The 240,762-nt window shown below is 43.9% G+C and overlaps 3 protein-coding genes, 2 long non-coding RNA genes, 6 other non-coding genes and 1 pseudogene across 31 annotated transcripts; 8 read left to right on the top strand and 4 right to left on the bottom strand.

The window, feature by feature from the left end:
- The first annotated feature begins 7,890 nt into the window (after positions 1–7,890).
- LBP (lipopolysaccharide binding protein) lies at positions 7,891–39,851 on the top strand. Of its 4 annotated transcripts, none has more exons than XR_003793246.1 (15): positions 7,891–8,067; positions 12,255–12,369; positions 13,526–13,654; positions 16,387–16,542; positions 17,148–17,211; positions 20,929–20,992; positions 23,264–23,355; positions 24,742–24,918; positions 26,524–26,583; positions 28,799–28,966; positions 30,358–30,425; positions 30,963–31,005; positions 33,217–33,280; positions 34,091–34,519; positions 36,197–39,851. XR_003793246.1 is itself a non-coding variant. In XM_029221292.1 (15 exons), exons 1-15 carry the CDS (start codon positions 7,944–7,946, stop codon positions 36,239–36,241), a joined length of 1,446 nt encoding a protein of 481 aa, XP_029077125.1. In that variant the 5' UTR covers positions 7,891–7,943; the 3' UTR covers positions 36,242–36,574. The 4 variants fall into 4 exon arrangements, 3 of the variants coding, with proteins under 3 accessions (XP_029077125.1, XP_029077124.1, XP_029077126.1); XM_029221292.1 differs by having other exon boundaries at positions 34,091–34,167; positions 36,197–36,574; XM_029221291.1 differs by having other exon boundaries at positions 34,091–39,851.
- Positions 39,852–71,673: 31,822 nt separating this feature from the next.
- Positions 71,674–78,759, bottom strand: LOC114894821. Of its 5 annotated transcripts, XR_003793328.1 has the most exons (6): positions 78,237–78,759; positions 76,758–76,857; positions 75,162–75,237; positions 73,355–73,540; positions 72,139–72,238; positions 71,678–72,032 (listed from the first exon to the last, which is right to left on the bottom strand). It is a non-coding gene; the product is annotated as an uncharacterized LOC114894821 (long non-coding RNA). The 5 variants fall into 5 exon arrangements; XR_003793326.1 differs by having other exon boundaries at positions 71,674–72,032; positions 75,162–76,857; XR_003793325.1 differs by having other exon boundaries at positions 76,758–78,759.
- Positions 74,467–74,598, bottom strand: LOC114895130. Its single transcript, XR_003793436.1, has one exon. It is a non-coding gene; the product is annotated as a small nucleolar RNA SNORA71 (small nucleolar RNA).
- On the bottom strand, positions 76,163–76,296 carry LOC114895128. The gene has a single exon (XR_003793433.1). It is a non-coding gene; the product is annotated as a small nucleolar RNA SNORA71 (small nucleolar RNA).
- LOC114895132 lies at positions 77,455–77,588 on the bottom strand. Its single transcript, XR_003793438.1, has one exon. It is a non-coding gene; the product is annotated as a small nucleolar RNA SNORA71 (small nucleolar RNA).
- Positions 78,760–87,799: 9,040 nt separating the features above from the next.
- LOC114894450 lies at positions 87,800–94,433 on the top strand. 13 transcript variants are annotated; one of them, XR_003793230.1, is made up of 7 exons: positions 87,800–87,899; positions 89,521–89,707; positions 89,778–89,919; positions 90,297–90,357; positions 91,542–91,612; positions 93,449–93,616; positions 93,703–94,433. It is a non-coding gene; the product is annotated as an uncharacterized LOC114894450 (long non-coding RNA). The 13 variants fall into 13 exon arrangements; XR_003793227.1 differs by having other exon boundaries at positions 87,800–89,323; positions 89,550–89,707; XR_003793231.1 differs by having other exon boundaries at positions 89,550–89,683; positions 93,703–94,432.
- LOC114895131 lies at positions 89,020–89,153 on the top strand. Its single transcript, XR_003793437.1, has one exon. It is a non-coding gene; the product is annotated as a small nucleolar RNA SNORA71 (small nucleolar RNA).
- LOC114895133 lies at positions 90,944–91,076 on the top strand. The gene has a single exon (XR_003793439.1). It is a non-coding gene; the product is annotated as a small nucleolar RNA SNORA71 (small nucleolar RNA).
- On the top strand, positions 92,654–92,788 carry LOC114895129. Its single transcript, XR_003793435.1, has one exon. It is a non-coding gene; the product is annotated as a small nucleolar RNA SNORA71 (small nucleolar RNA).
- A 17,722-nt stretch (positions 94,434–112,155) lies between the features above and the next one.
- On the top strand, positions 112,156–212,305 carry RALGAPB (Ral GTPase activating protein non-catalytic beta subunit). Of its 2 annotated transcripts, none has more exons than XM_029220370.1 (30): positions 112,156–112,398; positions 131,635–131,850; positions 135,587–135,789; positions 142,739–142,902; positions 144,478–144,664; positions 147,538–147,669; positions 156,046–156,224; positions 157,275–157,423; positions 157,550–157,766; positions 161,251–161,452; positions 164,254–164,421; positions 164,935–165,049; positions 165,421–165,568; positions 168,872–168,936; positions 170,377–170,506; positions 172,334–172,455; positions 176,864–177,046; positions 178,305–178,456; positions 184,226–184,413; positions 186,741–186,847; positions 188,457–188,609; positions 190,969–191,178; positions 195,959–196,117; positions 197,732–197,897; positions 200,801–200,923; positions 202,178–202,314; positions 204,011–204,119; positions 204,895–204,973; positions 207,226–207,374; positions 208,218–212,305. In XM_029220370.1, exons 2-30 carry the CDS (start codon positions 131,665–131,667, stop codon positions 208,409–208,411), a joined length of 4,476 nt encoding a protein of 1,491 aa, XP_029076203.1. In that variant the 5' UTR covers positions 112,156–112,398; positions 131,635–131,664; the 3' UTR covers positions 208,412–212,305. The 2 variants fall into 2 exon arrangements, with proteins under 2 accessions (XP_029076203.1, XP_029076202.1); XM_029220369.1 differs by having other exon boundaries at positions 172,322–172,455.
- Positions 173,066–176,603, top strand: LOC114894093 (annotated as a pseudogene).
- A 2,312-nt stretch (positions 212,306–214,617) lies between the features above and the next one.
- On the top strand, positions 214,618–218,571 carry ADIG (adipogenin). Its single transcript, XM_029219418.1, has 2 exons — positions 214,618–214,744; positions 218,459–218,571. Exons 1-2 carry the CDS (start codon positions 214,618–214,620, stop codon positions 218,569–218,571), a joined length of 240 nt encoding a protein of 79 aa, XP_029075251.1.
- Positions 218,572–240,762: the final 22,191 nt, after the last annotated feature.

Genomic DNA, 240,762 nt, shown 5'->3' with positions numbered 1-240,762 from the left:
TTTCGTTTTAAATATGTTTTTTTGTGTGTGACTTCTGAAAGCATTAGAGGGGCAAGAGTGGAAGAGGGTGGGCACAAATTAGGAGTCTGTTGTCCTTCAGAATTCATCCAGGCTGGTGCTAGTAAAAATGGAGAGAAACACTGCAGTGAGGAAAAGCAGATAAAAGACATTTTTTAATTTTAAAAGAAAAATGTACATGCTTCTGCTAACATCATTGATCCTCTGTTAAATGGAGGTAGAGACTCTGGGGCAACACAGGGGAAGGGAGGGACATCGATCAGGCACAGCACACTAATGATCTCATTTAATCCTCACAGAACTTTCCATCCCCCAGGGTGAGATTTGTTCAGTCCTTGTAGATTGAGTCACTCCCTGGATTACACATCTGGTAAGTGGCTGAGCTGGGATTCCTGACTTTTATGTCATCAGAGCCCATGCTCTTTCCACTCCTCCCAGATGTCCAAATCTTGCCTGTTTGGGGCTTGGCATATTGAAGGCAGGACTACTGGTTTCAGTTGCCTAGGCGGTGCACTGTAAAAAGGCACCAGGCTGGGGCTTCCCTGGTGGCGCAGTGGTTGAGAGTCCGCCTGCCGATGCAGGGGACACGGGTTCGTGCCCCGGTCCGGGAAGATCCCACGTGCCGCGGAGCGGCTGCGCCCGTGAGCCATGGCCGCTGAGCCTGTACGTCCGGGGCCTGTGCTCCACAACGGGAGAGGCCACGACAGTGAGAGGCCCGCGTACCGCAAAAAAAAAAAAAAGGCACCAGGCTGAGGGAACAAAACCCTTTCTCTAATTTGTCCTCCAAGAGGGTGCACTTTTTCTGTTGGCCAAAGACTAATGGAGGCACTGAATAGGAACAGAGAGAATCAGCTTGTTAGGCTGGAAGAGGGCGAATGGAGCACAGCATGGGATGAGGCTGGAAGGCCTTGAGGACTGTTAAGGACTCTGGATTTTGTTCCAAAAAATAAGGGAAGCCATTGGAGAGTTTTGAGCAGGAGAAGGACACAATCTAATTCTCATTTTTTAAAGATCCCTCTGGCTGGGGTGGGAGCATAACAGATAAGTAAGGGGACATAACCCTGCCTTTTCCCACCCTCACTTCGTCTCCCATCATTCTCTTTGGAGATGGTCAGCCCCTTCCCACGCCTACCCTCTACTTTCCAAAACATTCAGGCAGCCCGTGCCCCACTTTCTATAGAAAAAAGTACAATTATTTCTTGGATCTAAAGACCTGTGAGTGGGACTTCCTTGGTGGCGCAGTGGTTAAGAATCCACCTGCCAATATAGGGGACACGGGTTCGAGCCCAGGTCCGGGAAGATCCCACATGCCGCGGAGCGGCTGGGCCCGTGCGCCACAACTACTGCATCCCACGTGCCTCGAGCCTGTGTTCCACAACAAAGAGAAGCCACCGCAATGAAAAGCCTGCGCACCACAACAAAGAGTAGCCCCCACTCGCTGCAACTAGAGAAAACCCATGCACAGCAATGGAAAAAAAAAAAAAAAAGACTAGTGAGTGGAACACAGTGTGCCCTGGAGACCTCTTACTAGTGGCTGAGAAATAGGCAGTTGTTTGCAGGTCAGATGTGAGGGGCATCCCCCCAACACACTCCAAATTATCTGCCACGCTGCCTACAAAACCACTGTTAGAGCGGCTTCTCCCTTCAGGCTTAGCACTGCTCACTCCAAATGATGGCTAATGGGTACAGGGTTTCTTTGCGGGGTGGTGGGGGGTGCAGAAAATCTTCTAAAATTAGATTACGGTGAGAGTTGCACAACCCCGTGAATATATAGGGCTGGCCAAAAAGTTCGTTGGGCTCTTTTCGTTAAAAACCCGAGCGAATTTTTTGGCCAACCCTATACTAAAACCCATTGACCTGTACACTTGAAGTGGGTGGCTGTTATGGTATGTGAAATATGTTGATAAAGGTGTTTAAAAAAAAAAAGAATTGAGCTGTCCACTGTGGACTGCCTAAAAGCTCATTATCAGAGCAGCTTCTCTTCTGGTTAAGCATTGCCCACTTGGGGCTCCTTTTGGCAGTGCTGACGTAAATATGAAGGAGGGGTACCCTACAGGGGGGGAGAAGAAGAGGTGTCAACCCAATCCCTTTGGCACTTAACCTCTCTAATCCTCTATTTCCTCCTCTGAAAAGTAGAGGTAAAACCTTACCCTCCCCTGTGGCGTGAGGTGGTTGCGAGGAATGAGTGGTACCATTGATGAGCTCATGCCATGGTGGTTAAAAGCAGAAGCTGTGGTCCCAGACACCGTGGATTCAAATCCCTGCTCTGCTGTTTACCAGCTGTGTGACCTCGAGCAATTAAGCCTCTGGCCTTCAATCTTCTCATCTGTAAAATTAGGATCATAATAATACCCATCTCAAAGCGTGGTTATGAGAATCAAATCTACGTGAAATCTGTGGTACAGTGTCTGACAAGCAGTAATCAAAGTTGGCACTAAATGTTAATAAACCCACTGACCCTCACTCTACTGTAAGGACTATATCTGGCTTTGCCACGGTTCTCTGCCCAATGCCTGCCGTACGGGTGACACTCTATAAATATTTAGTTTTTAAATGATCTAGGATTTGAATCCAAAACCACTTTGTCATGATTTTCAAAGTATGATCCAGGGCTGCCTGCCTGGATGGGCCTGAACCCAAGAATCAGAATCACTGCCTGGCTAGAAATCTGGGTTCAGTGATGGATCCACTGTGTGGCTGGTCTTCCCTCCCTCGGTCTCAGCCTCCCCTTCTGTAAAAGGAAGGGCCCTCTGGACTTCCAGGAAAGGAATCCAATAAAGTGAACTCTGGCAACTATTAAAGAATCTTTTCTTGCTGAGACATTTTCATTTTTTTTTTTGAGACATTTTCATTTTAACAGAAGCTCCTTAGGGTCCCCAAAGCTATTAAGACCTGGTGAAATGAGGCTATGGCTCGGATTTTAGATGCTGCCAATTGCAGAGGCGGAGAAGGGGTGGAGGGAGACATGGGAGGGTTTTCAAGTTCCTTAGAGTTTCCCCGGGGTGAGAGGCTGTGTGTCCTCATGGCCAGCCCTGCCTCAGTAGGTGACGTCTCCTGGCATCCCAAGTAGGTGACACAATCTCAAACCACATTGGATCGGCACTGACAGTACTATTTTTTTTTTCTGTAAATCCACATGCCTCAGGGCTCATGCATGTGTGTGTGTGTGTGTGTGTGTGTGTGTGTGTGTGTGTGTTCATGCACACACATCACAGATCTGCAGGTGACTGGGTTGAGAGAGGGGGCAGCCATAGACATCAAACTCCAAAGTGCCTACAGAGCTCCAAAAAGGCAGGTCTTCACGACGTCCTTCTCTTCAACTAGAGCCGATGTGCTCAGGAGTGCAGGCACCATCATAGAAAACTGCGCCGAAAATAAGAGTGAACAGAGGTATAAAATCACTGAGCTTGGAGGGAACTTGGAGCCCACTTAGTCCATTGTTTTCAAAGTACAGTCCAGGATTGGCACCACCTGGAGCTTGTTAGACAAGCAGAGTCTCAGCTACCAAAGGAACGTGATGAATCAGAATTTGTATTTAACAAGATCCCTGGTGTATATATACATACCACAACTTCCTTATCCATTCATCCGTTGACGGACTCTTGGGTTGTTTCCATGTCTTGGCTACTGTGAATAATGCTGCAATAAACACTGGGGTGCAGATATCTCTTCAACATCCTGTTTTCATTTCCTTTGCATATATATCCAGAAGTGGAATTGCTGGATCATACAGCAGTTCTATTTTTAATCTTTTGAGGGACTTCCATACTCTTTCCCTAGTGGCTGTACCAATTTACATTCCCACCAACAGTCTACAAGCATTCCCTTATCTCCACATCTGGAATTTGTATATCTATACGCAATGGACTATTATTCAGCCATGAAAAAGGAGGGAATCCTGTCATTTGCAACGACATGGCCCTTGAGGGCATTATGCTAACCAAAAAAAAAGATAAATATTGTATGATATCATTTATATGTGGAATCTAAAAGAGCTGAGCTCGTAAAAATGAGAGTAGAATGGTGATTACTGGGAGCCTGGGGCAGGGGGGAACTGGGGAGATGATATTTAAGGGTCCAAACTTGGAACTAGTAGATAAATAAGTCCTGTAGGTCTAATGCACAGCATCGTGATTACAGACAACAATACTGTATCATAAACTTCAAAGTTGCTAAGAAACTAGATCTTACTTATTCCCACCACAAAAAAGAAATGATAATTGTGTGCTGTGATAGAGGTGTCAGCTAACGCTACAGTGGTGATCGTACTACAATATATAAATACATCAAGTCAACACGTTGTACAGCTTAAACTTACCTGTCAATTATATGTCAATGAAAATAAATTTTAAAATAAAATAAATAAATGAGATCCCTGGGATCCGAGGAACACTGTCCTAGTCCAACACCTTCATCTGCATTTGGAGGCAAAGTGAGGATCAGAGAGGGGCATGGTTTACCCCGTGTCACACAGCACATCAGGAGCAGAGCCTAGACAGGGACCCAGGCTTCCTTGCTGCCAGTGCGTCACATGTTCTGGCTCTGTGTTTCGACACACCCTGCTTCCTTCTCTTGGACGCTCTCGGCTCTCTCCTCTGCAAAACCACGTGTGACCTACAAGACCCAAGAGGATCTCACCTCCCCATGGAAGATGGCCCCCAGAAACATCCTTGGTGGCAGAGTGAGGGTTGCTCTGTACTTTTAGTTCTGTCTCACAGGCTACTGTTCCCGCACAAGACCTGTTCAGACTTTGGAAAAGAATTCAGAGCTCTCCACGAGAGGAAGGCATTTGCTACAAAAGGTCAATAACAGAAGAAATACTCAGTGTACCAACTGTGTCCATCAGGGTCTAGGCAGGAAATCAGAATCCAGCTCAGATGGTTCTCGGGATTCGAATGAAGGGGCTATTTACAGAGCTGGGGGACAGGCTTAAGGAAACCTGTGAAGGATGGGAGGCCCCCAGGAACTAGCCTCCCTAGGCTTGAAGCAGCAAAGAAAGCAGTAGGGGAGTCCCAGCCTGGGGGGGAGATGGGGAGGCTGGAGCCAAGGGTGAGAGGAGTGTCAAGAGTGATGCAACCACGGCCAGACTTAAAATCCAAAGCAAGGAGGAAGCAGGGAGAAGGGCCTGACCCTGCTCTCTTCCTAACCTCCGACCTCCTGCCGTGCTGGCCTTTGGCTGAGCCCAACTACAGATGAGCAAACTGAGTCAGCGTGCCCAAGGTCACCCAGTGGGTGAGCCAGGATTCAAAGCCAGGCCACCTGGTCCCAGCATCCATGCCCTTAACCTTTCACTTTTCCCATTTACGTTCATTCACTCAATTATCTACTATGTGCTGCTCAGTATTCCAGGCACTGTGGTTTCCAAATTCTTTTCGAGACTCTTGTAATCAGAACACACTGAACACCGTTCCTGTTAAAAGGGAGAGCGTTTTCTCTGCTGTAGGACTTGGTGGCTTTGGCTTTCGTGGAGGTGGATGGACAGACTGGTAGGAGAAAAGTCCAGGGGTTCTGACCAGTGTTGGATTCATGCTGCTCCCAGGGGCCTCTGCTGGGTCCTGGGTCACCAGCAGGGACCTTGACCTGGGGGTGGGCACCTGTGGTGGTGGAGGCTGGGCCTGGGCCCATGGGGCACTCTGGCCAGCTGGGGAGTTCTAAGGTCCAAAGCTCACTGCTATGGGAACTCCCGCCCCTGCAAACAGCCCCCAGCCTGGACATTCTCAGACCTCTGCCAGAAGAAGAGTGATATCTGTGTCCCCATGAGGTCCTCACTCTCTAGAATGTCCTCCCTCGTCTCCAAGCTGGAAGGGCCCATGGGAGTCACCTGCTCTGTCCCCCTCATTTTACAGAGGGAAACTTGGGCACAGGAGGAGACAAGGTTTGCTGAGGGCCCCATGGCCAGGCAGAAGCCAGATCGGAACCTTGGTTTCCTGGCTCCCAGCCCAGCGCCCCTCCCTACCTCCGCAGGCAGAGTCCAGGGAGCAGATGCCCCCAGGCACACTGCTGCCAGGCTTTTGTCCTTGTTCTTTGCTGGCCTGGAATGGCTCTTCCAAAGGCCACATCGTCCTCATCCTTAGGGTCCCAGCTCAGCATGTCACCTCAGAGAAGCCTTCTCTGACCATCGCTTTGGAATGGCATCCCACTGATCCGGGTTCAAACCCCTGCTGGGTGACTATGGCTTAATCACTTCACCCCTCTGAGCCTCAGTTTTTTCAGCTCAAAACAAGACTTCAATACTCACCATAATGGGCTGCTGCAGGGCCGAGAGGGGGTGTGTGGCATAACCAGCATGGTGGCCCGCACATAGTAGGCGCTCAATAAATGCTGCTTTCCTGCCAGTTCCCACCCGAAGCTGGAAGGATCATAGGATTCACAAGGCTCAGCCCTGCCCTCAGCAGCACTCAGGCCTCTTGCAGGGGGATTGGGGGGTGGGACACAGGAGCCCAAAAACCTCAGCCTGATGGACAGAAACAATAGGACACAGAGGAGCAGAGAGGCCCCAGTGTGGGCTTCCCTGCGCTCAGCGTGGGAAGTTCTGATCCCAACCCCAAATCCAGTGCCTTTTATGACCCACTGGGAAGAAACCCTGTCACTCCTGCCACAGTCAGTGTATTGAGGCAGTCCAAAGACCCACCCAATTTCAAGATGAAGACACAGAGACCCCACCTTTTGATGGAAAGAGCATCAAAGAATTTGTGGACATATTTTTAAAGTACCACAATTACAGAAAAGCAGAGAGTGGTTAATGCTATGATGGAGAAAGCGCAAAGGTTTCTGGGATCTCAGAGGAGGACCTTCCTCTCATCCAGGGAAATATTGAGGTGATCGGGGAAGGCTTCCTGGAGGTGGGGGCAAAACAAAACTCACGTATATAGGGAGTCCTTGGGAGGGGAGAGATCCCTACAAATTAAGCACAATCCCTACTATAAATTTTGTTTCCCAAAATAAAATTTTATTTTCTCTACTTACTGCAAATACAATATATCCCAAGAAAATAAAAATTGAAATACCAGCAAACAAAAAGATTTTCAAAACACCCATAATCCTGCCCATCCAACCAGAAACAATCCCTCGTAACTCCTTGCTAAGAATTTTCCAGATTGGCAAACGTGAGAATAGAACAAAGAAATAGAACCTCACCCTATGATGCCATTGGCAGTGGGCGCCTCATAAGCATCTTTCTGAAGTATCAAGAAATACATTTATTTCTGCAGTCTCGCTTTAAATGTATGAGAGTTGGTATACCCAGTGCGCTTTTGTTGAACGCCTTAGGGTCCCACTCTGACCTTGCCGATGTCACACGGAGCAGCAAAGGGCATCTTACTGCTGTGACATATTTCCACACTGACTTAATTATGTACTTAGAGTCAAGTTCCAGCAGTAGAATTACTGGGTCACTGGGCATGCAGGTGTTTAAGGATTTGCCAAGTTGCCTTCCAGAAGATTTTACCACTAGCAAGGCTTGAGAAGCCTGTTTTCCCATAGGGGATGGGAAGCAGGGGTGTGGGGCGGAGATTTCTTTTTCACATAAACAGGTGAGTATATAACTCAGCTGGCTTGGACTCCCAGCTCTGCCACCTGCCGGGTGTGTGAGCTTGAGCCGGTGACCTGGCCCCTCTGAGCCTCTATAAAACTGGGCCTTCCTGGAAATGAACGTGGGGTCTTTTTGTGGGAAGAGGGGACAAACAGTGTCACCTGGGCCCAGGCCAACCCATCCTCTCACTCGGGGCGGCGACAACAGGCTTTTAAGTATGACCCATGACCCCAACAGTGTCGCAAGCAGGTTCCAGTCACTAGGCCTCCCCTTCCTGATTCCAGGAACCCGCCCCACTCAGGAGCTGCCCCAGGGCTCAGGCCTCAGTTACTTAAGGGAGCTGGGCCCAGCCTGAGGCTGCGACAGACCTGGCCCAGCCCTCTGGGAGCCCAGGATGGGGACCTCGGCTGGGGCCCTGTCCTCCCTCCTGCTGGGAATACTGCTCACATCCACCCCTGGGGCCCTGGGTGCCAACCCTGGCCTGGTCGCCAGGATCACCGACAAGGGCTTGGAGTATGGTAAGGAGCTGTGGTTGTTGGCTGGACTTGGCTGACCCGCTTGGCCCCAGGCGGTGCTGGGTACGGCAGGGGACACAGAGGGGACTCTCTCCCTGGGGGTGGTGCAGCCTTCCCGGCCAGGCAAACCTGGCTCGGGTTCTGGCCTCATCACCCAACCCCTGGGCCACTTGGGCACGTTACTTGTCTTAGCTGGGCTCCCCACTAGTCAACAGAGATAAATATTTGGGTGCGAGTAGTTGATTTGGGAGATGATTCCGGGAAACACTGTAAGAGAGTAGTGATGTGAGATGAGAAAGGCAAGGTGGCCAGGAGAGGCGTATCATTAAACCAGCTACCGCCTCAGTGATGGGAACAGTTCCGCTGGAAAATTTTTGCTCGAGTTTGAAAACATATGCCTTAAAACTAGATGTCAGGGAATTCCCTGGCGGTCCAGTGGTTAAGACTCTGCACTTCCAATGCAGGGAGCACAGGTTCGATCCCTGGTCGGGGAACTAAGATCCCACATGCTGTGCAGCACAGCCAAAAAATAAACAAACAAAAAATATATATATATTTAAAAAAAAACAAAACTAGGGACTTCCCTGGGGGAGCAGTGGTTAAGAATCCGCCTGCCAATGCAGGGACACGGGTTCGAGCCCTGGTCCAGGAAGATCCCACATGCTGCGGAGCAACTAAGCCTGTGTGCCACAACTACTGAGCCCACACGCCACAACTACTGAAGCCCGCATGCCTAGAGCCCGTGTTCCGCAGCAAGAGAAGCCACTGCAATGAGAAGCCCGCTTACTGAAACGAAGAGTAGCCCCCGCTCGCGGCAACTAGAGAAAGCCCAAGTGCATCAACGAAGACCCAACGCAGCCAATAAATAAATAAATTTTAAAAATTGATGTCAGAATGGTGGTTACCACCCGGAAGGGGCACAGGGAGCCTACAGGGGTGCCGGGAATGCCCTGCATCTTGCTCTGGGCGGTGGCTACATGGGTGCATAAACATGTAAAAATTACCTGGCAATACCTTTAAGATTAGTGCCCTTTAGGTTACACCTCTACGGATGTTATACCTCAGTTTTAAAGAATTGGAATATAGTTGATTTACAATATTGTGTTAGTTTCAGGTATACAGCAAACTGATTCAGGCTTTTTTTTTTTTTGCAGATTATATTCCATTATAGGTCATTACAAGATACTGAATAGAGTTCCCTGTGCTCTACAGTAAATCCTTGTGTATCTATGTTATGTGCAGCAGTTTGTATCTGTTAGTCCCATACTCCTAATTTGTCCCTCCCCCACACATTTCATAACCATGCTGTTTTCTATGTCTGTGAGTTTGTTTCTGTTTTGTATATAGATTCATTTGTAGCATTTTTTTTAAAAGATGCTAAAACAGGGCTTCCCTGGTGGCGCAGTGGTTGAGAGTCCGCCTGCCGATGTAGGGGACGCGGGTTCGTGCCCCGGTCCAGGAGGATCCCACATGCCGCGGGGCGGCTGGGCCCGTGAGCCATGGCCGCTGGGCCTGCGCGTCTGGAGCCTGTGCTCCGCGGCGGGAGAGGCCACAGCAGTGAGAGGCCCGCGTACCGCAAAAAAAAAAAAAAAAAAGATGCTAAAACAAAGCCTCTGAAATAACCTGTCCAAGGGGCAAGGGATCTAGGGTATTTATATACCGCTCCCCTTAGCACTTGATGGAGGGCTGCTCCTCACTTTTATGGAGGCTCAATTGCCTTAGCTGTTCACTGGGGTAATAATATTCCCTCAGGTAGAGCTGTTGGGAGCCCAGATTGGCTGGGGACAGAGAGAGGGAAATCAAGGAAGGGTTCTTGGAGGAGGTGAGGTAGAAAAGATACGTTAACTACGGACAAGAGATAGCATTTTGGCAGAGAGACCGGCTCATGCATTTGCTGGAGGGAGGACTGCAAAGTGGTATGAGGCGGAGTCAGGGAGACCCCTGGTCATCTGTGTATACACACCCTCCCTGAGGGCAGAATCCTGGGTCTCTCATACCTCAGATAAACAGAAGGTCCTACCGAATGCTGTTTATATTGAAACGCTAGATCAGGCAAAATTTGCCTCTTGCTCCTTTCCACTGTGTAAATGTAACCAGCCCTCCAGAGTTGGACATTTTGGTCCTTTCTATATATATATATATATATATATATATTTTTTTTTTTTTTGCGGTACGTGGGCCTCTCACTGTTGTGGCCTCTCCCGTTGCGGAGCACAGGCTCCAGACGCGCAGGCTCAGTGGCCATGGCTCACGGGCCCAGCCGCTCCGTGGCATGTGGGATCTTCCCGGACCGGGGCACGAACCCGCGTCCCCTGCATTGGCAGGCAGACTCTCAACTGCTGCGCCACCAGGGGAAGCCCCTTTCCATATTTTTAATGACATAAACCCTGCATTTACTGAGTACCTGATGTGTCAGGCACCAAGCAAGGGTGCTTTTTGAAATAAATTTAATTTAATTAATTAATTTATTTTTTAACATCTTTACTGGAGTATAGTTGCTTTACATTGCTGTGTTAATTTCTGCTGTATAACAAAGTGAATCAGCTATACACATACATATATCCCCACATCCCCTCTCTCTTGTGTCTCCCTCCCTCCCAGCCTCCCTATCCCACCCCTCTAGGTCGTCACAAAGCACGGAGCTGATCTCCCTGTGCTATGAAGCAGCTTCCCACTAGCCATCCATTTTACATTTGGTAGTGTATATATGTCAGTGCTACTCTTGCACTTCGTCAGAGCTTCCCCTTCGCTCCCTGTGTCCTCAAGTCCGTTCTCTATGTCTGTGTCTTTATTCCTGCCCTGCAGCTGGGTTCATCTGCACCATTTGTTTAGATTCCACATATGTGTGTTATTTGTCTTTCTCTTTCTGACTTACTTCACTCTGTGTGACAGACTCTAGGTCCATCCACCTCACTACAAATAACTCAATTTCGTTTCTTTTTATGGCTGAGTAATATTTCAGAGTATATATGTGCCACATCTTTATCCATTCATCTGTCAATGGACATTTAGGTTGCTTCCATGTCCTGGCTATTGTAAATAGAGCTGCAATGAACATTGTGGTACATGACTCTTTTTGAATTATGGTTTTCTCAGGGTATATGCCCAGCAGTGGGATTGCTAGGTCATATGGTAGTTCTATTTTTAGTTTTTTAAGGAACCTCCATACTGTTCTCCATAGTGGCTGTATCAATTTACATTCCCACCAACAGTGCAGGAGTGTTCCCTTTTCTCCACACCCGCTCCAGCATTTATTGTTTGTAGATTTTTTGATGATGCCCACTCTAACTGGTGTGAGGTGATACCTCATTGTAGTTTTGATTTGCATTTCTCTAATGATTAGTGATGTTGAGCATCCTTTCATGTGTTTGTTGGCAATCTGTATATCTTCTTTGGAGAAATGTCTATTTAGGTCTTCCACCCATTTTTGGATTGGGTTGTTTGTTTTTTTGATAGTGAGCTGCATGAGCTGCTTGTAAATTTTGGAGATTAATCCTTTGTCCATTGCTTCATTTGCAAATATTTTCTCCCATTCTGAGGGTTGTCTTTTCATCTTGTTTATGGTTTCCTTTGCTGTGCAAAAGCTTTTAAGTTTCATTAGGTCCCATTTGTTTATTTTTGTTTTTATTTCCATTTCTCTAGGAGGTGGGTCAAAAAGGATAAGCAAGGGTGCTTTTTATCCTGTCAGCCCCTTTTTGCTTTGCAATGATCTCTTTTAACCCTCATGCCATCCCAATGAGGAAAGTATTATTATCATTGCTATTTGACCGACGGAGAACACCGAGGTTGAAAACTTGCTCAAGGTCACCCACCCAGAAAGGTGCCAACACCAGAATCCTAGCCCTAAAATCCTTACAGTCTATTCTACACAGGCTAGATGCCATGAAGGGCAGGAAACAGGGCCACCCTCCAAACACACAGCACTCCTCCCTCTCGGAGCTACTGACAAAGACATTGTGTCCTCATCCCTAACATGGGCATGAACATAACTACCCCACCAGAAATGCAGTGATGCTCCTGTGTGTTTCTCTTGCTACTTGGTGCTCTAGAGGGGCTCAATAACCTGCAACTGCAATTAATGCTAATCAGGAAGTAGACTTCTTTCCCCAGGGCAGGTGGGAGCCACTGAAGGGTTTAGAAGGAGGGAGGCAGGCTGACTAGGCTGACTCCCAGCTTTTTCCCATCCACAGTGGCCCAAGAGGAGCTGGTGACTCTGCAGAGTAAACTGCATGATGTCACGCTGCCCGACTTCAGTGGGGACGCCAAGATCAAATACCTCGGCAATGCGCACTATGAATTCCACAGGTGGGGCTCTGAGGTGACTGGGCAGGGGCCGGGGGGTCCGGAGAGGAAGGGAGGGAGAGCCCCAGGACTGGCTCGGGACATCTCTGGGGCAGACGGTGGGATGGTTCCTCGCAGAATTCAGAGGCAAGTTCTGGGAGGAACTTGGGCCCCTTCATTCATTCATACAACAAATATTAATGAAGACCCGCTAGCTGTGTGACCTGAGCTTCAGCTTCCTTATCTGTAAAATGGGGCTAACTTGCTGCCTCTTTGGAGTGATAATCCAGGCTCTGGCCTGGCCACTGGATGTAGCCTGGAAGGGAAGATAGACCTTAAACATTGTTTTAAATAAACCTTAAATTTTAGATGTAGTAGCCCTCTTAGCCCTGAGGTTGGCACATCTGGAGGAGCCAGCTAAAGTTTCCTGGACACGGTGGCATTTGAGCTGCGTCTTCAAAGGATGTTTAGACCTGAGAAGCGGATGCTTTTTAAAAAAAGGCATCAAACACTTTTTGAAGGATTGACAATGGAACGGGGGCAATTGAGCCCACAGCTCATCACGCACCTCTCTGCTCGCCACTGATGGCTTCATTCAGTCCTTTTTTTATTCAGTCCATCAGTAAACATCTATTGGGCACCTACTGTGTACTGGGCAAAGAAGATGGAACTTGACCATTCTCTTCCCACTGATGGCTCCACAATCCACGTCATCTTGGTTTGCTTCTCTCAGCCCTTTTCTGTCTCTTCTTGAGGCTGCCTTCGGCCTCTTCTGAATCTGATTCCCCCACCTGGAGGTGTGGAGGAAAGTGATGATGGGGTGCATCTATGCACCCTACTCAGGATCCCAGCCAAGGGCGCATGAGCTCTGATCCTGACTGTGCAGCTTTGGGCAAATGCATCCCTTCTGAGAGGTTCTATGTCCCCCTCCGTAAAAAGGGAACCTGAACAGTGCTGAACCCCTCTGTGAGACAAACTGACATAATGCATGTAAAGTACTTGGCATGGCTGCCTGGTCAGCGCAGGGCACACAGCAAGTACGTGTGGGGAGCCAGAAGCCTATCTGATGCAGGCTCAGCTGGTCTAGTCCCCGTAGGATGGGGGCGAGAGCAAGACCCCTGCTGAGGCTGGACCTGCCTCTGCCTCCAGGCTGATGCCGCTTCTGTGGGTCTCTCTCCAGCCTGAACATCCACAGCTGTGAGCTGCTCGGCTCTGCTCTGAAGCCCCTCCCCAGCCACGGTCTGCATTTCTCCATCTCCGACTCCTTCATCAGAGTCAAGGGCAAGTGGAAGGTGCGCAAGCGGATACTGTAAGTTGACTCTGCTTCCAGGCCCTCGGAACCTTGGCTTTGGCTTTCATTCCACCTTTCCTGGGTCCAAGGTGTTCCTAACTTCCCCCATAGCAGACCCCAAGGCAAGAATTCAAGTGCAAATACTTTATCTGGGGAGCAACCTAAGGAAACATAGAGGGTGTGTGCAGAAATGAGGTGGGGAAGAAGGAGGTCAGCTTGGCAGCTACTGGAGCTCAACCCTCCCGGGGACCCCTGGGGACAGTGTAGGCAGAGCACACCTCTGAGGTACCCCAACCTCCTGTTTGCCATTGGTCAAGGGTAGCTCTCAGGGGCACGACCTCTCCAGCACTTTGAACTGTTCTCTGACCTCTGAGGTCCTTGGATGGAAGGTGGGTGAGTCTCCTTGGGCTGCCATAATGAAATGTCACAGACTAAGGGGTTCAATCAACAGAAATTTATTTTCTCACACTTCTGGAGGCTGCAAGTCCAAGATCAAGATGTGGGCAGGTTTAGTTTCTTCTGAGACTTCTTTCCTGGGCTTGCAGATAACTGCTCTGTTGCCATGTCTGCACGTGGTCATCCCTCCATGAGCCTGCACCCCTGGTGCTTCTCTGTGTGTCCAAATCTCCTCTTCTTAGAACGACAGATTGGACTCTAGCCCACCCTAATGGTCTGATTTTAACTGAATCACTGTCTCAAATACAGTCACATTCTGGTTACTGAGGGGCCTTCAACATTTGAATCTGGGGGGACACAGTTCAGCCCATAACAGGAGGGCAACTATGGGTGACCTGGCCATATAGACACTGGAGACCTGCCCTGTCCTATACAGTAGCCTCTGGCCACATGTCCTTACTGAATACATGAAAAGTGGCTGGAACAAATGGGGATCTGTCGTAAGTGTGAAATACCATATTTGAAGATTCAGCACAAAAAAGAACATAAGAAATCTCATTAATAATTTTTACATTGATCACATGTTGAAATGATAATCATATACTATTAAAATGATTCTCACCTTTTTCCTTTTGCTTTTTTTAATGTGGCTACTAGAAAATTTTAAATTACCCATGTAGTTCACATATTTCTGTTGGACAACACTGCTTTAGAAAGATGCTCAGTATATAGGTCACCTAATTTTGCATATTTATTCAATTTCCATGACAGGAATGAGGCCATACTCTTCAAGATCTCTTATATGAGCATATGACTATCTACCTCATTCTTTTTTTTTTAACTTTTTTTTAATGTAACTTTTTTAAAGATTTTTTTTTTTTGATGTGGACCATTTTTATAGTCGTTATTGACTTTGTTACAATACTGCTTCTGTTTTATGTTTTGGTTTTTTGGCCACGAGGCATGTGGGATCTTAGCTCCCCGACCAGGGATCAAACCAGCACCCCCTGCATTGGAAGGGGAAGTCTTAACCACTGGACATCCAGGGAAGTCCCTGTAATATTTTTATTGAGGTGAAATTCACATAACATGAAATTAACCATTTTAAAGTATACAATTCAGTGGCATCTAGTACACTCACAGTGTTGTACAACCACCACCTCTACCTAGTCCCACAATATTTCCATCACCCCAAAAGATGCTCCATACCTATTAAGCACTAACTCCCCATTTCCCCCTCCCCCAGTCCTGGGCCACCACCAACCCGCCTCTGTCTCTATGGATTTGCCAATCCGGGACATATAAATGAAATCGTATAGTATGTGACATTTTGTTTCTGACTTTTGTCATGTAGCACAATATTTTTGAGGTTTATCCACACTACAGCATGCATCAGTGCTTTATTCTTTTGTATGGATGGGTAATATGTCACTGTATAACTAGACCACATTTGGCTTCATTCTTTTTAAAGGCTGCAGAGCATAGATGCCCACAACTTATTGAACCTCTCCCAACTAGTTGACATTTAAGGTTGTTTCCTCATTTCTTGCTATTACCCATGATGCTTCAGTGAGCTGCCCCACACATACATCTTGACTGGACGAGCCACAGAGTAAAGACTTAGGAGTAAAATTACTGGGCCAAAGATTTGTGGTTAAAATCAGGATAGATCCCACCAGCTTGTGTTCTAGATGTGCTTTCCCAACCGGTGTTTTGTTTTCCCATATCTTCACAAGCACTGGGTATGAAAACTTCTAAACTTTTTATCAACCTGTTAGGTGAAAACTGGCATCATTGTTATTTTCATTTTTAATAACTTCTCATATGCTTATTTGCAATTGAACTTCCTGTTCATATCTTTGATCCCTTGTTTTCCCTCTTGTCCTTTCCTTATTTCTTTGTATAGGCTTGTTCTTTGTGTATTAAGGAAATTAACTCATATATTAGCTCACATGTCATGGAAATTAGCTCTTTGCCTGGATCAAGAAGCAATTTTTTTTTTTTTTACTTTGCGTATGGAATTTTTTTGTTGCTGTTCACTAAAGTTTTAATTTTCAGTGCTGGCAAGTTTATCCACCATTTCCTTTAGGGCTGCTGAGACTTAGATCTAACCTAGAAAGGCTTTTGCCCATCCCTGACCATAAGTAAATGAATCCAAGCTTTCTTCTTGATCTTTTATGGTCTTATTTGTAATAAATCTTTGCTTTGTAATAAATATTTGTAATAATTTTTGTAATTAAATTTTTACTGCAGCTTCACTTATTTGGGGGTAAGAATTGAGATTTATATTTTCCCCCCAAATGGTGGCCGACCCTAGTCTAGGAATCAATTACTACTTCTCTTATCTCCTCTAGGAAACTAGACGGCTCCTTTGACGTGACGGTCAAGGGCATCACCATTTCAGTCAATCTTCTCTTGGGCAGCGAGCCCTCTGGGAGACCCAAGGTCGCCGTTTCTAGCTGCAGCAGCAACATCCGTGATGTGGAGGTGCACATGTCAGGAGATTTGGGGTAGGTCACCATCGGGACACTCACCAGCTTGACCCCTGGCTGCAGCCACAGGCCCATTCAGCCCAAGGCCTGGTCACCGATAAGCATGAGGGTCCAGGCGTAATGCATGGGTATATCACGTGCACTTGGAGGTAATTCTTTGGGGGACCTGCTGAAATTGACAGAAGCAGATTTAAGCTCGGAGTACTGGTGTGCCATTTCCACCAAAAGACAAACTTCACCACCAACAGGCAAGTGCAATCTGGCTACTGAAGAAACACGAAGGCTTTTAGCCAAAGGAGAGTTTGTGGAAAATATATAAACCCTTGAGCAAGTCTCTTCAAGTCTCAGTTTTCTAGATTAGAAAAACATGGATTCTCCAGCCCCTCCCCCAAATCTGACTTTGGGGCACAGCAGGGGGCTGGGATGCCAGATGCACTGAATCAGTGAGTGTGCTGGGAACTGGGACTCTGCATATTCATCCCACCCAGGATTCTGGGACACAGCAGGGGACCAGAATGGGGTGGGGAGGGCTCCCTTGGTGACTGGCCTGGCTCTCCCTACTGTCCCACTGTCCCTGCATTCAGTGGCACACAGCTGATCATCCACTGTGCTTCTCTCCCCAGGTGGCTGCTGAATCTCTTCCACCATCAGATCGAGTCCAAGTTCCGAAGAGTATTGGAGAGCAAGGTAAGAATGTCCAAGTGGCTGGCGCTGCCAAGCCACTCAAGGGGCTGGGCCCAAGTCCTTAATGGGCTCTGGCCTTGAACAGCCCTAGGGGCTGGCCCAGGCACACTTGGGCTCAAGGCCCAGAGAGGACAAATCAAGGTCATGAAGCTGGTGTGCGGCAAAGCTGGGGGCAAAATGTAGGTCTCTGGACTCCGAGTCTATCCAGTTAGACAGAAAAGGGTTAGATGCTTGGCCAAGGGACCAAATGGAGACGCCTGCTTGGCTTTGCTCACTGCCCACCCCGGCCCTGCAGTCCACAAACGCAAAAAAGAAAATCAACACTTAGGTGGCTTCAGAGACCAAGCAGGAAACTTTGGGAGTGTGTGGACCAGGTGGGAGTTCTGGTTCCTACCTGGGCGATGAGCACCTGCTTTGTACGCGGAAGCAGCGACAGAGTGTCAGTTCTTCCCATTAAAAAAATTATGTGAAATCTCCAAATTTTGGAATCTCTGGCTCAAAGAAAGAGGTTTCATGTTAACTTTCAGTTCTTGCACTCACTTACTTCACCCCAAAATCCCATTTCTGGGGTATCATATACCTGGAGCTGTGTCTGTAGCAATGACTGTGCTTGGGAAGGAGAAAGTAACAGAGGAAAAAACAGGCGCACACACCGCTCTTGGTGCAACATCTGGTTTGGCTTTGAGTGCCTCCTGGTGGTTGAAGAGAGAATAGCATGCAGACCCCACAGATTGGATGTAGCAAGCTGCCTTCTGTTCCCTGTCTTATCCTGGTGTCCTGGGGTCTAGGTGAGCTTGGGAAATATGCCAGCCTCCTTCTCAAGCACCCCATTGCCATGTTGCCATGCCTTTCTGAGTGGGACATAATATTCTTCAGTGGTTTGGATTTATACTCCCCTACTGATGATGGAGATAATAATGATTAATAATAATAATATATAAAAATAGTACCATATTACAATTAATAATAATATAATTATCAGGGTAATAAGTTACCCTGATAATTATTATTTTGATAAATTAATATAATTAATGTTATACAGAATGTGTCACTCTATATAACTATTCTTATTTATAATAATAATGGTGGCTATTTGTTGAGCCTGTGGCTTGGCTAAGAATAATGTACTAATCACTTCACATAGGCAATGCCGCTGGATCTTAACCACAGCCTCTGAAGGAGATACCGTTTCCCACATTTGAGGGAGAAGGCTCTGAGCGTGGAGTAACTTGTTCGGTGGTCACCTTGTTGACAGGAGGCTAGGTCAGGATTTGAATTTTCTGGAGCTGGGAGCAGCTTGTACCAAAGGCCTTGTCGGGGCTGCTGTCTCAGGAAAGATGGAGATCTCTCTCCCCGACCCCTGATCTTTTTTTCTTAAATTTATTTATTTATTTATTTTGGCTGCGTTGGGTCTTTGTTGCTGTGCGTGGGCTTTCTCTAGTTGCGGTGAGCGGGGGCTACTCTTCGTTGTGGTGCATGGGCTTCTCGTTGCAGTGGTTTCACTTGTTGCAGAGCACGGGCTCTAGGCGCACGGGCTTCAGTAGTTGTGGCACGTGAGCTCACTAGTTGTGGCTCACGGGCTCTAGAGCGCAGGCTCGGTAGTTGTGGCGCACGGGCTTAGCTGCTCAGCCGCATGTGGGATCTTCCCGGACCAGGGCTCAAACCCGTGTCCCCTGCATCGGCAGGCGGATTCTTAACCACTGCGCCACCAGGGAAGTCCTGACCCCTGATCTTTATAGGGCTTCAGAAATCTCCTTCTCCCAGGGCAACTAAGAGCCTGGTGCAGGACCATTTGACTTTCCCATTCAGGGAGGAATGTGGTATCTGACTAGCAGGGCTAGGAATAACGAGTCCTTGCTGAGTGCTTACTCTCTGGGCCATACACACTCATCCTCTTATAACCTCACCCCACCCCCGCCGAACACCCTGGAAAGCACTGGGCCTTGTCACTGTATCCTGAGGTGAGGACCCCAAAGCAGAGAGAGATTCTGCAAAGGTCACACAGCCAGTGGAGACTTAGCAGGATTTGAACCCAGGTTTTCAGACTTCCCTACTACACCCTTAACCACTGCCCCAACCTGCCTCTCTGGGAGACCGTACTGCGTGTCTGGAGCCGAAGCACCTGAAGGCCTCCCTTCCCCCATTGGGTGAGGTCGACAGAGTTTCCTGGCTCCTTTGAAACCAACCATGAAGGTTCCTCACCACCTCTTTCCTTTATTTCTGGCAGCTCCTCACTACCAAACTCTTCTCCCAGAAACTAGGCCAGCTGCAAAGGGAGGTGAAGATTTCACCCCTTGTCTGCCCAACCCCCAGTCTAGTCCTTCCCCACAGCCCTGTGCCTGGTTTATGCCTGCTCACCCTTTAGCTTACCCTTAAAATGCCACCTCTTCAAGGGAGCCGTCGGTGACTCCCTCACTAGGCCAGGGCCCCATCCATGCTCTTGGACCCCCCTGCCCACGTGCCCCTCCCTCCACTGTATCTGTGCATCCGTTTGCACCACAGGTGATAGCTGGTTAATCAAAAAAGCTGTTTAAAGTGAGGACTCACTCATACACACCTGAACAAAGAAAATATTTACATATGAATCCAATGTTTTAAGATACAGTAAATGTAAATGCAGTTGACCTAGGCCCAGAACTGTTCTTTGCAAACAGTCTCTTGATTGGCATTGCACTGTCCTTCTTTCATTCAACAGGCATCTGCTACAAATTCCAGCTCAGATTTCTTTAACCACAATGAGAATCTAAAGACATTTGCAAAGCAATCCCAATGCAGAATCCTTCTAGATTTTTATGATTGTCTTCCTTGTAAGCTTTTCTGGTCCACACCAATTTACCAGCATTTTCTTTAAGCAACTCACCTTTCCAAAACACTTACTATAGGTTTTTGGGAATTCCCTGGTGGTCCAGTGGTTAGAACTCCGCGCTTTCACTGCCGAGGGTGTAGATTTGATCCCTGGTCAGGGCACTAAGATTCCTCAAGCCCTGAGGCATGGCCAAAAAAAAAAAAAAAAGAAGAAGAAGAAGGAAAGGAAACGTAGGTTTTCATAGAAACGACTCTTGTCTCAGTCGTATTTCATGGGTTTACATAAGAAATAATTTGAGTGATTGCAATAACAAGGAAAGCAAACAGGTTAGAGAACACACATTTCCTTTTCTTGAGACGCACGCCGTTCAACTGGGGCAAAAAATTCTGAGTGCTTAGTGCGTGCGGTAGTCCGCTGGGTGGGAGGGTTCAGTCTTCCACGGGCAGCAGGGGACATGGGGACTATTGATCAGTCCAGCTAACCTGTTAAGTGATGACATTTAAGAAGTATCTGCATTAACTGCACACTTATTTGTGTGGCCATTGCTACTTATCGTCTAGTTCTGCTATTTCAGCTGTAGACCCTGGGAGACCAGGGCATCCCAAAGGCAAAGGTCCTTCATGATGGAGTTTCAGGCAGTGCCTCTAGCCATGTCCCCTCATCCGCTGCGTAGGTGACTACCTAGCTCCGATTTCCAGTCCTGGGATGGACTTTGACAGGTCCAGCTGGACCCTATTGGGGTCGACATGTTTTTGATCATTTCTACTTTCTCAGTACATCATAAGCACTTATACATTTTTGTAGAATCAATGACCAATTAGCAAATAAGTGAAATAATGGAACTAAGGCAATTAGCACAGGGCCAGACCAAAGCCAGGGAACTCACTCAGGCTTTCTCTTCCCATATTTTTCAGATTTGCAAAATAATCCAGGACTCGGTGACCTCTGACCTACAGCCTTACCTCCAAACTCTGCCAGGTAGGACACCCCACCCATCCCTGGGATACTTGATTTTTACTAATTTTTATAAGTGCATACGTGTACCTTATAAAACCTTACATGGAAGAGAAGTGTTGAAAGTTAAAATTAAAATCCCCTTTTCTCCCCAAATTTTCTTCCAAGAGGTAACCTATTTCCTTTGAATGTTCAAATATAAATATACACATACATAAGCATATGACTATACATTCACATATGTATTCCTTTTGTTCATGAATATATGTGAATATGCATAATTATGAATATATGTTAGTCTATAATAATAGAGACATTGTTCTTTTGTAACTTGTATACTTTGGAGATCTTTCTACATCAGCACATATAAATTGATCTCATTTTTTAAAACTTTTGTGTAGAAGTTAATACAGAGAGAAAAGTGCTCAAATCATAAGAGTTTTTAGAAACTTTTCACGAACTGATCACATGCACGTACCAGCTTCCAGATCAATATACAGAACACGACTGGCCTTTCAGAGTCCTCCCGTGTCTCCTTCTGACACTGCCCACCCCTCAGGGTGACCACTAACCCAGCTTCTGCTAGCAAAGATTAGCTTTGCACTTTGTACATCAATGGAACCATACAGTAGAGTCTTTTATCAAGAGCTGGAGGCTTTCTCTATTCAACTTTTTTTTTAAAGGACACACATTTTATTTATTTATTTATTTTAATTTATTTTATTTATTTATTTTTGGCTGCGTTGGATCTTTGTTGCTGCGCGCGGGCTCTCTCTAGTTGCAGTGAGCAGGGGCTACTCTTCGTTGCGGTGCGCGGGTTTCTCATTTCGGTGGCTCCTCTTGTTGCGGAGCACGGGCTCTAGGCGTGTGGGTTTCAGTAGTTGTGGCACGCGGGCTCAGCAGTTGTGCCTCACGGGCTTAGTTGCTCTGCGACATGTGGGATCTTCTCAGACCAGGGATCGAACCCATGTCCTCTGCACTGGCAGGCAGATTCTTAACCACTGCGCCACCAGGGAAGCCCTATTCGACTTTAAAATATGAGGTCAATCCATATTGTTGCATATCGTGAGTTCATTCTCCTGCTGTGCAATCCACCGTGTCCATGTCTCTCCATTTATTTATCTATTGTACTATTGAAGCCCATTTGGGTAGTTTCAGTTTTAGACCATTGTGGGTAGGTGCTGTGAACATTCTAGCTCCTGTGGATGCATGTCTTTGGGTATATACCCAGGAGAGAAATTATAGGTTCAGCCTTAGCAGATCCTGCCAAACAGTTTTCCAAAGTGGTTTTAATAGACCTCTTTTTTTTTTTTTTTTTTTTTGGCCACGCCACATGGCTTGCAGGATCTTAGTTCCCTGACCAGGGATTGAACCTGTGCCCCCTCCAGTGTAAGCACAGAGTCCTAACTACTGGACCATCAGGGAGTTCATTTTAATAGCTGCACAGTGTTCTATCTTAACGGATGTCTCCATTTATTTAATAAGTCCCCAGCTGCTGGATAGGTAGGTTTGTTGCCGTCCTTTGCTATTGCCAACAGCGGGGCAGGGAGCGCCTCACACCGCCTCTTCCCCTTCAAATGTAGCAAGTGGAGGCCCCGGATCTCGGCTACACACATAAAGTTGGCAGAAACAGGCCCTGGCAAATTGTTGAGGTGTTCTCTCATGCCTTGGCCCCCAGGTCCTCCACACTCACCTGTTGACATTCCCCTTCAACAGAGACCCAGGCAGGCACAGACACCCAAGTGCTTGGGACAGAAAACTCCCGTCCCTCCAGGGCCTTGGAGCGGAGTCTCTGGGCCCTTTGGACATGGCCCAGCCTTCCTGGTTATTTGGTTCGTACTGGTAGGAGGCTGGTGTCCTGGAAGATCAAGGTCTCGGTTGTAAACTTGGGGAGCAATAGCTTTGGCTGGAGAGTTTTTCCTATTGTGTGGCTTCCTAGGTGTGGAAGGGCTGCCAGACCTGAGTTCCTCCTGCCCTCAGGGTATGTGTGTGTGTGTCTATGTGTCTATGTGTGTGTGTGTGACTGTGTGTCTGAGTATGTGAGACTCTGGAAACTGCTCAGGCTCTGGGCTAAGCATACCAGCCCCCTTGTGGCTAAATCACCAGTGGAACCGAAGAACCCATGTCAACTCTTTCTTGGCAAAGGAGTTCTTTGCCCCCAGCACTGGGCTGGGTGGAGGGTCTTAAGGTGGAGGGGCAGGGGGCTCTGAAGAAAGTCACAGAGAGTGTGGGTCAGCCAGAGCCCTCACCCCTTCTCCCTCGTCTGCCTCCTAATTCTGCCCTTCCCCCGTTCAGTCACCATGGAGATGGACATTTTCGCTGGGATTGATTACAGCTTAATGGAGGCCCCTCAGGCAACAGCGGAAATACTGGACGTGATGCTTAAGGTAAAAGGGTCTGGGGCGGGGGGTCTTGGGCGGGTCCAGGCCCAGTGCGGGGTCGCCTCAGGGTCAGCCCTTACTGGGGCCTCTTGTTCTCCTGGCTTCAGATCTGTCCTCATCTACCCGTGGTTCCCACTGTGTCAAGGGCAGGGCGATATGGATTAGCTGCGGGGTGTTCCCAGAGCCAGGATCCTCCCACGGTGTCTTTTCTTGTTTTTTTAAGCTTTTTTTTTTTTTGGCTGTGCCTGTAGCTGTGGCGCACGGGCTTAGTTGCTCCGCGACGTGTGGGATGTTCCCGGACCAGGGCTCGAACCTGTGTCCCTTCCATTGGCAGGCGGATTCTTAACCACTGCGCCACAAAGGAAGCCCCACCCACGCTGTCTTACATCACTTAGGCCTTGAAACTTCCCTTCCCCCTTCCTCCCCTCTTTCACCTTTCCCACCAAGCAGGTGAGGTCAATCAGAGCTGGCCCTCAGTGGTGTAGAGGAGCTGGCCAGGAGGTCCTATAGGTTAATAGACCAAAGCTTCTGCGGATCGTTTCATTAAGGGATTCTGGATACACACTTTGATCCAAAGGAAAACATCCTTCTTATTTTTTAATTTTTATTGGATTATAGTTGATTTACAATGTTGTGTTAGTTTCAGGTATACAGCAAAGTGTATCAGTTATACATATATCCTCTTTTTTTTTTATGTTGGGGGTAGGAGTTTTATTAATTAATTTATTTATTTTTGCTGTGTTGGGTCTTCGTTTCTGTGAGAGGGCTTTCTCTAGTTGTGGCAAGCGGGGGCCACTCTTCATCGCGGTGCGCGGGCCTCTCACTATCGCGGCCTCTTGTTGCAGAGCACAGGCTCCAGACGCGCAGGCTCAGTAGCTGTGGCTCACGGGCCCAGCTGCTCCGCGAGCATGTGCGATCCTCCCAGACCAGGGCTCGAACCCGTGTCCCCTGCATTAGCAGGCAGATTCTCAACCACTGCGCCACCAGGGAAGCCCCCCCCCCTTTTTTTTTAAGATTCTTTTCCCATATAGGTCATTACAGAGCATTGAGTAGAGTTCCCTGTGCTATACAGCAGGTTCTTATTAGTTATCTCTTTTATATATAGTAGTGTGTATATGTCAGTCCCAGTCTCTCAATTTATACCTCCTTCCCTTATCCCCTGGTAACCATAAGTTTGTTTCCTACATCTGTGACTCTACTTCTGTTTTGTAAATAAGTTCATTTGTACCCTTTTTTTTTAGATTCCAAGGAAAACTTATTTAATGGTTGAGTTTCAGGCAGTGCCTCCAGTCCATGTTCCCTCGTCAGACTCTATAGGCAACTACCTAGCTCAGACGTCCAGCCCTGGGATAGACTTAGAAAAGTTCAAATGGATTCTATCTCTCTCTCCAGGGTGAAATTTTTAGCCGTGATCACCGCTCCCCGGTTGCCTTCCTTGCGCCTGTCATGAGCCTTCCAGAAGAACACAGCCGAATGGTCTACTTTGCCATCTCTAATTATGCCTTCAACACCGCCAGCCTAGTTTATCACAAAGTGGGATACCTGAACTTTTCTATCACAGATGACATGGTGAGAATAATAGCACAACAGCTCCCACAAATGACACTGTCTCCTTCCTTCTTTCCTTTCCACGCGTTTACATCAGTGAAATAGTAAATTATGACTAAAAGAAAGATCAAGAGCAGGAAACTATAAGTTAGTACGATTTCCCTTTTCACTTTGGCTGCCAGAGAGCTCAAAGTCAAAGTTCTTTCTCCCTTAGAACAATCGTGGAAGACTTTGTGGCTTGCTTGTCTGTCTTTTACTTTTCCCTCCAGACTCGATCTGTTATTCTAATTCATACTTTCTTTCATCCTGATGGTCTGTGGAGGTTTAAAAAAAGATTTTAGTGAATGGGGCAGGACAATAGATACACTGATAAATGCAAAAGTTACATAGAATAGAAAGTAAAGACCAAGTTAAAAGTAAAGCACAATTTTATAAAGACACTGGGCCCCCAAATTGATTTTTTTTAATATCACGAATCTCTGCAGGAGCTTTCTGTAGCCAAAATGGAAAGGGTACATGATTTAGTGATTCATAGCAAAAAAGAGAGACAAAGTCTTCCGAGCACTTAGCTCTAAAATAACTGTCTCTTTGTATAAAGAGATGTGGCTTTGTATGAAGGTTACTGAATTTTAGAGTGGATCACATGGTTAATATTTCTTTCAGTTTCTTTAATATTTCTGGGGTTTAGATGGGTGTTTCTTGTAGCTCTTTGTAAAAGCTGAGGCCTCGTGAACAATGTAGGGAGGGTGGGGGAAACACAATGCAGTCCAAACTGGATGGTCCAGCCTACCCTGGTAATAAATTGAGGACCAGCAGTGATGGATGGAGTGACATGTGTCCTTCGACTCACCCACACCCAGGCCTTTTACTTCTATGGCCATGTTTGAGCCACCCTTCCCACCTGTGGTACAGTCCCTTCTTTCAGTGGGTGGGATCACGGTAGCTGTGTTTTACTGAGCACTCACTATGTGCTAAGCCTTGGGCTAGATGCTTTGTACCCACCATTTCACTTAGCCCTCACAGTGACCCAACAAGTGGGGACTATAATTATCTCCATCTTATAGGTGAGGAAGTTGGGGCTCAGAGAGGTAAAGGCACTCACCTGACATCACATAGTCACGAAGCCAAGAGTCAAACCTAGATCTGTGTGATTGAAAATCTCACCCTTGTGGATCCTCTGATTGAGTCCTGAGTGTCACTTATGGCCCAAGGAGAGCAGTCAGGATCCCAAGGACTCGTGTGTTCATGGTGAATGCAGAACAGGCATCTCGCCATTGCCATGGTAACCCGGAGCAGTCAAGAAGCTACATTATTGGGCTTCCCTGGTGGCGCAGTGATTGAGAGTCCGCCTGCCGATGTAGGGGACACGGGTTCGTGCCCCAGTCCGGGAAGATCCCACGTGCCGCGGACTGGCTGGGCCCGTGAGCCACGGCCGCTGAGCCTGCGCGCCCAGAGCCTGTGCTCCACAACGGGAGAGGCCACAACAGTGAGAGGCCCATGTACCGCAAAAAAAAAAAAAAAAAAAAAGAAGCTACATTATTGAATATCCCCCCACTTCCCCAACTCTCTTCAGACCTTTGGCTCCAGCCGGAGCACCTAAAACTTCTTTGTGTTCCTTTGCCGCAGGTTCCGCCTACTTCTAACATCCGACTGACCACCAAGTCCTTCCGCGCCTTCTGCCCCCGGGTAAGACTTCCCTCAGCCCTCAGGGTGCAGGCTGAGCCCCCAATACTTCAGGGGTTTTCTTTAAAACCTCCACACTCCTCTCAGCTTGACCAAGAGTCAGAAGGGCGGCAGTGGGGCCCCCAGTGAAGGCCGTGGTGCTACAGGTTTGGGGACTCCCTTCCCTTCAAGGCCCAGATAACAGGGGCCTGAGCCCTGTATCTCGTGGGACCCCAGGCTGCCCAGTCTTTCATTGATGATCTCTGACAATACCAAGGAATGCCGACATGTCCCACAAAATGTATCCTAATTAATAACACCAAGCAATTACAGAGGGCGTACTAGGGGTCAGGCACTGTTCTTGGTGCTTTAAAAACTTATTTTTTGAATGGATAATAAATTCTCATTGTTCAAGATTCAGAAGACATAGAAGGTTATAGAGTGGAAAGTCCCATCCACTCCTGTCCCCTAAACATCCAGTTCACACCCTGAGTCTATCAATATTGTCAGATCGTACACATCTTTCTGGGGCTATTCTATGTGTATGTGAACAAATGTATGTCTTTCCTCCATTTTTTTACACAAATGGAGGTATATTTTACACTCCATTTTGTACCTTACTTTTTCTCTTAGTATACCAGGAGATGATTCCATGTAGGTAGATAAAGAGCTTCCTCACTCTTGTTTTCTTGGGAATCCAGTCTGCCATTGTATTATGGATGGACCATAGTTTGGGTAATCAGTCCCCCATGGAAGGACATTTACGTTGTTTCCAGTCTTTTGCTACATCAGTGTTGCAGTGAATAACCCTGTAGCTTGGTCTTTGCTGGACTAAGCTCTTCATGTTCAATATCTCATTTAATCCCACAGAAATCCACCTGTCCTGTCGCCTCTCCCCTACCTTCTGAGTCCCCCCAAGACAGAGCTCAGTCAGGTGGTAGTGTTTAAAGTTCCTTGCAGAAGCCTTGATGATGGCTGAGAGGAATTATAACGGTGGGAGAATGGTTGAACTTTAAATACTGCGGTACCTGGGTCACGTCCTTCCATAACATACCCTCACAGCAGGCCCTTTCTCTCCCTAGAGCCCCACAAAAGCCCAACCTGCCACCATGTTGTCGGCGCTAGCTTTAGAGGGACCTTGGCTTCATCCTGGTTCCAACATCCCTTTTGCCCAAAAAGAGGAGGAAACTCTCCCCTCCCTTCCTGCTCACATCGTAATCAACCTGACACAGAAGCAGCTCGGGTCACCTTCTTAGTCAGGTGGTTTACCTCCTCAACCTTCTAAAGATCTCCCTTTTACAACTGAATGTAGATTTTATATTTGCATAACCAAAAGGCTCATGGGACTGTTGTTCCTCCACCAACTTCCCCCGTAAAAGGAACAGTCTTGACCCCAAATTAAATTCTAATTAAAAGGAAGATTGCCAGCTCTTTGAAATGGTGGGATCTAGGTGTGCTGTGCTTCAGAAACAGTGGTGTCTGGGCTTTGCGTGTGCAGTTACCTGAGTGTGATGGGGGTATAGAGAAAAAAAGAGCTCTCACCCACTGCCCAGGGAGGGGTGTGGAGTGAAAAACAAATCAGCCTAATCTTTCTGGAGGACAGCTTGGCAATCAATCAATAACTGGCAGAAGATTTTAAAATATCCCTGCCTGGGGCTTCCCTGGTGGCGCAGTGGTTGAGAGTCCGCCTGCCAATGCAGGGGACGCGGGTTCGTGCCCTGGTCCGGGAAGATCCCACATGCCACGGAGCGGCTGGACCCGTGAGCCATGGCCGCTGAGCCTGCACGTCCGGAGCCTGTGCTCCGCAATGGGAGAGGCCACAACAGTGAGAGGCCCGCGTACCACTAAAAAAAAAAAAAAAAAAAAAAAATCCCTGCCCTTGGACTCAGCAATTCCACGTCTAGGAATGTATCCCCCAAAATAATAGCCAACGGTACACAGGAGAGTGGTCTTTAAAATGGCAAAACCTTGGAGACAACTTGATGTGCAATAATGTTAGATCAATTGCAGCACCCATGCACAGTGGAATACAATGCATCCATGAGATAAATGACACAGACTCCATATGTCTGACGTGGAAGGATGTCCAGTTATACCTTCAAGAGAAAAAGGCACAGAGAATTTTGTGGAAATTAAACCAACCAAGAAGTGTCCTCAGCTTGATCTGACTCCCTCGAGGGTCTCCCAGCAAACCTGCATGTTTCCTTCTCTTGACATAATTTCTTCATTCTGCCCTCAGTTAGCCAGACTGTACCCCAACACGAACTTAACGCTCCAAGGCACAGTGGTCTCTGCCCCGTTCCTGAACTTCAGCCCTGGGAATCTGTCCTCAGCTGCCCAGATGGAGATTGAGGCCTCTGTGCTCCTGCCCAACTCCGTCAAGGAGCCAGTCTTCCGGCTTGGTGTGGTAAGGTTCAAAGGCTTGGCAAACATTGTTCCCTTTTCCTACATGCTTTTTCCCCCACTCCCCACCTGGCTAATTCCTTAAGATAGATCTCAACTTAAGTATCACTTCCTCAGATAGGCCTTTCTTGGTTGCCCTTACCCCTGATCTACCTTAGGCCCCTTGTCATTTTTTTTCTTGTGGCACCCTATTATTTTTCCTCATAGGACTTATTGTAAAGATACCAATGTAGCTGTTTGCAGGTTTATTTGCTTAATGTATGTTTGCCCAACTAAGTGAGTCTGGGCTATTGTGGGGAGGGAGGCAGAGGGGATCTTTGACCTGTTGCTCTGCTCTGTATCTATATCTGACCCCTGAAGACTACATTTCCCAGGCTTCCTTGCACTGACTTCCAGCTAGGTCAGCCAATGGAAGACACTGTCAGGAGAACAGAGGGTGGGAGGAAGGAAGAAGCCAGAGTATTTCTTCTTCTTTCTTTATCTTGGACAGAGACTCAGGCACTGACTGTGTCTCCTCCATGGTGCCTCCCCAATTCCTCCCTCTGTTCCTCCAATCCTGGGGTGGAAGCAGCTTCCCACCTCTGCTAATCTCTGAGTTGCCTCTCCAACTCTTTTTTAACTTCTCAGCAATTCCATCATTTGTATAACCAATCCCCTGTATGAAATTCCCTCTTGGTTAAATATTGAGAGTTGTGTCTCCCTTCTCAGTGGACCCTGTCAAACAGAGAAGGGATTCTGAGTTTTTTGGGGGTCCTGCTCACAGGATGGAGAACTTTGCTCTCTTGTTCCAGGTTTGAAACTCAGCAAGACAAATTTCTAGAAGAGTAATTGCTCCCAGATGTTATATCTGCAACTTGATATTGTTGTTATTGTTATCAAAATTGTTGTCAATATATTTTATTTTATTATTTTTTATTTTTATTTTTATTATTTTGGTAAAGCAGAAAAGGATAGCTTTATTGCTTTGCCAGGCAAAGGGGAACACACCAGACTTCTGCCCTGAAAAACTACGTGTCCCCAATATATTTTAAATTAAAACATAAGCTATTATCATTACTATTATTATTTACTCGGGCTGAATCTTGGCCCTGAGATAGCTAGAAATGGTCCCTTTAGAGATCTCCAGGCATAGGCCTCTATACCTTCTCTTGGTAGTATGTTCAAAGTTTAATTGCTATCATAGTCAGCAATTTCAAGTAAAAATATTCAAGTCCAAGTTCAAATGTTTATTGAGCACCCATGATGAGCTTCCTGGGAGTCTAATCTAGTGGGCAAGTTCCTGCTTTAACTCAGTGAGATGTTTGCTTAGAGGAGACAGCAGGTCCTCATAGTTATCCGTTCTGTACATGACAACCTCCTTCATATAGACCTGTTTCTTTCTACTGGAATTACCAGGCCACTAATGTGTCTGTCATGTTGACCTTCAACGCCAGCAAGATCACTGGATTCCTGAAGCCAGAAAAGTAAGTCAGCCTCGTGACTTACATGGGGGGGGCGCTCAACTGGGCTCCATCTGACGCTTCAGCTGATTCCCTGTAGCTGGAGGTGGGATGTAACCAGATCCCCCTGTCAAACCGTGGGGCCCACGGTTTGGGAAGGAAAGTTAAATTTTACCCCAGTTGGCCCAATTCCTTTGGCCAACTGGATCTGCCTCCATAAACTTCCTTTTCACCTAACCCCCATTACTTCCAAATTTCTAAAGAATTTACTAATACTGCTTTTTCTTAATCTATGAATTTTAGACATCGGCAATATTGACTTCCTGAAATTATAGAGACTGAGTTCTTTTATGCTACACACTTCCCCTCTGCAAGTCTTCCCAATAAGGTTGTATCATTGTTTTTGGTTCCTCAATCACCTTTTTCACTCTCACTGCTACCACACCCTGGGCCCTGTGCCTTCTCAAGCTGGTGTCTCCTCCTTTCTGGGGATCCCTACATTGCTTAGGTTTGCCTTGAACATAATGCCCACATCTCTGAATCTTCTCTGATTTGTTATAGGATACAAGTGGAACTGAAAGAATCTAAAGTTGGAGTATTCAATGTAAGTTATTATTGTTTTTATTTATGAAATGATTAGGGTAATAATTAATTTAGAGTATTTACTAAATAATGCTTTGGCACCTATAATAGAAAATAGAAAAGGAGAAGAGTTACTCTCTGCCCTAGAAAAGCATAGAAGTTCTTGAAGACAGGAACCATAGGGCAGAGGAACAGTTACCTCCCAATATAAGACAGTATAATTAAATCATCTATTGGACAGAATTCTTTTAACTGCAAAGAATAGAAAGCCAACTAAAAGTGTCTTAAGCAAGCAGAAGGAATGTATAGGTCATAACCAAAAAACAAAAACAAAAAAGCTAAGGCTAGAGGTTTCAGGCATAGCTGGATCCAGGTGTTCAAATTAGTACATCAAGAATCTCCAAGGGAAGGGGAGAGGGGCGATATAGGGATGGGGGAAAACGGTTATTAAGGGATTATATAAAATCATGTGTGTGAAACTTTTGAAAATTGTAGAGCACTACAGAATTTAAAGAATCTTTCATTCAATTTTTTAGAAAGAAAAAATATATATATTCCAAAAAAAAAAGAATCTCTCTCCATTCTGCTTTCATCTGTGTTGGCTTCATTCTCAGGCAGGTTCTTCCCACTGGTGGAAAACTCACAAATTTCCTGTAGTTTCTTTTTTTTTTAACCCACAAAAAAAAAAAAAAAAAAAACAAGCCCTCGTTGGATTAATCTTGGTCCTGTGCCCATTCTTTAGCCAATCACGTGGTCGGAAATTGGACAAGGTCAGTTGGCTGAGCTTGGTTTAATCTACACTCCCCAAGCCAGGATTTGCAGTCCCAAACCACATGGACTGAAACTGGAAAGGAGCGTTCCCCAGGAGAAAATAGGGACTATTATTTAAAAAAAGGAATTGAGTGCTGGGCAGGCAAAACCAAAAGATGATTTCCACAAAGAGGAAAAAGTGATGAAATAGGTGGTGCCATATTAAAGGAGGAAAAAGAATGGGAAGTTTTATGTGGGCTGAAACAATCGAGGAGAGATTTCTGAAAAGAGGGAAGGTGGGGTGATGGCAGCTGCTCACAAGCCAAGGAGGAGATGGAAAGACTTTAATCTACAGTAGTTGGCTTCCTTTTTACCATCCTATGGATACTGGTTCCCTCTGACCACACTTTACCTGCCCCCCACTTCCAAGACTTTCCCTCAAGTAGAAGTGGAAAAAATACATCAAGTGTGGGGAGAAACATTGCCCACAGGGACCCTGAAGGATGACTCCTTTCAGAGAACAAAGGCTAAAGTGAATAATGACACACTAATATTGTATCTGTGCATGGCATGTAAAAATGTTCTATGAAGTAAATTATTCATATGTAAAGAGTCACAAAAAGACATCCTGTCATGTTTTCAGAACATCGACTGTAAAAAGTAAGACCTGTAGGGCTTCCCTGGTGGCGCAGTGGTTGAGAGTACGCCTGCCGATCCAGGGGACACGGGTTCGTGCCCCGGTCCGGGAGGATCCCACACGCCGCGGAGCGGATGGGCCCGTGAGCCATGGCCGCTGAGCCTGCGCATCCGGAGCCTGTGTTCCGCAACGGGAGAGGCCACAACAGTGAGAGGCCCGTGTACCGCAAAAAATAAAATAAAATAAAATAAGACCTGTAGAATCAGGTAAATCTGGATTCAAATTCAGACCCTGCTGCCCGAGTTCTAGCAAGTCACTTTCATTCTGTGGGCCTCAGTTTTCTTATCTGTGAAATGGGGACATTAATATTAACTTCGAAGTGTTCTAGTGTAAATTGAATCAGGTGTAGATGTAATGCTCTGAGCCCTATACCTGGCACATAGTGAGTGTTAAAAGTTGGGTTTCATAATTTTTGTTTTGACTTAAAACTCTTTTTTATTATATAAGTAACTTGGGAAAACATTTCCACTGTAAAAAGAAAAATTAACTACTAAAGATAAGGCTAAGCCAAACCTTGATGTTCTTCCTGGAGGATAGATAGTTGGGCGGGTAGTCTTCCAAATTTTTCTATCCCTTTGTACGCATATAAATGTGCATCTCAAAATAGTTTTATCTTATAAATTAGTAGCATGATGTAGGTATCTACCTGAAACTTGCTTTTTTTCAAGCCTTTTGCCATGTCAACACATACAAAACCACCCCACCCACGGGGTGGCCTCTCTGGAGGTTTGTTGGTGGGCAAGATGATACATGTGGTTATGGTGTACCTCTCCTATTCTCCACCAGGTGGAGCTGTTGGAGGCGCTGCTCAATTACTACCTTCTCAACACCCTCTACCCCAAGGTCAATGGTAAGTATCACTATGGATTTTTCCAAGTCAAGAGTGGACACTGCTCTTTCGGGGAAAGAAAGCTGGGACCAGGGCTCTCCTGCAGGCTGTGTGACCTTGGGCGAGTCACTTCTCTTCTCTGAGCTTCAGTGGCCTGTCTGTGAGATGGGAGTGTTGAAGTCGGCCTCACCTCATTCCAGGCCTCTAAGGAGGGTTGAGGATAGGGGCAGTTTTTGGAACACAGTAAACCTCCTCCTAAGAGAGAAAGAGGGGCTCACAGAAGTGCCCACACACACCCTGAAGTGACAGGTGAGACTGAGAACCAAGTTAATATACAGGGTACAAGGCAGCCCACCTCTAAAATCACATTCCCCAGTTAGTTGCCATCTCCCTGGTCAAAAAATAAAACTTAAAGACCTAAACCCTCTTTGCATGAGACCCTGCTTCATTTGGCTACAGTAGAAAGCAGGATGCAGGTGGGGGGCAGAGAACAAATGCCCACTGGATTCTTATCATGAGTAGACGCTGCCCCATCCCTGCCACTGTCTCCACAGAGCACCATGGCTGAGGGCTCAGGCTCCTCTGTCAGTCTGCCTGGCATCAAATCCCAGTTCTTCCACTTTCTAGCTATGGAACCTAGGACAGGTTACTTGGCCACTCTATGCCTCAATTTCCTTATCTGTAACATGGGAATAATAATCCCAATCTTTGGTGATAATTAAATGGGAATATACCATGTATAGGGTTTGCAGAGAGGAACTTTTTGATGTAAAATTGTCTCTGTAATTATTTATTAACAAATGTCTCTCGATGTTCTGCCGCAACCTCCAGATAAGTTGGCAGAAGGCTTCCCCCTCCCTCTGCTAAAGCGTATTCAGCTCTATGACCCTGTTCTCCAGATCCACAAGGTCAGTGGGTTCAGCAGGGTTCTGAGGAATTGGGGAGGGGGGTTGGTTAGCTTTCCCGGTTTGCAGGCTATAACTCAGTGGGTGGGACCCAGCCCAGCCCTGCAGCTGGGAAAGCCTCCCCGGGGGTGGGATGGTTCAGGGTCAGCTGGATGCCATGAGGCCGTCCACGGGTCCTTTAGAAGTGCCACCTCTATGGGGGCAGGAGGGATTTGACACAACCTGTGTCACAACTTTCCACCCCCTGCTGCCCCGCCCCCCGGCCGTGGGTGACCTGGGAGAACCTCAAGACCAGCTCGTTTTAAAAATACAGCAATCCTAGCCATGCCAACAGCTCAGGTTCTGAAAGCCATCTGTAAGTTTTTAAAATTTCTTCTAATTTCTTGGGAATTCCCTGGTGGGCCAGTGGTTAGGACTCGGCACTTTCATTGCTGAGGGCCCGGGTTCAATCCCTGGTCTGGGAACTGAGATCCCACAAGCCGTGTGGTGAGGCCAAAATTAATTAATTAATTAATTAAAATAAAATTCCTTCTAATTTCTTAAGTAGAAGAGCTTTGATGTATTAATAGATACATGTTTGGTGTGCCGTCCCTCAGAGACCCATTGCCCCACCACACTCATAGCTTGACTTCTGGTGTACTTCCTTCCAGCCTTTTGTCTCCTCCAAGCATTTTTTGAAATTGTTTTCTTGTTGTGGATAGTTGCCTTGCTAGCGCTCAGACCTGTTTTCTTTTGGTTGCAGTCTAGTCTTCCTTCCCCCCACCAATGTTAAATTCTGTCCCAAGCATGCAAGGGACCATAATTTACTTAACTATTTGAATACCAAGGAATATGTCTGATTCTTCACCAGACTCTCCACTCTTCTGACCAAGCATTTTATGCGCCATCTGTGCCCCACGGTTCAGGTTATCTTTCTAGAAGAGCATCCGTAAGGTGGGATGACTGGGTTGGCAGGCTTGTGAGCATTAAAGGAGATGGCTGCTTTGTGCCTGGTACATAGTCAACATCCAGCAAACAACAGCTACTAAAGAGAGGGGCAGGCAGCAGAGTGATCAGGAACACTGAAACAGAGATCAACTGAGACATTTGAAAACAAATATTCCGAGCCCTTTTGCATCCAGAGATACTCAACATCCAACTATTGTTGAGAGTTTATAAGGAGTGAGACAGATCATTGTTCAAAGCAAGGACTGAGTGACAATTCATGCAGCTGGCCTCAGTTTTCCCCTGTGTAAAGTGGGGTGTAGCCCAAACCTCACTGGGCAGTTATGAAGATTAGAGCTTCTAGCTCAGTTTGGCACCATGGAAGTCATTAGAAATATGTTAGATTGACCCTTGAACAACACGGGTTTGAATGGCCCCATGTCCGTGTATACGCAGATTTTTTTCAATAATAAATACAATACTATGGTACTACACCATCTCTGCAGTTGGTTGAATCCGTGTATGAGGAACTGCGGCCGCGAGGAACCGTGGATATGGAGGGCTGACTCTAAATTATACGTGGATTTTTCCACCCATCAGTGCCCCTAACCCCGCAGTTGTTCAGCGGTCAACTGTATATGCTATCATATCCAATAAAAATTTGAGGTCAGCTCTGCCCATGTGTTTGACCCCCAAAGGCAGGGGATGGTTGCTGTGGGAAAGAATTGGATTTTGCTCTGAGTTCAGAACTCCCACCCCTTTGGTGATGGAAACTTACGAAGAAGTAGGAGAATAAACCCCAGCAGCTCACAGTTTTGTCTTATTCACCAAGGAGAGAGAATTTAGGTGACACAGGGGACATTTATGAGGTCTGCCAGGAAGCAGCAGCTTGGGAGATGACAGATAAATTGCCACGTTAGAGAAGGTAGCTGGCAAAAGCTGTGCTTTATGGAGACCTTGGGACAGAGGCACACGCTCGATTTATGCACTGACCTGGTTTCTGGCAGAGCTTGTGCTTCCCCAGACATGGGCCTCCCTTTAAATCAGAGATGCATCTTTTTGGAGTAGAGGATGCTTTTACCATCCTGTCCTGTCTTGTCTCTCCTAGGACTTCCTGTTTTTGGGCACCAACGTCCGGTACCTGAGAGTTTGAGGACAGGGCGAAAGACAGGGCTTGGGGGCCACAGCTGGATTGCCAAGTTGCATTTCCAGATGTGCAGCATATTCCTGGAGATTCTGGGAGGATGAAGACCATTTCTGTTATCAGCTCTGGGGGACTGGCCTCTGTCCCCACACTCCTCCTTTTCAGCACGTACACCCACACCCCCTCTAACTCTGGATTTTACTTTTCCACCAGGATGGACCGTCCTCCCCCACTAGCCTGTACTATCTTCAAGGGCAGGTCTTTTTTATTCACCATCAGATCCCTGTGCCTAGCAGAGTGCTTGCACTTAGTAGGTCCTCAATAAATATTTATTGAATGGCTCAGTGAAGGAACCATCTGGTACTCTAGCTGAACCCCCCTACTGCCAACCCTCTCTTATTTAAGGGGTCTTTGGATGGTCAGCTCCATCTGTGGTCTTCAAGGATGAACCCTGACCACATTCCCATTTCTCAGCGCTGCTGCTGTGGGGACCTCAATGAGAGAACATGGGATTCACTCCCTGCTCAGCCCTGGACCTGGTGCTGATGCTGGCTCTCTAAGACAATTGTCCATCTCAGTTTGGGGGCAGTTCATGGGCTCATTTCAGTACGTGCTCCCTCTCTCCCTCCCTCTCTGTCTGATGCAGACACAGGAGCCAGAGGGTCTCCAGGAGCAAAAACTCAGCCTCCTGCTGCCCTCCCCATTGAAACCGGTGTAAATTAGGAGGAAATGGATCTGTCTAGGTTTTGGGTCCGACCCGAATAAAAGACTCATCCAACTGTTGTTTATGAGCCCCAAGCCTGGAGGAAGAGGCCGTGATTTCTAATTACTGAACAACCAGCCTTTGATCAGACTTTACCAAACAGTCATTTCCAAGTTGGGCCCCCGGGGACTGGGCATCAGAAAGCTCGTTGGATGCTTTCTTAATTGTGTAAATGAGCAGGTGGATGGAGCTGCCGGCTAGCAGATAATTCACAGGGAATAGACCCATTTACCCTGTGTGTGACAGAGATGCATTCCAATATGGGACGATGCACTGTCACCCAACTGGAGGCGGGGTGAGCCATGGCTTCGCCTCGTCCCTTTTGTTCACTTGTCTGCCACCATCATCCATCCTGTGATGGACTGTGAAGGGCTCGGCTTCATCCAGCACTGGCCACGTGGCCTTGGACCGGTCCCTTTCCCCGTTTCCCCCACTTTATCCTATGAAATAAGGATGATAATAATAGTAGCCATGTCCTAGGACTCTTATAATGGTGATATTAGGTAATCCATGTAAAAGGATTTATTTAACCCTAGTGGGGATTCAATATTTATTGACTGGACGTGCTTATTGAACATCCTCCTGTTTGCAGGCACTGAGTTGGTCAGCACACGGGAACTAGAGGCAGCACAGACCCAGTTCCTATGTCTGTTTTTCAGGACATTGCCTCACCGTGGAAAGAGCCAGTCTTGACTCCAACTTACATGCTTTGGGCCTCGGGGAAAGGCCTCTCTAAAGCCTGTGTCCTCCCCTGTCAAATTTGCTGGGAATACCTCCTTGCAGGGTGACTAGGGACTCAGTGGGTTCACGTCCAGCTTCTGGGGGTGAGGGGAGGATAGGGCATAACCAGGTCCTGGTAAACAGCTGATGCGATTATCACCTGCCTTCCTTTGGGCTCCCCAGAAGCAGACTCTGAAACAAGGAGGCGGGTACAAGTAGTTTACTGGGAAGAGGATCCCAGGGAAATAACCAGTAGAGCAGAGAAAATGTGATGGGGGGCGGGGACGGGCTTCCCTGGTGGCGCAGTGGTTGAGAGTCCGCCTGCCAATGCAGGGGACACGGGTTCGAGTCCTGGTCTGGGAAGATCCCACATGCCACAGAGCAACTGGGCCTGTGAGCCACAATTACTGAGCCTGTGCGTGCGATGAAGAGTGACCCCCGGTTGCCACAACTAGAGAAAGCCCTTGCACAGAAACGAAGACCCAACACAGCCATAAATAAATTAATTAATTAATTTTAAAAAATTTGTAAAAAAAAAAATTTGATGGGGAAGGGAAGGCAGCCTTTAAAGTGTTCATGATCAAACCAATTACCACCTTAATCCCACTCAGGAAACTCTGGGAGCCAGTGTAGAACACTCAGAGTATCCACCCAAGGGCTGAGATTGCCGGGATGCTTGTACATCGTCTCCCATCAACCACTGTTTGAGGGGAGCTCCTGGGGACATCAGTTCTCTGGTTCTTCTAGTCTGGGCAGGGCGGGCTCTAGCAGCTGTAGAAACCTCTCAGGCAAAGAAACGCAAGTGGCAGCAAGTAGAACTCAGGTTGGCGTGTGACTGGTAAGATGGGTGGGGCCCACGCATGGCTGTACAATAGGGTAGGAGTTCACCAGCTCAAAATCCTGGATGTGATGTGAGACTGTTGGCCACATTGCCTGGAAAAGCTGTGGGTTGGTCTCCTCTGCATATTTGTAAGAAACTCAGCCTAGTTTTCAAGCAAGCCTTCATTTCAGAGCATTCTAGAATGCTCCAGGACATTCCAGGGGATGGCCCCAAGAAAGGACTCCGGGAAGCCCAGGCACGTACTTGATGAGTACGGGGCAGCCAGGTTTGCTATGAAACAGGGGAAAAAAACAATTCTTTGTGAAAGAACAAAATATTTCTCATTCACAAAGCAAGGAAAGGCCATTCCTACCCAATGAGACTAAACACATTCATTCAGTAACAGAGCCTCAAGTTAGTGTCATCATGTCTTGCTGGGGTAGCTCCAGGACAACCACTGCTGGCCCTGGGGTCCCCTAGCAGGTTCTGACACCCTGAAATCCGACTATAGACATGCAAGTATCCTCAACAGCTCAGACCGTATAGGAGGACTGGCCTTGGGACAGCACATTCTGATATTAATGATCAGAACTCTGGTATATCAAAGAACCATCGAGAGACTATAGAAGAACCATTGATAGTTATGGTGCCATAGAGCTCACGCCCACACAAACTAAGACGCCACCCTGGAGATGCTGCACCTCCTGGTTACAAACTGACTCCTGCTCTGCGCTTCACTAACTTCCCAAGAGCCCTCCTACAGCTACACACTGTTCCACACTTGTGGACATACAAGACAACTTCCGCTTTCTTAGAGATTAATCGGATTTCCTGGTGGGGATGGACCACAATTTTTTTAACCAACCGCCTACTAATGGGTCCTTAGGTTGTTTCTGATATTTGGCTTTTATGAATGAGAAGTCCAGCTCCTTATTTTAACTGAAGTCCAGCATTTTAACCAAAATCTTACGAGTGATTTCTGGGGCCTGACCATAGGCAATTACAAAGGCTTTACCTGACAGGCCTCGTGGAGGAAAGCTACCCTCCTCCTCCCAGTCTCGGTGCCCAGACAATGCACTGTGGTCTCTGAGGGGAGTTGCAGTCAAGGACTCAGACACCCTGGACAGTTATGCTCTTTGCATATTTGCATTCCTAGCCCAGAAGCCTTTGTTCCTAAGTTTTGGGGTTTTTAAAATAAATTTATTTTATTTACTTTTATTTTTGGCTGCATCGGGTCTTCGTTGCTGCACGCGGGCTTTCTCTAGTTGCAGTGAGCGGGGGCTACTCTTTGTTGCGGTGCACGGGCTTCTCATTGCAGTGGCTTCTATTGTTGTGGAGCACGGGCTCTAGGTGCACGGGCTTCAGTAGTCGCAGCACGCGGGCTCAGTAGTTGTGGTGCACGGGCTCTAGAGCACAGGCTCAGTAGTTGTGGTGGACGGGCTCAGTTGCTCCACGGCATGTGGGATCTTCCCAGACCAGGGCTCAAACCCGTGTCCCCTGCATTGGCAGGCAGATTCTTCACCACTGCGCCACCAGGGAAGCCCTCGTTCCTAAGTCTCTTTACCTGAAACCTTAGGCAGAGGTTTCCAGAGGCCTTTGCCAAGGACTCTGTCAGGGAAAGAAGGGGGAACCTTGAAGATATTTTCCCCATAATGACTCACACTCAGTACTTTTCCACTCCCAGCCCTTCCCCCCTTCCCTCCCCCTGCCTCCCTGGCTCAGGGTCCAGGAACCTGACAGTGGTTTCTTTTTGGGGATCCTCATCAGTGAGACGACCCCAGCACTTGCACCGAAACCCCTGATCCACCTGCACCTTGTCCCATGGAGGAAATGGAACAGGGGTGTCGGTGCTTTCTCTGGTTTGAGCCGCTCGCTTAATGCTATTGGAGTGAGTGACTGAAGGTTTCACTGTGGTTTTCATTTTGGCTTGTCGTTGCTTTAATCAACTCCTCCGACACTTGGCAGCCCAGCTTTCTCCAGTTCAGCTGAACTCTTGACAATAAATAGTGCCTCCATGAAAAACTTTGCCCATACGTCATTTCTTATTCATGCATCCATAGAAACATAGGAGCACGTACATCTGTGAAATAAATGTCCAGAAATGGAATCCAACCATTTAAAGAGACCCTTCCATCAATTTAGCAATCGTGTGTTTGCTCTCAGTCTCTCCTCTTTCACCCTCCCCCCTCCTCCTGAGTATGCAGGGGCGGGGACTCACGTGGGCTCATGGCAGTGGCAGTGGCGTGGGGGAGGGTTATGTAGTAAAGAATTCACCTTGGCTCAGAGAGGGGGCTGGTCTTTGCCCTCAGCCCCTGAGAAGTCATCTCTAGGCCCTTGGGAAGTTCTGCCTGATCAGAGTGTCTTGTCTAGCTGGGGGCACTGGACATTCCCGACAGTTAATGGTGTGATCTATGGTGGGGACTTTGGGTGACATGGTACCATCTGGACCTCCAAAGGGGCTGCAGATGGGGTCAGCCACGTGGGTGGTCAACCATGTCTACAGATGGAACCCCAGTAAAGACTGGACACCAAGGCTTGGGTGAGCTTCCCCAGTTGGCAACACTGTGCATATTGTCACAGTGTGATGCTAAGAAAGTAAGGCCATCCACGGATCCACAGGGAAAGGCCAACTGGAAGCTCGGTGTTTGCAGCTTCCCTGGATTCTGTTCTCTGCCCCTCTTCCACTGGCTGACTTTAATTGGTATCCTTTCCCTTTAACAAACTGTAACCAGGAGTGTAACAGATTTCCATGAGTTCTAGAGTCCTTTTAGCCAATTATAGAACTTATGGGTGGTCTTGGGGACCCTCAAACTTGCAATTGATATCAGAAGTGAGGGTGGTCTTGTGACTGTGCTACCTCTAACTTCACAAGGGGTCTTGTATTCTCCGGCTCTGAAACACTGCTGGCCTCAGACACTGAGCTCAAGGCCAGTGACACTGATATCTGTTCTCTGTGGTCTGACCAGGCCTGGAGGGCCCTCATCTCCTGCCCCCCTGACTCATCCCCAGCTCTGTTACTTTTGGTGCTACAAGTCCTGTACTGGTCAGGATCCCTAACTTCAAACTTCAGAATCCACTCTGGTTAATATAAGCAAGAAGGAGGTTTCAGTCTCCAAGGATTTGAAGACCATCAGTGGTTGCCATGAGCCCCACTCATGAGTATATGCCTTTGGTCCAGACCTCTCTTCTGAGATCCCCACCTGTCCCATAACTATAGGCTTGACATTCACCTCCAGCTGACTGGATTAGGGGGCTGCACCTGGCTCATGTGACAAAGGAACCTGTCAAGGTATCCTGAGGATTTCCCTTGGAGTCTGGTACATAACTTCCCTCACAGCACATCTACGTGGGCCTGCTTTTCCCAGCCCACAGAGGATTAAAACACAGCAGAATAGATGTCTGCTTTATGGCCACTAAAGAACCCAGAGCTGGATTCTCTCCATCCCTTAGAGAAGGCTTTCCTCCCGCCTCAAGTGATCTCATGGGACCCTTAGTGCAGACCTATCATCACAAACCCCAGGGACAGGTAGGCTGTTTTTGAAAGGATGCTCTCACCACTGCCACCACATCTTGGGGTGCAGGGCTAGTCCCAGAGCCATCACTGGCATCCCCCAGACCCAATCAAGCCCAGCTTTCTTTCAGCCCTACCCCTCCACCCCCAGCTAGCTTCCTAGGACCTGCGGTTCAATCAAAAGTGCCTCTCTAAGAACTCCCCCCTGACAAAATCCAGGTGTTATCAGGAATGTGGAGTAACTGGAACACTTGTCCATTGCTGGTGGGAATGTAAGTTGGTACAACCATTGGAAGGATAAGCTACAGTTGAACATGGATGTGCCCCATCACCCAGCAGTCAGACACCCAACTGAAATGCCCAGCTATGTTCACCAAAGACACATACTGGTGTGTTCATATACACTCTTCACCATAACCCCCAACTGAAAATAACCCAAATGTCCATCAGTAGTGGATGGATGCGTGGTGGAATATTCGCACAACAGAATGTTAAGCAGCAGTGAGCACAAAAGAACTTCAGCTGCGCACGGTAACGTGGACACCGCCCACAAGCAGAGCGCCGAGTTAAAGAAACCTGACACAAAGGAGTACCTGCTGGATGAGTCCACTGACACAAAGTTCAAAAGCAGGTGAATCTCATTCATGGAAGCAGAGGTCAGGCGAGTGCTCATGCTGCCTGGGAGGAGGACTGACTGGAAGAGGACATGAAGAGCTCCTAAGGGGGTTTGACAGTGTTCTACTTCTTGATCTGTGTGCTGGTTACATGGGTGAGTTCACTCCGTGAACATCAATCTATCTGCACACTTATTATTTGTACACTTTTCTGCATGTATTCAAAGGAGTATACAAAACATGCGTCAGTCTGTATTTATGAGACTTCTTATAGTGTCTTTTGTTATGTAGGCTCCCTAGAAACAAAGTTCGATTTTTCTGGGTTTATTCATCTACTATACCAGAGCTGTATGGGCTGTTTATTGTGGCATTGTTTGTGATAGCAAAACAATAACCAAACCCAACAAAACAAAAACTGAAGGCAACCCATGTGGCCCTCGATAAAGACTAACAGATAAATTATGGTGCATCCACACAGAAGAATACTATGTAGTCACTGGGAAGAATGATTACATATGCAGACATGAAAAGACGTCAAGGCATTATTAAGTAGAATGTGTAAGCTATAGAACAGTACGTACGGTATCATCTCCTTTTATTTAAGATGATATAGACATATGAATGCTTATATGTACACAGGAAATTTCTAGGAGGTTACCCGTTACTGGAAACAGAGGTTACCTCTGAAGAGTGGAAATAAAGGGTTCATTAGGTTGGGAAGTTTTCATTTTCCTTGTTGTGCCATTTTGTAGTTTGGATTTTTTTTACACAAGCGAATATTACTTTTTAAAAATAAAAATTGTAAGATGTCAATCAAAGCAATTTAGGCACATGCTTAAAAAAAAATCAATGTACAAAATGGATAATCAACAAGGACCTACTGTATAGCACAGGGAACTCTACTCAGTATTCTGTAATAGGGACTTCCCTGGTGATCCAGCGGCTAGGGCTCCCCGCTCCCAACTCAGGGGGCCCCGGTTTAATCCCTGGTAAGGGAACTAGATCCCACATGCCGCAGCTAAGAAGTCCGCATGCCACAACTAAAGATCCTGCATGTGGCAACAAAGATCCCACATGCATCAACTGAGACCCGGCACAACCAAATAAATAAATAAATATTAAAAAAATATATTCTCTAATAACCTATATGAGAAAAGAATCTGAAAAAGAATGGATATATGTATATGTATAACTGAAGCACTTTGCTGTACACTTGAAATTAACACAACATTGTAAATCAACTATACTCCAATATAAAATAAAAATTAAACTAAAAAAAAGAACAAAAACATCAATGTACAAAAGGGTCCATAATAAGCAGCAATGGTCTCAGAGGGAACAACTTTTAATTCCTTAAACGTTTCTGTTTTTAGTTCTGGATACCTCCAAATATTAAGTAATGTTCCTGTTTCTCTCTCTCTCTCTTTCTCTCTCTCTCTCTTTTTATTCACCAATATTAAACAAAATTACTGACTTCATTAACCCGCCCCACTTACAGTCCCTCTCTCAAAATAGTTATGTAACTTCATATTTTTGGCTTCTCTGTTGGTCAGTCTATAATTTCAGATACTGTGTTCGCACATTTGTTTTTTGCCCCATCAACTATATATAGCTGGGGTCTCTCAATTTCTCTACTCACTGTGACCTAGCACCTCTCTGAGCCTAAGTTCCCTCACCTGAAAAAGAGCAGGTATGAAAGAGTCTGACGAGATAGCTAGTCACAAAACCATTTCTCTTTCTTCCTGGGCTCACAGCTGTTTCCCAGCCTCCCTTGCAGTTAGATGTGACCATGTAGCTGAGCTTTGGCAAGTGGAATGTGGGCAGAAGTGATTTGTGCCATGAGTGTAGCCCATAAACACCCCTATTTGAGTCTCATTCTCTCTCTCTCTCTCTCTCTCTCTCTTTCTCTCCCCTCCCCCATCCAGATTTGACACCCATGGTAACTTGAGATAAATGTACTGACGATGACAGAGCCTCGAGCAGCCTGGATTCCTGAATCATTCTGTATCATGGACTTCCAGTACTATGTTGAATAGAAGTGATAATAGTGGGCATCCTTGCCTTAGTCCTAATCTTAGAGGAATAGCTTTCAATGTTTCACTAATGAGTATGATGTTTGTGGTGGGCTTGTCATATATGGGCTTTTTTAGGTTGAGGTCATTTCCTTCTTCTCCTAGTTTGTTGAGTGTTTTTATCATGAAAGGGTGTTGAATTTTGTCAGATGCTTTTTCTGCATCTATTGAGATGATCATGTGATTTTTATCTTTCATTCTATTAATGTGGTGTGTAATTTGCATATGTTGAACCGTCCTTGCCCCACACAGGTAAATCCCACTTGGTCATGTTGTATGATAATTTTAATGTGCCATTGAATTTGATTTGCTAGTATTTTGTTGAGGATTTTTACATCTATAGTCATCAGAGATATTGGCCTGTAGTTTTCTTTTCTTGTACTGACTTTGGTCTTGACATCGGGGTAACACTGGCCTTATAAAAGGAGTTAGGAAGTATCCCCTCCTCTTTCGTATTTTGGAAGAGTTTGAGAGGTATTGGCATTAATTCTTCTTTAAATGTTTGGTAGGATTCTCAGTGAATCCATCTGGTCCTGGGCTTTTCTTTTGGGGGAGATTTTTGATTACTGATTCAATCTCTTACTAGTTACAGGTCTGCTCAGATTTTCTACTTCTTCATGATTCAGCCTTGCTTGGTTGTATGTTTCTAGGAATGTTTCCATTTCTTCTGGCTTACCCAATTTTTTATAGTAGTCTCTTATCATCCTTTTTATTTCTGTGTCATCAGTTGTAATGTCTCCTCTTTCATTTCTGATTTTATTTGGATCTTTTTTTTTAAGTCTAGCTAAAAGTTTATCAATTTCATTGATCTCTGTAAAAAAAGCAGCTCTTAGTTTCATTGATTTGCCCTGCTCAGTTAACCCTTCGTTTCCCCCCAGCAAGAAAATATGCAGCCTATCTAGACCATAAATAACCAGATAATCTCTCCTGGTTCAGAATTCTAAAAGCTTGTCATCAGCTCTACAGTTCACTTAGCAAATGATTGTGTGGCACTGTGAATTGCTATTTAAATATTTTGTTATCTTACGTCTCCTGAGTTTTATGTCTAACCTCTGTAAGTAGATTATACTTTCCTTGAGGGCAGGAAACAGATATTATATGTCTTTGTATCACCCATGCCTCATTGCAGTACTGAGTTGGGCACTTAATATGTATCTGGTGATTTGATTTGAAGTCTCTTGTCACTTAACCTAATTTTCCAATCTTTTCCCCAGCTATGGGCTGCCCCAGGCCCTTTTCACATAGCTCCTCCAATTTAGAGTCTGCTGTTAACTGTCTCCATATCTTTGTCTATGCTGTGCTGCATATGCCCAGTGCCCCTGCATTTGACTTTCATATCACTCCTGTTCAGATCACAGAGCTCCCCAAAGGATATCTCACCCGGTTCTCGTTCTTTCTGACAGGTCTAAGCCCTCTGTTGGGGCTCCAGAGGATATTCGGGAGGTAGATGAGCCATGAAATGTTAAGTCAGGAGGGTGGAAACCCAGGTCAGCAGGAAACAAGAGAGGATCTGAGAGGCCTACATTTTAAAGGGTCATCAAGGGTTGCAGGGATTAGCATAGTTAATATTTTGGTGAATTTCCTTGGTGACTTTCCATTTTAGGAGAGCCTGGGCATGGTTAAGGTCATGCAGAGAGGAACTATAGAGTGGGGTGGCTTCATAGAAAAAGTCCCTTTTAGATCTAATACTCCATGATTCAAAATTACTTACCGTTATGTGATGAATTGTGTCCTCCAAAACAGATACGATGAAGTCCTAACGTCCAGTACTTCAAAATGTGACTTTATTTGTAAATAGGATCCTGATAGAGATAATCAAGTTAAAATGAGGTCATTCAGGTGGTCCCTAATCCAATATGACTGGTGTCCTTATAAATTTGGACATAGAGACAGACACCCACAGAGAGACAAGATGATGACAGAGGCAGAGATCAGACATGCAGTTTTAAGTCAAAAAATACTTGAGGCTGCCAGAAGCTAAGAAGAGGTAAAGAAGGATTTTACCCAGAATCTCTGAGGAAGCATTGCCCCATGGATATCTTGATTTCAGAATTCTGGCCTCCAGAACTGTGAGACAATAAATTTCTGTTGTTTTAAGCCACCCAGTTTGTGCTACTTTTTTGCAGCAGCCCTAGGAAACGAACACACTTATCTTCTCCATGCTTCCTTCCCCCTATCCATAAAATGGGCACCTAATGTCAACTTCACAAGAGCGGGAGGCTTTTTACTGAGATAAAAGTATCAGTGGATTTTTATTTTGTAAACATTTATTTATTTATTGGACTGCGCCGGGTCTTAGTTGCGGCACACGGGATCTTCGATCTTCATTGTGGCATGCGGGATCTTTAGTTGCGGCATGCGAACTCTTATTCAAGGCATGTGGGATCTAGTTCCCTGACCAGGGATCGAACCCAGGCCCCCTGCATTGGGAGTGCAGAGTCTTAGCCACTGGACCACCAGGGAAGTCCCACCAATGGGTTTTTAATTAGTTATGCAAAAGTCAACTTCTCACTGAGTTTGCAAAATAAGCACAGCTGTTCCAAGTATGTTTTTTTTTTTGGCTGTGTTGGGTCTTCATTGCTGTGTGCGAGCTTTCTTTAGTTGTGGTGAGCAGGGACTACTCTCCCTTGCAGTGTGTGGGTTTCTCATTGCGGTTGCTTCTCTTGTTGCAGAGCGCGGGCTCTAGGTGCGTGGGCTTCAGTAGTTGCAGCATGCAGGCTCAGTAGTTGTGGCTCACGGGCTTAGTTGCTCCACGGCATGTGGGATCTTCCCGGACCAGGGCTCAAACCCATGTCCCCTGCATTGGCAGGAGGATTCTTAACCACTGTGCCACCAGGGAAGTCCCTTGACTATAGTTTTTTATTCTTTAACTATATTACTAGATTCTACCTCTTAATCTTTCATGAAGAAGTTCTGCTTCAATATTCGTAGATTAAATTAGTCTGTGAATTTCTTTTTGTTGCTTTGTCAGTTTTCGGTATTTATCTTAGTCAACTCAGGCTGCTATAACAAAACATTGGGGTGGCTTTAACAACAGAAACTTATGTCTCACAGTTCTGGAGGCTGAGAAGTCTAAGATCAAAGTCCCACCAATTTGCTTTCTGGTTAGGGTCTAATTCCTGGCTTACAGATGGTCAACCATGGGGTTGTCTTGGACAACTTCCTCAGCTACTTCCATAGTTATTAGTCTGTTCAGGTTTTCTATTTCTTCTTAAGCCAGTCTTGGGAATTTTTATTTTTTTAATTTATTTTGGTTTTAAATCATCCAAATTTTCAAGAGGATTAACATTGCATTGTGTTAAATGGGCCTTCATCATTTCCCCCTTACCTTTATACTGTATAATATCATGCAACAATTAAAGAGAATAAAGTAGATCTATATATGCTGACATGGAAAGATCTACAAGATAGAATGGGGAAAAAAAGCAAGTCTCAGAAAAAGAGAGTTTGCGGTACGCGGGCCTCTCACTGTTGTGGCCTCTCCCGTTGCAGAGCACAGGCTTCCGGACGCGCAGGCTCAGAGGCCATGGCTCACGGGCCCAGCCGCTCCGCGGCATGTGGGATCATCCCGGACCGGGGCACGAACCCGTGTCCCCTGCATCGGCAGGCGGACTCTCAACCACTGTGCCACCAGGGAAGCCCGAGAATCCATTTTTTAAAATAAGCTTTTATTTTGGAATTAGAATCTCCTTTTTATGTATTAAATGGATGTAAAATGGTCTAAAAAGATACCCACTAATATCTAGTTGTAGCAGTATTTCCCTTAGACCTGAGCAAGAGGGACCTCCCCCTCGGGCTTGCTCTTTAGAGGGGCTGCTCATCCTCCTTCCAGATGTACCACATCCACAGAGGACATGCCCATCTAGAGTCTGAACCTTCCTTCTAGACCAGCCTTCCTATTCCTGGGACCCCAGCATTCCTTCCAGAGTCTGTGGGGACCTTGCCTCAGGTATGTCTTCCTGAGGATGGAGTGTACCACTGCTGTGACCACTGCTAGGTCCTGTTTGAGGGGTGTGTGGAGAAACCTGGATGTGCAGGTTGGAGTCTCCATCTGTGTATGCATGAGGCCCTGGTGGTGTAGACGGAGCCAGGCAAGGGAAGAGAAGGGAGGCCCCACACCACATTCTAGGAAGAAATGCTGGAGAGTCCAGGAATTCTAAATCCAAACGTGGTTTCTCAGGTCAATATGAAGGTATATTTGTCCAGGTAGGAGGATAGAACGTTTCTATTTAATAGTTTGTTAGCTGGATTTACAAAAAGTATGTAGATATATGGTATGTGGGCCTTGGTTTGACTCTTGTCCTGGGCCCTGCAAATGTCATGGGGTTAATCATATTATTTCTGGGAGAGGCATGGAACTTGAGGGGGGAAAAGGGAGAGAGTGTGTCATGGGCTGAACTGTGTCCCGCAAAATTCATATAATAAAGCCCAAAACCCCACCCCACCCCCTGTACCTAAGAATGTGACTCTATTTGGAGATGGGGCCTTTTAATGTGTCGATGAACTTAAAATTAGGCTGGGCCCTAATCAAACTGACTGGTATCCTTATAAGAAGAGGAAACTTGGACACACAAAGAGACACCAGAGGCTCATGTACAGAGGGGCAAACGTGTAAAGAGGGGAACTGTCTGCACCCCAAGGAGAGAGGCCTCAGAGGAAACCAAATGTGTGGGCACCTTGATTTTGGACTTCCAGCCTCCAGAACTATAAGAAAATAAATTTCCGTTGTTTAAGCCACACCCAGTCTGTGGTATTCTGTTCTGGCAGCCTGAGCTGACTTTAACTTTTTACTCATTTTTTTCTTCTTCTTTGACGTTTTATTTCTGGTGCCTATGTATCCGTGCATTATTTATGTAATTTAAAAATACATATTAAAATGTTCTCTTATCGTGCTTGTCTTTCATTTCTCATCCTAATTATGTGTTCTCTGTATGTGGTCTTTTTCCTCTTGATTAGGCTGGCTAGTGGCTTCTCTATTTTACTGTGTAGGGTTTTTTTCCACAATGAATCAACTCTTCCATTTACCAATTCTACCTTTGTTTCGTACTTTAATTCATTAATTTCTGCTTGTCTTCATTCTGCCCTTCTTTCCTTAGATGTATTTTTTTTTTTTTTTCTGGTACGCGGGCCTCTCACTGTTGTGGCCTCTCCCACTGCGGAGCACAGGCTCCGGACGCGCAGGCTCAGCGGCCATGGCTCACGGGCCCAGCCGCTCCGCAGCATGTGGGATCTTCCTGGACCAGGGCACGAACCCATGTCCCCTGCATCAGCAGGCGGACTCTCAACCACTGCGCCACCAGGGAAGCCCTTTCCTTAGATGTATTTTGTTGCTCATTTTGTATCTTCCAGCTTTGAATGCTTGATTCATTTATATTTGTCTTTCTTTTTTCTTTTTCAGAAATATAAGTGTTTAAGAAGAAATTTCCCTCTCATAATGTTTTTTTTATTTTATTTTATTTATTTTTGTCTGCGTTGGGTCTCCATTGCTGTGCGTGGGCTTTCTCTAGTTGCAGTGAGCAGGGGCTACTCTTTGTTCCAGTGCATGGGCTTCTCATTGCAGTGGCTTCTCTTGTTGCAGAGAACCGGCTCTAGGCACACGGGCCTCAGTAGCTGTGGCTCGAGGTCTCTAGAGCGCAGGCTCAGTAGTTGTGGCACATGGGCTTAGTTGCTCCGTGGCATATGGGATCTTCCAGACCGGGGATCGAACCCATGTCCCCTGCATTGGCAAGCGGATTCTTATGCACTGGGCCACCAAGGAAGTCCCTCCCATAATGGTTTTAGCTGTATTTCCTTGTTTTAGACACATAGTGTTTTCATCTTTGTTTTCCAATCTTGTTTGAACTTACAATTTTGACTTTCTTTTGTTCTCAAATGGAGTTTTAAATTTTGAGGAGGGGATGCAACTAGAGATTATCATACTAAGTGAAGTAAGTCAGAAAGAGAAAGACAAAAACTATATGATATCATCTATATGTGGAATCTAAAGTATGACACAAATGAACTTATCTATGAAACTGAAACAGAATCATGGACATAGAGAACAGACTGGTGGTTGCCAAGGGGAGGGGGTTGGGGGAGGGATGGAGTGGGAGGTTAGGGTTAGCAGATAAGCTTTTATAGAGAGAATGGATAAACAACAAGGTCCTACTGTAGAGCACAGAGAACTATAGTCAATATCCTATGATAAACCATAATGGAAAAGAATATTTTTAAAAAGAATGTATACATGTGTATAACTGAATCATTTTGTTGTATAGCAGTAATTAACACAACACTGTAAATCAACTATACTTTGATTTTAAAATGAGTAAATAAATTTTGAGGAGGGTTTTAAAAAATATTTTATTTATTTATTTATTTTGTTGCACTGGGTCTTAGTTGAGGCATGCAGGCCCCTTAGTTGCAGCTCCCTGGCTCCTTCGTTGTGGCATGCAAACCCTTAGCTGCCGCATGCATGTGGGATCTACTTCCCTGACCAGGGATCGAACCCAGACCCCCTGCATTGGGAGTGCAGAGTCTTAACCACTGCACCACCAGGGAAGTCCTAAGGAGGGGGTTTAATTTTTCCATATGGATGGGCTTTTGTCTCATTTCTACTTTTTAATTTCTGGTTTTATTACTTGGTGGTCAAAGAAGTCTCTACTATTTCTATTTGGGGGAAAATTACTGATATTTTCTTTATAGCCATGGTCAAGTTTTGTAACTATTCTCATGGGTGTTTCAATGGGAGACATATTCGCTGTTTACATATCCATTTGTTTGCATGATGCCATATTATCACTAATATCAACCTGATTCATTATTTGATTCGGATCCTCTGTATCCCTTTGTGACCTGTGGCTCTTGGTAAAGCCCTTTAGCCAGTGTTGTTGAGCTGATTCATCTCTGTTCAGCTGGCATTGTACAAGGGTGATATCAGAGTGTGATTCTCACCTCTCTCTCCTCACCTTGCCCTTAGCTTGTTGGCTTGATATAGGAGCCCAGCTCAGAGAATTACAAGGGTGGTAAAGTTACAGGGTCATCCTTACAGCCCTGGTTCCCATCAACCCGGGGCTTGAAGACAGTCGCAAGGTGTGACCTTCCCTAACACTCTTGAGTCCTCTTTTGCCCTGAGTTCTCATTTTTCCAAGTAAAGATGTTGGCCAGACCCTTCAAGACCCTCTTACTTGCTTTTAGGAAACCTGTACCTATTTAATATCCGGGAGATAGGCAGGGACTCTCCATGTCTTCCTTAAATGTGTTACAGGTATCTCTGTGTGTCTGGAAGGTACTCTTGCCAATTTGCTCAACTCTGCCGCATTCATTTCAGATGACACGTGCTTCTGTTACTTGCTCCGTCAATTTGTCTCTGCTGCTGCTGTTGTTCACCTGAAAGGTGCTGGAGAGGGTCAGCGGGGCTTTCACTCTGCCACCTTTTCCTCCTCATACCCATTAAAGCCAATTGCTTCTGTCTCTTGCCACGTTCTATGAAAGCCAATAGCTGGATCCTCACTAAATTGAGAGACTGTGTGCTGAAGTGTCTGACTCAGAATAAAAGCTATTCACTTTATGGATCCTTGGGGACACCTCAAAGGTCATTCTGAAACTAGAGTTCAGCGGGAAGCCCGTGTGCTTGCTGATGAGGACAGACAAGGCGTGTTAAGATGCCTTTGAGAGAGAGCACAATGGCTTCAATCATATGTCTTGAGGACAGAGAGATTCTCCCTATTGTGTCTCCCACAGGCAATTCGAAGTGGCTTCTAGATAAGCAGCAACCGGGCTGCTCTGGTTTAATAATATTCCTCTTATTTTCCTGAGCAATACCAAGGAGTCAGTTGAGCTGTCTATAAACACAGTATTCTCAAATTTTCTTTGCTTTTTCTTTACTGTTTTACCTTTCTCTTTCTCCTTCCCATTTTGTTTTTTTCTTTCTTCTCCTGTTCCTGTAATAAATTTGAAAGCATCAGTGTTTCTAATGTCCAGGAAGTATTTTTATGACTCTTTTTCTTTGCTTTAGATCTTATTGGCTCCTTCTTTAACCATAATTCTCACCTCCTCATAGTATTTTACAAAACAGGAAATTTCTATTTACTGTAACTGGCAATTATTATATAAACATTCTTCATGTGTATTGGTCAGGTTTCAGCATGTTGTGCTGCAGAACAAACAACCCCAAGATCTTAGTGTCTGACCACCACAGTGGTTTATTTCTCACTCACGTGACATGTCAGTTGCAGCTCTGTGCCAAGTCCTCTTCATTCTGGATCCAGGATGCAGGAAGAAAGGGAAGATCCAAGTGCAAAAGGGACAAACTAGCCAAATCTAATCCCTTTTAGAGGGCTTTTCCAGGAGCCCACCCTTTCCTGGTTCAGGTGGGTCACTCAGCAGCCTCCTACAGCACAGGCAGCTGCTCCAGCACCTGTTCCTAGTCTACAGCAGCCAGAAGCACTGAAAGGCCAGTAGCTTCCTCCAGCACCCCCACCTTTGGCAATTTTGTATTCAAGTGCTTCCATTGAGATACCTCAGTGGTATCAGGATAGCTTTCCCTTGTATGATAGAGGGCAGTTTTCTGGCAAGTTCCACTAGGGCAGACCTCAGTAACTTCTCTGCTGTTCAGTGAACCATAGCTGTGCCCAATCCAACAAAGTCTGGACCCCAGCACTGGGGGGAGGGCATAGGGGAGGGAAAGCTCTTTCTCAGCCCTGAGAGTCATGACTGCTCCTTATATCTGCTACTTCACCTGTATTCTTCAGAGTTCTCCTTACCTCTTACTAGGCAACCCCTCATTATTTCAATCCTCTGTTATAGTCAATAATTCTTTATATTACACTTTCCCTATTCAAATTACCATGTGGTTTTTCTCTCCTGATTGAATCCAGACTAATACACCAGCCCAGTTTTGTTGGCTCACATCTCATTAGCCAGGACTAGCTGTCAGTGCTGGGAAATGTAGCTCTTTAGCTGGACAGGTGGCCACTTCAACTAATCCAGGGTTCTGCTAACAACAAAGAAGGGGAGTTGAGGTCTTGCATAAACAATGTGCAGCTTTGACCTCAACAGAAGTACATATTGATAAGGATGCCTTCCAGATCTCCAGTCAAACTTCTCTGCTTTCTAGGACATTTCCCTTGACCACACCCATTGGTGAAAATCCCCACCTTCCCACATCTCCAAGTAAACATTCTTACCTGTCCACGTCTCCAGGCTCATTTCACACCATCCTCCCCGATATCATGGATCCCTTCCCTTGAAAATCCCCTCAGTCCTCTTAGAAAAGGATTAAATAAGCAGAAACAAATTCAACAAGTATGATTTGCTCTATCATGAGCATTACACAGACTGAATGTCCCACAGTGTCCTCCTGAAACAGGTGGGAAGGGGGCAAGGCACAACCTTTAAAAGAATGACATAGCCTTTGGATGTGACATAAACTGGTTAGAACCAACTAGGTCCAAGATGGCAGAAGATTCGACTTCCAGTATACCTTGAGCTTCATTTTATGCTCATTGTAATACATTAGCATATGCTAAATGGCACCAGGGCCATGACAGTTCTGAGACTAACCATAGAAGGCCAAAAAGTGGGCGGTGGCCCAATTCCTGGAAATCTCCACCCCTTCTCCAAAATAGTTGGAATAATCCTCCCACTCATTAGCCTATGAAATTACCCAGCCCATAAAAACTAACCACCCCATATTTCAGGGCCTCTCGCCTTCTGAGATGGCCCACACTCTGTCTGTGGAGGGTGTTTCTCCCAGGGCCACTCTCACCTTTTGAGACACACCATACTCCGTCTATGGAATGTGTATCCCTCTAAGTAAATCCAGTTTTTACCTATTGCTTTGTCTCTCACTGAATTGCTGAGACATAAAGACCCTGAACTTCAGTAGGTCCTGAGACCAGATATGTGATTTTAATTAAAAGACAGTGGATTCAAGTCCCCATCTGGGTTTTGGCCAGGTTCGAGTCCCGGCCCATGGGTTCAAATCCCAACCTGAGTTGTGCGGTTTCACCCCCAGTCTTTGAAAGCCCCCCAGTCCCTCCAGCCTCTCAGAGTCTCTAGACAGCCTGCCCACTGGCCCTCCATGTGTTGTGACCCATGTCGTGTCTGCCTCCCTAAACAGTTGAAGCCCCCTTAACAGGGGGACTGACCCAGTGTCTGTCCCTTGCAGCTCCCTGCCCAGTCACCCTGGCCCCCAAGGCAGGGAAGGGCATCCCCTCCTTTCTCAGGACGCTCCCCAAGCTCTCAGAGCCTGGGCCTGAGACACAGACATTATTGCTCCCAGTCTGCAACTCTGACTCAAGCACAAGTTCCAGCCAAGACGGAAACAGGAGGTAGTGATGGGAACTTGCTGTGTGACTGTGGGAAGGTTAACAATCTCCTTCTCAGGGGTAGCTGTGAGAGTTAAATGAGAAGGTGAGAGTCTTGCTAGTCACACAGTAAGTTCTCAGTAAATGCTAGTTGGGGTATTATGATTTTACAGTTGCTTGGCTAGCTCTTCAGAAAGAGGGGTCTCTCACCTCGAGGAGTTTAGGAACCTCCAAGTGAGTTCTGACCACTTTGAGGTCCTGGGGCATCAAGAGAAGTCACTCTGGGGCTTCCCTGGTGGCGCAGTGGTTGAGAGTCCGCCTGCCGATGCAGGGGATCCGGGTTCGTGCCCTGGTCCAGGAAGATCCCACGTGCCGCGGAGTGGCTGGGCCTGTGAGCCATGGCCGCTGAGCCTGCGCGTCCGGAGCCTGTGCTCCGCAACGGGAGAGGCCACAGCAGTGAGAGGCCCGCGTACCGCAAAAAAAAAAAAAAAAAAAAGAGAAGTCACTCCAAAGGGACAGGAGGGGAGAGCAGCTTAAGCAGCCAAGCTCTCCTGGTGGATGTTAACTTGAATTCACAGGAAGTTTCACAAGATCTTTCCAGAAATGCAGAAGCTGCATTGAAAGTGCACACTGCACCGCCATCTCCTGGCCATGTCTTGGAAGGAACGTAGACAAGTAGACAACTGGTCACACTGCTGCTGGTTCATCAAGTAGATTCCTGGCCCACACTCTCAGGGGTACTGGGGTGTCTGCATGTTTATCGAGTCTTTCAGTGGATTCTTGTGCTGGTGGTCCAGTGCCCCCCACCTCTTCCCATGAGGGGACCCTATTTCAAGGCATGAACAAAAATATTCACAATGATGTGATGCACTGAAATGCACTCTGGCCCAAAACACAATCTGAATCTAATTATGAGGAAACATCAGACAAACCTAAAGAGAGTGACTGGCCTATATATACTCTTCAAAAATGTCAAGGTCATGGGAGACAAGAAGACTGGGAAACTGTTACCAGGAGACTGTTACAAGGAGACTAAAGAGAAAGGAAAACTGAATGTAATATATGATCCAAGATTTTCATTCGTTATGTAGGATGTTATGGGACAGTTGACAAAATCTGAATATAGTCTGCTGAAAATAGTATTGTATAAGTGTCAGTTTCATGATTTTAATCATTGTACTATGACTATATAAGAGAATGTCCTTGCTTTTAGGGAATACACACTTAAGTGTTTAGGGGTAAAAGGCCAACAGGTTTGCATCTGACTTGCAAACAGTTCAGGAGGGAAATTTATGTATATATATGTATAATATTGATGAAGGGTGTTCAGGAATTCTTTGTACTCTTTTTGCAACTTTTTTAGCAGTCTGAAATTACACTAAAATAAGAAAAAAAATTTTCACAGCCCTACTGAGAAAATAGTGACATAATGCCACCATAAATCAGTTACACATTAAAACCTCACCTTTTTACAGAGCACTTAGTAGGTGCTGGACATGTGCTTTTCATGGTTTATCTCATTAAATGCTCACAGCAATCCTATAAGAGAAATGCTACTATTACCTTCCAATTTTCACATGAAGAAAGCTTCACCTCAGAGAGGTGAAGTAATCTGCCCAAGATCACACAGCCAGTAGGTGACAGAACTGGGATGGGCTCTGTCAATCCAGAGTCATAAGAATCCAACTAGCAGCACGTAGGGTCCACAACACTAGAAGACACGGTTCTCATTATTGAAAGGACTGGGGACCACTCCTGCAGTTGCCAGATTGAACTCTACCATATCCTCCAAACATACCTGGGCCTTGACTCTGCCTCTGTGCAGACCATTGCTCCTGACTGCCTTTTTTGCTGTCTTTAGTGTCCCTCCCCTACATCCTCTTCTGGGCTGAGAAACCTCTTCCCCCATAGCTCCTTCCCAAGCCCTGTACCTAGGAGGGACCTGTCCCTGCTGTGCAGTCCCACAGCCCTATACTTGTCCTTCTCTCAGAGAATATCCTATTCTCCATCTCCCGCTATAATCCTTTGGCAGAGGCAGAAGAGGGAAGCTATTGCTGGCTCCAGCTCTGCACTCAGACAGACCTGGATTTGAAACTTGGCTCTGCCGTTTACTGGCTGTGTGATCTTGGGCAAGTCACTTCACCTCTCTGAGCATCTTATAAGTAAAACAGAGCTACGATAACCCAACTCATTATAAAGAGAAAGAAAGATGAGCTATATAAGACATTTCCTATAATATGTGGCAAGCAGCAAGTACTTAAAAATGTTAATTACTATTCCTGTGTCCTACCTCCATAATGACTGTTTTAAATTTTTTCAGATAAATTAGTTATAAGCTTGTGACAAAGTTTTACTTTGATCATGCCACAAAGCCAAGTCAGAGTTCCCTTTTGTTAAGGACATTCCCCAGGAAAACAGAATGGCTGGAGAAGCATTATTAAACTTGTATCTTGAATACAAGATAAAGAATGTCTGATAATCAGCTGAGTGTTTGGGTAGCTGATTTCTCCAAGGAGGTTTTAATCTTGTTAGAGTTTATCAGAAAATTGCTTAAACATTTATCAAGAATGCTAATTTCCTCCCAGAAGGAGATTGTGAATTGCATCAAGCAAGAGAGTTCTATACCAGATCGTGATGGGAACACTCTGCTCTTAATCAAACTCATAATAATCAAGGCTGACATTTCGTGGGGGTTCACTATACACCCAGCATGGAGCTGTGTCACAGGCCTAGCCTTGAAGCAGATCCTGGATGTATTTTGTCACTGTGCCCTGTTCTGACTTAGTTCAGAGTCAGACTATGCAGGAGGCTACAAAATGCTGGTGGAATGTGTGAACAGGAGCAGCGGCCATCACGTCCCAGGACTTTGCATGATGTGGGACACACACCCTCTCCTGTCCTACACACCACCAAGATGGAAACTAACAGGTTTCTGAGAGTAGAGACCATCCACTGTTCCCCCAATATAATGGGATGTAAGTACATGACTTGGCTAGGCTTTCTGGTTCAATACGGTCAAGAAAGTCCTTTACCAGCTAGATGACAAAGTGCTTAATTCTGGCCACAGAGCCTGGCAGAGAGACCAAAGGCTCATTACCAAGCATGGATGCCTTTCCTCTGGCAGACAATAAAGAGTTGGATCCAAGCTGCTCATTAGTTTCTTTAGGGATTTGTTGGACATCTTGCTACTATGTGAACAAACAGATGGACTTGGCTGTTGGCCACAAGGATATTTAAGAAGGAACGGATCTGTCTACCCATTGTGAGAAGCAAAACACTGTGTCTGAAGGGGGTGCACTGCCTCCCATACGGTTTGGGGATGAAGCCAGTGGTCTTCAAAGTGGGGTCCCCTGACCGGCAGCATCAGTATCACCTGGAAATTTGTTAGAAATGCGAAGTCTTGGCCCCCACCCCAAACTTGCTGAATCAGAAACTCTGAGGTGGGATCCAGCACGCCGTGCTTTAACAAGCCTTCTAGGTGATTTGGATGCACATTCAAGTTTGAGTTAAATTGGGTTAAGTTGTAATACGTTTTCCTCTTTCTGTCTTCTCTGGCTTCCCCAAACCTTCTCTTCCTCCCCATCATCTCCCATCCTTTCTCCTCTACAAACCAACACCTTCTCAGAATCTCCTGGGATTGAATATAAGTACTCAGCTGGGTTGTGAGACCATCCGTGGATCACCAAGAAAGATGGAAGATTATCAAACTCCAGAAAATTGTCACATTCTCCCAGCTGAACGTTTGAGAACAGGCCTGCCTGGATGAGCTAGAAGACACCTTGATGGCATCTGAGGCCACAGCACCACATGCTTCTGAGGCAGAAACAAGATCAGGCCAGAGTTTGGGGTCTGTGCTGTCCTGGAGCCAGCCATGGCTGCTCAGAGGATGTTCAGAGCAAAATAGCTTAGGGAAAGAACAGCAACTGAGAGAAGAGGTGAAGAAATGGCTGTAGGTGACCACAAAGAGGCCTGGCACAATGGAGCCATGCAGAGAAAAATGCAGCAGCGACAGGATGGATCTATGGAAACACACCAGCACGTACTGGGCTCTTGAATGGATTTCCTGCAGGTCTGGGAGCTGATATTCAGTGGATGTTCAAGGAAAGGGTGACTCCTGAAGACTGGAGAACTTGGGACACTCATGTGACACCTACAAAAAGAAGGCACAGTCAACTGATTCTTTTAATAAACATTTGCAATTCACCATGGCACATGCTGAATTTTAGGCAGAGGGCAGATCTGGTACCTCACTCTGGTACTGTGGTCCCTTCTAGCAAGCTCTCCATCCAGCTCCACAGCCATCTCTAGGTCTACTTAGACCACTCAGGATCCCAGGCAGCTCAGGGAAACTAAATTTCAAAGCCTCCTGCTATGGACAGAGTTATGTAACCCCAAAATTCATATGTTGAAGCCTAACCCCCAGTGCGCTGGTATTTGGAGTAAGGAACTAATTAAGGTTAAATGAAGTCATAAGAGGGAAGCCCTAATCTGGTAAAATGAGTGTGCTTATAAGAGATACCAGGCATATATACAATGGAATATTACTAAACCATAAAAAAGAATGAACTTTTGCCATTTGCAACATCATGGATGGACCTGGAGGGTATTATGCTAAGTGAAATAAGTTAGACAGAGAAAGTCAAATACTGTATGTTATCACTTATACGTGAAACCTAAAATATGGTGAATGAATACAATAACAACAACAAAAAGAGACACCAGGGAGGCCACTCTCTGTCTCCCTCTGTCTCTGCTATGTGAGGACATGGTGAGAAGGCGGCCATCTGCAAGTCAGGAAGAGAGACCCCATGGGAAACCAAACTGACTGGCACAATAATCTTAGACTTCCTGGCCTCCAGAACTGTGAGAAAGTAAATTATTTTATTTAAGCCACCCAGTCTATGGTATTTTGTTTTGACAGCCCAAGATAATGAAGATAGCTCCCTCTGCCAGACCCCACAAGGCTGTCCAGTTGTCCTGGATATACTACAGGGTAGGACAGGGGATAGTTCAAGAAGTGGCTTCTTTCAGATTGCTAAATGGGAAGCAGAGTAAATGATTTCCCTCCTGTCCTCAGTGTTCCCTCTAATGCACCTTTCCCCCTGCAAGCCAAAGTCCACAGAAGAGACACCTTGGACCCCTCAGCCATCTGTCCAGGATCCAGTCTCCCTCACCAGTGGGCCAACACTAGCCTTGGGACATCCCAGATACTGCAGCCAGTTGTATCAGGAACTGGCCCCACCACCAACAGGCTGACACTAAATCTGAGACCCCCAGCCCCATAATCACCCACTCCAGAACCCAGCCCTGCCCACCAGTGAGCCAGCACTAGCTCCAGAACCCCCCAGGATCACATAGCCAGCAGCCCCACGACCCAGCCCTGCCAGCCAACCAGTGGCTGGCAGCCTCTACACAAGGTAGGGCCTGACAACAAACCAGACCAAGTGCCGGCCACACCTACCAGATGGCCCACAGCAGTCAGTCTGCCACAACATTCAGCCCAAATAGTGGGCACCCCTGGAGCATATAGGGCTCTGGTGACCAGAGAGGCGTGTGCTGCTGAGATACATAGGACATCTCCTACAAAAGGCCACTTCTCCAAGAATGGGAAATGTAAACAACCTACCAAATACACAGAAATAAAAAGAGCAAATTAGGCAAAATGAGGTGACAGAGGAATATCTTCCAAATGAAAGATCAAGATAAAACCCCAGCAGAAGAACTAAGTGAAGCTGAGATAGGCAATCTACCCCACAGAGAGTTCAAGGTAATGATCATAAAAATGTTCAGAGAATTTGGGAGAATATTGGATGAACAGAGTGAGAAGTTAGAATTTTTTAACAAGGTTAGAAAATATAAAGAAGAACCAGAGATGAAGAATACAATAATTGAAATGAAAAATACCTAGAAGGAATTTCTAGAAAATTTCCTAAGAGGAGTCAACAGTAGACTAAATAATACAGAGGAACTGATCAGCAAGCTGGAAGACAGATTAGTGGAAACCAATGAAGCTGAAAGAAAAAAGAATAGAGATTAAAAAGAAATAAGGACAGTTTAAGAGATCTCTGAGACATCAAGCATATTAATATTCACATTATAGGGGTCCCAGAAGAAGAGAGAGAGAAAGGGGCAGAGAACATATTTGAAGATATAATAGCTGAAAATTTCCCTAACCTGGGAAAGGCAACTGACATCCAGGTCCAGGAAGCACAGAGAGTCCCAGACAGGATCAACACTAAGAGGACCACACCAAGACACATTATAATTAAAATGGAAAAAATTAAAGGGAGGATATTTAAAGCAGCAAGAGAAAAACAACTAGTTACATACAGGGGAACGCTAATAAGAATACCAGCTGACTTTTCAGCAGAAACTCTGCAGGCCAGAAGGGAATGGCATGACATATTCAAAGTGATGAAAGGGGAAAGGCTACAACCAAAAACACTGTACCCAGCAAGGCTCTTTTCATTCAGACTTGATGGAGAGATCAAAAGTTTTACAGGCAGGCTGGGCTTCCCTGGTGACGCAGTGGTTACGAATCCGCCTGCCAATGCAGGGGACATGGGTTTGAGCCCTGGTCCGGGAAGATCCCACATGCCACGGAACAACTAGGCCCGTGAGCCACAACTACTGAGCCTGCGCGTCTGGAGCCTGTGCTCCACAACAAGGAGGCCGCGATAGTGAGAGGCCCGCACACCGCGATGAAGAGTGGCCCCCACTTGCCGCAACTAGAGAAAGCCCTCACACAGAAACGAAGACCCAACACAGCCAAAAATAAATATAAAAATAAATTAATTAATTTTTTAAAGAAGACCTAAAGAAGAAATACATGGCGAATATCTTAAAAAAAAAATAGTTTTACAGGCAGGCAAAAGCTAAAAGAGTTCAGCACCACCAAACCAACCTTATGAGAAATGTTAAAGGGACTGCTCTAAGTGAAAAAGGAAGGGCCACAAGTAGAAACAAGAAAATTACAATGGGAAAAAATCTCATTGATAAAGGCAAATACACAATAAAGGTAAATTAGCAGTGTGTAAAGCTACTGTGAAGGTTGAAAGACGAAAGCAGTAAAATCATCTATGACTGCAATAAGTAGTTAAGCGATACACACAAAAAAAGATGTAAAATATGATGTTGAAAACAGTAAACGTGGGGGTGGGGAAAGTAAAAATGCAGGGTTGTAAAAATGTATTTGAACTTAAGAGATCAGGAACTCAAAATAATCACATATAGATTGCTATATACAGTGGGGGGAATACAGTAAATAACTATTCAGTATCTTTGTATGGTGACATATTGTAACTAGACTTATGGTGATGATCATTTTGAAATGAATAGAAATACCAAATCACCATGTTGTGTAACAGGAGCTAACATAGTGTTGTAGGTCAGTTATACTTCAAAAACAAACAAATAAACAAACTCATAGAAAAAGAGATCAGATTTGTGGTTACCAGAGGCAGAGGGTGAGGAAAGGGGGAACTGAATGAAGGCAGTCAAAAGGTACAAATTCTCCATTATAAGATGAATAAGTACTAGGGATATCATGTACAACATGATAAATATAATGAACACTGCTGTACGGTATATATGAAAGTTGTTAAGAGAGCAAATTTTAAGAGTTCACATCACAAGAAAAACGTTTTTTCTATTTTTTTTTTTTTTTTTTGGCTGCATTGGGTCTTTGTTGCCACACACGGCTTTCTCTAGTTGCGGCAAGCGTTGACTACTCTTCATTGCAGTGTGCGGGCTTCTCATTGTGATGGCTTCTCTTGTTGCAGAGCACAGGCTCTAGGTGCGTGGGCTTCAGTAGTTGTGGCACACGGGCTCAGTAGTTGTGGCTCACGGGCTCTAGAGCACAGGCTCAGTGGTTGTGGTGCATGGGCTTAGTTGCTCCATGGCGTGCGGGATCTTCCCAAACCAGAGCTTGAACCTGTGTCCCCTGTGTTGGCAGGCGGATTCTTAACCACTGTGCCACCAGGGAAGTTCCTCTATTTCTTTAATTTTGCATCTATATGAGATAATGAATGTTCACTAAACTTATTGTGATAATCATTTCATGACGTATGTAAGTCAAATCATTAGGCTGTACACTTTAAACTCATATAGTGCTGTATGTCAATTATATCTCAATAAAACTGGAAGGAAATTAATAATAAAACATACATACTACACAAAGCAATCTACAGACTCAATGCAATTCCTATCAAAATTCCAATGGCATAATTCACAGAAATAGAACAAACAAGTCTAAAATTTATATGGAACCATAAAAAACCCCAAATAGCCAAAGCAATCTTGAGAAATAAGACCACAGCCAGAGGCATCACACATCCTGATTTCAAACTATATTACAAAGCTGTAGTTATCAAAACAGTGTGGTATTGGTATAAAATCAGAAACATAAATGAATGTAACAGAATAGAGAGCCCAGAAGTAAACCCACGTGTATAAGGTCAATTACTTTATAACATAGAAGCCAAGAATACACAATGAGTAAAGAACAGTCTCTTTAATAAATGGTGTTGGGAAAACTGGAAATATATATGCAAAAGAATCAAACTGGACCCCACTCTTACTCCATACACAAAAATTAACTCAAAATGGATTAAAAACTTGAATGTAAAACCTGAAACCAGAAAACTTCTAGAAGAAAACATAGATGGTAACCTTGACATCGGTCTTGGCACTGATTTTTTGGATTTGACATGAAAAGCAGAGGTAACAAAAGCGAAAATAAGCAAGTGGGACTACATCAAACTAAAAAGCTTCTGCACAGTGAAGGAAACTGTCAACTAAATGAAAACGCAACCTACTGAATGGGAGAAAATATTTGCAAATCATGTATCTGATAAGAGGTTAATAATCAAAATAGATAAAGAACTCATAAATTCAATGGAAAAAAAAATCTGATTTTTAAATAGGCAAAGGATCTAAATTGATGTTTTCCAAAAGAAGACATACAGATGGCCAACAGGCACAGGAAAAGATACTCAACATCACTAATCATCAGGGAAATGCAAATGAAAACCACAATGAGATATCACCTCACACCTGTTGGAATTGTTATCAAATAATATTTAATAATAGCTATTATCAAAAAGACAAGAAATAACAAGTTTCGGCTCGACATGGAGAAAAGGAAACCTTTGTGCATGCCCTGTTGGTGGGAATATAAATTGGTAGCAGCCACTATGGAAAACAGCATGGAGTTTCCTCAAAAATTTAAAAATAGAACTACCATATGATTCAGCAATTTCACTTTTGGGTATTTATCCAAAGAAAACAAAACTACTAAATTGAAAAGATATATGCACCATGTTCACTGCAATATTATTTATAAGATAGAAACAACCTAAGTGTCCACCAAAGGGCGAATGGATAAAGGAAATGTGGTATATATATTCAGCTATAAAAAAGAAGGACATCTTGCCAGTTGTGACAACATGGATGGACCTTGAGGGCATTATGATAAGTGAAATAAGTCAGACAGAGAAAGACAAATACTGTATGATCTCACTTATCTGTGGAATCTAAAGAAAGAAAGAACAAGCTCATAGATACAGAGAACAGATCGGTGATTGCCAGAAGTGGCGGGCAGGGAGTGGGCAAAATGGGTGAAGAGAGTCGAAAGGTACAAACTTCTAGTTATAAAATAGATAAGTCATGGGGATATAATGTACAGCATGGTAACTCTAGTTAATAATACTGCATTGCATTTTTAAAAAGCAATTATTGTGCTGGTCAAAAAGTTCGTTCGGGTTTTTGTATCCTCTTACAAAAAAACCCAAACGAACTTTTTGGTCAACCCAATATCTCATACCATTTTCAGGAAGATGACTTAAGTTTCTTTTATGATGTTGTCAGAGGCATTTTTAAGAAATAACCTAACTTAACTTTCACTTGTGTTCGTGAAATAAGCTGGATTTCGTTTTGCTTGTGTGCTTAAATGGTTTTGTCTGCTCAGGGAATTCTCAAGTCCAGTCTCCATTTTGTATTTAACACTTCTTTGAACCATTGTTTGTAATATGCAGTCCAATTTAAATTTAAATAATACAATGGCAATGAGACACATGGGGAAGTCTGCAGCGTCTGCAGCGGGGCTTCTGGGGAAGTTTTTCATTTCTAAGAAAGAGACACAAGGAAGAAACAGTGTTTCTGTTTTTCCTGTGGGTGCTGTCATGTCAGGATACACCAAAGCAAACTTGATACCCACCAGAGGATGGTAACACATGGCGATGAGCAGGTTCAAGAGAATCACGGGGAAGGAGAGCAAAACCAAAAGCACGCTGTGCCTGCAGCCCAACTTAACACTGCACCTCTTGTCATGACAGATGATAAATTTTCTTATTGCCCAAGCCAGAGGGCATCATGGATTTTGCTTCCTTGCCCACCCTACTAAAATTTAAGGTCCATAGGGTAGCAGCTCTGCCTGTTCTGTTCATGGCTTTATCCCCAGCATCTAAAATACCACCCAGCACATGATAGATGCTCAATAAATCCTTGGTAAGGAATTAATGGATGAATTTGGTAAGTGGAAATAATGATATCCATTTGAGATAATAGACGTGAAAGTCCTTTGAGAAATGGAAAGCACCAGGCATAACAGTCCATTATTTACTATCACTGTTAACTGAAAAGAGCAGCAGCCACCATTCCCGACAGAGGGGTTGGCCTGAAGCTCTCCGGTCATGCTCAGCATCTACCGCTATCGCCCAGCACCTGCACGGTCCAGTGGGCCTCAAGTATCAGGCCCTCCCTCCCCACCTTCACAATTTTGCCTAAGCCAAAGACCATCTGTACCACTATGTACTATTTCATTAAGCCCGCTTTACATTAGCACGCTCTTTAAACTCAGTTTCCTCCCAAACAATAACATTCATGAAACCACAGTTTTGACATCCTGGTTATATTTTTTCCTCAAATAGACTAAAATAATTCTCTATCAAAACTTAAAATATGCATTCAGGAATCATCTAAAGTGCATGTTGGCAAACATTTTCTATAAAGGACAGATAATATTTTCAGCATCATGGACCATATCTTCACAACTATTCGATTCTGCTGTTGTAGTGTGAAAGCAGCCATAGGCAATGGGTAAATTCATTAGTGTGACTGTGTCCCAATAACATTTTATTCTCAAAAAGAGATGGTGGGGACTTCCCTGGTGGCACAGAGGTTAAGAATCCGTCTGCCAATGCAAGGGATACGGGTTTGGGCCCTGGTCTGGGAAGATCCCACATGCCGCGGAGCAACAAAACCCCTGTGCCACAATTACTGAGCCTGTGCTCTAGAGCCCGCGAGCCACAGCTACTGAAGCCCATGCACCACAACTACTGAAGCCCGCGCGCCTAGACCCCGTTCTCCGAAAGAATTGAAAGTAGGAACATAAATGGCTATTTGTACACTGATGTTCATAGCAGCATTATTCACAGTAGCCAAAAGGTGGAAACCACACAAATGTCCATCAACAGATGAATGTATAAACATGTGATGTGATATACACAAACAATGGAATATTATTCAGTGAATACAACTGACATATGCTATAAAAGGATGAACCTTGAAGGCAGTATGATAGGTGAATGAAACCAGTAACAAAAGTTAAAATATTGCATGATTCCACTCATATGAGGTACCTAGAGTAGTTACATGCATAAGACAGAAAGTAGAACAGTGGTTACCAGGGGCTGGGAGGAGGGGAAAATGGGAAGGAGGTGCTTGATGGGTACAGAGTTTCAGTTTGGGAAGATGAAAAAGTTCTGGAGAAGGATGGCAGTGATGGTTGCACAATGATGTGAATGTACTTAATGCCACAGAACTATACACTTAAAAATGTTCATATTTAGTGAAGCCCAAGTAATCTTTGAACTCGCTTGAAAAATAAATCTTTGTGACTAACACATCATACCTGGTTACAAGAGTACTAAAGAGCATAGACTTGGGGCAAGTGTGACCTGCTTTCAAATTGTGGCTCCATCACCTCTCTGCTCTCTTAGCAAAATTTACTAAACCTCTCCAAACCCCAGATTCCTCAGTTTTAAAATAGCATGAGGGCTTCCCTGGTGGCGCAGTGGTTGAGAGTCCGCCTGCCGATGCAGGGGACGCGGGTTCGTGCCCCGTTCCGGGAGGATCCCGCGTGCCGCGGAGCGGCTGGGCCCGTGAGCCATGGCCGCTGGGCCTGCGCGTCCGGAGCCTGTGCTCCGCAACGGGAGAGGCCACAGCAGTGAGAGGCCCGCGTACCGGAAAAAAAAAAAAAAAAAAAAAATAGCATGAGAAACGGCCAATCACCATGCCGCCCAAAGCACCCTGCTCAACATTAAACATATAGAACAATTTAGTTGTACGTGTCATTTGGTGTCATGACATAAAGAAAATACATTGAAATAAGGTATATAAACTAACTGCTCAGGGCAATTCTTGGCTCACACTAAGCTAGATCGATAAATTATACTCATCATCCATTCTTAATTATTAAAAATTCCATAATATACTAGGAGTAGGATGACACTTTTTAATTAAAAAAAAAATCTATCTTAAACCATCAACCAATGTCATTCTTCTGGTGAAATCATAGAGGTGTTCTGTTTTTATCTTGGAAGGCCTAGGGAATTAGCCAGGGACGTCTGATGACCTTGGCCAGGAAAACCCGAGGTACCTAAGAGTAAAGACGTGAGATTTTTGGCAAGGATGGTGAAAGATAATGAACCAATGCCAAATATTATCCTGGAATGCTTGGTTAGTTAGCAAAGAAAGTTACGATTTTTCCTGCAGATTACTGTATCCAATCTTCTGCTCTAATCATGGGCTATTTGAAAAAAGCTTATTATAAAAACTTTCCAGTCTCCTTGGCCCCTCCTTCTGTTTCTGCATCTTTTGGCAGCAATAGGTTCCCCAGTTTCTCATGGGTTTTCCCGACCAAGGTCATCGGGCAACCCTGCCTACTTTCCTGGATTTTCAGGGTAGAAGCATGTCCCCTCCAACACACACACACTCTTCTCCCACTGGCAGGAGGCATGCCTGCTGTTTTATTTTTAATGTCAGCAGACACGTAGGTAGATTGACAAACAAGGCTGAGCCTCTGAGAACGGATCGTTGTCTGGAAGCTGGGAGTGACAGCTGACACACACTTATTTAAACGGATCAGCTGGTCCCCTTGCCTTCTGGACTCCTGGGTTAGCTAGGCCAGCACCACAAGCGGGCAAGTCTTCCTGAAGAAGTACAACACCTGCTGGGCCTCACGCCAGGGCCGGGCCCATCATAGGATACCCTAATAAGCATCATACCTGACAAGCTTAGAAAAAGAATCGATGATGCTTTGGATTATAGGTGACAGACACCCAGCTTGACTGGGTTTATGCAGAATAATAGACTTGATCAGAAAGTTCTTGTAAGCAAAAGCCGACATTGGCGGGAAGATTTTAAAGGCCTGACCAATGATGTTTCTCATGCATGTCCTGTCCACAGCCAAATTCTGACAAAACTGCGGACAGTCTGAAGACAGAGCCTCAGTGTCCCTTCAACCTCCTCCAAATGGACTGCATTCAATTGTCCCTTAACAATGGGACATATGTTTTGGTCATTATGCCTATTCAAGAAAGGATCAAAAATTCCTCTTGTGAGAAAGTCACAGCTTTAACAGTGACCAAAAAAGTTTATGCTGCAACAGGCGAATAAATCTGACTTTATTGTTCCCTTGTGGTCTTTATCAGACTATTGAAGTTTTTTCTCCTTGAGGCAACTTTTTTGGATGTTTTCTAGAAATGTGCTCATTTTTGTCAAAGTTAAAATTTTTTTTTTGGCCGCGCCATGCAGCTTGCGGGATCTTAGTTCCCCAACCAGGGATTGAACCCTGGCCCCGGCAGTGAGAGCACAGAGTCCTCACCACTGGACCGCCAGGGAATTCCCAAAGTTTAAATTTTTATAGGCGAAAAGTAATCTGTATTTTTTAAAATCCCAGTTCTGTCCTATGTCCTTCTCCCTTCCTGAAATTATTTTTCTTCATCAGTTTCATGACTTTTCAAAGAACCAACTCTTAGCCATGTTGATCGTTGTTGTATTTTTGCCCTCTGCTTTAGTTTCTGCTCTAATTTTTATCCTCATTACTTCTATTTTTTATTACTTATTAACAAAAGTTCTTCAGCCTTTCTTCTAATATAAGCACGTGAGGCATAAACTTCTTCAGAATTACTTTAGCTACATCTCACAAGTACTGGTATGTAGAAATTTTCATTATCATTCAGTTCTAAGTAGTTTCTAATTCCCCTCTGGTTTCATCTTTGATGAGTTATTTTTAAACGTTTTAAATTTTCCAAATATATGGATTTTTCCAAACCCATTTTTGTTGTTATTACCCTTATACTGTAGTATGATACAAATGTAATCTGTATAACTGATTCTTTGGTATTTGTGACTTGTTTTGTAACCTGGAACATAAAAAGTATTTGTAAATGTAGGTGCTTGAGAAAAGCATATATCCTCTAATTTGGGGGTATATGTTTCTAGATATTTATTAACCATTGCATTATACATATCTTAAGTTGTAAAAGGAGGGGAACTATTTTTGTTTTCCTGGAAACTTCAGCGTTACAGGCTATACCCTGAAAGCCTCAAGGCCGAAAAAAGACAAAAAAAAAATTGAAGAGAAAACTTCAATAAATAATAATAGCCATCAGTTATTGAACACTTTCTGAAGCCACACCCTACACAGGCTTCCACATACAAGTCTGTTTAATCCTTACCTCACCATATTCCTGTGGAGGTGTGGTTCTCATTTCACAAGGGGAAACGGAGGTCAGGTGATGGAAACCCACATTATGTCACCCTGCTGGGTTAGACCCCAGGTCTGTGACTCGGAAGCCAGTGCTCTCACACCCCCTCCGGGCTGATGCCCCCGATTTACCCAACCCCTCCCCCCCATAATCACAGGAATGCAGCGCCAGGCACAGCAGCCCTCTTTGGACTCCTCAAATGACAGCCTTTCTGTAAAGGTGTCCCAGCAACTCCTTTCATGGAACTCAACTCCTTATTTTCTAGACTGGCGCTGTCTGAACTTCCTGCAGTGACGGGAATATTCTATGTATCTGCACTGTCCAACCCCGCAGCTACTTGTGGCTACTGAGCACTTGAAATGTGGCTGATAAAACTGAAGACCTGAATTTTAAGCTTTATTAAAAGAGCCACAAGTGTCTGGTGGCTTGCCATAATGGACAGCAGTTCTAAGCAAGCTCCAGGAGGCACCCCGTTTTGTTTAAAGCTGCATCCCCAACACCTACAGTGCCCAGCAGTGCATGTCCTGTAACGTTTGGTGTGTGGAGACATTATCTATATATTTATTGGTGACCCCTTTTAGGGCACAAACTGTCTTATTCACCATTGTACCCCTATGTCTAGTATGATGTCTGGTTAATCTCCCACCAGCTGCTCCAGTGAGGCCTAGTTTCCCAGCCGAGGTTTGTGCCTTATTGACCTTAAGCCTGCTTCCTGGGTCACCCTGGATGAATGCTCTCCTCAGATCTCCTCAGGCCCTACAGACCTGGGATGTCTCCTGCTTCGCACACTGCGGTAGAACAGGGCTAGCACGATGACCAGTGCCCGGTGTCCCCAGGAACGCTTGTTCAGGACTGGCCTGTGTCCCGCTGCTGCTGTTCCTGCACGGCAGCAAGCATCACGCTCAGTCACAGCTATCTCCAGTGGGACCAGACTCCTCCTCTTGGCGTCTTTCCAGGCAGCTACAACCAGCTGCACAAAGGTGGCAAACAGAAGTCAGAGGACAGTCCTTGGAGTGAGACAGAAAAAGGACTGCCCGCTTCTGGATGCCTCTACCAGGAACTGGCCAGCAGGGCAGAACATTTCAGCCACGAAGAATGGCTAGCAGGGCAGAACGTCTCAGCCATGAAGAATGCCTGCCCCAGACCTTCAGGGTGTCAAAGCCACCAGGCAGGCCTGACAGCCTGAATCCTGCCTCAGCTTAGCCAAGGTGGTTTCAATTCCAAATGCAGAAACTGGACAATTAAATAGAGCCTTTCATCACAGCCTTTGGGACATACTTCCTCACGTAGACGCCTCCATCTATAAAATGGAGATTAAAAAGTTCACATACATGTCCTCAGTGCAACTGTTGATTTTACCCCAATCACCTCCAAAAGACGGAGTCCACCAATGGCAGCTCCACGTTCACCATTCTCACCTTTACTCAGTGACCTGTCCTCTCAAGTTTACACCATGTATTTTACACCCAGATAAGTTGACCAACTCGTTCCAGTTTGCCCAGGACTTTCCAGGTTTTGGCAATAAAAGTCCCATGTCTGAGAAAGCCCTCAATTCCAGGCAAACTAGGCCAGTTGGTCACACAAGCAGGTACGTACTCATGAGCCAGGCACCCACAGCTTCCCCAATGACATCAGCACCTGTCTCACTCCGGTCCCCATCACCCTTCCCAAGCCCTGGCCTGACTGTTCCTTGACGCCCTCAACTCTCACAGGTCCTAACCTGAGCCAACCACCAGCGTCTGTTCACCCCCGTCCTAACAGAACACCTCAAACAACAGCCCGCGTGCCAAGCCTCAGGAGCAGGACGGAAAGGCTCAGAGTGGAAACAGGATTTGGCCTGTGACCCACTCTCTCCCTGCCCAGCCTCGCTGGCATGCGGCTTGTTACTGACTTAAAACGCAGGTGGGGTGGGTGCGTACGGTTTATTGAACGGACGGGTGGAGAGAAAAGGGATGATGAGCAGCTGCCAACTCAAGAGAAAAACTCTTGGTCACTGAAGTCACGCAGGCATGGCAGAGGGACGGGGACCGGCCTTGCCTGTCCATGGCCCAAGGGCACTGCTGTCGGGACTCAGAGCCAGCTGAAGGGGGCCCCAATCCCCAGTCCCAGCGCTTTGCTCTGATTTCTCGTGCTGAGTGAACAGTTCTCCCATGACACTCTGAGCAGGCGGCGGGGAGCTCTTCATGTGTGGACTGCACTCTCCACTCTCTGCCCCGCTGGCGTCCACGAACAAAAGGAATCTACAAGAAAGGACAGACGAGACCAACGGTTGGGAGTTCCCATTTGCATAAACTCAAACCAGCCAACCCTCTGGCGGTGGATTCCCAGCCCGTGGCATTAACTCACCTTGGGGAGAAATACCAGCAATGCCAGATCCCAAGTCACCCCAAAGTCACTGACTCATGGCCCTGGGACTTCCTCAACGATCACCAGATCGAACGCTGACCTAGGAGGGAGAAGAACCATACAAGCATTTAATCTGCAGCGCCATCTTCTCCCCAAGTAACATCACTGAGAGGGTCCCAATAGACCAGGCCCTACTAGCTATCACCAGAATAGGACTTCCCTGGTGGTCCAGAGGCTAAGACTCCACGCTCCCCAATGCAGAGGGCCCGGGTTCGATCCCTGGTCAGGGAACTAGATCCCACATGCCGCCAACTAAGACCCAGCACAGCCAAATAAATAAATATTAAAAACAAACAAACAAAAAAAACTGACCTTAGATATCACCACAATAGATGGGATAATAAAGGAAAACACCTCAAAGGTTCGGTTTTTAGAATAAACAATTTTCTTTCAAACAGCTCCCAATAAAGGCAACTGGCCAGATACACCAGAGCTCAGTCTGATCTCACTGTCAGAGACTTTGACACCGAGTTCCCACTGCATCTTGATCAAAGGATGGACCATCGTCCTCAGCAGTTCTCCCACCACTGTCATTACTTCTCTGCCCAGTCCATCCCAAGGCCCCAGTAGCTGTCATCCTATTCTGCAAAGACCCACTTAATATGCCCACCCAAGAAAGGCAAATGAAAGAGAAACTTCCAGAAAGACTCATTAGGTGCCCAGATGGGTGAAAATCAAGACTGCCAGGCCCATTTGAAGGAATAATGAGAAAATATCATTAACGCTTGAGGACACTACACAAATGACCCCCAACTCAACGTGTGGGACTTTGCACCCAGAGGTTTAAAGTGCCAGGTCTGGGATGGGGGGGGGGACGGGGGGTAGATAAAGTCTTTTCAAAATGGTCACCACCAGCCATTAAATGCTCCAGGCTGGCTGAGGAGCCCCAGGACCAGGGACTAGGCTGTGGGACAGGACAAGCCTCTGATGCAAAGGGGCAGAGGGCAGGTTTGAAAGACAAGGGAAGTCTCAGATTTGTTAGACGGCTACTGAGGACCAGGTGGTTCACAAATATTAGTCTCACTACCTTCACATCATCATGAGATGCGAACAAAAACATCTGGCAAAACAGGATCAAACAGGAGAAACTCGAATGTAGATGGAAGAAAAGGAGCCCTCAGGCCAAAAGTGGGGGGTGAGTGGGACCTGACCTCACCTGTTGTCTGGGAGCCAGACATGCCTCTTGGGAGCACCACGTTGCCCCTGCAGAGTCTAATAAGTGAAGGCGCCGGGGGAGGGTTGCGGCCTCCACCCAACACATCTGCAGCGCAGAAAGGCAGAAGGGCAGCCCGCTGCTGACGGCTGACTACACGGCGGGAGAGTCCTCCTGCCACACCACATCCTAACATGAACCAGAAAGCAAGCCTTGAGTCTACAGACACAGACTCACAGATCCACAGGCCTGGAATTTCTTCTCTAGTGAACACCTGGGGTCACCCTTTTTGAAAGAGAACCCACCAAAGCACAGATTAAAAGCAGGGGCGACAAAGAGGTTGGTGTGTCAAGGCACTCTTCTCTCATCAGTGACTGACAAGAGAACTCCTCGGGCTTCTGGCAGACCATGACAAATGGAAGCTTTCTGAATGATTCAGAATTGGTAGAACCCCTCTTTGCTCCTACATCTGGCCCACCTTTATTTTTCTTTCGACACTACTGGCTGCTCCTGGAGAAGCAATACACATTGTGCTCAAGAAACAGTAAAGGGGGGCTCCCCTGGTGGCGCAGTGGTTGAGAGTCTGCCTGCCGATGCAGGGGACGCAGGTTCATGCCCCGGTCCGGGAAGATCCCACATGCCGCGGAGCGGCTGGGCCCGTGAGCCATGGCCGCTGGGCCTGCGCATCTGGAGCCTGTGCTCCGCAACGGGAAGAGGCCACAACAGTGAGAGGCCCGCGTACCGCAAAAACAAGAAAAAAAAAGAAACAGTAAAGGGAAAAAAACCAAAAGAGTAAAGGAGCAAAGTCAACACACAAACAAGCATGTCGGTCATGGGCTGCCTTGAATAATGTATTATGGGTTGTCCTCCATTCCTGTTAAGTTCATAGAGCAGAACCCACGATTTACAGTTCTCCCATGTGCCCTTCAGCATTATCTGAACTATTCCAGTGTGAGGTCCAAATACAAATGTATGGACTGGTTTCTGTCCGGAGGCTCCTTTACTTCAAAGACAAAGTGAACCTCCACAAGTCCGGGGCCCAGCCCGGTCACCATATCACATGTGAGCCGGCAAAGGCCCGTGCTCTGAAGGAAATGGCAGGACCAAAAAGCTAGTGTGTGAAAGCTCCAGGGTTTGGAAGGGACAACTGGGCCCTCCAAACACGGGGAAAGGTCTTTCAGCGACTCCTGTCCCTGCACTATCGGTGACCAGGGCACGGGCAGCCCATGATCACTTTCGATGCAGGAACAGAAAAGGGCAGAAAGAGCCAGGAAGGACGGGAGGCTGGAGCCAGGGGCCTGGGTCAGGGAGAGCAGCCCAGCCCAGCCGGGTCCCAGCAGTTTCTGTCGTGTCCTGCCAAGGCCCCACAAAACCCCTCTGCCAGGGGGAGTCAAGACACTTCCAGCATAAAAAACTGCAAATGCTTTCGGGCTGAAAAGATCAGGATCATGTGGTCATGGCAACACCATGAAAAATTTTTTAGAACTTTTGCTGCTATCCCAGCTTTGCTCTTCAGATGAAGATGTGGAGTCTGAGATGGGGTCACAGCGCTAGATAGGTTGTGAGGTGGGACCGGTCTCCATCACAACGGTACTTGCACTGACACCCCAGGGCTCGGAAGGGAGATGCCCCGGGGAGCCCTTCACTCAAGCAGGTTTCTAGGGCCCTCCCCTAGGCATGTGGGGGACTGCCCCACAGCAGGATGCTACTGTCACCGCACTTCCCCTTACACGATCACCCAAGTCCCAGAAAACACACACGTGACTTTACAAAAAACACAACATTCCAGAGGAAGGTCCAAAAGCCTTACCTGGGGCCCCAGGGCCTAGCGCCTGGCTGACACGAAGATGACGCCTCCTGTGGAGCCTCTGTGCACACAGACCCAGCTGCAAAGGAAAACCGGTGAACGGGCACTCACAGCAGGCCCTGGGGGACACACAGAACACTTGGCACAGCAGCTGGCAGTCTCTAGCACCCACAAAGGCAGGCTGTTACTGCAGTACCTGAATGGCCACACTACGGTCTCAGGAACAAGGACGATTTAACCCTACGAGGGGGTCTGCAGGTCATCTCTGACAGGAATAATACCTACGTTACCCTATGTGCCAACTGTGATCAATTTGCTGCTAACTGGTCTGCAGGCTGTGGCTGCCTGGCAATGACTAGAATGGACCGGGAGGGGTAACAGGTGGGGGGAGGGCCCCGCGCCTGCTACGTAGTATAAGGGCGACTTACATATGCATCCTCAACTATACTGGGCTTTGTCTAGGTCGGTCACTAGAAAATCACCCACAGCGGACCACGGGCCCTGCTCATGACCAGTAAGTCTACCTAGATTACAGTAAGTCTACCTTTCATTACAGAAACAATTCCAGTGGAGAAAAGGAGGCTGACCCGGCAGGCTGGCTTGCTGGAGGCCTTGGTTCCCTGACACTCTGCAATGGGAGGAGCCCTGTCACCTCACAACAGATGGGTCCTCTCCACCTCTTTGGGTTTTTTTTTTGGTCCAGGCTCTGTGCATCAGGCACCAGACGCAACGCAAAACAAGGAGGCGCTGCCCTCAAGATTACAGCACAAGGGGCACGATCAGCAAATCAACACTTTCTAGGTGCGATCAGCGCTGAGGGGCGGGGCTGAAGATGCGGGATGAGGAAGGGGTGCGATGGGGAATCAGAGAAAACGGCCAGAGGGGAGCCCTCCACTGCCAGCCTGTGAACTGCTAAGGCAGGGCCCTGTTTGGGAAAAGGGGCACGCAGTGAGCACACAGCGCCAGGGACCAGGAAGCAGCACAAATCAGTGGGAAGAAAGACATGTACGAAAGCTCCAGAGTTTGCAAGGGACAGGAGTGAACCCTCCAAACACGGGGAAAGGCTTTCAGCAACTCCTCTCCCTGCACTATCAATGACCAGGGCACGGGCAGCCCACGATCACTTCCGAATGCAGGGGCAGAAAAGGGCAGTGAGGCAGCGGAGAAGGGAGGCCACTGCCAGCATCCTGGGAAACGGCCTGGCCTAGGAACAGACCAGCAGACAGGTCACTGACCAGACTTCCAGCCTAAGATGACAGAACCACCCGATTATTCACCAGTCCCTGCCAAGAGCTGAAGAGAAGACTAATGGCAGAAATACTGAGAACTCTTAGGTCCTGAAGGAATGTGTGTAAGCGGCACCAGGATTGAACACCTGACAGAATTCTCGCTCAGGCTCACAGAAGAGCACTTGGCTGGTCACTGGATGTGAATCTCTGTCCTCTCAACATCACAGCAGCCTCCATCCAGGCTCTCAGGAGCAGAATGGGGCCCAAGCCTCCACTGCACCCTCACTCTCCACACCTCAGCACCCAACATCTCTGGCCTCACAGCCTGCACACAACTCAAGTACTAGAGAACGGGCGGGACACCACTTACCTGGGACTCAGTCCCGGCTCTCCCTGACGACACGTCTCATGCAACAGCAGCCATGTGACACTCCCGCAGGGGACAAGAAGCCATCACGTGATCTGCCCAACTGGCAGGAAACCATTATGCTCATCGATAGGAAAACACGGTATGTGTGTTGGGGGGATTCGGGTCTTAGGCAATGAACGCACTATAGCCTGACTCCCTCCATCCTCAGACTGCCTCATGCTTGGTCACTGCTAGTCACTGAAGGCTGTCCTGTATGGAAGGGACAAGTATGGGTCCCCTGAACATGGGGAAAATCTTGCAACTTTTCCTCGGCCCATATTACCAGTGACCAGGACACAGGCAGCCTGTAACCACTTCAAATCCAGAGGCAGAAAAGAACACAGGGCTGCTGAGACTGGAGACCAGGGTCAGAAGACCACAGCTGTGGCAAGACCCACTCCCATTCTCCTTTTTTAAAGCCTCAGAGAAACCAGCACCAAGCCAGGCAGAGGGCACTCAACAGACACCAGGTGCCAGGAAACATCTAAAGAGGTGCTGGGGGGAATTCCCTGGAGGTCCAGTGGTTAGGACTCCGTGCGCTTTCACTGCCACGGCCTTGATTCAATTCCTGGTCAGGGAACTAAGATCCGGCAAGCCGTGCGGTGTGCAGTAATTATTAAAATAGTAAAATAATAGAAACGCGGCGGGAGGACGGCCGAGTGGGACAGCTCCAGAGTTGGGAAGGGACAGGAGTGAACCCTCCAAACACGGGGAAACGCTTTCAGCAACTCCTCTGCCGGCACTACCAGTGACCAGGGCACGGCCAGCCCACGATCACTTCCGAATGCAGGGGCAACAAAGGGCAGAAGAAGAGCCAGGCAGAGGAGCCCACGTCAGCAGCCGGCGCTCCGCCCAGGCAGGGGAAAGCTGCCCAGCCAAGCCCGGGACCCCAACACTATCCTCACTTCATGGAAAGACTCCATCTCCCCTCATCAACAGAGGCCACAGGAAGACCAACTTCTCATAAAAATGCCTCAAGTACTCCTCCACCCACAAAATACCAACTAAGTACCTACTAACCACTTGCCAGGCACTGGGGGTTCAAAGACACAGACCAGGCCTCTGCCCTCCCGGACTGCTTGCTCTTTCCCCCCTGGAAGGAAAGGAAAGCTCAGGAGAATGAAGTAACTCACCCGAGGTTCCACGGCTAACGAGGGGCTGCGTCAGCATCTGAACTCAGGCCTTTCTGGCCCCCAAACCCAGCCCCACTCTCCTGCACAAGGCTTTGCAAGACAGTTCCCAGAACCCCCCTGAGCCCAGGGACCACCCCGTCTGCGGCGGGGCAGGAAGGCCACGGCCCCCCAGTTCAAGGCCCTCAGGAGCAGCACTTGCCCAAGGGACTGGGGCGCCCTCACTTTAAAGCTCAAACACCCGTTTGGAAAATGGAGGTTTCAACACTTTCCCTTAAAGCTTATTAGGGGGAAATGGGCTAACGCTCACCAGAGTATTTGGCCGGTAACCGACGAGCGGCTTTGGGGCCTGAAACGCTGGAGTCGGAGGTGATGGGCAGTGAATCAGGGGCTCTGGCGCCTCTCCGGCCAGGTTCACACGGGCTCTGCACGACCCCCTGCGGGACCTCGGGCCCACGCGTCACCGGACCGGTCTCTCGACATCAGCGGGCACAAGTCTCCCTACGGGGCGGGTGAGGCTCCGAGACGGCGCCGGCCGGTGGCGCGGTGACCCGAGGCCTCTTTGTCGAAGACACGAGGGCCGAGAAGTCGACATGTGGCCCTCCCCGCCCCCTCGGGCCTCAGTTTCCCCTTAGGGTGGGGGGAGGGAGCGGAGCAGACCACGTGCCCAGCGCTCCCCTCAGTAACGCACCCGGGGCGCCGTGAGAGATGGCGCAGGACAGAGGAGGAAACACAGCAGCCAGTGCGGGAAGGTGCGGATGTCCGCGGACGTTGGGAGATGGCGTGGATCCAAGAGAAACAGAAGCCACCAGAACCGGGAACCTCCTCCACCCGCTCAGCGGCGGCGGAACTGCAGCAGAGACGAGGCCTGCGGCCTAGAGCGACATCGCCGGGCGCGGATCCCTCGCTCGCGGTCCTGCAGCGACCTCTGGTGGATCGGAGCCCGAGTTCTGCGTCAGGATGACTTGGTAATTTCCAGAAGCAGTCTGAAATTTTGAAAATAACATTTCCTCACCTGTTTTGCTTTTCTGCGTGTGTTCTGTTTGTTGTCACTGATATGTCATTAATTTGTAGGAATGGTGACTCTTCCACATGAGGAGCTTTAATTAGCAAAAGCTCTTTCTTTTTTATTTTTAATATCCAAGTATAGTTGATTAATAATGTTGTGTTAGCTTCAGGTGTACAGTGGGGTGATTCAGTTATACAGTTACATATATATATATATTCTTTTTCAAATTCTTTTCCCATTTAGGTTATTACAGAGTATTGAGCAGAGTTACCCCTGCTATACAGTAGGTCCTTGTTGGTTATCCATTCTAAATATAGCAGTGTGTACATGTCAATCCCAATCTCCCAATCTATACCTCCCCTGCCACCCTTTCCTGCTGGTAATCATAAATTCGTTCTCTAAGTCTGTGTTTCTGTTTTGTAAATAAGTTTGTTTGATCATTTTTTTAAGATTCCACATGTAAGCAATATCCTATGATATTTGTCTTTGTCTGATACTTCGCTCAGCATGACAATCTCCAGGTCCATCCATGTTGCTGCAAATGGCATTATTTCATTCTTTTTAATGGCTGAGTAGTATTCCATTGTATATCTGTACCACATCTTCTTTATCCATTCATCTGTTGATGGATATTTAGGTTGAAGAACTCATGTATTGTGTGGACAATAGGCATCTTGTCCGATTGACCATTGTATTGAGTTTAGTGGCTGGCACAGCTGAACAAATGAATGAATTCTGGCCATATAGTTATTTGGACACATCACCAGACTAAAATATTGTTCAGATGACCTGAAACTGGATCATGAGGGTGACAAGGAGATAAGCCTACAGAGGTGGGCAGGTGCTTTGCTAAAATGCCATCCTAAAAGTAAAAGCAGTCTTGAATCAGAGGGACTTGATCAAATTTGCATTTTGGGGACCTGGTCAGATTTGCATTGTGCCAGAGAAGACAGACAGAGGTCCCATACTCCCGATGGCACTGCAGAGAGGCTTGAGAGGGGGGCTCACGGCCCCTAATCCCACAAGCACTAACACTGCCTGCATCCTAGGCCGGGTGTATCTCTCAGACCTGAGGCAACCCCGCCACTAACTTGGTCCACATTCTGAAGTGCAAACAGCCCACGCTTGTGTCCGAGCAAGCGTCTCCCCTCTTCAGATTCCTGGCACTTCACTAAGTCAGCACAATGTGGAAATCCAGGCCTGACCGATGCCGCGGAGAAGGAAATGGGGTGGGGGGGGCCTCTGAGGGCGAGAACACTCCATCTTCTGTACCTGAGAGGAGCCTGTGGGATTCTAACACTGTGAGAACATAGGGGATCTCCGTGATGAGGAGGGGCCATGGGATGCTGTGGCTGGGAGGATACTGGACAAAGGGGTCAGGTGTGCACACAGCCCCAGTGTCCTCTGCTACCTCCTGCTCTTGCCCTTACTCTCCCTGTGGCTTTGGCTAAGTGACCTAACTTTGCCCAGCCTTAGTTTTCCTCTTCTGGAAATGGGCAGAGTCTTAGTCCCCCCTCCCCCAACAGTGTTGCTGCGAGAATTAAGTGAAACAATGCACACCGAGAACACAGCACAGAGCAGATGGCCAAGCGCGGTAGTTGCTATACTTTGGTATTTCTGAGAAAGCCCAGGGCTTCTGTCACTGTGAGGACACCGTGAGATTATTTATGAGGCAGAGAGTGTGCTGTATTTGAAGAGCCTAAGGCAGCACTCTCCAGTAGAAACATAATGCCGGCCGGCCGCATGTGTAATTTTAAACCTTCCAGGAGCCACATTAAAAAGGTACCAAATGTACAGAACATATAAACAACAAGGTCCTACTGCACAGCACAGCGAACTCTATTCAATATCCTAGGATAAACCATAATGGAAAAGACTATAAAAAACAATGTATATATGTGCATAACTGATTCACTTTGCTGTACAGCAGAAATTAACACAACATTGTAAATCAATTCTACTTCAATAAAAATAAATAAATTAAAGATAAAAAATTTAGGGACTTCCCTGGCAATCCAGTGGTTAAGACTCCATGCTTCCACTGCAGGGGGCACAAGTTCCATCCCTGGTTAGGGAACTAAGACCCCACATGCCACATGAGGTATGGCCAAAAATTTTTTTTTTAATTTAAAAAAATAAATAAGGCTTCCCTGGTGGCGCAGTGGTTGAGAGTCCGCCTGCCAATGCAGGGGACACGGGTTCATGCCCCGATCCGGGAAGATCCCACATGCCGCGGAGCGGCTGGGCCGATGAGCCATGGTCGCTGAGCCTGCGCATCCGGAGCCTGTGCTCGGCAACAGGAGAGGCCACAACAGTAAGAGGTCCGCGTACCGCAAAAAAAAAAAAAAAAAAAGTTCATTGTCTCCTTCAACAAGTGTAAAATCTGGGATAGGACTGTCCACCTGCTGCCCAAGAGGTTCTGCCCTACAGGGAGCCTGCTAGGGGGAGGGGACCCCAAGAAGAGGGCCTGTTCACATCACTGGGGGTACAGTCAAAGGGCACCAGGAGGGGGGTCTCTGAAGAACCCCTGAAACAGGGGCTGAGGGAGAATGCTCAGCATTAATTTCATGACCAGCCTGGAGAGAAATGTTCCCCCATCTCACTCGTCATTCCATCTGATCCTGATCCTGCAGGTACTGGGAGTGGGGGTGGGCTGGGGAGAGTGGGCAGAAACCTGGTGAAGAGAAACACATTTGAATAAGTAAGGGGAGAAGGTTCCCATCCCCTCCCAGCAGACAGCAACCCACCCTGTGCTTGGCGCCAGTTGGTGGAGAGCAGAGAAGTCTGAGCTATCAATGATCATTGAAAACACGATTGATACACGAGACGGACATTTAAAATAATTGAATGAAAACTATGTTCCCCATTTTCAGTAATACAAGACTTGTTACCTAAGAATGATCAGAAGACTGATGACGACTGCCTGATATTTTTCTAGGGGCAGTGAAAAGATACTTCCACTTAGAAAGTTTAAAGAGACAGGCAAAAAAAAATTGTTTTTATGATGACATACCAGAAGTCCCTCTTTCAGCATACTGGTCACATTTATAAAGGATTGGGCTGTGGCTGGGAGGCCAGCATTCCATCATCTTGGAGTTTGTGACCTCACAGTGGCTGAGAGATTCCTGGAGCCTGGAGATGGGTGGGATGGGGAGATGGGGTCTCGGCTGGCTGGACAGATTGTCCGAAGGAGGTGATGCCCAGGGTCTAGGCTGGAAGCCAGCAGCTGGCCCGGTGAGCCCTGCAGGATCTCCAAGCCCTGTCCCTGCACTAAGAATGATCAGCATGCTGGCGGTCTTGCTTATTCTGTTCATCTTCCTCCTTGCCGTCTTACTGATTATCTGTTACTGCATCTTTCGGGAGGAATAGGCTTGGGCTCCTGCAGGCTGGGACTGAGGCCCATTGGTAGCTTTGGCCAGTCCAGCCACCCATGGCCTGGGTCTGGGCCTGTTTGGGAGCCTCCAGCAGCCCCCAGGCCCTCACTGGATGCTCAGACACACTGAGGTGAGACAGAGGGTCTCCCCACCAGGGTCAGTTCCCACCGAGGTGTCAGCATCCCCTCCTCCCTGTGTCCCCTCGCTGGTCCTCTGACCCCCACAGCCTCTTTGTCACTAGTTCTGCTTCTGCTTCATTTTTGTCCTGGGCTGAAGGCCCCTGGTTCCGGAGAGGGGGGTCAATGTTGGCTCAGTGAAAGTCTAAATGGCTCAGGCCTCTGCCATGCAGACAGACAGGAGAAGAGGTGGCCCATTCCCTTCCCAAACAGGCAGGGCTAGGCCCCGGGGGACCGGAGTCCAAGCGAAAGACTGATAACCTTGGCCGGTGACATCAGACTTTCCTTCTATCTGCGGTGGACAGTCCTTGAAAACAACCTTCTTGACTAATGAATCTGGATGGTCTTAGCTAATTAACTTGGGTTTCCCTGAACAACAACTTTGGACCTCCTTTGCTAACTAAATAACTGAGATGTTTGTGGCTAATTATACTTAAGCTTTCCTGGCTTGAGAATCATGAACTTTCTTGCCTGAATACCTGGGCCTTCCGGGGTAACAATATTTGACTTTGGGTCATTATCTCTCACCATGCTAGCAGACTATATCAATTCTTTACTCTTAAGACCTTGGGTTGTCCTGGCCAAGGGCAGCAGACATCCCTGACTACTTTTCTGGGACTTCTAGGATAAAAATAGAAGAATTCTTCTATGATTTCACCATTACATGTGATATTGACTGATGGTTTATGATGTAATTCTATTTTTAGAATTCTAAGACTCAAAGTTATGAATGAAAAGTAATTTTTATCAAATTAGGATAATCATGATGATGATGGTGATAGCTAAAATGTACTATAAGCCAAAAGCTAAAAAAAAGCACTTATGGTATTCATGTATTTCAATGCATTCTTTTACCTAATTTAAAATTTTTGAATTGTAAAGTACACATAACATAAAATTTACCGTCTTAATCATTTTTATTTTATTTCTTTATTTTTGGCTGCATTGGGTCTTCATTGCTGCACGTGGGCTTTCCCTAGTTGCGGCGAGCAGGGACTACTCTTCGTTGTGGTACGCAGGCTTCTCATGGCGGTGGCTTCTCTTGTTGCGGAGCACGGGCTCTAGAGTGCAGGCTCAGTAGTCGTGGTGCACAGGCTTAGTTGCTCCGCGGCACGTGGGATCTCCCTGGACCAGTGCTCGAACCCGTGTCCCCTGCATTGGCAGGCGGATTCTTAACCACTGCACCACCAGCAAAGCCCCAGTCATTTTTAAATACTCAGTTCAGTAGTGTCAGGTACATTCACATCATTGTACAATCAATCCCCAGAACTCTTTTCATCTTTCAAGCTGAAACGCTGTACCTATTAAACACTAACTCCCTATTCCCCACTATCCCCAGCCCCTGACCACCACCATTCTACTTTCTGTCTCTGAATCTGACTACTCTGGGTACCTCATATAAGTGGAATCATGTAGTATTTGTCCTTTTATAACTGGCTTATTTTACTTAACGTAATATTATTAAGGTTCATCCATGTTGTAGCATTTGTCAGAATTCCCTTCTTTTTTAAGGCTGAATAATATTCCATTGTATGTAGAGACCACATTTTGTTTATCCGTTCATCCATCAATGGACACTTGAGTAGCTTCTACCTTCTGGCTATCGTGAATAGTACTGCCATGCACATGGGTGGACAAATATCCCTGTAAGACCCTGCGTTCATTTGTTTCGAGGATAAGTGGAATTGTTGGATCCTATGGCAATTCTGTTTTTAATTTTTTGAGCAACCACCATCCTATTTTCCATGGTGGCACCATTTTGCATATTTTATCTACTTAGTTGAAAACTTGGGGTTCAGAAGGATTAAGTAGCTTGCTAATGTGTAAAACGTGGTAGAGAAAAATTTCAAGTATGTCTATTGAATTCGTTTCCTAGGGCTGCCATAAGAAATTACCGCAAACTGGGTGGCTTAAAACAGAAATTTATTCTCTCACTATTCTGGAGGTTAGAAGTCTGAAATCAACATGTCAGCAGGGCCATGCTCCCTCTAAAACTCTGGGTGGGAGTCTTCCTTTTCCTAGTGCTTGGTGATGTCTATCAATCCTGCAGCTGTGTCACTCCAATCTCTGGCATTCTCCTGGGGTGTCTTTCTCCTCACTTATAAGGACACCAGTCATGTTGGATTAATGGTCCTTCCTCCTGCAACATGACCTCATCTTAACTTACATCTTAGTTACATCTGCAAATACTATTTCCACATCAGGTCACATTCCCAGGTACCAGGTGTTAGGACTACAACATAACACCTTTTGGGGGTACATAACTTAATCCATCATATCTGTCTTCCTCCAAATTCTGTGATATTTACCATACTTTTGACCTCTTAATGTGATAAACTACTAGACTTCCCAATCGAAAGCCATGCTTGCATTTATGGGACAGAACTTATTTGCTATTAGTGGATTATTAGACTATAAGCTTGGAGGAAGGCAGACACAATAGGCTTCTTTCTTTCATCCCTTTGCCTCCAGTCATTATACAAAAACAAAAACAAAAAACAGTATTGGAAAAGTGGTATAGCTTTTCCAGTGCCTTTATGGGGAAAAATCATTCGAACAGTTGTTTGGGGAATTATTTAGGTGGTAGTTTTTGTTGTTCCTTTCTCAATTTCCTGCCAATCAGGCTGTTGTTGACATCTGTTGGACACACCCACCAGCATAGTGCCCCATAGAGCAGAAGTGCTTATTTACCATGTATTGAATGAATGAATGAATGAATGAATGAATAGAAGGTTCATTGGCTCAGCAGTGCCCCTGCCCCCTTTTTGCTGCTACTGTTATGTCTTGATGACCAGTGGCTCCAAGTGGCTGGTGGCTCTTCCTCCCCCTACAGCCTCCTTAAGCCCCCTGTGTCCACTCCTGAAAGAGCCTTGGTCCAGGCAGACCTAATCACCAGCCTACTCCTGCCTGGGTAGGTCCCTAACACACCCCCTTCTGGCAAAAGACCCACTTGAAACATCCATGCCTTCTGGAGCTTGCAGAGAGTGCACTGCAGTTTTGTTTTGTTTTTAACGTCTGCAGACACATTGCTGACTGACAAATAAGGACAAGCCACTGATCATGGACCGTTATCTGAACGCCAAGAGCAAAGGTTGTCATAACACATTTATTTCAAGACCTCAGCATGCTGCCCTGTTTGCTGGAATCTCCAGTTAGGTAGGCCAGTGTTGTAGATGGGAAAGTCATCTGAGATAAGCACACAGTGCCTTGTGCAATGCCAACCTCCCCACCCCCACCCCCACTGATGGAATACCTTAATAACTGGCCATTTAGGATAAGTTAAGGAAAAGACTTGGGCATTTAGCCAGGAGTGTTGGTGACAGAAACCTAACTTATGCTAAAAAAAAGAATTACATTCTTAGAAAGCTTATGTAACCGAACAAAAGGAAAGGCAGAGGTGGAACTGGGCTTCCAAGATGACAAACACCAGGGACTGAAATTCCACCAGTACTCTCTGTCCTGCATCTCCCCCTCTCTATGTGTGTGGATTTCTGACTTTACATTTACTCCGTTTCTTGTATATGGGGTGGGGGGGACATATGCTACATTTGCCCTGAAGTACATCTCCATACATCTTCCACTGTAGGTAGGCAGGATTGCCACATATGGTTGTGCAGGTTGTGTACTGCCCAACCCATGGACGTGCCATTCACACCGTAGAGTCTGGCTGAAAAGCAGAGATGTTAGGGATACTTGGCTGAACATAGAAAACACTCGATGTTTTCCTAGCACATCCTTCTCTCGTCCACCAGAGTCACCCTATGTTCTACCATCCTGAAGGGAGGGGTTCAAAAATCTCCATTCTAATCCTTAAATGGTGGGCCCTTCTAATGAAGACTCTTGGGAATATCTTTAAAGGGCAACACTTTGGGGGAATTTTCCCACAAGCTTCATGAGGACAAGCAACTAAGCCCGTGAGCCACAACTACTGAGCCTGCGTGCTGCAACTACTGAAGCCCGTATGCTGCAACTACTGAAGCCTGCGCGCCTAGAGCCTGTACTCTGCAACAAGAGAAGCCACCACAATGAGAAGCCCGCGCACCGCAATGAAGAGTAGCCCCTGCTCGCCGCAACTAGAGAAAGCCCGCGCGCAGCAACGAAGACCCAATGCAGCCAAAAAAATAAATCGATAAAATAAATAAATTAAAAATAATAAATAAATTTATATTAAAAAAAGACACCTGGGTATGATGTTTTCTTTGTGGGAAGATTGTTAACTGATTCAATTTTTTTAAGTGTTATGAAATTATTTAGGTTTTCTATTTTTCCTTAAGGCAATTCTGTTAAATATATTCCAGGAATGCATTCATTTTACCTAAATTTAAAATTTTATGGGCAAAAAGTCAAACATATTGTTCTCTAGCTTTTTACCCTCTGCTGACTGTACAAAGCCCCTTTTCCCATTCCTAAAGTTGTTTGGCTATGTTGCTCTAAATATGGTTAGGCTCATTTTCTGCCATTTTGGTTTCTACCCATTGTTTTATTGATTTTACTTTATTTGGATCATTTCAATTGACCTTTTCCTCATTTTTTTAAGCCCTCAGGAACCAAGAGCAAACTGAGACACATGGACTTTTTCTTACATTTCAGAATCAAGTGAGTGCCTCTCCCATTGCAACAATGAGAACTTCTTTCTTCTCTTGTAACATTTAAAGATTCATCTATTACAGGCCATGCAATGAGATGCTCTATCCAGTTTCTAACTTCTTCACATCCAAACACATGTATCCACTCCCCCATCCCTTCCCCTACATCAGCTTGTGCGTCTTCCTTTTCCTCCCTTTTCTGAACATCTTCCCATTCCCCCTTTCTGTTTGAGTCCTTCAAAACCCTGCTAAGGTACACCACCTACAAGAAACCACCTTAGTTTGGAAATTGATTGAAGTATCACTCCACTCATAGCTCCACAACTAGCCTCCAAGCTCCTTTAGGATCCCTGCTCTCTCACACTCGAGATACATAATTAAGGAAGAAAGTATAATTTTCCCAGCTTGGGTCTCACGCCCAACCATTTCTCAGGAGAGGGCAAGACACTATAATTGATATTCCCAACAAGACTGAATTCAACAGGAAAAGTGAATGCCACAAGAAAATCAGGGAGAAGGAGTAGACAGGTCAAAACTACAGATGTCCTAGCCATTTAATATTCAGATGGGCGGTTGGGAAGAGGAAAGGATGCTTGGAGACTTGGCAGGTCAGAGTTTCCGTTCTCATCCACAAGGGGGCGCGAAAGAACCGCTTGCGCGGGTTCCGCCCTGGGAGCCGCCTCTCTAGGCTGCATCCCGCACCTCAACTGCATTTCCGCTGGCGCTCAACGGCTGGAAGCTGGGTCTTGCGGCCTAGTCGCCGGGAACCGTGCAGCATCTTCTCTCGTCGTCCTGTATGGCCTGCAGCCGACAGTCCCGGCGCCCTGGGTGAGTCATTGCGGGGTCGCGCTGCCCAGGGACCCCCGGCGGCCTTCAAGGCCGGTGCTCCGTCTCCCCGCCCCCGACAGGAGGGGAAACTGAGGCCCGGGGGGGGAGCTCCGGCCGCAGGTCACCTCGGAGCCCTTGTTCACTCCCTCTTCTGAGCCCGTCACCTCCGCCGCGTGTGGACCTTTCGGGACTCGTGTCCTAGACAAAGAGGCCTCGGGTCACCGCGCCACCGGCCGGCGCCGCTTCGGAGCGTCAGGTCCCCTGGCCTCACCCGCCCCGTGGGGAGACTTGTGCCCGCTGATGTCGAGAGACCGGTCGGGTGACGCGTGGGCCCGAGGTCCCGCAGGGGGTCGTGCAGAGCCCGTGTGAACCTGGCCGGAGAGGCGCCAGAGCCCCTGATTCACTGCCCATCACCTCCGACTCCAGCGTTTCAGGCCCCAAAGCCGCTCGTCGGTTACCGGCCAAATACTCTGGTGAGCGTTAGCCCATTTCCCCCTAATAAGCTTTAAGGGAAAGTGTTGAAACCTCCATTTTCCAAACGGGTGTTTGAGCTTTAAAGTGAGGGCGCCCCAGTCCCTTGGGCAAGTGCTGCTCCTGAGGGCCTTGAACTGGGGGCTGTGGCCTTGCTGCCCCGCCGCAGACGGGGTGGTCCCTGGGCTCAGGAGGGTTCTGGGAACTGTCTTGCAAAGCCTTGTGCAGGAGAGTGGGGCTGGGTTTGGGGGCCAGAAAGGCCTGAGTTCAGATGCTGACGCAGCCCCTCGTTAGCCGTGGAACCTCGGGTGAGTTACTTCATTCTCCTGAGCTTTCCTTTCCTTCCAGGGGGGAAAGAGCAAGCAGTCCGGGAGGGCAGAGGCCTGGTCTGTGTCTTTGAACCCCCAGTGCCTGGCAAGTGGTTAGTAGGTACTTAGTTGGTATTTTGTGGGTGGAGGAGTACTTGAGGCATTTTTACGAGAAGTTGGTCTTCCTGTGGCCTCTGTTGATGAGGGGAGATGGAGTCTTTCCATGAAGTGAGGATAGTGTTGGGGTCCCGGGCTTGGCTGGGCAGCTTTCCCCTGCCTGGGTGGAGCGCCGGCTGCTGACGTGGGCTCCTCTGCCTGGCTCTTCTTCTGCCCTTTGTTGCCCCTGCATTCGGAAGTGATCGTGGGCTGGCCGTGCCCTGGTCACTGGTAGTGCCGGCAGAGGAGTTGCTGAAAGCGTTTCCCCGTGTTTGGAGGGTTCACTCCTGTCCCTTCCCAACTCTGGAGCTGTCCCACTCGGCCGTCCTCCCGCCGCCTTTACATCTGCTTCCTGGCCCCTGGTGTCCGGCTTACTGAGTGTTCCCTCTGCGAGGCCCAGTGCTAGTTGCAGAGAAGCTTTTAAAAAAGGAAGATAAAGCATGGGCTGTGTCTAAGGAGCTATGGGCTGACTGTGGAGCCACTGTTTGGGTAATTTTCACCAAGGGCTTCCCTCCAGTAAGCCAGGTCTGCCTCCCCCCTCTCCCCTTTCCAGGTCCTTAATCAAGCATGTTTCCTGGTGTGATGTAGTGTGGGAAGTGGCTTGATGTGAGATGAGGGCACTAATCATACTTCATGGAAATCGTTGGTTTTCTTGTTTTTTTGCCTCTCTCTGCTCTGATCTCAAGGTCAGTGTCTGAGTTTTGCCTGTCCGCAGCCTCAGTGCCTGGCAGGTGTCCGGTGCTCAGCAACTGTGCAACAGCTGCCCAGCAGGAAAGAAGGAAAGGACAGACGCATCCCGGTGAGGTGGCGCGGCCCATCATGTCATGGAGAATCAGGGGAAGACTGCTTGTGAGCCAGCCAGCCAGGGGAGAGGTGGGGGCACTTCCTGTGTTTCCTTTTCTTGGAATTGTTCTTCCTATTGACCAGTATTTATCCCTTGGAGGTCCCTTGGCATGAGATGGTGCCCAGTCCACCAGGGGAGACGTTCCCCATGGCCTGCGGTTATGGTGGCAGGAACCAGAGCAGTATTGCACTTGAACAAGGCTTCAATAGACACCAGACCTCACCTCCGCAGGCAGCCTGAGGTGCCTTTACCCCTCCTACCCCACCCCCGGGTCAAGGCCAGACCAGGCCAGGCATGGCCTGTCAGGTGCTGCACGCTCCCAGACCTGTCCTGGACTTTTATCCTGTTCAAGATCCAGCTTCCAGAAACTGTACAGTGTCATTAGAGTTTGCCCAAAAGATGATCTGAAAAGGCCTCTGCCTCAGATGCAGATGAGCTGTTGTCCCATGTGGAGTAATAACTTCCATCCTGTTCATGAGTGGTGGCGTGGCTTGTGGGTGGTAACAGCAGCCCAAGTTTGTGAAGTGGCCGCTATGCACGTACTCGGCCTGGGCTTCCCAGGACGTGCTTCCCAGGTGGGATCTAGGTTACTCATCCAGGGCTTCTCGATTGTTGCAGAGGAGACCCTTGAGAGGTGTCCCCATCCTGTCAAGAAGCGGCTGGACCACGTGCTGCTGAGGTGAGCTCTGTTCCCTGGAGATCTGGGGCTTTGCCTCCCTCAAGGTACACGCAGGTCCCGCCGTGGTCCTGGAAGCAGCTAGAGGAGAGACGAGAGTGGCTTCGACCTGGCCCTCAGCGTTACCCTGTCTGGGGCCTTTGAGAACACATCTGGTTCCTCTTTACGTGCTTGTTTCTGAGAGCCCCTGGGGAGCCCTTCCTCCGACTGTTTGTTATGTTGGCAGCAGAATGTGTGAACGGAGGCAGGGAAAGGATTTCTGTATGCCTACCTGTACCCAGGTGTCAGTCACTTCTCTGCCTCCTCCTAACTTTGGGACCTTCTCTTATCGCTGGTTTCATCCTCCATAAAGCAGGACTACAATGAGGCCATTTGTCCTCAGATCACCTAGTCCCTGTCTTTTACAACCTAAGAACTCTGTCACTTTTCTTTCAGAGGTGTCCTCCCTTTGTCTCTCCCTTCCGGGCCACGTGGAAGGCTTTTTTGCAGGATTAGAAGCAAATACTGGGTCCCTGTGCTCTGTTAGGCCGACTGCTCTAGGCCTCTGCCATTGGCCTCATTTTTCAGCAAGCCCTCTGTCCTTTCCTGCCCCTGCACTTGGAAGTGATCACGGGCTGCCTGTGGCCTGCATTTTGGTAGTGCAGGCAGAGGAAACATGGTAAGGTTGTCCTGCATTTGGAGGGTTCACATCCTCACCCTGCAGTTCCGGGAGCTTTCCCACACACTCCTGCTTCTTCCCTGCCACACCTCGGGCCTCCAGGGCCTTGGGGTCTATCATGTGTGCATTAGTGTCATTGTTGGGGCATTCGCTTCCTGCCCCTGCTGTTGGGAACCAGGCCCTGTGTGCTGCTTAAGTTCCCCTTGATGCCCAGTTGCTATCAGTTGGCCATGGCACGTTCCCGTAAACCTGGCAATGGCGTCCTTTTCCGCCTGTCACTGATCAATTACACATTGGTCAGCGTTGGCCACCCTGCCATAGGCCATCCATTGTCTCCCTTTTTAGAGTTCACTACTGTTTTTTTTTAATGAGGAAATAGTGTGTCTGTTCAGGAAATAATAACAGCCAACATCTGCAGAGTGTTTACTGTCTGGTAACTCTTGCACTAAGTCCTTTCCTGGTGCCTGACATGCTCTGCTGTGAGCAGGGACAAGGCGGGTGCTCATCCTTGGCTTCTTGTCTGTTGCAGGTGAGTCCACTGTGTGCAGAGGTGTCATGGAAGTTGTCATCAGGAGTGGTCTGGACTCCAGTGCCCTTGAGGTAAGATCTCTGGTCCATTCTCTGGAGTGTTGGGTCCTCTGATCTGGTAGTCGTGTGTGTGTGTGTTCCCAGGGGCTTTGGGTGAAGATGTAGGGGAGCCGAGAGGTGAGCTGAAGGCAGCATCCACGAGTCCCCAGGTCTGCTCACCACCCCAGCTCTGGGCATCCTGGACCACATCTGGCCCTTCACTGTCTGCAGTGGCGGCTGCAGGGGTGGAGCCTCTAGAGTTCCACTGGGGCAATGAGAGTTGTGGGGTATCTGTCCTTCCCTGGAGTGTGGGCAGAAGGATGTTGTGATGGAAAATGGGTGGACCTGGGCATCAGAGATTCCTCCCCTGGCTTTGAATCGCCTTCTGCTGCCGGCTTAGTCAGTGTCCTGTTCAGAACCTTGTTTTCTTCGTTTGAAAAACCAAAGCTGTGTTAGAGGTGACTTTGTGGTTCTTAAGACCACATGATTTCTGTAATTTCCAACTGTAATATTTTCCCATTTTTGTCCAAAGTGACTTCTCTTTTTTTTTTTTTTTTTGAGTGGATTTTTTACTGTGCTTTTTTTTTTTTTAATTTATTTTTGGCTGTGTTGGGTCTTTGTTGCTGTGTGCGGGCTTCCTCTAGTTGCGGTGAGCAGGGGCTACCCTTCGTTGTGGTGCGCAGGCTTCTTATTGTCGTGGCTTCTCTTGTTGCGGAGCATGGGCTCTAGGTGCACACGCTTCAGTAGTTGTGGGTTGCGGGCTCTAGAGCGCAGGCTCAGTAGTTGTGGCACACGGGCTTAGTTGCTCCGCGGCACGTGGGATCTTCCCCGGCCAGCGCTCAAACCTGTGTCCCTTGCATTGGCAGGCAGATTCTTAACCACTGCGCCACCAGGGAAGCCCCAAAGTGACTTCTCTTTGATTCCCCTTGGTAGAAGGTTCCTGTTGGGCTTTTGCAGGAAAGAATGGCCACTCCATGGGTCCTGTGCTTGGCTGGGTGGTTTTCCCAGACTCGGTCTACCGTATAGGCCACTGGCACTCCCTTCTCTTCCTGGAGCTCTCTCTGCCTTGTACGCACCTGCATTCAAAAGGTGGCCATGGGCTGTCCGTGCTCTGGTCGTTGATAATGCAGGGAGAGGAATTGTGGAAAGCAATTTCCCGTGTTTGGAGGGTCCACACCTGTCCCTTTCAAATGCTGGCGCTTTCACACACTCCTGTTTCTCTCCAGCCCGTGCTTTCCAGCCCTCAGGCACTGGGGGCTGCTGTGTGACAGGCAGTGACAGGAGACTTCCGAGCTTGGCCTGTCTCAGCTTGGCCTCCTGTTAGCAGAGCCAGGCTACGTCTGTGTCAGGTTTAGATACTTTACGGGTGTAAGGAACCAGGATGAATTACACGTAATGAATAAGCACGATGTTGGGTGGTGTATAGTGGTTGCCGTAAGATTTTCAAAGGGAAGCAGCTTGTTGGAGGTGGCGGACCTGGCCTTTGAAGGAGTGGGATGTGATAGGCCGTAGGAAGGTCTTTGGGGGAAGGGAGGAACACGAGGACGATTTGAGGCTGAGGTGAGCATGAGCACCTGGGAGTCTGGTGTACAGGCAGTAATGACAGTGTGGGGGACAGCTGCTGGGGTGGCGGTCCCCACTCCTGCCACAGGGGTAGGGCCGAGTGGGAAGAGCTCCTGAGAGCAAGCTCTCCAGCCGTCTCTCTGCCAGTTACTACCTTTGCTCTGTCGCCATGAAAAGGCCCATTTTTTAAAGACTGTTCATTTTGACTCTTCTCTGGGAGTTTTGAGATTCCTTTTTGAGCCAGGTTTAGTGTGAAAAGCCCGCAGCTCATGCCTGAGTAATTGGGGGCACTCTTACACGTGTCAGCTTGAAGGAAGACGAGGTAACGTTGGAGAGTTATCCCCGGTCCTGACCTCCTGCCCCGTGGCCCCCTCATCACTCTGCGGTGCTGCCTTGGAGGAAGCCTCAGGGGTGGAAGCTCTGGCCTCGGGATGGTCACCTGGGTCTCAGCTCCCCTAGAAGGGCCTCCTCATGGTGAGTAACTGCCAAGGGGCTAAGTCGGCCTGTGTTTCTGAAATAGAAATTCCAAGCTGCCGGCCTCATGTGACTTCCTCCTTCAGGTTGTTCTGGGGCTGTTCACGGACGCTGGCATAGCAGAGCGAAGAGGGGTGTTGCCGCCGACCATCACCAGACCTCTTTCTCCTGTTGCCTTCGCACAGTATGGAAGGGCTTTGTCCCTGTGAGCGGGGCAGAGGGAAAGTCCTGGGACTCTGGGGACTTGGGATTCAGAACTGGAGACCTTCAGCTGGCTCTGCCCTTCCCAGCAGGTGCCACAGAGCACTGCGGACCCAGAAGTCTGCTTTCCTTCCATCTGGACCAGGTCATCCAGTGGCCTCCGTGTCCCCTTGTCTGCTCCTGGTGTAACTTTTTAGAAACAGGAGTTCCCATTGGAGTCTTCTGTGCTGGGCATCGTGTCCTCTAACCCACTTCAATAAATCTTGAAACTGCCTTGCCGCTTTTTATGGTTTTGTTTTCTTTTTTAAATACTTGCTTCCGTGTGCACAGCTGGGTATAGAGACAGTGGGTCACAGGGGCAGGTCTTCCAGGTTTCAATCATTGAGACTTTCCACTTAGCACACTCCTGAGGCCTGACCTAGGGATGGGGGATGGGATGTAGACTTGACATGGGGTTGAATAATCCCAGGTGCTTCTGGGGGCTCAGGTTTAGCAGAGATGAGAATTGTTGGCGGAGGAATGTTTGCTCCAGGGCTTTGGCAGAGAGGATGAGGGTGCGGTGGACGTAGAGACAGTCAGGGACTGAAGTCCTCGAGGAAGCAGGAGAGCCTTGGGCTCTGGGGGTGAAAGTACACGGGGTGAATTTGGGGAGATGGTTTGGAGCAGGGCTGGGAGAGGGATGTATGAGGGACAGCTGCCCTCGGGAAAACTCTGGGGGTGTGGTGGGCAAAGGCCAGGTGTTGGGGTTACTGGTACAGTAACAATAACGGCAGCGGTGCGCTTCACCACCCTGTGGGTACGTGGTACTCTGCTCACCTTTCAGGTGTCGTCCACACAGGGGAACTCTCCCAAAGGCCCTGGTGAGAAAGGAGGAGTTCGCTGTCCATTCCTTCCAGTGACGTTGAATCACCTTGACTGGGGCTGAGGTAGAAACCAGGCCCACCTTTGTGAGGTCAGCAAATTGATGGCTTCTGTCAGTGGGAGGCATTCTTGGGCCTGGAGGGTCCACGCTGCCGGGCAGCCACAGCAGAGGTCCTTGTTTCTGCCCTTCCCCTCTCCTCGGTACCTGCCCAAGGGCCACGTGAAGTCTCCCATTTGCTCTCTTGAAGGACCCCCACCTGCTCTGACTCCTCTCTGGGCCAGTTTCATCCCACCGTGGCCCTAGTCCTCTAGTGAAAAAGGAGCACATGTCCGCCCACTTAGCCAAAGCCCCTTCCTTTCCAGTGAGATTTCGCTGCTGGTTGTTGCCTCGACACTTGGAGCCCTCTTTCTTTAACACCGACTGTCTCCTCATTGCTAAGCAACTTCCTGTTAGCTTTTGGTACCAGTGTCTATGCCCCATTCCCCTCCCCTTTATTCTGTTTATTCTTTCATGGTTTTCTGGACCCCCCTACCTCAATCCTATAGCCTGGGGGTCCGTGGTGCCATTTTATCTGTGTCCTGTAGGAGGGGGCGGCGATGGAGTAATGGAGAGGGGAGAGGCGTGAGGTGCTATGGTTGGTGAAGTGGGGGCGGGGAGGGGAGTCACAAGCCTACGGAGGTGTGATCTCTGTGATCTCTGACCGTGGCTTGGCCCAAGGGCACCAAAATTTCCTTCGTAATTCGCCAGCCAGGTCACTTTCCGGAGGCGTCACTCATTCCTCGCCCTGTTTCCGTGGCATCCTGGTATAATGACTGGAGGTGGGGGTGGGTGAAGTAATGCATTAGAAGTGCAGGTTGCACCACCCCGCCTGCCTGCCCCGCACGTAGCACTCAGTAGAGGACAGCGCTTCCTGGTCGTTAACCTGTTCACTTTCAAATTATAAATGATGCTCGCCCCTGACCCAGCCTCTTAAGTCTGCCCTCCTCTGCTCTCTGCTACCCTCGCCCACCTGACCCTCAGCCCCAGCTTAGGCTTCCCACTCGCCAGGGTAGACACGCAGGGCCCTCCCCTGTGACCATGGTCTACTGTCCGCCCGCATCTCACACATCACGCCCCACAAGCACCATAGGCCCCAGCCGTGCTACGACGTAAGGTTCCTGACCATGCTTCCCTTTTCCTGGCCTGCGTTTTGTGTGCCTGGCACGCCCCTTCCATTTCAGATGCTCGCCTGACTCAGCTTGTGTCACTTCCTGTAGGAAGCCTTCACTGCTAAACCTCCACCCAGACTGGATCCCCTGCCCTTCCTTCCATTCACATCAAGTTCAATTTTGGGTAGGCACAATTCTAGGAAATGATCAATAAAAGAAGGCAAAAGAGCGAAAACCCCTGCCTTTATGCTGCTTCCATTTTAGAGGACAGGGACATACCATAAACAAAGTACTGAAATGTCTAGTGTGCTAGAGAAGGACTGAGAAGAAAAATAGTCAAGCAGAGAAACAGGACAGGAAGTCTGGGGACAAGCAGGGGGCGTGGCCTTTGAATCTGTAGATGGAGAAGGCCTCACCTAGGAGGTGTGATTTGAGTAGAGGGAGGAGCTCTCACCTCTGGGCGTTCATGTGCAGTCTCCATCACGGCACGGATCAGTGATGGGAGGAATCTTCCCTCTGGGATACCAGGCCCAGGGAACTGGGGGGACGAGACACCTTTGAGGCCTCTGCAGGGCCACGGCTAATTAGCAACGTCTGCCATATGGTGAGGGCAGCAGCCGAATCAAGTTGGGATTAGCTAGTCAGGCCAGGCTGTGCACGTCTGGAGGGCAGGCTCTGCATTGTCAGCGCGCAGCCCCTCGCCCCAGCCCCCGACCACAGCTCGGTGGACTCGGTGCCATCACCCATGGGCAGGCCTAACCCATGACCTGGTCTAGGACCAAGAACAGTGCTAACCAAGCCAGGCATGTTTTCCTCTTGGGGAGTTCTTAGCGTGTCAAGAGCCTGAGTGATTGGTTGCAGGAACAAAAACAGGAAGAGATGGAAGAATTAAGTCCCTTTAACAGCAGAGTCCAGAGGTGCAGAGCACTGAGCTCCTGTTGTAGGCAAGAGAACCATTTCTAGAATGTTTACAGGGAGAGGATGAGATTCCAATTTCCAAACCATGTTTGTGCTGCTGTACAAGGCCTGGCTATGGAGTCTGAGCAGCACTTGCTACAAGGCCTGGGGTTCAGTTTTCCCTGAATTCTTATAAGCATGGCCAAGTGACCAAAATTCTCGTCTTCCTTTTCTTTCTAAGAGAAGTTACATACACCATCACTGTACCATTAGTAGAGGGAGCTAAATGAGTCTGCCCATAACAGCCTACAGGGTATTACTTACCAGTGTAGTGGCTGACACAGGCGAGGAGCTCAATCTGCATTGAAGGATGAGGGATGAAGCCAGTGGTGGCCTCGACCATGGGTACCAGGAGTAGTTCACTGAGGCCCCTCTGCCCCCATGACTACAACTGGCATGTCACCAGGATACCTAACTTGGCCTGCATTAGGAAGCGACCTAGAGAAACCATTAAGAGCCTGTTGAATTCTGATGTCCCTTAATTGCTGTGGGGCCTGGAGCACATTCTTTTGCCTCCTTGAGCCTCGGTTTCTGGCTCTGTGGTTTGACCATCAGAATAGGACCTACCACAAATAGTAATGATGAAATAAGATGATGCTTGTTAAATGCATAACACAGCACCTGCCTCACACTGAGTGCTCTGTACACATCAGTTATTTTTATTCAATGAGCATGTCGACAGTTAAAATGAAGAACAAATATAAAATGTCATTATGACAGACTCATCAGTCATCTATTGACGTGACACCATAAATACTTCTTTGCAAATTTGCAGACGTCCCAGTGGGGCTGGTGTTAATCATCCCTACCATTGATTGAACTTTTATTAAATTGCATGCACTGTACTAAGTGAGCCTGTATATATAATTACTTCACTTAATCTTCACAACAACCAGTGAGGTAGACTTAATTATTCTCCATTTTATAAATGAGGAAACCAAAGCTCAGAGAAATGAAGGGACCTGTCTCCCTTCCAATGAATGGTTCAGCTGGCTTACCATTTCCTGGTGTATCAAGTAGTGAAAAATGTTGCAGGCTACACACTAACAAACGTAGTAAGGTAGATAGCTAGGGGGAAGCAGCCGCAAGGCACAGGGATATTAGCTCGGTGCTTTGTGACAGCCTGGAGGGGTGGGATAGGGAGAGTGGGAGGGAGGGAGACGCAAGAGGGAAGACATATGGGAACATATGTATATGTATAACTGATTCACTTTGTTATAAAGCAGAAACTAACACACCATTGTAAAGCAATTATACCCCAATAAAGATGTTTAAAAAAAAAAAATGTTGCAGGCTGATTTCATAAATAGCACAAGCATACGAGGCTGTCAGATGCTTGTTTGTACTGGGAAACTGGAAATTAGGATATTTTACTATTCCCTCCATCTGTTTCAGATTATGGCCTATTATCCAGTCTTCCTAAAATAGTCCCCATCTAAATCACCAGTCTTGAGGACTGAACTTGTGAACCTGACATGTACAGAGACGATAGGCATGTTTCAGCCAACGCCAAAGTATCGAGTACGCATCTCATTACGGCTGTATCTGAGGCAGGAGTCATCCTAGGTCTCCTAAGCTTGAAAAAACCTTGGCAGGGTATGACCGAGGTGGCCCAAGAACCAGGATTAGGGTCAGAAGGGCTATGATCCTATCAGCAAGTTGGTGCCTGGTACCAGAGGTGAGGCAGCTGGTGGGAGTTTTATGTATAGTATAATCAAGCCAGGAGAACGGCCATCTGGGAGAATGAAGGTTTATTTGTCCATGGAAAAAGATTTGTCAGGCACTGTGCTGAGAAGCAGGATCTGCCCTCATGGGGATCACATACAGGTATATACATAATAAATTCTATTTCCAGATATTTATGGAACAGTCACTATGTGTGGGCCTTGCTCTAAGCTGTGCACACAATCCTGAACAAAGCTGAGGAGGGGCCTCATGGAGTGTACAGTCTAGAACAGCACTGTCCAATATAAACCCATACATGTAATTTAAAATTTTCCGGGCTTCCCTGGTGGCGCAGTGGTAGAGAGTCCGCCTGCCGATGCAGGGGACACAGGTTTGTGCTCAGGTCCGGGAAGATCCCGCATGCCGCGGAGCGGCTGGGCCCATGAGCCATGGCTGTTGAGCCTGCGCGTCCGGAGCCTGTGCTCCGCAACGGGAGAGGCCACAACAGTGAGAGGCCCGCGTACCGCAAAGAAAAAAGGAAAAATTTTCCTACTAGCTGCGTTAAAGAAATAAAAAGCAGATGAATACATTTTAGTAATATGGTTTTATTTGATTCACTACATCAAAAAATATTTTCATTTCAACATACAATTAATATAAAAATTATTGAGATGTTTTATATTTTTCCCCCAAACTAAATATTTGAAATCTGGTGTACATTTCATGCTTATAGCACATCTTGGTTATGCTTACAGCACATGTGGCTGGTGGCTACCTTATTGGACAGCACACAGATCTAGATGATGAGGGGTTCGAGGCTAATTCCATGAAAGAAGAGTGCTGCAAGGATGCCTTCTTTACAGGAAGGCTGCTGCATCTGGTAAAGAAGCTCCTCCAGCCTGGGTTCCCCATCCCCTGGAATCCCTCTTCCCCATCTTGGCAGAGCAGGGCCAGGTATATATCAGGTGTGCCGGATGGAATCCCTGCATCATGTTCCAGAACCTACTGGAGGCAGGATGCCAAGTTCCGTAGTGCTTGCCCAGCGTAAGCCCCACCTCCTAGAGTTAACCTTAGTGTGCTGGGAGTGTGTTCATTCAGTCAGTTACTACTTGTTAATTGAGCACCTACTAAGTGCCAGCCTCTGTGCTAAGTAAGCACTGGGAACACACACGAGTGAACATAGACAGTTGATAGCTCACAATCCCATCATGATAAACAAGTAACCCACAAATGAAGAAATCATTAAAAACTGTTAGAAATGCTATGGAGGACAAATGACAGGTGCTGTGAGATTCAACAGGGCCACCTGACCTCTTTGGGGGTCAGAGAAGTTATCCCGGAGGAAGTAGAATTAACTGGGCAAAGGAGGAGTGGTCCACGTGCAAAAGCAGCATGGGGGATGCAGGGAGGAGCTCTAGGACAGCCAGTGGGGATGGCATGCACCATTGAGGATTAGGGCAGCAGCCTGGAGTGGCTGGGAGAGCGCTAGCTTTGGAGTCGCACGGATCTGGTCCAACCCAACCAGAAACTTGGGTGACAAATTTCAACCTGTCTGGGCCCCAGTTACCTCCTTTAGAGGGATGTGGTGAAGATTAAACAGAGTGATGTATGAAAACTCTTGATACAGCAAATGCCCTACCTTATTGTTAAATTATTGACCTTTGTTATTATTTATTGAAGGTTCTTCACCATATCAAGAAGATGGCCAAGTTTTGTGTTTGTTTCCTTCTCTTGGGGACTTCAGAAGGCTCCAAAGTAGAAGTGTTTGGAGAAGTGGAGACAGAACCCCCCCCCCTTTATTTTTTCCCTTGCTTTATTTTTACTAGAAAATTTGAACAGTACAATAGATGACTTTTAAAAATAAACCTTTTATTTTGATAGTTTTAGATTTGCAGAAAAGTTTAAAACCTAGTACAAAGAGTTCCCATGTATCCTTCACCCAGGTGCCCCTAATAAGCACATTTGTTAAAATTAAGAAGTTAATACTGGTACCTTACCATTAACTGAACTCCAAGTTCAGTTTGGATTTCACCAGTTTCCCCACTCATGTCCATTTTCTGTGCCAGGATGCAATCCAGAATACCACATTACATTTAGTCATTATGTTTCCTTAATCTCCTCCCATCTGCAACAGTTTCTCAGTCTTTCCTTATTTTTCATGACCTTGACAGTTTTTTTGTTTTTGTTTTTGGCTGCTAAGTATGTGGGATCTTAGTTCCCCGACCAGGGATCGAACCTGTGCCGCTTGCATTGGGAGCATGGAGTCTTTTTTTTTTTTTTTAAGGTCACTGCAGTAGTAGTTGGAATAAGGCTGAAAGGATTTTTTTTTTTTTTCCTTTGGCTGTGTTGGATCTTTGTTGCTGCGCGCGGGCTTTCTCTAGTTGCGGCAAGTGGGGGGCTACTCCTCGTTGCTGTGCGCAGGCTTCTCATTGCGGTGGCTTCTCTTGTTGCGGAGCACGGGCTCTAGGCACGCGGGCTCAGTAGTTGTGGCTCGCGAGCACCTCGGCCTAGGTGCTCTGTGGCATGTGGGATCTTCCTGGATCTGGGATCGAACCCGTGCCTGCATTGGCAGGCAGATTCTTAACCACTGGGCCACCAGGGAAGTCCCGACGTTGACAGTTTTGAAATGTGTTGGTAAGATATTTTGTAGAATGTCTCTCAATTTGGGCTTTTCTGATGTTTTCTCATGATTAGACTGGAGTTATGGGTTTGGGGGAAGAATATCAGAGAGGTGAAAAGGCCCTCTTATCACATCCTATCGGAATATATGACATGACTTATCACCAGTGATATTAACCTTGATTACTTGGTTAAGGTGGTAGCTGCCAGACTTCCCCACTATAAAGTTACTATTTTTTCTTTCCATACTCTAGTCTTTGGAATATAGGCTTGATTTTAATAGATTTTTAAGAAAACATTTGGAAATCTTTGCCCAACAGTGAGAGAGTATATCTCTTTCTCAAGCACGTTTGAAGTATTTACAAATAATGACCACATTATCTGCTGCAAAGCGAGTCTCAAATACCAATGCATCAGTATCACATAGATTACAATATGACTATAACATAAAGACACGTAAAAACAAAACTTTAGACAATACTTAGACTTGAACTATTACGAACATACCGTATATCAAAACTTGTGGAATGCAGCTAAAACAGTACATAAGGAGAAGTTTATAACTTTGAAGGCCTTCATTGAGAAATTCCCTACTGTAAAGGGAGCTTGTGACTCATCACACAGGAGACTTACCTCCACTGACCAGTGTGGACAGGAGTTCAGAGGGTTTCTCCCCAGTGTTATGGTCTTGGGCACTCCTTCAGGACTTTAGCAAAACCCTGAGGGAATCAGAACCGCAGTGAACCACTGAGATTGAATGGCCCACCAGTTCCAAAAAATGGAGGTACAGAACAGTTCCTATTCGATTCTACAAAGAAAAGGGATAAAGGGAACTATGTTCAAGATGCTGTGATAGGGGCTTCCCTGGTGGTCCAGTGGTTAAGACTCTGCGCTTTCAGTGCAGGGGGCGCAGGTTCGATCCCTGGTCAGGTGACTAAGATCCCACATGCATGCTGTAACTAAGAGTTCACATGCCACAACTAAGGAGCCCGCCTGCCGCAATAAGACCCAACTCAACCAAATAAATAAATAAATATTTTTTTAAAATCCTGTGATAAACCATAAAGGAAAAGAATATAAAAAAGAATATATATGTGTGTATAACTGAGTCACTATGCTGTACAGCAGAGATTGGCACAGCATGGTAAATCAACTACACTTCAATTTAAAAAAAAAAAAGAAAAGAGATGAGATATTTTCCCCACCCTAGCTTTGTGAAATAAGTTTCAGCTGTGATATCCATCAGAGGTGTTGAGGGAAACCAGAGTTTATGTTATCTTTGATTTAGATCTGCTAAAGACATTGTTTTCTTGGGAGCAAGAGTTTTATAATTTTTTTAAAAAGCTGTCCTTTCCAAATGCAAGAAAGACAGCTTCTCAACAGTGAAAAAAGTACACAAGAATATAGGTTTAACCTCTTCTTAAAATAAAAAATTCTAAGTAACGAAGTTTGCTCCAACGTCACAGGTATTGCCTTTAAGTGCCCTTTTTCAGAATGTGCCACCTCCTTGTAAAACTCTCGCCACTTCCAATAGACCCTGTGTGGGTTCTGCTCTCATAGGTTTAGCTGTCTTCTGCTTGAGGTGATCAAGCCTGGGAATACAAAGCTTCAAAGTGCCGATTCTTTGAGCTATTCCCTGGCAGCTTTACCAGGGAGATCGTTAACGGTTAGGGTGGGATTCCTTGAGCTCCCTTGGAATGGGCTTGTTGAGGCCCACCCTTCCCCACCAGAGAAGAATGTACTAAGAAAACCTACCCCTCTCTTTCAGTCAAGCATTTTCTATGGCATGGGCTCAACCAAGCATCCCCAGCATCTCTGCTTCTCAGCTATGAAGTATGATGTGAATGGCTCCCAGGAGGGGTACAGTGCACATCCCTATGTGGCAAACCTGCCTACCTTCAGTGGAAGGTGGATGGAGACATGCCTGGGATAAACCTAGAGTATGTCTCTAACTGTATGCAAAAAACCAGAATAAGTGTGGAGTCAGAAGTCCACACATAGGGAGAGGCAGAGCTGCAGGACAGGGAGTCCCAGAGGAATTCCAGTCCCCTGTGCTTGTTGTCTTGAAGGCCCAACTTGACCTCTGCCCTCCCCTTATTTGATGACGTAAGCTTTCCAATAAATATTTCTTTTTAAAGTATAAGTTAGATTTCCGTCGCCAATGCATCCTCGCTAAAAGCCTGAGTTTTCCCCTTAACTTGCCCCAAATGGCCAGTTGTTAAGGTGTTCCATGGAGGGTTTGCTTATCCAGGTTGATCTTGCCTACCTAACGGGGATTCCAGCAAACAGGGCAGTGTATTGAGGTCTCAGAATAGACATGTAGTGACAGCCTTTGCTCCTGGCATTCAGACATCCGTCCATTCTCAGTGGCTTGTCCTTATTTGTTGGTCACTAAATTTATTTCCTGGTATTAAAAATAAAAGAGTAGGCACACTCCATCCATGCGGGAGATGTATGTGTGATTTGGACCTTTTGACTGGAGGGGATGTTCTGGGGCAGCCACTCCAGTGGGGGCCCAAGTTGGCAATTAAGACTGCCTGGAAAATGGTGCTTTCAAGAGTGGGGGAAGTGAGCTCAGAGGAGCTCAAGGGGCCTATAGGGAGAAGAGGAGGACACCAGCCAAGGCAGTCCTAGTATGTGCAAGGCCTTGGCAAATATTTTTTGTATAGCCCCTGTCTATATAAACAGTTTTCTTAAAAATGTATTACAGAGGGGAATTCCCTGGTGGTCCAGTGGTTAGGACTCCGTGCCCTCACTGCTGAGGGCCTGGGTTCCATCCCTGGTCGGGGAACTAAGATCCCACAAGCCATGCTGCATGACAAAAAAAAAAAAAAAAAAATTCATGAGCCCCATGTGGAGCGTTGTGATTTACTGATGAAGATTTAGATAATGGGTAGAGAAGAGGTACTGAGACTTTATTTCTTGTCCTGTCAGTGCATGTGAAGATTCTTGGTAATATCCAGACACAGTCTCTTCCTCTTCAACTCCAAGAACCATCTCTTCATGTTATTTATTGTAAAATGTGCCATTCTTGCTTAGTTTCTTATTTCCCACTGCAAAAAAAGGTACACCATTTGGAACCTGTTAGTATTGAAGCAATATAGATCTTCTTAACTTTGTATTTCTCTAATACATTTCTTTACTTATATATTGCATTACAATTCATACATTACTCATGATGCTGTAGCATCCATGGCGGTGGTCCCTACATGCTGGTTTCCAAGGACTCTCTCGAAGATTTTTACTGTGCCTCATTGATGAGAACTACGAATATAAGTCTTACCCAGAGTATGCGGGAAAATAAGAATGATGATTTATTTTCTGGTCATGTTAAATTTATCATTTGCAATATTGTTTTGTAAATGTGGAGTAATACGTCTTCCAATCATGACTTGAACTCTCTTTCTTTTTTTGGTAGAAAGGAAAGTTGCTTTAATCAGAAAGCCAGCAATCTGGGGAGAAAGTAGACTCATGTGCCAAGAACAACTCCAAAGATTCTGCTCAGCCATGACAATTTTTAAAGGGAAAAAGGGGAAATAATCACAGTTAAATATTAAGGAGGTCATATTCTTTGTCATTTTTCCATTGCGTGCAGACCTGCTGACTTCTGATCTTCCTCTGGGTGCTCTCCTGCCCGCGTGGTCTGCCTACAAGTTTACCAAGGGGAAGCTAGGGGTAGATAGTAAGTCATTCTTTAACTACTTAATTCTTCATTATTACTCCTTCTAATCCAGGAAAGGAATCAACAGGTTAGGCAAGGCATTGTGTACATTCAGTAAAGCAAAAATCAGAAGTTAGGTTAAACGTTACCTAGTGATATCATTTTTATGATTAAGGTCTGAGAAAAACAGAGATGAACAAACAGAAAAGGGACAAAAGAGATGCTTACATATCTACTGTACAAAAGCCTATATTTGCTGAGATGACCGTATTTCTCTTTTTATTACAAGTCTTTTCTCTGAAGTCAATATTTCATTCTGTTTCTTGGTAATATATATTTTCTCTCTCTTTAACTAATTTTATTCTTTTTTTCCAATTCTGGTTTTATTTATTTAAATTAATTTTTATTGGAGTATAGTTGCTTTACAATGTTGTGTTAGTTTCTACTGTACAGCAAAATGAATCAGCTATACATACACATATATTCCCTGTTTTTCAGATTTCCTTCCCATGACTTAAGGTCACCACAGTGCATTAAGTAGTCCCCTGTGCTATACAGTATGTTCTCATTAGTTATCTATTTTATACATAGTATCAACAGTGTATGTATGTCAATCCCAATGCATCCATCTTCATTAAATTCCTTCTTGAGAAATTCTGTTCATTTTTATTTCTGGCTTCCTAGCATCGCTTTGGATTTGGACTCTGCTATCCAGAGTATTCACCAAGCCTCGGGGCTTCGTGTCTTTTGAGAATCGGCTCAGCTGGTTTTCTAGGTTCTCATCCAAGTCTCTGCAAGAAACTATTGGTTCAGCCAGAGCTTAGGGCTGAGTCCTCTAGGATGCTATTGGAACACACTCTCCAGCTTGGCTTTGACCCTTTGGAGACTGACTGAACTCTCTAGGCAGTCAACCAACTGCGTTATTGCCCAGCTTACATCTCTTTATCTCAGTTAAAAAGACATCATGAGGGTTTGGGTCAAGGGCCTTTCAGGCATAATATGGTTACACACAGGCCTTCCCAACCTATTAGTCTCTGATTCTATCACAAAAACCTTATAGGATTACTTGCTATAACTTATTCTTGGGAATCCCTTACTGGCTCCTAGAGCTCATTGGTCCCTCTCTAAGGGTCTACATACTACCTATTTGGGAACAATTATAGTTTTGTTTTTTTTTTTTTAATAAATTTATTTATTTATTTTTGGCTGCTTTGGTTCTTCGTTGCTGTGCACGGCTTTCTCTAGCTGCGGCGAGCGGGGGCCACTCTTCGGTGCGGTGCGCAGGCTTCTCATTGCAGTGGCTTCTCTTGTGGTGGAGCACGGGCTCTAGGCACGCGGGCTTCAGTAGTTGTGGCTCACAGGCTCTAGAGCGCAGGCTCAGTAGTTGTGGCGCATGGGCTTAGTTGCTCCATGGCATGTGGGATCTTCCCAGACCAGGGATTGAATCCGTGTCCCCTGCAGTGGCAGGCGGATTCTTAACCACTGCGCCACCAGGGAAGCCCCTCGATTATAGTTTTGAGTGAGTTAGAATTTGCCACACAGTTTGTCAGGTCTATCAGAATTTATTGAAGGGCTTCTTAACCTAGGGTTTGTGAACTTGCATGGGAATAAATTACATCTTTATTTTCACTAATCTCTGACTGAAATTTCGCATGTTTTCTAATTGTTAATGTAAGCAACAAATCACGGTAATATTAGCATGACCTTGACTTTGTCGCCAATACAAATCATGGATTTTTCACATCATGCTGGAGTCGTTGTAGACATTTCAAAACATCTTTCAAGTTCACAACTACTTCAAAATTATGGTACTTATAAGACCTGCTGCTAGATCTTGTTATTTAATGCATTACTAAGGAGGCACATATATCACCATATTGCAGGTTTAAAAAATATTCTAATAGCTTTATTTTAATATAATCGGCCTCCCTTGCAATCTGACATATTTCATTTGATGCATTTAAAAATACGACTCTGAGAAGAGGTCTGTAGGTGTCACCAGTTTGCCACAGGGGCTCATGTACAGAAATTCATGCTTGTCATGATGGTAGCAGCTCCTTCTCAGAAGCCTCAGGGGCCAGAGCTCTGCCCAGAACTCCCCTTTGCCCAGACAGATCTCTCGAGGGGCAAAAGAACCCTCAGCCTCAACTTTGGGTTCTTGTCTTCTCTTCACTCAGACTAAGCTAACACTAGTGAAGCTTTCCTTTCGACTACATATCTTGAACTCTTTAGGCCATAATCACTGCATTCCTGAATTATGATTGCTTTCAATGCTGACCACAGTCCTGCCTTCCACACACCACACCAGCGGGAGCACAGGAAAGGGGCCCGTGAGCAGAGTGAGAAGAGTGGCCCCCTTCGTACAAGATACATCCATCCCTTGTTCTCCATGGCTTAAGACAGATGAGAGCACCATGTCATTACACTGGTTGGAGGCATGAAAAGTACCTCGATGGAAAGAGCACATCGGCATTGCAGATCAACATCTCAAAAGTCCTTGGAGGAAACAGGCATGGCTGCTTCTGCCAGAGGGAGTGAGGTGACCACCCTGGGGGCTAGCTGGGGAAGGGACAGCAGAACACCCAGAGTAAAGGACATCTGCTGCCCTTTTCTCCCATTTCCCTGGCTTCAGTAGGTTAGAGGGGCACTGTGGTCTGAACAGAGAAGTGCAAGCCAATATCTGGGTCCACACTTGCAGCTCAAGCGTCTGCAATGCATTGTTGATGGCTCACAATCTTAAACCTAGCCTGGTTCCAAAGTGAGTGAGAATCATCAAAATCATACTAAAACTATTTTCGCAGCCCAATCTTGCACAAAGGGTGAAAGAACTACTGTATCCGATAGCAAGAGTGAGGTCCTTGCCTGGCTGTCCTCTTGGAACCAGAGCTGGCTATGGGGCTCCATAACATGAGTCCTGGAGTATCTCAGGGCATCTGGGCAACCCCACACATAAGTGAGAGAGGGGTGGGGGTAAGATAGAGGGTTGAAGAGTTCTTCAAAGAAAAGAAATGGAGAATGAGACGCACCCGGGATGGACATGGTCTGGGACGGGGTAGCTGTTCCTAGACGGCACCTCTGGCCAGCCCCAACCACTGAAGTGAGACTTATAAGATTTCAAGGTAGAAATTTATGGCCAACAGGACCCACATGGGGCCTGGTCTGGATTGGGGCACCTGGCCAAGATGGCATTGGTGGCCTTGGAGGGGCACTCAGAAAATTTTGGGGAATACCAATCCAAAATGCAGTACCATTTGAGGCAAAAGGTCTGGGGCAGGGGACCTCTTACCTAGATCTAATTGATATTTTCTACCTCTACCACTGGATATTATTCACTAAGACTTAACGGTCCAGCAAGAAACTGGGTTCAACACTGAGCCAATGAATCTTCCAGCCACTCACCCATCCATCCAACAAATGTTCATTGAGCACATACACTGTGCTAGTATTGCATTAGGTTCAGGAGAAATAGAAGTGGATCTTCTCAACCATTATCCACACCAAGCTAGTTCTGCACAACTGAAAAAGGAAGAAAAGGAAAAAAACTGGCTACAGATGACATACCTTTCATACATTTGTTCAGTTAAACACTTTTCTCAATTATGGCTTTTGAAAACTGTTCCATTTACTATGGTTCCACACAATTTACCCCAAAACTTAGTGGCTTAGAACAATGACAATATTTATTTTGCTCATGAATCTGCTATTTGGGCTGGGGTTATCTTATCTCTACTTTGCTTGCTTTCAGGTGAGTTGGCTTGAAGCCTGGGGACTGGAATCATCTGAAGCCTTCCTCACTCACATGTCTGGCCATTGATGTTGTCAGCTGAGACAGGTTGTCTCAGGTTGTCAGCTGGAACATCTCCACATGCTCTCTTCATGTGGTCTGAGCTTCCTCCCAGTATGGTGACTGGGTACTGAGGGTGAGCATTGCAAAAGGGGGTAAGCCAGGTGGAAGCCGAATCCTCTTAATGACCTAGCCCTAGAAGTCACCAAGCATTACTTCTGCCCTATTGGCCAGAACAGTCACAGCAGCCAACCAGACTCAAGGAGAGGAAATACGGATCCATCTCTCAGTGGGAAGATGTTGGTTACATTGTAAGAAGAACTGGGGGATGGATTATATATATTGGTGAGGTCAATTCAGGAAAAACGTCTGCCACATAAGGTTGATACAACTGCTCCATTTTTTTTCGTTTTTCAAATGCAATACCTTTTAATACACAGTAATTAGGTACATGATACAAAGTGATTATTCTGACAGTACAGTTTCAGATGAAGACAATTCCCCAATTCATTCTACTTTTATAGTGAGAATTTACAATGTAGAACAGATTTGAATTGTGCCCTGTTTGGAGAATCCAAATGTTTTATTCTGTATAGCATTGCATATGTCTTTTCAGTCTATTGTGCATGCACACTTTTCGCATATGTTTCAAAGTGTTCTGATGTTTAATTTTCCCTCAAGGTGTTTTGTGTGTGTTGTAACTTTATTTTTATGTTGGTTTAAGAGAAACCCTGAAAAATTTTTTAAAAATTGGAAAAGAAAAAGATGCAGAAATATAATATCACCTTTAAAAAATGACTGCTCACTTGTATCTTTCCTCCACCCACCACCCCTCACCTAATATTAAATCTTGTCTTCTTGGTCAGTACATTAGTCCTTATACATTACATTCTTTACGTAGAAGCCACATTCTTTTTTTTTTAGCATTTTATTTTATATTGGAGTATAGTTGATTAACAGTGTTGTGTTATTTTCAGGTGTACAGCAAAGTGATTCAGTTTCATTTATTTATTTATCTTTTGGCCACACCATGTGGCCTGTGGGATCTTAGTTCCCCGACCGAGGATCGAACCCGTGCCCCCTGCATGGGGAGCACAGAGTCTTAACCACTGGACCTCCAGGGAAGTCCCACAAAGTGATTCAGTTACACGTATACATGTATCTATGCTTTTTCAAATTCTTTTCCCATTTAGGTTGTTACATATTATTGAGCAGAGCTCCCTGAGCTCTACAGTAGGTCCTTGTTGGTTATCCATTTTAAATATAGCAGTGTGTACATATCAATCCCAAACCCCCTATATCCTTCCCCCCGCAGAAGCCATATTCTTAATTTAAAATTATTTATTTATTGCTTATATGATTTTTGTTTCCATTGTTCCATTGCTACATTTTTGTCTGTTAAAAATATTTAGGTGTCTTGGGTTGGAATTGAACACCTATCTTTTTCCCATTAAAATTAATGGAATGGCTTCCCTGGTGGTACAGTGGTTGAGAATCCACCTGCCAATGCAGGGGACACGGGTTCGAGCCCTGGTCCGGGAAGATCCCACATGCCACGGAGCAACTAAGCCAGTGTGCCACAACTACTGAGCCTGTGGACTAGAGACCGTGAGCCACAGCTGCTGAGCCCACGTGCTACAACTACTGAAGCCCATGTGCCTAGAGCCCGTGCTCCGTGACAAGAGAAGCCACCACAATGAGAAGCCTGCGCACCACAACAAAGAGTAGCCCCCACTCTCTGCAACTAGAGAAAGCCTGTGCACAGCAACGAAGACCCAATGCAGCCAAAAATAAATAAATAAATAAAATTAAAAAAAATAATGGAAATATATATATTTTTCATTTATCAGCTTTTCACTTAGAGGCAGAATTTTCAGGAATGAATTAAAGTCATCAGGTGGGAGATAGGTGTACTTTCATCATCTCCCTAAAAGCTTTGACAGCCCCCCAGTCCTCTGTGTCTGTCATTTTTCCAGTTCCCGTCACCCATTGCTCTTCTAAGCTATCACCTCCATTATCAGCTCCTTACCTGTCTGACATATTACAGATGTTCCATATTTATTATGTTAGGAATGAGTCTGGTTGAAAGTAACAGGTAACTTGACAAACTGTGGTCTAAAAAAGATTTTTTTTTCCCCCTCATGAAACAGGAAGGCAGTCCAGGGTTTGTGCAGCTGCTTGAGTATGACCTAAGGTACCAGGCTTCTTTTGTCCTTTTATTTCATCTTCCTTAGCACAATCCTCCTCATGGTCTCAAGATGATTGCTGCACCTCCGGGTGTTGTGCCTTAATTCCAAGCATGAAGTAGGGGAAGAGTGAAGGTCACAAACTTCTCCAAAGAGTTCCTTTTTATTCTGGAAGGGAAGCTGTCCCTTGGGACTTCTGCCTACATCTTATTGGCCAGGACTTTGTCTTATTGCCACTTCTAGCTGCAAGGGAAGGGGGGAACTGTGTGCTTTGCTTTCCAGCCTCTGTAGTTTGGAAAGGCAAGGGATAAGTGATTGGAATAAATATTGAGAGCCTCTTACAACATGTGCCACACTGCGTTTAATTGAAATGTATTGCTTCGATCCACAAAGTATCCTGGATATAGCCTGTTCTTGTCCTGGAACATTCTTCCTTTTCCTTTTCTCTCCTCTAGTTACTTTCCTGGGTATGTATGTGTGTGTGTGGGGGGGGGAGACAAAATATTGAGGAAACACTCTTATTATTATTTTTTTTTCCCACGAGGGTACCAGTTCCCTTGTCACTCCTTCCTCCATGGTCTCTTCTAACTGAGGGTAAGGAGGAGAAGTCAGCATCTTCTTTGCTCTGTTCTGCTCTTTTCAGACACCGTGACTTCAGCACTACTATTCTGATCCCTTCCTCTCTGAATATCAAGGACAGTCTCAAGGCCAGGTTCTCCCTCCTCTTTCTCAGCCCAAGTTTCCTCCTTTACACTCCCAAGGGACTTGAGCTGTATCTCTCTAATGGTATTTATCATTTTCTTCGTTGAAGTTGAAACCAAATGATTGGAAGTGGTACTGTTTACGAAATGTGTGGTGCATTGTAGGTGCTCAAACCGGTAGCTCTTGCTATTATTACTACTATTAATAATGTCTTATCGCCTATATCAGACTCAGCTCCTTAATGACAGGCTCTGAATCTGATGTCCGATTCATCTTTGTAACACACATCTGGCCTGGAACTGAACATTGCTCATAATGCTATCAATATAAGGGGGCGGCGGGTAAAGGACAACATTTCAAAGGAAGGGTGCTGTAATGGTGTGAGAAATTCCTAGAACCTGAGTGGGAGCCAGAATCTTGCAGAGAAGACCCTTACTCCGTCCGCATCAAAAACAGGCAGAGTCCCAACTGTTTCATAGGGACGCATGTGGACCGCCTCCACGCCTGTATTGCGATGATGTAGGCGAATCCGTCACTTCACCCCTCCTGCTCCTCCGGAAAGGGAGGCGGGACTATACCCCGCGCGCGGCGACCTGGGATAGCTGCGCACGCGCGGCTTCCGGCTCCGTGTCTTGGGAATTATTTGACGCCACCGCCTCGGCCCCACACACGTCTCTGATCAGGCGCGCCGCGCACGCGCAGTGATCCTCTAGGCTCGGGGAGTTATTTGACGCTGCCGCCCCTGGCAGTCGGAAGTTGCCTGAGCAGAGCCCAGCCGGCCGGCCCGAGTGGCCTTCGTCGACCCGGGCGCCCTGGGAGAGCCGCTGACGGGTGGACGGAGCGACCGCTTGAGGACAGCCGGCCGGGGCAGCGAAAGCGCCGGGCCTATGGCGCGGGTGGCTTGAGGCGGAAGGCCGAGTGCGGCCGGCGGCGGCGGCGGCGGCGGCGGCGGCGGCGGCGCCCGCCCCAGCAATGCGGGCCCCGCCCGTCGCCTCAGGTAACCGGGCGGCCCTCCCCGTCGCGACCGGACCCTCCCCTCTCCTCCCCTCCAGGCGGTCTAGGGATGGCTAAGCCTTGTTTCTCGGCCCCGGTGGCTCCAGGGGCCCTTCGGAAGCGCATCACATTTTGGGGGGGGACCCACGGGGTCCGTGGGAGCTTGGTTGTGGAGTCGGCGGCTTCTGTCGGGTCTGTTCAAACCCGGGGTGGCCCTTGAGAGCTGCCCCGGCCGGGCGAAGCTCTTTCCTGGCAGCCTGGGGGAGGGGGCGGGTCTGGAGCGGAGCTAGACAACTCTGGCGAAGAATCTGGTCCGGCAGAAAGGTTGGTCGAGTGGCTGTCGCTCTGTGGGGACGATGCTGCCCGTTGCACGGTGACTGTCGGAGGAGGAAGAGTTAATAATGAGAATAAACAGCCCTTGTTAAGCGCTTACTATACGCCGGCCATTGTGCCAGACCATTACGTCCACCCCATCTAACTTCACAACAGTCCGATAAGGGAGGATGATTATCCCCATCTTACTGACGAGGCAACTGAGGCCCTGAATGGTTAGGTGACTTCTTTGCCCAAGGTCACGGAGCTGGTAAATTTGACTCGAGATTCAAGTTGTTGACAATTAGGTCAGTGGCTCTCCAACTTCGCTGCACGTAGAAATCACCTGGGGCAGCTTTTAAAGATTCCTGATGCCCACGTAGCAGAGCCAGGCCAATTAAATCACCGTGTTTGGGAGTGGGGTCGGTGGGGGAAGCTAGACAGCAGTATTTCTTGAAGATCCCCACATGAATTCAGTGTGCAGCAAAGTTTGGGAACTGCTACTGTAGATAATTCTGCATCTCAGTAAAACGTTTCAGTGTTTCTCCAGTTTAAGTGTGTAAGAGAATTTTCTGGGAGTTTGTTTAAAATGCAGTTTCCACCCGCAGAGATCTTTTCATTAGGCCCACGGACTACTACACCTTGTGAAAGCCTGTTGGGGGCGGGAAGTAACTTTCTCTGCAGGATTTGTGAGTCAGCTGGACCTTTTAAAGTGCGTGCATCTCATGCAAAACTGTTAGTTTGCAATTTTCCTGGATACACAGTACTCATGGTTATAGTGTCTCTGATCTCTGGGTCTTGTTTGAATATGCTGTTCTCTGCCTAGTCTGTCCTCTGTGCTTTCTCCCTGCTCCGCCCAGACACACACACTTCTGCTGTTTCTTACACACATGCATGTAGCCTTTTCTTCCCATCTCTGGCTGTGTAACTCCCAGCATTCAAGAAGCCTCTGTGACCCTCACACCTCTCACTCCCAACCACCTTGGGTCTTTCCTGTTTGCTCTTTAGCATCATCATAATGGAATTTACCAGTGATTTTACTGTGTTGTATTTCTGTGTTTTATTAGATTGTGAGCAACTGAGCCATGTTTTCTCATCTCTGTATTCCTCCCAGTTCTTTGACATAGAGACTCACAAAGGTTTTACTGAATGGAATGTTTGTGTCCCTTTTATGTCACAGACTGCATGCTGCAAGCCGATTCTTCTCTATTTCCACCTTTGCAAAAGGTGTTTGGTAGTTCTTGCTCTACAGAGTTTTGTGCTTTTTGCTTGAAAATACTCTAGTTAGGTTTGTTAACTTTTCCTTCAGCATTTAAATAAACACATTGAATTCTTACAACTGGCGAGACACTAGGGAAGACTATGTGCAGTCAACACTGGTTGATTTTTTTTTATTTAATGACTTCTTACCATACGGTGTCATATAGTAAGATTTCATGATGTTTTCTTTTTTTTAAAATTTTATTTATTTATTTATTTATTTATGGCTGTGTTGGGTCTTCGTTTCTGTGCGAGGGCTTTCTCTAGTTGCGGCAAGTGGGGGCCACTCTTCATCGCGGTGCATGAGCCTCTCACTATCGCGGCCTCTCTTGTTGCGGAGCACAGGCTCCAGACGCGCAGGCTCAGTAATTGTGGCTCATGGGCCTAGTTGCTCCACGGCATGTGGGATCCTCCCAGACCAGGGCTCGAACCCGTGTCCCCCACATTGGCAGGCAGACCCTTAACCACTGCGCCACCAGGGAAGCCTGGTTGATTTTTAATATCTAGTTTTATCACAGTCAGATACAATCAGTTCTGTAGTGGAAACCTTTTTATTGCCCTTAGGCCTTTGCATGTGTTCCCTACTAAACACTGTGCCATCCAAACTAGTGTTTAGTTGTCATCCACTAAATGTTGTTACCTTGCTGGTACTTGGTAAATGCTAGTAGATGGAAGTGCTGTTGGTAGTAGTTCATCCTGTTACCAGGAGAGATGACTTAAGAAGTACTTAATAAAGATTAAAACCTTGATGTCAGAGGAATTGACAAACTTAGTATAGATTTATTACAGAATGCCTGAACTGCTGTTGCCCAACATATTTACAAATTATAAAGGAAGGCAGCCTGGTAGTTCAGATTATATTTGTTCTTGGCTGGTCTTAAAACCATGTAAGGTTTATAAAAGTGAGTGAGTGAGTATGCGTGTGAAGGTCATTATGAAGAGGTTTTTGGACAATAAATATTTTCTATAGTAGTTAAATATGGTAAAGTATGTGGACTGAATAAGAAACACATTTCACGTAATGACATTCTTTACATCATACAGATTGTTATAGAAAGAGTTTTCTTGGTTCTGTTTTGTACTGTTTACTCAAATTTTAGGCTAAGGCTAATGTAGAAACTGATGGGATAATTTATGTTAAATTCAGATACTCAAGAAACTTGCCCTTGTTTCTCTGATCAGATATGGGCAGAGTATCCAGTTCTGGCCTCAGCACATGGAAGAAACTCAATCTTCAAGCCTGAGGTTTAAGTCTCTAGTTTGATCCCCCAGAAAAGGTGGAAAACTACACATGCTCAGTTAAAGACCAAAAATGACTCTAATCATGATAGCCTGAGCCCTAGAAATGGATTCTTTTTAATTTGAGGTACCCATCAGTGTTAGCAGATGTGTTCCCTGACATGTGTAAAGGGCTTTTCGATAGAATACATGATTTTCTTTGGTGCAAGACGATTAAACGTTTTAGAATTAAGGTACATGGAGTTTGAGTTTTAGATGCAGAAAATAGGTAGCTTGCCCAAGACTACATGGTTGGCTGTAGCACATCTAAGAATAGAATGCAGGTCTCCTTCCTCTGGACTCAGTATCCCCTTCCACCCTCATGCCCCTCATGTGAGAGGATGTCTTGTTTCTTATTGTTGTTGTGTGTGTGTGTGTGTGTTGGGGATGGGGGAAGTGGACAGAGTAGTCTGCTATGTTTGAGATATTAAGTTGGATATATAATGAGTGCTTGTAGTATGACATGTACTTTGCTATATAAACTGGGGATATTAAGATAAATAAGACACAGCCCCTTTCCTTCAGGAATCTCTAGTCTAGTCAGGGTTGTAATAAAAGTAAAAATATAGTATCTAAGGCAGCTCTGTCAAATAGAAATTTCTACAATGATGGAACTGTTCTATATCTGCACTGTCCAATGTGGTAGCAGTTAACCACATGTGATATTGAGGACTTGAAATGTGACTAGTTTAAGGAACTGAATTTATAATTTAATTTAAATTTAAGTAACATGTGGTTATGGCTGCTGTGTTAGAGCAAGTCTGAGGCATAAAAGATGAGAACTGTGGTGGGGGTGGGAGCAGGCAGGGTATCCATACTTTTTTGGACAGACTAGCAAAAACTACCTGTTTTCACTTTTGGGGAGGAATGCAGGCAAAACCTGTCTCCTTTTCTTGTAACTCAGGTGTTTGATAGGATCCTTAACAGAATCTGGTGCACAGGTGAATACATTCCTTTTTGGCCAAGCTTGATTGATATTTGCCTTGGGGGTCAATAGGACTACAACAGAAATATGAAATATGTTCCTTTTGCCTTTATTAGTTGTAAAGGTTATATGGATGACCTTGAATGCACTTATGCACCTTAAAATCCAGCATTTATTTACTCAGTTCATTTATTCAGTGTTTTGGCACCCTGTACCCTATTTTTCCTAAGAGAAACAAGGCATGCCTGATAGTGTGTACCTTGCATTTGTACAGCTCAAAGTATGTTGACTTACGTTGTTTTATTTGATCCTTTTCCTAAGTCACTTTAGCTAGGTACTGCAGGTATTCTCCCTGTTTTACAGGTGAGGAAACTATGACAAAGAAATGCCAAGTGACTTGTCCAAGGTCATATGGTGAGGTACGGGAGTCAGAACAAAAGAAGGAGCGTTGGACTTCGAGGCAAGAGGTGGAGTTTCTTGTCCCAGCTCTACTGTTACTTGATGTGACCCTGAGCAAGTTGTAGAGGCTAGTGACATCTGTCTTGCTTAAATTTCTAGGCTTGTTATTGAACTGAAATGAAATAATATGTGAAAGCTTTTTGAAAATGATCAATTATGCAAAGGTACATTGTTATCAAGCAAGATCTGCAATAGTTTTTCTGTTGTAGGATGCCACCTTCGTAACTCATCACGTCAGTTACCATGTTGAATACTGCTGTATCATGGATTTATTCATCATGGATTTCTCTTGTCTTCTTCACTATGAAACTTTCTTTTGCGCAGCCATTGTGTTCTATTCATATCTGCCTCCCTACATGTTAGGACAATACCTGACACATAGCAGGTGTTTAATAAATGTTTGTTTAATGAAATGACTGATGTACGAATTTACAAAGTTAAAAAAACCCTGTTCTCTGTAATTAGATTCGAAGCTCCTTGGGAGCAAGGACGATGTTTATTCATTATTATAGTCCCTGTGCTTGGTGTATAGAAGGCATGTAATAAATATTGGCTGAGTTAATTGATGTAATTAATGCCAAGCTGTGGTCTTAGTGTGTCTACCACTGCATTGATCATTTTGGTAGTTTGTCAATTAGACCAAACCTTCATGTTACTTTGTGGTAGTACCTACAAGTCATAAACTGTTACCCAGCACACAGTGACCTGATAGTAGAAACATCCAGAGATTACCTAGAAAATGGATACATGCAGAGTTGGGAAGGCGATTAAGTGATCTGCAGGGTAGCACTGTCATCTTTGCTTTCCTCCTGTCACTTCTGGAGTATTGAAAGTGGAGACTTCTCTGCTCGCAGCTCAAGTTGATAGCCAACAGAGCCTAGCTGGGAAGGAGACTCATAGGATCCTAACACAGCAGTGAAAGCTCTCAACCATCTGACTTCAGTATCTCACCACAGTGCCCAACCCTCCCTGCAATGTTCCCATCCTTCCTGCCCTCCCCTTTCTCAATATATTAGAGACACTGGAGTCTGCTTTCCTGCTGTCCCTTCAGCCTGTCTTAGATACTTCCGTCAAATTTCTTTAATAGGAATTCACTTCCTTTTGTATTATTCCTATGATAAAGTTAAACTTTCTCTCATTCTCTGCCCTCAGTTTTTACTAAGTTAATTTCAAATCTCCAATCTGATGATTCATAGTATTCTTCCTCCATAAGAGCTATCGTTTGTTGATTGCTTACTATGGACTAGATAGGACCAAATATCTTACATGTCTTGATTCTCTAATCACAACTCCAAAGTAGGCTGTTACCCTACTGTTATCTCCATTTAACAGATGAGGATGCTCAGACACAGAGATAGAGCAACTTTTGCAGGATTTTCCAACTTGCAGGTGGTGGAACTGGGATTTGAATCTAAGAAGTCTAGTTCCAGAGTCCTGGCTCTTAACCAGTCTCCTATTTGTTTTCATGCTTCTCATCTCTGTGTTTAATGGCTACATTATAGTATATAGAGTTAATATGCCCTAATTGTGAAGGTATTCCATTATTGATGGACAGTTAAATTCTGATCACTTCCCCATCTTATGTGCAATTCACTACAGTGAATGAATGCCTCGTGCATTTTTCTATTGAGTTGTTTATCAGGATAAATTAAGTGGTATTACTGGGTCAAAGCACCTGATATTACTATGTCTCCCACTATGTATTGGCAAAACATTCGTGCTATCCTTGGGTGAATGGTTAGAAAAATGGCATTAGGCTGAGGTGCCTTACAAGTGTGTCAATTTATCGGCAGGATAGAGCTACAAACAATTCCATGGCAAGTGGACTAGGCAATCAAGGCCCATCAGGGTTTTGCCATGGTGCTATCCTGAAAGGTTGATGCACATACGAACATCTTTGCCCAGGAGGACTTAGGCTGTGAAACAATTCTGGTTCTTGAAACTACAGATGTTCTCTGAGATCTCTGGGTTGCTTTGGACAGCCTGAGCTGCAACAGCAAGAGGAGGTTCTTATTTGCATGTTTAAGTCTAGGCTGGCCAATGACAAAACTGGACCCAACGGGACTTACCCTGCCGAATCTGTGACATTACACTCTGCCCTCATCTTCTTTTTTCCTAAGAGCAACAAACATGAAACAAAATGAAGTTATAGGACTTCCATAGTTGGGTTATAAGCCCAGACCCTGGAGCAGAGGTGGGTTAGGGTGACTTTCAGGGCAGCAATGGCTCATTCATAGTGTATGCCTCCCTACCTTCCCTCCACAAGAATCATGCTAATTCAGTTACCAAAACTAGCATATGCCTTTATCTTTGATCAGAGGCGTAAATTGACCCATAGGTGAGTTCTTTTTAGCTTACATCCTGTTTTTTTTTTTTAAACTTGAATTAGTTGCCAACATTTAAGGAGTGGACTTCACAGAGATGTCCAGATTTTCTGTGTCTCTTGAAAAACTGGATTATCAGACAGCACTGGGGTCTACATTCCTTCAAGGTAATAGGTGGCTAGGACTGAGTAGTGATTGTGTCCTTTAAAGAGAACTTTAATTCTCTAATTTGCCCCAATGTGCACCCTACCCACTTCACCCCATGTTTGGTTTCCTAGACTGGAGGTTTTCATCCTTCCCAGACCTAATATTGGTAATGACTGCTTCAGTATCCTGAAATTAACAGATAATATATAACCTACCAACACATAGAATTTTAAAAAAAATCTGTGAAACTAACAATAACAAATGAAAACCATAAATTACTATCCTTCCAATAAAATTGGTATTTCGGTAAAAATGCTCAGGTAGAGCTATACTAGAGGACATAACAAAATGGTCAGATGCTTGTGTCTACTTATAACTTGAGAAGTAAGACAGTGATATGGCACTTTATATTTGACATTTTGAAATAAGGGCTAAGTAAGTAGCATGTAGTTCTTGTGATTGTGTTCCTGACAGCAGTGTGTGGTATTAACAACTCAGACACCACAAAAGGTATGGCCTTTGGTGATGTGATTGTTCTGAAATGGTGAACAATTCTTGGTATGGTAAGGTTCCAAACATAAAAAAGTTGAATCTTTCCTCGGTTTGCATGGTTAATTGTGTTACTGGAAAATTAAGTGTATATTAAAATAGCACAAAATATTTTGTATTTATGAGTAAAATGAAGTTAGATTTTTAGCCTTAGACAATTAAGAACAGAATGATTTTCTGGCAGACATTAGAAAGTCAGGTGAAATGTAGCAAAATTATTCATTGTGCAGGACTGTCACCTGGGTTACAGGATGTCTAGATATCCTGGATCTGCCCATAAATACCAGTAACATGCCCCAGTTGTTGCGTTAACCAAAAGTGCACTTAATATTTCCAAAATACCCTGGGGGGGCAGTCCTTTTTTTTTTTAATTGAAAATCATTGCCCTAAACTCTTGAGTGTGTCCTGTTGGCCTTACCTCCTAAATCAGAGTGAGTTTTTATCACTCATTTTGCTAGTTTAATATTTACAAAATGATGCCTTAGTTACTTAACTTTGTGTTTCTTTGATTTTTTTTTATGTTTGTTTCCAGTGTTCATTTTCTCTTCATTGTTTAATTTGCCTCTGCAGTTGACCCTTTCTGTTAGTGGGTTCTGCGTTTGCAGATTCAACCAACCATGAATCAAAGATATTTGGGGAAAAAAAATCCAGAAAGTTCCAAAAAGAAAAACCTGAATTTGCTGTATGTAGGCAGCTATTTACACGGCATTTATATTGTACTTACAACTATTTACATAGCATTTACATTGTATTAGGTATTATAAATAATCTAGAGATGATTTCAAGTATATGGGAGGATGTGCATAGGTTATATGCCACATACTTTTATATAAGGGACTAGAGCATCTGTGATTTCGGTATTGTTGGAGGGTCCTCGAACCAGTTCCCCGTGGATACCAAGGGACAACTGTAATTATAAGGTACATCTTTGTCTTATTATTTTTTGTCTTTTATGTATTCTGTTGAAATTTAGCAGCTGTATTTTTCTGTTACATGTGTTAAATATTTTAGTTCAACTTTTTCTCTCGGTCTTAGTTGCAGTATGTGGGCTCTTTAGTTGGGGCACGTGGCGTCTTTAGTTGCGACATGAGGACTTCTTAGTTGCGGCATGCATGCAGGATCTGATTCCTGGACCAGGGTTTGAAACCAGGCCCCCTGCATTGGGAGCGCAGAGTCTTACCCACTGGGCCACCAGGGAAGTCCCTACCTTACATGTTTCTTGAAGCATTTATTTCATTTTCTTCCATGTAATCATTTAAACATTAATAGATTTGAAGAATTTAAATCTCTTACATTTAAAAACTTTTTAAAAATTTTAAGAAGAATTTAAGAGCTATTAATCCTGTTTTGATTGGTCTTTCATAGTGTTTTTTTCAAGAAAGATACTCCTGTCTTTACTTCAGAATTGGGAAGGGTGGTAGCTGTTTCTTAAAAATGCAAATTCCCAGGCCCTAACCCAGACCTACAGAATTGAGCTTTTTAGGGATGGAGTTTTGAAATCTACATTTTAAACCAAAGGGCCCCCCCCCCCCATGATTCTTATGTATACAGTGGAGTTTGAGAGCTAGCTTGTCTTTTTTTTTTTTCTTAAAACATATTTTTCCCTCCAACAATGTATTATCCGAAATGGCCGCTAAATATTATTTAAATATTCCTTGAATATTTGAAAACCATCCAACTACTTTTTTTATACTAATAAATAGCTTAAAGCAAATGGACATTTTCAATTTTTATATGTATACAACATGCAAAATTTTGGACTTCCTTCAGTGGCATAAAGGGAACATCTTCCTTCTTCCCATTGATAAACCTTGGCATTCTGAAACATTCAGTATTCACTGTGTGCCAAGGACTTCTCAAAGATTCAGGAAGTGAGGCTTCCCCTCAAAAAAGGTTGACACACTTGTGGTGAAGATATCTTTACAAAGCTAACGAATAACCAAACGTGAAGCTTAATATGAATAGCCTGTAGTAGGCACTCAGAGCTGGTGAAGAGAGGTGACTGGAGGAGTCAAAAAAGTTTTACCAAAGAGGACATTTGAGCTGTGCTTTGAAGTGTGAAGACTTCGTAAGGTGGAAAGAGGTGGGGAACAGCATGAGCAGTAATACAGGGTATGAACAAACTTGTCGGTTTTGAGCAATCATCAGTAGTTCTTTGGGTCATAGCTTGGAGGATGGGGTGGGAAAGTGGCCATAGAAGGTAAAACTGGGAACGTGGATAAGCAATTTCAATTAGAATTTTAGGCAAGGTTTTTTTCTTTAATTGGATAAAGTCATCATAACTTTTATATAAAAGAGTAAATGCCTGAGAGTAGCTGATAAAGTTTTGAAAAAGAGTAGTTAAAGTAAAGGGGGCTTCCTTTTCAGATGTTAAAACATTCTATAAAGCCACTGAATTTAAATCATTATGGCTGGACTTCCTTGGTGGCGTAGTGGTTAAGAATCCGCCAATGCAGGGGACATGGGTTCTAGCCCAGGTCCCGGAAGATCCCACATGCTGTGGAGCAACCAAGCCTGTGCGCCACAACTACTGAGGCTGCACTCTACAGCCCACGAGCCACAACTACTGAAGCCCACGTGCCTAGAGCACGTGCTCCGCAACAAGAGAAGCCACCACAATGAGAAGCCCGTGCACCATAACAAAGAGTAGCCCCCGCTCGCCACAACTAGAAAAAGCCCGCACGCAGCAACAAAGACCCAATGCAGCCAAAAATAAAAATTAATTAATTTTTAAAAATCGATATGGCGTTAGCATAGGAATAGACAAATAGTTGAACAGAACAGATTTGTAAATAGATTCCTGTATAAATGAGAGTCTAATATATGACAAAATTGGTATTTCAGGCCAGTGGGAAAGGACGTGCTTTTATTTTTTTGTTTTTTGGCTGCATTGGGTCTTCATTGCTGTGCATGGGCTTTCTCTAGTTGTGGCGAGTGGGGTCTACTCTTCGTTGAGGTGCGCGGGTTTCTCATTGCGGTGGCTTCTCTTGTTGTGGAACACGGGCTCTAGTCGCGTGGGCTTCAGTAGTTGCAGCATGCGGGCTCAGTAGTTGCAGCACATGGGCTTAGTTGCGAGGATGTGTTGTTTTTGTTTTTTTTTAGATGTTGGGGGTAGGAGTTTATTAATTAATTAATTTTTGCTGTGTTGGGTCTTCGTTTCTGTGCAAGGGCTTTCTCTAGTTGTGGCAAGCGGGGGCCACTCTTCATCGTGGTGTGCGGGCCTCTCACTATCGTGGCCTCTCTTGTTGTGGAGCACAGGCTCCAGACGCGCAGGCTCAGCAGTTGTGGCTCACGGGCCTAGTTGCTCCACGGCATGTGGGATCCTCCCAGACCAGGGCTCGAACCCGTGTCCCCTGCATTAGCAGGCAGATTCTCAACCACTGTGCCACCAGGGAAGCCCAAGGATGTGTTTTTAATAGATGATGTTGACACAGCTTACTATACATCTCTAAGAAAATAAAATTGGATCTTTCCTATACCACTTGTAGAAGTAAATTCCAGGTGATATAAAACTTAAATGTGAAGAATTATCTTGCATGGAAATCTAGTAACTCCATTATACACTTTAGGGTTATGTCTTTAAACTTCTGGACCTAGACGCATAATAAATATTTTATGTATTTTACATTATGACCCAGAACATATGCGTATATAAAAAATGAAACAAGTCTCACAGAACATTGCTTACCTTTACTGTGTGTGGTGCCTTTATTGTATATTCTATTCCATATAATTAAAAAGTATTATCTATTTCATTTATTTTATGACCCACAGTTTGAAAAACACTGATACAGGGGATAGGAGGGAGAAATCACCTAAGCGAGACTCAAAACTAGAAGTTATAAAATAAAAAAATACATATTTGGCTAGAATAATGAAATTTCATTTCATACCTACCAAATTGGCAAATAAATAAATGTGTAAATAAATCTGGTTCTTGGCAAAAGATTGGGAGTGAGAGGAGGGAAGGGCTCTCATCCATTCCTAATGTAAATGGGAGTTGTTACAGCTTCTTGGGAATCTATCTGGCAAGACCTATTAACATTAAAAATACATATACTCCTTGATGCAGTTGTTTCACTCTTGGAAACTTGTCCCATAGAAATTAAAAGGCCACTACTTAAGGATATATAAGGAAGCATATTTATTGCATCATTATTTCCTGGTGACAAAATATGGGAAATGAAGTAAATGTAAATCATTGGGAGACTGAATAAATTGTACCATATCATGGAATATTACACAGCCATTAAAAAGAACCTTATTGGAAGGATATTCATGAGGTACTGGTGAATGGAAAAAAGATGTAGAAAAGTATATAGTCCCTAGCTATGTGTGTATATAAATTATTTTAATATGACTGAATTAGGGTGGAGCAAAATACACAAGGAAGTGTTAGGTTGGTTAAATGGATTATCTATTCAGGGAAGTGAATTATTTGGGTAGGGAATGAAGACAAATGTAAAGGGTAAAAAATCACACTAAAACCAAACAAAAAACCTTGTAGTATAATGTTCTTGTGCATTTATTGAAGAGATTATAGTGTGTGTATTATACTATATACTATATGTATATGTATGTGTGTGTCTGTTTATATATATGTCCATAAAAAAAGGTGAGAAAAAATGTTGTGTGGGTGTAAGTTATACTCCGATGAGAATGGCAACCTATCAGAGTCTCCCCTTTTTTCCCTTCCATTTTTTAAAAAAATTCTTATTAGTCATCAGTTTTATACACATCAGTGTATACATGTCAATCCCAATTGCCCAATTCATCACACACACACACACACACACACACACACACACCCGTGGCTTACCCCCTTGGTGTCCATACGTTTGTTCTCTACATCTGTGTCTCAACTTCTGCCCTGCAAACTGGTTCATCTGTACCATTTTTCTAGGTTCTACATATATGAGTTAATATACGATATTTGTTTTTCTCTTTCTGACTTCACTCTGTATGACAGTCTCTAGATCCATCCACGTCTCAACAAATGACCCAATTTCGTTCCTTTTTATGGCTGAATAATATTCCATTGTACATATGTACCACGTCTTCTTTATCCATTCATTTGTCGATGGGCATTTAGGTTGCTTCCATGACCTGGCTATTGTAAATAGTGCTGCAGTGAATACTGAGGTGCATGTATCTTTTCGAATTATGGTTTTCTCTGGGTATATGCCCAGTAGTGGGATGGCTGGATCATATGGTAATTCTATTTTTAGTTTTTAAAGGAACCTCCATACTGTTCTCCATAGTGGGTGTATCAATTTACATTCCCACCAAGAGTGCAAGAGGGTTCTCTTTTCTCCACACCCTCTCCAGCATTTGTTGTTTGTAGATTTTCTGATGATGCCCATTCTAACTGATGTGAGGTGATACCTCATTGTAGTTTTGATTTGCATTTCTCTATGTCGAGCAGCTTTTCATGTGCCTCTTGGCCACCTGTATATCTTCTTTGGAGAAATGTCTATTTAGGTCTTCTGCCCATTTTTGGATTGGGTTGTTTATTTCTTTTATATTGAGCTGCATGAGCTGTTTATATATTTTGGAGATTAATTCTTTGTTGATTTGTTTGCCAATATTTTCTCCCATTCTGAGGGTTGTCTTTTCATCTTGTTTATGGTTTCCTTTGCTGTGCAAAAGCTTTTAAGTTTCATTAGGTCCCATTTGTTTGTTTTTGTTTCCATTACTCTAAGAGGTGGATCAAAAAAGATCTTGCTGTGATTTATGTCAAAGAGTGTTCTTCCTATGTTTTCCTCTAAGAGTTTTATAGTGTCCGGTCTTACATTTAGGTCTCAAATCCATTTTGAGTTTACTTTTGTGTATGGTGTTAGGGAGTGTTCTAATTTCATTCTTTTACATGTAGCTGTCCAGTTTTCCCAGCACCACTTATTGAAGAGACTGTCTTTTCTCCATTGTATATCCTTGCTTCCTTTGTCATAGATTAGTTGACCATAGGTGCGTGGGTTTATCTCTGGGCTTTCTATCTTGTTCCATTAATCTATGTTTCTGTTTTTGTGCCAGTACCATATTGTCTTGATGACTGTAGCTTTGCAGTATAGTCTGAAGTCAGGGAGTCTGATTCCTCCAGCTCCATTTTTTTCCCTCAAGACTGCTTTGGCTATTTGGGGTCTTTTGTGTCCCCATACAGATTTTAAGATTTTTTTGTTCTAGTTACATAAAAAATGCCATTGGTAATTGGATAGTGATTGCATTGAATCTGTAGATTGCTTTGAGTAGTATAGTCATTTTCACAATATTGATTCTTCCAATCCAAGAACATGGTATATCTCTCCATCTGTTGGTATCATCTTTAATTTCTTTCATCAGTGTCCTATAGTTTTTGCATACAGATCTTTTGTCTCCCTAGGTAGGTTTATTCCTAGGTATTTTATTCTTTTTGTTGCAATGGTAAATGGGAGTGTTTCCTTAATTTCTCTTTCAGATTTTTCATCATTAGTGTATAGGGATGCAAGAGATTTCTGTGCATTAATTTTGTATCCTGCAACCTTACCAGATTCATTGATTAGCTCTAGTAGTTTTCTGGTGGCATCTTTAGGATTCTCTATGTATAGTATGTCATCTGCAAAGAGTGACAGTTTTACTTCTTCCTTTCCACTTTGTATTCCTTTTATTTCTTTTTCTTCTCTGATTGCTGTGGCTAGGATTTGCAAAACTATGTTGAATAATAGTGGCGAGAGTGGACATCCTTGTCTTGTTCCTCCTGATCTTAGAGGAAATGCTTTCAGTTTTTCACCATTGAGAATGATGTTTGCTGTGGGTTTGTCGTATATGGCCTTTATTATTTTGAGGTAGGTTCCCTCTATGCCCACTTTCTGGAGAGTTTTTATCATGAATGGGTGTTGAATTTTGTCAGAAGCTTTTTCGGCATCTATTGAGATGATGGTTTTTCTTCTTCAATTTGTTAGTATGGTGTATCACATTGACTGATTTGCGTATATTGAAGAATCCTTGCATCCCTGGGATAAATCCCACTTGATCATGGTGTATGATCCTTTTAATGTGTTGTTGGATTCTGTTTGCTAGTATTTTGTTGAGGATTTTTGCATCTATATTCATGAGTGATATTGGTCTGTAATTTTCTTTTTTTGTAGTATCTTGGTCTGGTTTTGGTATCAGGGTGATGGTGGCCCCATAGAATGAGTTTGGGAGTGTTCCTTCCTCGGCAGTTTTTTGGAAGAGTTTGAGAAGGATGGGTGTTAGCTCTTCTCTAAATGTTTGATAGAATTCACCTGTGAAACCATCTGGTCCTGGACTTCTGTTTGTTGGAAGAGTCTTAATCACAGTTTCAATTTCATTACTTGTGTTTGGTCTGTTCATATTTTCTATTTCTTCCTGGTTCAGTCTTGGAAGGTTATACCTTTCTGAGAATTTGTCCATTTCTCCCAGGTTGTCCATTTCATTGGCATAGAGTTGCTTGTAGTAGTCTCTTAGGATGCTTTGTATTTCTGTGGTGTCTGTTGTAACTTCTCCTTTTTCATTTCTAGTTTTATTGATTTGAGTCCTCTCCCTCTTTTTCTTGATGAATCTGGCTAATGGTTTATCAATTTTGTTTATCTTCTCAAAGAACCAGCTTTTTGTTTTATTGATCTTTGCTCTTGTTTCCTTTGTTTCTATTTCATTTATTTCTGCTCTGATCTTTATGATTTCTTTCCTTCTGATAACTTTGTGTTTTGTTTGTTCTTTCTGTAGTTCTTTAGGTGTAAGGTTAGATTGTTTGTTTGAGATGTTTCTTGTTTCTTGAGGTAGGCTTGTATAGCTGTAAACTTCCCTCTTAGAACTGCTTTTGCTGCATCCCATAGGTTTTGGATTCTCTGTGTGTTCATTGTCATTTGTCTCTAGGTATTTTTTGATTTCCTTTTTGATTTCTTTAGTGATCTCTTGGTTATTTAGTAACGTATTGTTTAGCCTCCATGTGTTTGTGTTTTTTACGTTTTTTTCCCTGTAATTTCTAATCTCATAGCATTGTCAGAAAAGATGCTAGATATAATTTCAATTTTCTTAAATTTACTGAGGCTTGATTTGTGACCCAAGATGTGATCTATCCTGGAGAATGTTCTGTGTGCACTTGAGAAGAAAGTGTAATCTGCTGTTTTTGGATGGAATGTCCTATAAATATCAATTAAATCTATCTTGTCTATTGTGTCATTTAAAGCTTCTGTTTCTTTATTTATTTTCATTTTGGTTGATCTGTCCGTTAGTGTAAATGAGGTGTTAAAGTCCCCAACTATTATTGTATTACTGTCTCTCTTTTTTAGCTGTTAGCAGTTGCCTTATGTATTGAGGTGCTCCTATGTTGGGTGCATATATATTTATAATTGTTATATCTTCTTCTTGGATTGATCCTTTCATCATTATGTAGTGTCCTTCCTTGTCTCTTATAACATTATTTTAAAGTCTATTTTATTTGATATGAGTATTGCTACTCCAGCTTTCTTTTGATTTCCATTTGCATGGAATATCTTTTTCCATCCCCTCACTTTCAGTTTGTATGTGTCCCTAGGTCTGAAGTGGGTCTCTTGTAGACAGCATATATATGGGTCTTGTTTTTGTATCCATTTAGTTAGCCTGTGTCTTTTGGTTGGAGCATTTAACCCATTCACGTTTAAGGTAATTATCGATATGTATGTTCCTATGACCATTTTCTTAATTGTTTTGGGTTTGTTTTTGTAGGTCCTTTTCTTCTCTTGTGTTTCCCACTTAGGGAAGTTCCTTTAGCATTTGTTGTAGAGCTGGTTTGGTGGTGCTGAATTCTCTTAGCTTTTGCTTGTCTGTAAAGCTTTTGATTTCTCCATCGAATCTGAATGAGATCCTTGCTGGATAGAGTAATCTTGGTTGTAGGTTCTTCCCTTTCATCACTTGAAGTATATCATGCCGCTCTCTTCTCGCTTGTAGAGTTTCTGCTGAGAAATCAGCTGTTAACCTTATGGGAGTTCCCTTGTATGTTATTTGTCGTTTTTCCCTTGCTGCTTTCAATAATTTTTCTTTGTCTTTAACTTTTGCCAGTTTGATTACTGTGTGTCTCCGTGTGTTTCTCCTTGGGTTTATCCTGTATGGGACTCGCTGCGCTTCCTGGACTTGGGTGGCTATTTCCTTTCCCATGTTAGGGAAGTTTTCGACTATAACCTCTTCATATATTTTCTCTGGTCCTTTCTCTCTCTCTTCTCCTTCTGGGACCCCTATAATGCGAATGTTGTTGAGTTTAATGTTGTCCCAGAGGTCTCTTAGGCTGTTTTCATTTCTTTTCATTCTTTTTTCTTTATTCTGTTCCGCAGCAGTGTATTCCACCATTCTGTCTTCCAGGTCACTTATTCGTTCTTCTGCCTCAGTTATTCTGCTATTGATTCCTTCTAGTATAGTTTTCATTTCAGTTATTGTTCATCTCTGTTTTTTTGTTCTTTAATTCTTCTAGGTCTTTGTTAAACATTTTTTGCACCTTCTCGATCTTTGCCTGCATTCTTTTTCCGAGGTCCTGGATCATCTTCACTATCATTATTCTGAATTCTTTTTCTGGAAGGTTGCCTATCTCCACTTCATTTAGTTGTTTTTCTGGGATTTTTATCTTGTTCCTTCATCTGGTACATAGCCTTCTGCCTTTTCATCTTGTCCATCTTTCTGTGAATGTGGCTTTTGTTCCGCAGGCTGCAGGATTGTAGTTCTTCTTGCTTCTGCTGTCTGCCCTCTGGTGGATGAGGCTATCTGAGAGGCTTGTGCAAGTTTCCTGTTGGGAGAGACTGGTGGGTAGAGCTGACTGGTGCTCTGGTGGGCAGAACTCTGTAAAACTTTAATCCACTTGACTGCTGGTAGGTGGGGCTGGATTCCCTCCCTCTGGTTGTTTGGCCTGAGGCAACCTAACACTGGAGCCTACCTGGGCTCTTTGGTGGGGCTAATGGTGGACTCTGGGAGGGCTCACGCCAAGGAGTACTTCCCAGAACTTCTGTTGTCAGTGTCCTTGTCCCCACGGTGAGCCACTGCCACCCCCCGCCTCTGCAGGAGACCCTCCAACACTAGCAGGTAGGTCTGGTTCAGTCTCCCCTGGGGTCACTGCTCCTTCCCCTGGGTCCCGATGTGCACACTACTTTGTGTGTGACCTCCAAGAGTGGAGTCTCTGTTTCCCCCAGTCCTGTCAAAGTGCTGCAATCAAATCCCGCTGGCCTTCAAAGTCTGATTCTCTAGGAATTCCTCCTCCCGTTGCTGGACCCCCAGGTTGGGAAGCCTGACGTGGGGCTCAGAACCTTCACTCCAGTGGGTGGACTTCTGTGGTATAAGTGTTCTCCAGTCTGTGAGGTCACCCACCCGGCAGTTATGGGATTTGATTTTACTGTGACTGTGCCCCTCCTTCCGTCTCATTGCAGCTTCTCCGTTGTCTTTGAATGTGGGGTATCTTTTTTGGTGAGTTCCAGTGTCTTTGTGTTGATGATTGTCCAGCAAGCTAGTTGTCACTCTGGTGTTCTCACAAGAGGGAGTGAGAGCATGTCCTTCTACTCCGTCATCTTGGTTCAGGGCCACAAATTTTCCTGTCCGTTTTTGAGAGTGCTTATTTTAGGGCGGTGGTGCTGGGGGCAGGGGGAACATCAGGATATCCTTAGGGGGGTTCCTTATAAATCCTAAGGAAATTGAGGCAACTTTAACAGTCAGTCGCATCCACCCATCCTTCACATTGTAGATACCTTGTTCGATTCTGGTGCATCCTTTCTGCCTTCCCATTTTCAGGGCTTCTTGGTTCAGAGGAGGACCATATCCTCTTGAAAAACACTGATACTTATTGAGCTGGAATGAGGCTTTGTAAGATAAAATTAAACAAAGCTACCAGTTTGAAGAAAAACTAGTTTAAGGGATAGAACTTTTTAAAGCTTAAATGTATCCTTAAACTCTGCTGGCTGGGCAAACAGATTTCAGAGCAAGTAGAAAATGAAAGTTAATAGAAATTAATTGGAAAGGACTAACCATCCTTGATTCTACTCATGAGTATGGCATTTATGATTGTAATATTTACATTGCAGTCATATAGGTATGTTTTCTGTGGCTAAAGTTTCTCATTTGTATGGTAGACTTAGATATCTTTTCATGGAGAATATACAGCATAGGGAAAAGCAGGACATGTCATGGATAATGTATAGGTTAGTGAGGGGCAGTACATGCTATGGTTAAGAGCATGGTCCCTGGACCCCAACAGATGTGGACTCAAAACCCACCTCTACCATGTTATAGTTGTGAAGCCTCAGGGAAGCAGCAGACCTCTCTGTGCCTCAGTTTTTTCGTCTGTGAATTAGGGATAGCATTATTTAATTTTCATAGAGTTGTGTGATTTCATGAGTAGTATGTAGTAAATGCTCAGTAAGTGGCAGGTCTTTACATGTTTTCTGAAGGACATTGACTTCCAGGGGACCCATTACCAGAAGAATGTATGCCACTGCTGTAGAGAATGAAATATTCTCAAAGAATTTTATGTCTGATTTGAGGGCATTGGTGGGAAATTGCAGGGGTATGTTTCTAGCAAGTAATAGGTACTTGGAAACTGTTGACTGAAAAATCTGGGGCCTAGAGTAAACCCTTTCCTTTGTCTCGCTTTCCTACTTAGAGCATACCCTTCTTCTGTCTTTTTCTATTCTGGAACATGAAATGTAGAAGGTTCCCTCATGCTGTGAGTGTACCAAATTTGATTATTTTATCCCCTTGCACGGTGATCATCTGCCCCAGCTCTACTCTGGGCTTCTGAGGGCTCTTTTGGGGAGGTGCTCAGAGAGCTGCTTCCCAGGGTCTGCCTTTCCTACCTGATCTCACTAAGAGGCTATTTAGGACATTCTCAAGACATTTAAATGTTTTTTTTCCTCAGTCTTCTCAAGGCAATATATTTACAGCTTCTTTATCTTGCTATGTAGGGTAAATATGTATTTTACTAAGTTTTATTAGTTTGCAGCAATATAGTTTGACTTGTAATTCTCTTTTGTCTTTTCAGGTGCCATTTGGATAGTCCTTTAGCGGCACGATGTACTCTGAGTGGAGGTCGCTGCATTTGGTGATTCAGAATGATCAGGGCCACACCAGCGTACTACACAGCTATCCAGAGAGCGTTGGGCGAGAGGTGGCCAATGCGGTGGTTCATCCTCTCGGGCAGGCCTTAGGTACCCTTTCAGCGGCTGGTGGTGAGAGTTTGTTGAAAACTGACAAAGAAGTAAGTGTTTTTTCATTTCATTCTACTCTGTGAAAATATAAGTTTGTTACAGAATAATTTGTCTAGCATTGTCTTTTTAAGTGGATTTCTGCTCAGTGTAGTGTGACGTCTTAATTTGACCGTATTTGGGTTGAGGGTTGGGGCCCAGAGTCTGTGGGAGTTATGAGGAATAGGTTGTACCATTGTACTGTTGGGACTTCCTGCTAGCTGGGCCCAGTTCTCCACTTGAGCTGTGAGCTGAGACAGAGACTTGCCTGTCAGGTCCCTTTCCCTAAGTTTTAGGCTTAGTCTTCAGATTTCCATTCAGAGGTTGTGTTTGGAAGGTCTTCATTCCTACGTCTAGATGGCCTCTGACTGAAGGCCCATCTTGTGTTGTCTTCAGGCTACACATGTGTGCTGCACTTGAGGCTCTCCCGCTGTCTCCATCCCAGTCTCCCCTTGTCTGACTTCTAGGTTTAAGAGTGCTACAGAGCAGCTAAGCCTGTATAGCTGTGAGCCCACGTGGTTGGAATAGGGGTTGTGTTTGCTGTTCCTAAAGATGAGGAGCTTTTGGAGTGGCTTGGCCTAGAGCTGGTCCTCTGTTCTTGGGTTCAGGGGACGGGGCTGAAGTTAAGTTGCCAGTGGGGAGTCATGAAGGGGCCCTGAGAATGGAGTGATACAGAGCTTGCTAGTATGAGGTCTGGCTGAGATCGGGATTAGAACTTGTCCCCTGTGCTTGAGGACATTCATACAACCTTTAGGCTTTGGGTTTACCTGTTTCTCAGACACCGCACCGTTTTTCACTTACATTTTGATTTCTTGTGAAGGAGAGATTAGGCTTAATCTAGATATAAGACAACTCTAGTTAGGAGACTAAGGTTTATAGCTCAGGAAGTATTTTATTTACCCTCTGTAGGCCAAAGAGCCTGGGTTGCCAAAGGGGAAGCCCCTCATACTGAGGAGCATTTTCTTCTCAGAGTGCCCTGGCAGAGACTTACCCCGAGGACCAGGACTTGTCCTGCACACTCTCTTCTTGGTGTCAGTAATTCCTTCTGCCCTCTCCTGGGAAGAGATGGCATGTGAGTAGATAAAGGTGCTCAGTGCAGCCCTTGTTTTTTCTCCTTTCCTACCCTCAAAAGGATATGAGAGAATAGGTCTTGAATCCAGTGTCCTCTCGAATTATACAATTGAACTATTGTGTGAAGATATTACCAAAGATACCTTCTCCTTAGTCTTTCCTGTGATAATTAGGGACTTGCAACCTGTTTTAAAATTCTTTCTCTTGTTCAGCTAAATCCCACCCCCTCCATACCCCTTCCCACCTCATTTGTCACAGCTTCACTGTGTCTTTATAGTCACTTTTAACATTTATTGCTGTTATATGTTACTTTCTATTATATTATATTGTTGTTATGTATTTTCTACCCTTAGCCTTTGTAGTTCTGAGGTTAAAAATTTCAGTACATGTATTTATCTTGTTAGATTCAGCTTTAGTTTTAAGGTATTATAATCTTTTTTAAAAATTATTTTATTTATTTATGTTTGGCTGCGTTGGGTCTTCGTTGCTGTGCGCGGGCTTTCTCTAGTTGTGGCGAGCAGGGTCTACTCTTCATTGCGGTGCATGGGCTTCTTATTGGGGTGGCTCCTCTTGTTGTGAAGCACGGGCTCTAGGCATGCGGGCTTCAGTAGTTGTGGTGCACGGGCTTCAGTAGTTGTGGCTCGCAGGCTCTAGAGCGCAGGCTCAGTAGTTGTGGTGCACGTAAGTGCTCCACGGCATGTGGGATCTTCCGGGACCAGGGCTTGAACCCGTGTCCCCTGCATTGGCAGGCGAATTCTTAACCACTGCGCCACCAGGGAAGCCCAAAGCTGTTATAATCTTTTTGAATCCTGAATTTCTATTCAACAAGTTAGTTGTTTTTTTTTAGCTTTGTGATATCTACAAATGGTCAGCATGTAATCTGTTTTTCTCCAAGTTAAAATCTTGGCAGAGCCTTTGGCATGCCATTGGGCATCTTCTTCCAAAATGATCTTGGTACAGTAATCCACTGCTATTCTCCCATGTTATTTTGACCAGTTACAAATCCAACCATTCTACCTCCTTCTGGGCTGTATCTTTCCATCTTGTCCACAAGGACCAAATTTCTTGTTAAAGCCCAGTTCCCCCTTTGCCAGAGAAGGCTGTTAATGGCATGGTGAGAATAGCTTTAGATTTCTGGTTGGAAGACCAGGGATCAGATTTTCAGCTCCAGCATTTCCAAACGAGTGCCATGGTCCAAATTGCTTAATTTGCTAAACTTCAGTTTTCTTATGTATGAAATGAGGATGGGGACTTCCCTGGCGGTCCAGTGATTAAGACTCCACGCTTCCCTGGCGGTCCAGTGGTTAAGACTTCACACTCCCACTGCAGGGGGTACACGTTTGATCCCTAGTTGGGGGACTAAGATCCCACGAGCCATGCAGTGTGGCCAGAAAATAAAAATAAAAAGTAAAAATAAAATGAGGATAGTTTACCCTCTCACACCAGTTATTTTGATGTTTAGATAATATTTATGAAAGTACCTCAGAAACTGGTTTTAAATCAGTGCCAGGTTTCTACATTTGTCAGCTGCCTTCATAGTAACCCTCTTAATAAAGGAATGAAGCTTGTCTGGCATGACTTGTTCTTCTTGAGCAGGCTGGTTCTCAGTGACCCTGCTTCCCTTTCATAAGTGCTCACTGATCATCTGCTGAGTAATTTGTCCCAGAGTTTTGTCTGGGATTCACTTAAACTTTCCAGTCTACGTTATCTGGAATATAGTTTCATCCTCTTTTGCAAATTAGGCCATTTCCCCTTTCTCATTGTGCCTTATTCGTTCATGACTGCAAGCAGTGGGTCAGCAGTCTCTTAGGCACCTTCTCTCGGCCCCTGTGATTCAGACAGGTCAGGAGGCTGGAACTCGTTTAGTGCAGCCAAGTGCCTTTTTAAGATCTTACCCAGCTTCAGTCCCTTCTGACCTCTGTTTGTTCTTGGCCTTCCATTTAAAATATTGTTTTCTTTGCCAATGAAAATAGTCACAAAATAAGAGTTGGGCAGTTCATCTTCCTTCTTGTTGTTTGTTAAAGTTGCATAATCTGGAAATGGAATATAATTAAATTTATGTAAGTGATTTCCTAAATGACACACATACCTGCATGCAAATTAAGTGGAGAAAAATATCTAAAATTTTCTATTTCTGTGCCTCCCATCTCTATGGAAAATCAAGATGACCTGTAGTTTTTATTTTACAGAGCAAACAATAATAATATTTAAGGAGTGAAAGCCAACATAGGCTTAATTAGAAATAACTAATTTATTTTCTTCTTAAATCTTTTGCTTAGGAAACGTTGTCTATGTCTTTTTTTTTTTTTTGCGGTACGCGGGCCGCTCACTGTTGTGGCCTCTCCCGTTGCGGAGCACAGGCTCTGGACGCGCAGGCTCAGCGGCCATGGCTCACGGGCCCAGCCACTCCGCAGCACGTGGGATCTTCCCGGACCGGGGCACAAACCCGTGTCCCCTGCATCGGCAGGCAGACTCTCAACCACTGCACCACGAGGGAAGCCCCCTGATTATGTCTTATACATGGAAAGTACATTCTGTAGAATTAATCTGATGTATGTTGAGATGAATATACTTCAGTTGAGAGGTTTTTGACAATAAGAGGTTAACATTTTAAATCAATCTACTGATATACAGATAGGAATGTGTAATAATTCTATATGTATATTTTCTTTTGTTTAGGTAAAATGGACCATGGAAGTAATTTGCTATGGACTGACCCTTCCATTGGACGGAGAGACTGTAAAATATTGTGTTGATGTATATACTGACTGGATTATGGCTTTAGTGTTGCCGAAAGATTCTATTCCATTGCCAGTTATTAAAGAGCCTAATCTATATGTTCAAAGTATACTAAAACACCTGCAGAATCTTTTTGTACCAAGGTAAGCTATACTAGTCTATCTGGCCTGTTATTAGGATCATAATAAACTACTCATCAATGTTACTTTTTTATATTATAGGAACTGATTTCATTGTTAGACCTTTGAACAGTAACTTTCATTACTTGTTCAGTTAAAGAGTGTGTTAATATGAATGAGAGAGATGGGCTTATATAATGTTTACTAGGACTCTTTAACAAGTGTGTGTTCATTTTAACGGCTTTTGGCTTTGCTTCTAAGATCTGATAGCTATTAGGTGTTAAAATACTGTGACCCCTTTCCCTTCCAGTCAAAAAAACCCATACTTTTGCCTAACATAATTCTTGTCTCCACTTAAGCTAATGGCGACTAAGCCATCTACCTTAAAATGAATCTTTCTTATGAGAGAATGAAGACACTGAAGTAAGCAGATTTGAAATTATAGGCACATTTGTAGTAGACCAAAAGAATACTCTTGACAGTTTGTTATTGAGTTTTTCCCCTATCTCTGCGGCAGAGACCTTAAATATTGTAATGTAAGATTGCCTTACTTGTGCCTAAAACATTTTTTTCCCATTCTAAAAGAATTATATGTCACTATAAAGGATTTTGGAAATATAGAAAATAATGGAGAAGAGAGCATTAGTTGCCTACCTATTTGTAGGGATTTCCTTTGAGAAAAATCTGTTTTCGGCTGTTCTTTATGTCTGTGGAAGGGGCAAGTGGGCTTCCCTCCTTTTGGAAAAGTTCTGGTTAGGGCTTTTGATCGTCAGATGATGAGGACTTTGAATCATCCAAAAACCAGCCCTGTAAATTTTAACTTTTTAAATTTAGAAGGAAGATTACTTTGGAAAAATCTGAATTAAAAAAGAGGAATCTCCATTAAGAGCTCTGGTCTATAGGATCAGTTGTACAAACATACCTCAAGATATTGCAGGTTTGGTTGCAGACCACCACAATAAAGCGATCATTGAAATAAAGCAAGTCACATGAATTTTTTGGTTTCCCAGTGCGTAAAAGTTTTTATACTATACTGTAGTCTGTAAATATGCAATAGCATTATGTCTAAAAAAACAATTACCTATCTTGATTAAAAAATACTAGCATTGCTGAAAAATGCTAACCATCTGAGCCTTTAGTGAACTGAAATCTTTTTGCTGGTGGAGGGTTCTGCCTCAATGCGATGGCTGCTGACTGATCAGGGTGGTGGTTGCTGAAGCTTGGGTGGCTGTGGTGATGTGTTAAAATAAGACAGCAGTGAAGTCTGCCACATTGATTTACTCTTCAGTTCATGAACGATTTGTCTGTAGCATGCAATGTTGTTTGATAGCATTTTACCTACAGTAGTTCTTTCAAAATTGGAGTTAATCCTCTCAGACCCTGCTGCCGCTTTATCAACTAAGTTTATGTAATTTTCTAAATTCTTTGTTGTCATTTCAGTAATTTTCACAGCATCTTCACCGGGAGTAGATTCCATCTCAGGAAACCACTTTCTCTGCTCATCCATAAAAGCAACTCCTCTTCCATTAAAGTTTTATTATGAGATTGCAGCAATTCAGTCACGTCTTCGCGCTCCACTTCTGATTTTAGTTCTCTTATTATTTCTGCCACATCTGCATTTACTTCCACCACTGAAGTCTTGAGCCCCTCAAAGTCATCCGTGAGGGTTGAAATCAGCTTCTTCCAGACTCTTATTAATATTGATGTTTTGATCTCTTCCCGTGACATAAATATTCTTAATGCCATTTAGAATGGTGAATCCTTGCCAGAGGGTTTTCAATTTCCTTTGCCCAGATCCATCAGAGGAATCGCTGTCTGTGGCAGCTATAGTCTTAAGAAATGTATTTCTTAAATAATAAAACTTGAAAGTCGGAATTGCTCCTTGATCCGTGGGCAGCAGAATGGATTTTGGGTTAGCAGGCAAACATTAATCTTGTTGTACATCTCAGTGTTGACTGAAAAAAATGCACAGTCGAAAAGTTGAGAATTATGTTTTATTCGGCGGACTTACTGAAGACTATAGTCCGGATACTGTTTCTCAGTTCTGAGGGGCTGTTCCAGAGAGGTAAGGGAGGAGCGAGGATGTATAGGAGTTTTGCTGGGAAAAAAACAAAACTGTGTAGTGGAACATCAAAAGATTACTGCTAATCAAAAAACAGACATCTCAAGTTAATGATTTTAGTGCCTTTCTGTGTATGGGAAGCTGCAAGAGTTTGGGCTCATTGAAATTATTCCTTTGGTATGCATCTTAACTACCTAGGGCCACTATTTTCTTTCTGTCTGTCCTGAAGTCCCCTCAGGGTGCACCATGGGGGTGGGGGGGGCAGCTGCAGTGGCTGATGGCTTTATGGCCACAATATTGTTTGTTTACTGAAATGGCAGGTGACATTCTTTGTCCACATCCATTAGAGCTCTTGGATGACCCAGGTGCATTGTTAATGAGCAGTAATATTTTGAAAGGCATCTTTTCTTCTGAGCAGTAGGTCTCACCAGTGGGCTTAAAATGTTGTAAACAGATGTGCTGGCATCCAGGCTTTATTTCATTTATATGGCACAGGCAGAGTAGATTTAGCATAATTTTTAGGGGCCCTAGGATTTTCAGAATGGTGAATGAGCATTGGCTTCAACTTGAAGTCACCAGCTGCATTAGCCCCTAACCAGAGAGTCAGCTTGACCTTTGAAGCTTTGAAGCCAGGAGTTGACTTCTCTCTAGCTATGAAAGTCCTAGATGGCATCTTCTTCCAATAGAAGGCTGTAGGCTGTTTTGTCTCTATTGAAAATCTGTTGTTTAGTGTGGCCACTCTAATTATCTTGGCTAGATCTTCTGGATAACTTGCTACAGCTTTTACATTAGCAGTTGCCGCTTCATCTTGCACTTTTTTTTTTCTTTTAAATGGAGACATTTCCTTAAACTTCATGAACCAGCCTCTGCTGGCTTCAGACTTTCCTTCTGCAGCTTCCTCACTGCTCTCAGCCTTCATAGAACTGAAGAGAGTTAGGGGCTTGCTCTGGATTAGGCTTTGGCTTAAGGCAGTGTTGTGGCTGCTTTGATCTTCTATCCAAACACTAAAACTTTCTTCATATCAGTAGTAAGCCTGTTTCTCTTCGTATCATTTGTGTGTTCACTGGAGTAGCACTTTTGATTTCCTTCAAGAACTTTCGTTTGCATTCACAATTTGGCTAATTGGTGCAAGAGGCCTAGCTTCCAGCCTGTCTTGGCTTTTGCCTTGCCTTCCTCACTAAGCTTAATCATTTCTGCCTTTTTACAATGTTGTGTTAGATTCTGGCGTACAGCAGTGATTCAGTTTTTTGTATATATATATGTACACACGCGTACATATATAAACACACACATATATATGTATATTCTTTTTCAGATTCTTTTCCATTATAGGTTATTACAGGGTACTGAATATGGTTCCCTGTGCTATAAGGTAGGTCCTTGTTGTTTCTAGCTTTTGATTTAAAGTGAGAGACATGATTCTTCCTTTCACTTGAACACTTAGAGGCCATTGTAGGGTTATTAAATGGCCTAATTTTAATATTGCTATCTCTCAGGGAATGGGGAGGCCTGAGGGGAGAGAGAGAGCAGGAAAATGGCCAGTCGGTCGGTGGAGCAGTCAGAACACACACAACATTTATCAGTTAAGTTCCCTGTCTTATATGGGCGTGGTTTGTAGTGCCCCAAAACAATTACAATCACCATAACAGATATAATAATGAAAATATTGCGAGAATTACCAAAATGTGCCACAGAGACACAAAGTGAGCAAATGCAGTTGGAAAAATGGTGCCGATAGACTTGCTCAATCAATGCAGGATTGCCACAAGTCTTCAGTTTGTAAAAAAACTGCAATATCTGTGAAGTGCAACAGAATGAAGTGCAATACAGTGAGGTATGCCTGTAAACTCCTCATCTTGTGTGAAATGCCTGCTGTAATCTGGCCCCTAACCAGATTAGCTGCTGCTAATTCTGCGTGAGCCCTGCTCTTTGGTCAGACTCATAAATGAAACATTCTCCCAAGACTCCTTAAAGATCTTCTCCATCATTACCTACTCTTTTTCCATCCTCATCCTCCTCTCCCTGTCCTAGATGTGTCCTAGTTGTCCACATCTCTCTCTTGATGGTTCATCTTAAATTCAGCCTTACCTGATCATCCAGGCCCATAGTGATCACACCTTCTTTGAGCCTGTGTACTTCTTGTATCTCTCCAGTTTTATTGCTTATCTTTTAAAATGTGTATGTCTCGTTTCCCCATCTAACCAACTTGAGGGTAGGAACTAGGTTGTATATAGTTTGGACTTCCACAGTACCTAGAGCAGTACTGGTATTACATTAGGGTGAATAAGATGCTGGTTGCTTATATTTATTGATTTCAAATAGAATTATAACAGGAAATGATGGGAAGTAAGTGACATATTGTTTGTGGCTAAGCAAGTTCTTCTAAAATGATATAATACTTTTAATGCTTTCTTGTCATCCCATTTAGGAGACTAATTTACTAGGTTTTCTCTTAGTGCGTGGGACAGTCTCATGGATAGTACTGTCACTGTGTTTCTTTCCTCTTTGTACTCTTACCAACTCTCAGTGCTCAGTTTGTATTGATGAGAAAAATCAATGACATTTGAGTTAATTAGGCTTTTGCTTTGGCTTTTCTCTTTTGAGAAACATGACTACCTTATAAATTGTTCATCTTACTGTTTGGTAGTTAGCTTATTTTCTCAAAAGTGTGTGTGTGTGCATACTTCTGAGTGGGTGCTGAACTGAGTATTAGAGTTCTCATGGCCAGTAATGTCTTAGGGAGCTGAATATTTTCAGTGCTAAATATTGGGAGTTATGATCTCATCTCCTATTACTGGAAGTTTCATTTTTTTTTTTGATTCAGATAGTTCATAAAATTGTCATCAAGTTTACTTAGTTAGTTGTTTTTATGAAAACTAACACTCAGAATAGAGGAAACAGCCTCTACTACTTTGCTAGAGATTATGTCAGAGTGGATGTAGCCTTTCTCTTTTTGCCTATCAGTTTTTTTTTTTTGCATAATTGAGTGAAGAGTGACCCATCGTTTAAAATTGATTAGTGTCTTCATTGCTCAAATAAACTTCTTTAGAAAATGTGACGTTCTTCTAAAGCAGTGGTTGGCAAACTTTTTGTGAAGAGTCATGTAGTAAATATTTTAGCCTTTGTGGGCCATACGGTGTCTGTCACAACTATTCAACTCTGCTGGTGTAGGGAAGCAGCCATAGATGATATATAAATAAATGAGCATGGTTGTGTTCCAATAAAACTTTATTTACAAAAACAGATAGCAGGCCAGATTTGACCCATTGGCCATACATAATTCACCACCCCATGTTCTAGAACAGTTTTCTGAAGCTCACAAGTTGCTTTTGAAAATATTAAGGGGAAAGGAATATTTTTGGTGTTTAGACCTTTCTGTTTATTTTTCAGTAAAGATTACCTTGTTTCTCTTAGCTGTAGAAACTTGGACACTGCTCTTAAATTTAGGCTGTTTGAGTGAGGCTACAGTACCTAAGGAGCAGATGTTTCCTTTTCTGCCACTGGGCAGGTGGTACCTAGAGGGGGTGGGTAGGCCTGGGTTACCATTTGGGAGGCTTCTAATGTCATTGCCATCTTGCAAGAGTGTCACCCCCAGGACTGCTAGTGGTATTTTTATTTCTTATTCTGGGTTCCCTCTTACATGGCTACATGAGGTTTGGGGCTGTTATGTATTTCTTACTCTTTAGTAGCCAGAGCAACAGACACAAGCTTGAGCCTCATGGCTTCCCATGGACTGGATTCACATCAAACTGAACATGGGACATCTTCCTGCTCTTGGGGACTCTTGGCTTTTCCTAAGTGAATGTCTCATCATTTTACTTTAGATCTGACTTCTTTAGGGAAAACTTAAGGTTGTCATTTTTTTGCAACTCCAGTTTAAGTTTCTGGTTTTCTGGGTCATGGCCCAGAATCTGAGAATCTTTATTCTAAGGTTGTGATGGGAGTTCTAAGGGCACTCACTTCAATTTCTGGATTTCTTGAGGCAGCTCTGCGATTCCCTACTCTCATTCAGACATGTTTTATGAATTTGTAACATGAGTCGTAATATATAGAAACTTGGCCTCAAGATTTATTTCAGTAGTATTAGTTACTTGTCTTGGGTTTCACATGAGAACTCTGGAGGGCAGTTCAGCATTTGCTGGTGCAGTGGGTTTACTACGATTCTTGAAATTCTCAAGGTGATCCACTTTGGACAGTGGGGATAAGGGCTGGAGCTTGGACCTGATATTGATCTAATTCTGTTGGAGAAAAATGGTCCTGTGGACTAAAAAGCGTTATAAAACTGTTCTTCGGGAGTATCTTGGGTACCTTTGGAGCCCCCATCTTGGGTTATGTTGCCTTTTTTTTTGTAGAGCAGCAGTAGCAGGTGCTCATTTCTGAGGCAATTGCCTCTATATCTCGTCAGTTTTGGGGATCTGTTAGGATATTCCATTCTGTAGGCTCTTCTGTAGCAGACATTAGCTTCAGAGGGACTTGTGAGCACTATGAAATCCCGTGCAGAATTCTTGTAAATGTGTGTTTAAAAGAATACAAAGGCCATTCTGCTGTGTGAGCAGCGGAAGTGGCTGTGGGTATTTACTCATTCATTCAGCAGAAACCTATTGAGTATCTGTTGTATGCGCCAGGCACATTTCACACTTAGAAAATCTAGAGGTGAAGTTTACTTTCTATTATCCTCTATCTCCCCAGGAGCTCTTCAGGCTTTTTAAGAGTGGTAGGCTGAGATCCCAGAGGGCCAAACTGTATGACGAGGAAGTAGCTTTGAACTGAAGAGGGTGCACCTAATTCTGTCTGCTGATGCTGTTAGGGAGTATCATTGGATCATTGCTTGCTGTGTCCAAAAGTCGCCTGTCCTTAACTGTTGCATTCTCTCCTCAAGGCTTGTCAGTGATGTCTGTCTGTCTTCTTCAGACAGGAACAGGGCTCCAGTCAGATCCGACTATGCTTACAGGTCCTGAGAGCCATTCAGAAACTGGCCCGTGAGTCATCCATTATGGCCCGAGAAACCTGGGAAGTCTTACTGTTGTTTCTTCTGCAGATTAATGACATACTTTTAGCACCACCAACTGTTCAAGGTTTGTTAATTTTTTTTCTAATTTATTTCTGAGCTCCAAATGCTGTTTACTTTTAGACTCAATGAGTAGTAGACTCTGTGGGGATTTAAATTTTGGCACTACAGTTGACAAACCAAGATGAACAGTTCTTAGAATGGAAAACCCTCAAAGGCACAATGGAAAGTTATGTTACCTTCGGTGATGATTTTGCTAATATAGTGAGGGGCTCAGTGAATTAGTGCATGTTTGATAATGACAGTAACAGTAGCTTGTTCAGTATATTAGGATAGAGCCTATATACGAAACAACTCATGTACCTGATTCCAAAGTAGTGATCCAGGTAGACTCTGAAAACTTGATAGCTAGAAGATATTTTGTTTAGCAGATGAACCCTACAGAATCTTAAAGTGTTCTGTTTGGAAGTATGACAGTATGTCATTCATTGCCTAGCCATTAAAAAGCCTCCAATTTTATAAGATTTTAGAGTGTATTTTAGACATCCTGCTTTGTATGCACAGTATACACAGACAATAAGTTGATATTCTAGTTCCAAGTTTCCTTATTGCTTATTCATCTGTGTAGTCCCTTTGCTAACACATGTGAGTGTGCTTGTGCTCTCACACAAATGCAGTGTCCAGGAAGATATCTTAAAAAAACCCTAGAATTTTAGTGTTGCAAGGGACCCCATAATAGGAATACCCTGTCTGGTATTGATGATAGCTGGCCAGACACAGATAGTGTGTCTCTCTGCTACACACTCCCCATGGCAGGGATTTCAGCACCATAAGGCAGGCAATCCATCCACTTCTGGGGCTTATTATTGTTGAAACTTCATCTTTGCCCATTTGAAATAGGAATCCTTAGAACTTTTCCTTCTCGCCCCAAGTTTGTCTTTTGGAGCTATGCAGAGTACAGACCACTGCTGTTCTTCCTAGTTCCAGGGCTTGGAACAGAGGAGCCGCTCTGTTTTCATGGTTGAGGCTCTGTCCTGCCCAGTACCAGTCCTTCGGCTCCCTTCTTTGTCTCCCTCTCCCTTGAAGGGTCGCTTTCAAACACCTGAAGCATTTTATAGCAAAGTTTAGAGGTAAAAAGTCTTGGGTATTTGTTCTGATTCCTTTACTTATTGGCTGTGTGAACTTGGGCAAGTTACTAAAATTTCCTGAACCTGTTTTCTCATCTTCAAAATGGGTATAATCGATAATTGGTAAGAGATTATAAATACCTATCCTGCAGAATTAATGTGTATGAGCTGTGTGCACAGAAACTGACTCATAGCAGTCGTTCATTATAGACACTCATCCTTTCCTTTCTTCCCTCTGTACTCCTTGTCCCACTGCTGGAAGATTAAGATCTGCAATACGAACCGAGCAGGGCCACTTGAAAACTTTCAAAGTGATAATGGGTTGATATATCCATGATTTCCTTCATAGGAGCTTCTAAGAATAGTTTTTTGTTCTCTCTGTTAAGTGATTATTTGAAAGTCAAAACTTAACATTGCAGTTATTTTAATTTTTTGACCAGTTCTCCCAAGTCAGTGAGTTAAAGATTCTGCTTTACAAATAAGTATGCCAAAGATGTTTTCTTTCTGTTGGTAAGGTGGCATTGCTGAGAATCTAGCAGAGAAGTTGATTGGTGTTCTCTTTGAGGTTTGGTTACTAGCTTGTACTCGGTGCTTCCCAACACCTCCTTACTGGAAAACAGCCAAGGAGATGGTGGCTAACTGGAGGCACCACCCGGCAGTGGTGGAGCAGTGGAGCAAGGTCATCTGTGCGCTCACTTCAAGGTAAGTTATCATCATCCACTTGCCTTCCTTCATCCGTCTGACCTTGGGTAGCTTTCCCCTAGTTCTGTGTCTTTCTGGGATTCACAGAGTACATGGTAAAAAGTCTCTGTTCTGTGTCTCTCATTACTGTACTTTAGATAGAGAATCAAACCACTTTTTAAAAATAGATGTGTCAGTTTGGCTAGTGCCTGTCTAATCTAAAACATTTTAGATTAAGCAGGTTTTGGAGAGGCAGATAAATTCTGAGCCCTACCACTCCCACCCCCAAAATCCCACTCTTATTCTGATTATTAAAATATTCATGATCATTATTTTTAAAAAACAAACCAAAGAAAGGTATAACAGAAAGAGTTAAGTTCACCAGAAGTCTTATTATATATGTTTATACATAATTTTACAGAAATAGGACCATACTATAATGTTCTCCTGTGTAACCAAAGTGGGCAGTATTTTATTATAATAATTTAACTTTTTTTTTTTTTTTTTTTTACCATTTATATATAATGCTATCACTGTTCTGTGAGTAAACTATTAGGCTTCATTTTTTTCAGACTTGTTTTTTTCATTTCTTTTAATATGACTCTAAAAGTTGAGCATTCTTTTTTTTTTTTAACTTATTTACTTATTTATTTTTGGCTGTGTTGGGTCTTCGTTGCTGCGTGCAGGCTTTCTCTAGTTGCAGCGAGTGGGAGCCACTCTTCGATGAGGTGCACAGGCTTCTCATTGCGGTGGCTTCTCTTGTTGCGGAGCAAGGGCTCGTGGCACGCGGGCTCTAGAGCACAGGCTCAGTAGTTGTGGCGCACGGGGTTAGTTGCTCCGTGGCATGTGGGATCTTCCCGGACCAGGGCTCGAACCCTTGTCCCCTGCATTGGCAGGCAGATTCTTAACCACTGCGCCACCAGGGAAGCCCTGAGCATTCTTTTTTAAACATAATCACAATACCATTTATCACACCTAAACAAAATGTTAATAGTTTGTTAATATTGGTTAGCTGTTGAGTGTTCAGATGTCCCTGAATGTCTCAATTTTTTTTATAGTTGATTCCGTTGAATCAGAACACAAACAAGGTTTGGACATTGTATTTAGTTGACATGTTTCTTAAACCTATTTTAAACTGTAGGTTACTGTTCTCTCATTTTTATTTCCTTGCAGTTTTTTTGTTGAACTGGATTGTTTGTCTTATAGAATGCTTCACATTTTGGATTTTTCTGATTATGTCTTAGTTGTGTTAATTAGCATGTTCCTCTGTCCCCTGTATTTCCTGTCGACTGGTGGTTAGATCTAGAGACTTGATCTGATTGAGATTTGATTGGGGGTGGGGTAGTGGTGGAGGTGAGAACAGATCATTCGTAGGTGGTATCATGTATTAGAAGGTAGACTGGTCATTTTGAGAGTTAGTAAATGTTTATCTCTTTATCATCGTTTAAACTAAGATGAAGGTTTGGAATATTCTGTTGATTCTGGTATATCTTTGTGAATGTCAGTATTATGAATCTATTTTTAAATAATATATCATTTTATCTTGATTATAAAAGCAATACATGCTTATAATAGAAAACTTGGAAGATGTAGGGGGAAATATCCATCACTTACAAATAACCAAAGTTTGAATGTATTTTTCCTGTTTTCTCTTTTTTAAAAAATAAATTTGAGATTATTTGATATAGTATTATCTGCTTTTTTTATTTGTTGTCTGATTCTTGTCCCAGTAATTACATGTACCTTTTTTCTTCTTAAATAGATCTCAAGATCATTTTTTAATGGCTTTATAGTTTTTCATTTTATAAATGGAATTATAATTCATTTAATAATTTCCCTGCTGTTTTGATATTTAAGTTTTTCCCTGTGTTTTAAAAATATTGTTGATATGTGAGTACTTTATACATAGTCTTTGTGTATATTCTGGTTATTTTATTAAGACATAATCTTTAGATTACATAGCTATAATATAATAGATTATAATCTATTCTAATTATAATAGGTTAATAATTGGGTCAAAGGGCTTTGAACAGTTTTAATACATTTGGAATATTACTATTTAGTTAAGTAATTGAATTGTCAAATTCATTTTATGGCACACACACCATAAATTCTAAACTTCATTTAAAGTTATATAGCAGTTATTATGAATAGATTATAGCTTAGTTGTGTTGAAGGCATTTGCAGTGCGATGAATCTTTTAAAAATAATTTAAAGAATTTATTATTTATATTACATGACTAATTATGTTATCAACATAAGCATAATTGTGTATTATTATATGATTTGTTATTTGCAATTTTAAAGTAAACTTTTAGGTAATTTTTAATTTTATAAAGTAATATTTGATTTGTAATTTATGTTATAGTATATATTATAAAAGTATATTATGTATATATTATATACACCATTGTATGTTACATGTTATACATATTATAATGTTATATACAAGATGTATTATAAATTTTATATGAGATATAATATTTAATTTATAAAATCACTTATTTGATAATTATAATAAAATCATATAAGTAAAATAAAATTACAGTTAAATACATAAATTTATAAAATGATAAAGACGTTTTATAAGTAAATAAAATAAATTTATAAATTATATAACTTAAAAATATATGAACTAAATTATAAATAACATTAATTATTTAAAAATAGAAATACATGTTTTAAAAAATCCTTTACAAAACTGGAAATCCTCTTCCAGTTTATCTATTTTATAAACAAGGGTTTTCATTTATTTTATTCACTTCAGTGAGGTATAATACAAGTTTCATCTATTTTCTCTTATCATATTTCTCTTAGTATATTTTAATGTTTGAATGTATTTTCCATTCTGTTACAAAATGAACTTGCTGGTATGATTTTTTTTTATTTTGTAGATTGCTACGCTTTACATATGGTCCTTCATTTCCTCCATTTAAAGTTCCCGATGAAGATGCCAGTCTGATCCCTCCTGAAATGGATAATGAGTGTGTTGCACAGACATGGTTTCGCTTTTTACATATGTTAAGGTACTGTTGTTGTTGTATTTCATGTGGTCTTTACTCAGTGATTGTCTTAGGGCAGGAACGGTGCTATAACTCCTTGTTAGAGTTCACAGTGTGGCTGTTAAGCCCAGTCATCAGATGGAGCCAAATTGGACAACACACACATCTACATCATGTGCCCCTGCTCTCCCTGTCCCAGCAGGGTCAGGCTGTCCTCAGCTGCTCTTGGGCCACACTCTCCAGAGGCTTGTTCCCTGCAGTAGGTGCAGCATTTGTTCTCTTGCCTGTTGGTGCAGCTTGGATGCTGATCTCTCTCCCAGGACTTTGTCACATTCTGTGGGGACTGGAGACTAGCTTGTTCCTCTCTATGACCAGGACTGAATGGTCAGTCTGGCTCTCAGGACCTCTCCTCTAGTAGCGTGGTTTAAAATTTCACGGAGGGTACACCATAAAATTTCACAGAGGGACAAATTGCTAAAAGTAATACTTCATGCTCTTTCTTTTTTTATAGTAATTCTATTCAATTCAATTTCATTGCTTCCTACCTTTCTCTCTACTAGCCCCATCCTTGTGCTCTGTGGAACTTTGGTTCTGTTGTATACTATCTTGATTTGTAAACTTTTTCCTTGCATATCTTTTCTTTCTGGTTTGACGAGCCTCATTTTTCTATTTGTGTATTAGTGATTCTAAATTACTCTGTATGACCTGTTGATAAGTTAGGGATCTTAACCATTTTCTATCATGTTTTTTTCAGTTTGTATTGTGTGTTTTTCATCTTTCAGTGATTTTAGTTTATTTTTTTAAATTTGTCTTTTTCTGTGATTATTTTCTGTTTCCTTTAAGATTAGAAAGTCTTCCTTTGTTCTTTGATCAGATAGATATTCACCTATGATTTCTTCTGACTTTGTTCCCTTTGTGCCATTAAGTTCCTTTATATATATGGATTTTGTCTTTGGGTCACATATTATTCCATTGATCTTTTAATTCATTCTTATAGGAGATTAACACTTTTAATTATTTTAACCTTATAATAGTTATTGATATTTGGTGGGACTAATATCTTTTTCCCTAAAACATTTCTTGGAATATTTTTAAAAATCTCTTCTTGCCTGTTTAACATTTTAGATGAATTTTAGAATCCATTTGACATGTTACAAAACACAAGTGAACAGAAGAACCTCACAAAACCTTTTGGGGTTTGGAGTGTGTGTTAATTAGGGTAAGGAACATGTCCTCCTTTAGCAGATGAACCTGACAATCTTAGTGGCTTAGTACAGTATGTTTCATAAAGTCTTGGGTAAGGAGCAGCTCTGCTTAGGTAGTCGTTCAGGGACCCAGGCTGGCAGAGTCTCTGCCATCTTCAACATGTGGCTTTATTAGGGCCTTAACTTTGTAGGCAGCGCCTCTGTATCTGGCTAGAAGATGGAAAAGAGAGAGAGCAAGGAAAATTGTGTGGAAGGTTTTCATGGACCAGCTCCTGAACTGTGATGTAAATCACTGCTACCCATATTCCATTGGCTGGAACTCAAACATATGCCACACTTAATTGCAAGAGAACATAGGAGGAAAAGAGAAGCTAGTGAACATCTAACCAGACTCTGCCAAAGATGAGAATTGCATTAAGCTTGTATTTATATTTAGGAACAGCTGACATCTTTTTTTTTTTTTTTTTTCAGCTGACATCTTAATATATTGTGTTTGCTTTTCTAAGAGTAGGTATTTTTCTTTTTTAGAATCTTATTTAATTAATTAATTTATTTAGGTTGTGTTGGGTCTTCGTTGCTGTGCATGGGCTTTCTCTAGTTGAGGCAAGTGGGGGCTACCCTTCATTGCGGTGTGCAGGCTTCTCATTGACATGGCTTCTCTTGTTGCAGAGCACAGGCTCTAGAGCGCAGGCTCAGTAGTTGTGGCATACGGGCTTAGTTGCTCCGCAGCATGTGGGATCTTCCTGGGCTAGGGATTGAACCCATGTCCCCTACATTGCAGGCGGGTTCTTAACCACTGCACCACCAGGGAAGACCCTAGAATCTTAAATATCTTGCAGAAGTGTTTTGTAGTTTTCTTCACAGAGATCTGCATAATTTTTTTCTTTTTACCATTATTCCTATGTATTTATTGCTGATGTTGTGAAAGGCTAACTTTTTTCTACTGTTAAATCTTGTAAGTGGCTATTGCTGCTGTAAAGAAAATGTTTTACTTATTTTATTTTTGTATATTTTTTATATACTTGGGATTTAAAAATGCTCTGAGTATTTCACTGATTCTTTTTAAATTTCTAGATATAATGAATACATATCTGCAAATAAATGTCTCCTTTCTAGTAATTCATACTGGAATCTGTGGTAATTAATTATAAGTGCTTCAATTGCAGTAAGATCTGTATATGAGTTCATGTTCTGCTACTTTTTTCTTTGTGAACTTGAGCAAGCAGTTTAGTCTCTCTGAGTCTCAGTCTCTTTTTAATCTATACAATGGGGATAATAATACTATCCATCTTGTTATAAGTATTGAAGAAAAAGTATGTAAAACAGTACATCTAATGCTTGAAAAGTTGCCATTGTTGTTATAATTATTTTTGTATGTGTTTTACTACATTAGGCAGAATTTCTAGAACATTGTTGAGTTAAAATGATACTGTTTTAGCATCCTTCTTTCATTCTGATTTTCATTGGAATGTCTCTGTTGTGTGAAATTTTGAGTGGGATATTGGTTGTTGATATTAGTTATTCTTTTCTTTGTTCCCGATTTCCTAAGCAATGAAAAAATTTTAAATTTAAAAATATAAGTAAAATCAGAAATACTACTGAATTATTTTCAAATCATATTTTGGCATCCATTTAAGCAATTAAATGTTTTTTCTTCTTTTACCTATTGATAGTATGTTAATTTTTCCCCAATACTGAATCATCCTTCATTGTTTAGAGAAAAATTCTGCTTGGTTATGGAATACTGTTCTATTGAATCATCCTTCATTCTTTAGAGAAAACTTCTGCTTGGTTATGGAATGCTATTTTAATGTTTTCCCAAGTTATCTCCATTTCTATTTTTTGACTAATTTATATTTTGGTAACTTAAATAGGAAACTACCTATCTTTTTCTATGCTCTGTTGCATGAAAGTTATATATTCCTTAAGAGTTTGTAGTTCTTGGATAATCTTTTCCTATTCCTTCACTATTAATTGATCTCTTTAGGCTCTATCTTTCTTCTTGAGCTGAAATATTTTAGTATTTTAGTCAGGGTTTTTTTTGATATACAGAATAGGAACTTACTTAAACAAATGCAGGTGAAAAAGAGGGGTTATTGTGTGATGATAGAGTGGTCTCACTGGGCTTCAAGAAGCAGTGAACATTCAATCATGATAGGGAGGGGTCAAGGCAGCCTTGGGACAGGCTGCTCTATTGTCTGTCTCTTGGCTTGTTTGCTCCTCTTGTGCACATGCACTGCTCTCTTTCTCCGGCATGCTGCCCCTGAACCCCTGTTTCTTTATCCCCAGTTTTTGGTATCAAACAGATATGAATTTAGCAGAGCTCTGCTGGACTGAGGTGTAGTCCATTCCAAGCTTACTGCTTATTTTTCTAATTTTTGAACACAGAACTATAATCCCCAGTAGGTACTGCTTCTAGAGGCTTCTTATCTTCCCTATGCCACATAGTGGACCACAGTTCTTTGGATACAGTGTACTAACACTAGAAGCCCCTTTTCCATACATGCACACACATGCCCCTGTCCCCACTTGCAGTTATGTGAAATTCAGAGTCTGAGTAGATGGAAAAAGGTTTCAAAGGCCCAGGGCATCTATAAACCACTGATTTATGTTTCTCAGCCTAGTTCTTTTCGTCTTGAAGCTAGTGGAAGCTCTTTCCAGGTGCTGGCTGTAGGTTGACTAACAGTATTACTTTGGGTTGGAAAGGCTGTTTAATGGACAGTTAAGCAGACTGTTTTGAGTGGAAGCCAAAATCTATTTTTTGATGGAAATGTTTAAAATTATTTACATATAAAATATACCTCAAGCCCATTGTTTTAAATACATTGAAATGGGTCTGCTGCCCTATCCTACACATCTGCCATGCATGCTGGGGTGTTGCCCCAGGACCTTACTTCAGACATCCGTGTGGCTGACAGGGTCTTGGTGCTCCGGCCTGGTGTCAGGCCTGAGCCTCCAAGGTGGGAAAGCCAAGTCCAGGACATTGGACCACCAGAGACCTCCTGGCCCATGTGATCAGTCGGAGAGAGCTCTCCCAGAGATCTCCATCTCAGTGCTAAGACCCAGCTCCACCCAACAGCCAGCAGGCTCCAGCTTGGCTGGAGACATTCCATCGAAAAACAACAGAATACACTTTCTTCTCAAGTGCTCATAGAACATTCTCCAGGATAGATCATATCTTGGGTCACAAATCAAGGCTTGGTAAATTTAAGAAAATTGGAATTGTATCAAGTATCTTTTCTGACAACAATGCTATGAGACTAGATATCAATTACAGGAAAAAAACTGTAAAAACTACAAACACATGGAGGCTAAACAATACGTTACTAAATAACCAAGATATCACTGAAGAAATCAAAGAGGAAATCAAAAAATACCTAGAAACAAATGACAATGAAAACACGACGACCCCAAACCTATGGGATGCAGCAAAAGCAGTTCTAAAAGGGAAGTTTATAGCAATACAGTCCTACCTCAAGAAACAAGACAAATCTCAAATAAACAACCTAACCTTACACCTAAAGCAGTTAGAGAAAGAAGAACAAAATAAACCCCGAAGTTAGCAGAAGGAAAGAAATCATAAACATCAGATCAGAAATAAATGAAAAAGAAATGAAGGAAACAATAGCAAAGGTCAATAAAACAAAAAGCTGGTTCTTTGAGAAGATAAACAAAATTGATAAACCATCTGCCAGACTCATCAAGAAAAAAAGGGAGAAGACTCAAATCAACAGAATTAGAAATGAAAAAGAAGTAACTGACACTGCAGAAATACGAAGGATCATGAGAGATTACTACAAGCAACTGTATGCCAATAAAATGGACAACCTGGAAGAAATGGACAAATTCTTAGAAAAGCACAACCTTCCAAGACTGAACCAGGAAGAAATTGAAAATATAAACAGACCAGTCACAAGCACTGAAATTGAAACTGTGATTAAAAATCTTTCAACAAACAAAAGCCCAGGACCAGATGGCTTCACAGGCAAATTCTACCAAACATTTAGAGAAGAGCTAACACCTATCCTTCTCAAACTCTTCCAAAATATAGCAGAGGGAGGAGCGCTCCCAAACTCGTTCTGTGAGGCCACCATCACCCTGATACCAAAACCAAAGATGTCACAAAAAAAGAAAACTACATGCCAGTATTACTGATGAACATAGATGCAAACATCCTCAACAAAATACTAGCAGACAGAATCCAACAGCACATTAAAAGGATCATACACCATGATCAAGTGGGGTTTATCCCAGGAATGCAAGGATTCTTCAGTATATGCAAATCAATCAGTGTGATACACCATACTAACAGATTGAAGGGTAAAAACCATATGATCATCTCAACAGATGCAGAAAAAGCTTTCGACAAAATCAATACCCATTTATGATAAAAACTCTCCAGAAATCAGGCATAGAGGGAACCTACCTCAACATGATAAAGGCCTTATATGACAAACCCACAGCCAACATCGTTCTCAATGGTGAAAAACTGAAACCATTTCCTGTAAGATCAGGAACAAGACAAGGTTGCCCACTCTCACCACTGTTATTCAACATAGTTTTGGAAGTTTTAGCCATGGCATTCAGAGAAGAAAAAGAAATAAAAGGAATCCAAATCGGAAAAGAAGAATTAAAACTGTCACTGTTTGCAGATGACATGATACTATACATAGAGAAACCTAATGATGCTACCAGAAAACTACTAGAGCTAATCAGTGAATTTGGTAAAGTAGCAGGATGCAAAATTAATGCACAGAAACCTCTTGCATTCCTGTACACTAATGATGAAAAATCTGAAAGAGAAGTTAAGGAAACACTCCCATTTACCATTGCAACAAAAAGAATAAAATACTTAGGAATAAACCTACCTAAGGAGACAAAAGACCTGAATGCAGAAAACTATAAGACACTGATGAAAGAAATCAAAGACGATATAAACAGGTGGAGAGATATACCATATTCTTGGACTGGAAGAATCAACATTGTGAAAATGACTGTACTACGCAAAGCAATCTACAGATTCAGTGCAATACTTATCAAACGACCAATGGCATTTTTCACAGAACTAGAACAAAAAGTTTTGAAAATTGTATGGAAACACAAAGACCCCAAATAGCCAAAGCAATCTTGAGAAAGAAAAACGGAGCCGGAGGAATCAGGCTCCCTGACTTCAGACTCTACTATGAAGCTACAGTAATCAGGACAGTATGGTACTGGCACAAAAAACAGACATATAGATGACTGGAACAGGATAGAAAGCCCAGAGATAAACCCACACACATATGGTCACCTCATCTTTGATAAAGGAGGCAAGAATCTACAATGGAGAAAAGACAGCCTCTTCAACAAGTGGTACTGGGAAAACTGGACAGCTACATGTAAAAGAATGAAATTAGAACACTTCCTAACACCATACACAAAAATAAACTCAAAATGGATTAAAGACTTAAATGTAAGGCCAGACACTATAAAACTCTTAGAGGGAAACATAGGAAGAACACTCTATGACATAAATCACAGCAAGATCTTTTTTGATCCACCTCCTGGAGAAATGGAAATAAAACCAAAAATAAACAAACGGGACCTAATGAAACTTAAAAGCTTTTGCACAGCAAAGGAAACCATAAACAAGATGAAAAGACAACCCTCAGAATGGGAGAAAATATTTGCAAACGAAGCAACTGACAAAGGATTAATCTCCAAAATATACAGGCAGTTCATGCAGCTCAATATCAAGAAAACAAACAACCCAATCCAAAAATGGGTGGAAGACCTAAATAGACATTTCTCCAAAGAAGATATACAGATTGTCAACAAACACATGAAAGGATGCTCAATATCACTAATCATTAGAGAAATGCAAGTCAAAACTACAATGAGGTATCACTTCACACTGGTCAGAATGGCCATCATCAAAAAATCTACAAAGAATAAATGCTGGAGAGGGTGTGGAGAAAAAGGAACCCCCTTGCACTGTTATTGGGAATGTAAATTGATACAGCCACTATGGAGAACAGTATGGAGGTTCCTTAAAAAACTAAAGATAGAACTACCATACGATCCAGCAATCCCACTACTGGGCATATACCCTGAGAAAACCATAATTCAAAAAGAGCCATGTCCCACAATGTTCATTGCAGCACTATTTACAATAGCCAGGACATGGAAGCAACCTAAGTGTCCATCGACAGATGAATGGGTAAAGAAGATGTGGCACATATATACAGCCATAAAAAGAAACGAAATTGAGTTATTTGTAGTGAGGTTGATGGACCTAGAGTCTGTAATACAGAGTGAATGAATTAAATCAGAAGGGGGAAAATAAATACCATATGCTGACACATATATTTGGAATAAAAAAATTGGATATGAGGAACCTAGGGGCAGGACAGGAATAAAGACGCAGACGTAGAGAATGGAGTTGAGGACACGGGGGTGGGGAGGGAGGGGTAAGCTGGGACAAAGTGAGAGAGTAGCATGGACATATATACACTACCAAATGTAAAATAGATAGCTAGTGGGAAGCAGCCGCATATCACAGGGAGATCAGCTTGGTGCTTTGTGTCCACATAGAGGGGTGGGACAGGGAGGGTGGGAGGGAGACACAAGAGGGAGGGGATATGGGGATGTATGTGTACATATAGCTGATTCAGTTTGTTGTACAGCAGAAACTAACACAACATTGTAAAGCAATTATACTCCAATAAAGGTGTTAAAATAAATTAATTAAAAAAATATGGAACAGAAAAGAAATAAATACATTGAAATGTATGGCTTTAGTATGTGCACGTGAACACAAACACTAATCCCAATTTTCACATAGTTTTTAAAAAATTGGAAATGTTAATATTAAAGTAAGATTTTCTCCTTGGGTTTCTTGTTGATTTATTTATAGTTTTACCATTCCATTGCTTAATTCCAAACATATTACAAAATATCCATGTATACGTTAAAAAAATTAAAAACTAGTCTTATTTTGATTCTCATTCTCTGAATAGGCAAAGTAGGTTCATGTAAGCACACTTCTGTGAAGTAGTGTTGGTGTTTGAGTCCCTAGCTTATTAAATACAGATTAATCTCCTCTCTGAATCAAAGAAATAGGCACAAACAGCCTGTTCTTAAATTAGATTGCATGCATTTTATTGCTAAAGAGATTTCTAAATGTATAATTAATTCTTGCTCTCTCTTTTGATAGTAATCCCGTGGATTTGAGTAACCCAGCCATTATAAGCTCTACTCCCAAATTTCAGGAACAGTTCTTAAATGTGAGCGGAATGCCGCAGGAATTGAATCAGTATCCCTGCCTTAAACATCTGCCTCAAATATTTTTTCGTGCCATGCGTGGAATCAGCTGTCTGGTGGATGCATTCTTAGGTGAATTTTGTGTATGTTGCTAGATGTTTGAAGATAACTTTAGAGTCTAGTTTTAGAAACTTTTGTGGACAGCCGAAAGCAAAAGATGATCAGAGTTGATTACAAATAATAAACTGGGAAAAATTATTTGCAACAAATGTGATAGCTAGAGGGTTTTTGTTATTATTATATAAATAGATCAAATAATGCAAAGAAAAAGAATAAGACCTGGTAGATAAATGGACAAAGACTATGAATAAATAATTTGCAAAAGAGAAAAGTGTTCATTCTCACTAGTAATCCAAGAAAATACAGATTAAAATGCATTAGGTGTTATTCTTATGTGTATCATTAGGAAGCAGTTTATACTTTTTGTGAACCATTGTTTTAAACTGTTTTTCACATGAAAAGTCAGAATTTTTTTAATCTGTTAAAAGGCAGTGATATTTAATACCTATCATTTTCAAAAACGTTTTGTTATGTGCAATTAATGTATTACAGAGGTAATATATTAGTTCAGTTAACTTTGGCTGCCACCTAGCCAAAAGTACTAGTGGTTTAAACAAGGTAGTTTACTTTCACACGTGTTAAGCGCAGGGCTAAACTGTATACAGGGCTGCTGTAGCAGTTCCACCACTGTCAGAGACCCAAGGCCCTTCCATCTTTTGGCTCTTCATCCTTTGTGCACACTCTCATGGGCCATGATGGCTGAAAGAGTTTCAGCTGTCCTGTTCAGGAATTGGGAAGGAAGGAGCATCTACCTTTGATTCGTTCTTTTAAGGAGATTTCTTGGGGAAGACCCACCCAATAATTGCCCACTTCTCTGTGGTCAGAACATGGCCACATCTGGCTGTAAGGGAGCCTTCAAAAGGCAGTTGTTTATTCTGCGTAGCCATGTCTAGCTAAAATTTGTGTTTTGTAACTCAGGAAGAAAGGACAAATTGATACTGGGAGGCAGCTAGCAGTCTCTGCTGTAGTCTGTTGTGAGCCTTCACTGGTGTTGCTTGAGGAAGATTTACTGACCACATATTTTGAACTCTGAAGAATAACTCCATTTGTCTTTCTTTAAAGGCATTTCTAGACCCCGATCAGACAGTGCTCCTCCAACACCCGTGAATAGATTGAGTATGCCTCAAAGCACTGCTGTCAATACCACCCCACCACATAACCGGAGGCACCGGGCTGTTACTGTGAACAAGGCCACCATGAAGACAAGCACAGTACGTTTTCATGACCATTGTTATACTGTATAAAATGGGCTTTTTAATCTGCCTTCCTTTTAAAAAATCCTGCTGTTTTCTCAAACTTTTCATGAGTGTGGCTATATTCTTGTGTTCTTCTAATAGGTTAGTACTGCTCACGCCTCAAAAGTTCAGCACCAGACATCCTCCACCTCTCCTCTGTCAAGTCCAAATCAGACTAGTTCAGAACCCCGGCCACTGCCTGCCCCACAGAGACCAAAGGTTAACAGCATCTTGAATCTCTTTGGATCATGGCTATTTGATGCAGCATTTGTTCACTGTAAACTTCATAATGGGATAAACAGAGACAGCAGCATGACTGGTAAATATTGCTCAAGAAATACGTTGTCATTTTTTTCTTTTCTTTTTTTTCTTTTTAATCTTTCCTACCTGCAAGATTAATATGTATCTTAAAAAGCTCTCTGTCTCTGACCAAGCAGTGTCTTGTGCTTAACCCCTTCCAGCTGAAGTAATTTTGAAAGTTTCCCTACTTGTCCTTTTTATGTTCGTTCTATGAGGTTTGGCTTTTGTCTGGCTTTTGTCTAATACTTCAGGTTAGCCACGTTTTGTTAAACCAGATTCCTAGGTGACCTGGAAGTTCCCTTCATGTCAGCCAGGATAATAATATTGATATAAAGAATTAAACATAATTGACCAGAAATTTATTCATAAGAAGTGTTTTCTTAGATTTTGACAGCCATTCACTCATTACTACGTATAAATATCAGAAAATTTCTGCTTCACAGAAGACTCTAACCTTTTAGGTTTTAGTCTAGAGAACTTTATTTCAAGGGCACACTTTGAAAAATATATTTTCTCTGTAAGTAAGACTGGTGAAGAATTAATAACTCAACCCTGATATCTTTATTTAGATTTTATTACAGAAATGAAATTCTATCTAAATATTTATTTTTGTCATCTTACCATTACACATGGAAGTAGTGGCATAGGGTGCAGGATGGAAGGTTGGGGTACTGCAGAATATACTGAATATTTACGACTGTTTTATAGAGCTGAGCAATAATAATGGCTAGCACTTACTGACCTGCAGTTACTCTGTGCCAGGCACTATGCTTTATGAATTAATTGTGCTTTATGTAATAATATAATTAATATTGGTTGGTTGGTAAGAGAAGCACTTTTCCACTGGGGTTGGAAATAACTTGAGATAAAAGGATGCCTAATTGTGTTAGATTATGCATCTCTAGGGAGAGTGTTAATTTCAAGGATAAAACTAATAAAATGGTCATAAGGGTCTCTGCTTTCTCTCAGAAATGCATTCTTTGTTATTATGTATCATCTCGGAACTAAGGGTCTATGACTGTTAGCATTATATACATGTAAATTGTTTTGGTTGTTCTTACAAATCTTTAAATAATTTAGAAAAGTAGTGCATATAAAGGCATTTTCAGGAATATAATTTGAGATTGCATGATTGAGTTTAGGGATTCCTTTGTTTATTTTGCTCAAATTCAGACACTTAATATTCTACCATTTCCATATTTTATTTGCAAGTTTGACTTATGGATAAATGTACTTATTTGATGACTAAATGAAAACATTTAAAAAACATTTTGGCTTATGTTTTCTAAAGTTCATGCGCCTTATATTTTGAGTTTTATGACCCATGTTTATATTTGTTAATTTGTATTGTATATTCTAGATTGAGTTACTCATATTTTTATTTTTTATTTTTATTAAGATACAATTCTTTACAGTGTAACTTTTGGATATCAAGCTGTTGACACTAAAATCCCTGAATCCAGAGTGGTTCAACCTGCTGCTTCCTTGGTGGGCTTGCTTAAAGGGAATTTATAGATCTTCCCACTCTCTAGGGAGTTTTTAACAGCTTTTCTCACCCTCTTGTGCCAAAAGATAGAAACTAGAATTCAAATCATGTGTGGGCTACAAATTCCTACTTTTAACTCTTACCATTTTCTTTGGTGGGAAAAGGATAGAAGCTCTTCTTCCCCCACCTTGTGTTCAGAGATGAGAAAGGCTGTTGTATTACCCAGGAGATAGGAGGTGTCCAGATAGCTGAATGGGTTAAAGTGCTGTTGGGTGCTACTCTTGAGGTCTTGCGGGTGGTGGGAAGGTTGAGAATACTGACTCTGTTAGTCTGTTCTCTTAAGTACTGGCTGCCATCAAGGAATTCTGCCATGTAGTTCACCTCTAAAAATGTTTGCTTCTGTGAACTGGTTAGCTTTAGAGTTACATGACAGTACACTGTGCTTTGTAATTGTAACATTGAGCTGGGAAGGGTTAATGAACTAAAATTTTAATGCACGTTATGGGCAGTTCAAAACCTCAGTTTTTTGTAGTTGTGTAATTTTCTTCGTTCATTGTTTTGCATGATACAAAAATCATAATTTTGGATCTGAATGCACAATTTCCTGTTTTTGAACTAGCTTGTGGTATCATAAAGCTTTTAATCTAACTTTTAAAAAGCAAAAAGCTTCTTATTGTAAAATTTCACCATCTTTAAAGTATTTTATAATTACTACTGTCCTTTGATTTGTTTCCATTTATTTCTATTATCTTGCAGCATCTTTTATCCAAATTCTTCTTTCTTATAAATCTTGTAAGTAGGAACCAGAAGCTTCTCCTTAATTGCAGTCATGTTTTTATTTTTTTCATAATTCCATTAAAAATTTTGATTGTCATTGTCTCTTGTAGTTTTTGCACTTGGGAAGAAAAATACTTTTCTGTGTTTTGAATGGGGAAGATTGTTGGCAAAAGCAAATTAATCTGCCTGAATCAGTCCCATTATTTTCGTACACTAGTCTGGTCATGTCATGAATTCCAGGATTTTGCACTAACTGTGTTTTGGCTTTTTTTTTTTTTTTTTAATTTAAAGCTTTAAGCGTATTTTTATACAGATTTAGTGTTTGATTTGTATGCATTCTGCATGTAGTGTTTTTCAAATGTATTATTGCTGGATAGCTTATTCAGGACTAAAAATGGCTCATGGGAAGTTGCATAAAGATTTATGCTTGACTCTGCATTCTGTTAAATCTGTTATTACAAATAATTTAAACATTTCATGTAGAGTGATAAAAGATTTCAGAGTGATTTTCAATACACTGTGAAATCTTTTGTTAAAAATAAAAGCAACTTTCGAAGGGCTTCTGTTTCAGTGACAACGAATGACCATGATAATCTTTCTTACCAATCCAGTTTTCTGATTTATCAACCTCAAGTTAGCTGCTGTCTGTGGTTGTTAAAATTCATTCTCATTTTGCTTGGTTGGGCGATTCTTTGGTGTGTGTTTTGGAGTTGGTTGGGTGGTGGGGATGCTCTCTCTTCCTACCCATTTCTTATCCTTACCTTGCCCTCTCCCTAAAGTATACAACCTGGCATGGGATTACCCATTCAATTATGATGTCTGTCTGGGGGTAATGTGTAAATTTGCAGTACCTATTTTTCTTAATGTTTAAGCATCATTTTTTAGGGAGAGAAAAAAACAGAATAAATAATAGAAAAGCCAAATTCTGTGTTATATATCTGTATGTATGTGAATACAGATATATACAAATGTACTCTGCTAATTAGAAATTCAGTTGAAAAATGCATCTTGTAGAATCTGTTAAACTGACAGTACCACTGTAAATTGTTACCCCTTTTCAAAGAAGATTTCAGAGAGCCCTTTAAAAAAAAAAATTAAGACATAATTGCTAAACAAAGCATTATTGGATTCTATTCAAGTAGCAATTTAATGACACCAACATTTGATCTTTGTGTCCAGGGTCCCATGAGCCTATTTGCATATCAACAAATATAATAAAACCCTGCTTTTTTCTCCCCAGCCATTACAACACAAGCTAGCATGGAGTTTCGACGGAAAGGGTCACAAATGTCCACAGACACCATGGTTTCCAATCCTATGTTTGATGCAAGTGAATTTCCTGATAACTATGAAGCAGGAAGAGCTGAGGCTTGTGGGACACTGTGTAGGATTTTTTGTAGCAAGAAGACTGGAGAAGAGATTCTGCCAGCTTATTTATCCAGGTCTTAGAATTTTTTTTGTTTATTTTTCCATTTATATAGTTGTGATAGTGAAACTATTATAGCATGGCTTAGTAGGTTGAATTGATAAGTAAATGTTGGTTTGAAATACCTGCAAATGTATGTAAGTAACTGAAATTTTTTGCTTGAATTCTTCCTTTTTACCTGCTGTACCAGATTTGGTGAGGACCCCTAACACCCTTTTTATTTTAGAAGTATTGTTAATTCCATCTTACATGACGTTTGTTAATTACAGAGAGATTTGAAGGGCCACACTAAATTTTTAATACATTTTTATCACAGTACTAGACAGTATAGATGGTCCAGAAATGTTAGCTGTCAATCCTGCCTCTAAGGAGCTTATTTTCTCAAGTGAGCAAAGCCATGTACACAAGTAACACCAATCCAATAGCAATAGGAAGCTGGTAAGAGAGAGACACAGAAAAAGTGCTTGTAGGCATTCAGAGGAAGCAGCAGCATACACTTGCCCTGGGGGTTCAGGAAAGAGTTACAGAGGATTGGATGATTGTGCTGACTTATAAAAGATGACTAGTATTTAGACTATGTTAGCAGGTTGGGTAGGGTCATCCTATCCAAATTTATGACTTCAGCCAGTCTTTTTGAATGGCTCTGCCATCCATTCAGTTGCTTATGCCAGAAACTAGGAGTCATTTTAGGCTTCTCTTCTCTCCCTCTGTATCTTTAGTTGGTCAACCGACTCTTGCCTTTCTGCTACTTAACCCTCTTTCTAATCTCTCCACTCTGTCCCCACCATGACACTTCAGGCCTTGTCACTTTTTTGCTAAATTAACTTGTAATGGCCTGCTATTTTTCTTGACTGTCTTTTGCCCTCCTCAACTGATCATTCACACAGCTCCTGAAGTGATACTAATATTAATAAGAACATTCAGGTGTCTGTACATACTAGGTTCTCAGGAGAGAGGATTAAACTGACTCAGAAGGAAAAAGGGTAGAAGAATACAGATATGAAACAGAATGGTACATGCAGGGAAGTAAGCAGTATCTTAATAGGCACTTGACTTTAAGTAACAGAAAACTCTTTCAATGTGACTTAAGCAAAAGGGGAATGAGTTATGAGAAACTCACGCTATTGAAGACCTTCTAAGGTCAGGACATGCAGCAGGGTCTCACAAAGGGCAGGAACCAAGAGCTAGAAAGTGTTCAGGGACCAAAACAACTTTCCTCCTTTTTGTTTCTCTGTCATCATGGTCTGCCAGAACTGCTTCATTCTTCTCTTACCTGCAGATCATGTTCTTATATTGTAGTATGCTTCTAAGTTCAAATTTCCGTGACCTTTGTCTGGGTGACCAGCAGGGCCAATTAGCGTTCTGAATCCTAATTTCAGATTCCTGAGAAAGAGGATCTGATTAATCAGGTGTCTGCCTCTGGTCTAATCAGCTACAGCTGTGAAGGTGGGTCACATTGGATACTGGCACCCCATGTGGTGGGGGCACCTTTCTTAGGAGGGAGCCGACGGGTTGGGACGATACTCCAAAACGGTATCAATACCAGTAAGGGAGAAGGCTGTGAACACGAGCCTTCCATCTGGCCCATAAGATTAGATGGGTGGTAGTGTGACTGAAGAGCGGATTTGTGACGGGGGCCAAGGATGGGGTTAGTGTTGAACCTGTTGAATTTGAGGTGCCTGCGGGCTATTAATCAACAAATATTTATTAAGTTCCTACTTTGTGCCAGTCGCTGTGCACAGGGAGTACTAGAGTAATCAGTAGACATGTCCTGCCCTCAGGTCTGCAGTATGCTTTTGGCTAGTAGATCTGGAGCTAGAGACTGATTTGATTATGTTTGGTGGCTTAAGTAGTGTTTAAAACTAGGCTAGTAGAAGAGATAGCTTAGAGAACTGAGGTTGGCAGCCTGAGGAACCCCCAGTGTTAGGAGGCACGTGGAATAAGATCTGTTAGAGGAACTAGCCATAGAAGTCAGAGAAGAATTAAGAGCGGAAGGGAGTAATCAAAGGGTTGAATGCTTTAAAAAGGCAAAGTTAAGACTTAGACATGTCTTTTGGATTTACCAATTGAGAGGCCATTGGTTATTTGCTATAACATGGTTTTAGTTGATTTCTAGAAAGAGAAGATGGATTGAAATGGGTTGAGCAGTGACCAGGAGGTGAGGAAGTTGTTTCTGAGGAGGTTTATGGAGAAAGGTACCTTACAGTAGCAGAAGAGTATACTAGTATAGTTGCTCTTGAATGATGGAAGATTGAATGCTTAGTTCATTGGGGGTTAGGGGAGGATGTTGAAAGTAAGGTATGTTCAAGTACATTCCTAAAAGGATTCTTATTCAGAGTGACCTTCATATCGTGGTGAGTACAGGGTCGAATGAGGTTTCTTTCTTTCATTGTGCCCCCAAAAATAATGGGGGAGGGGGAAAGGGACACAACACACTTTTTTCAGGAATTGTGAAACGCTACAAAATTTTACTGACATGGAAATCAATTCAGTAATTCCTCCAGTTTATTGATAGTTACTGCAGCCTTTTGTTTTTATCAATAGTTACTTCATTTGCAGGCACCTGTAACTGAGTTGCAAGGCTTAAAACCTCAAGAAAGTGTAATAGACATGAATCTTTTTTTCCTTTTGATTAGGAAATATAACTTGGTTCTTAGTGTACTTGATTCTGAATTGTTCTAACTCCAGTAATACCTTTTAAAGGATAGAAGTAGTGAAGATTGGAAATAGACTTTAAGATGACTGTGTAGAAAATATTAATAATTATGAAAACAGTTGATCAGCAGTTTGTTTAAAATTTTTTTCTTGCTTTCCTAGATTTTACATGCTTTTAATTCAAGGTTTGCAGATAAATGATTATGTGTGCCATCCTGTCTTGGCCAGCGTTATTCTAAACTCCCCTCCTTTGTTCTGCTGTGACTTGAAAGGGATTGATGTTGTGGTTCCTTACTTTATTTCAGCTCTTGAAACCATTTTGCCTGACAGGTAAGCTTTCATTCTGTACTAGTATGTCAGTTGTTGGTTTTGGCCTGGTCTGTTTTGGTGCTTCCTCCCCAGTTTCCCAATTTATCCTGTCCAGTTGTCTTCATAGCCCAGGGGGACTCAGGCCATATTAAATGAGTGTAGAACATCCAGGCCTACCTCGTCCCTGAACTCTTTCCGTTCTCTTTGTCCACGGGTGTGTTGAATCCTTCTTGGTCTGGTCTAGAGGGGTAAGAATAGCCCCAGCCCAGAGGTCTTTTGTGGAGTAGGCCTTACATTTAAAATCAATCAATCAATGAGATTCTAGTTTAATTCCATAACAGTTTAACATAGATATTCTCTCTCACACACACACAAATTGCAGAATATGAACTCAGTGGAAAGTAGTTACTGCATTCTTTATAAAACCAAACCCAGTACGTGTATTGTAAAAAATTGGCATAATGTATATTTGGCAATAGCTAAAAACATACTTTAGTTCAGAAATACTAATAGCTATCTTTTTTTTTTTTGCAGAGAACTCTCAAAATTCAAAAGCTATGTAAATCCAACAGAATTGAGAAGATCTTCCATTAATATCCTGCTTTCTTTGTTGCCCCTCCCACATCACTTTGGCACAGTCAAATCCGAGGTAAAGTTTTTTATATTCTGTATTCTCTTTTGTGTGTTAATTCAAGTCAAATTGTATTTTTTAAAATGGAACAGGAGCTTTTAAAAAATTTTTCAAATTATTTCAAGTGAATCAACAAAGTTGATTTGTTGAGGTATTTCTTCTGTCAGTGAGCCAGCATGCCCTTGGCCTACCATTTAAAGCAGTGATGGGCTGGTGATGTCTGATCTCATATGTTGTGTGAGTTAGTGACACACTTAGCACAGTGGCTAATATTAGTCAGACTGAAAGCCTTGCTTGTTAGACTGATCTATGTGTCCACTGTAGCAGTTCCTACATGGGCGTAGTGTACCACAGCAGACGATGTTAAATGTTATTTGTTTCTTCCGTAGGTGGTCCTGGAAGGAAAATTTAGTAATGATGACAGCTCTTCTTACGATAAACCAATAACTTTTTTGTCACTGAAGCTGAGACTTGTGAATATACTAATAGGTGCCTTGCAAACGGAAACGGACCCCAACAACACTCAAATGATACTAGGTTTGTGTTCACATGTTTTTTTGTAGGTGAAAACCCAGGTGGTATGTTGACCTCAGGCATGTTGAGGAGGCAGGGGTCAGGGATGGGAACCTAAGCATAATATAGCCCTACTTATTCTGAATCAGAGGCAGAATTTGTTTGCTTTTATATGTGAAAAATTTTGAAGGGGTGAGATGAGGGAAGGAAAGCATCCTAGTTGTCTTGGTAGGTGATGTTGGCTTAGTTTTATTTGTGTTCTTTATTTTTCTCTTTCCCTCTTGCCCTTCCTCTCTCCTTCTCTCCCCTTTCCTCCCCTTCTTCTCCCCTTCCCTCTCTTCTCTTTCCTTTCTGTCCTCATTACTTCTGCCTCTGCCTCTTCCTCCTGCCTGTTACGTACATGTGAAAATATTTGGAGTTGGGTGTAATTCTGGAAGCCATGTTTGAACATGCCAGGAGGAGATTGAAGAGTAGCCGTTGCTGTGCCTCCTCCCTTTTTCCTTATTGTTTCCTGTTGGTTTTCTAATCATACTGACTCTCTGTCTTAAATGGCTCCTTATTATTGCCACTTACATATTTTAAACACTTACCACCTCTCAGCTTGGTTACTGCAGCTGTCTCTTACTGTACTTCTGGTTTTTTATCAAAGCCAAGGGCATAGTCCTATGTGCAGGTACTCCAAGGAGAAAGAAGAGAATGGCATGGCTTTTATCCTTGAGCAAGTTTCATTGCAGAGGTTGGAACACCTTCACAGAGTACTCAGATAACAGCAGAAGGCAGTGCTGATTGCATGTCATGTTGAGTGTCTTCAGGGTTGAGAAAGAAGAAACCAGAAGAGCAAGGAAACTTCATAGAGGGAAGTGGAAGTTAAATTGGATCTTGTAGGGCAGGATTTGAATAGGCGCCAGTGAGGTTAGGATTTCATTCCAGGAGAGGAAATGACTAGGCCAGAGAATTGGTGGTGGCAGTAGTGGTTGGAGTGGGTACTCAGGAAGTATAGTATGTTATGCAACAAGAGGGGAATAAACAGGCAAGAGTAAATCGTTTCATTTTGGAAAGGAGTTGAAGGAACAGAGGTTAAATCTCGATATGAGAGAGCCTCCAAATTGTACTTCTTTAGGTTATTCAAATAACATCACTTGAAATCAGATAATTTCTACAGTTGATAGAGTATTTAGTTCTGCTTTATCCTTGTTCTGAAGAGGCTCCCTATGTGTGTTCCAAGGAAGAATCAATTGTTGGTCTTGCCATAGATTGGCAAAGCTGTGTCTGTCCTGTCTTTATCCATAGTGCACAAGAGCAGTCCCCCACTGGGATGAGAAGCAGTGTGCTAGGCTCACTATCTTGTTTCTATCCTAGTCTTTCTAGGGCTATGAGTTCCTTGGTAATAAATACATGCAGCTTGCCTTCAGAATATGCAGCCATGGGCGAGCCCTAAACCATTCGTAAAAAGCTGTTGGTCAGAAAGGTATAGCTGTGATTTTTATTTTGTTATTTTATATTGAAAAGATCAGGGCTTCCCTGGTGGCGCAGTGGTTAAGAATCTGCCTGCCAATGCAGGGGACATGGGTTCAAGCCCTGATCCGGGAAGATTCCACATGCCGTGGAGCAACTAAGCCTGTGTGCCATAACTACTGAGCCTGTGCGCCACAACTACTGAGGCCGTGTGCTGCAACTACTGAAGCCTGCGTGCCTAGAGCCCATGCTGTGCCACGAGAAGCCACCACAATGAGAAGCCCACGCACCGCAAGGAAGAGTAGCCTCCACTCACTGCAACTAGAGAAAGCCCGTGCGCAGCAACAAAGACCCAGTGCGGCCAAAAATAAATTTAAAAAATAAATAAATTTATTAAAAAAAGAAAAAGGAAAGATCAGAATCTGGTTTTGAAAGTATTACATAATATTTTTCTTAGTTTATATTACCCTCGAAATTGAGATGTTTACATCTGGTCTTTCACACCAATTAAAAAATACCTGAAAACAGTCATTTTTTTATATAAAGCAAAGTTTGACCTTCAGATTTATTTTAGGAAAACGTTATTTTAAAATTTGGGGGAGAGATCAGGAGATTAGGTCACTTCTAAAGAATATCTTTTCTGGGCTTCCCTGGTGGTGCAGTGGTTGAGAGTCCGCCTGCCGATGCAGGGGACACAGGTTTGTGCCCCTGTCCGGGAAGATCCCACATGCTGCGGAGTGGCTAGGCCCGTGAGCCATGGCCGCTGAGCCTGTGCGTCCAGAGCCTGTGCTCCGCAACGGGAGAGGCCACAACAGTGAGAGGCCCACATACCACAAAAAAAAAAAAAGATCTTTTCTGACCAACCAGTGGATTTATTAGTTACTTTATGGAAATTTCAGGAATACTCAGCTAAGGTAATATTCTTATCTCTGTATTAATGGAGATGTTTTAGCCATTTTAGTATTCTTGTCATGTATTTAAATATATTTTTTAACATCTTTATCGGGGTATAATTGCTTTACAATGGTGTGTTAGTTTCTGCTTTATAACAAAGTGAATCAGTTATACATATGTTCCCATATCTCTTCCCTCTTGCGTCTCCCTCCCTCCCACCCTCCCTATCCCACCCCTCCAGGCGGTCACAAAGCACCAAGCCGATATCCCTGTGCCATGCGGCTGCTTCCCACTAGCTATCTACCTTACGTTTGTTAGTGTATATATGTCCGTGCCTCTCTCTTGCTTTGTCACAGCTTACCTCCCCCCCCCCCCCTATCCTCAAGTCCATTCTCTAGTAGGTCTGTGTCTTTATTCCTGTCTTACCCCTAGGTTCTTCATGACATTTTTTTTTCTTAAATTCCATATATGTGTGTTAGCATACGGTATTTGTCTTTCTCTTTCTGACTTACTTCACTCTGTATGACAGACTCTAGGTCTATCCACCTCATTACAAATAGCTCAATTTCGTTTCTTTTTATGGTTGAGTAATATTCCATTGTATATATGTGCCACATCGTCTTTATCCATTCATCCAGTGATGGGCACTTAGGTTGTTTCCATCTCCGGGCTATTGTAAATAGAGCTGCAATGAACATTTTGGTACATGACTCTTTTTGAATTATGGTTTTCTCAGGGTATATGCCCAGTAGTGGGATTGCTGGGTCATATGGTAGTTCTATTTGTAGTTTTTTAAGGAACCTCCATACTGTTCTCCATAGTGGCTGAACCAATTCACATTCCCACCAGCAGTGCAAGAGTGTTCCCTTTTCTCCACACCCTCTCCAGCATTTATTGTTTCTAGATTTTTTGCTGATGGCCATTCTGACTGGTGTGAGATGATATCTCATTGTTAAATGTATTTTTTTGTTGTTTCAGGGGCAATGTTAAATATTGTTCAAGATTCAGCACTTTTAGAAGCCATTGGTTGCCAGATGGAGATGGTAAGAAGCGTACAACATGTAATTTGTCAGAGAATATCACCTTCTGTTTTTATGTAAATTATATTCCCAAATGTCTGTCCTTGTGTTTTTTAAAGGCATTTGTTTGTAAATTCAGCTCACTGATTCAGAAGGGATCCTTTTTAAAATATCTATTTTGAGGTTTCTTACCTTTCAGTGCCTCATCAAGTCCCTGAGAGATTCTGCATGAGAGAAATTCCAGCTAAACACTGTCTTTATTCCTGGACAGTGTTTACTTAAAGCTCTTACTTCTTCTTTTTTTTTTTTTTTGCTGTACGCGGGCCTTTCACTGTTGTAGCCTCTCCCGTTGCGGAGCACAGGCTCCGGACGCACAGGCTCAGCGGCCATGGCTCATGGGCCCAGCCGCTCCGCGGCATGTGGGATCTTCCCAGACCGGGACACAAACCTGTGTTCCCTGCATCGGCAGGTGGACTCTCAACCACTGCGCCACCAGGGAAGCCCTAAAGCTCTTACTTCTTTTGCTGTGTTGGTGCATTGGCTTGAATAATCTAGAAAAAGTCCCCTACTCCATAATTCCTTGTATCCGTTGTAGATCTAGTGTTGGCTGTAAACAGCATCTAGTTTATTCTTTTCTATCTCATCAGCTCTTTCTGGCCCCTCTAGACCAAAGTTTGAAGATCCCCCCAAAGCACCAATGCTTCTAACTCAAAAAAACTTTCCAGAGACTCCCAGTTCCCCTGCTTCTGTCTTCAAGATATGTGATCCCTCTACCTGGAGTAGAGGTGGAGCAGTGGGTGGGTGGGGAATTAATAGAGTATACTGGAGTGAGATGAGTGGATGTTGGATGGGTGATCAAGTTATTATTAAGGAAATTATGTTCATGTCCCAGTAGGTGGCTAATAACAGTCACCTTATCTGGATAAAATGAATTGTGTTTGTAGGGGAAGAAAATGAGGAATGTCTTTAACAGACACCTTTGTTAGCCCCTATACATACAGGAGTTAATCTTTGTACTAATCATGTGTTTTATTGTTTGTGTTTTATCATATAACTACATTTGAAAGTTGTTGTTTGTTTATTTGTGTTTTGTTTTTTTAAGATTGTATTCCTGTTCTGACGTTTTGCTTGGGAGGCACTAGGGTATTTCTTTAAGGACCCAGAGTCATTAGCTAGTGAAGTCTAGTGAAGATGGAAATGGTCTGGCCCTTTTAAACAGCAGCAAAGAAAACCCCAGAATGGGCACCGCCTCTAATCATCAGACCCTTGATACCTTCAATAGGTGGTGTTCATGTGAAAACACCACAGCAGTTTTAATCCTTTGTCAATTTTTATCTATATCAGTTTATGCTGTTCAGCTGGCACATTCCATTTTATCAACATGGCTTTAGTGATTGACTTCTGTCTATACTTGTAAACTATGGGTCTAGCTGTCAAATATTTGATTCATTTTTATTTGACTAGGGTGGTGGAGAAAATAACTTGAAGAGTCATAGTCGCACGAATAGTGGTATTAGTTCAGCAAGTGGTGGAAGCACGGAGCCCACAACTCCTGACAGTGAAAGACCTGCTCAGGCTCTTCTAAGAGATTATGGTAATCCACGTTTGTTTGGTTTTTTTTGAAATCTAAAGTTTATAGAGTAACTTTTAACGCACAGATATACAAAACAAACAAGCAAAGAAATTTTAAACCAGATTTTAAGTTCATGACTTTTATGTATCTAAGTGTAACAGAGAGGCTATTAGTCCAAGACATTAAGAAAAAGAAAACATTTAGCTCTGTAGCTTTTAGTAGTTAGATTTTGTGTGGTTTCTTAGATTTTATAAGTGATTATAATGTGTGGTTAGGAAACATTTCTGAATTCTGTACCAGGTGCTAGTAGTACAGAGTCAAATAGGATTTACGCTTTGCCTCAGAGTCTAATGGCAGAGTCAGCCAGTATATCAGTTTTTGCAGTGTGGTACGGGTGGGTGATGGTTTATGCATTAGATGGCAACCCAGAAGAGAGTCTGTCTTTGTGTTTGAAGGCTATATACCCTACTATATCTGGTTAGATTCTTCAGTCACAAAATGTAAGGATGAGTAAGGAAACACTTGCCATTAGAGCATCCTATTCAATAATGTCCTTTATCCTGGGCAGTTACTTTATGGGTTCTGTGAGTTTATGGGTGCCTTTATGTTTTTACACATAAATACTAATGGTGTATTGAATCTGTAAGTATTAATCCAGCTAGATTGGAATGAAATCTAGCTCCTTAGATGTGAGCTTAAGTTTTTTAATCATTTGGAGAGTTCATGAGCCCAGGAGTCCAGGCATATTTCAGTGATTTAAGTTTGTTTTAAGTATCCTTCAACATGTCAGATACATAAGGTCATTATGTGGCTATTAAACACATTTAAATATTGCATTTATGAAGAAGTTATTTAAATTGCTATCTTACTCGTTATGCTTGTGGATTTAAGTGTAGGTGAAAATTTGTTTTTTCATGTTTCTAAGACACTTTTAAACTAAAGAAATTTTCACATTATTATGTGTTCTAATATAAATGTTTGAAGTGGTTATTGTTTGTTTCAGTATTTTGAACTGGTGTTAGTGAGTTCTGCTTGTAATGTCATAAAATATTTTTCCTAAGAAATCCAGATTTGTGTTAGTGTTGCATGAATGTCTCTCTTTAATGATCATTCCTTTTTTTGTTGTCACTGCCCTCTTTCTGATAGGATCGACAGGTATAATGTCCCTAAAGCTTCCTTTATAAATTCAATTTAATTTGTCCTAATTTATTATTAACTAAGTAGTAATTACTTTTAAATATAGAATTGGAGGCTAAATAAAAACACAGTAACTTGGTTATTTAATTTTTTTAGAAGTATTAAAGTTGTCCTAGAGAATTCAATGTTAAAATTTGTTTGAAAAGGGATTGCATGTAACTTTTGGTGGTTTAAACCCTGAAAATAATTTCAGTAGATGCTTTAGGATAATTCCCAGCATCTGAGGAGATTCTAAAATTTGAATTCTTTCGTCTATAAAATTCCAAGGAAATAATTGGTAGCCTTTTTATTGTTTTGCTTTTTTTTTTTAATGTAACTCTGTGAGTTAATTTAGAAGTTTTAAGATTTACATTGCTATAAAAATGATATTGAAACTTTCAAATCCCAGTGGATGTCTGTATGAAAGTACATGAGCTGGGAGCTAGAAGCTGCTCTGGTCCAGTGTGTGTGCCCTGTGCACTGTTGTTCAGTCAGGCTTGACGCTCAGGCCAGTGGGGCGGGGAGCATAGCGCTGTGTGGGTGCCCATCGTGCTCACTGTGGCTGCTGTGGTCTGTGCCTAGTGGAATGCTGTGCTTCTCGTTACTAATGCTTAGTTGTTTTCCCTCCCTGTGGGATGTGGCATTGGGGTTATATCCTAGCTCTTAATACAGATTCAGCTGCCGGGCTCCTGATTCGCAGCATTCATCTCGTCACCCAAAGACTCAACTCCCAGTGGCGGCAAGACATGAGCATATCACTGGCAGCTCTAGAGCTCCTCTCTGGCCTGGCGAAGGTGAGAAGGACAATCCTTTTATTTTAGCCCAGTGGCCTTGGACTATGGCTCTTTTTTCTGTATCTCCTGACCCCTTCTTGGGGTATTGCGGTATTGGTTATATTCAATGCAGTTGATATCAAGGTGTGCAGAAATGAGCCTCCAAGTGAGATTTTACAAAATGATCTTTACTATTTTGTTTAATAGGTTCAAAGAGTGTGAATGATATTTTTTGCTGTTAAATTACTGGAAACATTTCAATACTTGCTATTCATTTGTACATAATAATAGAATACCTGTTGATTTATACCTGTTGATTTTGTATTTGCTTATAATACCCTTAAATTTTCAACAACATTTTGTGCCATTATAAGATCATGTAACTTCAATGAACAAATGCAGATTTGGCAACAAGAGAAAAGCTTATCCTAAAATATGCCATTTGGGACTACCTGTGATTCTTCCATCTTCCATTATCAGAGATAAGTGAAAATTGGGTATATTTTCAAATTTCTTTCATAGGTCTTTTTCAGTTTTGTGGAACCTTAGAGCTGGGTGTCCATTTGCATTTCTCTAAGTATTTTCTTTTTTTTTTATTGAGGTGAAATTCACATGACATAAAATTATCCTTTTAAAGTGAACAATTCATTGCCTATTAGTACTTTCACCGTGTTGTGCAACCACCACCTCTGTCTAGTTCCAAAACATTTATAACCCCAAAAAGAACCCTGTACCCATTAAGCGGTTGTTTCCTGGTCTCTGTTTCCCCTAATCCCTAACAACCACCAATCTGCATTGTGTCTCTATGGATTTACCTATTTTGGATATTTCTTATAAATTAAATCATACGACCTATGACCTTTTATGTATGGCTTCCTTCACTTAATATGTTTTTGAGGTTGATTTATGTTGTAGAGTCTGTCACAACTTCATTCCATTTTATGGTTGAATGATATTCCATTATATATTTATGTACCAATTTGTCCATTCCTCTGTTGCACATTTGGGCTGTTTCTACCTTTTGGCTATTTTGAATAGTGCTGCTATGAACATGGACATACATGTGTTTATTTGAATACCAATTTTCAATTGTTTTGGGTATATACCTAGGAGTGGAATTGCTGGGTCATATGGTAATTCTATATGTAACTTTTTGAGGAGCTGCCAAACTGTTGTCCACAGCGACTGAATCACTTTACGTTTCCACCAGTGATATAGGAGGGTTCCAATTTCTCCACATCTTCACTAACATCTAAATGTTTTCTTATCTGTAAAATGGGCAGGATTATCTTGTGTGTGCGTGTATATATATATATATCTTGTATAACACCTGGTGATGTGAGGATGAAATGAAATGAAATATATAGAACACTTTGTAAACACAAAGGTGATGTACACACATAAGGTGATATTGTCTGAGATAAAATTTAAGCCCTCGTTTTACAGATGAAGGGACAGGTAAACAGAGGCTGTGACTTACCTAAGTCATGAGAGACAAAATAGGCAAGTCACCACCACTTAGAGCTTACCTTTACCTCAGAGATTCTCAAGGATAGATGAAATGGCCATAGTTTTGTGAGGAGCAGTATTGATGCAGAAGGTAAGAAAAGCCATTTGTGAGACATGCAGGACCACATTGTCTTTGAGAGCAAGGTACTGTTGCCTGTGACCTTCAGTACACTTGCAGTGGTAAGGAGTGATTAGTCCTAGATGGAGTGCTCTCTGGACCTAACGAACTATAAAGGGCTAACACTGCGTGATTTCAAGACTTGCTGTATAAAGCTATGGTAATCAAAACAGTCTGGTATTGGTATAGGGTTAGACAGCTAGATCAACAGCGTAGTATATAGGGAGTCCAGAAATAGATCCACACATGTATAGACATCTGATTTTTGACAAAGGTGCCATGATAATTCAAAGGAGAAAGGATAGTCTTTTCAACAAATGGTGCTGGAACAATCAGATATTCATATAGCAAAAAAAAAAAAAAAGAACTTTGATTCATACTTTGTACTATGTACAAAAATTACCTCAAAATGGATTGTAGACCTAAATATAAAACCAAAACTCTAAACTTCTAGAAGAAATAGTGGGAGAAAAATCTTTATTGGTTGTACAGAGATCTGGGTTATACAGAGATTTCTTAGATATTATACCATAGAGGAACAGACTATTAAATTGGACTTTATTAAAATTAAAAACTACCATTCTTCAAAAAGTACTGTTAAGAGAATGAGATGACAAGTCACAGATTGGGAGAAAATCTTTACAGAGTATGTATGTGGTGAGGGACCTGTATCCAGATCATATAAAGAATGCTCAAAACTCAGTAATAGCCTTTCGTTTTGGTGGTGTGCAGTAGTAATATGGTGGTGAAAATTTCCAAGAAGAGGACGTTTGTTGTTGATGGCTTTTTCAGAATTAAACTGAATGAGTTCCTCACTCAGAGGCTGGCTGAAGATGACTGCTCTGGAATTGAGGTCTGAATTATACCAACCAGGACAGAAATCATTACCTTGGCCTTCAGGAGCAGAATGTTCTTGGTGAGAAGAATCCAGGAATTGACTGATGTAGTTCAGAAGAAGTGTGGATTCCCTGAGAGCTACGTAGAGTTTTGTGCTGAAAAGGTGGCCACACGAGGTCTGTGTGCCATTGCCCAGACAGAATCTCTGCATTACAAACTGCTAGGAGGGCTTGCTCTGCAGAGAGCCTGCTGTGGGGTGCTGCAGTTCATCATGGAGAGGGGGGCCAAGGGCTACCGGGTCATGGATGTCAGGGAAACTCCAAGGACAGAGGGCTGAATCCATGAAGTTTCTGGATGGTGTGATGATCCACAGTGGAGACCCCATTAACTACTATATTGATACCCCTGTGTGTCAGTGTTGTGCTGGGCATCAGAGTGAAGATCATCTTGTCCTGGGATCCAAATGGTAAGACTGGCCCTAAGAAGCCCCTTTCTGACCACATGAACATTGTGGACTCTAAGGATGAGATGTTATCCATCATTTCCATCTTGGGACAGAAGGATAGGAAGCCAGAGCTACCTGCCATGCTCGAGCCAGTCCCCACTGCATAACATGGTCTTCTTGGCACCTGCATCTGGAGTCTGGATGTTGCTTTGTAAAGACCTTTAATACAGTCTTTTAAAAAGACAGTATAACAATGACAGCAAAAGCCCTCAATAATACAACAAACAACCCAGTTTTAAAATGGGCAAAAGACTGGACAGATATTTTACCAAAGAAGATATACTGATGGCAAATAAGCACATGAAAAGATGCTCATTATCATTACTTATTGGGGAAATGCAATTAAAATCACAGTGAGATACCACTCCATACCTTTTAGGATGGTTAAAATTTAAAAGACTGACCATACCAAATGTTTGGTGATGATGTAGAAGAATTAGAGCTCTCATATACTGTTGAAGGGAATGTTAAATGGTGCAACCATTTTAGAAAACAGCTTGGCAGGTCCTTAAAAAACTAAACATGCATCTATCATATGATTCAATCAGTCCACTCCTAGAAAATAAGAGAGCATATACGTGTACAAAGACTTGTACATGAATCTTTTTAGCAGCTTTATTTGTAATATTCAGAAGCTGGAAACAATCCACATGCAACAGGTGACTGTATAAATTAATTGTGGTATAATCCATATAATGGAATACTACTCAGCAATAAAAAGGAATGAACAACTGATACACATAAAAATGTGGATAAATAATTGTGCTGAGTAAAAGAAGCCAGACTCTCCCCCCGACCCCCACCAAATAGTGCAGTACTCTATGATTTTATTTATATAGAACTCTAGAAAATGCAAGTTAACCTACAGTGACAGCAAATCAGCAGTAACCTAGGGAGGGGGCAAAAAGGAGTGAGAGGAAGGATTACAAGGGTGCATGAGATTTTGAGGGGTGATGAATATATCCACTGTCTTGATTGTTGTGATAGTTCACAGGTGTATACTTAGGCTACAATTTATCAAATTTTACACTTTAAATATATGTAGTTTACTATATGTTAATTATACCTCTGGGCAGCTGAACAGAACTTTGTAGCCCATAGAGCATTGCTGTGGGGTTGGGTTAGGGGGCTTAAAAAATGTGCACATGTTCCATTGCCAGCTATTCTTTTGATTTGTGGCAGTGATGAGTAGCTGCACCCCAGGAGTTTAGGGTTTAGAGCATGAAAAAGTATGCTAAAGTGAAATACTGTTTTAGGGTTTGAAAAATGCCCTCTATTTTTATAGAGTAGTATATGATAATACATCTGAAATGTTATGTTCTTCTATATAAATAATACTTTAAAAAGCAAGGCTTCCTGTGGTGTGTCATATTCTCAGAAAGGCTGGGCCTCAGTGTTGAGGATTTGACATTGGTACAGTGGTTCCTGGCTAACTGTGTTCACCATACGAATACACTCAGGTGAAGGTGATGGTTGACTCAGGTGACCGGAAGCGAGCCATCAGTTCCGTGTGCAGCTACATTGTGTACCAGTGTAGTCGGCCAGCTCCTCTTCACTCCCGGGATCTTCACTCCATGATAGTGGCAGCTTTTCAGTGTCTCTGTGTCTGGCTGACAGAGCACCCTGATATGCTTGATGAAAAGGTTAGTCTACTAGATCTTAAACCAGTAAATAGAAACAAAAATGTATGTTGGGAAAATATCTTTTGAAAGAGAATATCTAAATTTAAATACAACATTGCATACTTTAAACTGAATATACTTGTTATATTTCAGGAAAACACTTGTCCTAGTGAGCATAATTCAAAAACTGTCATCGTACTTATACAGTTGACCCTTGAACAATATGGGGTTGAACTGTGTGAGTCCACTTATATGCAAATTTTTAAAATAGTAAATACTACACTATTACATGATTCCTGATTGGTTGAACCCGTGAATGTGGAACTGTGGTTAAGGAGGAACCGCATATATGGATATGGCTGACTATACATGTGGATTTTCGACTGAACTGAGGGTCAATGCCTCTAACCCCCATGTTGTTCAAGGGTCAAATGTATTTGGTTGCAAATTAACCCATAGAGAAGTTATTTTCAAAGATGCCTTTGAATAATTTATCTGTGAACTGTCAAGAGATGGCCGGTAGGTACTTTGGTCACCTGTCATCAAACCAAGAAGGGCAGTTGATAGCCAGGCTGCAAACCTAGAGCACTGCTTGTTCATAAAGGTTGCTTGTATCTAACAATTTCATTTCACACACGGTTCTTTCTTTTCAAGTAGACACAGATATCTAGGCTGCTTTCTCTACCATTGTTCCATGTAATACTTTTCTTATGGGAAGGCAGACAGTTACAAAGAATTCACAGTGTAAATAAAAGAAGAGATACCAGGTTTATTGGAAAATTATAGAGAGCTTTATATAGTTTTTAAAAAATAATACTGTTGATTAACTCTTAGTCATTTTCATGATGACTTGTAAAGTTATCATACCAGAAATTGCTTTGAAATGTCAATAACCTACGAGCTTCCCTTTGGATAATGTAACATATTTTACACTATCTAGGTTTAACTGAATTACTGTTACATCTCTTTCACTCAGCCTTTCACGATTTACAGTCCATGGTAATTTTACAAGAATTGTGACTGAAAAAATTGAATTGAATTTATCATTACTTATTATCTAAATCTCTTAACACTCAAATTTAGTTCTTTAAAGAAAAATTGGGGGGGGGAACAAGTTTATTTTATTAAATTATTTTGAAGTTAATATATACCTATTCAAGAAAATGAGAAATTAGAGTCCCACCACCAAAACACACCCATATTGACACTTTCATGTATTTCCTTGTCGTCTCATAAGATAGGTGTATTACAAAAGCTAATCTGCTTTTCCTTTTTCTAGGACTGTCTTAAGGAAGTGCTAGAGATTGTGGAACTGGGTATTTCAGGAAGCAAGTCCAAGAACAGTGAGCAAGAGGTCAAGTACAAAGGAGATAAGGAGCCAAACCCTGCATCTATGAGGGTAAAGGATGCTGCTGAAGCCACCCTAACATGGTATGAAAGTGACTGCACAGGGATTGTGCCTAAGAGTTAGATGGGATTAGATGTGATCCTGTGTTGTTTCATCTCCTCCCCAGTTGTTCAGCATTAAGTGACACAACCCCATTTAGGATACTGTTTCTCCAGAAATAAAATGGAAAAGAAATGTCTTGTTTTTTGGACCAAAGGAAACCAGGAACTTGGGGCTGAGAGTTTGGGTCCTTGTTTTTCTATGCTGGTTGTCAGTTAATTCAAGTCATATCATTTTAGAGCTGGAAAGGATCTTGGAGAGCCTTACCCACCCCCTCATTTTGATGGCTGAGTCCAGAGACAGGGTATGTCTGGGTCACACCATTAGGTCTCCTACTTGCCAGCTCAGTGGTTTGTATTCTCTGCTATACCATTTATATTACATATTATAGGTTCATTCAGCAAGATTTATAAACTTCCTCTTATGAACTGGTAATAGGATGTAAAGATAAATCAGATTCAGTTATCGCCCTCAAAGAGCTTCTTGTCCAGTAGGGAAGATAAGATGTGAACACAAATATCTATAATGCTAGTTAGATTAAATGCTCCAAGAGACGAGGTACAAATAAAATGCTGGGGTGTTGGAAGGAGGAAATGAATACTTCCAGATTCGGGGAAATCAAAATAAGATTCCTAAGGAAAAGGACATTGACCTGACTCTTAGAGAATGGATAAAGTTTGAGCTACAAGTCAGATTGCAGGGTGGTTAGGCAGCAAGAGAAGACTCCTATGTCAAGCAATTTGGTTGTGAAGGGACAGAGACAGGTTGGTATCTTGAAAAAGTATTAGAATTGAAAGAGTGTGTTTGGCCAGTTAGTGAGCAGAGTAGAAAGAGGGAAGAAAGGCAGTTTATCAACTGAAAGGAAGAGGTAGGTGGAGAAGATTAGGTGGAATTGGTACAGATGGAAAGATGAGGCCTATGAAAGGGTAAATGTAGATGAGACCCCAGAACAACATAAAAACAGGAAGGAGGAATGTCAAGTCAGTCTGGGTTGGCTCATCTTGGTCTTCTTAGTAAAGTGGTAGGTAAGACAGCTTGTAGATTTGTATGTAAATCAGCCCTTACCAAGATCCCAGAATCTTTTATGAGTTCTGTGACCTGTTGAAAGCTTCACACTAAAGTGTGCACAATAAAGTTGGGTTTATATCAGTTCCTCATGGGCTTAGGTCATTCAGTAAAGTTTTAGAAGCGCACTTGCTTTAGTTCAGTCCTGCTCACTATGCTAATGATGGGCTTTCATTGACTTTGTGGGGGTTTGGCTAATAGCTAGAAAATTAGAAAAATGCAGTTGAGTACTAGAAATAATAAAAGTCCAGAGAGAAGACCTGTGTGGGCTGGGGTGGACTTAAAAGCATTATTAAAAAACTAAGACTTGATGTGTGTACCTTGAAGAGTAAGGGATATGGAGAAAGGGGGAAGGACATTTCTCACTGGGACTCTGCATTATATAAAAATAAGTTTGCTCCATCCTAGGCTGGATGGGACATTCCATTGAGAATATGATTGGCAGTGAGGATTGGATATGAGCTCGGAATAAGTAGAGAGTCCTGGGATGCTTCCAGAACTAGCCAGTAGTTATTGAGGTGGCTCATCTGTCTTATCTCTGCTGGCAACTCTACAAAAGGCATCTTTAGTTTTAAGTCTTGAAGAGGGCCCTGAAGAGTCATCATGAAACATATCCAAATCACATTTTCTCTGTTCCCTCACAATTACAGCTTTATGTCAGTATCATTGCTATTTTCCAGTTATGCAAACACAAAACTTTGACTCATTTTCTGATTTATCTCTGCTTTATCTGCTATTCCCCATATGAAGCCAGTGACTGAGTCCAATAGACTTTACCTTTGAAAGTATTTCCTCCATTTGTTCTGACCTCAGATAGCATTCCCAGTCCAGGCCCTTATCACTTCTTGCCTGATTTCCCTGTTTTCAGTCTCTCACACTTTTCATTTTGCATTCTGTTGCTGAACTCATCATCTTAGGTACTGTGCTTATTCTGCTGCTTGAGTGATTGAAAACTGAATAGATTGCTGTTTACTGCCATATGGTGTGAAATTTTTGGTCTCGTTTTCAAGGCCCTCCTTGAGTCCCCACTCAAACTGTCTGATCTTTCCCAGCATATCCCTTCTGCCACAGCTGGCAGGCCACTTGTGGCCGTGAAGTGTACATGTTCATACCTGTCTATATACTTCCCTTGGGTTTCAGGACTTCCCTCTTCTCCTCTTGGCCACATCCTCCATTGTTCGGTGCTCACATCATATCCACTACTTCCATGGACCTTCTTTGGTCATTCTGCTTCTTTTCCACACCTCTGTGCTCAATTAGTCTGACCTTACCACACTGCATGAATTCTACAGTGTCATGATCACACCTGGTTATATTTGATAACATGCTAGTGTTACCTCCCCAACCTGGGTAAAGGCCACATTTCCCTCTTCACACCCCTCACAGTGCTGAGCACACAGGAGATAGTTACGGAATGCAGATCAACTGGTTGGTGTTTTTTCCCTTGTTGTATAATATACATTAGGACTCTTGGAAGACATTTTAGCGGCCCCTCTGCTTAGTCACCTTTAAGACTTATTTACCAAGTTATTTGGCCTCTAATTTGGGGATACTTTAACCCTCAAGTTTGCCCATTTCATTTTAATTGTTAAAAACTTGATGTTTACACTGAGCTGAAATCTCTCCCACTTTAACTTCTACCCATTGTTTCTGATTCAGACTTTTAATAATGAAACCCTTTTTTCCGAGGAGTGGTGGTGTCCGAAGACAATGCTCATGTTCTTTCTAATTCATTTCTGCCAGTACCTTCAACTGTTTTTCATATGACAGGGATTTAGAGTACCTTTGTCATCCTCGTCTTTTTTTCTTTCAATGGCTCAGGTTTGTCTGTGTACCTCTTTAAAGGTCAGTGACCTTTAAATTGTAGAATATTATATTTTCATTAAAGTGTACTTAGAGACTGCATTGGGCTTTTGAGAACCTGGTGATTTGTACTAAGTCAATTAAAATCTTAGAGGCTTTTTTTTTAACGCATTTACCTTTTGTCTTTCTCATCCTGTACTTATTTTTGGGGGGTGGTATTTGGATGTAATGTACAGAATTTTACATTTAAACTTGAAATTTCTTTATGTAAGATTTACCTCATTATTATTAATCTTTTAAGATTCTTTTGGATCTCAATTCTTACTCCGATATATTAACTCTGCAGCTCAACTTTTGGTCAACTGCAGATTTATTTTATTTATTTATTATTTTAAAATTTATTTATTTATTTATTATTTATTTTTGGCTGTGTTCGGTCTTTGTTACTGTGTGCGGGCTTTCTTTCAGTTGCAGCGAGCGGGGGCTACTCTTCATTGTGGTGCGCAGGCTTCTCATTGCGGTGGCTTCTCTTGTTGCAGAGCACGGGCTCTAGGCCAGCGGGCTCAGTAGTTGTGGCTCGTGGGCTCTAGAGCACAGGCTCAGTAGTTGTGGCGCACGGGCTTAGTTGCTCCGCAGCATGTGGGCTTTTCCCGGACCAGGGCTCGAACCCATGTCCCCTGCATTGGCATGTGGATTCTTAGCCACTGCGCCACCAAGGAAGTCCCCAACTGGAGATTTAATGAGCCTGCCCTGTGTGTCCTAATCAAAGATACTGATAGGGGTTTCCCTGGTGGCGCAGTGGTTGAGAGTCCGCCTGCCGATGCAGGGGACACGGGTTTGTGCCCCCGTCCGGGAAGATCCCACATGCCGCGGAGCGGCTAGGCCCATGAGCCATGGCCGCTGAGCCTGCACGTCCGGAGCCTGTGCTCCGCAATGGGAGAGGCCACAACAGTGAGAGGCCTGCGTACTGCAAAAAAAAAAAAAAAAAAAAGATACTGATAAAAATATTGAACAGGGTCTTCTCTGGTGGTCCAGTGGTTAAGACTTCGCTTCCATTGCAGGGGGCACAGGTTCTATCCCTGGTCGGTCGGGGAAGATCCCGTGTGCTGCACAGCGTGGCCAAAAAAATAAATGAATGGTTAGTTCTTTAAAAAAATATATATATATATATTGAACAGAGAAAGACTCACAAAGCACATGATAAGAGGTTTCCCTTCAGGTTCACAGAGGTTTTTAAATCTTGTCTGTAAGTTTATAATGATACACTGCCAAATACTTGCATGTCTTGATTTCAGAGATATTTCTCTGCCTTTCCAGTCTAGTAATCATCAAGAAGAGAAAATGTGGTTAGGCTGGTGTGACGTGTACCCTTGCCAGCAACCTATTTGATAATGTCTTAGAATCTTGCATGGAACATAAGCTCACATGGTCCATATGCTTTGTGACAACCATCTCTGTCCCATGTTAGAAAACCCACATTTTCCCATTACTTGTCTCTTGGTTTTTCATAAATTCTTAGGCCTGAACTCATCATGAAGTTCTCCTGGTCCTTGAAATTCTTAGATAGTCCTCCTCCTAGGAGGAGAGAAAATGGAAAGGAAAGTATCTGTTGAGCAGTGTTGCCTTCTATTATCAGAGAGATTTGGGTTCAAGCATTAGAATGAAAGAGAAAGGGAGAGGATTGCAATGGTGTTGGGGAATACTAATTTTCAAATGAGTTACGTATGAAGGATCAGGTGATATTAGGACCACAAGGTAAAATCTTTAAGTTTTCTTAAGAAGATTCTTTCTGTGTTTCAGTTTCTTAATTATAAAATGGGAATAATAATGGTAGCTGTCTCATAGGGTTGTTACGATAACTAAATAAAATGTGTAAAGTGCTTAGACCCAGTGCCTGGCACATGGTAAGTGGTATATGTAAGTTATTACTATTATGCATTGAAGGTATGCAGAAATCTCTGTGGATATAAACATTTCGGAATGGTAAGACTTGATCAGTTGAATTCCAGTTTATAAAGCATTTTTTCATATATATTCTCATTTAATAATTACAATGGTTCTGTGAGATGTTAACTACTAGTGCATCAAGTTCCTTATCTGTAAAATGACGGTATCTATTCATGGCCACACAGTGAGAAGGCAGTAGGCCCTGTTTTCTGGTCTCTTGATGATCACTTATCTCTTGTGAGCCTGAGTTTCCCCGTCTGAAAAATTGAGGGGTCTTGGCTCATCTTTGGATCCTTTTCTAGGTCTAGAATGCTTTAGCATTATCCTGAAACCTGGAGCACACACATTTTTTAAAATATATCTTTAGGAGCTTCATGATTTGGAAGTATGATTAGTCAGGTTCCCTGGGTAGCAAACTTCAAGAGAGAGAAATTTGCTTGCAGGAAGTTTATTGGAAAGTGCTCTCAGGATCAACCCTTATGAGGGAATGAAGGAAGTAGGATTGAGCAGAGGGAAGACATAAACTGTGATGCATTTGCAACAAAGAGCTCTGGAGCTGGGCTGGCCCTTCAGGATTCTCTCATGTTGGGGCCGGGGGGCTGGGAATTTATACCCCTGCATTAACAGTTCATTGGACGAGAACTGCCCCAGGAGGAAGCTGTGATCTTGAGTGAAGTGGTTCTCATTGGCCTCTCCAGGACTCAGCTGAAAGCTATGGCCCCATCTCCCTGCATCTGGGGGACTGGGTCTTTCCGTCTTGGAGAGGGAAATCTGGACAGCACACCACAGCATCTGCCACAGGGAGTAAATCTGACTCTCAAAGAGGAAGCGTGGCTGTGGTCAGATAAATCCAAAAGAACAGAAGGACAGATTGATGCATGAGGTGAATTTAAGATTTCCCTTTGGGGATTAACTGTTATCTTTTGCATTCTCCGTAGTATTATGCAGTTGCTTGGCGCATTTCCTTCACCCAGTGGTCCTGCCTCTCCTTGTAGTCTGGTGAATGAGACCACTTTGATTAAATACTCCAGACTGCCAACCATAAACAAGCATAGTTTCCGGTACTTTGTCTTGGATAACAGTGTCATCCTGGCAATGCTGGAGCAACCTCTTGGAAATGAACAGAGTAAGTTTCAGCACTTTGGGCTTTTTCCATTGCTAAATCAACATGTTCATCAGTATTAGCAAGCTGTTTCCAGGATCGGGGAAGGAAAGACTGCAAATTCTAAGTAATTTTGCATTTGTCAGAAAGCCTTCTAGCTGATGAGATAATAGCAGCTAAAAAATAGAGGGTCAGAAAATGCAATATACATATTAAATAGAATCTTTTAGAGGCCCTTTATATCTATTAGAAAAGAGCTCCATAATTTTATAAAAAGTTTAGTGGGATATTTCTGTTGTTTACTGTGTATAAAAATCATTATTACTCTTTCGTCCTTCTTGAACTTTGGATCCTGCCCCTCTCCTTTCCCGCCCTTCACTCCACATTGTTCTTTTTCAGTTATTGGTGCCACCCAAACAGGCTGGGAATTGGAGGAGTCATCTTTGCCTTCTCCTTCCTGTTTGTTACTCCCTTATGTAGTTGGTTTCCAAGTTTCTACCCCGCTAGTGACTTTGGAATCTTCTTTTCTCTGCATTCCTCCCAGTACAGCCAAATGCAGGACTTTATTATTTCTTTTCTGGATTATTGCTTCCTACCTGATCTGATTCTTCCTCCTTCCAGTTCCAAAATTTGTTACCGTTACCTCCATCCTACTTGCTGCCACCATTGCATTCATCCTCAAATGCAGATCTGACCATGCCAGTGCCCTCCTGAAAATTCTTCAGTGATTTTCCATTGACATAACATGCACTGTTTTCTTCCCCTCTTTCCCCCAATTATAAACCATCTCGAGGTGTGTGATTACCACTGCAATGCAGACTGCTCAGAGTACATTTTTTTCTGATGGTAATTGGAATCAGCCAGTATGTAAAGGAAGCATGTTCTTAGAGAGACCCTTATTGCTGGGAAGGTAAAGGAAAGTGAAGGTTACAGAATCGTTGGGCATACAGGGAATCACCTAGCGTGTAATTCCCTCATTTACAGGTTAAGAAACTGGGGCTCAGAGAGGGTATGTGACTTGTCCAGGGTTACTTGAGAAGTGCATGGTATGACCAGGACTAGAGTTCAAATTTTCTGAACCTCATACTGTCTCTTTGTTATTGTTGCCCCACAGTGATAGGATTTCCTCAGTGATTAAAGACTTACCTTCTTACTTTTGCAAACGTGAAAAGGATCTTAGAGTCCCATGCAAATTCTGTTGAGTATATATAGGTAGGATCTCATAAATCCATAAAATGAAATGAGACGTTTCCCAGTAGTTCAGGGACGAGTGAATACCATCACAGCTTTCCTTCCTCTTGTGGTAAGATACAGTGACTTTAATATGAAGTGGATGGGGCCTTTAATCGTTGCCCAACTCCAGAAGCACTGGTCCCAAGTCTCTCCTTCTTAAGGCACCTCATCCTTTTCTACCTTAGACCTGGGTGTTGCTTGACTTTCTTCCCTGGTTTGTGCCAATTATTCATGATTCCTCCAGTTTCCCACTCCCGAGCCACGTGCTAAAGAGGCTGTAAAATCCCAGTATCCTCTCCAGGTTTCCTGGCCTGAGGGGTAAATGTCAACCCTTTTCCAGATTTTTTAGGACTCCATTACTCTCATTCTAAGCAATTTCATTGCATTGGAATTCTATCAAAAATATAAACAATTGGGATTTTATAGAAGTACAAGGATATTTTAATGGTTCATTGTAATAGTTAATAACAGAAGTAAGAGAGAGAAGTTTGAACAAGTTTGACTCCTACACCAGAGACAAAAGAAGGGAGGGAATAGGAAGAAGGATCTGGGTACTCAGGAAGTCCATCCTGAGTTCTTTACCTCCCTTCTTCCTGCCCCTGAACTTGTGTTGGGATGAAACAGTGCCTGCCTGTGGTGGGCCGTGGTGCACAAAGGCATGGGTGAATGTAACATCAGCACCGCAAGCACCCAGCCTGTTTTCTGCATTTAGGTCATTCCCAACACTGAAAGTTAAGAGTATTTGCTAGGATAGTGTTACCCAAAAATGTGTATGTGTATTGCTGGAGGTATGTGAGATGATGTTGGTTGATACATCGGTGAACATTATTTTATGTATTTTTAAACGTGTGTTTTAAAAATATATAATTAGCACACCAAAATTCATGATTTTCCTTTTAAGGTAGAAATATATCATTTCCTTCAAAAATTTTAAGTTTAAATTTAAATAGTAATAGCGGTACTTGAATATGGCAGAATCCACAGAGATGGTTCACAAAGGATAAAAATTAGGGAAGCACTATGCTAGGGCTTTGATTATTAGAGGCTCTAAAATTGACAATAGGTGTATTTTATATGTTGTCAGAAATAAAAACTTTTCCACCAACATTTTATTCTAGATGATTTTTTCCCCTCTGTCACTGTGCTGGTCCGGGGAATGTCTGGAAGACTTGCTTGGGCACAACAACTTTGCCTTTTACCCAGAGGAGCAAAAGCAAATCAGAAGGTATCCATCAGAAGTTACAGGGAAGTGACTAGGAGTGAGTGTGTGTGTGCACGTGTTTGTGTGTGTTGTGATTTAAAGGTTAAATAATATTACAACAAAAATCACAGATAAATATTTTTGATCCTAGCCAGATTCTCAGTCAGTGAGTTCACATCAGAATCATCTTAGGAGCCTGGAATTCCAGGTCCACTGAAATACTCTTTAAAGATGTCTTCAAGGCAGGTGTATTTTCAGAAAGCTTTCTGAGTGACTCTGACATCCACTTATGATTAAGAACTACTGTTCTGAACAGTGGACCGAATTTTTTCCATGCAGTGTTTAAAATAATAAAATTTAGGTACATGCCATTATGAAAAAAATTTTGCCAGAGCCTTGATGTCTCTGGCAACAGTACTTAGTTTCAAATTGTTTCATATAACTGTATAATTGGTAATATGCTCTATAATTTTTTAATGTGCTGTATAATTTAATGAAATCTTTCTTTGGGGTGGCACAGTTTATTTTCTTTATAACAGTTGTAATCATGTGAATAAAATTTGCTTACGGGAGAGAGTTGGAAAATTCAGATAATAAAGAAGAAATTTTAAATCACCTGTACTCTTACTCTCCAGAAGTAGATAGCCACTGTTAATATTTTAGTGGGTTTCCTTCCAATCTTTTTGTTCCTTTCTGTACATAACACTTAAATAGAATTTTAGTCATTTTTGTATATACTGATCTTTTCACTTATCACACTGTAAGCTTTTACTTATGTTACTAAAAATTCTTTAAAACATAACTTAATAAAATTTTACCAGCATTTAAGAGAGACGCTCACAAAATTGGAGCAAATGCCTAAAACAATTGAACATTCCATATGTCTCTGTTAGATGAGATGTGTGTGCTGTGAGGAGCACACCCCTATTTGCTCCTGGTGGCGTCACGCCAGTCACATTCTGTCAGCAGCACTGTATAAGCCACTGAATGCCATTAAAGACTGAGGAAGAAGGAGATCAGGAAAGGCACTAAAACTGTTTGGTAGTTTAATATGTGCCATATATTTTTTTGTTTAATCCTTATGACAGTCTTGTGGTGGATTATTTCCATTTTTCAGGTGTGAAAACGGAAGTCACACAGCTAATATATATTAAAGCAGGGATTTGGCGCCTTGAAGACCTAGATTCGGTGCCATATCTTTTCACTTAAGCCATGCTGAGGTTCTAATTATCGAACTCACTGTCTAGAGATGCCCAGTGGATGTAAACTTGTACTTTATTATATGGAATGATTTGAGAGCCCTTAGGGAAGAAGGAAGTTTGAGCCTTAAGCTCTGAAATGCCTTACCTATTGGCTTACCACTGAATATGGAAGATTCAGGCCTGGTGCAGTGGAGGTCCGTAACCCATTTATCAGGCACAAAAATCTGTCATAAGTTGATGAACATTTTTATAAAAATAAAAGAGTACATTGGTACCTTTACCATTAGCAGCAGTATTTGCAGATTCTTACTGAATTTCTGTGTTATGCAGTCCTAGGGAAACACAGGCTTCTAAGAGACCAGGGAAATACATGTCATTTCAGATGGCACCCAAATGTAATAAACATAATGTTATTTGTTTTATTTTAACAGCTTTTTGTGCCTGAACCTCGTCCAGTTCCTAAAAATGATGTTGGATTTAAATATACTGTGAAACATCGACCATTTCCTGAAGAGGTGGACAAGATTCCTTTTGTGAAAGCAGATCTGAGCATTCCAGATTTGCATGAAATTGTTACTGAAGAAGTAAGATAAATTATTATCAGCTGTTGTTAAGAGAATGACTATTAACATTCTTCAACAACTTCTGTGGTCAAGACACTGCCTTTCTTTGGTATTCCTGGGGGTGATTCATAAGATGACCTGGGTATTTGTCATCCAGGAGGTTACCATGTAGTAAGACAAATATAGATTGTGGCTGATTGAAAGAAACTGGACATATCTTATAGAGAGGTGGCACTGGGCTGCCTGGGCTGGTCTGTGGTTTCAATAGTGTTCTGATATGATCAGACCCTAGTGGAGGATATTTGGATAAGGGAGCCCAATTCAGAGACAGTTATGACAATCTAGGCAGGGGATGGGAAGGACTACCTCATTGACAGTGGAAGTTTAAATATATGGCATGTCTTGTAGAGGTAGATCCAGACAGTCTTGGATTGACGAGGGAAGGAAAAGAGCCAAAGAACTTTAGATTTCAGGCTTGAGTGACAAAGATAACAGTGCCATTTATAGAAATATAGACATTAGGAAGAGGACAGGTTTGGGAAAATGGGAAAAATTTATTTGGGTTTAGATTAATTTAGATACTTAAATAGATTAAGTAATTGGTCACTTAGGTCAAGAGAGAAGAATTTTAAGAAATGGAAGACAGGTATGTCAGGGCATGAGAGAATATAAGGTTAGGAATGGAGGCTGCCTGCAGTTTCCAATGCTAGAGAGATCAAGGAGAAGGAGCACTAAGAAGAGGCCCCTGGATTTTGTCATGAAATGTTGGTGACCTTTGAGAGCAAGTTCAAAGGAGTATTAAAGTGTAAGGGTCTGGGGAATGAATGGTTAAAGAGGAAAAGGCAGTGAATATAAACTATACTGTTACTGTTAGCAGTAAAGGGAAGGGTACAGAGTGAAAAAGAGTGTGAGGACATAGCCTTAGCTAAGGAAATGCAAGGCTGGTTTTTCTTTTTCTTTTTTTTTAATTCAAGAAGAATTAGAGGTGGAAGGAGCCAGTGGAAAAGGGTCTGCACCTGCCAACACTGTAAGGTGGGCTGGGGAAATGATGAGTAACAGAGTAAAGCCCTGGAGGCAGTAGGGTCAAGAACCTGTGATTGAGTTTAGAAAAGGGACACTTCTGGTAAGACAGGAGAGGAGAGGGTCAGTGAAGGTTCAGAGACATTTAGAGGTGGAAAGGAGGAAAATTAAAGCGCTTATATAAATTTTAATCTTAGTTCTTAGCAATGAAATAGGGGAGCAAAGATGATTCTTAAAATTGCCAGGCAGCCCAGCTAGGTTTAAGTAGCATCATCTGTAGTGAAGTTACTTAATGCACTCTGCTGACTTTCTTCAAAAGTCCTTGGTATCCAGGGCTTCCCTGGTGGCGCAGTGGTTGAGAGTCTGCCTGCCGATGCAGGGGACATGGGTTCGTGCCCCGGTCCGGGAAGATCCCATATGCCGCGGAAAGGCTGGGCCCGTGAGCCGTGGCCGCTGAGCCTGCGCTTCTCAGCGGGAGAGGCCACAGCAGTGACAGGCCCGCATACTGCAAAAAAAAAAAAAAAAAAAAAAAAAAGTCCTTGGTATCCAGAGGCATAAGTAAAAAATTTGAATGGTGTGGAGATTTGGCTGGGTGAATAAGGAAGAATAAGGAACAACACAGCCATGTTATATGCTTAGAAGAGGGTATAAGATGTCAGATTTGGGGATTTAGTTTTGGTTGGGAGGTAGATGAAGCCAGAAGGATGCTAATGGCTTGGGGAAATACGGGGAGGGGTTGTTTGCCTCTCAGTGATAGTAAAGGGGGAGTAGGAGTTTGGGTGAGCTGTGGGAAAGGAATTTCAGGATTGTAGCTCTTGAAAGTACAGCACATCTGAGGTGCAAAGTGTGTCATGGATGGCAAGAGTTGTGAAGGTTGAGGAGGTTGTAGGAATATAAGCCAGGCTGTTCACCAAAGAGGATGGAATTTTAAATAGGATGGATCAGAAGGGAAGCAGAGGTAACTCCAAGAGTATAGCAACTAATGCTATGGTTATGGACTTCAAAACATGAGGGGATCACTGCAGGATGAAGATGGACAGGGATCTGGCAGAGAGCAGCAACTGTGCCCCCTTTCTTGCCAATGTGAAGGGAAGCAGAGACAGAGTGGTTTCACTTACAGCAAGGAGATGAAGGAGCAATTTTTGAGGCTGTAGGGACATGTTTTGGGTATTTGTTTTAACCTTGTAACGTATTTGCTTGATTGTATGCTCTTGGTTGTACTGAATTGAAACTCAGTGTTGATCACTGAAAATTATCTTCATTTATTTTGTTGCTTGTAGCTTTATTTTCATTTAAAACTTGATTAATTCTATTACTTTTATGATAATTCCAAAAAAATGAAATGTTCGGTTTATTTCAGTTAGAAGAGAGACATGAAAAATTAAGGAATGGCATGGCCCAGCAGATTGCTTATGAAATACACCTTGAACAACAAAGTGAGGAGGAATTGCAGAAGAGAAGTTTTCCTGATCCGATTACAGATTGTAAGCCCCCACCTCCTGCCCAGGAATTCCAAACAGCACGCCTTTTCCTTTCACACTTTGGATTTTTGTCCTTAGAAGCATTGAAGGTAATTTCTGTAAACTTTTATGAGTAAATATATTCGTATATTAACATTCAGCTGCTGATAGCTAAAGCATTTTTATGAAGATAGAAGGAATTTTAAAAAACAAACTGTAAAACCTTACCCTTCATACAAGGAAATGAAATTCCATGATGCTGTAGGTTATAATATGAGCTCCAAAACAGTTTTCCCATGCATATATTTAGAGTTCTGTCTGAGGGGACTGCTTATAATATAATAATATATGCGCCTCTGAATTTTCCTAGGTAATGTAGGACTCATATCACACATATTAATGAAATCTATAGATAATTAGAAAAAAGAATGTTAAAACTCTTCCCCAGTACACTTTATTACTGAAAGTATGGGCTACAATTTACTCTGCTCTTTTATGCCACTTTTAAAAAGGAACAAGTATAAGCACTTCTTATGTTGTGCAGTTCCTGAGATCAGACTGTCTAGGTTTATGTCCTGGCATCACTACTTGCCAGCTATGTGATCTTGGGCAAGTTGCCCAACTTTTCTGAGTCTTAGTTCCTCATCTATAAAATAGGGGTGGGCTTCCCTGGTGGTGCAGTGGTTAAGAATCCTCCTGCCGATGCAGGGGACACGGGTTCGAGCCCTGGTCTGGGAGGATCCCACATACCGCAGAGCAACTAAGCCCTTGCGCCACGAGTACTGAGCCTGTGTTCTAGAGCTCGTGCACTGCAACTACTGAGCCTGCCAGCCACAGCTACTGAAGCCCGCGCACCTAGAGCCCATGCTGCACAGCAAGAGAAGCCACTGCAGTGAGAAGCCCTCGCACCGCAACAAAGACCCAGTGCAGCCAAAAATAAATAAATAAATAGATAAATAAAATAGGGGTGATAAGGATATCCATCTCATTATGATCGTGTCAGGTGCTTCATGTAGTACGTAGTACAAAGTCAACCAGCCTGTAAGGTAAATAATGTCATTATTCTTAATTCCATTAAAACAATTTTACAAGGAAAGTAATGGTATCTCTATTTCACAGATGTGGAAACAGGGCCTCAAAAATGTGAAATGGCTTCCCTGAATGTGGATTTAGAGTTTGTACTAAGGCCTGTTTGTTTTGAAAAGCACAACTGAAGATTGCCAGGCAAGAAGTTGCTTATTGCACAAGTTGCCCCCTGCCCTTACTCGCCAACAGCTACTTGGTTAAAGGCCATTTAACTTTTAAGGAAAGCAGAGGGGAACATTGCTGACTGAGTTTGGATTTCAGCATGTAGATGAAAAATATTTTATGTTGTAGAAAATCGAGTTAGTGGTGGAGAGTAAAAAGTAAAAAACTCTTAAAATGCAGAAGAAAACAACAGAAAGAGGAAAATAATGAGAAATACAGTGGTAAATATGGAAGGCCAGGAACAAAAATACAACCTAAAAATGATTAGTGGTATTCCTAGTGGAGAAAATTGAACAGAGTAGAAGCAGTATATAAAAACATACTAGAAGAAAATATTACATTCTGTGGACTGAAGGGAGACAAGAAGAGGCATGGACTGAAGGGAGACAAGAAGAGCCTTAACAGCCCTGTCTCTGAGATTGAAGTTTTCCTTTCATGTTATCTATTCTGCTTGAAATTTTTAAGCTTTCAAGGAAATAATTCTCATGCTTTCTCACCTGGTTCAGAACATAGGAAAAAGGGACTTCCCTGGTGGTCCAGTGGTTAAGACTCCACACTCCCAATGCAGGGGGCCCAGGTTCAATCCCGGGAATTAGATCCCACATGCCACAACTAAGAGCCTGCATGCTGCGATGAAGATTCCGCGTGCTGCAACTAAGACCCAGCACAGCCAAATAAATATTTTTTTTAAAAAAGAGAGAGAACATAGGAAAAAGTCAGAAAGTAAACTGGTTTATTTTATGAATCTTAGCTTATCTCTAGTAACTTATACCGGACAGCACACACATGAAAAAGCTATAAACCAATCTTTACTTATGAATATATGTGCAAAAGTGTTAAGGAGAATGCTAGTAAAACTGAATTCAGCAGCGTGTTAAACAAATTAACTTCTACAACCAAGTAAGGTTTATCCTAGGAACTTAAGGAGAGTCAGTTATTGGTAAATATTAGTAAAGTTATTAAGAAAATAATTTGATCCTATTTTAGCAGATCAGTCAATAAAACAGTCAGTATTCAGTAGAATAATATTCAGTCTGATTTTTAAAAAATGAATAAACAAAAAACCAAAAACTTAGGGCCAGTAATGTAGATTTCAGTAAATGGCAGCCTGTTTAGGAAACGAGATGGGGAATGAGGAAACTAGAACCACCCTTTGTTAAAAATCAGAGGTAAAGGATATCTACCTTGGCCACTGTTTAACACTGAGAGTTTTTTAGTTAATGAAAAGTTATTTTAATTTTATTTTTAATTAAAAAAAATTTTTTTTTTGGCTGTGTTGGGTCTTCATTGCTGCACGTGGGCTTTCTCTAGTTGTGGTGAGTGAGGGCTACTCTTCATTGAGGTGCACGGGTTTCTCATTGCGGTGGCTTCTCTTGTTGCGGAGCACAGGCTCTAGGCGCGTGGGCTTCAGTTGTTGCAGCACGTGGGCTCAGTAGTTGTGGCATGCGGGCCCTAGAGCATGCAGGCTTCAGTAGTTGCAGCAAGTGGGCTTAGTTGCTCCGTGACATGTAGGGTCTTCCCAGACCAGGGATTGAACCCATGTCCCCTGCATATGCAGGCGAATTCTTAACGACTGCACCGCCAGGGAAGTCCCTATTTTAATTTTTAAATAATTATAGATTAACAAAGTTATTTTTTAAAATATGCAGGGAGGTTCCCCCAATGGGTAACATCTTACATAACTACAGTATAGTATCAAAACCAGGAAAGTCAGTGAAATATTAAAAGAAACTAAATAAGAGGAAAAAAACCATAGGAAAGGAAAAGACAGTTCTCAGGTAATATGATTTCTAATTAGACAGCCATAAGAGAATCAATAGAATGTTTAAAGTAAATGAGAATTAAGATCACTACACACCAAGTATAGATATTAATGACTGTGGCTCTAATATGCAGTTACAAATATGATGCCAAAATACCTCAGTTACAACTGCGATATTGACAAAAGTTATTCTAAGAAAATGTATTAAAACACAGACCTAGAGGGAAAAACTTTAAAGTTATTAAGAGTTAAGAGATATAAAATATATGTGTGTTATGTTCCTGAATCAGAAGATCATCCAGAAGAGCAAGCTGATGAGATAGCTTATTTAAAAAAAGAAAGAATGAGGAGCCTTTGTCCTATAAGGTGTATCATAGCATGCTGCAGGTTTGTAGTTCCTTATCCATGATTTCAAAGTGAAAAATGAAAACTAGAAGTTCTTTTGTATGTTTGTATAAAATTCACTTAGTGGAAAAATCTGACCTGAATTGATGCGAGGCTATTTGTAGTCTTACTTATTTCATAGTGTGAATACTCTTCTGTTTGACTGCAAAAATAGTAATGTTTTTGATGATAGGATGTTGCCCCAACCCTTGTTAGGAATGTTATATAATGGACTAGAAGACCAGGCTCACGATCCTTGCTATTGTAGAAGAGAGTAATCCTTGCCATCTCTGGGGGATGCTTTCCTGAAAAATATCATGGATGGCCCAACCTGCTGGGCAAGATCAGGATCTCAAAGAAGATAAAGGATGGGGGGAAACAAAACAAAAAATGCCTTAAAAAATTAATAGACTATTTTTTAAAGCAGTTTTAGGTTTGCAGAACAATTGAGTAGAAAGTAGAGAGACTTCCCATATAACCTCTCTTCCTCCACACACATAGTTTCTCATGTTGTAACATCTTGTTGCATTGTTGTGACACATCTGTAACAAGTGATGAACCAGTATGGGATGGATTATTAACTGAAGTCCATAGTTTACCTGAGTTCACTCTGTGTTGTACAATTCTGTGGGTTTTGACAAATGCGTATAATAACATGTGTCCATCATTATAGCATTATACAAAATAGTTTCACTGCCCTAAAAATCCAGTGTAGTCTTCTTAGTCATACTTCCTCCTCCTTCCCCCACCCAACCCCTGATTTTTTGCTCTCTACAGTTTTGCCTTTTCCAGAATGTCATATAGTTGGAATATATAGTATGTAGCCTCTTCAGATTGGCTTCTTTCACTTAGCGATTTGCATTTAAGTTTCCTCCATGTCTTTTTGTGACTTGATAGCACATTTCTTTTTATTACTGAATAATATTCCATTGTGTGGATGTATCACAGTCTATTTATCCATTCACCTACAGAAAGACACCTTGGTTGCTTGCAAGTTTTGGCCATTATGAATAAAGCTGCTTGTAAACATTTGTGTGCAGGTTTTTGTGTAGACATGTTTTTAATTCATATGGGAAAATACCAAGTTATGTAATTGCTTCACTGTATGGTAAGACTATGTTTAGCTTTGCAAGAAACTGCCAAATTGCCTGCGCGCATGGCTGTACCATTTTGCGTTAAGACCGGCAATGAATAAGAATAAAATACATATAAAATTTTTTGCTAGAAAGCTTGATATTTTATAGAGAAAACAGGATTTTAAATTGTATACATATTAAGATTTCAACTATCTTTCAGCAGAAAAAGGCAAATAAGAGAACTGGAAGGAAGAACACAAGCATGTTAAATAGTTTTTGTAGTTTAGGATTATGGTTGTGCTTATTGCTGCCACTTTACATTTTTTTACTTAATGTTTATTAAACCGTGAGCAAGTATTGCTTTTATAATTAGAATGATGAAGAGAGATAATAATTTCTCCTTTCTTCCTTTGGCGATAGGAACCTGCAAATAGTCGTCTACCTCCTCACCTTATTGCACTTGACTCCATGATACCTGGATTTTTTGATGACATTGGGTATCTGGATCTCTTGCCATGTCGTCCCTTCGACACAGTTTTTATTTTCTATATGAAGCCAGGTCAGAAAACAAACCAGGAGGTAAGATTTCTGGATTTTGGGGGTAAATTTTTATGCTGTAAATTTTATAAACCCTTGAGGTAATTGTTACACCGGTTGAGTTTCCTTAGCTTTCTAGGGACTGAGTGTGACTAGAAAACAATAAGATTCTCTGAGGCCTCCTTTAGAATGGCTGAGACCTGCCTTCCCTAGTCACAGGGAAGATTTAGATTAATTTCCAGCTGCCAACCAGTGGCCTGCAAGTTGAATTTGACTTACTTATTGCATCTTGACTAAATTTTCAAGTTGTTTATTTAAAAGTTTCACTTCTGAAAAAAAATTTTAATTGGAAGAAAACGAGAACTGGCAGTCAAATCAGTTTCCTGGCACTTAGAAAAATATGAAGGGATATGGGTGAACTAAATAGGTACACTTCTAAGGAGATGATGTGTTTAAGAGTTGATATGTTTAAGAGATAATGGCCTGGCAGCGATGCCCAGTGGATTGAGAAGTATTCGACGTAACACACCACATATTTTGACTTCATTAGGCCTCCAGATGGTCTTGCCATAGATTAACATTGTATCAACTACATCAGTGATCTGTGGACTGGCTGCATCAAAAGTTACTTGGGAGAGCTTTTAAAAGTGGTAATTCCAGGACCTTACCTCTGCTGATCTGATAAAGAAGTTCTGGAGTAGGCTAAGAGAATCTTATGTTTTAAGAGATTCCCCAGGTGATGTTGATACACTACCCCTCTCCCCATCTCATTTTTAATTTGTAGAGGATTTCTCCTTTTTCTTCCTCTAGCATTAGGTTTTCAACAGAAGCACTGTTGCTATTTTGGGCCGGATAATTCCTTGTTATGGGAGCTGTTCTATAGAATAGGACATATAGCAGCATCTTTGGCCTCTACTCACTAGGTCCCAGCAGTGCCCCACCAGTTGTGATATCAAAAATGTCTCCAGACATTGCCAAATGTCCCCTGGAGAGCAGAGTCACCCCCATGAGAACCACTGTTTTAGAACAAGGGACTTTTCTTTCTGAGGCCCAGGAATTAAGTTTGGTACTTGGTGAAGAGGAGAGACCCTTCTGGTCACTTCATTTTTTTCTGGAATGGTTACATTATCTTCTTTGGACTAAGAGAAGGATGTTTTCCCACTCATTAATGATTGAATTTGTAATAGGTTTATACTTTTTATAGCATTTGTCAAGATTTGTAAGTAAATAATCACATACCTATGTAATGTTTTTCACTAATCAGACTCTGTGAAGGCAGGGACTTAGTGTTTTTTGTTTACTTTTAGTAAACATGTCTAGCTCAATAATTATTTTGCTAGGGAGGGAGCTAAAGGATTTTCTTGTATTTCTTACCTCACCTAATCTTCACAGCCATCATTATTACTCACTTTATAGATGAAGAAACTGAAGCAGTGGGGTTAAGAAACTTGCCCAAGGCCCAGCCAGGATTTGAACCCAAATCTATCTAACTTGGAAGCATGCATTTTTAACTACAGTGATATATATAGTCCCCAGTTTATTCTAAGCTTGGGCTTGATTTATCAGACACTTCAAAGTGAATCGATTTTTATGAAGCTTATTTTGATACGCCCTTTTGTTTCCTTCATTATATCTGATGATTGGTATATATTTCAGATTTTAAAGAATGTGGAGTCTTCCAGAAATGTTCAGCCACATTTCCTAGAATTTTTGCTCTCCCTTGGCTGGGCGGTAGATGTGGGCAGACACCCTGGCTGGACTGGGCATGTTTCCACCAGTTGGTCTATTAACAGTTGCGATGATGGTGAAGGACCTGAACAAGGTAAAACACATACGTTCATTTGGTTTTTCTTGTTTTGTTACTCTTGGCTTTTCGCCCATTACTATTAGTTTGTAGTCTTATTAAAAAAAAACAAGCAGAGGGCTTCCCTGGTGGCGCAGTGGTTGAGGGTCCGCCTGCTGATGCAGGGGACACGGGTTCGTGTCCCAGTCCGGGAAGATCCCACATGCCACGGAGCGGCTGGGCCTGTGAGCCATGGCCGCTGAGCCTGTGTGTCCGGAGCCTGTGCTCCACAACGGGAGAGGCCACAGCAGTGAGAGGCCTGTGTAGCGCAAAACAAACAAACAAACAAAAAACAAGCAGAGGTATAGAATGGAAAAGTCTCTTTCCTCTAATCCTCACAGGAGGTCACTTAATAATTGTATGGTCTTCCAGACATTTTCTGTTAATATGGGGACTAATTATGTATATGTATATATAAATGAATGTATATGTTATATACATATATAATGACAGAGTTAATTAATATAAAATTAATGGCATAATTATCACAAGGTTAATAAGTTCCTTTTTTTGTAGTGTGAGTGAACAAATTCCATTTTCTATAACAATATTATAATAAATCTAGATTATAGCAAACAGTACAATTTCCTAACAAGTGTATTTTGTCTAATAAATATAGTTTTCTATTAACAGATGTGTTTTTTAGACTTTGTGGCTGTCATTTAAGTTACATTCTTGGGATATTATGTAAAAATCTTTGTAGTAAACAGCTGACTGTCTCTGAGAGATTCATGCCCATCTCTGCAAATCCTCCTGAGGAACTGTAATCAGGATAACAAGTACCAGAGCAAGTATAAGTTTAAACTTAAGGCCTTTGCACCACCTGGCTAGTGCTTTTTGTTCTGGGAGCTCTTGAAATCACTGGAAAGTTAATAATACCTCTCAAGTGGGTAATGCCTGTGTCCAGTGCTTTGAATTAGCAGAGTTTTTCAGTCAACGAGATTATACTCTCTCAAGGTTTCCCATTGAATATCATTGTGACTTGTAATTTTTTCTACTTTCAACCAAGGTTGAATCAAAGTATTTGAGGATATGCTCTAATTTTAATTGCCACATAACCTTTAATATGTGCTTGAGTGTATTTATAGACTAAGTTCTCATAAGTAGAATTGATAAAGGATTTGCACATTTTTTAGTTTGATAAATGTATAAATGTATTAGTTGGATGCTTAAGGTTGCAGGTAACAGAAAACCCAACCCAAATTGGCTTAGAGTTTGAAGGTCATTTATTGCCTCATATAACTGAAAATTCCAGAGATTAGTGTACATTTTTTGTTGCCATTTGATCAGCAGTCCTGTTCTATTTCTCTGCAGTTTTTCTTTAGCTCTGTTTTCCATGTGTTGGCTTTGTCCCAGCCTGGCTTTCCTCATAGTGCAAATAAGGCAGTTCTAGGCTTTACATTCACATACCACACTAGTCTGAAGAGGAGAGATTAGCTGAGTCTCAGAACCTCCCATCTCCCCAAATCCTGAGATACGCAGTGATAGGACCACCCTAAGCCTGTCGCTGTGGCGAGAGAGATGGAATGATCCTGATAGAAACAAACAAGTTAGAGGAGGGGAGGGTGGAGTGGATGTTGGGGCAGTAACCACAGTGTGTACTGCAGTAGACGCAAGTGCTTGCCCAGCATCTAAACCGGGAGTCAGCAACTACAGCCCATGCCTGTTTTTGTAAATAAAGTTTTTTTGGATCTCAGCCATGCTTCTTTATGTATTATCTGACTGCTTTCATGCTACAACGGCAGACTTAAGTAGTCGTGGTGGAGACCATATGGCATGCAAAGCCTTATTTACTATCTGATCCTTTGCAGAAAATGTTTGCTAACCTCTGGTCCAAACTTCTGTTTGCCACATCCTCACCAATTTAGGTGTCTTCCAGTCTGTTAGGTGAGGAATTTTCTATTTTTAATTATGATTGAGTTTCAGCATCTTCTCATATTTTTATTTCTTACCTGAGAACTACTTGTTTATTTCCTCTTCCCAGTTTTTTGTCAGGTTGTTGATGTTTTACGTATTACTGGCAGGGCATTGTGTCCATTTTAATTGAAAACTATACTAGCTCTCAGGACTGTTACTTTTGTTAATTCAATCTTGCTGGCTTAGAGCAGATACTATTACTAAACAGCCTGTACACTTTCATATTGTATCACTGATCACTGGGGAAAGTGGAACAGAAGCAAAGCTGAGGAGCAGTAGAGAGAGACCAGGGACAGGAAATGCCTTGAAAGCAAGAGTACACACACGCAGACATCTGTCCCCCTTCCCTTCAGAGGGACTGTGGTAGTCTTCTCCCTTTTGATTACTGTTACCTCTTCCAAAAAGACTGTTGCCTAAATCCACCTTATACAGATGAGCTAAAGGTCCTGCTAATCAGAAGTGGTCTGGTTTAGAGTAGTTTCAGAAAGTATGAAATTAGGATTTTATGATTTAAAGTTAGTGTATGTGCACCACAACTACTGAGCCTGCACGCCACAACTGCTGAGCCCGTGTGCCACAACTACTGAAGCCCGTATGCCTAGAGCCCGTGCTCCACAACAAAGGGAAGCCACCACAATGAGAAGCCCATGCACTGCAATGAAGAGTAGCCCCTGCTCGCTGCAACTAGAGGAAGCCCGCACACAGCAACGAAGACCCAATGCAGCCAAAAATGAATAAATAAAATAAATTTTTTAAAAATACAGCTTCTAATTTAAAAAATAAAGTTAGTGTAAAGACATTTAATGAACATTTATGGTTTATTCTTCTTATACATTAATTGGCTCATGTTGAAAACGTACCTTCTATTTATTATCACTTTATTAACCAGTTAAAATTTCAGGAAGCAGGATGATATTGGTTTTCCCCACTTTTTAGAGCAGTAATGTAGTGTTTCTCATTCCTAGATGAAGTGATTTCCTCTGAAGATGCTGGGGCTAGCATTTTCAACGGACAGAGGAAGGTGCTGTATTATGCTGATGCCCTTACAGAAATAGCTTTTGTGGTTCCTTCTTCTGTGGAGTCCTTAAGTAAGAGCATTCTTTGTATGGAACTATTTTTGTACTCACTGGTTTGTGCAGTAGTATTGCATTGGGGGAGATTCTGAAGTCATCTAAGACATTCTTCAGCTCAAAGGCGTGATAGCTTTTAGATTATGCAGAGGTACAGGATGTTATCCCCTCTTAACTAAAGGAAAGGAGTTAAAAACAAGAAGACTGGCCCTCTAATAATAATTTTTAAATAAAGGAGATCCACTTTGGCACACTTTTTAACTTTTTTTAATCTGATTAATACATAGAAGCCCTATTTTCCAGTTTATTCATTTCTTTCTCTAATTATGAGTAAGCTCTCACCTGCTTCCCTGTTTCCATGTGAGAGCCTTTATATGGAACCCCAGAGAACCCTGCAATTGGAAGGCCCTCATGATGGCATCTGGCTGATCTTCTAACACTGAGGAGGAGAAACTTCAGCCTAGAAAGGTGGTGATTAAGCCTGTTCTTCTCAAGGATCAGGAGTGATCATTACTTCTCAGTCTGAACTCTTAGTCTTATTTTGCCTAGAACCTTTACTTCTTGCAAATTAAACTCATTTCTTTGTGCCTGACCAAGCAGTAGGTGGAAAACTTCAGCTTCTTCATTGAGACCATCCATAGGATAGGACGCTGCACATCACACTTTGATGATCTCATCTCTAGGCTAATGACTTTTTGTGTACCCTAGCCTACCTAGGCAGCCTCCTCACCTTTGTATTTGGACCCTTAATTTTGCACTCTAGGCCCCTCTCTGTCTCTTACTCTGGGGCCAGTTGTGTCCGTGGCAGGAGGGGCCTTCCATGTTCTAGGTCAGTGTCTTAGCAGCTGTTTGCCTTCATGTCAAGGCTGTGATCTACCACCTGAATTCCAGAAGCCAGGCCCCATCTGTCCTCTATGAACTGAGTCCCTGCCTGGCGTCTCTGGCCGAGCCTGTTTGCACCAACTCAGTAGAGCCAGAGCCAGCAAATTATGGCACACAGGCAAAATTCAGAACACTAAGAATGGTATTTACATTTTTAAAGGGTTGTAAGTAAACTACAAAGAAGAATATGCAGTAGAGACCTGTATAGCCAGCAAAGCCTGAAATATTTATTACCTGATCCTTTGCAGAAAAACTTTGCCAACCCTTGCTCTAGAAGCAATGCTTTGCTTAAGTGACTTAGGTTGGACTGTTAGCATAACTAGTTTAATAAACACGTTTGCTCTAAGGAAGTAGTAGGTATTATAATTATTTTTTTTCTTTACGCTATAGCTGATTCATTGGAAAGTAACATCTCAGACCAAGATAGTGATTCAAATATGGATCTTATGCCAGGAATTCTGAAACAGCCATCCCTGACACTTGAGCTTTTCCCTAATCACACAGACAATCTTAATTCCTCACAGAGGGTAAGTCACTTTGTTGATAAACCTCCAAAAATTTGTAGTGAAGTGGAAGTAATTATAGAATCACACCTGAAAAGCTTTTAACTTTAACCCAGAGAGTAATTATAGCAGTACTGATTCATTAGTATCTTAATTTTTTTAATCAAATTCTTATGCTTTTCTTTTTTTCAGCTTGCAACAAATATTTAATTCTAATTCAGCCTTTGTTGTTTTCCTTGATTTAGCCATTTCAGTTCTGTGCTCGGTTCTTTCATCCATTCCGTCTCAAGCCTAAGTTTTTATTTGGTCCCTAAAATATCCACTAAAGGTACAACAGTTACTATACATTTCATAGCATTAATCATGCAAAATTCAACTTAAGTCTGACAACATACAAATGACAGCATTTTGAAGAATCGCCCAGTGTTTGAATAAATGCACTGAGTGAGGCAACACAGCAGCTACTACAAGAAAACAGCATTTTACTTTTATCCTTTTTTCTTACCTTATCAGATGTTATGTATTATCTGTGTTCTCCCCTCATGTTATGTCTTAATCCTTACTGGAAAGTGACTGAGTAAGTGATAACAAGACTACAGGATCAGTTTACAGGTGTAAGAAAATTGATTTAGAACAAATAGTAAAAAAGACAAAAGAAGTGTAGTGTAAACTTTCCTGAAGCCCTTCTTCCATTTTAAAGGGGTTTAATTTGGCTCTTTCTACACTTAAAATGATTTTTAACATAAGTATTTGCTTAAAAGAATATGGGAGAGGTTCACCTTTAAAATTGATTTAGGAAAAGAAGTTAACTTGTATAAAACTCTCTGAAGTAGACTGATTTTGAAAATCATGAGTTGCTACCTTTAAAAAGGTTTTACAGAATACAGTTTGGAGAAGAACAAGTCAGGTAATGCAGAATTTTAGTCAGATCTAATGGTCAGGGATTGCTACTCATTTTCTGAATGCCAACGTGGTTACGATTAGAAGGGAACTTCCTCAACCTGAAACAGAACTCTGCTAGAAACCTGCAGCTAACATTATACTTACACATTATTCTGAAAGCTTTCCCCCCAAATGGAGGCAAGGATGTTTGCTCTCACTACTTCTATTCACAAGATAGTAGAGGTTTTATGCAGGGAAATAAGAAAAAGAAATAAAACGCATAAAGCTTGGTTATTTCTTAAAATCCAAAGAATGACAACTCTTAAAGCACCATGTTTTCATTTACCACATACTTTGCAGACTACTAACAAACTTAAGGAAAGAAAAATCATATCAGTAGATACAGGAAAAGCTGTTGACAAGAATTCAACACTGAAAGGATCTCCAGGCAAATCAGTGATGTTGCTATGATGGAAAAATCGTCCTGCTTTCTGACCATAGAGATAGACTCAGATCCTTTTTAAGCACTCATTAAGTCATTGCATCAAATTTTATTTTTATAACTATAATTGTTTACTGTTCCTTATCTTTTTTTCATTTGAAGTTTCTAGACCTTCATTTCCTTGTTCTAGTTTGAGACTTGATAAACAGAGGAACCAAAGAAGGGCTTTTTTTGCAAATGTATTTTATACTTTTTTCCAGAAGTGACTTCCCATGATGTGATCCTTATTTCACTGGGTAGCTTGATGAATGTATGGTTGTAGTTTTATTAAGCCAGTGTTTTTTATTTGTTTGTTTCTTTTTCTTCCCCTCTTCTGCTTTTCTCTGCCTCATATAGCTCAGTCCCAGTTCCAGAATGAAGAAGCTGCCTCAGGGGCGCCCTGTTCCTCCCCTTGGACCTGAGACAAGAGTTTCTGTAGTCTGGGTGGAACGCTATGATGATATAGGTACTGTGTAAGGACTTTGTCCATTAATAAGATTATAATAAGATGACGATGACTTGTTAAATGTCTAAAGGGAGTGGCAGCATAGGCCCTATATGGTGGCCAAGAGCTGGGACTGGAGTTCAGCAAGCCTGGATTTCATTAAGCCTTAGGCCACTCATGTGTTAAATGAGTGATCCAGCACTTATTTCATAGTTGTGAAGATTTGATGAGACTCATGGTTACAAAAAGCCTTTAGCTCTTCTTGGTATGACAGTTACTGGTTTGTGGCCACTTGGTCCCACTGCATGTAGCCCCCAGTTACCCTAGAACCTCTGGAAAGGAGAAGGGGGAACACCTCCCTCACCCTCTTTCCACAGACCCTACTGTCTTATTTTAGTGTAAAGATTAATGTGTCCTTAGGGATTGTGCTATGGATATGTTTCTCATGATTTTTATGTAAGCTGCATTAAGAACATTAGAAATGTGTATTTATCCTAGAATCTCATCCAGCTCAGAGTTTATAAGAAAGTGTGAAAGTTGCTTTCCAGAACATCTAAAGCTATTTCCAAGCCCTCCAAGACTATAGATTATGTTCTGTAAAAACTCTCTGCTTTAGATGAACTTATCTAAAATACGTCTTAAGGGAGAATTTTTTTTTTAATTTGTGAAGAATAGTTAGGATTATATATTTTAGGATAGCGCAGTCCATATATATGTTGCCCGCTATGTGAAGAGATTAGGAAAATAGGTTTCCTAGGAGGGAGATATTAATTGTAATGCTATGATTTTCTTCCAGAAAACTTTCCCCTCTCAGACCTGATGACAGAAATCAGTACTGGTGTGGAGACTACTGCAAATAGTAGCACTTCTCTGAGGTACGTTCTATACTTGCTTGAAGTTTGTCAGCATTGTGTTTAAGCATAGAGAAACCTATTTTTTACAGTATGTTGATTGCAGTTTCATTAAGAGATAAGGACTTTAATGAAACAAAAGGGATGAAGGCAGTAAGAAGTAAACATAATTAGGGGAAAAGAATCAAAGAGAGAAGTTTGTAGATTAATGCACAAGGTGATCAAATTAGCAAGGATTTTTAAATGGCATAATTAATTGCTGTTTAAATTTATCTGAGGCAAAAAAAGACAGAGAAGTGGAGGCAATTAAGTATTAATGAAGGCTGATAATAGAGTAGCAATATTAGATAGAAAAAATGGAATTAAATTGGTCAAAACATTCTGGATAGATAGCAGTTAAAATGTCCTCATCACATAGGAGCTATTTAATGGAAAAATATTTCTAAGTAAAACATAATACTAACTTTATTATAATATTAAGATTTTTATTTTAGCTTCTCATGTACAAAAAGGATAAAAACAGAATAATATGATTCTAAGAATAATAAGAACATATCTGTGCAGGCTTTATTGTTTCGAAGCGTTTTGCTTGCTTGTCTTTGGTTTAAACAAATAATTTATATCAAGCTAAACTTGATATTTTAACTTTGAGTAAGTTCCTTCTGTTTCCATGATCTGGTTTGTATTGCACGTAAGATGAATTTAGATTACTGTTGTAGAAACGAAGTCAGTAAAGGTGGTTTATTTTAACATTATCATATTAAATTTCTAGAATAGGGCAAGTCATTCTTAAAACTTCCATGTTTGTTTTGGGGTTTTTTTGGCCTCACTGCGTGGCACGCGGGATCTTATTGACAGTTCCCCGACCAGGGATCGGAACTCGTGCTCCCTGCAGTGGAAGCACAGAGTCTTAACCACTGGACTGCCAGGGAAGTCCCCATGTTTTTTATGCTAAAGTATTTTAAAGCAAATTACAGATTTTCTAACATTCTAAATATGCACCTCTGAAGATTAAGAACACTTTTCAAATAGATAAAGATAACATTATTACAGTAATAAAGTTAGTAGCAATTCCTTAATTTCATCTAGTAGCCAGCTCACATTCAAATGTCTCCATTTTCCCTAAAATAGTCTTTATAGCTGGTTTGTTTAAACCAGCATCCATTTCATCCATCTGGTGTTAATTCTTTCAGTCTCTCAATACAGAACAGTCCTGTTTTTTCTTTTTTTTGTCCATGACACTGACTTGCTGAAGAGACCAGGATAGATTTCATGAGGGGTACTTTTCTAGAACTAGTTTGCAAGAGAACTTTTAAGTGTCTTGTACTGTTTGTTGTTGTTTTAATCTTTTTAGGTCAAAAGTTCTAATATGATTGGACTGTAAAATTTGTGTTTTACTAGTAGTTTAGCAAAGTTTAGAATTTGTCTTGGGGACAGAATTAGTATAGAATTGATTTTTATTAAATGTCTTAAAAAATTGACTCACTGTCCCTTTGGCCAAAATCACTTTAGAAAGAAAGCTCATTGTGTTGCAAAACAAAAGCAAACCAAAACCCTGGCATATAGCATCGAAGATTAACATGGGTACCTCTAGAGGCATTGGCATAGCCCTGACACATGATGTGTAATTCAGTCTTCTAAAAGTACGGTTGCTGACCTTGGCAGCTGTGTTACCTGTTCAGAGGCTTTGAGGGCTTTGACTGTGCTAAGATTCAGCCATTTATCACCTCTGCTCAGGAGGACAGTTGCAACTGACCCAGACTAAGGTCCTCCCGACCTCTTTCCCCAGCCCCTAAAAAAAAATCATATCAGGGATTCCCATAGTGAGCCTAAACTGTATTTCCACTTCTGCTCTGAGGTGCCAGCATTGACTATGGTGGAATTCCCTGCCCTCTGGCCAGCCCCACTCTTGTTCCCTACAGGAAGGAGGAACTAAGTAAAAGTAAAAAAATGGCTGGCTGCTATTGATGGTTCCCCACCATACATTTTTCTGGCCTTTCCTTCCACCCCGTGTCCCCAGTGATTTTCTAAGCACAATTTTTAGCCCCTTTTTTGGTCAGCTTCAAAAGGCCAACCCCATTGATGGGTAATTAGGGTCAGGTGTTGGTGTGGGGAGCTTCACCGTGGGCTCCCAGAAAGAAGATTCTGAGCAGACTGATCACTTGTCTCTTCTCAAATACTGCCTGGCAGTAAGTCCCCTTGATATTCTTATATTATACATGGGGGACTTCGGCTCTTGAATATCTGGGGTAAAAAGAGTTTTTTCTTTTCTTAAGATCTACTGCTCTTGAAAAAGAAGTTCCTGTCATCTTCATCCACCCTTTAAACACTGGATTATTCCGGATTAAAATTCAAGGAGCCACTGGAAAATTTAACATGGTCATCCCTCTTGTGGATGGGATGATTGTCAGTAGGCGAGCACTCGGTAAGCTTCATATGTGGCTAAAGGATTGAATTTTCTTTTCAGTTCTTTTTTTTAAAATAAATTTATTGTTTATTTATTTTTGGCTGTGTTGGGTCTTCGTTGCTGTGCGTGGGCTTTCTCTAGTTGCAGCAAGCAGGGGCCACTCTTCATTGCGGTGAGTGGGCTTCTCACTGCGGTGGCTTCTCTTGTTGCGGAGCACAGGCTATAGGCTCGTGGGCTTCAGTAGTTGTGGCACACGGCCTCAGTAGTTGTGGCTCACGGGCTCTAGAGCACAGGCTCAGTAGTTGTGGTGCACCGGCTTAGTTGCTCCGCGGCATGTGGGATCTTCCCGGACCAGGGATCAAACTCGTGTCCCCTGCATTGGCAGGTGGATTCTTAACCACTGCGCCACCAGGGAAGTCCCATTGAGTTTTCTATTTTTTTTTTTTTATTTAACATTTTCATGAACCAAAAAGAAGTATAAATAAGGAAATGATGATATTACTTAGTAGGTCCCACATGTGGAAAATCCTGTGGCTCTTGTTAAAAGGAAGCATGTTTGGTTCTGTTTTGAAGTGTGCTTAATCTGCTAAGTAGGAGCACAGCTATAATTCACAAACTTCCAGTACTGGAAGACGAGCATAGTTGTTTACACTCCAGGGCAGGAAATGGGTTGTCAGGCTAGATTTTGATTTTGTTTTTCCATGTCATTGTGTGTTTCTTCTGACAGTTTTGTCTTAGTAGAGCTCTGTCTCTCTGGGGACAGGGAGTTTTGCAAATGGAATGCAGTGGTTTGAGTTTGCAGAGAATAGTTCACTTGAGTACTGATGGCTCACCTAGCTGACTAAACCCTCTGTTTTCAAGGTTTTCTGGTGAGGCAGACTGTAATTAACATTTGTAGAAGAAAGAGACTGGAAAGTGACTCCTACAGTCCACCACATGTCCGCCGGAAACAGAAGATCACCGACATTGTCAACAAGTACCGGAACAAGCAGTTGGAGCCAGAGTTTTATACTTCACTTTTTCAGGAGGTTGGACTCAAGAACTGTAGTTCTTAGACCACTGTCTGTCTAGGACTATTGAACTCTAGTTTGGAGCTATAATATCAAAGCAAAACAATTCGATAGGTGATCACTGTAACAATAAAACAAATCACTCCCCAAGAGCTTACTGTTTAACCACCAGAATAGAAGAGACACATTATAAACCCATCTGAGAGAAGACTTTTCGGCTTTTTAGTGAAATGGGCTCCCAGACACAATCCTATTCCTGCTGGTAATGATGATATACGTTTTAGCCATAAACTTTCTTTTAAAAGTGACAATTTTAGTTAAATATAAGCCTTTTGAGGAGAAAGGCTTTTATGCATCTCAGTTAAACATGTGCATTGGTAGTTTCAAATTTGCAAATTAGAAGTTGAAGATAGTTTTATACCTCACTTTTTAGGAGGTTGTGTTCAAAAGTAAAATCTGTCTCAGAATCTTCCAGGACATTTAAAGACTTGTGTTGATAGCATGGAGGAGAAGGAAGGAAACCTCAACTTTCTGCTCACTCGCAGGTCCATTTGTCATCCAGCTCTCATCCAAATGTCAAACTGACGGAAAAGAACTTAAGTGTTTTTTGCTCAGATAAGAAGTCTGAGATTAAAATATTTCATAGTTTTTCTCCACACTTCAGAAAGTTACTCTCATCGCTGCAAAGGTCTGTCTGAAGGCCTCAGTTTCTGGGCAGCCCAGGAACAGATCTAAAATGGAAGCATGGCCCAGTCCTTTAATGAGGATACAAATGGAGTTTGTGGAGTTAAGTTAGAAGACAGCTGTGATGCCTCCACTCTCTCCATTATTGTCTAGCTCCGTGACATTATGACAGGTTAACCATTTGTAATTCCTTGGTAATTTCTTGGTTAAATATTAAGAAATATAAATTCACAGCAAAGGTTAAACATTATTTGGTTTCATCCACTGTCTCATTTCAGGACCAAGCAGGAAACTGCAGTAGTTTATGAAGGATTCTAATTTGGGGTTCAGGAAATAGCCTCTCAACGCTACTAATTCAGATCTCTCCCAGAGAGCTACTAGATTTCATCATAATTGACGAACATTAGTGACCACCTCCTTGGGTGGCTGCTTTTAGAAATGGCTGTTGTCATATTTTCTGGACTTTGCCGGCTGAAGGCACAACAAATCCCTGCCCGGGTTTTTGAAATACTTCTGTTACCTCGCTGCTACTTTTCTGCCAGGGATAAATGTTTTGAGGTGGCCAGACCCAGAATATCCTTACAAGGATTCCTGTTACAGTGCTAGAGTATACACTGCTCATTTCTCCTATTCTTATGTGCTTTCTTCTTTATTAAGATTATTTTATGTTAAGAAAATAAGTGACATTTAAAAGTCCAAAGAGGAGTGATCACAGTTGTATAAGGGGTGATTGCCCACTTGAACTCTGATGTCAGTAGGTTCTGTAGGTCAGGCCTACAACGGTCTGTTGGTTTGATGTTTTGGTAGTTTAATTAGAGGGTGGGGAATAGTATAGGACCTAATTCCCTGTGCAGATATTTCTATTCCAGAAGTACATGTTGATATCTATGAGCAAGAAATGGCATAGCAGCTCTTGGTTTTACGTTTGCCGTACCTTTTTCTTCGTGTTTGTTTTAAGCTCAGGTAAAGGTAACCTCCTCCTTCTATGACTCCAGTTTCCATTCAGGGTATAATATTATTCAGTAATTGATTTTCTTTTTAATCTGGGCAATAAATTGATGTTTCCAGATGGTAGCATGGGGGAGGGGGTTGTATGATTAGCGCGTTCTACCCTAAAAATGTTTCAGTAGCTCAGCAGGTGTAAAGTGAGGTTTAACAACTTTCATGGAAATTCCAGATTGACATTTCATGGGAAAAAATGAGCACTTGTTCTGATGGATGTGGACAAAGAAGGCTATAAATTAACGTGCAACTTATAACATTCCAGAGGTTAAAAATAACTGATGCAGGTGTATCTCTTCAGTGTGACTCTTCAGATAACACTTTTACCTTTGGCATAGTTCTGCTGTCAGCAAAATGTACGGTGGTGTGTGTGTTGGGGTGGCCTTCCTGATGCTTCAGTTTGCTCTAATTTCTGACAACTCTTTGTAATTCTAATGGCTTTGATAAGTCAGTGAACAACCATGTTGAATGTATGTATGATCTGGAAGACTTTGTGGTCTCCCAGGGAAGGAGGGATGGATTTAGGACTGTGCTGCTCCCAGAGACGTGAAACCCCAGTGTGCACAGCACAGACAGAGTATGGGGCACACATACCTCGTCAGGTGCCGACTCCTTCTGCTCAGACTCACATCTACCCAAAAAGGGAGTGTGGTGGGGACCCTTGGACCTTTCACTAGTGTGGGTTTGAGTTCATGGTCACTAAATCCTCTCAACTGCCTTTGTAAAAGTCACTTTGAGTACAGTGATGCCAGAGGAGCATATTTAGTCTCTAATAATAATCTTTCGTAGTCCACTTGATAAATTTGCTAACACAGGTTCAGAACCTTTGGGGGGAAGCCAGGACCACTTCGGTCTTTGGCTTAAACAGTTTAGTTGCTGCATGTGACAGGTGCACCAGGGTGTGGATGAGAGTGGCATTTGTTGACAAGGAAAGCATTACCCAGGGGACAGAGGCAGGTAGCCCCTCGTAGTCCCTTCTCACATTTGGGGGGTAGGGGCTCTCTCCCCCTCTCTGATTGGGAGCACTGAGGACAGAGGAGGGCTTTTGCCTTTTCCTGTTCAGCCGGCTCTCTTTTGTCAGTGCTTCCTCCTAAGACCCCCTCCTGTCCTTTGGCCCTTTGACCTGGATAGTTACATGGTGGTTTGACCGCCTCCCGTCCTGGCAATATATACACAACATGCATGCATGCTGTCTGTCCTCCATTTCCAGGTCTTCAGGTCCCCTGAGGCCGCCCATTCTCCTCTGGACTCATTTATAAAAATAAAATACCTACATCTTTGGCCAGTGATGTCAGTTCCCTACAGGTTTTGTGTGTGAGGGCTTCATGAATGGTTACTTCCTGCACACACTGAGGAAGCATTTGTCAGACTCTGCAGAGTGATTTTTAGAGAAGCAGTGTCTTCAAGAGTATTTATTTATATTGGAAGGTGGAATTTTACCCAAAGAAAGTGGGAGTCAGCCTTGCTCAAAGACATGTAGATGGTAAAAATGTATCGGAGGTAATTTGACACTCCTGCTGGTAGTTCTCCATTCAGCATTTTTAAACCCCTTCAGGTTATATCTTCCTAAAAAGAATTGATTTATATGTTTACATGAAATGGTAAGTTGCGTTAGGTGGTCTGTTTTAGGGATTTCCATGACAGCCTCTTTTCCCGAGATGGAGAGATTGGAGGTAATCCACCCGTTCAATGTGGAATCAAACTGTGGGTTCTCAGTAGCTAAAGAAGCCATGTACTGTATAGTGTTTTTCTCGGAGTATCCACTCATGTTTTTCAGATGCTTTTCTTTTTTTAATGGTGAGGGAAAGGTATAATTTGGGATTCCACAGTGCCTTGCATACAGTAGGCGCCCAATAAATATTTGTTGAAGCAAACCAAGTTTCCCAAGTCCTTGTCTCTTGCAGTGACCAAGAACATCTTTCTCCTCTGAAGGGCTTGGCAGTTGTGGCTAAAAAATAAGCAGTATCATTATTTGCTTGAAATCATATACACAATTTGTATGAATTTTGGTATGTTGCCAAGACATGATCTTTTTCTTATTGTATTTTCTGTAAATATTTCTGGCACTGAACTGTAAAGTAAAGGCGAAATGTAAATATGAAGGTGTCCTGTGTACCCTCGCCTCCTGTGTTTCCTCTTCGTCAGTTAGGGAAGAAGGCCCAGAGGCTTGTTTGTATTTATGCAGCCCCTTTGTCCAGAAGAAACCCATGGAATATTGAATGTAATACATTTAGTCAATTAAATTTTAAGGAGATTCTTATCTAAAAATGTCATGTGTGCTTTTGGTTTGATTCTGGCATGGGTGTTCTTCATAATTTAGATCAGTAGGTTTTCACCCTGGTTTTGTAGAGTATCATGAAATACTCAAAATTTGATAAATTTAAAAAGAAAATTATTTGGCCTTCTATGCTGGAAGGAGCTTGTGTGACTAAAGCACTGCCAACAGAGGCCCACCTTACAGAGGCTAGCAGTTGCTGAGCGGCTGGCTGGCTCTCTGTGTCCTGGGAACACAGAAATGCCCGCTGAGCTCCCTGCCTGCAGAAGATCTGAGCTCTGCCAGGGCTGGCCAGTCAGGAAAGCAGAGATGCAGGGGGAGGTCCTCCCGCTGCCCACTGGCCCTTTGAGTAGGATCTTGGCTGCAGAAGGTTCCATGGGGCCAGATTAACACCTAATGCCTAGGTCACACGTGGCGGGGGGGGGGGGGGGGGGGCGGCGGCGGGTGGTACCACTTGAGCAAACAGCTGTGGTGCGTGACTCTGCCAAGAGCCACCCCTCCAGCCTGGCACTGACTCCACGTGACAATGCGTGGCCCCCCAAAGTGCAACTGGAAGCCAGGCTGCGAGTTGCCTCCCCTCAGGTGTGTGTCCACACCTGCTTGCCTCCTCACCACAGGACCTGCTGCTGGGTTCTGGTGGCCGGGGGAGCTTAGCCCTGTGCTGACTGCACGGTGGCCCTGTTTTGGGGTCTGGCAAGGGTATGTGTGTTCGAGCCTTTCTCAGCTGTGCTGCTCAGCTCTTTCTGACCCCAGCCCCTTCAGAACCCAGTGCCAAGGGACCTCCCTGGTGGTCCAGTGGCTAAGACTCCGTGCTCCCAATGCATGGGGCTCGGGTTCGATCCCTGGTCAGGGAACTGGATCCTGCATGCCGCAACGAAGAGTTCGCATGCTGCAACTAAAGATCCCGCGTGCCACAATTACGACTGGCACAGCCAAAAACTAACAAACAAAAAACAGTGCCAAGAAATCGCCCCAACCCAGACCACCCAGCTCTTGGTCTTGGCCCCCGGGCCCTGAGTGGCACAGCTTGCCAGGCTACCGTGTTTCATGGATGCACATTCTAATACCATCTGCCCTGACCCTCCTCTGCTGGGGACTCGGGTCATTCCACAGCTGGGCTAAGACTCCCTTTAAACACACTGGCCCTCCAAACCCCAGCTGTCCCCGCCCCCATTTTTACTGTGGCTGGACCCCTCTTACCCTTCTCCCTGGGCCAGTGTCTTCCTCTAAGGGGGTCCTTCCACTCCATGTCTCCCCTAGGTCTACCACCCACTTCTTACAGCGGCTCCCCCAGCCTGGAACTGGGTCTGCCTGACTTTCCAACCTATGCTCCATGAGATGCCGTGGTCTAAAAATCAAGTCGGCCTCAGACTGGTTGCCCATTGACGTGTGGCGTCCGAGCCTCACCCCCTGGAGGTTCTGACTCAGAAGAGCAGGGTGAGCACGCCAATCGGCATGTCTCATAAGTACCGTCCAGCCCCCTCCGCCCCTCCGCTGGCAGTGGCTGAGGCAGGTGGGCCAGTTGGAGAATACCACGCTTCCGCCTTCCTCCCCTCCACAAGCAGCAGCCGCTCTTCGTGTGGACTTGCCGCACCCACCAGGCTCCCAGCCTGGCCAGAGTCTCTCTCCAGCTTAGGGGCTGTCAGGCCGTGGGAGGTCCAGCGCCTCCTTCCTGTCGTGGGACCTGACGCGGAGATTTACTGACTACTCCATAATGAAAGAATGACAGAGGCGAGGGGGAGAGAGAAGCTCAGCATTTGGGGGTGTCTTGCCCATTTGGGAGATAAAGGAACAAGGTTCAAGTCTTAGAAGCTCTGCACTGAAAACCCTAATAAGGAGAGATGCAGAAGCTTCCAGATTAAATAACAGTCATTTACTGAGGGCCTTGCTGGCTCCAGAAGGAATATGTGACCTCAGATATATGAACACCCACGCGGGGGCAATTTGTATCCACTTTTCTAACTTTTAGCAGCTTGGCGAGGTAAGGATTATTTCCATTCTACAGGAGGGTCGGGGAGGTGTCACGTGAACCCACAGCATCTTACAAGGATTCAAACCCAGGCCAGGAAGCCTGAGCTTTCGTTCTCAAACTGTCCCACTGTCCCCAGTTTCTTCCCACTCGTCCAAAACAGCTCTCTCTTCAGCTGCCTGAAGGACCTTGTGGTTTCCTTATTACATCACCCGTTCAGTCACAATTGGGCTGAGAGCGGAGCGTGGCCCGGCCCGCCAGGTCCCCAGGGCAGCCCTGCCGGCCCAGCCCAGGCCAGCCTGGCCTAGCCACACACGCACCATGAAGTACCCTCTGGTGCCGCTGGTGAACGAGCTGACGTTTTCTTTCCTGGTGTTCTGGCTCTGTCTGCCCGTGGCTTTGCTGTTGTTCTTGCTGATCGTCTGGCTATACTTCTTACTCAGCCAAGGTGAGCTGCCCAGGCCCGGGCCCTAATCCTGGAGGCTGGGCAGGGCGTGGGATAGGCTGGGAGTCCCCAAACAACTGCCGAGAGAGGGGCGTCCTTCAGGCAGAGGGGTTTCCTGCTGGCTCCGAGAAAGCATGGACTTGGTAGTTTAGCGTTTCTTAACCTGGAGTCCCAGAGTGAATCCTGAGTTTGGAAAACAATGTGTATGTGTGCACATCTGGCCCTTCAGGGGCCACTGCTAGCATGTAAGGTCTTTGGTACATATGAAAGTATTGTGAATGTGATTGCGAATTTACTTAAGATATTCTAGATAGAAGATAAAACAGTTTATTACTTTTGTGCTATAATATAAATATATTTGTGGTAAAATAAACTTGGAGCAGAAATGTACTTGGAATTGGTTATCGTGTATACAAAATTCATATTATTTCTGAAGAGGCAGTAGTCATGTACCACCGATAATAGAAGCTATTATTATCAAAATGTGTATGTAAACTATATATATATACAGAATAATGGAACTATAATTTTTGTGTGAAATATGGTGTCAAATGTATGTTTCAGCATGGCAGTAAATGCTTTCTGTTTTTGTGACCAATCATTAATTTAGAAGGAATTGAATCTTTATAATAAATAAATAAATAAATACACACACAAAAAGGTGTCCCTTCAGGGCCACAGCTAGCACATAAGGTCTTTGGTACAAATCAGAAAGAGGTGGCCCCTCTGGGCAGATGAATTAGTAAAAGACGTCCCTTCCTGTGAATGCAGCCAGGGCACAAGGCTTGGTGAGCAGAGCGTGGGCTGGCATTCAGCCCCTCTCGGCCCTCAGCCCTGTGCTCTTGCAGTCAGCAACCAGCTTGATGGGTACAGCAGCCTTCAGCATTTAGCAGGTGCCCAGAGACCACTCACACAGTTTCCTGTCCAGACCGCACATCAGGGAGGATCTGGGTTTCTGTGGGACAAAGGATCACAGAAGCTGACCGACACCTGTCCTGAACTCAGCATGCCACCCAGAGGAGTGGGAGGCAGGGCGAAGCAGGCCTGAGGGAGGCTGGGAGCGGTGGGCCGGTGGGGACGGGGGACAGCCTGGCCACGTGGCAGGAATGACACTCTCCTCCTCAGGTGTCCCGTCTCCCCCTGCACTCCCATCACCTAGGGGCCTCTTCCTGGGGACTGCTTGACCTCCCACCTCCTGCTCAGCAGCCCCATGACCTTTGACCACCTGCGCAGGGAGGGCACTGAGTGTGCTGCCAGCTCTGCTCAGATGGTGCTCAGACAAGCTGAGCAGTTCACCCCCAACTTGCCCCATAATCTCACATGTAGGGGCCGGCAATTGTGCAATTGTTACGAGTTCCTGGCGAGAGCTTCCAGAAAATGTTTGTTTACCAGGGTGGACGGCAGCCCTCCCTGAGGGCCAGTGTTGGGTAGAAGGCAGAGCCCTTGCCTGCAGTGGCTATAAAATCCCGTTTCTCCAGAGTCTAGGGGAAGTGGGCCCGGGTTTCAGCTTTGCCTCTTAATCGTTCATAACAATAGCTTTTTTGAACACTGTGCTAGGCCTGTGCTAAACACCTGGTGTACCTTATTTCATTTAATCCTCAGACTAACCCTGTGAAATAATCCTTATCATACAAGTGAGGAAACTGAGGTTTGGAGAGAAGTTACCTGTCCAAGGCCACACCCTTAAGAGTGCCGACTGTCCAGTGTCTCACCTGGGCTCTGACACCTACCAGCTGTGGGACTTGGGGCGAATCCTCTCTGAGCCCCAGTTTTCTCACCTACAAAATGGAGATAATAACGGTCTCTACCCTTTGGGGCTGTGGAGAGATGCATGTCAGGGGCCAGGTACCTGTACACACATGGCACATAGCAGGTGTTTGGAAGCTGAGAAATAATCCAGGCAGTGTCGGTTTTGTCAAGGTAGGAGGAAGTGTAGGCGTAGCTTTGGATGGGTTTTCTGGAAGGTGGGACACCTTCCCTGAGGTCCAAGGCACTAACCTCCTCCAGCAATTCGTTCTCCTTGGAGGCCCATCTCTAAGCCATCCACAACCTGCCCTGTCTGACCCCGCTCTCAGACTTTCTCCTGAGAGGCTGTTCACCCACCAACATCTCACACGGCGGTTTGAAACAGGTCCTTTTGTTGATTTTGCATTGAAGAGAAACTGTCCTTAAAGTGAGGCAAGCAGCCCTTCCTCAGGGTCCCCGTCTTCTTGGGAATCTCAGTATTACTGTGTTCTGTCTTTGTCCTGAGAATTGGCTCAAACCCAGGGTCTGGACCTGCCAGGGATTGGGGGGCTGGGGCTTGGGACACCCTGGCCTGGAGTTTTCTCTTCTGCCATGGATCTCTGGATTGGAATCAGTCTGGCCTGGAATCCAGTATGAACAGCCGTCAAGAGGAGCTCTGATTCCCCCCTCCCCAACCCCACCTGGCCTGGCTCAGCAGGGCGGTTTCAGAGCCCAGAAGGGAGAAGGTTGAGCAGCAAGTGTCACGTGGCCCACGAGGATGTGAGGATGCCAATGCGCTTTTCCAAGTGGAGGCTGGAGCAAGTGGGGGGGAGGGGGGAGCTGCCTGGTGAGATGGGTAACGAGGCGAGAAAAGATGGTTGGCAGCTGAGCCCTGGAGACGCTGGCCAGGGAGGGCAATGCTGATCCCCAGCCTGACATAGGAAGGGAGGATGAAGCCTCCGAATTCCCTGCCTTTGGACAAGGGCCCCCATGGAACTGCACAGGACTGTGGAGCCGGTACCTGCTTTTGTGTCCAGCGCTGCCACCTCCCAGCGGCAGGAAAACCTACACGTGTCATTAGATGGGTACCTGAGCTTGCTAACACAGCATATCTCGGGAAGGCAAGGTGAGAAAAGAGGGAGAAGGGGGAGATTATTGTTTTTCTGAGTATACTCAAGTTGTTTCACTGGTTACAGAGAAGTAGAGGAGGTTGAAGACAGCCCCTCAGATTTCAGACCAAGAAAAGGCCGAGGGGGTTTCCTGGTGGTCTAGTGGTTAGGATTCGGTGCTTTCACCGCCGGGGCCTGGGTTTGATCCCTGGTGGGGGGCTTTGGTGGGTGAAGGGGGCGTTCTTTTTTTTTTAAAAAGGGATTCTACCATATACTTCTCTGCAACTTTCTTGTAATAGACATCCAGCAAGTTACAAGATACAGATCTAATGTGGGTGTTTTACAAGCCTCATGACATGCTACACGTGAGTGTGCCACACTTCATCACCCAGACCTCTCATGATGGACACACACATGGTTTCCAGGGTATTTTAGTGTGTGTGTGTGTGTGTGTGTGTGTGTGTTTCACCATAAAACAGTGCTGTAAGGGAAACCATTGGACACATATACTCAGACATTTGTTAATGAATGAACTGGTGGATGGATGGATGGACAGGTGGGTGGGTGGGCTTGTGTCTCCTCGGTGACCCCTCCTGGACCATGCTCAATACAGGTAGGTCATTTGCTCACCCCTAGGGTCCTTCCTCTTCTAGAAGATGGATGTGTCATGGGCCAACCTTCTTTCTTGGTCCCAGCTCACCATTCAAGGCCCTAAAGTCTTCCTGAGGTCTTGGGGCTGTCTCATCTGCCATGATTCTGCCTTGGCCCCCTGGCCTCAGATAAGGCTGCAGGGGATGCCTGGGCCCTGCAGGGGCCTCCTTTAGCATCGAAAATAGGAGCTAGGATGTGACCACTGAAGAGGCCTTGTCTTGTCCCTCCACAGATTCAGAGGAAAATGACTCAGATGTTTGCTTTGATTGGGAGCCCTGGAGCAAAGTCCCCGTCAAGTTTTGCCAGAAGACGTTGCATAGCCAAGAGGAGGAGAGGCCCTGCTAGTGAGGCTATTCGGCCAGGTGAGGCCCCTCTAAGAGGTGGGGGACTGGAAACAGGAGCCTCAGGGCCTGCCCAAAGCCTAGGGCGGCTGCCGCGTTGGAGCTCTGCTCCCTCTACCGTGTTGGAAATCTTGCTGTCTCTGCCATGTCAGAGAACCTTCTGCCTTATTGTGTGGGAGACCTGTTTTTGCCACCTCTGCCGTGAAGAGTTTCTTTACAAAGGCCCCCCCTACCCATTATCTCTATGACCTCACCTCCGATCACCCTCCTTAGGGTCTTTGCACTGGCTGTTCCCTCTGCCTGGAACCCTTCTCTCCACACATACCTCACCTCAAAGGGTGCTGCTCAAATGTCACTTTTTCAGTGACAACCACTCTCCTTAATACTGTAATCTTTTCCCCACTCTGGCTCTGCTCTGCGTTTTCTTTTGCCATAGCACTTATTACCCATGACATGCTCGATAATTGATGTCTCCAAAACATCCATAGCAATGCCTGACACACAATGGAGGCTCCATAGATATTTGTAAAAGGAAGGAGAAAGACATGATAACAATAGTAATAGTAATAATAATGGCTGATATTCATTGAGTGTTTAATAGGTACCAGAGCCCGTGCTAAACATTCACAAGCTCATTTACGGAAATCCTATGAAGAAGATATTATTTTTATCTTCATTTTACAGATGGGAATTCAGAGTGTCAGTGCAGTTAAATAATGTGCCCAAGTATCAGAGCTCTACCCTCACTGAACAGCGAGGACACCTCATCCATCCCAGTGGGATTAAATGCCATTTCTATGCCAGTGACTCCAAATGTATCTCACTCTAATCTCCCTTCTGAGCTCTATTATCTGTCCCCTCTATGCCTTTTCATGGCTAGAATGGGATTCTTAATTCCCTTTGCTACCCAACAAAGCAAAACACAGCACCCGGTCTTCTGCCAGCTGGTCCGCATCTCCATGAACAGCATTGCCGTTGGTTGGTCTAGTTGCTTGAGCCGCAAGCCCGGGAGTCATCCGTCATGCCTTTCTTTTCCTCCCACCCACGTCCAGTCCATCAGCAAGTCCTAAATGCCATCTCTCATGCATCCACTTCTTTCTGTCCCCAGGGCCCCCATGGCCTGCCCTACCCCAAGGTCTGTCCGTATGTCTCACTCTTGGAGCCCCTGCCTGTCCGAGTGGAGAAAGGAGGTGGTGGTGAGAAGCAGGGACCCTCACTTAACCTCAGTCACACTGACCTTGTCAGGTCATGACCTTGACAGTTGAAAAAGAAAGTTGAGGGCCCTTTCCCCAGAAAAACACACACTTGGACACGCACTCAGAGTTTTGTGCTCAGGGCCAGGTTCACAGGTTGTCACCTGTGCGGTTCCACAAGGTCACATGTTCAGAAGAGCCTCATGCTTCGTTTAATGTTCTGCTGTCACTGTCTTGAAATTCTTAATTTTTTTTTTTTTTTTTTGGCTGTGCCACGTGGCTTGTGGGATCTTAGTTCCACGACCAGGGATCGAACCCTGGCCCTCGGCAGTGAAAGCCCAGAGTCCTAACCACTGAACCACAAGGGAATTCCCTTGAAATTCTTAGTTTTTGAACAAGGGGACCCACATTGTTCATTGTTCAAATCACATAGCCCGTACTGTTTGTGTACAATTAATGGGGTAAGAAAAGGAGATATTCGGACTCTGATATAGAGCCCTTCCTGCCCCATCGTGGTTCTGTCTCCCTCTTACTCTTTCATCTCATTGTCACCCTAGATCCAATGTTCCACTGCTTCCCAGCCTGGTTTTCCCAGAGTCAGCGGGGCTGCAGCAGCGACCGAGGTGGATGGGAGACTTGCCGGGGAGGGGAGAGGACTTTGGCGAGTGAGGTGCTCCCCAGGGACCCCCGACTCGTCTCCTCCACTGATGGACACACGAATGCCTCCAGAGACCCAGCTCTTCTCCGTTACAGACCACCTCCCAGTCCCCCCAGGGAGGAGCCTGAGCCTGTGAAGACAGTATAAGCTGGCCCTTGGGGAGAAGCTGCCGACTGAACTCAGAGGCCTGTGAGGGCAGGCCCCTGAGAAATCTGTTGGGCCTGACCAAGTCCACTCATTTGACAAGCTGTGCAGCCCGGGCCCAGCCCTGGCACCACCTTGAGCCATCCTGACCTTTGGGAATCTCTTTCCCACCTGTTCAAAGGGCTGGAGATCTTGCTCTGAGCTTCTGTTCTCTAATTTCAAACTCACTGTATGTGAAATCAAGCTCAAAATCACTCATCCTTTTTTTTTTTTTTGGCCATGCCACGCAACTTGCAGGATCTTAGTTCCCTGACCAGGGATTGAACCCCGGGTCCCCGGCAGTGAAAGTGCCGAGTCCTAACTGCTGGACCACCAGGGAATTCCCTCAAACTCACTCCTTGATTAGTCTTCAGGTTGATTTTAATAACAAATATTAATTTTATAACTATGTACATTATCTACCATTTGCCTAGTTACAATAGGAAGAGCTCACCTTTAGTGGGTGCTTACTGTGTGCTAGGTGCTTCACTATGCATTTTTTATACACATGATTTTTTTTTTTTTTTTTGCCGCGTTGGGTCTTCATTGCTCCACACGGGCTTTCTCTAGTTGCGGCGAGCGTGGGCTACACCTCGTTGCAGTGCGCGGGCTTCTCATTGCGGTGGCTTCTCTTGTTGTGGAACACGGGCTCTAGGCACGTGGGCTTCAGTAGTTGTGGCACATGGGCTCACTAGTTGTGGCTCGCGGGCTCTAGAGCGCAGGCTCAGTAGTTGTGGCGCACGGGCTTGGTTGCTCCGCAGCATGTGGGCTCTTCCCGGACCAGGGCTCGAACCCATGTCCCCTGCATTGGCAGGCAGATTCTTAACCACTGCACCACTAGGGAAGTCCCACATGATGGTTTTTAATGCTCACAAGCATTCTGTGAGGTAGGGTCTTTGGTTATTCCTGGTTTACAGATGGGGAAACTGAGGCACAGAGTGGTCAAGCAACTTGCTCAGAGTCACACGGGTAGGGTTGGGATTTGAACCTGGACCCTGACTCTAGCGCCTGGTCCCTGTTCCACTGTGCCAGTTCTTCTCCAGGTTGGGGTGTTGGAGGAGAATATGGAGGAGACACAATGTTCTGACCTTTCAAGAAACCCCCTGTCCCTGTACCCCCGCTGGCTACGGGCAAGCAACAGGGTTGATGGGCTGGAGAAGGGGACAGGCCCTCTAAGGGATCACCTGGGTGTCATCTTTGTGTCCCCTCTTTCTCTCTCACCCCACATCCCACCAGCCACCGTAAGACTTCTAAACAAAGGCAAGAGAATGAGTCTGAATTATTAGCGCCTGAATTATTAGCTAGTCTCCTGGACTTTGTTCTCTCTGGCTCTGCTTTTTTCTGCCCTATTAGAGCAATCCATCCAAAACACAAATCGGAACGTCTCTCCCTACCACCCCTATCTTTCTCCCTCTCTGTCTCTCTGTGTGTCTCTCTCTCTGTGTATGTGTGTGTGTGTGTGTGTCTCTCTCACACACACACACACACACACACACACACATGCCCCTTCTCCACACACGCTTTGTCACGAGGTTCTGTCAGTGCTGTGCTTTCTGGGGGCTTTCCTGGCATCGAATAAACACTTTTAATAACAAAAAGCTCCCCTTTGGCTGAAGCTCCCCCCCCACTGACTTTGTCTGACATTTTCTCCAACTGCCCTGCTCCGTGCAATGCCATGTACCGTTTAGTGCCACTGCCCCTTTGCTGTCTGTAGGGGGCTGCTGGGGCATCGTTCGGCTTCCTGCTGACCCAGAAAAACCACCAAGCCGCCCCCCGACCGTCCACCACCCGCCCCCAGCCATTCTGGAGGAGCCAGAGGAGCCTCCTGGGGCGAGCTCAGGCCTTGAGGGAGGGTGGCCGCAGCCTGGCTCTGCAGGAAGAATGTCTGGCCGTGCTCCCGGAGCGGCGCCTGCAGCAGAAGGCGGGCCAGACAGCTCCCTGGGGCCCCTGGAAGGCTAGCAGCTCTGGAGGATTGTTGGCTGTGTGTGTACGGGTTGTCTGTGGAAAGATGCCCTCCCTGCTTGGGTGGGAGGCTGAGACCCCAGGCCTCTGAGGGAGTGGATTGAGGCCCCCTTTCTGGCATTTTGTCTGGTAAGGCAGGAGGGGTGTGTGTGTGTGTGTGTGTGTGTGTGTGTGTGTCCTTCTCCCTGCTGCCCAGATGGCCCTGGTGGCCCTGGCTTCACCGTGTCCCCAGATCCCACAGGCCCTCATCGCCAGGCGGCTGGGGCACTGTGCCTGGCGCTGGGCAGACCTGGGCTGCAGGTACAGGAATCCCAGGAGAGGAGAGGGAAGGTTTGGGCCACTGGTGTCTCAGGGCCAAGCCCGAGGGGCGAGGGGACCAAGTTGAGTACCCATATGTGCTGGGGGCGTGCATCATCTCACTTCCTCCTCACCACACACTTGTGAAGCAAGAATTCCCCTCTCATCCTACAGATGAGGAAACAGACGCTCTGGGAGGTCAAGTAAATGGCCCAAGGTTACCGCCAAGGGGTGGAGTGGGTTTCTTTTTTTTTTTTTTTGACTGCATGTTGAATCCATGCCCCCTGCAATGGAAGCACGGTGTCTTAACCACTGGACCACCAGGGAAGTCCCTGGAGTGGGTTTCAAACCTTGGTCCGTGAGACCCCAAACCCAGGCCTTTCCTGGGCCACACACTACCCTGGGTCACTGATTTTTGGATACTTTGAGATGTGAGTAACCCACAATATGTGCCGTTTCCCCTTCCTCTGGATGAAGAGAGTATTAGGGACTCCAGGGCTTCTTTGGGGCTCAGGATTCAGGACCCCAAGCTGTGGAGTCTCAGCTGGGTTAGTGTGGCCATCTCGACTGAGAACTGTCACCCCCTTCCCCCTGCTCAGTGTGCCTCTCACAGCAAAACCAGAATTTTTATTTATTAAAACAATGTCTTTAAATTTATTTTATTTATTTATTTTTTTGGCGCCGTTGGGTCTTTGTTGCTGCACGCAGGCTTTCTCTAGCTGTGGTGAGCAGGGGCTACCCTTCGTTGCAGTGCGCGGGCTTCTGATTGCGGTGCCTTCTCTTGTTGCAGAGCACGGGCTCTAGGCGCGAGGGCTTCAGTAGTTGTGACCCGTGGGCTCTAGAGCGCAGGCTCACTAGTCATGGCGCACGGGCTTAGCCGTTCCGCGGCATGTGGGATCCTCCCGGACCGGGGCTCGAACCCATGTCCCCTGCATTGGCAGGCGGATTCTTAACCACTGCGCCACCAGGGAAGCCCTAAAATTTTTATTTTTATTATTATTTTTGGCTGTGCTGTGCGGCTTGTGGGATCTTAGTTCCCCAAGCAGCAATTGAACCTGGACCCTCGGCATGGAAGCATGGAGTCCTAACCACTGGACCACTAGGGAATTGCCCAGATCAGAATTTTTAAAACGTCATTTCTCCTCGACTGTGATTACAGCATATTACAAACAATGTGATTCTGACAGAAATTCAAACAGTACAGAAGTATATGCGCCTATTTCCCAGAACCTACTACTGTTAAGGTTTGGACATATACCTTGGGAGAATGTTGTGACATATATAAAGCTGTACCTATATAGTTCTACGCAAATACAACCATGGTAGTGGTTGTGCCTTTACGGCTTCCTTTCAACCCTTAATTAATGTTATGGACATCTTTACACGTCAGTAACATAACGATCTAACTTATTCATTTTAATGGTCTCCTGGAATCCAGTTTTATGGGTATCCTTTCGTTAATTAGTTCCTGGCTAATTTAGACATATAGATTGGCTCCAATTTTTAACCATTCTAAGCAATACTGTAATGGACATCTTTGGGGATTTTGTGCGTAAAACTCATTCCTAGAAGGGTAATTGTAGGTTTTAAAGGAACAGTTAGAGTCTTGATAGTTCCTGCCCAATTGTCCTCCAAAAAATGCTGTAGCTCAGAACACGCCTGCAGCAAGGGAGCCCCGTTGCTCTCCTCATTTCCACCTGAGGACCAGATTGCTGCCCCCGACCAGAGTTTCTAATTCAATAATTCTCCAGCAAAGACGGAGATTTGGCAGAGTAGATTCGCATATCCAAGTTTTCAAGCATCCAGTTTTAAATTTAAATTAGTTAAGATTAAATAAAAATTCATTTACTCAGTCATACCAACCACATTTCAAGAGCTCAGTAGCCACACGTGGCTAGTGGCTACTGCACTGGCCAACACAGCATAGAAAATAGCCTGATTAAGTGACTCAGGCAGGGACAGGCTAGTGTTTATGGTGGGGAAAGAATGGGTTCAGATCACTTCCTTCATACCTAAGGGCCTCCTGAAACCACAGCGCATACCAGTTGAGAGCACTAGAGCTGGGGCTTGCAACGTGGGTTCGAATCCTGGCTCTGCTGCTTGCCAGCTGGGTACGTATGGGTGGGTCATCTACTCCTGGGTCTGTTTCCTCATCTGTAAACTGGGGACAATAGCACCCACCTGTGAATATTAAACTGATGCCTGCGCGTGTCTGGTGCTGGGCATGTAGTAAGTGCTCAGGAAACACTGGAAACAAAATGACAACAGGAAACAGTTATTCATGCTGTACACGGAGGATCTATGCACTTTTCTGCATATACTGTACATCAATAAAACACTGAAAACAGAACAAACAAAAAATCAGCTGTCAGTGATGCTCAGAACAAATTTTGTGGATGTGCTGAGTGCCCTTGTTCTCTGGTGAAATGGGGGACTCACTGCAGCACTGCATCACGTGACCTTGGGACAGTGACGCCATTGGAACTGTTAGGGTTTTATTTCATTTCTGTCCCTTCCTGCGTCCCATCTAACCTCCTCAGAAAGTCACCCAAAGAAATGATCACTCCCCTCTCCCTGCTTAGCTGTCAAAAGGGGACAAAGGTAATGACTTTTGTTTTGGTTAAGTCACCGCAGTTTTCAAATTGTCACCAAAACACCCAGAGGCTGGTAATTTCCAAGCAAATCACAAAGCAACTAAAGAAATCATGCTGTGCACGAGCAGGAGTTTCCAAACGGACACAGGAGGTTCCCGGAAGGGCAGTTTTCTCGAAAAGCATAAATCAAGCTAAACGGCCAATTTTATAATTAACTGGGAATCAGTCTCCAGTTAAGCTTCTGCTCGGTAAAATTGGCCAAGAGGTTGCCCAGGGAGAACTGGTGCCCTGCCTCTTCCTTCGGGCACTGGCAGACCTGAGATTGCTTTGCTTTACCACTTTCAAGGATGTTTCAGGATGGGAGGGTGGAGCTCAGCGTGTGGGCAGGACACTTGGGGGAAAGGCACAAGCCAGGGCCTGTGGGTAAGGTGCTGGCGGGACAGGCCACGTGCAAAATGAGCATGGGGGCCCCTGTTCAAAAATTATTAAGAATTTCAAGATGGTGATAGCAGAGCACTAAACCCAGCATGGGCTCCACCTAAGCCTGGGATCCTGTGGGATTACCCAGGTCACACACCCGTGATGCTTGTCCTAGGTACTGGATCACACCTCCAGAAGTTGGGGGGACATCCATGGGTGGGGTGTCAGGCTGAGGGCAAAATACAGCCTCAGAGACTCCAGGGCACAGGACCCCACAAGGCAGAAGCCAGGTAGACAGCAGGAGCAAAATTGGCCCCCTGTTCCAGGCTATAGCAACTACGACAACAACAGAGAAAAATCCAATAGAACAATTCTGCGGGGGAGGCAATTTGGCAGGAAGTGTCAAAATTTTATACAAACCCTTTGATTCAGCAATTCCACTTTCGACTCTCTTCCACTGCTACCTCTGCGCAAAGGTACAAGGTCATAAATATGAGGATGCTTTTTACTCATGACCCGATGGAGGCAATCCAAGCATCTGTCAAAAGGGCATAGGTTAAAAAACCAAGCTACCTCCCCAGGTAAGGATATTTCAAATAAAATGCACTCTGTGGGTGAACTTCTTATGATTCGACTGCTCAAGATATTATCTAAGGCCCCGCTTTTAAAATTTCTTTTTATTGCTGTGCATGGTATCCACTCTGTTCTAAGCCCGGATCCCTGCTGGGTGACTGCCGACACCTGGGGGGCTACTTATTTTTCGCACATGTCTTCAGCAAGTTGTCCACATCTCAGAATTCCCAACGAAAGTCCTGAGTTGTATCTTCTTGAAACAATTCCTGTGGCTGGAGGAATGCAAGCAATAGTTCTCTTCTTTTCTGTTTTTTTTTTTTTTACCTGGACCTGCGCCTGTGACTAGGCTGGGGGTGGTGGTCACAGCCGCTATAATGGGGGATCGTGGAAAGGATGCTGGGGAGGCAGCCACAAGGCCCACCACATCTGTGCTCCGCTCACTCGTGACGTTGTGATGTCCCTTTGTCCTCGTCTGGCCCCGAGATGCTGACGGCCTCCTGCAATACGCCTTCCTTACCTCGCCAAGCTCTTATTGTAAGACTGCCTTTAGTGCAGTAAGAGTGAGCCAGATCTCATGTAAAAGGGATACGGTGGCCAGGATTGGGGAAACCCCAGCCCTGGCTGGGGGGACAAATTATGCAAAGACACGGAGGTCTAAGAGAAACTGGAGAACTTGCCAACTCATAACTGGCAAGCAACGTTCACGTGGGGAAATGGCAAACGATGAGGCCCACGTGTTTCTGTCAATCTCACATTTCTAGCTGTTCTTTTTATTTTTCTTGCTGTGCTATGAAGCGCAGAAATGTTCCTCACGGCCATAGGTTCTTTGTGGATTTACTCTTTTTCCCTCCTTGGAATGCTTCTCAATCTGAAAGTGCTATCGATATTCAGCCATTGTGTTAACATTTACCCAATATTTGCCCCACCTTTCTTACTTTTAACTTTTGTTCTTTTACATTACGTGTGCTTTCCCCAGCTTTACTGAGATATAATTGACATATAACATTGTGTAAGTTTAAGGTATTCAATGTGATGATTTGATACACATATATTTTGTGAGATGATTACCACAAAAAGGTTTTTAAGATCTTTATCACCTCACAGAGTTAGCACTTGTGTGTGGTGAGAACATTTAAGAACCACTCTCTTAGCAATGTATAAGTATTTTAACTGTAGTCGCCATGCTAATCATTAGATCCCCAGAACTTACACGTTGTACAACTAGGAGTTGCCCTTTGACCAGCATCTCCCCACTGCCCCCACCAACCCCTAGCAACCACCGTTCCACTCTCTGTTTCTATGAGTTCTGTTTCTGTGAGCTGTTTTAGATTCCATCATACAGTATTTGTCTTTGTCTGAATTATTTCACTTAGCATAATACCCTCAAGGTCCATCCATGTTGTCACAAATGGCAGGGACTGGGGAGCAGGGAACTACAGTCGTTTATGCTCTTCTTTATTTTCATTTACCCTTTACTTCTTTGTTTTTATGCGTTGAAAGTCCCCCCTCATCCAGCAAACTAACTATCCACCTACATGTGTTTTTCTAGTTGTGTTTTTAAAGTTAATTTTGGTGTCTGGTGTGAGAGACCCACCTTCTTAGATTTTTTCTTTTCCGAATGTTCAATTGTCCCAGTACAGTCCCAGACTCCCAGTAAAGTGCACAAACATTTACCTTGTACATCTTGATGTGTGTACCTGTGCAACTACCACCAGATCAAGATATAGAACACTCCCATCACCCCAAGGCTCCCCCATGTCCTTTCCCAGTTAATCCCCCCTCCCCCCAGGGTAACCAGGCTTCTGATCTCTCATCAGGAAGTCTTTCCCATGTCCTCGTGCTGCTGAAGGAAGAGGTTCTTCATTGATCATATTTTGATGTGGCTGGATAATCCTAGGTAACAATTTACTGAGGACTTCCCTGCCCCAGGAGTTGTTCCAGAGGCATCGTTCACATGCACTGGCTTGTTTCTTTACCTCACCCTACGAGATGGGTGCTGTCATTGTACTCCCACTTTATAGATAGAAAAAAGAGAAGTGAAGATCAGAGGGAAGTGATGGAGCTAACTGAGCCCCCAGCAGCCTGACCCACAGCCTTCCAGATTGACCATTACTCCTCTTGCTTAGGAAATTTGTCCTCCACCCCCGCAAGAACCCCACTCCAATGTGAAAGCACTGTCCTTCCCTCGAATGGAATCTTCTTTTAAACCTTTTGTTTTGAAATAATCTTAGACTCACAAGAAGTTGCAAAAATAGTACAGAGTTTCCATGTATTCTTCACCTACTTTCTCCCAGTGTTAATATCTTATGTAACCATAGTTCATCAAATAAAATTTTTAAATAATGACTTTCTATTCCTAAAGCATCGGAGATAATTAATGTTCAACATTATCTTATCTTCTCATCTTGGTAATTTGATTTTCCCCACTCAGCTATGAATGATGATAATAATTAATGCTAAAGGGTACCACATATTGCTGACCTTTTACCGTAGATCAGTTATTAGACCAAGTACTTTATATACATGATTGAATTTCATTCTGTTATGTTGACAGTAATTATCTATAAATAAACTAAAAAATAGTAACAGTTATAATGACTGAGTACTCAGTATATGTCAGGTGATGTGGTTTTTGGCCACGTGGCTTTTGGGATCTTAGTTCCTCGACCAGGGATTGAACCTTGGCTCTCAGCAGCGAAAGCGTAGAATCCCAACCACTGGACCGCAAGGGAACTCCCTCAGGAACTGTGTTTTATACACTTTATCTAATTTAATATCCCCAGCAACCTTGTGAAGTAGACGCTATTATTAGCCCCATTTTACAGATGAGAAACTTGACACACAAAAGGGTAAAATTACCCAAACTCACAGGTAAAGTCAGAATCCGAGCCCAGAAAGTGGGACTCCATAGCCCATACAACGAGCACTAGGCTGTATTATAGCCACAACATTATTACCGACAACCACAGCATGATTCCTTTCCATTCTTAGAGCACTCTAATGGGGCACTGCGGAATATTCTGGTTAAGTCTTCTGGTAATACTGAAGAAATCTGTCCCCCTCTCTCGGCAATTTTCACCTCCCATAGCAGGAATGCCTGCAGATCCCCACTATTGCCTCTAGATGGCGCAGTCTAACATCATTTATTTTTCAATTAATATTCTGTCGTTACGCAGAGTGAGGAAGAGGAACATTGGAGCTGTGGGTGACACGGCCAAGCGTAGGGACAGATTGGGTGAGAGAGAGCAACAAAGGACCTGAATAGACACAATGAGAAGAGGCCTGTGGGGTGACCACTTTCCTCCCGCCCCTCCTGTTGGAATGCAGGTAGAAAAAGCATCTTCCACTCACTGGGGCCTCTGGCACCCGAAGCACTTTACACCCCTTAGCCCATTTTACCATCGCAGAAACCTCACAAGGTAGGCACAATTTTATGATGACAAACGGGGAATTAGAGGCTCAGAATGTGACCCCATCAGTCAGAGGTAGAGCTTGAACTTGAACCTGGGATGGAGTCCTGAGCCCCTGCTCTTCTCCACTCTGCGCTTCCTCTTCCTGGTTGCCTGGGCGGATGGGGGAGCCTCAACGCACATACTGGTGCATGGCTTGAACGATTGTTTTTCCTTTTCTCCCTAGAAATTTAGGATCCCCAAGGGCAGACTTGGCCTGACTAGGGTAGGAGACTTGTCCTTACAGGATATCAGAAGGTCCCTGCCTTAGCCCTTATCGAGCTGACCACGCTCTGTGACGTCCTGGGCTTGGACCCGAAAAAGAGCAAGGCCGGCAAACGGAAGGCGACAGGTCAGCGGTCCCAGCGCATCAAAAACCCTGAGGCTAAAGTCCCAGCTTTCTCATCGAGGGAGCTGCCTGGGGAATGTTCCACCAAAACATGCTTAGCAGCGATATTTCTTATATATATATATATATAAAATTTTGCATGTGAAAACAATTCCTGCTCGTTGTAGGACATTTGGGAAATAGAGCAAAAATACAAAAATGAAAAATGCAATTCAGATATAAGCTCTATTAACTTTCAGGGTATCATCTTCCTTTTTGTTTTTCATGTGTGTGTATAGCCTTTTTTCACTAAATATTTATTCTAGAATTATGGGCACTTCCCAGTCACTGTATCTTTCAGCTATTGTCACAGTAATGCTACATAATAAGAACCCCAAAACTCATGACTTAAAACAATTATTTACTCTGTTTGGGGGTGAACTGGGGGTCAGTTGGCTGATCTAGGCTGTTGGCAGGGTCTGGGTCTGCTTCATATTTCTCTCATTCTCCTGGGACTAGAAGGCTATCTGGAGCCTGTCCTTATGGCAAGAGGGCACGAGAGGGCAAACCCTACCACACCATGCATTTTAAACCTCTGTGTGCATCACAGAATCTACTGTTCTACTGGCCAAAGCTGTCACCTGAATGACCAGCAAGGAGTGGGAAAGTACTTTCTGCTTCTTTCATGGGAAGGATTGCAAATTCACATGGCCAAGGTTATGGATACAAGGAGGGCTAATGAACTTGGAACAGTATTATCATTTACCACAACTATTAAACATTCTTTGAAAACATTATTTTTAATCAGGGCACTGTTTCCCTCCTTGTGGATGTGATTTATTTAACCATTTCTTATTAGTGGACATTTATTATTTCATGATTTTCTATTATAAAACACAATCACTATGACTGCACACACAACTTTGAATGCATCTTAGATTATTTTAGAATATACTTATTCAGTTCTTGGTATATATTAGCCTTCAATAGTGTATGAGAGTGTTCATCTCACTGCATCACTGTCAACATCACACACTGTGATTTTTTTTGTTTGCTTCTTCAAAGACAAGAGGATGGGGGATAAGAAAGGCCAGGGGTAGGGGTTTCGCAGAGAAACATGTAGGTGGTTGAAGGGAGAAGGAAGGAAATTAGAGAAGATTGGGAAGGAGGAATTTGCCCAAGAAGACTGCAAGGTAGGATGGGAAATACATTTCTTCAGAACTCAGCCTGTCCTTGCAGACCTAGACCCTCTACCCTAGGCCATTGTCACATGTCATACCCAGCACTCCCTGGGGCTGCAGCACGTTTTCCTTTGAACATCTCTTTATCCAGCTGAGATTTTCTGCTCTGTGGTGCACCTAATGTTTTCATGATCACTGAGGCCAAAGGTTCTGTTGGAGAGATGTGGAGAATTTTTAGCTCAACCATCCTCCAGAGAGCTCAGTGGGAAAGCGTCTGATTCTAGTTACCCACGAGATCTCGCAGGTTGGAGCCCAGCTGTCATTCCAGGAAGTGAAATGCCCCTTCTGCTCTTTGACTTCCGCAGAAACTTGCCTTTTCAGCGTGTCCCTCGACACCTTGCTGGAAGCTGACCGTAGATCCCTCCCCAGCACCCAGGTCCTGCTGGTCCTTCAAGCCGGAAGTTATCCCCAGATTGGGCTCATTTAGCCCATGAGAGGCTGGCTCTGGAGCCATTATTGGGAGACGTCTAGCCTGGGAGATAAGAGTGTGGACTATAGAGTCGGGAGACTTGGGTTCAAATTCGGTCTCTGACATTTGGTAGCTGAGAAACTTGGGATGAATTTTTTTTGAATTTTTAACAAAGGAGTCTTTAGTAATGTCTTAAACTTTAAAAAATTTTGCATAATCAAATAACAGAATTTAACATTCAATTGGAAGAGAGTCAAATTTTTACGGTTGACCCTTGAACAGCACGGAGGTTAGTCCACGTGTAACTTATACTCATCCTTGGGATGAATTTTTAAACCTCTATGAGCCTTTCTTTTAGTATCTGCAGAGGAAGGTTAGAATAACAGCATGCTCCTTTTATTATGGATGAAATGAGATAAATGCACGGAAAGCTCTCAGAACAATCCCTGGCTCATGGCAGCGGCCAAGAAAGCTGTTCGTCTCATTTTGAGGGAAAGCTCCTCCAAACTCTCTCTTCTTTCTGGTTTTCATGGGAGACAAACACACATGGTTGAATCCCGGTTTCCAATGGTTGCTGGTTTAAACATTGGTTTCTTTCTCCCATAGCTGCTGTCCTGTTTGGAAGAGAGAGGGCTGGACACATCGGGCATTCTCAGGGTGCCAGGGTCAAAGTTATGGTTTGGCTTCCCCACTTCGTTGAGGCTGCGTCTCCCAGCACCCTGCTCCGTGCGTTAAGCCAGGAGAGGATCCATTTCATGGTTTATCAGTGTTCTGTCTTTGGTATCTGTTTGGGTCATGGAATCCCAGGAGGGTTTGGAAGGGTGAAGTTGGCACAATACAGCAGAGGGGTTGAGAGTGCGGGCCCTGGAGTCAGACTACTCACATCTATTGAGCAAAACCCTGTGCTGAGTGACTTACACACATTAGGCCATTAGACTTACACACATCTTATCACCACTTTGTAGATGAGGAAACTGAGGCCCAGAGGAGCGGCAGAGTGACTTTCACTGGAGCCTTGAGCCAACTTCTCATCAGCGCCCCTCCTTCCTTCAGGGGCTGGAACACAAGCTGAATCACAACGACGCATCTGATTTGCTCCAAACGCCCCTCCAGGCACTGCTGGCGCTTCTGCTCACGGCGGAGTACCTCCAGGCCTTCCCTGTGCTGCCCAGCGAGCATACCCAGCCCTTCTCGTTTTGGGGGGAAGAGTGTCTGACTGACAAGGCACTGGCCTTGGCTGGAGGGGGGAAGTGGTGGGAAGACAGGACCGTCCCTGTGACCTCGAGCTGTGAGTGTGTGCACATTGGACTATGTGTGTGCATGCACGCACGTGTGTGCATGTGGATGGTGTGGATGTGTATCCACGCATGTGCTGTGTGTGTATGCACGTGTGTGTGTGTGTGTGTGTGTGTGTGTGTAGTGTGACGGGGAGGAGAGGAGGGTAAGGGTTTGCCCACCACAGTCCTATCAGTGCCCACTGGACCGGTTTTCTTCCCTTCAAGATATCCACGGGGTCGAGCCGTCTGTGTGCCCGTCTGCAGACCGGCATGAATCACATGGATCTCTCTCTGTTTATATCCCACATGTATAAGTTCCTGCCTGGACTTCCTCCCAATCCATAGAGAGTAAACACAGTCACTGCTGGTTTTCGCAGAAGAATAAAGCTTTCGACCTTGAGAGAAACCCAAGGATATGCTCTCTTTCCCTCTCTCTGTGATTCTCCAAAAAGCTTCAGAGCTCAGGCAGTCTGATCTCCACTCCCAAGCAGAGAGCAGGGACCCTGAGAAATCCTCTCCAACATTTGCTTCTCATATAGATGGAATCAGAGCTGATCGCTCGACAGCTTCAAACCCTCTGAAACCCACTGGGAATAAACTCTGACTCCGTACCCTTCTCATGCCCTTCTCTGTCGCCACCACCCGGCCAGGTTCTCCTGCTTCGACGTGCCCGTTTCTCTTTCCTTCTTCTGAGTGCCTGCACTTGCTGCTCTTTCTGCCTGGAAATTCACCCCTTTATTAGGCTGACTGCATCTTGGCACTCACATGTGAGCTCAATGTCAGGGCTGGAAAGAGACTGTCCTGTCCTGGCAAGCCTGCCCACCCAGGCACCACTTGTTACAATACTCTGCTTACGTTCTTCTTAGTACAAATCAGTGTTTGAAGCCACTTAGTTATTTCTTTGCTTGATATTGTCTGTCTTCTCCCCCTGAAACATACACTCCACAAACCTGCCTCTCTGTTTCCTTCACCACAATGTCCTGGGTCCTCGGACTGGAGCCTGGCACCTAAAGGATGCTTAACGATATTTGCTGAGTGAGTAAATGAATGAATGAAGGCCACACAGGATCTGAGGGACGAAACCCTAGGCACTCAGCCTCTGTGTCCCCCACACAGCTGTTCCCCGGGCTCCAGCTGGCTCACCGCTGATGGGCGTGGTCTGGCTCTGGTAAACTGTTCCTCTGAATTCTACAACTCCAGAGATCCTGACCTCAGGCGTGGGACAGCTTTTCCTTTCTAACCCTCAAAACACGAAGGTTTTCATTAAACCTTGTCTCCAGGAGCTATTCACTTCCTAGAGGTGATGGCTGGTTCCTTGCCTTTCTGACCCTGGGCCATAGGTCTGAGGCTGCACATCTGGGCATGTGTGTGTGAGTGCATGTGAATGTGTGTGTGCATGCACACATGTGTGTTACTTTTTATTCACACAGTACAGAGAGTGAAGCTCGAGACCAGCACTGGCTGGGCCTCTGTCTGAGCTACACTAGCCCGGGAAACAGTTCCAGGCCTTAGGAGGAAAGATTTCCTGGCCGTTCCTGTTCTTTCCAGCTCTAGAATCTCCCCTCCTCAAGAAGGGGCCTCCAACCCCAGGGAGGGATGGTTCCTGAACCTCTCATGGGGACGGGAGACCAAGCCCTCCCTCTTCCCGCAGACATCCCGGACCTGACCCAGTGCCTGCAGTCCCTTCACTGTTCATCCAGATCCTCCCAGAACCCAGCAGAAACATCCCGAAGGAAAAGTTACCATGCGCTGCCTTCACTCTACCACCTCGGCCTACACCCAAAATAATGCCTCCAAATGTGCTCATTCGTTCATTCCACAACTATGCCAGGTGCTGGGGTGCAATGGTCACCAACCATGATGGCCAAGACTTTTTTTTTTAATTAATTTATTTAATTTATTTATTTTTGGCTGCGTTGGGTCTTCGTTGCTGCGTGCGGGCTTTCTCTAGTTGCGGCGAGTGGGGACTACTCTTCGTTGCGGTGTGCAGGCTTCTCATTGTGGTGGCTTCTCTTGTTGCGGAGCACGGGCTCTAGGTGCGCAGGCTTCAGTAGTTGTGGCTCGTGGGCTCTAGAGCGCAAGCTCAGTAGTGGTGGCACACGGGGTTAGTTGCTCCGGGGTATGTGGGATCTTCCCGGACCAGGGCTCAAACCCGTGTCCCCTGCACTGGCAAGCAGATTCTTAACCACTGCGCAACCAGGGAAGTCCCGCCAAGTCTTTCCTGAGACTTTTTCCCTAAAGAAAGCAGATGGGCCTTGGAAGGGAATGGTGCTTCCCAGAGTGGGCACTGCGAACATTAGTGTTACGTGGTGTTAACAGGTGTCACTGGGAAAAGGGGCTCTGTATCCAAATAAGATGGGTAAACATTGAGTTAATGAAACAAAGTTAAGGATCATTCTTTCCTACAAGACTTCTCAAAGGCTTTGATATGCTAAGGCTTCCTGAGCCTCCAAGTGGGACTAGAGAATATAGCATTTTCCAAACTTAGTTGTTCACGGACCTCTTTTGTTGTGGAAGACATTGTATGGCACTGGTATTCTCTGGGGCACCCGTTTGGGAAACACTCTTAGGGAGTTCCCACTGTGTGTTATGAGAGTGGGTGCTCAGCACTGGGGGCTGGGGCTGGATGTAGGCTTCACTTAGCTCCCAGCACTCTCCTGGCTATCCTTGGGTCGAACTCAAGATGCACCTCTAGGGTGAGGCTGTGAGGAAACACCAGTTCTACTGGAACCCTTGTCTGGAGTGAACATAGGAGCCCCCGAGAGGTGTCTGTAACCAGGTAGTGCTGGGCTCAGGGGACCTCCTCTCCTTATGCCTTAGCTTTGGTTACAGAGACAGCCTCTTAGAATTTCTGTTCCTTTTTCAGTAAACTGAGGATAATAATAGCATCTTGTGTGATTGGGGAATTACAAGAGCTAACACATGAGGAATCATAGAGTAGAAGATGTAATACTTTTCAGTATTTGCCCTTCCTTCTTTCCATCCTTTCTGCCTTCCATCATCCATCCATCCATCCATCCATCTTTCCTTCCATTCCTTCCTCCTTCCCTTCAGCCTTACTGGCTATGTGGCCTTGGACACATTCTCCAAACCACAGTTTCCTTCTCTGCAAAATGGGTACAATAATAGAATCCACTTTTTAGAGTTGTGAGGATTAAGTGAGAAGATAACAGTATGTAAGGTGCTAACAAAGGGGCCATGAGTGCAAAGAATACTTAATACATTGTAGCTGTTTTCATCTTCCCCCTTTCTTCCCGTTGTCTCTGCTTCCCTATTCTTTCCTTTGCATCCTGGGCAGATCCAGACTTCAGAAGAGGAGCTGACGTGAGGCTCTCCAGGAAAAGACCCACTTCCTGGAGTTGTGGTCCTTTCCTGCCTGGGAGCTGTGGTCTGACCCAGATGTCTCAGTAACATCTGGGGGAGCAGGGAAGTGGGAAGGTTTGGGCCACTTTTTTGCGGAGCAGGAAACTGAGACACAGGTTGTGGGATGGGCTGATGGCAAAGCTGAAACCAGAACCCCTATTCCAGTCCCTGGCTCTTTCCAGGTGTCCCCAGGTTGTGCAGCATGACGTTCTGGAAAGGGTAGGGAGCACCAGGGGTGTGCTGAGATTTGAGGGAGGTTCTGTGTCCCACCTCCAGGCACTCCTGGAATTCTTCCCAGTGGCCCGGGGGGCCGAGCAACATGATGACGCTTTGGAGCGTTTCCACGGAGATGACCCCTCATCTCTTCCAGCACCGAGGGGGACCCCAAAACTCCCCAGGGGCAGAGAGAAGCAGCTGGCAGAGGGTACAGCTGAGGTGGTGTGGATGATAGCGCAATACCAGGATCTGCTCTGCACGGTGAGTGCTGTGGTCAACCACGAATGGAGGGGATGGCGCATCCACCCAGGTAGCAGGGACAGGCCCCGTCTTCCTCCAGGTACAGCTGTCCTGATGCCCCTGCCCTCCAGGATTGTGGGTACTGTCCTTTCAAATCCCCAGTGGTATCTCTTGCGAGACCTTTGCTGGATCCTACGTGTAGGCCAGAGTCTTCTTCCTCCCCCTGCCTTTGTATCCAAGAGGGGTCTACACTTTCTGTCTCCACTGCCACACCTCAGTCAGCCCACTGCCGTCTGATGTACCCCAGGTTATGGGTTTTCTCTGAGCCCCCGCAAAGATTCCTTCACATCAAAGCGTTAACGATGCTGAGAAAGCCCCACCCCTGAGACTCAGGAGCACAGGGGCTGCCGAAGACAGAGACCGGAGTCAGATGACCAGGACACCCCCGCCCCACCGTGAGCCTTGCCCTGAGTGACAATCCAGAGCAAGAGGGAGGGGCAAAAGTAGGGAGAGAGACCCCACTGCGGTCTACCTGTGGTCACATGCCAAGGCCCGTGGAAGTTGAGGGTGGAGCCGGAGCACAGAGAAGACCCGGCCGGCACTCCCATGACTGCAAGGTAGCACCGCCACCACTGCTTGTGAGATCACTCCACTGAGACATGCAGCCTCCTCCATCCATCTCCCCGTTCGTCCTTTCATCTAGTCACCCATCCATACACCTCGATCCATCAGTCCACCCACCCACCCATCCAGCCAGCCCTCCACGCACCCATCCATCCATCCATCCACTCACCTTTGCCCCCTCCCTTTCTCTCTCTCACCTTCCCTCTCTCCCTCTCTCCCTTCCTCCCTTCTATCCTTCCCTTCATCTCTGAAGTCATAAGATAGTTAATACCTTAATGACTTCTTGTAAAACTTTCAGGCAACACGGATGTAGATAAAGTAAAATAGGAAAATCCTCTTCCTCCCCCTCTCATATGTGTCACCTTGTTTGGGTGTCACACAGCCAGTAAACAGAGGAGCCCAGAATGGAACCCAGTCCTGTCAGAGTCCAGGGCACATGCCCTTTATTATCAGGGTCCATGGAGTCTGGATTCTCCTGACTGTCTGCTGGGTTCTGATTCGACAGAGGAGTATGGGTTGATCCAGGGGTCTTTGGGGATCTGCCAGTGAGGGCTGGCTGGGGTTCTCAAAGCCTTAGCCCACTGCAGGTGTGTTCCTTGGGGACACCCCCGCTTGGGTAAGACAATGAACACCTGTCCCACAGCAGGTGCAGTGCCCTCCAGCCTCTGTCTTGGGAGATCCCTGTCAGGAAGCCCAAGGGTGGGCTCTGCTCTCAGAGTCCCCTACTCCATGGCCCCCTTTAGGGACTAAATGGCCCCCCTCCTCCCATCAAACTAGTGCTTCAGCCCCAAGTTCAACAAATACATCTTGCCAAGCTCTGTTTGAGACGCTGGGACAGGGAAGAGGCCCCAGTGACCCTGGCGGCTCTGCTTCTCACCCCAGCAACCCGACGCCCCTGCTAAGACTTGATTCTTTCTGGCCAGGTTGCTTTCTTGGTGGCCCAGGTGTGAAAACTGAACGACAGCATTCGCCGGTGCCCCCAGCTCTGCGATGGGGGACTCAAGACCTGGCTGCGAAGGATGCACGCAGACAGGAACAAGGCGAAGGACGGCCCCGAGTTGGTAAGTGAGCCCTGCGCCACCGCCCCGCCCCCACAGGTGGAAGAAGAAAGGGGCAAGGGGTGGCGGGAGGGCACCTGGTGACCGTGCCTTCGCATCTTCTGCATCAGCCGGGACTCATGACCAGGCTGCCGGGAACGGCGCTGCCGACTGTGGCCACCAGGGGGCGTCCCGGGCCCGTCTCAGCGAGAGAGGAGGCAGGGTCTCAGAAACGAGGGAGGTGACGCGGCTGAGCAAGGAGGAAATGGTGGAGCAGTGCGGGGTCTTCTGGAAGCTGTCACCGCTGCCTCATTTTTAGGCAGCACTTGTGTGCTTTGCCAAGGGTTAGGAAAGTGGGGTTTGCTTTGTGGGGTGTCGAGTGATTGGGGTGGGGAGGGGGGCAGTAGAAGAGAGGGGACTTCTAAGAATACTGTTTCCAGGAGGAGTCCAGAACGGGGAAGTTGGCAGTGTCGCCTTGTGCATCATGTGTATCTATGTAAACCTAGATGCATGCGTCTGGAGATGCCCTGCACGCACTCCTGTTGTGTGTGAGGGTGAACGCATGTGCACACGTGTTTCTATAGCCTGTGTTTATGTATGCACGCTTTGGGGGACATTGTGTATGTGGACATATGATCCGTGCACAAGCAGCTGGTGTGGGTGTGTTGTGTGTGTGCATACTGTATTCTGAGTGCAGGCCACCTCCCTTTACCCCTTACAGGAACCTCTCCCCTGCAGGGAACAGGGTGCTGGTGCAGGGAGAGGTCAGCCCCTCGGAGCTGAAGGCCATTGAGGGGAGTTGTGCCTGCTGTTGACCGTTCCCTTTCTGGGGTGGTCAGAGCTGGGTTCTCCAGCCTTCTCAGAGAACTTCTTGGCTCCATATCGTAATGGTGATAGCCATGATTCATTCATTCATTCATTTCACAGGTATTTAATGAATGCCTATTCTAGACCAGGTACCATGTGGAATGCTAGAATCACAAGGAAAAGAACAGACAGGGGCCCTGGACCTACAAGTTCACAGCCCTGTGGAAGACATAGACATGAGTCAAATAGCCATAAAGTAAATATCAAGTTACAAGCTGTATTAGGTTGTATAAGAAATACAGGGAACAACGCGAATGTAAAACAAGGCACCTGGTATAGTGTGGGAAATGAGGTAAGGCATCTAGGCACCAAAAACTGCATGTGCAAAGGTCCTGAGTCAGTGTGGCCAAAGAGCTGGAAGAGGATCCATGGGGATGATCTGCAGCTGTCACTCCAGGATGTAAGAAACAGCTTGAACTCTCAGGAGCCTCCTTGATGGAATTGGCACAAAGGACTCTTGGACTGTTGGTCCTTAGCAAGTGTCTAGTCCAGTTCCTCCTTGTACAGATGGGAAAACTGAGGCTCAGAGAGGGAAAGGGCCTTGCCCAGAGCCACACAGCAAATTGGGGACAGACTTTGGAATTGAGCTCAGAATATCTATAATTATCATATGATACTTACATACTAATTATAATTAACATACATACTCATACAACATTCATAATCCATCTTGACTTAGAATTTGCCCCCCACTGCAGGCTCTTGTCCTCATCTGTCACTCATCCCACTACTCCCACAGCTTCCATTCTGATGCCCAGCAGGAAGGGGCCTTGTGGCAGGGGACCCATGGCTGGCCCTCCCCTAGTGCCGTCCAGCTGCCTCTTCCCTGCCTCTGGGTGCTGGGCTCCTTCCCGGGCTCCGGCTCTCTCAGGAGGGTCCGTATGTCTCATCTCCCACATGTGACCAAAAATCAGTGAGACCGCCCCTTCCAGTCCTGGGCTCCATACGCAGTGGTTGTTCTTGCTGCCTCTAGAAGAGCCAGTGGCTTGCTTCTCTCTGTCTTACAGCAACAGGTCCATAAAGTCAGCCCGCAACCTCCTCCACGGAGTCAGAGGGAATATCAGTAAGTTTCCAGTGGGGAATGAGTCTGAGCCCAGGTCACTGGGAGCTCTTTGACCTTGAGGGCTCACTGGACCCCTCTGGGGGAGGCCAGAGTCCACCCTGGGATGAATATCCCCCTCAGGCCTCTGTCTCCCGTGAAACCAAGTGGAACCCTGCTGTGAGGTCAAGGGTCAGCTTGTGCACGCCTTAGGATTCCGTCCTG

The sequence above is a fragment of the Monodon monoceros genome, unplaced genomic scaffold (assembly GCF_005190385.1).
Source record: "Monodon monoceros isolate NGI ecotype Baffin Bay Population unplaced genomic scaffold, NGI_Narwhal_1 Super_Scaffold_13, whole genome shotgun sequence".
NCBI classification, from domain to species: domain Eukaryota; kingdom Metazoa; phylum Chordata; class Mammalia; order Artiodactyla; family Monodontidae; genus Monodon; species Monodon monoceros.
This window is presented reverse-complemented; position numbering and strand designations above follow the sequence as displayed.

Excerpts from the sequence above, each read along its gene's own strand:
- RALGAPB (XM_029220369.1), top strand. The coding sequence starts at position 131,665 with ATGTACTCTGAGTGGAGGTCGCTGCATTTGGTGATTCAGAATGATCAG. Across the intron at positions 144,665-147,537 it reads ATCTGTGCGCTCACTTCAAG|ATTGCTACGCTTTACATATG; the intron begins GTAAGTTATCAT and ends TTTATTTTGTAG. Across the intron at positions 197,898-200,800 it reads TGGTGAAGGACCTGAACAAG|ATGAAGTGATTTCCTCTGAA; the intron begins GTAAAACACATA and ends TCTCATTCCTAG.
- ADIG (XM_029219418.1), top strand. The coding sequence starts at position 214,618 with ATGAAGTACCCTCTGGTGCCGCTGGTGAACGAGCTGACGTTTTCTTTC. Across the intron at positions 214,745-218,458 it reads ATACTTCTTACTCAGCCAAG|ATTCAGAGGAAAATGACTCA; the intron begins GTGAGCTGCCCA and ends GTCCCTCCACAG.
- LBP (XM_029221291.1), top strand. The coding sequence starts at position 7,944 with ATGGGGACCTCGGCTGGGGCCCTGTCCTCCCTCCTGCTGGGAATACTG. Across the intron at positions 13,655-16,386 it reads AAGGTGCGCAAGCGGATACT|GAAACTAGACGGCTCCTTTG; the intron begins GTAAGTTGACTC and ends TATCTCCTCTAG. Across the intron at positions 28,967-30,357 it reads CAGTCTTCCGGCTTGGTGTG|GCCACTAATGTGTCTGTCAT; the intron begins GTAAGGTTCAAA and ends TGGAATTACCAG.